The sequence below is a fragment of the Episyrphus balteatus genome, chromosome 4 (assembly GCF_945859705.1).
Source record: "Episyrphus balteatus chromosome 4, idEpiBalt1.1, whole genome shotgun sequence".
Taxonomy (NCBI): domain Eukaryota; kingdom Metazoa; phylum Arthropoda; class Insecta; order Diptera; family Syrphidae; genus Episyrphus; species Episyrphus balteatus.
In genome coordinates this window covers 43660045-43948402 of record NC_079137.1, presented here as the reverse complement: position 1 = coordinate 43948402, position 288358 = coordinate 43660045, and the positions used below count along the sequence as shown (strand labels likewise).

The 288358-nt window shown below is 29.4% G+C and overlaps 4 protein-coding genes and 1 long non-coding RNA gene across 11 annotated transcripts in view; 3 read left to right on the top strand and 2 right to left on the bottom strand.

Moving 5' to 3' along the window:
• Window positions 1–19587: 19587 nt before the first annotated feature.
• Window positions 19588–23975, top strand: LOC129919427 (protein gooseberry). Its single transcript, XM_056000302.1, has 2 exons — window positions 19588–19698; window positions 22658–23975. The coding sequence occupies exons 1-2, from the start codon at window positions 19644–19646 to the stop codon at window positions 23923–23925; spliced, it is 1323 nt and encodes a 440-aa protein (XP_055856277.1). The 5' UTR covers window positions 19588–19643; the 3' UTR covers window positions 23926–23975.
• A 44020-nt stretch (window positions 23976–67995) lies between these two features.
• LOC129919426 (E3 ubiquitin-protein ligase goliath) lies at window positions 67996–164022 on the bottom strand. Of its 5 annotated transcripts, XM_056000297.1 has the most exons (9): window positions 163899–164008; window positions 162993–163382; window positions 92738–93483; window positions 86987–87119; window positions 80579–80711; window positions 80361–80509; window positions 80182–80278; window positions 68401–68730; window positions 67996–68342 (listed from the first exon to the last, which is right to left on the bottom strand). In XM_056000297.1, exons 3-9 carry the CDS (start codon window positions 93267–93269, stop codon window positions 68112–68114), a joined length of 1605 nt encoding a protein of 534 aa, XP_055856272.1. In that variant the 5' UTR covers window positions 93270–93483; window positions 162993–163382; window positions 163899–164008; the 3' UTR covers window positions 67996–68111. The 5 variants fall into 5 exon arrangements, with proteins under 5 accessions (XP_055856272.1, XP_055856271.1, XP_055856273.1 ...); XM_056000296.1 differs by lacking the exons at window positions 162993–163382; window positions 163899–164008 and adding an exon at window positions 93606–93770; XM_056000298.1 differs by having other exon boundaries at window positions 67998–68342; window positions 80579–80696; window positions 162993–164022.
• Window positions 139814–178292, top strand: LOC129919224 (uncharacterized). The gene is made up of 2 exons (XM_056000078.1): window positions 139814–142987; window positions 178218–178292. The coding sequence occupies exons 1-2, from the start codon at window positions 139814–139816 to the stop codon at window positions 178290–178292; spliced, it is 3249 nt and encodes a 1082-aa protein (XP_055856053.1).
• LOC129919424 (protein jim lovell) lies at window positions 177893–248623 on the bottom strand. Of its 3 annotated transcripts, none has more exons than XM_056000295.1 (5): window positions 248161–248623; window positions 247297–247510; window positions 205443–207352; window positions 192645–192776; window positions 177893–179126 (listed from the first exon to the last, which is right to left on the bottom strand). In XM_056000295.1, exons 3-5 carry the CDS (start codon window positions 207115–207117, stop codon window positions 178390–178392), a joined length of 2544 nt encoding a protein of 847 aa, XP_055856270.1. In that variant the 5' UTR covers window positions 207118–207352; window positions 247297–247510; window positions 248161–248623; the 3' UTR covers window positions 177893–178389. The 3 variants fall into 3 exon arrangements, with proteins under 3 accessions (XP_055856270.1, XP_055856268.1, XP_055856269.1); XM_056000293.1 differs by having other exon boundaries at window positions 177894–179126; window positions 205407–207352; window positions 248193–248620; XM_056000294.1 differs by lacking the exons at window positions 247297–247510; window positions 248161–248623 and adding an exon at window positions 213414–214088 and having other exon boundaries at window positions 177894–179126; window positions 205407–207352.
• Window positions 248624–287889: 39266 nt separating this feature from the next.
• The window catches only part of LOC129919430 (uncharacterized), a 662-nt gene continuing 193 nt past the window's right edge, over window positions 287890–288358 (top strand). The window contains exons 1-2 of the long non-coding RNA XR_008773070.1: window positions 287890–288120; window positions 288219–288349. This is a non-coding gene — a long non-coding RNA (uncharacterized LOC129919430). The remainder of the gene's footprint in view (window positions 288121–288218; window positions 288350–288358) is intronic.

The following is a 288358-nucleotide window of genomic DNA, read 5'->3' as shown; positions in this document are numbered from 1 at the left end:
TCCCGCAATGAAAAAAATCGAATACATTTTCCTAATTTTTTGATTTTTGACGACGAAAATTAAACAAGGTCCCTTAAGAAACGACTTACTTTTCAACTTTTTGACATAATAAAATTAACAAACCTGGCAATGCCTCTATTTTTCAATGACATTCGAACGTAGAATTGCGTAAAAGTTATTCCGCTTTTGTGATATATCTGTGATCGTTTTTTCTTAGAACTATACTCGCATGGCAAAAGTTTACGACCCTATAGAGTATGAAGCTCAGAAGAGTGCAATAATTAATACCGGAATGAGTGAACTGTAGTGACATGGCGCGCGCACAAAACCATTGAACAAAGGCAAACCGACAAAATGAAACTTCATGATGATGAACCTGAGAAGTCATCTCATCACAATGACTGTTTTACGAGGATTCACTTTAATTGCAAATAAATTGAGTTTTTTTTTTTTTCGTTATGAGAGAAGTCAGAGTCATGAGATAAAGTCTGGGTCGGTTGATGGCGATGACGACCGCTTTGAATAGTACTTAGGAATAAGTGTTATGGAGAGATTTTTCTTGGTGGGAATATTTTTGATGGGTAAGAGAATAATACTGTCATGGGGCAGATAACCGTTGAACTAGGTTTTGGTATGCAAAAACTTAAAATGGTGCTAACTTTATTATTTTGATGTTTAAAAAAACACATAAGAACTTACATAAGGTTCGGTATGCAAATAAAATATTTTTTAAAAAGCACTGCGGACATGCTAAAAATGTCAACATCTTATATAAATATAATGAGTCATTACGGTTTGAAATTAAATTACTCAAACACACAGTACAACGACATTTGGAAATATAGTTCAAAACATTTGTATAGGTACAATGTTTCTGTCTTACATAACGCAGAAGGCAGGGGCGTGCCCCGAGGCCCCAGACCGACCCCAGGGCCCCCACTGGAGACAATGCAGAGAAGGAAACTGTTAGCATAAATTGAGTTACGAAGTAACCAGGGAGACAAATTATGTCATTCAGTGTAATGTATAATGCATTGGTAGCCACACAATATATGTAATTAGACTGTTCCAAAAAAATAAAATATTTTTTTTTTGAAAGTTACTTCGAAAATCTTGTTCAGGATGATGAAAAAAAAATTTGGTGAAAATTTGAGCCGTTAAAAAAAATTTTAAGAGGTCTTCTATCATCGGTGTTTTTTATTTTTATACATGATATGATGTTTTACAACAGAACTGCTAGACGATCAAAGTAAAAAAAATTTCTGTTCATTTTTTCTTATATAAAATTAAATTTCCTACAAAAAAGATCCAATTGAAAATTTTCGTCAGACGAGCCGTATTCGAGTAATTAAGCTTTTTAAATCGAAGTGTTTTATCAATTTGCCTGTTTCACTTTGGAGTTTTGTGATGAGCAAATAAGTGAATAGAAAAATAAAACCTCGACAGATTCTTATAGGAAATTTAATTCTCTACAAAAAAGGTCTTGTAGTAATTTTCCCTAAATTGAGTTTTGAAGAAGTTATTCACGATTTAAATCGAGAAAAAAATTAAAAAATCAATTTTTAATTTCAAAATTTTCTAATTCACTGAAAAAAATTACTATGACACCTTTTTTGTAGAAAATTAAATTTCCTATAAGAATCTGTCGAGGTTTTATTTTTCTATTCACTTATCTGCTCATCACAAAATTCCAAAGTGAAACAGTCAAATTGAAAAAACACTTCGATTTAAAAAGCTTAATTACTCGAATACGGCTCGTCTGACGAAAATTTTCAGTTGATCAACTTCCAGTTCTCAACTTCCCTAAAAAGTAGAAGTTTGCCGGCCAAACTTGAGAGTTTGCTTGAGATTTTTTTTTAGATTTTTTGTCAAAATGTTGTTGGCAGTTATTGTATTAACGAATTACCTAATATTTCAAAGCAAACAAAAATTGAAAAATTAAGCACAAATATGCTATCGATATGACAGATTCAAATTTTAATTTAAATTAATGACAGTTTTTGTTCCATATTTCATAAATATCCCAGGGATATTTTTCAAACTTGAAGTTGCCCAACTTTCGATCTTCAACTGGAGAGTTGAGAAAATAATTTGAAATGAATTTGACGGTACGTCCGAAGTTGGGCTCAAGGGTAAACTGATGAGCATTCCTAGAAGCGCGAGTATTACGGTTAAATTTTTTCAGGGGAGGAATGCAACTAGCTATTTCATCTGAACATTGTTTATAAAAATAGCGATAAAACAAGGAGAGACATGACACATTACGTCGGTGGTCTAGGGACGCAATTGTCTCAGTTATCGATCTATCATCTATCATTTTGAAAGCACGTTTTTGTATTCTGTCCAAGAAACTCAAATACGTTATCGGAGCACCTGCCCAGATGTGACAATTGTATTCAAGTTTTGGTCGAATGTAAGCTTTATAGATTACAGCTAGATCAGAAGATTAGAAGAATTTCTTGCATCTTCGGAGAAAACCTAAACATTTCGCAGCGTTTTTGGCGACATCGAATATGTGTTCGTTCCACAGAAGGTGGTTTGTTACACTCATACCGAGAATGGAAAGTTTGTCAGTTTCCTCCATGCAAGTGCCACTCATTAATAGTGGCATGGGTGGAAGATTCCGTTTTAATGATAGTAAGCAGCATTGTGTTTTTGATGCATTAAATTCTACACGATTTCTTATTCCCCATTGAACAATGCTGTCAAGATCAGAATTTAATGAGCTTATCATATTTTGTCGTTGAAGTTCCACATCCGAAAGACTTGGGTGTGAATCCTCAAACGAATATGAAAAACTGAGGGTACTATCATCAGCGAAACAATTTAATGGATTAGAAGTTTCAGAGAGCAGATCATTAATGAAAATGAGGAAGAGAGTCGGAGACAAAACGGAGCCCTGGGGCACACCAACGTTTATTTTGTGGGTTTCAGACTTGAAAGCATCCAATACGACTTGTATTGAACGGCCCGAAAGGTTATTTCTAATCCAATGAAGAAGAGAATCATCGATACCAAATGCATGCATTTTCGATAAGAGAGCTTGATGCCAAACTCTATCAAATGCCTTTGTTGTTATTCAAGATTCCGCTAAAATAAGACGAATCCTCATATATGTACCTATATTAAATTTTTTTTATTTTCTCGAAACTGTAGCTTTGCAATAAAATTTGTTCAGCAAAAATTAATTTTGTATTATAAAATTTAAAAAGCGCACTTTTAAAACTTTAAGTTGAAATAAAAAATGACTGGGTGGAGCAGTGGCGTATCCAGAAAAAATGTTGGAGGGGGCTGGAAAATGTTTCAAACATTTTTTAGAGGGTAAATGTGCGAAAAAAATTTCATTTCTTTTTATTAATCTTTCATCAAGAGTTAAGGCTTGGCCACACCGGAGGGTATGCGGTAGCGGTACGGGTAGAGGTAACGGTACTTGTATGGAAAAAAATTCCAAACTGACATATCAACGTTCAGATGTGGAATTTTTTTCATACAAATATCGTTACCGCTACCCGTACCTCCGGTGTGGCCAAGCCTTTAAACGCTGTGCTGCGGTACTGAAAGTGGTAAAGTAGCATTATACTGCTCTAGACAGATTCGTACTACTGTCTCCTCCTTTCACATTCAGAGTACCTACGTACCTAGTTTTTTTTTTTCAAAGTTCTTGTATCCCAAACAGTTTAAACAGCAAGGAGTTGAGTCATCCTTAAAAAAAAACAGTTTACAGATTTATTCCTATCACGTCAAGAGTTTTTGGGCTAAACTCACCAATATTTTCGTTATATGCGGCCATGTTCCGCAATTCGAACGAAAGTGAATTCAAATCACTTTTCAATTTCACGTGAAATGAAATATCAATATTCTTCATTTCGATCGGTTTTGAAAACTTCGAAATTGCTTCTAATTGTCAAAACTGAAGGATCTTCCATTTTTATTTTGTTTCTATTGAAATTACTGCAATTGCAGATTCATTGGAAAAGGCCCCCAAATTCACGAACAGAAAAAAAGTGAATTGAATTCGATTAGAAAATCTAAATGAGTTAAAATTGCAGAACACCTATTTCACTTTCGGCAAGTGAATACGCAAAAAGTGAAATGCAGAACGTGAAAGTCTCAAAAACTAATTTGAATGAAATTCTTTTTTATGTTTAATTCGAAATATATATGTTTTTTCGTAATATGTTGCTCTTTAATCCAAATCGGAAGCGCAAACTGCAATTTTCTTAAAGAAACCTGTTGACCACTTAGATTTTTAGATATCAAAAATTTCTATTTCCAATATCTTTGAGAAAAATATTATTAAAAAAAAAGTAAATATTTGATCAAATACGGCGTTTTGAGATTGCATAAGAAGTTTTGCAAAAATTTAATGGTAATGTAATTGGACGTCAAAATACTAAGAAAATTATCTAAAGAATTCGGAATTGAACTAAAATCTGAAAAAAAAAAATTATTACAACCCTCATCGTCAGCTAAGGGTGTTACTCAAACAAACCCAAACAGCCGTTTCAGAATTTGGAGGGGGCTCGAGCATCTGTGATGCCTTTAAATCTCTAAGAATTACGAACAAGTTTCAATTAATCATGTACATATTGATGAAATTAGCTAAATAAAAACATGATCTTGAAGGCTTGGGGGGGGAGGCTTGAGCCCCCTGAGCCCCCCCCCCCTCAATACGCCACTGGGGTGGAGCTACAAAAGCTTGTGCATCAAATTAGCTACAATTTTGGACATCAACAAAATACAAAAAAAAAATCCTATTTTCGTCCGCTAAGTTCAGTTCAGCGGAGTTTTGAAAAACAACAAAACTATTGAGGCTCTAAAATATAAGTTTGTGGGATTGAAAAGCTCAAACTTGGAGATGAGCCAAACCGATTTTTTTAATAGTTTCAGATTTTGTTCGTTAAATTCGAACTTATTTTGACGGAAAATTCAATAACTCAAAAACTATGCGAGCTACAACTTTTTTGTTTGCGCATTAAAAATAAGCAATTTATTCCACCACAAAGTGTCCGCCAAAGTAAGGTATGTCCAAAGTTCATTCGGTAAGCATGTACGTTTGTTTAAATACCTTCGTTCAAACCAAAGAATTAAAACAAAAATAATGAAAAAATCCAAGAAGTTACAAAAAATTACTCAAAAATTTCTAAAAATTTAAACAATTAAATTTTTTACCGAATTCCAATATATCATTTTTTGCTTCTGTATAACAACGATCTATAGAAGTCGACATTGATATTTTTTTCAATCGGTAGCACCTTTTTCTGAATACCATTCAATTGGTATTGTTTCTTAATCGTGCCGGTTGTTAGACAATTCACTGGGACTGTGAAACAACGATAACTGATCGAGTGGTTTATATGCCACCCATTGGCAAAAGTAAAGATCACATGAAAAGGTCAACAGAAATTCGGGTTTAAAATAATAACAATAGACAATAACCTTAAAGAGAGAGATAGATTCTTATAGTTAAGACACAGTAGCTGTAAAGTTGTCACATTTTTTTTGAATGATCACCTGTGCGTGTTCGATTGCGAATTGATGGACGAAAATACCAGGCATAAAAAGGAAAAAAAAATTCGAACCATATGAACACCCACAGGGCAATTCTTTCGAGTTATTTGTGTACACAAGGCCCATATTCATATTTTTTATCTGTGGTGAACCACAACACGCTACTGAGTCCAATATGAGCCAATACATCATCCAAGACCTGTAGCCTGTAAAGAAACATTTTTTAAAAGGTATTCGGGCACACAGATAACCCTTGGGGGAATACAAAATTCCGCTGAAGGATTTGGCGGATACTAGTTTATCCGAGTACAAGAGGTACATATGCCATACAGCTCTCGCCTTGGCCTATTGGGTGTGCTATCATGTTAGCTTGCCAATTACCGCTAGTGTGTGCCCCATTCCACTCAGACGCGGTACACCTATCTATTATGCTAATAGCTGTGGGCGTTTAAAGTGTGTCCCAGCTTGTTGCGCCAGCAGCAGCACCGAAGTGCCTTTGTACATTGCGTGGCTGGCTTGCTGGGACTTGGTAGCTTAATTGAATAATGACTTTGGCTTGATGTGTGTGGAAATGGTGGCAGTGTATAGCAGTTTTGGTGTGCAATAAGCAGGCGGGTGCTGTTTTCAATCAGCACAATCAACACAAGAGTTGTTCTTTGCCGCCGCACATCACTTTTCTGGATAGCATTGTTGTCGCTGTTTATTCAAATGTGTGCAACACATCTTCGACTATATGACAATGTTGTATAAACCAATGTAATGTGGAGATGTGAATAGAATATCTGGCATTTTTTTTAAAGACACTAATAGAAGCTATTTAAGATGTTTATGCGTTTAGTTACAAATGGAATTAATCAGTTTTTTTTTTAAGTGTGAAGTAAGTTTTTGAAGAAAATTGAAATAAAAACAGAAAAAAAAATGTTGCGTTATGAGTTTAGAATTAACTCGTGGAAATTTTTGAGTGACTTTTTGATGAAATTTAAAATCTGCTAAATTTTGAAAAATTTATTTTTTATTTCATTTGTTGAACTCAGTTTTTTAATTAAATTTATTTTTGGGGAAATAATAGGGCGTTTCGAAACAAAAATTGTTAGATTTTCTGGGAACCAAGCTCAAAAGTTTTGTTTAGAACCAAAAATAGGTCCCTGAAACTATGAGCACTTAATATTAATATTAAGGTTGTCCACATCGCACTTTTTATTTTCCCATTAGAACACAAGACAACATTTTTTTTACTTCTGATTTTTATAACAAGTGAAGGATGAATTCAACTACCATGCCGATCAAATATTTAGAAAATTGAACACTCTACAAAAAAAGTGAATAGTGATTTTTCATTTTTGATTTTGAGGAAAATTTTCTTCAAGAAAGTAGTGATACAAATTATGTTTTATTTATTTATTTTTATGAAGAAAACAATAATAAGTTAAAAAATAAACATTTTATCATAAGTCCTAGGTACTTGGGAAAACCAGCAAGAGGTAAAATAAAAAACAGAAATATTTTTTTTCTTTAATCTTGGAATGAAAAGAAAAAAAAAATGATTTTAGTTGTTTAAGATAATTTTCATTTAAAGTGTATTTACAACAAATATCAAAATTGCTCTTCTTCATTTCTTATGCAAATAAATTTTATCACTGTAACTGTAAAGAAAACGGTTGAATTAAGAATAAATTTAACTGTGACCTCGAATAACTTTTGACTGCGTTGATTTAATAAAAAATCACTTTCTATTTTTTTTGTTGAGCGTTCAATTTTCTACATAAATATTTGATCGGCATGGTAATGGAATTAATTTTTCACTAGTTATAAAAATCAGAATAAAAAAAAAAGATAAATGAATAATTTTAATTTAATTTTATCATACATTAAAGAAGAATTATACAAAAATTATTAAAATTTGATTTAAAAATTACGAAAACACATTTTAAAATTGTAGTGCCTATGACATTTGATTTCTTATATAACAACAAATTTTCTGAATTTTTATTTGGAAAATTATTGGAGCTGGTTTTAAAATAAAAATAATTTTTTGTAGGATAAAAATGTATTCCATTTTGAAGCAATTTTTTCACATATTTAAGCAAAATTTCAATCGAATTCATTAATCCGTTTTGAAATAAATGATTTTTCAACAAAAAGAAAAAAATTCCAAATATGAACCAGCGAACGGGGAAGACGCTTGGAACGATACCTTAGGTGTCAAATTTCGATAAGTACTTGACAAGTTACGATGAAACAGATGAATACATAACCCTCCTTATAACTTTGACGTAATACCTATTTGTTGCTCGTTTTCGAACTCTGAGTCTATTTTTGTATACATACCTTGTTCCCGTTCTTCGTTTAAAAAAGTGCTTCCTCGTAAAACCACTGAAATATTACTCCGACAAAAAAAAAAATCGAACATCTCTTCATTAAAGTCACCCATGCTATAATTCAAGCCATAACTTTTGTCCGTCATAAAATCAATCATCAACTTGATGTCAGAATTCAGGTGAAACATCTTTTTCAAAAAAAAAAAAAAAAAAAAAAAAACACCCGCTAAAGGAAATGTGATACACATTTCTGGATTATAACATGTCAAACTTTGAGATCTTTATATGAATTTATGAAACCGGCCATAAAAATGATCTCTCTTTTCTATGTCCAAACCAAATAATAAAAAGCAACAAACTCATGCCAAAATGCTATAACAAACACACAAAAACCACACATCTCAAATGATTAGAACTCCAATAAAAACATAAAACTCAGCTCCTGTGTTATATGAGATTACAGTACAAAACCTCTCTCTAATGCGAGGCAGAAACTTTAAAATTTTTTTACAGCGAACCCATCATCGACGTTTTTAATATACAACACGGATAGAATGCCCAGTGCATTCTATATACTAATGAATGACTTTTAAAGAGCGACGACGGTATATGGATCTGACAAGACAAAAGGACCAATTTACGAGCTGTTAACTTGTTCGTCTTCACACTTCAGGACATCATTGTTCGTCGTTGTTTTTTGTCCTCCGGGCTATGGTGATGACTTCTCTTCACTTCACTTTATTTTTTTTTGTTTTTTTTTTCATCTTTATGTTCTTCATCAGTGTGAATTAATTCAGCTGAAGGAAGATTTACAACCATCGAAAATCTTCAACAACCCCCGCCGCTATCCTTTTCAACAATGGCGAAGTGATTTTAGAGGACGACAATTCGGACTTTCATATCACACGTTATACTCGTATATAGGAGAGTCATAAAATTCATCAATGTGTAGTCGTAAAAATTGCAATACGATCTAAGTAAATTCGATATAGAAGTTGAAAGGACACACAACACCACTAAAATTATTTTCTTTTTTTTCTTATTTGTTTCCTTTCTTTTTTGTTGGAATCTTCTAAGTTCTGGGAAAATTCAAAGAAAACAATTCGAGTTTATGACTTCTGAATGGCCAAATAGTAGCTAGGATTTGCATTGACAAGTTATATTGCTGTTGCACCCTGGGGCCATGTTTTGTCGTTTTTTCCATGCAATTTTGGAAACATTTCAGGAATCCAAGGACATCAATGATGATGACGATGATGATAGAATCCAATAAGGACAAGTCTTTAGAGAGTGATCAGTCAAATGAAGTCAAGTGAACGAACGAAAGGATTCAAATTTGTTGTTTCTTTTTTTTTAGACTCGAATAACGCTAGATTGACGGGTTTTGATTGATTGGGAAAGTAGACGTGTTGAATTTTGTGTGGTAACAGTATCTAAAATTATATTTCTTAAAAGAGTTATCTGGAATATGGAAACCGTTAGTTTAGTTTTTTTCAAAAATGTTGTTATTTTTTTTTCACTGTAACAGTTATGAACATTGACATTTAAGAGGAAATTTTTTTTTAACCCTCTGTAGGCACACCTCTTTTTTGTGACGTGATAGGCACACGGGTGCGAATTTGGTTTATACTTTTTCATGTCGCTAGAACTTTTTTCGGTCACAATATTTTATAGAGAATCAAGTATGAAATTGATGTAGAATATTCCGAGGAATTCGAATATTGTATTCACAATTCCGAAAAAAAATATTTTCACCCTTATAAAAAGACTTTTTTGTGACCACTTTTTTGAAAAATCGTAATTTTTTTTATTTTTTTCCTGCCAAATTCGCACCCGTGTGCCGACAGAGGGTTAAATATGGCACAATATTCCAATAATGCAAGGAATGCCAAAAAAGAAGCAGAATTCTCCTCTTTAGAATTATTGAGGTTTAAGGGTTTAAATTGGTCAAGTGAGGCAAGCTGCTTGAAATCACTATAGGATTTGAGGTGGGTTCGAAATTCGATGGAATTATGGAGGAAATTTTTTCGGCTTGGAGTAGGTAAACATAGTCTATTCGAAAATTAAAAAAAGAATTTGTGAATTTTGTAGCATGCATGTCCTTCTTTTAATGCAGTCCTTTTTTTTACTTCGAAATATTTTGAGGAAATTTTTTATAATGCATTTTTTCAGAAGATTTGTAATTTTTGTAGAGGAATATACATAGTCCTTTTCGCCCTGAGTTCATATCTTCAAACCAATTTTTCGGGAAGGGGTCATTTTCGAATTTGCCTGCTTCCGAAAGTAAGAAAAACATATGTTTGAATGCAATTAACTCAACAACCATACTTCAAGGAAACTTTTGGTTTTCAGGTATGAATAATGCTTAAACAGACCTGTCTTTTGATATCTCATTCGATAGATTTGGAGTAAATTTTTTAAAAATGAATTTTTTTCGGCAGGGGTTAAACCTAGGTTTTTTTTCGAAAATCCAAAAAAAAAAATAGATTTGCAGTTTTTGTAGCTAAATGCATAGTCTTTTCGCGGTGAGTTTATATCTTCAAACCAAAAATTGTTTCGAGACTTTGATTAGAGGATGTCTGGTTCCGAACGTAAGAAAAAAAAATGTTTAAATGCAAATAACTTAACAACCAGACTTCCAAGAAACTTTTGGTTTTCAGGTATAGAGCTTGAAGAGACCTGTCTTTTGATGTCTCATTCGATGGGTTTGAAGGAAATTTCTTGCAATGGTTTTTTTTCGGCAAGGGGTTAACCTATGTTTTTTTTTCGAAAATCCAAAAAACATAGGTTTTTTTCGAAAATCCAAAATGCCTAGATTTGCAGTTTTTAGATTTGCAGTTTTTAGCTAAATAAATAGTCCTTTTAATGTGAGTTCAAATCTTCAAACCAAAAATTATTTCAAGACTTTGATTCGAAGATATCTGGTTCCGAATGTAAGAAAAAAAATGTTTGGAAGCAAATAACTCAGCAAACATATTTCCAAGAATCTTTTGGTTTTCAGGTATGAATAGAGATTGAAGAGACCAGTCTTTTGATATCTCATTTGATAGATTTGAAGGAAATTTTTTAAAATACAATTTTTTTCGGCAAGGGGTTAACCTAGGTTTTTTTTTGTCGAAAATAAAAAAAAAAAAAAAATAGATTTGAATTTTTGTAGCTAAATTGATAGCCCTTTTCGCTGTGAGTTCACATCTTCAAACCAAAAATTGTTACGAGACTTTGATTCGAAGATATCTGGTTCCAAATGTAATAAAATAAAATGTTTGGGTGCAAATAACTCAGCAACCAGACTTCCAAGAAACTTTTGGTTTTCAGGTATGAAAAGAGCTTGAAGAGACCTGTCCTTTGATGTCTCACTTAATGGGTTTGAAGGAAATTTTTTAAAATGCAATTTTTTTCGGCAAGGAGTTAACCTAGGTTTTTTTTGTCGAAAATCCAAAAAAACGTGGATTTGTAATTTTTGTACTTTTACTTTAGACTATATGGTATATTGTAAACTTTTTTGGAAATTCTTTCGGCGCTATACCTTCATTTTTTCAAAGAGTTTGGCGCTTTAATCCAGATTTTGTGTGTAGGTTTATAGGGATTGCTTAGGTTTTTCCATTTGAGAAAAATACTTATTTTTTTTTCTTAGAAATCAAAACCTCTTAAAGCGTTCGCAGGTTCTATTCAATTTGCTAAATGTTTTCCTATTAACAGACATTTATACCAATCAATCTAAAATTTTCTATAGATTTTCCATCACAAAAACCAAAGAAATTTCCAAATAACTTCAATAATAAAAAAATCGTCAAAAATTGAGAAATTGCATCCACTTTAAAAAGGCGGGCTAATGATCAATCCCTATCACCTTTCTGTGTGTGCTAATCAAAGAAAACATACGAAATGCCTTTTTGACGTTTCTTTGTCTAAATGATGGTTGTGTGGTGTTGTCGGTTGGTTGTAGCGGCGACTTTAGACCAATTTATCCATAATTCGATCAAAATAACCTCAAAGACTCGAAACAATACCAAATGTTGAGAGAAAAAAGGTTGTTTTTTTTCATATTTCTTTTTTTGTTATATATTTTTTTTTTTTTTGTATTATTTTGCTTGGGCGCTAAGGGTCAGGTCAATCAATGTTGTTGTATAGCGGGCGCGTAGCACCTAACACAATATCAATTCACCCGTCCATCATGGGAACGCGGTGTGTGTGGCGGTTGCCGCCTTTGATGATGCTCATAACAAAAAATGCAATGCAACACACGGATTCCCTTACAGTATTCTCATCAAAGCCAAGAAAGAAGTTGAAGGCCTAAATATTGGTGGCTGATGCCTTGCATCAGTGGCGGTTGCTGCGGCGGCGATTCTTTTGCTCACTGTTCTTCTTTCCATCACACACATTAATTTTTTTTTTTCATCTTTTTGTGTTCTCTATTGAAATCGAATTTCAGCCACCTACCTGCTTTTGATATCGTTAAATGTAATCCTTGTAACGGAATGTGTTACGCGTGCCTTGTTCTTAGAGAGGGCTTTGTTAGACCGCTTGTCTGGAGTGTATGGAAGAATCCATTTATATTGAAGGTGATGTACATCATACACACAGCCAGACAACTTGCCTACTGACTTTAGCAGACCAACTGGCGTTTTTGTTTCTTCACAGCTCGAAGCTGAAATTGTTCAGACTCTAAGCGAGAGGATTATATTAATTTTTCAACATCAAATTGTTTTACGAGATCTGTTTTGAGCCTTGCAGGTATATATTCGAACTCAAAAAGTGTGTGAATGATTTATTTCTAGAACACATTTTGATCGTTTTATGCTGCTTACTGCGGGAGGGCAGCACCACTAAGCGAGATCAATGTTAAGTTGTAAATCACTTTCATCTTAAAAGTTGATGGTTAAAAGTTAATTGATCATAATCATTGGTATAGAGATGATTTTGATGAATATTTCTTTTATTCAAAAAATTAAGATGCACACGACAAATGATTATACACATAAACAGCTGAATAACAATGAACTTAAATATATCAAAAGTGACATAAGGTAGTTTTAAATAACTAAACAAAATATAAGTTATGGGTTTTAAATTAAAGTTAAAATGTCAAATACTGCAATCATTTAATAAATAAAATTCATAAACACAATAATATGTTATTGTGTTTTGTGGTATAGTGCATAATGGACATATTAAGCGTTCTTCGGGTTTGCAATTTCGCATAACTGAGATTTTTTTTTTAGTTCCCAAAAATAATCTTCTGATAATTAAGTGTCACAGATAAATTGGTTGATAAAAACAAAATTTCTTCTTTTTTATGATGATGAGGAAAGTACGAGTAATTTTATTTTTAATTACAAAAACACGATTTGAAAAGTTCCTTAATCTCCAAAATAAGTATGGCATTTTATTTTTTGTGTAGCAAAGAATTTTAAGAATTTGTTGTACCTAAATAAAAACAAGAATTGTGAGACAAACTTTTTTCATGTTCTCCATCATCGTATTGACATGTCTCATTGTTAGCTCGATTTGAATTGTTTTTACGAATCTTTAACTTGCCAATGCCTTAATCGCAAGTAAAAAGTGCAACAGTTTTAATTTAATTTAACTTTTTTATTAAATAAAAAAAAAAAAACTACTATTGCCTTAACCCTCTACTGCATGAATTAATATTAGCGGACGAAAAAATTAAAAAATGCTTTACATGGGTTCTTTGGGTTGTTTCAAAACGGTTTACATTTAAAAAATTTGTTTAAATTAATTTGTTTAAGGGGTAAGAAATTTTACTAATTTTATTTATTCAGATTATGTAAAGAATAAAATTAAAAAAATCAAAAGATAAATATTCATCATTTAAAAACAAAATAAAGTAAAATAAATACATTGCATTACAAAAGGTTAAGAATTAATTCAAATTTGGCTCATTTTAAGCCATGGAACCGAGAAAAGCAATTTGTTTTTTCCGTTATATATATTTTTTTCTGTTTCACATTCTTTCCACTGTCAAAGTAAGTCTTGCTCCAACATTTTCACCCACTCCTAGATCTTAAAAAACTAAAAAGTAATAAAATGATTGAAAAATATTATAGGTAAGCCTCCCTACCCCTAAATTTTTTGTTGTTACGCCCCTGGAAATGGGGTTAACGTAAAAAAAATGTCTCTAAAAGATAAGGGGCTCCATTTCTGAAGCTTCCAAGCAAAAAAAAATGAAAAGGAACAAAATTTTTCAACAAAAAATTTAAAAAATTGTGTAGATTTAAAACCCCTTAATGCATACGAAGCCAAATATGGCTTCCGTACTTTTTGCCCTCCCAAGACCAGGCCAATAATTTTTTTTCAATAAAAATTGGTTCATAGCGTACATAATAAGACAATCGCTCAAAAATAAATTTTTAATTCATTCCACTTTTCTTTCCAAACAAACGCAGTAATTAACACTTAAAGTATGAATATATTCTACACTTTCGATTTCAATGCACACGACTGATCGACTCACCTGTGATCATAAAATAGGGTAAATTAGGGCATTATGGCATACCTAAGCACAAACTCAAATAACTTTACTACGGACTACAATTTTTACTTCAATCATTTTTTTTAATTAAATTTCATAAAAACGTAACATAAAAAAATTATTTAAGAATAAAAATTCAAGCTTTTTAACAAAAAATAAATTAAATTAAAAATAGTCCAAAAAAAACCATATTGCCCTATGTACGGGCAATATGGCGAACCCCATTTACTTCAGAACCCTTTACTTTTTTTCCGTATATTCAGCATTTCTGAAATATAATTGTAAATAGGTTTCATAAAATTAACGTTTAATTGAGGTTATTTTCAAATTTAAAAAAATGCAGAGTTACTTTTGAAATTAGTTTTACATAAGGGCATTATGGCGCAGTCGGGTATAATATAGCGCCATAATGCCCTTATTACATCTGCGCCATATTGCAAAATATACACATATTCACAAAACTCCAAAAACTAAACACAATTCTTACTTCAGTTAAAATATAACAAGTGATATAACCAAACCAAAACTGTACTCTGCGTTTCACTCTTTACAACAAACACGTGCACTGTATACTTACCGAGATACACACAAACAAAAACAAAGCGATATTATATTGGAACCCAGAACTGGTATATTTTTTTTGTTTTCTTTTTTGTTTGGCACAAAAATAATAGCACTGACCTGCGATCGTCACAAGGCTAGTGTTCGACGAAGGCCAAAGTTTGTGCATTGGTTTTATTTAAATGCGAGTATTGGAAGTATGGTAGTTGAGAGGTGCGCCATAATGCCTGGTGCGCCATAATGCCCGAAGTTACCCTACACCTTTATTTTGTGTCGGACACACGAAAAAACTATCCTTATGGGTTCTCAGAAACACAAAGAAGAGGATTGTATTGAATCTTTATAATTTTTTGTGACAGAGAAGAGAAGAGAAAAGTGCATACAAATAGACAAAACCATATTTGGCTTCGTATGCAGTAGAGGGTTAATGCTCTTACAGCTAGTAGCCATCGGGGCGCTAATTTTAATCATTTTTAAAACCACTAAGAAAAATTCCTAAAGGGCTAAATTTTGGTGTACACCTTTATTACGGCTTTATAATGAAGATGTGAAAAATCGACATTGATATCGTGCCGGCTTAAAAAGTTATAAGGGTCAAAAGGTCAAAAAATCAAGTCATCAGAGGTCATTCTCAATTTTTGAGGTTTTCATGGAAGTAACTTATATTTTTTGGGCTCATTTAATTATCTTACTATATTAATACGGATTAATTAAAAAAAAAAGTAAAAAATTAACACATTTTGATAAAAAATAATATACAAAAGGGGAAACCTCGTTTTTTGGAAATTTTTTATGTTTTCCTTTTTGCTACAATAAGCACCTCCATTATTTAGAACACACTTTTTAAACATAGTTTAATTTTAGCTTTGAGCTTGTTATCAATCTAAAATTACCATTAAACTTTTTCAACAGCTAATTTTGGACTGCTATAAGGTATTGTGCAACTTTTCTCTTGAGAATCTCCAAACGACATTTTCGATGGAATTCATGTTTATTAAATAACCAGACCGGTCCAATACTTCAATTTTTTCATTGATGAATAACTTTACACTATTAACTTCATGGTAAGAACCCCATCTTGCATAAATATAGAAGCTACAAGCTTCAAAAACCTATTACGAACTCGTAGAATCAAGCTCCTTTGTGCGTTGGCTCTGAGTTATAATGTTAACGGTTTACCACAATATAAAAAGGACCTAATTCTTTCCCTGAGATAGTAAAATAGCAAGTCATGGATGGAGAATGTTTGATTATTTATTGATGGAACAATGTACTTTGAATAGCTTTGCTCCTCTGCTCTTCTAAACTTTTCATTAATATGTTTTGAAAATCGATTAATGCAAAAGGAAAACCTTCGCAAAAAGTTTTTTGGGTAAATTATTTGGTTTTATAGACAAACATAAATGTAACAGTTCTCCATTAAAATGTTTGCTATAAAATGTATCGTTCTAAGATTTTGAATAGTTTTTTCTAGTAGAACCCCAGTCGAGTAGAGCTTTTCACAGTAGGTATCTTATTCCAATAAACCATTAATTTGTATGATCATTGTATAGAAAATACAAACAAATTCTTTATATAAAAAAAAAAATAGTTGCTACACTATTCAAAAAATTATATTTCTTCTAGGACAAGCATTGCTTTCATGTCAGAAAAACTGGTTAGTTTTTTAAAACAAACGCAACGTTACAAAGAAGGAGAAATCCAAAAATCAGTTTTCTTCATTTCGCCAGACTGTGAGTTTGTGGATCTATGCGTAAGAAGGTCCAACTGTAAAGATTCTGCTGGGTGGACGAATTTCCTCAAATTTGACAAAAATAATTTTTATGGAATTGTTATAGCTGATTTTTTTACTTGCGATATATGTAGGTACTATAGGGCAAGTTTATGATTCGTAAAAACAAATCGAACTCGAGATAACAATTTTACGTGACATTATGATGATGGAGAATGCCAAAAAAGTGGGTCCGGCCATTCAGTCTGTCTGTCTGTGTGTCTGTCTCTATCCGGAGCTGCAGCCTAAACGAGTGAAGTGATTTTCTTCAAACTTGGTATTTAGCAGTTTTGGGTGATTCCCTAGAGAGGAAATTGGAATTTTATTTTTATGACCAAAACTAACGGTACCTGCCATATAACGGAAATAGAAAAGTTAATTTTTTTCTAAAACGGCTCTAACGATATTGATTAAAATTTTTGTGTGAAGTATTACACATAAGAGCCAACTTTTTAAATAAAAAAAAATATTTTTTGTACCGTTATTAACGGTACCTGTCATAGAATGTTTTTTTTGATTTATGAATAACTCGTACAAGACTAATCCGCTTTCAACGAAAATTTTTATACAAGAGCGTTTAAGTTAAGTTAATATTACAATTTAAGAACATTTTCAAAAAACACACTTTTGGATTTTTAATAAAATATTTCAAATTTTTTTTTTTTTGAAAAATCAATTTTTTGAAAACGATTTGACGAAAAATCTTTAAATTTCGTTTTTATGTGTAAATTAATTATTTCTTCAAAATGGCATACCAACTTTTTTCTTTAAATGTTAGAAAATTTTTATTTATAAAAAATTATTTTTTTTTAAAAACGGCTCCAACGATTTTCGAAATTTTTTTTTTTTAAATACAAGAAGTAAAATGGCATACTTGGTTTTTTGTAAAAGATCATTTAAAACGGTGGTTTATTAATTATAAAAACAGATTTTATTTTTTTACACTACTTATGAAATCTCTTCAAAATATCAAATTTTAAATTTCTTGGATAAAACGCTTGAACATTAGAGTTACTTTAAGCATAAGAGAAAGTACGTGCGACCCCAGTCGTGCAATTTATTAAATACGTATCTCGCTAAATGGCGAACTACTTCATACTAAATCTTACTATTTTCAACCCCTCCCTTCCTTTTTCGTCCCGCTGCGTCATACTCTTTGCGAATACCTATTACTATTACAATACTAAAGGTAGACAGTTCTTTTAAGTAGTTTATTTCGAATGATACTGTGCAGCAAATTTAAAAAAAGGTAAATTATATCTCCAAGTGACAAGTTTGTAAATGTTAACTTTAAAATTTGGTGTCGATATTTTTTTAATCGTTTGGAAACTACTGATTGCGAAATTATGTTACTGATGCGAAATTGAGAAAAAAATTATAAAAATATTTTTTTTTAACAAATTGTGCCAAACCTAAAATCTTGCTTTTTTCATTTTTTATCGAAAATTCAATAGAGTTGGCTAAAAAAGCTCCTCGCTGGAATACCTTAAATTTAATTGAAATAGATTTTTCTTCCTGACTGATCTGCAAAAGAACCATTTGTGGTTTTTTCATTATTTTTTATTGGGCGCTATCTTCTTTTCAAATTTATGTAATGATAAATGAAAATTGATTGCCAAAATTTTGATGCTTAAAGATAAAATATTAATTCTCCATTCAAAGACCAATATCTCAGCGAAAAGTGTTCGTAGTTTTTGGAAAAATTTAACACTTCTTAAACAAATCAAATTGAGTTCTAATCAGACAATCAAAACAAAAATTCCAACAAATATAATTGATTATCTCAAGGTAACCTGATCCACATATTTAACACCCCACAAAATCCGTCACATTATATATAATCTTATAATCACATACCTATCTACAATCTATATTTAAATGTTGTGTAAATCTTGTTTAAAAGAAGGCAACTAATGCACCCCTTCTATTCTTACAATTAGTGCATCGAATTCAATTTTTTATGTTAATAAAAGTCATAATTATATTTATTTTTGGCGTTAATAAATGTGGTTTTCTAATTCAACAAAAAAATAGGATGAATCTTCTGTAAATAAAGACGCCATAATTCAGAATATAATTAGAAACATCCCTTTTGACTTGAGTCTATATAAGTAGACTTATTTTAAGGGTGAATAATGTTTTCTTATATTAATATTATTGAAATAAGCTTGACAATCATTTCAATATCCATGAATCTGTTACGAATCCTTTATCTGTCTCATAAATTGTTAATAATTTACCTACTTTTTCCTTCATATAGTTCGTATTTCTACTAACAATCTTATTGTGCAATCCTAGGGTAAGGATAAAAATTCATAAAAAAAAAAACAATCCAATAGGAAGGAGGAGCTAAAAACGCAGCCATTCTTATTGCAAGAGATCAACAATGGAAATATACAACAATAACACACAATGTATCTCACTCTCACCCCTGTTATGGTCCAGATAGGTTTTATTTTTTCAATTTGTTGGAATGAGATAAAATTTCTTATTTTTCCATTTAAAGTTCTGTGTTGAAATGAAACAGAATCTATACCAGGTATCATAACAAAGAATTTATCATCTTTTTTATCTCTTTCTTACACCCGCACATTCATTGTTCGATTTGTGTGTATCTTTTTGACCAACACACAACTGATCGAAACAAAAAAACAGGGTCTTAAGCAACTACCTACTAGCAATTTTCAACTTCGAGATGCTGCACTCGATGACCGTTTCAAAATCAGTTATCATCTGACAAGCAACCGAGTAAGGTGTTTAGTGTATCAAATTAGAAAAATAAAAATAAGATACAATTTTTTAAAGACTTACGTCATTTTAAAGTGAAGAAAATAATTTTTGTTTACAAACATTTCGTGAGAAAAAATTAATCGAACTTTTAAGTGATTTAATTAAAAAAATAAAATATTTTTGATCAAAAACTTATATAAAGTGAAGAACTTGACGACGAAGAAAAAATCCAATTTGTGTTTTTGTTTTGTGAAATTTTATGGCAGTATCAGCATTAAACATGAGTCCCTACTTTGCTGGATATCCTTTTCAAGGTAATTATAATTTTTCTTCATTAAATGGTCTTGGGATTTTAGATTTCTATTCTTCCAAATGGATAATATAACTATCTTCTATCGATAAAAAATGTGAATAAAGTAAGAAAATTAATTTCTTTGTAAATGCCAACGGCAAAACAAATTGTTCGTTCTTAAGCAAAATTTAATCAATTCGGATCAGTTAAGATGTAAGAAAAATTCAACCCATTCTTGTTATGAAATCTAGTTGTTCTCTTATTCAAAATTGTGTAAACTAAAACCCAAAAACAGAAAAAAACCTAAAATAAAGTTCGTGCACCAGCTCTTTCGTTTCAACTGATATTCTAAGATATCTAGACTTTAAGTTCACTAAAAGTCATAATTTGTTTTGAAATATTTATATTGAGCGTAAACATTATGATTTCCATTGATTCTTGCATAGATTGAGGATCATAACGGTACATAAGGCAGTCGTAAAGTGTTATGAAAAACATTGTGTATTCAAACAAATTTTACAGTCTAAAAAATTGATTGAAATTCAATCGAATGAAAAAACAAGTTCTCTAATCAGCTCTTTTGTTTCAATCGTTGAGTGAACTAAATAATATAAAATTAAAGTTGGATTGAGGAGCCACAACCAAGCTTTGATCAACTATCCCGACGGAAGTTCAAACATGAAGTATACAAATAGAATATTCAGATCTTGTTTCGGTGATATAAGTAGAATTTCAATCAATGAAGCTTAAACACATCAAAATTGCCTTTATCAGAGGTGATATTCATGTCACAAAGAATGGTAAAAGCTTAAATTATCTTCCCTAAAACAAAAGTAAGCAGCACCAAAAAAAAAAAAAAACGTAAAAAAATAAGTAGAACTTTGTTTAAGCTTAATGAACAACTTAAACATTCACCAATCATTTCAACCATATAATCATTCAACACTCGTAAAATTTTAAAATCATTTTCAATTAATAACATACTTGAAGATATATTCACCCCTGAATAATGTTTTTCTTAAAAAAAACCGGTATTTAACTTGAAATAAAAAAAATCAGATATAAGCAAATCATAAACTGTAATCTCATATCAGGGATCATATAAACGTCAAAAAGTCAGTCAGCGACACGCAAGGAAATCTCAAACCACACACATACTCAAACACACACATTTTCATACACCAGTGCAAAGACAAAATAACAACAAAGTTGAAACATCGATTTAAAACTTTTTTTCCTTCTTTTCGTTTTATTTTGAAAAATGAAAAAACAAAGAAAAAAAAAACCTTCGATATATTTCTGACCAAAAAGTTTATACATGTAATTCTTTGATTTTGTTGTTATATCAAAAGATACATCATCTTATTGTGTATCTTCTTGTTCTTCTTCTTCTTTCTGCCATATCCCCAATCCGATCATGATCATTTTCATTCTCATATTATTATGATCATCATGATCATGATCATCATGATACTTGCTGAGTAGTAGTCTACTGGGTATTACCTTCCAATGGTTCTTTCCCTATACAAAAAAAAAAACACACTCGCCAGAAAGTGATCTTCTCAGACGGTTTGGCGCGTCGGCGCTCTTTGATCTTGTTCCTTGAGAAGATCCATCTCAGATCCCCTCTTTCTCTCTGATCTCTCTCTCTCTCACGAGTTGTATATCTTTTCCAAGTTGCTTATGCGCCCAGCACACACTCACTCATCACCAAATCTCTCACGTCTTATAATTCTCCCAAGATGATTTTTCATTTCAAATATTCTATACGAGCCTACACCGCGCACTGATCGTAAGGCAATATGAATATCATCATCCTCCAATATAATATCCTATAGATACATTCATATGGCTAATTAAGTTTTTTTTATTTTTATTTTTGTTGTATTGTTATATTCTTTTCAATTCCACCGATCGTCAGCCCAACGATCTTCAGCTTATAGTCCAGATGGTGAATGATCTTTTACATTTTATAGATACAATTTTGTATCTTTTATAAATGTGTTATATATGGATTGTCTGTTGTGTAGATACACAGGTGTTTAGTGCAATGAAATTGCGTATTCTGGGTGGCTGGAAAAAAAAATAATATTGATCGAAAAATACAAGATCACTTCCATGTGATTTAACTTTTTGCAAATATTGAGCAACATTGTATTGTGTGAGATTGAGATACAATTGCTAACCACAAAACAATTAAAAAAAAAATAAAAATACAATTGAATGATCATGCAAATTTTTCTATTGACTGATCGTGTTTTCTTAAGGATCCTACAAGTTTTATCCTTATCTTGGACCCGTCTCAAGTTAAACAATAGACAAACAATCAAACGAAATGAGATCAACTCGATTGTTTGGGTAAACTCATAAATTGGATTTCTTTTCTTACAAAAATGCCTAATTGAGTTTTGTAGTATCTTTTACCTGGGAAGATCAGTTTTTTTTCTTTTTGGCAAGATCTCATATCGGTGTAAAAGGTTTGCTCATTTGGAAAGTTAATGCGATCACTTTTTCGAATCCCTTCTGATGGACTTATCTGTGATGTGGGTCTTTGGTCTCTTTTATCAGTCGAAAATTTTTAAGTCCATTAGTCGATTGGTGATCGTTTTGTGATCAGGGAGTGATCTTCAATTGGTTTTTCATTTCAAATGACATATTTGCAAGTAATGAAGGCATCAAATAATGGTAGATCGGTATTTCTTTGTTGTAGATCCCTTAAATGATCTCATAAAAAAAGATGAAAATTTATCTTTTTTTTCCTTACAAAAAAATCAAACCATGGGTGTATCTATTAGTTCATCCACTTAATTTCTTTCAAACATGACATAACAATATGACATTAAAGAAAGCGACAATCGGTATCTCTTTGATCTTGCTTTTTTGGGGACCACCCATTAAATGGGCGTTTAAATAATATCATTTTGTATATATTATGTCAAAAGTATCTAATTTTATATTTTTTCTTTTTATTTTCTTTTAAGGACAAGGACGTGTTAATCAACTTGGTGGAGTTTTCATTAATGGCCGTCCTTTACCAAATCACATTCGTTTGAAGATCGTTGAGATGGCTGCTGCTGGAGTTCGACCATGTGTCATTAGTCGGCAATTGCGTGTCTCACATGGATGTGTGTCGAAAATTTTGAATCGTTACCAAGAAACCGGATCAATTCGTCCCGGTGTGATTGGGGGATCAAAGCCACGTGTTGCAACTCCAGATATTGAAGCTAAGATCGAAGAAATGAGACAAGAGAATCCTGGTATATTTAGTTGGGAGATTCGTGGTAAATTGATTGAACTTGGAGTTTGTGATAAGAATTCGGCTCCTTCGATAAGTTCGATAAGTCGATTGTTGCGTGGTGGAAGTAGCAAAGATGGTAGTGGATCACATTCGATTGATGGTATTTTGGGACCAACTTCATCGGGAGAAGATAGTGAAATTGAATCAGAACCTGGTATTCAATTGAAGCGTAAACAAAGGCGATCACGGACAACTTTTTCGAATGATCAAATTGAAGCTTTGGAGCGTGTTTTTGCTCGAACTCAGTATCCAGATGTTTATACTCGAGAAGAACTAGCTCAATCGACTGGTCTAACAGAAGCTCGAGTTCAAGTTTGGTTCTCTAACCGACGTGCAAGGCTACGTAAGCAACTTAATACCCAACAAATCTCTGCCTTTAACTCAAGTTTGTCTGGATTGGCTTCATCTGGATTTGCACCTTCTCAATATGCACCACAATCAGCAGCTGCTGCTGTAGCAGCTCATAGTATGTCGAGTATGATTCCAGCACCAATGTATCCTTCATCAGCACCAGTGAGTCAAAGTTGGCCATCACAACAAGCTTTTGCTCAAAATACCACCTACGCTCATTCAACTGGATCAGCTTCAGCTTCGCCTTCTGGAAGTAGTTCTGCTTCGCTAAGTCCAAATCATCATGTTCATCAATCAGCATCAGCTACCAGTTCTGCTGCTCCAAATACCTACAGTTCTTATGGAATGGGTATTGAAGCTGCTAGTGCTGCAAATAGTTACAACTCTTCAGCTTATGGCCTGCATACATCATCAGCAGAACATCAATGGCGTTCGCATCAAAGTAAACTTCCAACATCCGATTGGGACAATTACAACTTCTCACCATCATTCTTCCCTGGTAATTCACATATGGCTGCTGGTTATGGAAGTGGTGTTGCAAGTGAAGCTAAATCGGGCTATCCGTATATGCCAGGTTTTGAAATTGGACGTGTTCATTAAAATAAAATATTTTTATGAATAAAATGTAAATTTGAACAAAAAAAAAAAAGAAAAAATATGAGAGTACAAAATAGTTTTTTAAGATAAAATTATTATTTTAAGAAATTAAATTAAATGAAATTAATTTTATATTTTTGTAAAATATTATAAATTGTTTAAGTTATCTTAAATTGTACAAAATATTTAATAAGAAATTATATGTGTTCGAGGTGAAATTATACTATTGAGACTGTTTTGTAAATATATTTTTTAAGAATGTTTAAAAATAAATTTATATTTTATAATGAAATTTATGTTTTGTTTTTAATTATTTTTAATTCTTTTAAAGGATGAAAAACAACAAAGGTGTTCCATAAAAAAATAATAAAATAAATAATGGCAAGTGTTATAATTCTATGTGTTTCTGGGCATGGAACATGTTGGATTTTTCAAAATTAAAGTTTAAAATTTTGAAGATTTTCCAACAACTGGAAATAAATTACCAACAAATACACTCCTAGTGTGTATTAAGAAAACAATAATAATGAAAATAAAATGCACGACTGGGTCGCACGAACTTGCTCTTAGAGTTAAAGTTGCTTAATTTTTTATGACTTTTTATATAGAAATTTGGAAAAAAAAATAAATATCGTTTGAAAAAAAAAATAAAATAAAATCTGAAATCAAATTGCCCACCAAAGTAAGTATGCAGTTTTGATTAATATATTAAGATGCATTTTAAGAAAAAAAAATTTCAAAATCGTTATAGCCATTTTTAAAAAAACTAATTTTTTATAAATAATTTTTTGGAAAAAAAGTTTTAAAATAAAATTGATATGTCATTTTGTAGAAATTACTAATCAACAACATACAACAAAATTTCAAAAAAATTCAATGTCCCGTTTTCGAAAATTTGATTTTCCAAAAAAAAATTTAAATTAAATTTCGTATTTAAATTATATAAATGCTTCTTCACAAAAAGTTTCGTTGAAATCGAATAAGCAGTTTCGGAGATAATCGGATTTGAAAACAACCGTTCTATGGCAGGTACCATTAATAATGATTTTCAAACAAAAATTTAAGATAGACCTTAGCTTAAAACTACTACTTGAATTGTTTAAACAAAATCGTTGGAGCCGTTTTTGAGATATTTCAATTTTACTAAAATCGGTATATGACAAGTATCGTTATTTTTGGTCCAAAAAAATTAATTCCAATAACCCCTCTGGAGAGTCGCCAAATAACGCTACATACCAAGTTTGACATCAATCGGTCCATGCGTTTAGGCTGTAGCTACTTATACAGACAGACAGACAGACAGACAGACAGACTTCCGGGACCCAACTTTTTTGGCATTGTCTACCATCTTAATGTCATGGAAAAATGTTATCTCAACTTTTTTTTTGGTACGAATGCATAACTTGATATATAGTACCTATATCGCAAGTAAAAAAATGTTCACTATTACGATTAAACCTATACATTTAATGAAACTTGGGAAAACATGCATCACGAAAGAAATGTGCTTTAGTTTTAAAAGAATACAATAAGAATAAAAGTCATTTTTGGTTGTTTAAGTTAATTTTTATTTAAAACACAATTGCAAAATATATTTTAGTAGTAATTTAAAACACAATGTTTATCACACATTTGTCGAAGAGAATTGTTCTCAAAAAGTCAATTATTATCATGGGCAAGAAAAAATGACGAGCTTTAAAAATTAATATCTGAGCAACGAAAAAAGATATTTAAATGTTTTAAGCCCCTTTTTAAAAAATAATATTTCTTATAAAAAATAAAGACTTCTACCAAATTTCTACCACTATTATAAACAAATAAATACAGTAAACAGTTAATTTAAAGAATAAAGACTTTATTTTAATAAAAAGTTGTTTTTACTTTTTTTTAAGACAATCAAACACTAAAAAGGCGGTATAGCCCTTACTTCCCCTATACAAAAAACTTCAAACTTTTTTCAAAAAAAATACATGGTATACGCCATTAAAAAAGAATTTATTAATAGGCGCTGAAAAAAAAAAAAATTTCAATAAAATTCACCTGTCCATTTTCAAAAAAAAAAAAAATATATTTTTCAAAATAAAAATTTTCAAATACCTACTATTTTCAAAAAATCCAAAAATGATGATTTTGAAAATTTTTCAATACAATAAGAAGCTATCCCATGTAATTTGATTAAAATAACAAATATAAAAATATCAAGAAAAATATTATGCGAGTTTGAAGTGATATAATTTCTAAACGGTGCGTGATACAAGAAAACTTTGTAGAAAATTTTTTTGTAAAATAGCCTCATCTACAATTTTTTAAATTTTGTAGAACACTTTTTAAAATAAAAAATGTTGTGACCTTTGACCCGTTAATAATGGGACAAGCGGACAGAGGAAACTTCAGGGCTTTTCATAGGTTATAAACCACCCTAACACCAAGCTGTATAAAAAAAAATCAGCCTATTTTCCTGGGCTATTAGGAGAAAGTCAGAAATCTATACAACCGTTCTATGACAAGTAGGTACCGTTAATAAAATGGTGTTAGAAATATTTTTTTCAAAAGTAAGAGTTTTTTTTGCCATTTTTTAATAAAAATTGTTTGAGTCGTTATTGAGAAAAATAACATTTGTCATTTAGGGAGTAGGTATGTTAAGCACTACTTGTACTCAACTTTAATTTTGGACCTTAGAAAATTTCAATTTTTCCGCGAAAGAGTAAAATCTTAAATCTCTTGACTATCTCTTGACGCAATTTGCGTTTCCGATTACCATAATTTCCTATAGAGTTTTGAGTAGCAAATACTTGTTTAAAGATTCTAACACCCATATTATTGACAAAAGTAAAACATGTATTCTAGATGTCAAATCTATGGCTAATATTGTGCCAAGTTTGGGAAAATTTGCAACTTCTTACATTCACTAAACATGTTTTAATATAAAACTTGTTTTGAAATTAATGAATAATATGGCCTAAATAAGAACAACCTATTGTACTTTTGTTTTATTAAAATAATTTAAAATTTTTGAAAATGAAAGGAAATAAGAATTTCAGCTACTATTCATAATAGAAGTATATGGTGTTTAGATTTTTTTTTGTAACTCAACTTTATTATTATTTTTTTGACAGGAAAATATAAGATTGATATGTACAAAAAAATCTTGTACCTGTTTGATTATAAAACAGACCACCATGACAAAAAAAAAAAACAACAAACAGACAAAAAATGCCGACAAATCTACATATCATGTGTTTTCTCACGATCACCTTCTTCCCTCTCATTGTCTTGCGAAAACAACAAGAAATTCAGCTACTGCACTTGGCAAATCTCTCCCGATGTGACTTTCAAAGATGCTGTACCCATAAATCACATCATCAACATCACACAAATATCTAACTTGACAATAAATTAGTCTTGATCGTCGATCTAGGTGGCCCACACCGCATAGAGATAGAGAGAGAATCCAAAGGACCTCATTGTGATCCTGTGCTACCGTCTCTACCGATCGAAGATGTATACATACACAAAAAAAAAAGGACAACCGGAACACAATTCAAACAAAACGATCAATTATTGTCACATTGTCACCCACATTGAGGACCTGTCTTCACTCGGACGGTGGCAGTGGTGGAGGTTCTAATTGATGATGATTTCATCGCACTCACTTAAGTCACTTTTACAAGAGAGAGAGAGAATCCTGTCCCGTGAGTCGGTGATCCTCGTAGGTGGTAAGTGTTACATGCTGTTTATTCGATTGTCAAACTTCTTCTTTTTTATGTTTGTCGTCTTGGTCGGCAAAAGGGAATATAGGGACAGGGACACAAAAAGGAGGCAGATCCTTGTCATAGTTTGTATTCACTTGTGCACTCGTATATATCTAGTCTACAAGACTTTGTGACACATACCTCCGGCTAAATAGGCTTTGTCCGTCATCGCCCTTGTCGATAGATGGTGATCCTTGTTGTGTCTGTTTGTCGGTATTTGAACTCTTTTGGGTTCCTTTTGAGGTTCGATATGGAGGCGGCGGCATTGGCGTCTCTTGTTCTGTGTATTATTATCATCTCATAGTGATTTTGGGACTCTGGCTATGTGTATTTTTAGAATCGCTGGTGGTCCTAGAATTATTTTCGAATTATTGTCACAGGATGTGCGACTTTAAAGGATTTTTGATGTCTTTGCTATTGTTGATTGTTGTAATTATTGTTTTGGTCACTTTGTTCGATTTGACGGAGGAACATTTATATGAATGGTGGACAGATCATTATTTCAAATTTCATTGTTATAGAAAATGGAACACACAGGTTGATATTACACCTGATGATATGTGGTTTAGAGGTGTCGATGATCATTAATATTAATTTATAACAGTTTTAGCGGCAAAATGGTCGATTTATGGAACATACATTTTTTTATTAGCGATGATATTTCAACAGCTCGTAAATTAATTTATTAATTGGTTGTACAGTGAACACAGAAGAAAAATACCACTTAAAAATAAGCGGATTCTGTTTAAAATTAAGTGGATTTCTGCATTGTTTTTTTAAAATGAAGTTCACTTTAAATTTATAAGAATTTGAGCGTATTCCAGTTATTTTAAGCAGAAATCCTGTTGTTTTAAGAGAGTGAGATTCAAAAGTGGACATCAACTTATTTTAATGTGCACTTTTTTTCTTTTTAGTCATATTTTGTAACATATTTTAGAGTTGTGAATGTTTTTTTTTTCAGACCCTCTCCAACTTGTTTGAAAAGCTCTGTCTTAAGTCCATCAGATCTGGCCTAGCTTGATTAAAGCATTGCATAGTTCATTTTATTTCGGTCGATCGGGATTGGAGTTGTACCTAGATATTTACCCAGGTTTATTTCTTTGGCTAGCTAGTGACATGTTCGTTGAAAAGTTTCCGCATTCCGAGTTAAAGCATAGATTAATTTTTTGATTACATGCTACATTAGGGCGTTCGTTATTTTTGAAATAAGTTCCTAAGTAGACAAACTGATTCTAAATAATACCTAAGAAAAAATTATCTAATTTTTTCAGACTAAACCCCTGGTCCTAGAAAAATGGTTTATACCTTTTTATACTTGATTCTCGAAAAAAAAGACAAGAACCTCATCAAAAAAAATTTTGATTGAAGTCTATATCTAAAAAAATGGACTCATAAGTCAAAACATACCTATTTCAAATGATACAAAACTTTAACCCTCTTGGGGTGCCATCTGGTTTCAAAATAAAAATCTGAACAAATTAGAGGATTTTTTTTTTTATTTAGAAACAGTTATTGCACTTAGGAACTTGATTCTCGGAAAAAAAGCTAAATAACGAACGCCCTCATGCTACATAGCTATATGTAGTAGTGAAACCAAGACTGTAGCTTATTTGTTATTCCCTTAAAATAAAACTTTAGTTATTTTTGAAATGATTTTAAATAAAGAAAAACAAATAAGAATATGAAATAACAAAATAAAGTTTCCTGCTCAACTCTTTTGTTTAAACGAAAGCCTAATTATGCTTACTAGGAAACGATAATTTATCTATATGTTTTTGAAATTTAAATCCTAGATATTTAATGCTCCGAAGTTAATTAAATATTTAACTGTTTTAAAATCGGATCAGGTTGGCATCACACAGTGTGCAATTTTGCTAGTCTAGCGGAACTTAATTCGTGGTTCCAAGAACACTTAATTTTTTTGATGCAAATCAGCTTAATTTTGTTAAATATGTATTTCTACAAGTGTTTTATAGATTTTCAAAATGATATACATATCTAACTATATGTCCAATGTGTGGTATACGAGTGCAAAATGTACCACAATGGATGTGAAAGAGCCGACATCGAGCAAACGATTTTGGGAGTTGCTTCTTAGGCCGTGTGTGAATTGCGTTAAATAGTTAAATCCGTGTTAAATTTTTGACACTATTGAGGTGAACAAAAAAATTTAAAAAAAAATTATTGTTTAAAATTTTTTTCTGCCATGAAATTCCTTTTTAATAAAAAAAAAAACAAAACAAAACCATCTGCAAAAAAATTTAACTCAAATTTAACCAGGTCCCAGAGCCCAATAAATTTTTAACAGCTGAAAATTTTTTATTCACCTCAATAGTGTCAAAAATTTTACACGGTGTTAACTATTTAACGCAATTCACACACGGCCTTAAACTGTCTAAATCTCGAAAACAAAGCAAGATATCGAAAAATTTTGTTTAATCTTTTCGTCTTATTTTGACAAGAAGAATCTAAAAAAGTCATTTTCGATCATCAAAAAATTGGTTTTTGCCCTATATAAACCCGAACAAATAAAAAAAATTGTATGAGGTTGCAAACCAGACGCATGAAAAGTTAACGAATTCTAACAAAGAATACACCAACGTAGATTTAAGGCTTAATCCAGTTTTAGTGGTAAATCATGGATATAGTTTTTTTCTTCGTATTAAGTGAAAATAAAAATAACTAAAAATTATCAGTTATGGGCCAAGTACACTGAACCAAATCCTTACGTAAATACAACGAAAAAATTCGTTGAGCCAACGAAAATTTAATTAATTTTCAGCCGATGAAAAATTTAATTGGCTCAACGAAATGGCTTTCATACGAAGAACTTCATCAATTAACGAAAACTGTCGTATTTAATGAAATTTTTCATAAAAATGTTTGAACGAGAATTAATGAATTTTTACATCACTTTACGAAATTTTTTCATCAATTAACGTAAACTTTCGTAAGCTAACGAATTTTTTCGTAAATTTTATGAATATTTTAATTGAATTACGAAAAAATATTCGTTAGCTAACGAAACTTTTCGTTGCATTAATTATTTTTTTAGTAGATTATGCTTACTTTATTTTCGTAACCCTACGAATTTTTTCGTTCATTTTTCTTAACTAAAATTTGGAATAAAAACCTGAAACTCAAAAAAAGTGGAGTGGATCGAAAATTGTGTACCATTAAAAACAAAAAAAAAAAAATGTTGAACTTGAACTTTTAATTTTAAAAAATGAGAGGGGTTATTAAATACATAATAAACATAATAAACAAATTAAATTTTATACACAAAAACAAATAAAAAATAAATTAAACATATTCCTTCAGGGATTTGTTGTATCTCCTATGCCAATCAGCTATTTTTGGATGCTTTTAAGGTGTTCCAGCTGAAAAGTATCACACTTAGGATTCTTCGAGTGTATACTTTGTCTTTGACATTTTTCAGTATTTGTCCTTTAATTTTAAATAAGTTCATATCCATAAGGTAGATAAGGATGACATCTTTGGAATCTGAAAGAAAAAAGAAATAGAAAAACAAAACAAAATGTTAGAATACTTCAAAAAACAAAAATATTTATTTTTTTTATATATAATAATCGAATGGTACTTACTTTCCAATATCTCATCGTTGATCCACTCGTCCAAGGTCCAAGTCTTAAATTTTTCGAAATAAATTCCGATTTATTCTCTCCATTTTTTCAGCATACATTTGAAAACTTTTTCAGCACACAGTATTTGTTTTATTTATTACGCGTGTTAACTCTCCGCACTTTCGGGGTTGAATATTACTGTAACGAACTGTGACTTCGACTACCACAAATGCACACAACAAACGAAAATAAAGGGTACTCTGTATGCATTTTCTCGTTAGTCTACGTTTTTTTTGTAAGGAAGTTTTTATTTTTGTTAATTGATGTATTTTTTCGTAAACCAATGTAAAATTTCATTAGTCTATGAAGAATTTTCATAAGCCAATAATTTATTTTCATAAATTGATGAAGATTTTCGTTACTTGATTAAAATTTTGATAAAGTAAGGAACAAATTCTTATTTTTATTCTTTAAAATGAGTATGAAATTTTTCGTTAAATGATGAATCTTTTCATTAAATTGGATTTTTTGGCTCTAAAGAGGGAGAAAAAGTGTATGAAACGTTTTCATTAATTGATGAAGGTTTTCATATTTCGAAAAATTACATATTTTCGTTGAGCCAACGAAAGTTTCATTGGGTAGTGTATGAAACTATTTTCGTAATTTTACGAAATTTATTATTTTCAGTGTAAGAAGAGTTCACTGAAGTGTTTTTTAGAACTGAAACACAAACATTAAAAGGATTTTAAGTTTATTTTAAAACATCATATTGTTCACGTCACAATCATCCCTCAAAACATAAGAATGAACCCAGAAAGACACTTCTAGGACTTGCAGCACTTTGTTTATCAATACTGCGATGAACTGTCACACTATTGGTTGAGGATCCAAATCTAGCTTATACCTAGTACCTTGACTTGAAGATCCTGGTTATTTTTAGGAATTGACAAACCATCCAAGAGAATCAATACAATTATAGTCGTTGGGATTCAGCATTTGCACAAAAAAGAGTAGTTTGTAGTAAGTCATTAAGCTAAGCCTATTACACTATTTTTGTATATTAATCTATGATGGCGGTTATTTTAAATTTGCAACTAAACCACAGTTCGCAAACGGAAACTGAAACCGAATATGAGTATAAGGACTTTATTTTAGTTAAGCTAAATTGCACCTTGGTGGTTACCTAATAATTTCATTCTTTAAATTCTCAAATTAATTGTTGCTATTATTCTCATCTACTAAATTCCAAATTTCATTTTAAAGCTTTTGTGGTTAAAATAATATCAAATTGAGTAACTTTTCAAACCCAGAACACATTTACATCTCTAAACATAATTTACCACGGATTTCCATAATTCAAAAGAAAATTATAACAATAAAGTTCCATATGGTTTTACATTAAAATTAAACAAAATCAGGATGTATCAGGCCAGACGTCAATGTGTTGTCGTGCGTCATTTCCATTACCATATAAAAATATACAAAATAATTACAAAACTCGAGATATTGCACATACAGATATGAGAGCATCCTACCACAGGAAATAAAACCGCGACACAAATGTTATGCCTTCAGTCAGTCAGACAAAGAAAGGGAGACTCTTCCTGTTAACATTAAAGTTACGTTTCTAAATGAAATATATTTTTTTTTTTATTCCAAACAGAGAAACCCCATCACAATCCTTGCAACACGTTATGAATGATTTTTAAATGAATATGAAACTCGTATCCCTAGATAATTATTTTTTATTTACTTACCTTAAAGTTTCATAAAAAAAAGTGTGTGTGCGTGTGCTGCTGCAATACTAGGTATATTATATACATATGAAGCGTTACACACGCATGAAAAATTGGCATTCGGCTCAGGATGAAAATTTATACGCTCTAAATTCGCGTATCGTAATGCAATTTAAAGCGAATCTTATCAAATTTACTATCGCATATCGTTTTTATGTTTTATCAACGGTCGGTGTTGGTGGATAATTATCCTCGACGCCATCAGCTCACATCAGATAAATTGGTAAAGTGTGTATAAGAGGTAAAGACATCATCATTGCAGTTATATCGTCAAAAAGGTATAGATGGACTCTTAATATCCGTTAAAATTTACCATAAAAATTAAAGAAACGAATTGAATTTTTAACCGAAAAAAAGGATAAAATTAAAGAGAATCTTATAAACAAGGCGCCAATTGAGAATGATTTTTGTTATTTTTGCTTCGGTGTTGGTTTTTTATGGACATGTTGATTAACTCAGTACTCAATAGAAAAAGGATTTACCTGCCTTATCGTAGTTTTGGTTTATTTAATTTAACGAAGCGTTTGATTTGATAGGGAATAATAAGGTGTCAATTAGACAACAGGAAATTATTTCTTGAAACCCATCACAGTGAGCCTGAACAAGTTTAAGGTTGACCTAAAATGACGACAAAAACTAAAGATGAGGCTTTGTTCCTGAAGGCCTCAGCAATAATAATCCGTTTTTACCAAAATCGGATTAGCTTCCTTTTTCGAGATACCCCCCTTAAACGTGTTTTTTTCGAGAAAAATTTATATCGACGCAAGGCTCGAGTACGATAACTTAGGCGCCGAGAATTGAAAACGGTTTTTAGTTGAGGTATTCAATACAATCATTTTTGGTCTTGGGAGGGAGGGTCTATGCCCCCCCTTTAGGCGGGAGGGGCAGTTTTCTAAAAAATCAAACAAAAAATTATTAAAAAACAATGGCAACACTTACAGTTAGGAATGATACCTTTTTCAAAAGCTAGAATTGTACACTTAATTATAGTTTTTAAAACAAGTTATTTTAAACAGTTGTTTTCGAAATAATCGATTCCAAAGTCAACAATTGTGAAAAAGAAGTTTAAAAAAAATACATTGAATACTATTTTGTCAAGACTTTGTGTTTCATTACGGGATAAATTGATAAAGTAAACTACCTCAATAAATTCCTTAAATAAAGAATTTATTGAGGTAGTTTACTTTATCAATTTATCCCGTAATGAAACCCAAAGTCTTGACAAAATAGTATTCAATGTATTTTTTTTTAAACTTCTTTTTCACAATTGTTGACTTTGGAATCGATTATTTCGAAAACAACTGTTTAAAATAACTTGGTTTAAAAACTTTAATTAAGTGTACAATTCTAGCTTTTGAAAAAGGTATCATTCATAACTGTTAATGTTGCCATTGTTTTTTAATAATTTTTTGCTTGATTTTTTAGAAAACTGCCCCTAACGCCTAGAGGGGGGGACATAGACCCTCCCTCCCAAGACCAAAAATGATTGTATTGAATACCTCTACTAAAAAAAGTTTTCAATTCTCGGCGCCTAAGTTATCGTAGTCGAGCCTTGCGTTGATATGAATTTTTCTCGAAAAAAAACACATTTAAGGGGGGTATCTCGAAAGAGGAAGCTAATCCGATTTTGGTAAAAACGGATTATTATTGCTGAGGCCTTCAGGAACAAAGCCTCATCTTTAGTTTTTGTCGTCATTTTAGGTCAACCTTAAACTTGTTCAGGCTCACTGTGCCATATCTTTGCAACACATTTCTGAACTGTAGTTTAAAATTTGAGAATTTTACATTCATCCTAGTGACAATCGAATTTTCTATGATTTCCATGTAATGAAAACATATTCGAAGCACTGGCAACGGTAAAGTTCTTTTAACACTTTTCTTCGAATTTTTAAATTTTGTTATTTTCAAGGGAAACTAGGACGCATTTATATGCAAACAATGAAAATAATACAGCAGTAAATGTAAATGTTATGTATTTTTACTATGGCGATGACGTCACTCATTCAGTTTGACGCAATTACCTAATTAGAGAAAATCCACTTATGTGCGTCACTAAATCAATTAGGAAAATCACAACAAAAGAGCTTTTTTAGCACCCATTTCGCAGTATTCAATTCCGTAATGTTTTTCATAAATTAATCGGCAAGTTAGAGCCCCCGCACACTACAAACTTTCTATCGGCCGATAGTTTAGTCGGGTTGGGCTCCTAGTGTGCGCACAGGCAGCCGACTAAACAGTCGCACATAGGAGTATTTGCAGTAAAAACCTGGTCATAAGTCAATTTTCTGAAAATCAAAATTGACACCAAACAGTTTGGCAAAGTGGGTGCAAAATAAACCTGTGTCAATATGCTGCACTCATTTTTTTGTTTTTCGATCGTGTCTTGTTAAAAAATGAGTTCAAAGTTAACTGTTACATCTACCTAATTTTTATTTGAATTCGAAGTATTTTGGTAAGTGTTATTCTATATGCGATATCGAAGTGTTGTGATAGAAATCTAAAAAAAATTAAATGGAGAATTCGGGAGCGGGTCATAATTCTGCTTGTCAAAATTCTGTACGACAAAATTCTGTGGGGTCAAAATACTGTAATACCATAATTCTGTACGTCATTATACTGTAAATACAAAATTCTGTACGTCAAAATACTGTATCAACAAAATACTGACATGCAAAATTCTGTTTTGTAAAATTCTGTACGGCAAAATACTGTATATCAAAATTCTGTAAAAATGCTGTAAAAAAATATCGTTTTGATAATGTAAAAAAGTGCGCGCGCACTTTGACATACAGAATTTTGCAACATACAGAATTTCGACCCCAACCCGGAGAATTCTTCTTCAGTTATTTATTAACGATATTAATAAAGTTTTGAAAATGTTAGATGGTTTTTTCTATTTTAATTCGGGCTAAGAACTAGTATCTAAAAACTTGATATTTTTGTTAAGTTATTATTTGAACTTTAATGATTTTGTTTTAGTATACCCCGTTATTCTGCGATGAATTGAAACTTATGAGTTAGTTTATATATTATTTAACAGAATGCAACAAAAATTGGGTGCTCTTAGGTGCTCTTTAGAGAATCGAGGGTCAATTAGTTTTTCACTTTCTGATAGAAAATACTCCTTACTTTATGCAACGTTTTTTATTTTTAAATTAAATTTACTGATGTTATTAGTGTATTTTATTTTGGGTGATCTTAATTAAGGTTGGGGAAGAGAGAAAAGAAACTGAGAATTGCGTATTAGGGATGAGGAAAAAATTTTGGGAAAAATAATGTCGACAGGCGGAGTACAGGCCATTAATCAATTTTTTTAGTTTATGGTAAAAAAATAAAAATAACAAAAACTATGTTTATATTGTATTTTCTTGTAGGAATACTCATTTTAAACAGAAATAATAACAAAAACCACGAAAAATAATTATGGCCAGGTTTTTGATGACAATACTCCTATGTGAGTCGGTCGCTAGGAAATATTTTAGTTTGAAGGCAATTGTGTAGCAAAACAAACTTTTTTTTCGATTAAACAAACTTTTTGATCGGCCGATACTTAATCGTTGTAGTGTGCGCACTCTCATACATTTTTAATCTGATTAAGAAACCGACTAAACTGTCGGCCGATAAAAAGTTTGTAGCGTGCGGGGGCTCTTATAGGTATCGAATAGTTATTTATAAAATCAAGACATCAGTTAATATTTTTATTGATTTAGACAGAAGGTGATGTGGCTGCCTATATTTGTCTGATTATGGCACAGCTACAAAAAAAGGTTATGTGTTTGTCCGGTATGTACATAAGGGTTATCTGTGAGGCCACTGCATTCAATTAAACAAAAAAAAAAAACAAATCAAAAAGAAAAAAAAAAATACATTTTTAAAAAATTCCTCCTCCATGTTCATTGAGTAAGATCTCAAATAAATAATGTCAAATAAAGCTTTATTCATATAAGAACCAAGCATCGATACGAATGAGATTTATATGGCTTGAAAGGGCTAACCAAAAAGCCTGTTTTTGATATTTTAATTTTATTTAAAACGATTTTGAAGCTGTCCAATCTTTAATAATTTAACTTTTACCATATCCTTCAAAGTTTTGAAATTTAGCTGGGTTCTTAACTCTTCCATAATATGTATTATTATGTTGATCATTATTCGAAAAAAAAAACTTTTCTGTTGAAGCTTTCAAGCTAGAACTAAATATTTGACGAAATATCGTAAAAATTAATGCTTTTATCCGGAAAATTGGAAAAACTTTTGTTTTTCAATCACTCTTTTCTTGTTTTCCTTACAACGTAATTAATTTTGAATACAAAAATCAGAGAACTTGCAAATACGGGACAATCACGGGACAAATTTCAAAATACGGGACACTTAAACGTCCCGGGTTTCTTAAATAAAAACCCGGGATAAGCTATAAAAATACGGGATGGTCACCGTATTTATAATTAATGTTTATTTTTTTCTTATCGTTAATTTGACTTAATTGTTTGTGTGAAAAATGCAATGCAAAAATGCAGGCGACGATGTGTTAAAAAAAAAAAATGGTTCAAAAAGACCAAAATCAATAGACTTTGAATATATTTTATCAAATTTTAGCCGTATTCAATTTGTATGGCCATTATGTTAAAAGATAAAGTATCTTCTTTTCTTCTTTACATGTTCAATATCTTTAAATGCTCAAAGCATAAAATAAACTATTCAGTAAAAACTTCAAAAATGTCGTTTGGATAAATTTTTTTTAGAATAGTTTTTTTAAGGTTTTTACAATGATTTATTATTTTTTTTTATTTTTTAAAGAAAATTGATATCGATAGAAATTTCAATTACCTACAAAAAGTTACTTAATAAAAATGTTTTAATTTAGCTTGTTTTTCAAGTTACAGACAAAAAACTGGAAAAGTAACAAAAAGAGTAGTTAGACATATTTTTTATCGTTAGAAAAATGATCATATCTTTATAATTTATTACAAGATACTAAAGAGAATCATCACTCCAGGAAGTGTTCTATACAAAACATGCAAAATTTAAAACTATGAGGACTCGAAAGATTTTGAATTTTTCTTCTGTCAAAAATTTCCATTAAAAAATCGATATTTTTAAAAAGTTTGGTAGGTACATTACACTTAAACATCTGGAGTTATTTTCGTTATTTTTTAAAAATTGATTTGCTAGTCTTTGAGAAAATAATAGTGGTACTGGCCATTTTGGCCATTTTCCTTTCACCTACCTTGAAAAACAAAACTGCAAAAATTGTAATTCTTCTCATAATCAACCGATTGGTAAAAAAAACTATAGGAGATTCACTGGCGGGACCTTTGGCAGATGAAAGCTCACAGACTACTTAAACACATATCAACATTTAAAGAAAATCAGATAACAGGTTTGGGAAAAAACGGCAAAACCCTGTTCTCCCTTTCACCCCGTGTTCCCCTAATTATTGTTACATCCATAATTTAGTCTCTATGAAATGATAAGTATAGTGATTTTGCACAATATAATAACTTTCTCAATATCAATATATGTACTTAAATTCTTAACACCCTGTATTGAACTTAATTCACAAGAAAATTTATTTTACAAGATATGTAAAATATTCCAACCTCTGTTCACTTAAAAAATTAAATTTAAAAATCAAAATTTAGTTTTTGGGTATAGTTGTTCAAAATTCTCAAAATTGAAACATTTTGTTTATTTTTGTTTGTTAACTCGGAAATGAGACACCGAGAAAAATTGTTGATAACTGTGATAACCTTTTTTCTGTTCCGGATATTAAAACAACTCAAAAATGGTTCTTACATGATAATATGAATTTTAATCAAGTGTACAAACCATAAAAACCACACAACCATTCACGGTGTTAATTACAAAAATTCCCTCCATAAAGCATTTCAAATTTAAATTCGTTGCACATCAACAGAGACATCGCAATGATTTACATGTCATCGTCAAAAAAAACTGTGCTCCTCCATTTCTTTAGCCAAAAATAAACTCAAAAAATCTTCCAATAACTTCCAAGATTGAAATTTAACCATTTGCCGACACCTCCTAGGTGTTGTTCGTCATCAACCGAAAATAGTACCTACATTTTTAATGCCAAAATGCATATTGAACAGAAGACCTCAAGGTGCGAAGCTCAAATTGTCTTCATTGGTTAATTTAGATTTTTTGTTTCTTTTATTGTAAAAAGTCAAATTAAAAACATTTAATGACCCAAAGGACCCAGAAATTACTCGGCACAGTTAAAAGAGAGACATCTGCTTCGAGATGCATCTCGATCTGGACAGCTAAGAGCGCGCGCGTCATCATTTTTCGTTTCAAGGCGATGCCGTTTGTTTTATGGGTCCAAATACCAGTACCAGACCACCGAGGATAATTTCCCTTATATATACTCTCTGATCTTTTTAGATCTCAGCAGCTCAGCTGTGATTGTTAATATTGATCTGCCAGCCAGAAGGATGCATCCAATATATTCAACATGCCAATCGGAACTAATTGGGCGTATAAATTCTTAGGTGTTCCATCAATCGCAACAATAAAAACGGTTGCCAATGCGGGCTCAATTGTGCATATGTGTGTGTTTGTATTGGTGAGGGTGACTATATTGACAGGACTCCTATCTTTAATCCCTATTTAGAGCGACAAGCGAAGCATTGCGGCTCTCTATAAGAGTTGATCTTCTCTCAATGATCGAATGAAATAGAAAAATTCTCATTTTTCTACACCCATCATCTATATGAATAAGTGTATATATGTGTTGGGAAAAGGATGCAAAAGGACACACCGAGAAAATGGCGATTAGATATGGATATATGTATAGCATATTTTTCTATGACGATTGTAGCTCTGCATTCTATGTACGTCTGCGTAAAACTGTCAAAAGAGAAATAGAGGTTTGTTTTCTTTGATAGCTTTGTGTGATGGGATTTTTGTCAACTATAACCAAATTGGATTTGGTGTCAAGCAGATGGCCCGAATGTAGGAGGATGGGTTTCATTAACGAAAATATAGAACCAATAATGAGATCCGTTATGGAGGCCTATATGGAATAACTTAAACTCGTGCCTTATTGTGGTTAAACGGTGTTAAGTAGTACACTTAGCAAATGGAGGCAGGAAAGTCCTTAAAAAGTTTTTGTATCGTTCATTTTGTTTGCTCTTTCTGAAGGAGTTGAATTATTATCATCATAAAATTTGTTTCTTCTCACAAATACAGGTCACGAATATTGATTTTCAAGACCCTAGGGCTCTTGCTAAAGATTTAGGGGAGATAGACCCTCCTCCCATAGTAAAAAATGATTGTATTGAACTCCTCTACAAAAAACCGTTATCAAGCCCTTGCACCCAAGTTATCCTACTACGTGTCAAAATAACATTTTCGTTCGGTGCCTAAACGTTCGAATTTCTGTATTTGGGTTGAAATCGTACAAATTTTTTTCTAAGCCAATTTTGAAATGATTTTCATAAAATATACCTCGTTTCATTTGGAAATAGATATTTTTTTAGAATATATTTTTAAAACAGCATGCTGTTATGAAGGTGAAGGGTCATAAGTCCTCGGGCCAAAAGTCCATAATGGACTACTGACTCACTTGGGAGGGTTATAAGTCCACAAATCAATTATGGACTTACAACCCACCCAAGGGTGTCAGAAACCCACAAAAAAGTGAGCCAGAACATCATAATGTCGAAAAAGATGTGGAAGGTGCTTAAGGAATATTTATTTGTAAAGAATGTTGAAACGTTAATTTTTTTCAACAATATTTGTAATTGATTTTTTAGTTTTTTTTTTATAATTTTTTTTTTTTTTTTTGAAAATTTTATGTTTTTTTTCTTAACTGACTCGAGTTTTGTTTGTAAAGCTTATTGAAGTAAAATTTTGTTCAAAAGACGATTTTTTATAAATGTTGAGAATTGAAGTAAAACCAATTTTTGAAGGTTGGTCTTATTTCACTTGGACTAATTTCATGACACCAATTGAACATTTTTAATGAAGAAACTTTCGAAAATTGACGATTGTTTCTGTTTTGAATACTTATTAAAGTAATTTTCTAAAATTCACTCGAATTTAAAAGATATTTAATCACTTTTCTTATAAATGTTTTGAAGAGATATTGCGAACAAAATTAGAATATGAGAACTCAGCCGCATAATGAAGTTTTTCTTTCCTAATTGGTTATAAATTTTTAATCGATGATCCAAAAGTCCACAGCAATTTTGTGTGAACTTTTGACCCACTTGGGTGGGTTATAAGTCCATAATTGATTTATGGAGCTATGACCCACACTAGTGAGCCAATAGTCCATTATGGACTTTTGGAATGTGGACTTTCGACCCTGCACCTGTTTTGAAAACATATAAGTACTTTAAATTGATGTAGAAGTTGAGTAAATGACGAAAAAAATGGAATTTTTGAACTTTGTTTTTGCTTATAAATTCTATGTAGTTTAACCAAATCATATGTTTTATACATTTTTGGAAAGGTTAAAATGTCTTCAAAACTGTTAAGATATCAAAAATGGCTTTAAATTTGATGAAGCTATAGATTTTTTTAAACAGATAAAAGTCCAAAAAACCGTTTTTTGTTATTACGGAGTTTTTAAATAAAATTTAGCTTTCAAATAAAAAAGTCAAATATAAAGAAAAGTGTTAATTTTTGGAAACGGCCATTTTGAACTTTAAGGACATTTTCACGCTTATTATCCAGTTTATCTCTTTGAAGAACCAATATTTTTTCTTGAAACTTGGTTTGTCTTTTGAGTTCATGATAAAGTTGATGATCTAGAAGTTTCACGAAAAATTTGTTCAAAGTAGCTAAATTATTAACAGACAAAGACGGTAACGGAGACGACAAGTACGCGTCTTCTCCATTACCGCTTTATATGTGAATAATTTCCCTAAGTTTAATTAGTTTTTCTTGAAACATCTAGAACATTAACTTTATCATGAGCCCTTAAGACCTACCAAGTTTCAAGAAAAAACATTCTTCAACAAGATAATCTGGAAACAAGGTCAATATGTCTTCTCCGTTACTTTGGAATGGCCGAAAAGCTATTATTTAAGTCAAAACTAATTTTTAAAATTGTTTAACGACGTTGAATTGATAGAAAATTTCATTTTCTATGTTAAGTGTATGTACCATTTGAAAGTTATACTTGGTTTTCGAATCAGGTAGGTAAATCAAAAAAACTAAAAAAAAGCGACCAGTGTTGCCGTTTTCTAAGAAATGCATCAATAAATTTAATATCATTTTTGGCTAAAGTGTACTTTTATGCCAAGGAATATTCAGCAATAAAGACTCTGAGAACGAATTTGTTCTATTTTTGCTCTTGAGCTCCAGTCTATCTAATAGACAATATTTTTTTATAAAGTTCTGCTTTCACAATTCGCAAAACACAAGAAATTAAAACTAGGTTTAAAAGTTGAAGTCAACATGCTCATCAGGAAAATTACGACACGTCTTTGGATTTCACTGGATTTCACTTGAAACTTTAATATTTAGATTAAGAAGATTTTTAGACTTTCAAATATAAATGAGATTCTTAAATTAAAATTTGTTCACCTTTTTTTTTTTTGCAAGGACAACCCAACTCTTAGAATAAAACAAACATTTTCTGGTCAAATAAACTCATTTATTTTCTCCTTTGGGGGTCGGTCAAGTCAAAATTTGGTTTTCACAAAAAAAAAAAAAAATTATAAACTCAAGAATATACGCAATCTAATCTGAAAATCCAATAAACCTCATAAATATTTCACAACTTTCAACAATGTACTTATAGGATTCTTTTATGTTCATGTAATTCACACCAAATTCTTCCTGACCTCTGTCATTTCTTAAAGAATTGTGTGAATTTTTCTTCTAATCTCTTGTCAAAAAGTCACATTTTTCATAAAAGGAGACTCAAATAAACCTAGAAAAAAAAAAAAACAGACACCTAACACAAAATTATTATCAAGGCGGATTTGTAGGCGTTTACTCGACTTAACCACCGGATTCTGTTGATAATCCAAATTAAATCGGATCCCAAACAAAGGTATCTAGATTGAGTAACTTCTTTTTGTCATGTCGCCAGACAAAAAAAAAAAGGATAACATCTAATCTGGATTTAATCTCAGTCAGTGCATCTTCTTGTGTATGCGTGTGTGTGTGATGATTGAATAATCTTCAATTTTTGACGTGTGACCATCGAAGGAGAACACACAACGAACATTGAAACGGAAGCAGGGCACAAATGTTTTGTGTGTTTGTTTACGAAAGAATCCTTTTTTTTTTTGCTGTTGTGAGTGTGCCAAAACGCCTGCGGTGATGATCATCAAAACGAATGAACGAACCTCAAAACCCAACAAGTGCTAATCAGGATGAGCTAAGGTTCAGATTTGTTATTCTCGTGCTCAGCCAGTTCAAGTTTCAAAATATTACACAAGGGCTTCTAGTGTTTGACAACATCAGAATATCCAGACCCAAAAGGCAAACAAACTCTATACTTATATGTGGAGGATCTTTTTCCAGATTACCTGATGAGTGTTGTGTGTAGCCTAGAGGCGATTATCGAGACTTGAAAAAATATTTTGGTGACTTTGTGATTATAGGCTTACGCGTCGAAGGAAAAAAAAAAAACTTGAAAATATATTTAAGTGCCATCGATTTATTAACAACAAATCTTCAATTTAACACACGAAAATTACCTATATGATAATATTTGCTAGGGTAAATTAGGGCATTATGGCATACCTAAGCACAAACTCAAATAACTTTACTACGGACTACAATTTTTACTTCAATCATTTTTTTTAATTAAATTTCATAAAAACGTAACATAAATAAATTATTTAAGAATAAAAATTCAAGCTTTTTAACAAAAAATAAATTAAATTAAAAATAGTCCAAAAAAAACCATATTGCCCTATGTACGGGCAATATGGCGAACCCCATTTACTTCGGAACCCTTTACTTTTTTTACGTATATTCAGCATTTCTGAAATATAATTGTAAATAAGTTTCATAAAATTAACGTTAAATTGAGGTTATTTTCAAATTTAAAAAAATGCAGAGTTACTTTTGAAATTAGTTTTACATAAGGGCATTATGGCGCAGTCGGGTATAATATAGCGCCATAATGCCCTTATTACATCTCCGCCATATTGCAAAATATACACATATTCACAAAACTCCAAAAACTAAACACGATTCTTACTTCAGTTAAAATATAACAAGTGATATAACCAAACCAAAACTGTACTCTGCGTTTCACTCTTTACAACAAACACGTGCACTGTATAATTACCGAGATACACACAAACAAAAACAAAGCGATATTATATTGGAACCCAGAACCGGTATATTTTTTTTGTTTTCTTTTTTGTTTGGCACAAAAATAAAAGCACTGACCTGCGATCGTCACAAGGCTAGTGTTCGACGAAGGTCAAAGTTTCAGTATTGGTTTTATTTAAATGCGAGTATTGGAAGTATGGTAGTTGAGAGGTGCGCCATAATGCCCGGTGCGCCATAATGCCCGAAGTTACCCTATACCTAAAACTAGCAAAATTTGAAAATTAATTTTTAATTCAAAACAAATCATTTTGAAATCAATTTTTGTAAACGATGGTTTTAAAAATTATTTGAGTGCAAAAAAAAATAAATTAAAAAAAAAAATACCTACTGAGCTGCTCTGGGATTCGAACCCTACCCTCTAATGCAAAATATGGAGATGGAATTTTCTTAAGTCAAAAAAGTGAGTTGGTGAGACATCTCAATTCTTTTTGAATTTTTACGAGAAAGTCCAAAATAAGAAAATCTATTAAGAAAAAAAAAATATTTGTTTTAGTTTTAGAAATATGACTCTATTTGATCGAAATTATTTGAACCGTTTCGTTAAGTTTTCAGTAGTTATAATCTATCGTCAATTTTAATTTTTTACAAAATTTAATTTTTTCATTAGGGAATAACCCTTAAAAGTCAAAATTTAGGTGAGTTGTCAGCGAATAATCTAAAAATGTAAATAAAGTTCGCTTCTCAACTCTTTTGTTTATACGAATCCAATTATGGCTGAAAATCACTTATTTTTGTATCTTTATTTGTCGTTTTGAAAAGGTTCACTCTAAGTTACATTATTTTAAAAAAATTGACAGTACCTATGACTCATTTATTTTAGGTACTTTTATTTGGGGTTTGAAAATTAGTTCGAATTGGCTAAGCTTAAACTAATTTTTTTTTAGAAACACCACCTTAATAAGTGTAAAACAAAAAAGTATTAATAACTTTATTAATTATAGCGATACAAAAAAAAGTTGTATAGCAGAGTTGTAGAGAATTTAAAGGCGAATAATCTTTTCTCGATACGTTTTTTCATAATTTTGATAAAAAGTGCTCAAATCTTTAAAATTGTCATTTTTTCGGCTTTTTTTTTACTTTTTTGGCTTGTAACTTTTTTAATATTCAGAATATCAAAAAAGTCTTCTTAACATAAAAGACGAAAAATTTAATTTCCTACGTTTCTTGTATACACAACTTTTATGTAGGATAAATAGAAATCGAGATATTCAACAAAAACCAAGATGGCGGCCGAAAGGTGAATTTCGCGAGTGCGAAAAATCAGCGTAATGATATTCAGCCAATGCTCTATCGAATGAGCAAAAAAAAAATTTGGGGGTGGTACAAACTGCTGGGTTGCCCATATATGAAAATCATAAATGCACTGGACTACCTACCTACGATTTTTATACAAATAATTCAAGTATTATGTAGGTCTTTCTTTTAATTAAAAACCTATTTTTCAAAAAGCGTTATTAACGGTACCTCCCATAGCATAGTTTTTTTTTATCCGATTTCAAAGAAATTTCTTGAACAAAAGCACTTTTATAATGTTTATATGAATCAAAAATTAAATTCTGAAAAAATATTTTTTGGATTAAAAATTTTTTTTTTTGAAAAATTGACTTTTCAAAATCGAGACATTGAATATTTTTGAAATTTAAGTTTTAGGTGTTGATGAATAGTTTCTACAAAATGACATTATTTATACAAAATTAATTCTTTAAAAAACGGTTCTAACGATTTTGAATTTTTTTTTTAAAAAAAATACTCTTTTTGGAGCTGGATTTCATTAAAGATTTTTTTTTTTTTAATTTTTATATACCTAAATTTACCAAATTTCTATAAATAAATCTTAAAAATTTTAGGTTTTCGAAATCCAAGAGTAAGTACGTGCGACCCAGTCATGCATTTTATTTATTTTATTTTGCAATTTTGAGTATGCCTAAGATAACTCAAGCCATTTGAGATTTCTTTTCTGCTGATATAGATTAATTAAAATACAACCAAAACACATTGATTGTTCAGTTGCTTTAAATATTATTTTTTAATATCTGCAATATTTAATTTTCGATTTATGAACTTTTCTAAAATATTAAATACGTGACAAAAATATTGCCAATGACTAATATCAAACTATCGATTATGTCCACATTCAGTTGTCTATATATTTTTCTTATGAAAAAATAATAAAAAAAATAACACCTCCCAAAGCAAAATTTCAACCCACTCTCAATTTGAAAGGAAATAAAAAACTAAAAAGTCATTAATAAAAGCCGTACGCTCATGAAAATAGTTCAAATTTTTAACAGTCAGCCATTACTAATTTGTGCCAAAATCAAACTTCGTGCACACGTCCACCATCCTTATAATCCTTGTTGCAACGTCATCGTTACCATTATTTTGTACCTTTCTTTCCTCCAAATATAAATTGTTTTTTTTTTTTTGTTTCTTTTTTTATTTCCAATTCCTGTTGGAAAACTAACAAAACGATATTTTGTACGAAATGAGGGTTGGGCTTCATATTTCCTATGAGAACTAGAATAATTAAATATAATCAAAGCGCGATAGAGAAGAACTATATAAGCGGGCTATAGAACTGTATCCTGGCTTATGAATGCAGATGTGGGAAATTTAGGAAGCAAGGGGAATCTACCAAAAAAATCGAAAATACAAAATCTAGAGTAGAAATATATAAATCTATCTATGTCGTTGGTTGGTTGTAGTTCCTTTCCACTGTTTGTATATTGCTATATCATATTCCGAGCCATGTCCTGCCTTGACGTCGTTTGTCGTCGGCTATTTGACATTTTTAGCTAAATTAGCGTGAAGCGTGCAAAACCGAACCGACGAACAAAAGGGCTGCTACGCATTTTTCTCTACAAAGTTGAGGATTCCCTTCTAAATTTTCTTTTTTCAATTTTTCAGTGAGGATATAGATTTTTTTTGTTTTCGTAGAGGATATCTAGAAAAGTGGGAAGAAGGATATGCAGCTGGCATATGTATGAATTGAATATGGCTTCTAGATATAAGTGTAATGGGTGAAAAATGTTTGGCTTACTGGTTTTATATTGTTTTTCTCTCCTCTCTCTATCTCGGTCAATACACTGAACCAAAAAGGTACATAAAATTAATGAATTTGTACATTAAATTAATGTAAAAATTCATGGGAAATGAGCCAATGTACAAATTCATTAAATTTAAGAATCTTTTTATGAACAAATTCATAATGGAATGAATCTTTCTTAAAAATTAAGAATAAGTTCTTAAATTTTAAGAATTCTGTTCATAAACGAATTCGAAAATTTTTGAACATGTTTAAGAAAAGTTTCTTAGATTTTAAGAAAAGTTTCTTAGATTTTAAGAAAAGTTTCTTAAATTTTAAGAAAAGTTTCTTAGATTTTTAGAAAAATTTCTTAGATTTTAAGAAAAGTTTCTTAGATTTTAAGAAAAGTTTCTTTCATTTTAAGAAAAGTTTCTTACATTTTAAGATTATTTCTTAAATTTTATGATTTTTTTCATAAATTTCGTAAAAATTAAAATGAAATTTTGCTTAAATTTTATGAAAAAAATCATAAAAACTATGAATTTTTCTTAAAGTTGTATGATTGTTTTCATAAAACATAATATACTTTTCATTAAAATTTATGCGGTTATTTATATAAATGTATATAATACATTACCATTCCAAGCCTTTAATTTGTTCCTAAAAAATTGTATTCCAAACAAACAAACAGCAAAAGAAAATAACCCAAAATCTAAACAAAAAAAAGAAAATTGTTTTTAAAAATAAAAGAAATTATTAAGTTTAAACGTTATAAAAATGTTTTATTGATCACTATCACTATAAATTTCACTACAAATTAAATTTTTAATTTAATTTTACTTTTTTAATTGATGCATCATCTGGAAAGATAGAAAAAATTTTGTGTTAGTAAAATGAATATATAGTATTTGGTTTAAAAAATCGAAATAGCTAGAAGGTTAAATTATCTTATTCTTACCTTATTGTAATCGGCAGCATTAGACTCTGGAGCTGAAAAAAAAACAATAAAAAATTGAATAAGTTGGGGAAAGATAAAAATATAAAGAATTTAGGTTCCTATGAGAAATGTTGATAATATTAAGTAAAAACAAAATTCAAATATTTAGAGAAATAAAATAAAATGCAACACTTACTAAATTCAATGTTTTGCTTTAGTTTGCAATGACAATTTCAAGTGTACAGGATTTGTTGAGAATCGCATTTAATATGGTTTTTATTTTGTGTTGATTTTTCCCCCTTTGCCGGTCCAAAGTTGAAGATTACGTACGTGCCTCCGTATTTCACAAAAATATCAAATTACGATTTTCAATTTTAAAATATGCATCTATAACAAAAAAAATAAAATATATTTAATAAATAAAAGAAAGCAATTTTTAACGTTATATATTATGTTTTTATACTTATCTGAGTATATGGAAAAGAGGCAACAGGAACCAACAATATTTTACACTGTTGAAATGTTCTTATACTCTTCAAAATTGTCTAAGTGGTTAAAATGCTTAACACTACAAACAATTATTGTCTTTTATTCACAAATTTTTATAACTTGTTTCGGCAACGACCGTCCACTTTGAACATCACATTATAAATTAAATCCTCAAAGAAATCTTTCTAAGGCATAGATTTAGAACAACAGTTATTATTTTCTAGATTAATGAAAAAGTACATAGAATTTAAGAAAATATACTTAAACACTCAAAACGTAAGAATTTTTTCATTAATTATATGTATACTTTCATAATATTTAATGAATTAATTCTTAAATTTTGGAAAAATATGAATTTCGAACATAAAAAGTATGAACAGATTCTTAAATTTTAAGAATAAGTTCTTAATACCGAATACAGGATAACGGTAAAATATTCCTTGTTTTTCGATTAATGAATAAATACATGCATTTTAAGAAAAAATACATTCATTTTAAGAAAAAAATGTAATTTTGAACATAGATTTTTTTTCAATTTTAGAAGGGAAAAAGTCAATTTTAAAAATTATTTTAACTCAAAATACAACTGAATGGAAAATAATAGTGAATTTCATTCATAAAATTATGAATTTTCATATATTCTTTTCAATATATTCTTTCAAATTAGAGCTAGAAGTTTATGAATTAATTCATAAACTTTGGTATTCGTTCATAAAAAAAATTCATAAAAATATTTTCCATAGGAAAATTTTTATGAAAACTGATTCTTAAATTTTATGAATCTTTCTTAAAACTAAACATTTTTTTTAAGAATTTGTGCTTAAATTTAATGAATTTTTCTTAAAAATGTATGAATTTTGGTTTATGAACGAGATTCATAGTTTTTAAGAATAATACTTTTTTCAGTGTAGTGTGTATCGTTTATTTATAAACGCTGGGTGTTTTTAATTCAATCCTTATGGAACCATTTTTGGAAAGAGAAGCATTTTTTTCCTATGAAATAAATCAATGCATATTCGGGATTTGGAAACTTTGTAATGTGAAAAGAGGGTTGTTTTCTGGAGTTAGGTTTATTTAAAACTTGATGTAGGGTTTAAATACTAAATTTTTTTTCTGTGTTAAAGTTAGTTAAAATAAAATGAAAATTCAACAGATACTTTTAAAGTTTATAACCTACAGGTGAATACTAATAAAGAATTTTTTAAAAATTCAATCATTAAATAGGGGCAATAGGGGTAAAATGATATGGAAAAAAGTGGCTATTTTCTAAATGCGATCTTGTAGAAATTTGATTTTGATTTGGATTTTTATTGCAAAAAATCTAAAAGATTTCAAAATCATGTTTTGAAGGATTTTTTAATACAAAAACATTAGGTTAACCTTTGACAAAGTGATTATTATGAGGAGGTGAAATTTTTTAAAGAAATTCTAGTTATACCAATAAAAAGTTAATTTCCAAAATAATTTTTGACCGAACAACGGGAAAAGAAGTTTTCTTCTTTTTTCACAGTTTAAAACAGTTTTTTATTTATATCTGTTTTTTTTTTTAACAGGAAAATGAATTAAATTTTAACTTTAGATAGTTAATAATAGGAAGGAATATATATCACAAATTTGAGATAACGGTAAAATGATTTAGTTTTTTGTAACGTTATATCTTTTGACCTAGAGCACTTACAAATTTAACATAACTTTATTTTGCATGCTGAGAGTATTACCTTTCATTTCATAAACCATTTATAACGTTACATGGACTAGAAGCTACACAATCTTAAATTGAAAAACTTCAAAAATTACCACAAAACACCTGTGGAGATCTATTGCCGATGACCAACCACTAGTTTAGGAATAACCCTAATCTTAGTTTGAAATTTCGACAAGGTTGGATTTAAAAAAACTCTAACTTTTTTTTGTAAATGTTATACAAATATGATTGTGCAAATATGATTATATTAAAGCTGAATTAATAAGCTTTCAGATGGTATACAATTTTTTATAGGTTGTCATATAATAAAATGGACATTAAGGTAATGTGAAGAAAAAAAAGTTTGATATTCTTGATTTTTGATGAAAATTTATTAGATTCAAAAAATTCTAGATCTCTTTGTTGATGTCAGACAGACATAGTTGAGGTGAATATTTTAAGCTTAAATAACAACCTTTCATATGATATAAAATCTATTAGAGGTTGTCATATAAAAATGTATATTGAAGGGGTATAGAAGAAGAAAAACTAGTTTAAAATTCACTATTTGAAAAAAAAAAAAAAAATTACAAAACTTCATAGTTTCAAAAAAACCCTGACAGACTCACAAACAATAAGATCATAATTACAATGATTTATCAGAATTGCACTAATTTGTCGAGGCCACTCTAATCGGTCACGCTTCCTAAACACAACGAAGTTACTTCACCAACGTCATCGTTTTCCCAATGCAATAACAACGATTATGATGATCTCCAGCATCAATCCATTTTACTATCTCTCTCATGCCCAATTCGAATGCAACATAGAAAAAAAAAAAATTACAAACCAAAAAAGAACCTGAGACGGAATCAAATACGCGAAGACTGGACAACACCCCATCCAACACCAATCACATAACTATACACATATCTATAGAGCTAGTAGTAGAAGTAGCTTTTGTATACCGCCACCGATATCGGGGCCGGAACATGATCAAAAGATTCAAAATAACAATCAATTTGTGATCCCTGATCAAGCAATTTTATAAAATAATTTTCCTCATTTTTCCGCTCTCTTAGAGTAAAAATATCATTTTGTTACGTCTACGTTGATGCATGCTTTGATGCATCACACAGATGTTGGAACAATACGGTGAGATGATGGCGGGGTAAAAATCTAACCGAACTGAACGGCAGCAACAGTCAGAAAACCATAAAGTCATCGATGATGGTAGGTATACAACCGAGTATCAACAGAATGAAATTGCAACAACTCAGACATCATCGCATCGCAACAAATCTCGTCCACCAGCAAAACGCGCACCGCGCGTACGCGAACGTAAATTTGCGCACGTAATTGGCCTCGAGAAATTCGAATTGTATCTTTTCTGGTTGCACGTAGATAGATATTCTGCGAGATGTTGTGGTGCGCGGCCGCGCACACTCGCTATTTAGAAAGATATGGACGCGATTCGAAGGCCACCTTTTGGGAGAAAAGTTATCCCATAAGTATATAGAGATGGACACTTCCCTGTTCCACCTTCTTCCTTATCCATAGGCAGAGGAGAATTTATGAAGAAGAAAAACTAAATCCACAACAAAGTCGCGCTATCTTGCTTGAAAAGCGCAATATAGATTTAGATTACTTTAAGAAGTGATGAAAATATGTATGACCTGGTGACGTCTATAAAAAAAGAGTTGCAATTAATACAAATTTGATACTTATTTAATCGAAAAAGTAAGCTACAACCATTTTTATTTTTGTTGTGAAAATTAAGTAAAACATTAAGAAAAACAAGTTAAAAATATAACACAACATAAAATAAACAAAATATCTGTTGATTGTCAAGCTTTAATGCACAGTGGGAGATGAAAACAAACAATTTATAAAAAAAAAAAAAAACAAAAAAAAAAAACTCCTTTTCTACATTTTTAAAAACTTTTTGTGCCATTTGAGACATTTTTAAACTTTTGTTTGCTTAATTTAACTCATAATTTTATTTTTCATTTGATAGAATTTTGTACTGCTTGCAACGTGCATGCATATTTAATGCATTTAAAATTAGAAAAATAAAATGTGATGGTCTGTAACTAAATTTTTTTAATTTAATTTTCGAAAATAATTTATAAAAACAACTTTTTTGAGAAATTGAAGAATATCTGCAGTTTTGCAGTTTTAAAATATATTTAACGAAGAATTTCTAAAGATACAAGAACCCATAAGTAGCCGCACATTGTTTAAACATATTCGATTAAGAACCCCTTGCTTACAATGATGCTTGAAATGCATTTAATTCGGCTAAAAGACAATCTGAAGGGTGGCAAAATAATGTCAACTTGGCTGATTAGTTGCACAAGAATAGAATAAATTAATTATTTATTTATACAAAAAAAGTTATGCATACACCACAGTGACCTCGATTTTTTTTTTTTGTTTATTAAAATCCAGTAAAGGGTTGAGTTGAAATCAAAATTGGGTTCTAAGATTAAAATATGGAAAATGTGAAAAAAAAAATCATAAAACAAAATGACGAAAATAGTGTGAGCTATTTCTTTATTTACCTGATGGGAAAAGTATTACTAGTGCCCAACTTCGATATTAACATGACTGATCTATTTTTTATTTATAATTACTTTTTTTCCAATTGATTGGATTTTATAAGCCTGTCACTTGATGCTGTATTTATCATAATTTATATTGCTTTTTAATTTTGGTCTTTTAATAATAATTGAAATTATAAGGTGTTATTTTATTAGAATAGATTTTTGATCTAATTAAAATATCAACTTCCCGAGTAAAAATGGAATCCCGCCGCACCATCGCTCATTTTCATCATTTTAAATGAAAAAAATTCTATTCTCGTTCTTATTCAAAATTATTTTGACTTAAGTAACAAATTGCCAGTTTGAACAAACATATTTTCCAATAATCCAAAACTATGTATCATGGTGCGGCGAATTTTTCATACAATATGAAATGATGCGGACGTGGTGCGGCGAAATTTTCCGCCAAACGGCGCACATAGGAGTATTTGCAGTAAAAACCTGGTCATAAGTCGATTTTCTGAAAATCAAAATTGACATAAAAAAAATTGACAAAGTGGGTGCAAAATAAATAAACATGTGTCAATATGCTGCACTAATTTTTTTTTTGTGTTTTGATCGTGTCGTGTTAAAAAATGAGTTCAAAGTTAACTGATACATCTACCTCATTTTTATTTGAATGCGAAGTATTTTGGTAAGTGTTATTCCATATGCGATATCGAAGTGTTGTGATAGAAAACTAAAAAAATTTAAATGGAGAATTCTTCTTCAGTTATTTATTAACGATATTAGGTAATAAAGTTTTGAAAATGTTATATGGTTTTTTCTATTTTAATTCGGGCTTAGAACTAGTATCTAAAAACTTGATATTTTTGGTAAGTTATTATTTGAACTTAAATGATTTTGTTTTAGTATACCCTGTTATTCTGCGATGAATAAAAACTTCTGAGTTTGTTTATATATTCTTTAACACAATGCAACAAAAATTGGGTGCTCTTAGGTGCTCTTTAGAGAATCGAGGGTCAATTAGTTTTTCACTTTCTGATAGAAAATACTCCTTACTTTATGCAACGTTTTTTATTTTTAAATTAAATTTACTGATGTTATTAGTGTATTTTATTTTGGGTGATCTTAATTAAGGTTGGGGAAGAGAGAAAAGAAACTTAGAATTGCGTATTAGGGATGAGGAAACAAATTTGAGAAAAATAATGTCGAAAGCCGGAGTACAGGCCATTAATCATTGGGCACGTTCAAAGAGCTAAGATAAAGCTATCGGATAGCTTTTTGTTGTTGTAAACAATGTTAAAAAATAGCAAGGAAACGAACCATTTTCTGTCAAAAAATAACACTGGTCAACAAAATTTAACTTTTTTTTTGCCACAAGAACCAAAATATACTTTTCTAGTAGTTTTTGGGGTGCTGAACCCGAATCTGAAGTCAGAAAAATTTGATTAGCTTCCGTTTTTGAAATATTTCCGTTATAAAATGCTAAAAAACGTCATTTTGGCTGTTTTCGAGGTTCTGTTTTTATGTGGGGTAATTCATTACAAACAAATTTGTAACGGTTATTATAAGAACAGATATTCTTCTTTCAAAAACTGTTAAAATTTTCCCGATATCTCTTTTATTGCTCGAGATATCTTAAGTTTCATTTAATAAGCCAAAGAGAAACTAAACTTAATCTAAAGTTCAAGTCACTGGTCACAGAATTTTTGCCACAAGAACCAAAATATACTTTTCTCAAGGTTTTCGAGCTGCTAAACTCAAATCTGCAATCGGAAAAATTCTATTAGCCTCCGTTCTAGAAATATAACCGTTATAAAAAAAAACCCTTTTTTTGCATTTTATAACGGTAATATTTCAAGAACGAAGGCTAATAGAATTTTTCTGATTGTGGATTCGAGTTCAGCAACCCAAAAACCTTCAGAAAAGTATATTTTGATTCTTGTGGCAAAAAAAGTTTAATTTGGTTGGCCAGTGTTGTTTCTGAATCAAAGACCACTACTTAAATTTTAAATATCTCGGGCAATAAAAGAGATATCGGGAAAATTTAAACAGTTTTTGAAAGAAGAATATCTGTTCTTATAATAACCGTTACAAATTTGTTTGTAATGAATTACCGCATATAAAAACAGAACCTCGAAAACAGCCAAAATTACGTTTTTTGACATTTTCTAACGGTAATATTTTAAAAACGAAGGCCAATCAAAGTTTTCTGACTTCAGATTCGGATTCAGCACCCCAAAAAATACTAGAAAAGTATATTTTGGTTCTTGTGGCAAAAACCTTGTTGACCAGTGTAATCTAAAGGTATCCGAGAATTTCTGGTATACCTCAGGTATCCGAGTGATCAGCTGATAAGCATTTGGCTATTTTTTGTTTTGCTTTCTATTCGCGCGACTATTCAGCTTGAAAATAAAATAAATTTGCAAGAAATAAAGTTAAATCGATTGTGCAAGTACTCTGCAACAATAAAAAAGGGGAATTTGCTCAAAAGAAACAAATTTCTTTTTTCGTTCAAAGAGATATTCCAGATACGGGTATCCCAGATAGCCTATCCGATAGGTGTTTGAACGTGCCCATTTGTTTTAGTTTTTAGTAAAAAAAATAAAAATAACAAAAACTAGGTTTATATTGTATTTTCTTGTAGGAATACTCATTTTAAACAGAAATAATAACAAAAACCACGAAAAATAATTATGGCCATGTTTTTGATGACAATACTCCTATGTGCGGCGGTGGTGCAGCTGTGGTCAAGATTTTTATATTTTTTTCTTTAAAAATTCAATTTATATTTTTACTCGGGTTATAATTTCAAATATTAATATCAAAAGAGAAAAAAAAAATAAGTTTTGGCTTCGAAAAACGTAGTGCTTATAATTTAAAATTAACTTATATATACCTACACATAAGAACTACCCAGACGTGAATTTTATTTTATGTTCTTGGTAAAAAAATTACTCTAAAAAGTCTTGAAGAATCTCTATAAAACGCTATAAATCAAATTGGCAGTGAGTCTACAGATCCGTTAAGACTAGATGACTAGATCAGACAGAATTTCCATACCCACTTAACCTTGAACGGGTGGACCGATTCGTTTCAAACTTGATAAGCGGCACTTCTCTCCAGAGAGGTGTTGGTGAATATGGACCACCAATCATATAAATGCTTATAAGACCGTTAAATTTAAGGTTTTACCATAAATATTTATTTAAAACAAAATCATTCTTATAAACAATTAACAAATAAAAATTCACTTTATACAAAAAATACAAAAAATAAATATTGATGAAACTTATAAACATTAAAAAGGGGGTAATTTGGACCACTTAGGCATTTTCTCAAAAGAAGGTAGGAAAACCAACTTAAAGTTAACTGAACTTCCAGTTTCGAGGTTTTCCATTTTGTATAATCTTCTGTCACAACATTTGGACCTAACCATCTCAATCGCTCTTTTTACATGCTCCGGATCTCAAATCTTCCGTTTCGGATATTTCCTTTTGTTTTCAAACTCATTGAGTGAAGTGAAATAGAAAATATGGTATTTAATATAGCTCTGGTATTATGAACTAATATTCCCATATTTCCCACAAGGTTCACTGAAAAAAGTATTATTCTTAAAAACTATGAATCTCGTTCATAAACCAAAATTCATACATTTTTAAGAAATATTCATTAAATTTAAGCACAAATTCTTAAAAAAAAAGTTTAGTTTTAAGAAAATTCATAAATTTAAGAATCAGTTTTCATAAAAATTTTCCTATTTAAAATATTTTTATGAATTTTTTTAAGAACGAATACGAAAGTTTACTTTTAGCTCCAATTTGAAAGAATATTTTGCTGAATCATAGAATCTGGACATACTTTTATGAATGAAATTCGCTATTATTTTCCATTCAGTTGTATTTTGAGTTAAAATAATTTTTAAAATTGACTTTTTCTCTTCTAAAATTGAAAAAAATCTATTTTCAAAATTATATTTGTAAGAAGTTAATAAATTTTGTGTTTTTAAGTATTTTTTCTTAAAATGAATGTATTTTTTCATTAATCGAAAAATAAGGAATATTTTACCGTTATCCTGTATTCGGTATTAAGAACTTATTCTTAAAATTTAAGAATCTGTTCATACTTTTTATGTTCGAAATTCATATTTTTCCAAAATTTAAGAATTAATTCATCAAATATTATGAAAGTATACATATAATTAATGAAAAAATTCTTACGTTTTGAGTGTTTAAGTATATTTTCTTAAAGTCTATGCACTTTTTCATCAATCTAGAAAATAATAACTGTTGCTCTGAATCTATGCCTTAGAAAGATTTCTTTGAGGATTTAATTTAAAATCTGATAATCAAAGTGGACGGTCGTTGCCGAAACAGGTTAAAAAAGTTTGTGAATAAAAGACAATATTGTTTATAGTGTTAAGCATTTTAACCACGTAGACAATTTTGAAGATTATAAGTACATTTGAACAGTGTGAAATATTGTTGGTTCTTGTTGCCTCTTTCCCATATACTCAGATAAGTATAAAAACATTATAATGTTAAAAATTGCTTTCTTTTATTTATTTAATATATTTATTAGTAAGTGTTGCATTTTATTTTATTTCTCTAAATATTTAAATTTTGTTTTAACTTAATATTATCAACATTTCTCATAGGTACCTAAATTCTTTATATTTTTATCTTTTCTTTCCATAACTTATTCAATTTTGTATTGTTTTTTTTTTCAGCTTCAGAGTCTAATGCTGGCGATAACAATAAAGTAAGAATAAGATAATTTAAACTTCTAGCTATTTTGATTGTTTAAACCAAATACTACATATATTCATTTTACTAATACAAACTTTTTTCTATCTTTCCAGATGATGCATCCATTAAAAAAGTAAAATTAAATTAAAAATTTAATTTTTAGTGAAATTTATGGTGATAGTGATCAATAAAACATTTTTATAACGTTTAAACTTAATAATTTCTTTTATTTTTAAAAACAATTTTCATTATTTTGTTTTAGATTTTGGGTTGTTTTCTTTTGCTGTTTGTTTGTTTGTTTGGAATACAATTTTTTAGGAACAAATTAAAGGATTGGAATGGTAATGTATTATATGCATTTATATAAATAACTGCATAAATTTTAATGAAAAGTGTATTATATTTTATGAAAACAATAATGAAACTTTAAGAAAAATTCATAGTTTTTATGATTTTTTTCATAAAATTTAAGCAAAATTTCATTTAATTTTTTACGAAATTTATGAAAAAAATCATAAAATTTAAGAAATAATCTTAAAATGTAAGAAACTTTTCTTAAATTAGGTATAGCAAAAAAAAAAAAAGATTTAAAAAATAATTCTTAAATTGTATGAATTTTTCTTAAAATCTAAGAAACTTTTCTTAAACATGTTCAAAAATTTTCGAATTCGCTTATGAACAGAATTCTTAAACTTTAAGAACTTATTCTTAAATTTTAAGAAAGATTCATTCGCTTATGAATTTGTTCATAAAAAGATTCTTAAATTTAATGAATTTGTACATTGGCTCATTTGCCTTGAATTTTTACATTAATTGAATGTACAAATTCATTAATTTTATGTACCTTTTTGGTTCAGTGTTTAAAAATAAAATTATTAAAAAAGAAAACGGTAATGCTAAGAATAACTGATGAATGAATTTTGTTATTTAACAAATAATATTAAACTAAGATTTAGCATTTTGTATAAATCCAATACTTTCTTTAAACAAACTATAAATATAAACTAAATCACAAAACGACCAAGATTATAACTGACCAACCGATCAATTTGATGGTTTGTCGGCGTCTTCGTCTTCGTCTTTCGTTTTCGTCACAACTGTTTTCTTCATCCTCAAAAACAACAGCGGCGGCGAAATGTTGTCGGCAAAGCTTCAAAGTGTGCGGACGTGTGCGATCGATTTGCATATTGCACTCGCTGGTAACGATTATGGCCGATTAGTATCTTTGCGCTGCAAGTCGTCTAGGATCGTAAACTAGGCATCAGATTGATCTGGCGGAGCTGAGTTGGTAAAAACCCCCAAACCCCTAGCAAAAGATTATCCGTGTACAACAACAAAAATTGTAGATAGTCGTATGGTTTGCGGTGGGTGCTGGCTGCTGTTGGACATCTGGATATGATGCCTCTCTTTCGACATTCCTCCATCATCAAGTTATGATTTGTCCAACACAAAAAGAAGCAAAAAAAAAACAACCTCGATCGGATATTTATTCCTCCTTAATGGACATCAACACGTCCGATGACGTTCGTTGGGTACAAATGATCACCGAAGCTTCCCAAAAGATCGCACGGACAAATACCTTATACATTGCTTGCGCACATGCAAACTCTGCACACAGCAGGGCTGGAGCTCTTGGTACTCGGTGGGCATTGAGCATCCGAGTCGTAAAAAATGTATCTTCTTCCTTTTGTCGTTGTTGTTGTTGTTGCTGGCAACATCCAGTTGTGGAAAGATCGCGCCCGCGTGTGCGCATGGTCGTGTGAATATCTCGAGCAGATCGCCGTCAGTCGCATAATGTCGGCATTACAGGTGATAACTAAAGGCTCTGATGCTAATGTGATTACAGCCTTTAAGTTTATAAACACAAGTTCCGCGCCGCGCACATACACCAAATGGATCTTATTTTTTTTTTTGGTATTGCTGATCTTGGGTACCTTTTGCGTTGGATGATGGATCGTCGTCGTTTTGGGTTTGGGATACCTTTAAGACTGTTTGCGATTTTTGTTTTATTTTTTGTTAGTTGTTTTGGTAAGAAGGAGGAGGTACAGATCGATGATCATGAGGGTTTGGGTTCTTCCTTTTAGAATTGGGAACACTCTGTTTGTGTCTGGATTAAGGAAAAATTAATATCGCATCACTCTCCGGCGAGCTGGCTGTAGAGCTAAAGATATTCGAGACTCTTTGGGACTCGGGGCAGCCTACTGGGAAAGTGGCTGCGCTTTTGCATTCATCGTGGACTCGTTATAATCCCTAATGGAATTTTTTTTGTTGCTCTGTGTTGGTCAACTCGGAGGAACTATATGGGGGCCATGTCGGTTGTCGACAATGTTGAGAAGTTCGATGCGGTATGGATTGGATATGTTGATGGGATGAAGGCGGGGAAAGGTGGGCTGTGTATAAGTCATCGGGTTTTTGGGCGATTTTATTGTTTGGTATCCACGCGGAGGTTGTAATGTATTTTTTTTTTTTTTTTTGTATTTTCTCCTCTGAGATCTCTTGGGGCGAGTTATGAAGGCGGATTCAGTTGAAAAGTAATTTAGCATCCCTCGGGCTTGAAAAAAGGGAGATATATATGCATTGAGCGGCTGTTTGAGATGGCAAAAGAGATACATTCAATTCAAAGTGTGCCACTGCGAGCGGAGTTTTTTTTTGTACCGAAATAGCGCGAGGTGTTTCTTTGTTGTTCAATCGGTGAATTTTTTTAATTTTTTTTTTTAATTTGAATTTGCGTATCGGATGATGACGGTTTAAGGGAAGAAAGGGGAGATGTTATGGGAATGTGGGATTTAAATTAGGTCGTTGGTATTTAAGAACTAATCAAAAGTCATAGCTATAATGAAATTGGGATTTTTTTTTGCGGGTTTCTCGTCTTGTCAGTGACATTTCCGCTTTATGATTTTGTGTTTTTTTTTTATTTCTCTCCCAAATTTTGTGCAAAATCATGGAATTTTAATTTTATGCGATCGGAGTGTTGGGGATTAATTTGGATTAAAATAATTTGATGTCGCAGAATTGGATTTGAAACTGTGGATGGAGGTACATGGTGGTGGTGGGTGATATAGCATCATCAACTTGATCGTGAATTTTATGAAATAAGTTTTTTTTTGTGTTTTCGACTTGAGTTGACCTGAATTGACACTAGTGATTTGAACTATCGAATGATTCCAACTATCGATAGTTAGTAACTGAATGATTTGAACTATCGTATAGTTCATTTATTCATTTATATTCATTCGAAGAAAAACTATCGAATAAAAACTATCGAATAAACTATCGAATAAACTATCGTTTAAAAACTATCGAATAAACTATCGTTTAAAAACTATTCAAATGAAAAAACTATCGAATAAAAATACTATTCAAATGAAAAAACTATCGTTTAAGAAAACTATTCGAATGGAAAAACTATCGTTTAAGAAAACTTTTCGAATGAATAAACTATCTAATAAGAAAACTATTTGAATGAATAAGCTAACGAATAAAAAAAAACTATTCGAATAAAAAAAAAAACTATCGAATGAAAATAGTAACTAAATGAATGATTTAAAACTATCGAATGAATGAATATTTTACAACTATCGATAGTTTGATAGTTTTTATTCGATAGTTCCCATCACTACTTGACACCAATTGCAAAGATCAACCGGGAATTATAACTTTTCTTAACGTGCTTACACTATTTTCTCCTTTATTGTCATGTGTTTAAAACCGCAAAAACTTTAAAAGTTATAAGAAATATCAGGTCGGAGTTTAACAGTGTTTCGTATTTTGTCTGCTTATGCTGTATTTAATTACGAAAAGACACAATTATCTATATTACAAAAGGACACAATGTAAAGTTTATTCTACATTCCGTCAATTTACATTAAAACAACTACAATTTACATTGAAACAAGGCAACGGCGTATACAGGGGGGGGGGGTCACGGGGTCATGACCCCCCCCAAGAACTCAAAACTTAAACAAGAAATTGTTATGTGATTTGCAAAATGTCAAAGTTTTAGAACATGAACGAAAATGAAAAGTGAAAAAATTTTTCGGTATTCAAACCAACTATTTTCCTATATTTGGGGATATTTTTAGCAACCGCTATGCTGGATTAGGATTATTTTGATTCGTTCGATAATATAAGGCATTGATAGGCTACAAGTTAAGCTGTGTTGTAGAGTTTTGTATGGATTTAAAATCCAAATATTTTTTTAATTTTGACTAAACCGATAAAATAGATAAGAATATAAGCAAGCTTGTCTAAAGGCAAATTAAATATTTAAGCAAGCTTAGATCACTTAAAATATCCTTCGATAATCAATTTAAGAAAATTTAATAAATATAACTGAATATGTTTTATATTTTAAACCGCCGATAAATACCTCAAAGCTGACGAAATCAGAGCCGAAAATTGTAAAATCCTTAGTGAGTGATCTAAAGCATTTCTTTAATTAGTATTGGCCTTTGAAATTTCAAAAAAATATCTACCCTAAAACTAGCATAATTTTGTTTAATATTTTCTGTTACGACAAAAATATTTTTTTGTCTTTACCTACTATTTTCACAGAGGTACCTATTTGAATCCTGTAACCCCCTCGTCTTAACCCCTTGTAACCCAACATCGTAAATTTTAAAATTAATAATGTCAATCGAAAGGGCTTTAGCTATAGTAAAATACGTATTTTTTAAAAATTCAATAAATTCATTATTTGCTTAGTTATTTCGAAATTTACGCAGTAAAAAAAAAAGTTTAAATAATTTATTTTTTTTTTTAAATCCAAAAATAAAACCCCGTTAGTTTATGCACGAAAAATGTTTTTTTCTGAATTTCGTAGTTTTTACATAAATTTGCTTGTTTTCCAAAAAAGCCAAACTTTCAACATTAACTGCCAATTAAAAACTATTGGTGCTATTTATTAGAAATATGGCGCATTATTTCGATAAAGCAATTTTTAAAGATTATATAAGAAGCTTTAAAAGAATAAAAATATGTTTTTCACAGCTTTTGGGCGATCTTTTTCGGTTTGTTATAGAAATGTCACATGGGGCTACAATTGGTTAAAAAAAAAAAATAAAAATTCGCCTACAATTTTAAAACAAAATTTAAAAAAAATTATATTTTCAAACACAATTTTTTTGGAAAAACTTAACGTCGCACAGAGGATTATTCGACCCCAAAATCCGGTCATAAGTGAAAAAAATAAAAATCGCATTCGACCCGTTATTTTTTGCTTTTCGCATTCCTCAATACCCCTGCTAACTAAAACCGGTTTCAAATAATAACTGTTGACCCCCTAATTCCCAAGATCTTAGTCTAAATCTAGTCGATTTTATAAGCTCACGTCACAAAAGCTTATTTTATTTTTTAATCATTAACACTTCAGTCTGATTTTTTTATTGTGATTTGTGATAATTGTGAAAATTTTTTTATATATGTCCAAGGTGAAGGTATATACTTTATGTTAATACAGAAATTTCCATATATTTCATTGAAAATATATTAAAAATCGAGATGACAAGAGTGCATAGAAAAACGTGAAAATCAATGAAATTTTCAGTAGAAAAAAACAGTGTTTTTGTTGTAGCCTCGGGTACGATCGAGCAAAAATTTTTCTTATATAATTAACTGTACATCTTTGTCATCTCATGCATATACAAAAAATTTCCACATATTTCCACCTTTTTTTAAATGGAATTTTTTAGTCTCGAGGTATTTTTTAGTAAAATTGGCTTTTGTTGCTTAAAAAACTACTTATTTTCAAATTTTTGTTTTCTTTAACCTGAAATATTAACAATATTGAAAAAAAAAATTAAAATTACTTAGTTAAATTTTTTTTAACTAACCCGAAAATTTTTTTCAGTGTGACCTTTTAATACATTATAAGTTATAAAACAAAACTTTACGCCAATTCCAATAAGAAAAACATTAAAAATATTTTTGACCGGATTTTGAGGTCGAATACTCCTCTGTGCGTCGTTTGCCTGAGGTTAGGAAGACAATTAATTCGAAAGTTACCAGTGTTATTAAATTAAAATGATTTTTATTTAAACTTATAAAATAATTCTGGACTAGCGGAAAACAATGCAGGGTTGTTTAAAGGCAAATTATTGAATCGAAGGAATTGTACATTATTAGGGATCGAGTTTCCATGCAAATGCATGTTTTTTTAGGAACACCTCGGAAGCATGGCAACGAAGTATGCACACTAGGGTGGAGTGAAAAAAAAAGTTGTCTTATTTTTTGTTCTACATAGCCAGGATGGGTGCCATTTGGAACTTAAATAACAGGAAAAAAGTTTCAGATCGATCAAAGAAGTTTTAGAGGGTTCACAAGTCACTTGAAAAAAATGAAAACACCATAAAGGTTAATTTATGGAATTTTTTGAGTTTTTATTGTTTTACTCAGTTTTTTTGATTAGAACAACATGTACATTATTATTTATTGTTCAATTTTCATTTAAAAATTACGATTTTATTGACTTTAGGCCCTTTCTGCAAGAATCCATGGGCGGCGAGCACCCCCAACCCCCATAATCCAGCCACGTAAAAACCAAAAATATAGAAATTTCTTAGACAAAAATAGTTTTGGGTTTTTGTTAATTTCTCGAAAATGACAAGATGTTTTTGGATGCGGTTTTCTGTTTTTGATTAAAAACAAATAAGAACATCGAATTTTAAAAACCTAACTAGTACTTAGTTACATAAAATTTTGAAAAAATTTAGTTTGAATTTTTTTTTTTTCAAAATTTTGATTTCGATAGTTAATTTTTCAAAAACTGTGCCAGAAAATGGCCATATTAAACATTTTTGTAAAAGACGGGGTTTTTGGCTTTACAAAAAGGTATAGCACGTTATTGTAAGTATAACCGTTGATTTTTAATATTTTTTTGTTTCAAATTAAATAATTCCTTTTTTAAATTGCCCCTCCCCGCTAAACGAAGGGAAATAGACCCTCCTCCCATACAATTTTTTTCTTGTCTCGACCGAACCTACACGCTCTAACTTTTTGGCACATTGCTCCATCTCTTTTGAAAATTGCTCCCAGTACATTACTTCCAACAAGCATGTAAATTTTAAAGGGCGTTGTGAACCCTCAAGATATTTTTTGATCGGGCTGAGATTTGGTATGCTCTTTTTTGATGACTAATGGCACCCGTCCCTGATATGTAGAAGAAGAAAAAAAAAAAGAAAAAAAAGTGCAGTTTCACTCCGCCCTAATGCACACGAATCAGGATATTTCCTTTAAAATTGCAATCAATCGTTAGTGCATATTTTGCATTTATTAGCATTTTTTTTTTTTGCATATTTTGACATATTTTGGAAATAAATGCATGTTTTTCGTGCATATTTTCGCAAAAACTGGCAAAAATAACGAAATTTCACGCTTAAAATTTTTGACTAAAAGTGACTGAAAGTCAATTGGAAAAAAGTCAAAAACGTAAGTAAATGCTGTGCAAAACTGAAAAACCAATGTTGTCCACTCATAAAAAACACGATCAAATGATAAATTGGATTATTTAAGAGTAAATTTTCGCCATTTTTATTTATTTTTTTTAAAGAAAACCCCAATATTTCCAAAAAGTTACATCTTTGAACTCGGAAATGGTTTCGTATATAGATTTCATAAAAGTTACGTAAAATCTTTTTATAATTTTAAAGAAATATTGATATTTTACAAATTCATGTGGCCTTAAAAGTATAAAAGTGCATATTTTTTTTAAGAGTATATTTTGAGCGCATATTTTTCGTTTTTAAGTGTATGAAAATCATATCCCTATACATTACACTGTAATTTAAGGACTAATTGGTTAGACTTAAGGTTGAACCCTAAATAAAAGCAAACGACTCACACAACGTTTTTGTTTGGTTATTCTTAGAACTCTTCGGAACTGTTCGATTCGAATGCAAAACGAACAAACTGTAATATTTTTAATTCAAATAGCACATTTTCAAGTTTATGCCTACTATCAAAACTTTTGTAAAAAAAAATTTGGCATCTCAAAAACTTTGCTGCACGTTAGAGAAATTCTGATACTAGATTTAGAAGGTCACGTGCAAAGTAGGTACATTAGGAAAGTATAATAGCGTTTCTTTCTTTCAGCATTTTGCTGAAAAAAAAAAAATAAATAAATAAAAGGAAGTAAAGAAACATAAAAAGGTTAATTTTACCCACGTTTTGTTAAAATTTTATTATTTTTATAAAAGATAAAAAAAAATAAAAGAGTAAAAGAAATAAAAAAAAACAAAAAATTCGTATTTTTAGATTTGTCTCACTATTTTTTTGAACAATATTTTATATAATAAAAAAGTTGAAGACCTTTTTATTATCTTCAGCTTTTGCACTTAACTTTCTTAGATAAGAGATCTACTTTTGACAGAAATCGTAAAAATAAGACTTTTGACACCCACCCACCCCGTTTCCACCCAATTTGTTTGTAAGCAATTTATTATTTCCCTTTCAAACACCATTTATCCTAAATTTTTCCACCACTTTTACGCTGGCTAATAACACTGGTCGGCAACGAATATAGAGAAAAAACCAAACCCTACTTTTCGAAAGGATTTTTATGTGCTGAGTCCGAATCTGAAGTCAAAATTTCACTTTCACGGCACATTTTTGAATGAATTGAATATAAACAGGTCAAAAACGTGGTTTTTGAGTACATTTGACATGAAATTACATCACCTTTAAAGTTTTTTCTTTGCAAAACTACTTATGTAATTTCAAAACGCCATATTAACACATCCTTAAAATATTTAGGTATATTTTTTCAAAATAGTTTTTTTTTTTCTCAAAGATATTGGGCAGGTTCAGAAACGTTAGGGACTAAATATTTAGGTAATTTCTCGGTCTCTGATTGGTCAGCTGTCAAAAAAATCCTTCCAATCTAGTTAATTTTATTGGAAAGCTAGCTGGAAAGTTAGGCAAGAAAATTTTCCCTAAAAATTTAGGAAAGTTTTTTTTGTCAACATGACAGCAGATTGTTTTTAATTAAAGAATTAATTTAGCAAAATTAAATTTATTTGTGTGAAAAACAACTAAAAAGTGCATTATCGGTCATAATAAATTTTATTTATTCATTACAGTTAAGTGAAATTTGGTGTCTTACCCATGTGACCGGTAAAATTCTTAAATAAATTTTGAAATTTGACAATAGCATCATATCCAAATTAATTTAGTCAATTTTCTCAAATTTCCGTTCAGAAAATGACGTTGCCTAAATATCTAGTCCCCAATATCCTGAACGTGTCCAATTACGGAAAAATACATGTACATTTTTGACTAAACATAAAAAAGAACTCAATTGAAAATTAGTTTTTGAAGCTTTAAAGCGAAAGTAGTAAAAAACTAGAAGTGATAGAAAAAACCTGTAGGTAAACAGTTTTGAACTCAGCACACTAAAGTCAATTAAAATCACCCAACAAAGTTCTTACTCCCGACTTTTTCTTATTTTTTGCCGACCAGTGTAATTTTTCCCACATTTACCCTCTTAAAACCGGATTGGCACTTGTCTATCGAAGCAGTGATTTCGAACCCAACCAGCTATATCCTTAGCTGTTTTGACAAAAAATTATTGATTTCAGATTTTTTGCACTAAGAAAGGGTGTTTTTTTTTAAATTGGTAACATTCCTACAAAAAATATATTTCCATAACCAATTATATATTTTTTGAACAAAAGATCTATTTTATAGCTCTCTAACTCCCATATTTGGGCTTTTACCCGAATCCACAAAAAAAAAAATTATCCAACTTAGAGCTTTTTCTGACTCAAGAGGATTCGACGAATGTGGGTTGAAAAAACTGCTTAGTTACAAAACCTTATTTAAACTTGATCTGATCTTAGTTTTCCAAAAAAGACAAGAGCCTATAATGTACCTCCATACTTAGTGTCAATGTTATGTTTTTGAATTTATCAACCACCACTTACGGCCGGAAAAGGAAATACATTTTTAAAATGACTCCGAAAATAAATTAATGGCATTATTCGTTTTTCTGTTGCATACTCTTAGGAATTTTTAGTTCATTCAACAACCATTGTTCAAATCGGAGTCCAATTTTCGGAGCTACCTAATACTCACCCCAAATCACTAAAATGGTTGATGTCTAACAAAAAGGGTTGCCAGAATATGTTAACTACGAAAAATATTTTTAAGTATATTTTTTTGTATATTAAATTAGTTTATTACTAAAACAGAATAATAGGTACACTTTTATAACTTCAACTTCACCCATATTCTTTGATCACACTTTTATCACTTTATTTACGTTTGCACAGCTGTCGAGTATTTAAAGTTTAGTTTATTGTTTGAATTAAATGTCGACTCCCTTTCCGTTAATTTGTATTTTAACATCTGGATCCGGTACATCTAAAGTTAAACGGACTGTTTCCCTCGACTGCCGCGAGGTAGATGGCATCGTGCCCCAGTCCTGTGTTGTTAGCTTTTGATAAGCCTCATTTGAGGACGACAAGCTCTGGCTGAATCTGCTGTCAGCTGAATGAGATCGACGTTTTTTAATTGTATCGGAAATCGAAATTGTATCCTTGAAAGTAAAAAAGAAACCATAATCATATGACAAGATAAGTACAAAAAAACCTTACTTCATTACGAGAAAGTCTTCTCATTGTTTGCACAATTCCATTTTGAAAGCCTAGCTTGTTTGTCGTGGCATAATCTGAATTATTATGTTTTTTGAAGGATAATGACGATTGAGAACGTTCGGGTATATGATTTTGAAATAACACAGGAGGAGGATTGATGTTGTAACGGCTCAGACGTTGTTCCCATTGTTCAATTTGTTGAAATACATTTCCAGTAGGAGCGATTGGTGGAGATTCGGGTGAATTCGGAAAAGACATATCAATTGTAACGGCATTATTGTCAAAGAAGGAACCTTCAAGTGACATTATACTTTCGTGACTGTCTATAATCTTTGGGAAAATAAAAACAAACATCAAAATGATTTGACTGCAGTGTTTTTTTTTTTTTCTTTTGTAAGTGGAGAATTAATTTCAAACTCATGATGAAAGCATTTGATTTTAAATGATCAATAGCTATTTGTTTTTCGTGAAATTTTAAATTAACAATAATAAGCCTTAACTAAATGGGCCTTAATACCTAGTACAAAAGTGAAAATTTGAAAACATATTTTGTGATGCTTTTTCTGACTGAAAAAACTTACAAAAATGATGAAAGCTTAGATTTTGGTTTAAAAGAGCAGTGTTACGGACTGGTTATATAGAAAATTTTATTTGACTGAAAAATCTGAAAAATTAATATGGTAGAGATGGCTATTCCTATATATGCCCCATTTGTATATTTCAATTCTCTTGGTCCAATTTATTTACTCTCCATTATATTTAAAGTCGGAATTAAAAATTAAAAATCTATCAAATCGCATACAAATTTTAAAATTTCTTAATTTAAATCGAGTCTTTAAATTTAATGGAGAGTGAATAAATTGGGCCTAAGAGCTTAAAGTTGGGGTACATTATGTCCTCGCTGTCGTAAAAGGGTTAACAAAAAAAATACGCGATTGGGTGGGTAAAAGATGAAAAAAATTCAAAATCATTATTTTAAAGAATATTTTTTAAATTCAAATTTTTCTTACAACAAATTTTATTAAAACGTTTGAGTCGTTTATGGTTATATTACAGGTACCGTGAAAAACGGTTAGAACTATATTTACTTTATTACAAAATAAGTTGGATCTTATATAGAGGGTGTCCCGGGATGAGATAAGAAGACTTTGAGGGATGATTCTTTGGTATATTCTAAGAAAAAAATTGTTTTACAGTAACTCTCTATCTGCAAAGTTGATACCCTTTAGCGATGATTTAAGAAAACGCTTACTTTGACATGCCTTTACTCATGTTAATGTTAATAACTCCGTTAATACTTATGATAAAAACTTCATTAATGTCTTTAGGAAAACCTGCACCAGGTAAATTCTCCAAAAAATGTGTTTTTTTTTTGCCTTAGTCAAAAATTAAGACCTAGTAACAACAATTATTTAAAAAGTTCTTCTTGATTTTGTGTGCTTGATAGAGCCCGTTTTTTTGGATTTTATTGCTAATATTAATTCATGGAGGTTCTCCAATATGATTTACCAGATAAAATCCAGGATATTTCACTGATTCAATAAGCTTTTTCATATTACGAACAAAATGACGCTCCAGCCCACTTAGGACACGAATTTTAAGATTGGCTGATGAAGATTACGATTATCATTGGATGTGAAGAAATGGACCTGTTCAATGATTTGCAAGTTCTCCAAACTGCAAAATATTGGCTTTTTTATGAATGGGAGTGAAAAGCTATACTTATTTGACATCAATAGCACTTCTTGTGGAACAAGAAGAATGTATTCTTCTCTGAACCATCATTAAAAAATTGACAATAGATAGAATAAATTAATATTCCCAATAAAATGCAAAATACGGGTTCTATTAAGCACACAAAATCAAGGAGCACACTTCAAAAATAAATTTTAAATTCGTACCCATTTTTGACTAAAGCAAAAAAACACATGTTTAAGAGATTTTACCTGGTGCAGGTTTTCCTAAATATCATAAAATCTATGAGTTTTCTAGCAAACTTGTGAACAACATTTTTGTTCATTATTGTTTTCTTCATAAAAATAAATTTATAAAACACTATGTTTATAACACATTTATAGAAGAAAATCTGAGAAACTAAAAAAGATTTTAATATGTCTTAAAATTAGGTACAAAGAATTTTTTCTAAAAATCAAGACATTAATGAATTTTTTATCATAAGTAGGTATTAACGGAGTTATTAACATTAACATGAGTAAAGGCATGCCAAAGTAAGCGTTTTCTTAAATCATCGCGAAAGGGTATCAACTTTGCAGATAGAGAGTTACTGTAGAACAATTTTTTTCTTATAGAATATACCCAAGAATCATCCCTCAAATTCTTCTTATCTCATCCCGGGACACCCTGTATAAAGCCTTTTTTGTAAAAAAATCTTTTTAATTTTGGTCATTATGCCAAAAATTTATTTTAAAATCATTATATACCTAAAAATGTTTATGATCCTGAACTTTGCAGACAATTTGTCTGCTGAGGTTTGGACAGCCACCAAAGTCGCAAAACTGGTCTGATTTTGAAAAATTAAACGGCATTCGCTTCGTTAAATAAAAATCTAGGGGCGATATTTTTTAGTTTTTTTTTATTTGTCTTAACAAAAAAGTTATGGCCAAAAAACGCAAAACCCACCAAAAAATTAATTTAAAAATTTTTGGACTTTCGTCACCACTGTAATAATGGACACATTTCTAAAAACTAAACGCCATTCGCTTCGTTAAATAAAAATCTAGGGGCGATATTTTTTAGTTTTTTTTTATTTGTCTTAACAAAAAAGTTATGGCCAAAAAACGCAAAACCCACCAAAAAATTAATTTAAAAATTTTTGGACTTTCGTCACCACTGTAATAATTTACACATTTTTATAAAATAAACGCCATTCGCTTCGTTAAATAAAAATCTAGGGGCAATATTTTTTAGTTTTTTTTTATTTGTCTTAACAAAAAAGTTATGGTCAAAAAACGCAAAACCCACCAAAAAATTAATTAAAAAATTATGAAAGACAAACAATATTGCTCTAAATAGCGTTTCTTTATTTAGTTTCATTTTTCACGTGCACGCGCAACAAGTTCTTCTCAGAGAATGAATAAGTGTAAAGAAAAATGAATACACAACGGTTTACACATACACACACACACATGAAAGCGCACAAGGAAATTAAAATAGAAAATTAAAAAGGCGTCCTCCAATTTAGAAAATATTTAATCTTTTGGTCATATCTTTCTTGTTATGGTCAATAAAAATTTGAAAAAAATGTGGAGCAGAGATTTTTTTACGACCAATCGATTACAGTATTTTTTTCCCAAATCGGTCTATAAATAGGCTTTTTGCGTTTTTTGGCCATAACTTTTTTGTTAAGACAAATAAAAAAAAACTAAAAAATATCGCCCCTAGATTTTTATTTAACGAAGCGAATGCCGTTTAATTTTTCAAAATCAGACCAGTTTTGCGACTTTGGTGGCTGTCCAAACCTCAGCAGACAAATTGTCTGCAAAGTTCAGGATCATAAATGTTTTTCTTTTAAGAAGGAGCACTTTTTGGTGATTCTTATTTATATTATATTTTTAAGTGTTTCTCTTGATGAAAAAAGTATTCCTTTTGTTTTGAATTGTCCTTTGATGGGCTGTCCTATAATTAGCTGTGCAGTGATAAGTTGAGTTAAATTTAAACCCATATTTATGGCTGGAAGAATTATTTCTTAGGGATTGAGTTTATATAGGTAGTTTAATTTAAAAAATATATTAAGAGTCTATAAAATTATTAAATTAAAAAATGGAAGAAAATCGTACCATTTTTCTCACACTGAGTTCTATTCTATCTGTTGTTGTAAGAACAGTAATCTTTGCGCACAAATACCCTCTTTCACCTTTCCCATTAAAAATACGATGTCTTTTTTTGAAATCCTTTTTTAAATTCTGTTTTCAAAACTCATGTGGGTATCATTATTTATTCATTTAACACCTGGTATATTAATATGTAAATACTGTTACTAACCAATTTTTAGAAAATTTAAAATGATTTTTTTTTTTTATTTTATTGGATTTTAATTTTGTTCGCTGGTTTTTGTAGTCTGTTTTTACTACACCCTAAATGAGATAATTTTGTAAATAAATTTAGTTCAAATTTCAGATTATGTATACCTATTAATTTCCTATACGATTTTAATTAGAAAAGAAGGTTCGTGTACTGTGGCAAACAAAGTCCTATTTTTGAAATAAAAATACAAATTTTTTGAGCTATTATTAGCGCTACCTGTCATAGAGTCGGTTTCTTGATTTCTGACTTTCTCATAAACGACTAAGCCTATTTAAACGAAAATTTTAGATAAAAGTGTCTTAGTGGCCGTTATATAAAATTGTCTTAAAATTTTCAAAACCATAAAATATCCAATTATTTTTTTTTTGTGAAAAATCAATTTCTTGCAAACCGGGCTGATATTTTTTTTTTTCATTTTTGTTTTTATGTGTCGAATAATAATTTTTTTCAAAGTCTCATACCTACTAGTTTTTTTTTTGATATTTTTTTAAATTTTTTATTAAAAAAAAAAAACTAATAAAAAAAATGGTTTCTGCAATTAAACAAAAAAAAATGTTCAAAAATTCTTTGTTTTGCCAGAAGCCAAATTGCATACGCAGTTTTCAATACTTTTTTTACATTTCTTACTAAATTAATGCAAAAATTAAATTAAAATGTTTGATTTATGAATTCTAACTTTAACATTTTAAGCCAATTTTTACATAAGAGCAAGTTCGTGCTACCCAGTCACGCATTTCATTTCTTTACGAACGATCAGTTGCATAAAATCGTTACTTTAAAAAATATTGAAAATGTAAATGGCTGAAAATTTAGGGTTATCGCAAAAAACTGTTAAAGTGTTAAATGATATACATATTTCATTGAAGAAATTTTTAAATAGTGGGTAAGTTATTTAACATTCTAATATTTTAAAATATCAATATTTTAGATAAATAAGGTGTCAAAACATTTTTTGTAGATTATTGAGTGTTCTACAACCTTTGCAAGTAATATTTTCTAGAACTTACCGTTCTAGAGTTATGTTAAAAGTCGATATGTTCTAAATTTGGCCTTGAATTATCTTTGAGGTAGACACGATTTCCTTGGGGAGTTTTGAAGAGTTATTCAGGACACTTAAATAAGCAATGATATTTGTAGTTTTTAATCTCTGACTTATCAAGGCTAAGCCCAAATCCAGGTTAATCAGGAAATGAAAAACTTGGACTTTCAGTCAAAGGGGTTATCAACCCGATCGATCGGGTTGATCGCGATCGTTATTAAAAAATTTAAAATTTATTTTGTATATAAGTTGTGTAGACGTGCCTTAATTATTCATTATGAATTAAGCATTGTGCATGAAACATTATATTAAAGCCAGTGTTGAAAAATGTCTGTGATATGAAGCAAATATCTCAAAATGATAAACAACAATGAAAAAAGCAACAATTTAATGAAACAATATCAATTTATTACATTATTTATTTTTATTTTATAGTAATTTTTCTTGATTCTTTTTCATTTCTTCTTTGTATGTAATGTATATAAAAATTTGAATGAAAAGTTCTCATTTAGCATATAGGAAAAAAAAAATTACACATAAATACAACATTTAATATCTAGCATTACAATAATAATTTTTTATATAAGTATACCTAAACTATAAGTTGTGTGTGTGTTTTAATTTATTATTTTTTTACTTCAAAATCAATAAACATAACAATATAATATAATCATTTAATAATTATTGTTGTTCTTGTGATAAATTGCACATTTAAATAAAATTATTTATCTTAGCCAAAATATAGAATTTATAAACAAAAAAATAAACTCAACTCTAAGCTTAACTAGCACAAACAAATTTATTATTTATAATACAACTTATTTAAATATTTAAATTAACACAATTTGTTTATCTAAACTTAATGATTTATAATTTTTCTTTTTTGTTTAAACTTATTTTGGCACCTTCAATATTTTTTTTTTTTATGGATGATATTTTGAAACTGGCTAAATTTAAGCAAAAACAAAATAAAATTAAAAAAACAACAAAAAGCATTTTATACTTGTAAAAAATACGTTTGAAATAAGTTTTCTAGCAAAAGCTAAAACATAACTTTATAAGTCTTGATTTAAAATTTTTGTGTTTATACATTATTTTTTTTTTCTTCTAAATTATGTTATAGTATATTTTACAATATTCAGTAATTTTTTTTTTTATATTTACAGTTGATTTTTTAAAGTTTTTTTTTTTTTGTTTGTTTTAAGTTTAAGGAACGCTTAAATGTAATTTTTTTAATGTCTACTTTATTTTTTTTTGTGTTTAATAATAATATTTTGTGTCACAGTTTTGATAATATTTTTTTTCTGTTTCGTCAAATAGATATTTTTTTTTCTTCAATATGTATTTTTTTTTTATTTTAAATTGTGTTTAAGTACGGAAAAGTCAATTTTAACGCCAGAGTTAAGACTTTAAATGTCAAAAAATTTGTGACATTTTAAAGCAACTTTACTAGCTTAAAAAAACTTACAGAGTGTTGCGGATTATTATGATGAAAGTGATGTGGTTTTGTGGGAACAACAAGATCATATTGGAAATTCTATACAAAAATTACTAGAAATCGAATTCAAAATCAAGAAAATTAGTTTCTTCTGCGAGCTGCAAACCAATTACCGAACAAACTGATCAACCACACTTAGGAAAAACTTTTCATCAATGAACTTAGCCCTTTTTTGATAACGAGGCGATCTTACTAGTATTATGTAAACGTCACAAGCCCTTCTTAAACAATCTGACAGATCCATATCAGTGCAGTGTAGATCAGGAAAGTCCACTACTGAGCAAATATTTACATTTTGGGAGATCTTAAGTCGCATTTAACAATAATAAGTAGACAACTTGAAGTGCTTAAATGGAAGCAGTTGGCTTGGGATAGAACGTAATTTTAAATCACAGCTCACCATAAGTAAGATTTGTCAATGATTAAATTTTGACATTTTAGATAGATGTCCCTAAACAAAAAAAAAAAAAAATAATCTTGGTACTAACTCAACGAAACTTTCAAAGAAATCTTTAAATAGGTATACTTTGTTTTCTAAAATATTTTGGTTGGATAGTTCTTAATAACTCTCTTTGAGAATATTAACCCTCTGTCGACACACGGGTGCGAATTTGGCAGGACAAAAATAAAAAAAAAATATGATTTTTCAAAAAAGTGGTCACAAAAAAATCTCTTTTATATATTTTTTTGAAATTGTGAATGCAATATTCGAATTCCTCGAAAAATTCTACATCGATTTCATATATTATTCTCTATAAAATATTGAGACCGAAAAAAGTTCTAGCGACATGAAAAAAGTATAAACCAAATTCGCACCCGTGTGCTTATCACGCGTCACAAAAAAGAGGTGTGCCTACAGGGGGTTAAAAGTCACTTTAGCTTAATCTGTTAATAAACAACCTGCCAGCTATGTAATTGAGAACTTTAAATACAAAATGTCAAAAGCTCGATAAATCTACTCTACGCAATTCAAAGAAATTTCTTTCCAACTAGTTTTATTTTGATAATTTTGCTTATTTCGTGTAACTTTGTATTTTAATATTTTAAAAATTACTTCAAATGTATAATTTGAAAACTTATACTTTACTATGATAATTCCAATAATTAAAACCATGAAACATTCAATTTATCAACAACAACTGAACAAACAATCCTTTTAAATGCCATATGAAATAAATTTGCAAAGAATGAAAATAATTTAGGAACAATTTTTCCAGAATTTAGCACAGTAATCTTAAAAATTTTTGATGATTAAAGAAGCTTGCATCGGAGCGTTGGAGCCGTGAAATAACGACGAGTGAAATAACGTTGAATTCCAAAATTCGGCCTTTACGAAAGTGAAATAATGCCGATTAAGCATTTTTTCACTTTTTCACTGGACCAGTCAACAGTTTGAAATTTCGACACTGTTGGTTTTAAAAAACTCTTACTTTTTTTGTAAGAATGGTATAAATATGATTTAAGCTTCAAATAAAAGGTGAAATAATAAAAATTTGGATGATATACATTTGTTATAGGTTGTCATTTAAAAAAATGGATTTAATGGTGTTAAAAGAAAAAAAAAGATTGATTTTTGTGCTTTTTTTGATGAAAACTGATTGTGTTCAAAAAATTGTAGCTGTTTTTGTTGATGGTGTATCGGCATGGACAATATAACTATTTTGAGCTGAAACAATAAGCTTTCAGATGATATAAGTTGTCATATAAAGAAAAAGGATTTAAAGGTGATGGAATAAAAAAAGTTAGATTTTTTCGTTTTTTTTTCAAGGACAATGTTTTTTTTTTAAGGATTCACTTCTACCACGTGCGAATTGTACACGTGATTTTTTTTAATGGGGCATAGCTTAATCTCAAATATTTTGAAAGATGGAATAATTTAGATATATTAGTATGATTGACTATATTTTATGGAATTTTTTTATGGGCTCAGTCCTCCTGAACGCTCTTTTAAAAATTAATAGAAAACTACTAATTTCAGTAAAAAAAATTTTCTTAAGCGCCACTTAATAAGCTGGAAATAAACTTATGCAACTTTAGTTTTTGTGAATTTGAGAACAGAAACTTTAAAAATTCGATTTTTTCGAAAATTTTCCCTAAAAATTTAGGAAAGTTTTTTTTGTCAACATGACAGCAGATTGTTTTTAATTAAAGAATTATTTTAGCAAAATTAAATTTATTTGTGTGTGAAAAACAACTAAAAAGTGCATTATCGGTTATAATTCATTTTATTTATTCATTATAGTTAAGGGAAGTTTATTGTCTTATAGACCAGTGCCAATAATTTTTGAAAATAAAAAAATTATTAGCAGCATAAGGGTGATGCGAAAATTTAGGATAAATGGTATATGAAAGGGGAAAAATAAATTGCCCACAAAAAAATTGGGGGAAAGGGGGTGGGTGGGCGAAAAAGTGGGGTGGGTGTCAAAAAAAAACTTTTTGACTAGTGAAATCGAACAAGGCATTCGATTTTTTCTGCCCTGTTCGATTTCACTAGTCAAAAAATTTTTTTTATAGAAATCAAAGTATATTTTTCTAATATTTTTTTGTGCGCTGAGCTCGAATCCGAAGTCAAAAAAATTCTATCACATCACGTTTTTGACATATTACCATGCCAAAAATCAGAAAAATAGTGTTTTGGACGTTCAAAATTCAATATCTCAAAAACTTTGCACGTTAGAGCTATTCTAGTGCTTGATTCAAATTAAAAAGGTCAATGACCATTGGAAAAGTATAATTTGGTTTCTATGGAAAATTATTTATCGCCAGTATTACTGTCATTTACGAAAAAATAAATATTAAAAATCGTTTTTTTGTCTTTTTCAATTTTTCTCAATATTTTCTAAAACAAAAGTATAGTTTTTCCACACAATCTTTAAAAAACGGTTTTAAGCTAAATAATTGCATTCCAAAATTTTTTCGGTAACTTTTTTGATTGAAAAATAGGCTATTTTTTCAAATTAAATTCGTCAATAATTCAAAAATTCACTTTTTCCCGAAAAACATTTTTATTAGATAGAAAACATAACAAAGCAGTTTTTAACCAAGTTTTGTTAAAACCCAACCAACCAAAATAAAAAATAAAAAAATCGTATTTTTGCATTTTTTCCAATATTTTTGAGGTTATAGAAAAAAATTGTTTGAGTAAAAGTTGTAGACATTTATATTACCTACAACTTTTGCATTTGACTTTTTTCGATCGGACGTCTAGTTTTGACAGAAATTGTAAAAAACCATAATTTTTGACACCCATCCCACTTTTTCGCCCACCCACCCCCTTTCCCCCAATTTTTTTGTGGGCAATTTATTTTTCCCCTTTCATATACCATTTATCCTAAATTTTCCCATCACCCTTATGCTGCTAATAATTTGTTCAACTTTTGCCCTCTGAAAACCGGATTGGCACTGGTCTATTACCCATGCGACCGGTAAAATTCTTAAATAAATTTCGGAATTTGACAATAACATCACATCCAAACTAATTTAGTCAATTTACTCAAATTTCCGTTCAGAAAATGACGTTGCCTTAATATCTAGTCCCTAATATTTCCTGAACGTGCCCAATATAAAATACGAAATAAGCAAAATTATCAAAATAAAATTAGTTGAAAAGAATTTTTTGAATTGCGGAGAGTGTATTGTTCAGTTTTTGACATTTATTTAATTTGAGTTCTAAATATCTCAATGAGCTTATCTCTGTAATAAAGAATTCTTAAAGTTTCTGTTCTCAAGTTTACAAAAACTAAAGTTGCATAAGTTTATTCCCAGCCCTCATCTCTTTTTCCCAGTTTGGTACTAAAACTCCTCATTTTTATCATTTCTAAAATTCATTCATTTAAGTAAGTGAATAGTAGGAGCTCTTTAAGTCCCTCAATTTTTATTTGGAACTAATGTCACTCTGCAAACATAAGTCCGAAATTGATTCACAATTTATGTTTCCTAATGAATTTGGACCTTATGTCTCTTTTAATTAAAACAAAAATTAGTATGGGCATTATGTCCCTGTGTCTGCTTGAATTCTTAGGTACTTTTCTTGGACCCCGACCTTATTTCACTTAGACAAAGTGCTATTAGATCGAATGTTGAAATTTTATTTCGCTAACGTGAAGCCGAACTTTGAGGTTTGGCGTTATTTCGCTTAGCGTTTATTCACAGCACTAACTTGCATCACTATCTCTGTTGGGTATAAAGATTACCACAACTTCAGAAGTTTTGTACAACTACATTTCTTGATAAACAGTATTTCCCAAGTTTGGTAAAGCAACTAAAAGCTATTTTTTAAAATATCATGTTATTTGTTCGAAAACAACGTTAATACCAGCTTAAAAAGCAGCCTTTTCGAAACTTTTCAATACTTTGTTAATATACTAACTTATCAGTTTGGCTATTCGGGTAGATATGTTAGAAGAATATCATTAAAATCTTCATTCATGATTTTTTTTTTCTCAATAAGGGTCATATTTCCAAGTTTTTCGAAAAACACTTCCATCACTTTCTTGTAGTTCACTTTTAATATAGCAATATTTTTGATTTCTGGCATAAATCTTGGATTAAACCTGTCAAAACCTTCAACTTTTTTTGGAGAAATAAAAAAAATAAGAATATGGGCAGGTATTGGTAATATTCATCTTTACAATATTTTTTGCAAGGAAAATTAATTAAGGAAGTATTTTTACCAGTTCAGAATTTTTTTAAGCTTTGACTTTGGTTTAAAATAAAAACAAAAATTTAAAAAAATAAAAATAAAAATTTATGAAAAATAAAGCTTACATATCTAAACATCAGTCACTTGACGACTAGCCGTACTGGTTGTAATACCAGTACTACTACTATTACTATTATTACTACTAATATTGCTACTACTATTTACTTCAATAGTATTAGCATTAATATTTAATCTATTATCACTGTTTTGTGTTGTTGTTGTGGTTGTTGTTGTTGATGCATCAATAGTTGCTGGTATTGCACGACTTATCATAATAACATTTACTGGATAACTATTATTACCAGCTGTAGCAGTAGCAGAAACACTACTATTTGCACTACTATTTATAGTATTTCTTGGATGATTGTTACTACTATTATTAGCAAAATGAGTACTAATAATATTATTTGTTGATGGTGTAACAATTAAATGATCATTATTAGCATTAATGATTCGTTCGTTTGTCGATGTTAATGTTGCTGATTGCGGCTCACCCACCACATAGCCATAAAATTTTAGTACATCTAATTTGCACATTGGACATGTGCGATGTTCAATTAACCATGGATCGATGCAGTTTTTATGGAATTCATGTCTAAATACAAAAAAAAAAAAGATAATACAGAAATTATTATTTCTTTTCAAAATAAAGAAAATTATATTTGGATGATACATACTTGCACGGAAGTACCCGTATACAGTCGGATGATTTATATGCTTCAATACAGATGGCACAACAATCGCTATCGCCATCTTTGTCGTTGCTTTTACCAGTCTTTGTGGGAATTTTCATTATGGCTTTTTTTGTTACTGAACAAAGGTGTCTCTTTGTTTTTGGAATTTAAAAAAATTTATAAAATTAAATTTTTTTTTATTTTAAGTACCTAAAACTTACAGATTGTTGGTCCTTTGATTGAAGATATCTAAATCTTTGAATGTAATAGAATATTAGCCAAACTAGAGAGATTATCATCAGGACTATGAAAGAAATCGATACGAAGAGCACTGAAGTCCTGAAAACAAATAAACTAAATTACTGAATTCAGATTCCGAACTAAATTTTTGAGATGTTAGTTCAATATAATTTATGTACATATTTTATTACTTTTATTAGTTTTATGCAAGATAAATTTAATAATGATAGATAATTTTTTTAAAAATTTTTGATAGTTGGAAAAAATTTTTTTTCGAAACAAACAATCGGTTTCCAGTTTCTAGTTTCTTATTTAACATGTCTAAAATTTCACCATTAAAATTATTTTTACATTCATTTCTATCACACATTTGACCTCAAAGTTTTTAGTCCTTTTAGATTTTTCTTTAAAATCAGAATAATATGCCTCAAAATTAGTATAAAAAATGTTTTGAGTCTCAAGAACTTCATTTCAATACTGAAAAAAAATAATTTGCTATGGAAATAAAAAACGCACCAACCAAAAATTTGTCAAAGTTGAAATATAGTGGTAGCAAATTTTGGATCATGCTTTAAGGTTTAAATTTTAACGGTCACTGTGGCGTATGTGTAACATTTTTTTGTTTAACAAATTTTTTTTGTGATTTTTTTTTCTTCAGCCTAAAACCATTGACATTATATAGGGGTCATGGGAAGTTTTCCATAATGTTCATAAGCGCAAAAAAAAGTGGTTCGGGTCGTTATAAGAGTTCATACTGAAATGCATAACAAAATTATTTTGTTCTCATAATATCAATTTTGAACTCTTAAAGCCCACTGTCACTCCTTTGTTTTCATAGAACGGACTGTTTATTTAATGAAATGCATTGTTTGCTTTTTTAATACAAATTATAAATCTCGACTGAAAAGGTTAAGTATCTTATGTCAATTTTGATGATTTTCAGGAGAGCAAAAAAACACTTCAAAGCTGCCTCCCAAAAATATTTTCAAGTCTAGATTTAGCTGTATAAAACATTTAGATATCAAATTTTATGTTCTTTTTTATTAAATTTATTTCAAAAAGATATTTTTAATATTTTTGCGGTTATAAGGAAAAATATGACTTAAGATTTTATAATAATTTCCAAAATCTTAAGTTCACATAAGATGATTTGCCTTTTCATACTCTTTCGGAATTTTAAAAAATATTTTATCTTATGTCAACTTAAGGATGACTTTTGTTTCTGCTTGCACGCGCTAAAATATCTTAAGTCAGCATAAGACAATTTAAGATTTCACAATAATAAAAAAAAGTCTTAACCCATTATAATCTTAAGTCTACTTAAGGTTTTGAATACGTGTCTTTTGAACATAAGATAAAATTGTTTTTGTGCATAAAAAAGCAAAGGGGTGAGATAGAAAGATGTCGATAAGACAGAACTGTAGGCCTTTAGGGTGACACTGAGGTTCAATAAAAAAACGCGAAACACCTTAAGTCGACTTAAGATACTTTACCTTTTCAGTCGAGAAATAGACATTTAATATAGATAATTAAATATATAATATGAATATAAAACTGCAGTTTTCATGAAAGTCATTATTATAAACAACATGCAAAGCAGTAGCACAATTTTGAATCGTAAATAAAATATGAAATTAATTTTGAAAAACAAATGCTTTATTTATAAATTATAAATTAACATAACAATTTAATTTGTGGATTTAATTATTATTGTTTCTTGTTAATAAAACAATATTGAATTAATATTTAAATTTATATTAAAAAAAATGGAGGTTGTACAGTAGACTGGGCCAAAAAAATAAAATATTTTTTTTTTTGAAAGTTACTTCGAAAATCTTGTTCAGGATGAAGAAAAAAAAATTTGGTGAAAATTTGAGCCGTTAAAAAAAATTTTAAGAGGTCTATCATCGGTGTTTTTTATTTTTATACATGATATGATGTTTTACAACAGAACTGCTAGACGATCAAAGTAAAAAAAATTTCTGTTCATTTTTTCTTATATAGAATTAAATTTCCTACAAAAAAGATCTAATTGAAAATTTTCGTCAGACGAGCCGTATTCGAGTAATTAAGCTTTTTAAATCGAAGTGTTTTTTCAATTTGCCTGTTTCACTTTGGAATTTTGTGATGAGCAAATAAGTGAATAGAAAAATAAAACCTCGACAGATTCTTATAGGAAATTTAATTCTCTACAAAAAAGGTCTTGCAGTAATTTTCCCTAAATTGAGTTTTGAAGAAGTTATTCACGATTTAAATCTAGAAAAAAATTAAAAAATCAATTTTCAATTTCAATATTTTCTAATTCACTGAAAATTCAATATTTTCAAATTAGCAAGATGTTTTCTTGTAGGGAATTAAACGTTCTATAAAAAGTTCCTTGGCAGCAAATTAATTGCTTTAACCGTTTAGAAGATAATCGTATTCAAATCGCAAATGCATACTTGTCATAAGAAAATTATTGAAATCAGTGGGCATTGGTTTTGATACGAATATCTTCTTAACGGTTAAAGCAATTAATTTGCTGCCAAGGAACTTTTTATAGAACGTTTAATTCCCTACAAGAAAACATCTTGCTAATTTGAAAATATTGAATTTTCAGTGAATTAGAAAATTTTGAAATTGAAAATTGATTTTTTAATTTTTTTCTAGATTTAAATCGTGAATAACTTCTTCAAAACTCTATTTAGGGAAAATTACTGCAAGACCTTTTTTGTAGAGAATTAAATTTCCTATAAGAATCTGTCGAGGTTTTATTTTTCTATTCACTTATTTGCTCATCACAAAATTCCAAAGTGAAACAGGCAAATTGAAAAAACACTTCGATTTAAAAAGCTTAATTACTCGAATACGGCTCGTCTGACGAAAATTTTCAATTCGATCTTTTTTGTAGGAAATTTAATTCTATATAAGAAAAAATGAACAGAAATTTTTTTTACTTTGATCGTCTAGCAGTTCTGTTGTAAAACATCATATCATGTATAAAAATAAAAAACACCGATGATAGACCTCTTAAAATTTTTTTTAACGGCTCAAATTTTCACCAAATTTTTTTTTCTTCATCCTGAACAAGATTTTTGAAGTAACTTTCAAAAAAAAAAATATTTTATTTTTTTGGCCCAGTCTATTGTACAGAGGATGTAATTTTTTAAGAACCTCATTAAACGAAACCTGTAATGTGTTTATTTAAGAAAAGCATACATTTGTTAAAATCTCCTTTAACGATTCTAAGAGTTTTTGGATAAGGTCTATCTTTTCACAAAAAAAATTTTTCTTACAAAGTAATTATTGACCTTACTTGTCATAGAACCAATTTTATAAATTCTGAATTTCTTTTAGAAGATTTATTCACTTTTATCAAATTTTTTTTAAATAAATGTTTTAAAGAAATACATTTTTGGATTTAAATTTTGCATTTTTTTGAAATTTTAGTCTTTTTTATTTTAGCTATCGTGTTATAACTTATTCTTGAAGATTTTCCCAAATTTATATTTTTTACTAAAGTATGGAATAGGTATTAACTTTAAGAACACAAAAAAGGAAAAAAAGTTGGCACGGCGAAAGGAATCAAACCTAAGTTTCCAGCATTTGAACCGAATACTCATTGAATTTTCAGCATTTGTAGGGTTTAGTAATAATCAAATATAATATTAACGAGACATTACTGAGTAGATAATGCAATTCGGTTTATGTGGTCTAAACTATACCTAAATCATTTTCCTTCAAATTTGTTAGTTATGAGATTCCCTAGAGGGAAAATTGAAATTTTATTCTTAAAATCAAAATTTATGGTATATTTAACCAAAATGAAAAAAAAATACTTTTCTCAAAAACAGCTTAAAAAGATCTAGATAAAGAAATTCTGTAATACTATCGCATGTATAAAATGAAAATCGTACTTTTGAACTTTTGTTATCTGTACCTATCATTTCTGACTTTCTACAAAATTTATAAACCAATTTCAAATTTTTATGTAGAAGCATTTAAAAAATCATGATATGAAAGCTTATTAAAGTTATATATATATACATTAGACTGATTCAAAAAAATTTTTTTTTTTTTTTGTTCAAAGCATTGTTGAAAATATTGTTGGAAATGACGAAAAAAAAATACTGTAAAAGTTTCAGCCATTAATGTTAACATTTAGTACCGCCGCATCGCAAATTTCTATTTCCCATACGATTTGTATGGGAAAGATTGTGTATTTGTGTTTAGAATTTTTTATCTTTTTAATGGTTCATCCAAAAGGCTTGAAAAAATCATTTTCTTTTGTAAAATTGTCCGCTCTACAAAAAAGCTCTTGTTAATTTTTTTGATTTACCCCCGCGTTTCGAAGTTATTCAACTTTAAAATATAAAAAGTAGTTTTTTCCCATTTTTTTTTCCGATTTTTTGACGAAATTATTAGGTTTTTCAAAAAATTTGGCAAAATTTTCGAATATTTGTATTCTATGTTGTGTTTTGGTTTCACAGATCCTTTTATATAACTCTAAAACCCCTAATACTATCATATTAGATTTCTTCAATAAATTCGAATTATTCATTTTTTCAACTAAAAATTATTTTAATCAATTTTTCGCGTCCGTTTTTTTTAAATTTTATAAATGCAATTTTGTAGAGCGTTCAATTTTATACAAGAAAATGATTAAATCTAGCCTTTTTGATGAACCATTAAAAAGATAAAAAATTCTAAACACAAATACACAATCTTTCCCATACAAATCGTATGGGAAATAGAAATTTGCGATGCGGCGGTACTAAATGTTAACATTAAGGGCTGAAACTTTTACAGTATTTTGTTTTAGTCATTTCCAACAATATTTTCAACAATGCTTTGAACAAAAAAAAAAAATTTTTTTTTGAATCAGTCTAATATACATATAGATTTTTCAAAAACGGGCTAGTCAAAATTATTTTTTCTATGATCATACCTAAATACTTTCTTAAAATTATTTTTTAAGGAGCACTTACAATTTTCAACAAATAACAAAAAATTCTTCTTCACACAAACTAATTTCGTGCGTTTAATTTTTACTTAAAACTTTTAAATTAAATGTATTCTTTTGTAATTTGTGGCATTTAAAAAATTTAAAGCACTGCTTTTGTAAATTTTAGTTTTTAGAAATTTATAATAGATTCAAACATGAAATTCCATTTAATTTTGTTTTTTTTTTTTTTACTCTGAAAAATAATTTTAAAAAATATCCAGCCAACTTAAAAATCATATTGACTTAACTATTTTTAAGCACCTGCATTGTTTCAAAATAATATAAGTTAGGTTAGAACTTATTCCGAGAAAATTAGCTAAAAATACTGCGTTAAATAGAGAGCACGATTATTTATTTCATAAGCTTAGTGATTATTAAGCAACTCGTGCATTTTATTTATTTTCTCTACAAATTATTTTAAAATAATTCCCTTGAATTCACGGAAAATGTTGTTAAAATAATCCATTTTAATCTATAACACAAACTTTACAAATATTATTCACTGTTTTTTTTTTTTTTGTATTTGTCTAAAAAGGTTAAAACTCTCTTCAAATTTTCTTCTTCTTTTTCCTCATTAAAATATATAAGATGATTAATTCATAAAAAGCTTAAAAAATAAGATTGAAAAGGGTGATTCTTAATATAAATTTTATAATAAAAGTAAAGCATCTCTCAATTATTCTTTCTAGGATTTTAATCTATTACACGTGACTTAACACAATCCCCCTCCAACCTCTTTTTTAGTTTGGTTGATGTCGAAGTGTCTTAATCAGTTCACCCGCATAATTGAAGAAGGTTGTCTTGTCTCTAAAAAAATTCATTCAAAATTATAAAGAAATCATTTCAAGATGCTGAAAATCCCCCCAATTTAACCCTCATAATAAAAAAAAAACACCTTGCATCCATAAATCTATCTTAGAAAAATGTAAATCCTAAAAGTATCTCATAAAAATGTGAAGCTCTCTCGCAGACAAAAAGAAATAGAAAAAAATTCCAAAATGATCGTAAATTTATTATTTCACTAAAGAAAACGGATTTCTTTCAAACTAATCTTCCAAATTTAGTAGACAGGTGATAAAAATAAAAACTTTTCACAAAACAAAGAATTTATGGATCCAAAGATAGAAGACTTCGCGTGCTAGAAAATTGAACCTAGAAAGACTATAATAACAACTGACAGTCTTGAGTGCGTTCAGTGATAAATCAATGCACTCATCGACCTCAGTCAGTGCAAAACTCTTTTTCACTTCTTTCTTCTTGATAAATTGATTTGTTTTCCTCGTCAAACTTAAAACGTCAAAGCTGATTAAAAAATGTAGACCCGTTGATTGTTGGACACAAATCAAGTCGGCAATGGTTTTATTGATTTATTAACTATTTTCTTTATTGTTTGTGGGATACTTACTTATTTAACGTATTCAATGGGCGTGTTCCAGTTCTGCCTTTGCTTATCGATGCGTTTATTTCGATTCCTTGGTCTAGAATGTCTGCCATGTGTTGACCGATATCTTGATAGGTCATCACAGCTGTAATGTCACCTGTCAAAAATCAAAAACAAAAAGAAAATTATGAGATAAAAGAATTTCGCATCAAAAAATATACAAAAAGATGAAAAGACATAATCATTAAACTGATAAATAATAAAATGTTGATTAATAAATCACCTACTTCGAGTCCATCGAACTCGAACATCGAACTTGCCTTACCCGTCACCATTATTTACCCATCATCGCCACAGTTCACAGCGAACGCTTTCATTCTCAAAAGCGGCTCTTCCGTCAATTTATTTTTAAGTGGCGAAAACAAAAGTGTATTTCGCTTTTGGGATTGCGTTCAATAAAAATTGCAAATTAAAACGCGTGTATATTTCTGGACAAAAGTATGATAGTAGGATGATAAGTGTGAGGGGGAGGTTAATAAATAATAAATAATAAACTTTCATAACGAGAGTTTGAGAGGGTTGTTGTATGAGGAATCACGCAATTTTGAACGTTAACACTTCCTTAACGAGATTGTTGAGAGAGAGAAAGGCATTTGATGGCATGAGGTGGGATTAAAATAGCTTAAGACCTCTTTTACAAAAGTAGCCCACGTTCGTCGTTATTATACTGTATAGAAGTAGGTCTTATAGTAGGTTAGCATTAGGAAAGGTAGGTATTGACTAATTGGGTAGCTGTTATGAGTCAGGAGGTGTATGTCAGTCGTCAGGTGGCAAAAGATGATGAATGTTTTCTAATGAAGAAAGGAAACGAGTCATTTCAAAAAAGTTGTGATATAGCTTGAAAAGAGTTTTTTTTTTTTCTTTTTGTTTCTTCTGTTGGATGGTGCTTGCTTAATAAGGAGAGGAGCTCATTATAATGAATTATTGGATGAAATCAAGTACAGTTTGTGAAAATTTTGATACTAAACAATTTTTGATGAAGTAATGACCTTGATTTGTTACATTTCTTTGAATTTGGTTTGGATTGTAGAGAAAAATTTTGTTGTAGGTGCTTGGTTTTTGTCTTAGAATAGGAAAATCATGCATTCAAAATAAAAAATATACAAATCACCAAAATGTTTATTTGCAAGCAGGATTTTCAAAACTTAAAAAAAAAGAACTGGTCATTAAAATAGGAGAATCAACCATTCTTACAGATATTGTACCAAAAGTAAATTTTTGTTACCGAAAGCTTAAATGAACCACTGTTTTTTAAAGGAAATTTGTTACTTGGGTCCCGCCTAGCGAATAATCATATTATATATATATACATATTTACGCTTACCCAAAACCAACGAACTTTCCAGAGCAAGACAATCATGCCTATTACCGATAACCAATGTAATATCGTTTTTTCGACAGCTCTCTAATTCAGAAATTTTTTACTGGACAATATATTAGTGACAATGACAAAATTAGTATTGAATGATTCTAAATAGTGAAGTGAATTGCTTGAAATTTGAGTTAAAGTTCAGTAAATTTATTTATCTTTCAGTGGAGATTTGCGCCTCCTCTTCATTTGCATTTACATATAGGTATATTTCTATACATTCAGGAACAATTTTTGTTTAAATTTTTATTTATATCGGTCTAAACAAAATAAATGCTTGTATATTTATTGAAATAAGGATTCACAGTTTTTGCCAGAATTTTATTCCATTCAATTTTCTTGTGAATTTATCCACACAGCCTGCGAATGATTTCGATTTGTGAATTTCAGGAAATTAAGGGTATGAGAAATTTGTATGATGAATTAAATATTAAAAAATTGTATAAAAAACATCATTTTACAAGAAAAAATAGAACTTTGCCGCCTTCCAATTCTCTGTCGTGAGCAAAATTTTGAACGAGAGATACTGTCGTTTTTCTTCATATTCGTCGTTTATTTTCGACTTACGAAATGCAGAATTAAAAACAAAATACGTTTGTTCACGATAGAAAACGAGTGACAAAATTTGAAAACGAATGCAGATTGAGTGGTGTCGTATATTTTGATGTCGTTTACGACATCGGTAATAGGGATAAAACCTACTCAAAAGAGGAACTTTTGTTTAGGGTCGCGGTGATGAAAATTTCAGATAACCTTGTTCGCATTTTACTTTCAAGCAAAAGCGGTCATCCGTCAATACTATTGGGGAACCAAAAGTAGTGCCCAAGTACGCACCAATTGAGGAGCGTTTTTGCAAAACTCAACAAATATATTTTTAGGATGAAAACTTTCGATTTTTCTTTTTCAATATAAATAATTTTTTTATAAACTTAAAAGCAAAGAAGTTTTTTTAAAGATAACAAAATATAAATTCTATTTTTGTAATTCATGAAAATTCGCATTTTTATTTTTCAAAAAATAAGCTTAAATTTTTTTCCCGAAAAATCTTGCAAAAATGCTCCTCAATAATTTTTTTTTCGAAAATTGAAAAAAAAAACATTACATTTTTATTTTTTTTTTTTAACCTGAATATGCTTGTTGTTAATAAATACATTTATCCTTAATTTAAAACCAATTTTGAGACTTTGGTCAAAAGATATCGGATTCAGAATGTAAGAAAAAAACGATTTGTTTTTTGAAATATCTAATGAATCAGACCTACAAGCAACGTTTAGCTTTTAGTTGTTTTGAATAGAGCTTAAAAAGACATTTCTTTTGATGTCTCACTCGAATGGTTTGGAGGAAATTTTTGAAAATGCACTATTTTTTGGCAAGGGGTTAACCTTGATTAAAAAAAATTTTTTTTTTGATGTTCGAGATAAAAAAAAAATTGTAATTTTTGTACCTAAATGCATAGGCCTGTTCATTGTGAACTCATATTTGTAAACAAAAAAACATTTTTCTAGACTATGGTCCGTAGATATCTGCGTTATGTAGGTATCTATTTCCGAATGTAAAAAAAAAAATGTTGTTTGCAAATAACTCAGCAACCCGATGTAGGGTAGGATGGTATAAGAGTGCGCGGTGGATAAGAGTGCGCAAGGCCATTTTCTACGGTTTGAAAGAGAATATAAGACTGAATGCACTTATTTTGGAAAGATTTAAATAAGTTTGATCTGCTGTCAAAATTTCATGCAAATGTGTTTGTAAACAGAGGTGCTAGTTAAGTTTAAGTTTCTTAGCACTTTTTTTTCCAATATTTCTTGCCAAACAAATTAAATTTTCCGCTTAACAACAAAAAATAACAATAAACAAAGTATGGGACATTAAAAAGTCGACAAAAAGAAACATTTGAGGAACACGTAAGACTGGTCATAAAGTGCATTGTGAAATATATATATATTCTTCGATTACATGTCTGAGCGTGTAAGAGTGCGCACCATGATGATGTATAAGAGTGCGCGGGTTATAAGAGCAGTAAATGCTATCCAAGGCTTCAAAATAACTGGCATTTGTCCATATACCAGCAAACAGCAGCTAGAAAAAGCAATTCCAACCAAAAAGAAACCAAATAAAAGTTTTACAAAAAACAAGCGAATGAGAGTAACTAGGAAATATTGAAATTTTCTCGGAACCATTAATCGAAGACTAAATTGATTGTTCCTCATGCAAGGAGTGATGGGTTGAAAAATACTCTGTTTATTTAAAGATAGGCAATTTTATTTGCGACTTTTGTGCGAACTTACACCTGTGCGCAGCTGCGCACTCTTACAAACTAAGCCGCGCACTCTTACACAATAGGATGTATAAGAGTGCGCAAATTTCCTAATGTGGTATTTTGTTTATAACTTTTGAATTAATACATTTTTGTTACCAGTTTTAAGTTTTTTTCGTTGCTTTGATTATAAACTAAAAACTATATATAAAAAAAGTAGTTAAATTCTTTTTGTTATTGTTTTATTTGGTATTTTGTCTAAAATGCGCACTCTTATACCACCTTACCCTACAAGAAACTTTTGGTTTCCAGTTATGAAAAGAGCTTAGAGATCTTTCTTTGATGTTTCCTTGATCAAGAGAAAAAAATCTTCCAGACTTTTAGAATTTTATACTTACATTTTGGTATATTTTGCATGTGAACAACTTCACGTGACTCGTCGTAGTGAAGCAAAATTAATTTTTTTTTCACTTGAAGGTTCACGGGTGAAACAAAAATGTATGGATTCACGAATTAAATAAGTTAAGTCAAAATTCCAAGTATTTGAATTTAAAAGGTGAATTTGATTTGCAAAAGAAAATAAAGCGATGCTTTAAAGGGGTTCTTAAATGGGGCATATTCATAGTCGTTTTTAGACCCCAGTTTATCTTAGGATGGTTCTTATGCAATGTTATTTGGAAAGGATAAACTCCAGTCTTTCTTAGAAGCAACTTAGACAGTGTCTATGAATAGAGCCCAGTGAGGCTTCCAAACAATTTATACTGATGTTTTTAAATGAAACAACAATGTTAGCTGTGTGTTAGGAGTTTTTACCGAATTCCAAAAAGGAGGAGGTAATCTATTCGTTTTTTGTTTGTTTGTTACCTCATAACTTTGGACGGATTCAACCAATTTTGATAATTCTTTTTGTATTAGAAAGCTGGTGCCTGCAGTGTGGTCCTATTTCAATTTTGTTCAGTTCTAGTTAAAATACTATGAGAAAACCCCTTAAACCCAGTTTTGATCCATGGAAGTCGGTTTTGGTTTTTTGATGAAAATGATTATTACACATTAAGGTAACTTTTTTTTACAAATAACTTAAATCTATTTGCAAATTGAGTTAAAAATTTTGTAGAAGTTAAATTCATTAATTTGCAAATCAAATCCAGCAAAATATTAGGTAGGTAAATAGTTCGAGAGAAGAAAAAAAATTTGTTTTAATTGTGAATTTGATTTGCAAAAGAGTGAAACAACCCGAAAGTAATTTTGCAAATAAAGAAATTGCTATCAAAATTAAAAAAAAAAAAAAAATTTGGCGAAATGATGGCAATAATTGCTTAATGAAAAACTTATTTTCTTGTCAATAGTACTTTAATTTTGCTTCTAAATATCTCATTCCTTTTTTTGAAAATTACCTATCCTATGCAGTGTTGCAAGAATATTTTTGAAGGCAAGGAGCCGATTTTGAGAAATCTTGGAGCTAAAAATAGCCACTTTCGAAAAAGTTCCAAAACACGAAAACAATTGTTTGTGGTATGAGATTTATGATTTTGTTTTTTAATTTTCAAACAACTGTTGCTTATCCATTCTTCAACTATAATTATTTGTTTTTAATTTTGCTCATAATTCTGGTTTTCACGCTCATTCACGAGGGTTAAACTAAATTTTTAATACGTAAAAAGGAAAAGTGTATGCAAATTGGTTGTCTCTGTTCACATCGTTGGAAAATTTTTGCTGTAAAAGGCTTTGATTTCAAAGTCGCCTTAAATCACCATGTTCAAAATTAGCTGTGTTCCTTTGGCCTTGAGTATCTACTGCTAAAAATGTCTTTGAATGGATTCATAGGTATTAAAAAGTACTTCGCTGATCCCAAATGAACACAGACATTAAAAGAGCCAAATTCCGATAAATTGGAAATTAAAATTTTAAGGAGCGAGTGAAATTTTCTATTAGCCTGTTTGGCGATAAATAACCGGCTCTGGCAACACTGATCCTAGGAAATATTTCATCTTCTATTGTGATGACTTATTTCAAAACGAAGCAAGGTACCTTATATGAATGTTTTACCAACACAAAAATAACCAATCTCTTTTTTAAAAACAAAAATACTTACGTGTTTTATCCTTAATTTGCATCTTCTCCAAATTCATCACAGGTCTATCATTGAATATAATCACCCCAACAGCACCTTTAGCAGCAACATTCTTCACCTTATCCTCAAACGTACATTCACCCCGCCTCACCAACGCTATCCATTTCTCTTTCGGAAATGGACTACCCAATGTCCCCATAATATCCGGATCACAAGCTTTATCAATGCCAACATCATTCCTATTCGTCACATGGACCAACAATCCTTGCACACTTAAAATCTTCCCTTCACCATAACGTGCCTTCTCCTCCGAGAAGCTCACCATTTGATCATCCTTATCCACATATGTATAATTTAAATATGCCAAAGTGTAAATATCAACTACAACACGTTCTTCGACATTTGGTATGGGTATGGTTGTTGATGAATTTATTGTTCGCAAATATTGCTCAAAATCCTTGTTCACAGTGGACATTCCATAGACTCGACTTGAATGGTCTGTGAATAGAATAACTAGACAAACAATTGAGAGTAGCAATTCCTTGGACTCCATCAGACTTGAGGTTTTTTTTGCTGTATTTTATGTGGATTAAGTTTTTTTAAGTGTGAAGATAGGTTAAGTGGTTTTTTCGTTTTTTTTTTTTAGAGTGAAAAAAAAACTGAAAATTTATATATTCTTCTTCTGCTCTCTGCTTCGTTAACTTTGATGATATTCCAGTATGAAGCGCATTGAGGCCTGCATTTAGATTAGTTCTGCTGAATTATTTCTGAAAAAATAAAAAAAAAAAAAATTGTAAGAAAACATTCCATTAACTTTTTGTTTTATTATTTTTTCATTCATTAAGCTGCAATTAATGAGTTTTTTTTTTTATTATTATTGTTAGCTCACGACAAGTTGTAGTTTGTTGCTTAAGATAAGATTATAGACAGGCACATGTCTAAGACCTTTACACAAAAGGGACCTTGTAAAGGCAGTAAAAAAAATAATATGGGAATTTCACAAGTACTTTAGTTGAACATTTTATTTAATTGACAATGAATTTAAAGTCAAGGCCTGAGGTAATAAAAAATAATAACATATTTCTCTGCGTCACAATATTTTTGATAAGACCAAAAAAACTAGTTTTGTCTCCCTCTTCCGTAAATTCTTAATTTTTTGTTAATTTCCTGAAGAAATTCACAATTTGGCAATAAAAATATAATCGAAAGTGATTGAGAGATGAGTTCACGAGTTATCTGTTTACCAGATACAAATATTTTATATTCGAATTCTCGTATTTTAAGTACCGCGGGACTCTCAGGCGGTTTTGCGGTTAAGCCAAAAATCGAAAGTAATTTACTCTAGGTTCCTTTTGAGCAGCTTGTTTGAGGAAGGGTCAACACTCTAGAAAGGAGATGATCATTTTAAGTGGATTTTTGTGGTGTAAAAGAAGGATATCTTATCAGAACACCAGAACATAACGCCACTCAATGTGGAATAATATTTAGGTACAACTCGCTGAGGTACCATCACCTATAACCTCTTGAAAGTAAAAATGAGCATTTAAGTGTGCTGTCTATCAAGTTGTTCCTCTGCCAACCGATAAATAGGCAAGAGATAAGAATTCAATTAGTCGGCTGGATGACATTGGAACATGATAATTTTTTTTTTTAGGTTTAGTCATCGTCATAATATTTCCGTCGACCGTCAACGAGAGTATAAAAATAGTAAAATGTTGTTTGTTTTTGTTGAATAAATTATTGTAAATGTGAATGGCTTGAGGGCTTATAATGATGAAGATGATGGTTTTTTTGTTTGTGTTTAAACAATGTAAAAGGTGTTTTTCAACTTTTGAAGTTGTGGTTTTAGGATTTTGATGGAATATTTGCTGACAGAAAGGTGACGTTTTTGGGCACATAATAGACAGCTGGTTCTAAACAGGCTGATTTAGATTTTTATGATGAAGGTAACATAAAATAAATGTAAATATTTTTAAGATTTGAAAGGTCCTGGAAAATTATTCATTATACTGTTGACATTGGAGTAAATTTCTTATTGTAATATTAGACTAGGTAGTTTAGTCAAGTTGGAAATAAACTGTAGAGTGTACCAATGCAAATAATTTTTGAAAAAAAAAAAGTTATCAGCAGAAATGGAGTGATGAGGAAATTTAGGATTATTGATATGGATAAGAACGTTTTTAACGTTTTCTGACAAAATATTTTCCTTTTTATAGAAAAAAAATAATATGTGAAAAATGTTCCTAGATAATAAAAAAATCAACCAATTTAATTATTTTCATTTTTAACATAACCTCAAAAATATTGAGCAAAATGTCAAAAACTGATTTTTTTTTTTATTTTTGTCTGAAATCCTAGTGCAGCTGAAGCAAAACGAAAATTCCATATAAAAATAGCAAAACGAAAGCTTAAACGAAAAATTTCGTTATGCTTTTCGTTGTTCTAATGCAATTCTAGAGAAAAAATCGAAATTATTTTTAGGGTTTGTCGCTCACTTATTGTTCGAATTTTTTTTCATCCAAAAAAGCTTTGTTGAACATTGGAGACTTTAGAAAATTTCGTTTCGCTCGCTTAACAAAAATTTTTGGGTTTTGATAAAATTTTGTGTATTTATGTTTTAAGTAAAGAGTAAAGTTGAATTTTGTTAAAAAATGTGATGAATAAAATTTTTGCTTTTGAAAACTTCAAAATAGAATGTTAAAAAATTTTCCTTGACGCTATTAAGCTGCTTTATAAAAAAAAAATCTGTGATTTCCTAGAGGGAAAATTTGGGCCAAAATTAATGGTAGCTTTTTCCACTTTGGTCATTATTTATATGGAATAAAAAAAAAAATTTTTTGGACAGTTATTAACGGTAGTTATGTACTTGCCATAGAACCGTTTTCTTGATGTCTGATATTTTCCTAAGCTGCACGACCGATTCCAATGATAATTTTTAAACAAAAACATTTGAGTAACGATGTTAAAATAAAGACAAATTTTCAAAAAGAAAATACCTACTTATTGGATTTTTTCAAAAATATATAAAAATTTGTTTTTAGAAAATCAATTTTTTGAAAACAGATGAATGAATTTCGTTGAAACTTTGTTTTTATATGTAAATTAATATTTCCTTTTTAAACGGAATACAAACTTTTTTCTGAAAATTTTTACATAAGAAAAACGATTTTCAAATTTTTTTTTTCTTAAAATTCTCTGTTTGGAAGTACATTTTATTTTTTTTTTTATTTTTTATTTACACATTGCATATAGCAACTGTCCAAAACATAGCAGAACTTTTGTTGAAAAAGTTTTGAAAATATCCAGATTTTGTCAAACTAGTCTGACGTCAAGATTTTTCACTATTACAATTGAAAAAATATTAGCGTCAGTATTCTTCATATGATTTTTCTTTTTTTTTTACCTTTGTTAAAAATAAAAAAAAAAACTCAAGAATATTTAAAAGAATGTTTTTGAACTATTTTTTCCACTTTGGCATTCATTTCAGGCGTATAATTGAGTCAGAAAACCTTTTTTTTTAATAGAATCAAAAAATTAAAATCGTTTAAAATTTTTAGAGTACCTAAATAAACAAAATAACAATGTTTTTCGGTTAATTTTTTTAAATCTTCAAATTTTTACCACTTGACTCAAATAACCATTATTTTTGACACTAAAATATTATTTAAAAAGTTGAATAATTGAAAATTTTGTCTGTTGTCAAAAAAATTTACTCGCCTTTTGGGTAAAAACTAACTGGTAACACTGACAAAATAAAAACTACACAGTAGTATGTTTGTTTTTGTATACAGGGTGTCCCAAAAGTTAACGTCGAAACGAAAACGGTAGATAGGGTAGGTGGTGACAGTTATTAGAAAAATAATAATTTATGAGGTAATTTTTAAATATTATTCAAGTTTTGTACCTTTTCAGAACCTTTCAAAATACAAAAACTTAAATAATATGGAAAAATTACCTTATAAAAAGTCGGATTTCTTAAGAAAAAAAATTTGATCTCGCTTATTTATGAAATATTCCCAACAATGTTATACCATTTTGAAAAGAGAATTGAACACACCAACTTTTAAGTCAACTTGCCGAAACATCGTGGTGCATTTTTTTTACACTTCGGCTCATTGAATTAGAGTCATGTAAAATTTGTTAGTACTAAGTTGGGTAAAAAAGTAATATTTTCTTTAAGACTGATGCAGCTGAGTTAAAATTTTTGAATGCATTTGATAGCAGGGTTATTCAAGGTTCCGTAACAAAAGAAAAAAATGAGAAAAATTAAGATTTGTAGTCACGGCACATGAAAAACCGCCACAGGGTGACCATTTTTTCGATTTTTTTTCAAATGCCCATAACTCCCAAAATATATGGCTGCGATTTTTTTTTATTATTTTTCTAATAACTGTCACCACCTACCCTATCTACCGTTTTCGTTTCGACCTTAACTTTTGGGACACCCTGTATACTAGTAGAAGAATAAAAATCGACTTTTATTTCATCGCATCAAACAAATATCAAATCTCTAAGACCTTACCTCAAGGTGGTAAGTAATTTTAAAAACGAATTCCATGATTTGAGTTCGATCATGTAAATGTGATATACAACTTCAGACTTCCTCTCGATAGATGTTTTTAAACCTATTTTGTCAAATCATTTATTTCAATTTGTTTTTATCACATTATTGTATCTTCTATAGGCCTTTTATTTTAGCATAAACTTTTTCTTTTTGTATTATAATAATATCAGTATTTTTTTTTTATGTTTTGTTTTCACTTTTAGCTAAATACTTTAAATAATTTTTTTCTTAAAACGAAGTTAATTTAATATTATTAATACCACAATTTTATCCTTAAAGGAATAATTTAAAAAATTGCGTTAAAACATATTTTATAAAAAAGTTTCATAGAAAATGATTTGGACGGGATTCTTTTCAAAACAATAATATCAACCGATAAGAATACAAAAAAAAATTAATCAAGTTTCTCAATAATTTCATTTCATAAAACAAAGTTTTTAATGATCTTGAAATCGCATATTGATATAAACCATTTGTTTTTATTTTAAGCTTTCTCCAAAAACAAACAATCCATCAATTCATTCAATCTTTTTTGTTCATTGTTTATAATTGAAGCCGCCTTTTTCTTGTATTCAAATCAAATCAAAAACACAAACTTCCGGCAGATAACAAAAAAAAAAAAAAAAAGTTCAAGTTATTTAATATTTATACTCACTAACAAGCTCACATTCGTATATTGGCTTAGCCATGCAACAATAAATATTAATTATGCCAACAATATAAATACAATAACTCGCTTATAAAAGCAAACCAAAACACACTAAATCGGTTTCTTTTTATATGAAAAAAAAAAAAATTAAAAAAATGAATCTATAACTCGAGACTCCGTATGTTTATAAACTTCTACTTGTTTACAAATTCTCTTTAATTTGTGAATTGTACTTGACCTCACGTATTGCACATTTTTATTATTTTTATTATTATATTTGTACATAGATATAAGCGCGTTATCGAAACGGAAGAAACCCAAGCACAAGCCAAACGACCACAAAAACGAACTTCAACTTCAACAATAGTTTGGTCGCCGCTGCCGCCACAATATACAAAAAAAAAAGAAAAAATTAAATAAACAAGAGTAAATAAATTAAACAATGCATCTGGGGATTTTTTGCTTTGAACAGATTGCCAACGGAATGGCAAAGTCAACGTCTTTGGTTAAGAAATTTCTGATATAAATAAGCTTACATTCGATTAGAAAGAATTGAGATGAAAATAAAGAAAACAAAAAAAAAAAAATAAATCAGGAAAAGATGCAACCATAATCTACACCCCATGTCAATAAAATAAAGCCATGTGATTTTTATTGTTAGAGATAAAAAGAAAAAAACTCCCTCTTACCACTCTCTCGCCACCTTCGATAAGAAAGTTAATCCCCAAAAGGTACAAGTTTTCAAGGTTTAAAAATTAGTTTAATATTTTTTTTTTTCTAATTCCATCAAAAAGAAAATCCCAAAAGGAGCTTTTTTTAACGTGTACGAGGACAAGAAAAATGAGACAAATCCTCAATGTACAGGATTTAAGGGGCATGGCTAACTCATTACTTTTTATTGCATTACCTGCTCACTGAGATTGTTCGATTTGACCCACATAGATTTTTTGTGGGATTTTTCTTAAGTTAAGTACATACAATTTTATTTTCATACGATCTAGTTTTCAATAATCATTTTTATCAAAAAACAAAACCGACTTCCATGCATCAAAACTGAGTTTTATGGTTTTTTTTAATAGTTCCTATGGCTATAAATGAACGAAATTGAAATGGGATCACACTGCATCCACCAGCTTTCCAATACAAAAAAAATTATCAAAATTGGTTCACTCAGTCCAAAGTTATGAGGTAACAAACATAAAAAAAAAAAAAAAAATACAGACGAATTGAATACCTCCTCCTTTTTGGAAGTCGGTAAAAAATACAAAAACTTAAAAAATATTTCACATGAACCCCATTTTTAACCTATATTAAATTTAATATCATCTAAAGCTTATTATCGATATTTCACTTTTTATATGACGCTTTAATAATGTTTCTACGATGCCTACAAAAATAGGAAGATTTTTTTAAAGCCAACCATGTCGAAATGGTGGCTGTTCATCGGCAACAGATCTCCACCGGTGTTTTGAGGTATTTTTCAAGTTTTTCAACTAAAGATTGTGTAACTTGTACATCGGTAATATTATCAGCATGCGTATTAAAATTAAATCAAAATTTTATGTGCTCTAGATCAAAAGATATAATAGTGGAGTAACTAAAGCTCAAAAATTGGCTATATTAGGGAACCCGGCCGAACACCTTAGATTTTGATGATCTTTTTTTTCAAACGTCGGTAATTAAAAATACTTTAAAGTCTATAGATTAAAAATTGCCGGTGTTGCCGTTTTGATTTTTTAAATTTAATTGAAGATTTTTGTGAATAAAAACAAATTTTTTTCAAAAATTTTTCTTAAATTTCATAAATTAATTGATGCCAAAAGATTGTTTAGGAAATTCAAGGAAAAAAAAATATAGGAGTGAGGGACCATCTTCCATAGTTCAAGCGCTAGATGCAATTTTCTTATTAATTGACTTCAAACACAAAAAAAAAATATTTGAACACAACGGCAAAACCTACAATATTCAAATATACATTTTTTAGTCATATATGTAAAATTAAAATTAAGTTAATTGAATGAACGGCTTTTGAAAGAATGGTAATTGAACTCAGATTTTTGAAAAAAAAAATTATTGAAAAAATTTTAACATGTCGTTTTTCAAACTTGGCAGTAATATAAAATGCATTTATTTTCAAATTTTTCTGGCCGCATTTATTATGATTTCAAATTATAAAAGGAAATGTCAATATGTATTACGGTTTATGAAAAAAATTAAAAAGTATTTCATTTTCGAAGAACTTTTTTTAATAAAAGTTTTGAAAAAAAAATGTAACTTATTTTTTTTTTAAAGTTCAACATCTGAACATAAAATTATTTTTTATTCATTTAATAACCCTTACTGTTGAAAGTTAAATAGCAAAAATTTAAAGTTCCTATTTACCACAGTCTTTGAGAAAATTAATTATTTCGATGCAAAAATTCAGTTTTAATAAAAAAAAAAACCATTGAAATTGAAGTAATTTTTCATTTTTTTTTTTTCAAAAGTGTGATATATTTTACCTTTTTTGCTTCGAAATTCAACTGATAATATTTATGGCCAAAAATTTTTTTTAAATAAATTCATATTTTATTAGAAAAAGTTTGGAAAAAAGTCATTTTAAATTTTTCTAATAGGTAACATTTTTTTTTAATTCTGAGTTTGAGGACCATTTTTTCAAAAAGTCTTGATTAAATTTAGTGGATTTAAATTTAAGAGATAAGAATGAGCTTCTGGCTTTTTAAAAATGTATTTTAAAATATTGTAGTTGTTGCCGTTGTTTTCAAAATATTTTTTTTGTGTTTGAGGTCAGAATGTTAGAAAATTGCATTTATCGCTTAAAGATTGTCCCTTACTGCCTTATATATATTTTCCTTAAATTACCTAGAGAATCTTTTGCTATCATTTGTTTTATGAAATTTAAACAAAAAAAAAATGGTTTTGTTAAAAAAAAATTTAATTTTAATTTTAAAAAACAATACGGCAACACCGGCAATTTTTAATCTATAGAATTTAAAGTATTTTTAATTACCTACGTTTGAAAAAAAAATCGTCAAAATCAGATCTGTTCGGCCGGGTTCCCTAATAATTTGGTTTAGTTACTCTACTATAAGGTATTTTCAAAAAGAACATCTTTTCACAGTTATTTCAAGATATTGAATATGAAATTAATTGAAACTTTGCACAATTATAGTTTATTTTATTACCTATTTACGGTATAAATTTCATTTATCTATCTATTAAAACAAAAAAGTTATAATCAATTGATTTTTTCTGTCGCCTTTTCGTTTCATCGTGTTACAAATCACTACGATACTAAAGAAGTTTTCACTTCAAAAATATTCTATTTCGTTCTGTTTCCTTTTTCTAATGCATTTTCCTGATCTATACAAACGGCCCCTTTAACCCCTTTAAATCGATAATTCGAAATCGAAAAGTGTGACTGCTGACGTTCCATTTCCCATAAGCATTGTTGTATAGATTGCAATTTCATTTTAATCTGAAGACTAAGAATTTCAAAGCTATAATTTTCGAAATATAAACTTTTGAAAAACACCTATTTTCAGGGTTATTTTTGAGTGTTTTTTTTTTTTTTAATTTTTAGGAATTTTTGTAAGCGTGCATAAAATTTCAAAGTAACAGGACTAGGAGAGACTGATTTCCGTATACGTGTACAAAAAATTGGGTTTCTAGAAAAATTTCCGTTTTTTACTTACCTACATCTTTTTTATTTTGATAGATACCTAAATAAAATTAATTCTTTTTTTTTTTGGGAAATAAACAAGACTATTTTTGTGTAAAGATTTTCATAGTAAAATATAGGTAAAATATCCTTTTCATTCAAATAAAGGTTCAATAGCAAAAATACCTATTTCCAGAAAGAGCTTCAGGAAACGTATCCATACTCATTTGACCTAGGGTGTATTTGAGAAAATATTAAAAGTCGGGATAGCTAAAAATTCAAACCATATACACAACTAGGAAGCAGGTTTTTTCCGGCCGAAAAAAGAGTACCAATTCCAACTCTCACCAAAATATAAATCAATTTCAATGCCCCAGCCCAGGCAACCCGATGAAGACTAAAATTAACACAAAAACAATTTTGCAATCCAAAAATACAATAATTTAACAAAAATTAAATTTCTATTCCTGATTCCATTTTGGTAAATATTCTCCCTTGATACCGAATTTTTTTGCTCTAGATATTTTTCCTTTTTTTTTTGTTGTCTCAAAGCTCTGTTTGTTTTGTCATAAATGCATGGTGTTTGGTTTTTAGTTTTATATTTATTTTTATATCTTAAAAAATAGAGAGATATAGAAATATTGTGTTTGTTGTTGTTGTTTTAGGTGCATCAATATGTCGATATTCCCACGTTGAAAATCAGATTGCATTTTGTGGAAATTATGTTGTGTACCTATACTCTCACAGTTCACAAGAGTGAATATTTTTCTTTTTTTCTAAAAATAGAAAAAAAGTATAGTTCTTGTGTGTTGGAATAGAAGTTTGCACTTAGAAACACACAGAATATTATAAAAGCGAGATACGAGAGTATAGATAATAAAAACAATCGATCGTGTTTTGATAGAGGGATATGGATGTGTCTTCAGATAGATAGATACAGATAGATGCTTTTCGTGTTAAGTGGAAGTATTATTACCCTGTCATCATGTAAGCACTTACCGTTACGATGTGAGTCCATATATTTTGAATTTTGCTTTTACAAGCAAGTTGGAATATTTTCTTAAAACCACTTTGTTATTTATTTATTTAAGTTTTGTATTTTTAGAAGAAAAAAAAAATAAAATATGAGGCAAGTAAACTACTTGTGCAACTATTTTAAGAAATTAAAATGACTTAAGAAAATATTGACACGTTTTCTTTATTGTGTTTTTAATTACAAGAAATAAATGTTAGTATAATATTCGTTTAAATTGTGAATACAGGGTGATTCACATTCGATTAACAAAAATACTAAAAAAACACAACTGAACTTGACCAAATTTAAGCACCTTAAAAGGCATGTCAAGATTGATCGATTAATGGGGTTTTAATATGTCATTAATCATTAGGTAGTTCATTACCATAAGTGTCACAAGACAAGAAACTGCATTTTATCGCCCGATTGTATCATTATTCAAATGTTCCGCTAACGGTTTAATGATTATATCAAGACACTAACGCTTTGCGGTGCATTAGAGAATAACATTAACTTGACAAAAAGCATATAATTTAGACGTCATTGGTTGTGTCTTGTGTGATTCACAATTTACAGACAAAACAGTGATTAACAGGTATTAACTACCTGGTTTGTAGCTATAACTTAAGAATTATGTTCACCGTTTACGTAAACATGAATACTAAAAAGAAATAACTGGTTACCGGACCTTTTTAATAATGGTTTTCATATTTTCTTTAAGTATTATGGTTTTTGAATGAAAAGAATTAAATTATTCTTGTGACAAGAAGAAACTGGTACAAAAACATAAAAAATGTTTATGATATTATTCTGAGTAAACCACAACAAAAAAAACTACGTTAAAGATATTTGTATGTTTATTTTGAAATAATTTTCTTTTTTCGTTAAATTTTTCATTTAAAATTAAATAATTTGCATTCCTAAGATTTAAACACTTTTTGGTTATTTAAAAGGGTTGGCAAGTCTTGATGCTGGAAAAAACGTTTGTTTTTTTTGTGATTTTTTGTAATTGAAAAAAGGTGGTAGGAAAAAAACCAAATGTTATTTGGTTGGCGTGCTTAAAAAAAACGGTACGTAGCATACCTAAATCAAGAAATTATGAATATTTTCACTTGAGTTTTGGTTCAAATCCTTGAAACATTATTCTATACAGAATTCCCTACTTATGGATTTTTTGATAAATTAACTGAAACAAAATTAGTAAGAGAATTAGTTTTTCTATTGTTTAGTAATAGAACCGTGAAGCAAACCCGTGCGTATTTCTTATTAAGATTAAGATCTTTTTTAAGATTTGTACTAAATATCTGCCTAATGACATGCATTAAGGGCCATTTTTATCACTCGGAGTTGAACATAATTTGAGGATTTTTATCCTCAACTTCCGAATTCGGTTTTATTCACTCCAAGCTGACGTTTTCAACTTTCGATTTTAAACTGGAGAGTTGATCAACTTGCAGTTTTCTCAACTTCCCCAAAAAGTAGAAGTTTGCCGAACAAACTTGAGAGTTTTCTTCAGAATTTAATTTTACAGCCAAAATTTTGTTGGCAGTTACCTATTGTGTTAACGAATTAATTTTCCAAAGCAAACAAAAATTGAAAAAGCAAACAAAAATCGAAAAATTATGTCGATTTCGATTGGTTTCACTCAAGGATTCAATCATTCTGAAATCGAATGGAACAGGTCAAATCGCTTCCACTCAATTTTGTTTTTTTTTGCGTTTGTGTGTTTTTCTTTTAAATTTCAAATGTCAAATATTTATACTAATTTTTTTTTCTTTCAAATAAAATGTTTTAAATTTTTTAAAAATTGGTAATGTTGAAGAAATTAATAGAGAAGTTGGTTTCCAAAATATTTTAGGCAAGTTTGAAAATTAATTAAAAAATTTATTTCGGAAAAAAATTAATATTTCAAAAAATAAAAAAAAATATTGATTGAGTGATTAATTTGACTTTTAAATACTCGTGTATTAGTGCTTCTCGAGTGAATTCCGATTTTAAATCGAGAAGGGAATTTCTCTTCTGAGAAGCGTTCTGCCTGTCATTCAGAAGATTTAAAGTCAACTCTCAAGTTGGCAAACTTGAGAGTTTGCTTCAAGTTGAGCAATAGTGAAAATGTGGCCCTACATTTTTTTAACGAAAAAAAAAAAAATAATAATAATATGTGTAATGAAAATTATTATTTTTATTTTAAGTGGATGACCCAACTTGCTGGGCGAAACGCTTTGAAGTTAAGGTCACTTGAACTTTAAAATTGAATTAAATTTTTTTGTTCGTCGTAATTGAATTGGGTTACTCTATACACATTACTTGGGTATTCATTGGCTGGCATATACGGCAACCCAATTGATCATTTTTTGTTAGCAAAAATATTAAAAAAGCGCTTTTTTAACATTTTCCAAACCCTTTTTAATTTTTGCAGAATTTTTTAAATCAGAAATATGAAAAGCTGAAATTTAATTAGCAGAGTTTTGAAAAATATAGAATTTTGAAATCAGTTTTTTGAAAACAAAATTTTGTAAATCAGTATTCTAAAAAAAAAAGATTCAGATTTTTTTTTTAAATTCGGGTAGGTACAATACGCTTTCTTTGCGTATTGTATATTTCAAAATAAAAATACTTCCCTAATGTTTGAGCATATTTTGATGTAGGTATTAGTTATCTTCAGACAAATAAAATCGAATGTCATGGTGATTTAATACCTCAGTATTAATTTTTTTTTTTCCAGCTGAAAAGATATCCAGGGCCAACTGCTTAACACTCCATTTCCTTCTTGTGTCTTTTAAGAAAATACAAAACTTAAATTGGAGTGATAGACTTGACGTTGTTACATGGCAACACTGGCAATATATTATAATTTAAAATAAAAAAACCAAACTATTTAACAATGCCTTATTGTTTTGAATTTTTGTTACAAGTAGCTAATTTTTATCGAATTTCAAAGCTTAAAGCTTAAAAGTCACTGTGACCTATGTGTAATGTTTTTTTCAAACAAATTTTTGCTGGCTTATAAAAAATTCCTTTTTTATTTCCCTGTGTAAGTCGATTTTTGAATATTTACATGTGAAGTACTATAGTACAATTTTCAGGATTGAGGTAACATTAACTATCAAAATTAACTCCAAAAACCGTAAAAGAAATTTGTAAAAAAAAATCAAGATATTATGTGAAATAATTTTTTTTTTCGAGATTCTGACTTTCATTTTGTGTACCTAATAGCACTTCATTCAACTTTTGCGGTCGTTGCGTTAAAAATTATAAAATATTTCGATACTTAAAAGAAAACTAGGTAATACTATTTTTCTTTAAATAACCTAAAATTTTAACAAATTTTTTTTCTGCTCACAAAACTCTCAATAATAATTAAAAAAATTTGTTTTAAACTTACATTGTAAACAATGCTACTTTTTTTTTAATAACTTTTCTGTATTTTTTAATTTCCAATATTTTTTTTTGTAATTTGTAATGGGAGTAAAATTAATTAAAAAGAACGATTTTCAACAAACCACTACTTCCGATTTCATAACTTCCACTAAATTAGGCATGTTCCTGTATTTTTTTTTTTTTTTCATTCCTAAGAATTAATTATATTTTTCATGTAATATAGCTACAAGACAAGTGATTGTTACTACTTTTTATTTTTCGAATCCGTATTGTGGCACCGACCAAAAAGCGGGTAACCGTAACTTGTAAAAACTGAATAGCCGGGTATAAGAGAAATGCATCTTAGTCATCCAGTAATATTATCGTATGCATTTGGCACAAATCTAACAAACTTTAAAATAAATACAAAAAACTCGTTTCCAAACAAAAATAAATATCACGAAATTGATGCAATCAAATGACACGATTTATTGGCAAATCCAAACTGCACCAAATGCATGCATCATCAATACAATATGTGAAATAAATAACATGAAATAAAATGCTCTTTTTTGGTTTGACTCTTTAAGCAAATACAATGATTTAAAAAAGTGGGACAAAAATATATGTTGCCAATTGGAACGACTTGAATTTCAATACCAACAAAAAGGTCTTTGGTCTTAAATCAATCAATTTACTCGTCGTCTTCAAAGGAAAAACCTTTCAAAAGCGAAGAGTACAAGTAAATAAAAACAAAAAAAAAAAAAAAACAGAAAATGAATTCATTTATTTAATATTCACAAACCAGCACGAATCTAAATAAATTTTCTTTATTGACTTTTCAAGAGGTACCTTTATTTTATCTACTAACCAACCAACGCCCACGCTTGACAATCATAATGCAACCAGTGCATCTCTCCCCTTAAACAAAGCAACATTAAGACACACAAAACTCCATAACTTGTGGCTCTGTGGTAAATTGTTATTCAGTTCATACTTCACGATATAGCGTCAAACCGCCAAAAAAAGCTATCAAGCCTACAAATAATAATAAAATGAGAAAAAAATGAAGAAAACAAAACGAAACGCATGGTGCGCCATCAGGCGAGACCGGCAACAAACTTATGTATTCTCTTTAAACTCTTGGGGTGGTTAGATTAATATTCTGGTCACGTTTCGCGGGTTTCACTGTGTCTATATTTATAAACTTTTTTTTTAAATTTTATTTTAAATATTAAAAATAATTTTTTCAACATTTTTTTTTTTTCTTTATGTTGTTATTTTGTTTTGTTGTGTTTTAGCTCTTGAACGTGTTTTTGTTTTTAAATTCTTACTACTTTACTGAACACATCCAACGAATAATGTAAATTAATCCCTTAATGCTGCGAAAAGATGTACCTTTAAGCCGGCAGCAAGAATATTTAAAAAAAAGTTTTTTTTTTCAAACAAAGAACACTTTTTGCTCATTAGCATTTTTAAATTTTGCTAGAATTTTAAATTGATGTTTGAAAATATAAAAACTTTGATCGAAAAAAAACATATCCGCATTCATTTGAATCATGATAAACATGATAATAAACTTTGTATCTTAAAGTTCGTCATGATGTTTATCTGTTTTTGGAGATTCGAAATAGGCTAGAAATAGATATGAAGTCTAGAGCAATGTGTTGATTTTGTTATCTGTCAGTCACAAATGTGTTTGATAGACAAATTCACCTTGTACATTTTTATTTGTTGACTTTGTCTGTCAGAGCAGCATGTTTCCAAACGTCATTAATGCGCTAGCAACACAGAATATGTTTTTTTTTTTTATTTTAGTACGCACCCTGTGTTTCAGACAACAACGACGACAGCGCCAATGGAGGTATAGAGACTTCATTAGAATTCGCACCTGACCGACAATAAAGTATGTGGAGAGTTGTTGTCGTTTGTTTGATGATGATGTGGCATGAATGCAAAATGATCAATTTCCAAAGTGGGTTTGATGAATTGATATAATTTTATTGGCGATGTTAATTTAGGAATGTCGCGCAAATGTCCTTGGCATTATGATTGTCTTTACATAGTCAAGAATAGAACGATATATACGATGCGGAGGTGGGATAAAAGGTTTCATGACGTTATCATAAGATGTCATTTGCATGGAATCATGCGTCATTAAAAAAAGGTTGAAGGAATGGACGATGCAGCCTTGAGAGGTTCTTTAATAACTTTTTTAAACAAAGGTCAAAAATTGGACTAGTATTTGCTCCTTTTTATTCTTTTCTGAAGGCATGTAAATTATTTGAATTTTGTACCAAATTTTGTTTGTGCATTAGAGATCTTCCAACGAATGTCAATGACCCAATGCGCTTAGTCACACTTTTAGAAGACAAAATTTCATCACGGCTAATTAATTGCGTATCTTTTCCAAAATTTGTTTACTTAATTGATTCCTCAGTGAAATGGTCGATGAATAATCAAAAAAAATAATTCTAAAAATATAATAAAATCATACCAAAATCTAGTCATCTTCGTTGCGCGTGCACTTTTTTTTTGTCGTCTTGTAATGCGTCACAGCAAAACTCCATGTGTTTATGTTTATTTCAAGAAGAAGTTATTTTCAGATATTGAAAGTGATTCAAAATGTTCTTATTTTTGATGGTATGGGATCTTGTATGAGTATAGCGAGGCGTCATAAGAACACAGAGGAAAAAAATATAGTAGTGATATTACAACAATTGCAAATCAGTTTCTTAATAAAACAAGTTGTCAATTTTTTTGGAGAAATAATAATCAATGAAATGATGTCTATATTCATTTGGTTTTTAATTTTAAAACTCTCCAAAAGTTGAGTCGATATTTTTAGTTAAGAAAGTTTAGATTTTAAGTTCTATTCACCGATAAGCCAAACTAAGTTAACAAGGTTAACAGATTATCTATCAATTTTTTCAACTTTTTGTGATATATAGGAATTCAATTTCATATTTTAAAATAAAAAAAAAATATTTGCTAGGGAACGTCCGTAAGATACTAAAACATTATAAAATAAATTGCACGACTGGGGTCGCACGTACTTGCTCTTATGCTTAAAGTAACTATAATGTTAAAGTTATTTATTCAAGAAATTTAAAATTTGATATTTTGAAGAAATTTCATAAGTAGTATAAAAAAATTAAATCTGTTTTTATAATTAATTAAACTCCGTTTTAAATTATCTTAAAAAAAAAAAAAAAACAAATATGCCATTTTATTTCTTGTATAAAAAGGTATTTTTAGAAAAAAATTTTCGAAAATTGTAGGAGCCGTTTTTTAAAAAAATAAATTTTCATATATAAATATTTTTTAACATTTTTCAAAAAAAAAGTTGGTATGCCATTTTGAAGAAATAATTAATTTACACATAAAAACTAAATTTCAAAATTTTTCATTGATCCGTTTTCAAAAAATTTATTTTTCAAAAAAAAATTTTGAAATATTTTTTAAAAATCCAAAAATGCGTTTTTTGAAAATTTTCTAAAATTTTAGTATTATCTTTACTTACACACTTTTGTAAATTTAAATCGGGCTAATGTTGTACGAGATATTCAGAAACGAAAAAAACCGTTCTATGACAGGTACCGTTAATAACGGTACAAAAAATATTTTTTTTATTTCAAAAGTTGGCTCTTATATGTAGGTAGTAATACACACAAAAATTTTAATCAAAATCGTTAGAGCCGTTTTTGAAAAAAATTTACTTTTCTATTTCCGTTATATGGCAGGTACCGTTAGTTTTGGTCATAAAAAAAAAATTTCAATTTGCCCTCTAGGGAATCACCAAAAACTGCTAACTACCAAGTTTGAAGAAAATCACTTCACTAGTTTAGGGTGCAGCTCCAGATAGAGACAGACACACAGACAGACAGACAGGCAGACAGACAGAATTGCCGGACCCACTTTTTTGGCATTCTCCATCATCGTAATGTCATGTAAAATTGTTATCTCAAGTTCGATTTTTTTTACGAATCCTAAACTTGCCCTATAGTACCTATATCGCAAGTAAAAAAACATCAACGTATTTTAAAAAGCAATCAATAAATTTATGTTCGACTGATACTTGAATAACACAGCCACACAAAAAAAATAACACTTCTGACCTGGAGTTGCGACTAGGTTTTTCATCTAGTTTTTGAGTCGCTAAAACCGAATCCGAAGTCTATCAGAAACCTGATGTGATAGAGCAAAATTGACTTCAAATCTGGATTCAGCGATCCAAAAACTATATGATAAACATATTTGCACAACTAGATCAGAGAACAAAATTTTTCTTTCGTGACATTTTTTTAGGTTATCTCGAAAACCTGACGTGATGGGACTTCGAATTCGGTTTCAACGACCCAAAAACTATATGGAAAACCTAGTCGCAACTCCAGGTCGAACTTTTATTTTTTTTTGTGTGTGGCTGTGTAATTAGTAAAATTATCAAGAAACGTGTCACACCCATAACTATGATAACGTCCATATAACAATTTAAGAAATGTTTTTTGTAAAAAACTTTTCACAAAAGATCTTTGTATATTCTGATGATAACCTGCCACATGCAACTTGCCACATGCTTCAATCACTTGCCATCGTCACAGGTGGGACATCTGTACTAAGAATTTATTGTTACATTTAGGTACTTAAAGTTGCCATTCCTTGTATTTTGTAAGATTGGTACCTATTCTATCACAATAAAAAAAAAAAAAAAAAATTTTAAGTGTCGCGGTAGCGACATCAAAGGGTGTATTTGTTTATTTGATTTTCCATTTTTAAAAATAAGAAAAGGCAGGGTTTCAACTAAAGCTATTTTTGTAAAAAAAAAACATTTAATTATTCTTATCTAATCTTAATAAATTAAAAAAAAAAATAATCGAAATCTTACTAATAAAATAATTTAATATGCCTTTCAATTTTATGTACCAACAAATTTTAGGTTTTAAAATTGTTAAAGCGGTTTAGAAAAAAAAATTATATTTCCAACTTATAATTTATTTTTTTACTTTCAAACAATTGTGGGACCAATTTCTTCGCATTCTTCCAACGGCGGATCCAGGGGGGGGGGCACGGGGGCACCCCTGGTTCATACTTAAAGGAAATCAAATTATAAGAGTTGTTTAAATACATGAATAATAACAGAAAGAACTTGAGGAAAATCTTTTCTTTTTCTGGCTGGAAATGCGAATTTTATTGTTTGTTGCATTTCTTTTCCATGAAAAGCCACCTCACAAATAAAGAAACGACTATTTGTTGGGTAAACACGAATTTTTTTCGATAAAAAAAAGTGAATTTTCTAAGTGTTTTTTTTAACATCAAAGTGATTTTGGTGAAAAATTTTAATATTCTAAAAAAAAATTTAATTGTTTATATGCAACTATATTTTTTCATACGGAGGGGTTGAAGTAGACAATTAAAAAATTTGCACTTTTTTCGTTTTTTTTTTAACAATAGTGTTTTTAAAATAGCGCAACACGCCACAACATTGAATAGCCTATGTATATATTTATTGAACTGCTGGGTATGTAGAAGAATCTTGCATTACCAGAGTTTGTCCAAGTTTGCACCCTCGAAAATAAAGACCCCTTGAAAAAAAAACTCCTCAAAAGCGACCCTTACTTATAGATTTTTACAAATATTATGTTTTTGAGAAAATTTCTCCAGGGAAACCGTTAAAAACATGGAAAGAAATAGTATTCCAAATTTCAAAAGAATCGGTGCAGTAGTTTTGAATTTAAAACTTATGATGTGAACCAGCTTTGAAAACATTAGTTGTGGGGAGAACAATTTAAAGTTTTGAACACTGGACTAAAAAGTTCGTAAGCGAAATATTAAAATACTCATAACTTGATCAATTTGGCTCCAAAAGTCTTACAATTTGAACACAATGTTTTTGAGATATACAAAAATTTTAATGCAAATAAAAAAAAAACTGGGTTTCCCGGGAAAAAATTATGTTTAAGTTTGATTTTTATTCTTAGGAACTTTTATATTAATTAGAACGTTGTCTTTAGTATTTGACTAAAAACTACCAGGTCATTAAATAATGGTATAAATATGTCCATAATACCTATTGCAATATTTTATACAAAATCAATTAAAAAACGAAAATATTTTTTTTTTTCTAAATTTCATAATTAAAAGTTAATTTCTCAAAAACTATTTGATGAAACAACTTGAGTCAAAAAATAAAATAAATAATAAACTGTACCAAGAAAATGAAAATTTTTCCTTCCGAATAACTTTTCTGATGTCATTTGGTACCTATTTGATGTGGATAATGTGCCCAATATTTTGGCCAGGTTTTAGACCAAAATACTACACTGTGCGTCGTTAAAATTCGACTGATAATTGATTTGCATTTATTTCATAAGGAATAGTGTAAATTTTAATTCATCAAACTATTTAAGGTGAAAAAATAAACTTTGGTTCATAATAAATCAGAATGATTTTTATTCATAGATTTATTGTGTATTTTTCAATTTCAAAGGAATCATTTTTCACCAAAAAACAGTTCATTTTGTATTCATTCTGTTATAAAAATCGGTTTAATTTTTTAACCATCGGAGTTTGTCAGGAAAATTAGGGTTATCCCTTTTAAAACGGAACTTCTAAGAGAAACCCCTATTTTAAAGTAAAAAAAATCTTTTATGACCAAAGAATATTTGACATGAAAAATGTTTGTGCTTAAAGTCAATGAATTCATTAAACAAAACAAAAATATGTTGTATTCAATAAGCAATACAGACGTGCATTTTATTAATATATTCAAATTCTTAAAGATATAATCAAAATACGTAAACATCATTTTATATTATATATCTTCGAAATTCTTTAACAAAAATATAAATTTCTCTGCGCCTCATGTATATAATATTTTCAGCAGAGAAAATGTTTTTCAAAATAAAATTTCTGAATGGGAAATTCCTGCACGAAATCAAATACCAACCGCATCAGTTCAAATAATTTTTTATGATTTTTTCAAAAGAGTTCTACATAACATCTCTATATCCACCGCACATTATGACAAATTGACACTTAACATTGACAGTTCTTCGATATGGCACTCGTATATCATCATCATCATACGGATATACCTTCCAATTTTACATGAACCACACGACATGCATCTCATTTCTCGATTAGTGGCGGGGGTCTTTGTATGTATGAAGATGTAATCTCGTTGTAAGACACTATTTTGCTTTAAATTAGATAAAAATTTGATTTGATTCCCACACCGAAAAAGAAAATCAAATAGAAAAACAAACTCAATGTCTTCTATTTGAGACAGTTTGCTTGTCGACATTGCGGGGAGGACAATATTCAGTTTGTTGATGATGATGGTGTTTATTTGTTATTACCCCCCCACACAAACACATATTTGAATTTGATGCCAGAGTGCATACCTTACAGATGCAATAGAGCCAACCGACCGACACAGCGCCAACATCTTTCTTTCTTGTTTGATAGATACTTTTCTGATCTTGTGAATAAATAAATATAAAAATAAATATACGCAATATTTAGAGGTGAATCGGATTTGTTTATTTTGTTGAATTTGAACTTAGAAACGAGAGTTCAAGCAACGTGGGGGTTGTTTGCTGTGATATGTTTATTTTCCGAATCAGTTGAAACCCCAAAGAGCAAAACAAAATATTTGTATCTCCTTCTTCGGATGACAACAAAATAATATCGAAAACGAGAGAGAGAGATGATTTGTTGTTTTTTTTTTGTTAGATTGATTCTTGGGGTATTTTGGCTCACATGCAGGCATGATATGGGGTTAGGAGGAAAAGGGGTTGGTGTTTTGATTAAATGGAGTTGAGCCAATTTTATTTTTTTAGTCTAAAAGTACGATAAACAAATCGATGATGGGGTAATAGTCGTTTGCATTGTGGGAGATTTTTTTGTTTTTTTTTCTTTGTTATTCCTGTTTTATTTGGTTTTATTGTTCTCGCAGATGTTCGTGTGAGGTGATTTTATTTTATAGAAAAGCACTTTTGAAGACAAATGACTATGTTGACATCGATTAACAAATATAGACAAAAAAGTAAACCATATAATGAAATAAAGAAAAAAAACGTTCAAGGTTTGTGAAATAGCATTAAAAATATTTAAATTTGTTCATACAATTGAATTGAAAATATTAACACTATCGGTGATATTATTATAAAGTTTTAACTTATTGACTTAAATTTCTGAGGCAAAAATTCGAATTTAGAAAATTTTATTAGAGCACTTATTTTTTTGGAAAATAAGAAATGTGCTTAAAAGTTTTTAAACATAAAAAAAATTTAATTCTCCCATGAAAACATATTTTAGCAAGACTTTTCACTTTTATGTGCCGTATATGGGTAAAATATTTTTTAATTAAAGTTGAGATAATTAAAAATGAAAACGCCAAATGTTTCAAATCAGTAGAACAAAAGTTAAGTTCAAAATTCTAGAATTTCCAAGTAAATCCTTTTAACATTTTTTACATTAAAAAGTGAAATTTAAATAAAGAAAAATTGTTAAAAAATACAAAAAAAATGGTAGACTTTGAAGTACAATTTTTACACTGAAAAAAAAAAAAAAAACAAATTTTGATTTTAAAGTCATCTGTACCAAGACCCACTTTTTTGGAATTCTCCATCATTGTAATGTTGGTTTTGATTAAAACCTCAATTTTTTTTTTCGACACGAAACCAATACTTGCCCTATTGAGCAAGTAAAAAGGTCACTGTGGTGTATGCGTACTATTTTTTTGTTTTCTGTTGAATAAAAACTAATGCTTCTATAATTTGAAAACTTAGCGTAGGATAGCAAAATTAAAAGTTGGGCTATCCTGTGCTAACATTAGGCAAACAAACCACGGTTTTAAAATAACGATTTTCACAGGTATATTTTGAAAAAAATAGTGGAAATAGTGGAAACAGAAAGAATTTTGTTGAGCTATATTGGGCTAACGTTGGGTAAACGAACTACAGTGCAAAACCAACAATTTTTACACTGAATAAAAAAAATTATTTCCTTGTGATTTTAACGTTGAAAAAAAATTCCGTTATAATTTTAGAACTAAGGGTGGGCTAACGAAAATAAAATGCATGACTGGGTGGCACGAACTTGCTCTTAAGGTTCAAGTTGCTTAAATTTTTAAGACTTTTTATATAGAAATTTGGGAAATGTAAACTAACTAAAAAAACAAAACAAAAAAAGAGGTTGTCTGTAAAACCGGTTTACGGACGATGATTTTATGTGATAACGTCGTTAGAAAACAGGTTGTGTGCTTTTGTTTAAAATGAGTCAATTGAAACGTTTACTTATTTCAAACAACCATAATTTACAAGAAAAAGATAAAAAAAAAATACCTTTTTTATTTTCGCATTACATCAATTTTTTTATTTTAAAAGCTTACAAAATATGCAATTTTAAAGCCAAGTATTTCTTCTTAAGAATAAAACCATTTTTACAATGCGCAGTCATTTTCATCAAATAAAGCAAAAAAAACATGAACTTTTATCTTCTACCATTTTCTCCCTCACAACCTATAAATATACTATCTGAAAGCTTATTGTCTTAGTTCAAAATATATATATCGATCAGGTCTCTGAGACATCTACAAAAAGAGCTAGAATTTTTTGAACTCGATTAAATTTCATTAAAAAAAGCAAAAAAAAACATTTATTTTTATGTTCTCAGGCTATGGAATCAATTTTTTTGTTTGACAACCATAATAGTCGAGTCAAATTAGACATAAAATTTGTAAAATCTCGGAATCCAGGGAAAGTCGATGCATCTGAAAAACGAGTATAGGGCTGCATTATAAAAGGGTCAAATAAGAAAGTTAAAAAAAAAAATTTCACCGCTCTCGATTACAACAGTTTTTATGGACTGTTTACTGTCATTCCGTATGCAAGCGTCAATAGGAATTGCTGTCTCATTTTAGATTTTGATCAAACTTTGTAGGGATGTTCTCTAGGACTGTAAGGAAGCAAATCCATGATGATTTAATTTTAAGTTGCGTGGTTTCCCCGCTACCCGCATTCGAACTTTTTCAGAAGGTCATTTTTATGTTATTATAGCTTTGCGTCTACTAAAGATATCTTTTTGTTTTAAACGCCATTTTAAAGCTTAAGAGTAGTAATTTTTGAATATATATTAAAAAATTACGTAATAATTATCCCTGAATTAAAAATAATTTTTGAAAAACTGGTAATTTTGCTGATTTTTCATGGTTTTTGACTGGCTCCAGAACCTTGGCTATTATATGTAGGAAGCTTATACTTACCAAATAATAAATATAGATATTTTTCAACAAAATAAATTTAAAATGAACTCGATGGCTGTACTCCTTATGCAAAAATTTTAAGTTCAAAGTTTTGAGTTTTTTGAAAAAATATTTTTTTATACTATAATTTTTTACGATTTGACTAAAGATAAAAACATGAAACTAACAGTGTGTTAAGTTGAAACTTTTAACTTTAAGTCCTCTAAATAAAATTGTGTTATTTTCATATCTTCTTAGTGTACCGCTTGTTTGAAAATTCGCAAAAATGCTAAAAAGCAAAAAAAAAACCCCTACTTAAGGCTATGATTGCACTATGTTTGACATAAGATAGAAGCATGAAATTAATAGTATATTTAGTTCGTACTCTTAGCTTAACACACTGTAAGTTTCACATTTCTTCGTTTAGTCAAATCGTAGAAAATGACAGTATAAAAATTAGCTTTTTTAAAATACTCAATACTTTGAACTTAAAATTTTTGCATAAGGAGTACAGCCATCGAGTTCATTTTAAATTTATTTTGTTGAAAAATATCTATATTTATTATTTGGTAAGTATAAGCTTCCTACATATAATAGCCAAGGTTCTGGAGCCAGTCAAAAACCATGAAAAATCAGCAAAATTACCAGTTTTTCAAAAATTATTTTTAATTCAGGGATAATTATTACGTAATTTTTTAATATATATTCAAAAATTACTACTCTTAAGCTTTAAAATGGCGTTTAAAACAAAAAGATATCTTTAGTAGACGCAAAGCTATAATAACATAAAAATGACCTTCTGAAAAAGTTCGAATGCGGGTAGCGGGGAAACCACGCAACTTAAAATTAAATCATCATGGATTTGCTTCCTTACAGTCCTAGAGAACATCCCTACAAAGTTTGATCAAAATCTAAAATGAGACAGCAATTCCTATTGACGCTTGCATACGGAATGACAGTAAACAGTCCATAAAAACTGTTGTAATCGAGAGCGGTGAAATTTTTTTTTTTAACTTTCTTATTTGACCCTTTTATAATGAAGCCCTATACTCGTTTTTCAGATGCATCGACTTTCCCTGGATTCCGAGGTATAAAGCTAATTTGACTCCACTATAAAAAATATATACCTTGTGAAAGCTTATTATTTCACCTTTCAGATATGACGTATCAATCTCATTTCAAAGATGCCTACAAGAGAAGTTAGAATTTTTTAAAGTCAACCATGTCGAATTTCCAGACTGAGATTACGGTACTTCCCACACTGGTGGCTGTTCGGGGGGGCAACAGACCTCCACTGGTGTTTTGAGGTTTTTCGCAAGTTTCTTGATTTTACATTGTGTAGCTTGTAGTTAGTCTACCGTTATGTGTGATATACCAAATGAAAGGTAATTGTATCAGAATGCTCATACAAGTTTATTAAAATTTCTATCTGCTCTTGGTCAAAAGTTATAACCTGTTGAATTTTAAAATTTTATTTTACCGTTATCTCAAAATTCTGTTTACGAAAATGGTTGAAACTTCGCACACATATAGTCGTAGTCATGGTCTATCATTACTTCAAAAACTTTATTCCTGTATCTATTAAAGAAAAAAAGATAAAAATAAAAAACTATGAAAATCGGTTAAAAACGGTCAAAAAACGTGTTTTTTAAAAACTTGTTTCTTCCGTTATTCAGTCAAAACTCACTTAACGATTCCAAGTTTTTGCACATGTATGCATAAGGCCAAAACCTACATGTCCTATAAGTTTGAGACATTACCCAAAAATACCCCTAAAAAACAAGGTGTTTTTCAAAAATTCATATTTCGAAACGCAGAGTGTTGGAAAAAAATCCGTATCAGGCACCTAATTTTTGTTTCCCTCATCTTTCACTTGGCATCTTTAGAATTGTCAAAAAAAATTTTCCTTTACTCAAAATCATCATTTTGTCATAGCCCCAACACATGTACAACGTTCAAACAAAACGTTATAGCTTAGTTTCAAAATTTTTTAGAATTTTATCTTAAATGCAGTTATTCTTAAATTAATCTCATCTATCTATAGCAAAAAAAACTCAATTCTCTACAACTTCGCGTTTAGATTTTAACCCAAATTTTATCTTTCCGTTTTACCCCTGTTTACCCTATTAAATGACGGATTAAGTTTAAGATTTGGATTAAGCTTTAGGTTATTATCTTTCAAATAAGCTATTTGTATCTCCAATAGTTTATTTTAAATTTTGAATTGAAATTTTTTGCCGCACTGCGAAATTGCGAGAGTGTAACGTTAGAAAATGGCGTCAGAAAAAAATAGTTTTTCAAAAAATAAAACAATATCTGAAATCAAATTGCCCCCCAAAACAAGTATGCAGTTTTATTTGATATGTTAAGATGCATTTTTAGAAAAAAACTAATTTTTTTAAATAATTTTTTGGAAAAAAGTTTTAAAATAAAATTGGTATGCCATTTTGTATTATTATTTATGGTCAAAACGTCATTTCCGGGAACGTCATTTCCGGGAACGCTCTTAGAAACTGAATAAATAATGTAGTCTTACACTCATAATTTTGAATTTTTTAGGTTTTTTTACTCAGTATTATTTTACGAAGTATGGCTGCAATATACACTTTTATCGAAAAAGTTACAAAAAAAAAAAAAACAAAAGAAAAAGAAAAAGAAAAAATAACTTATGCCCTAAGTGTTTCGGACGAGCATATAAGCATTTTTTTTTTTTTTGTAGAAATCGGTCTCTGCCCCAAGTAATAAAGTTTTTTTTTTTTTTATTTATTTAAGACCCACCATCTTAATATACCTAATAATATATCATTCACATTGATACTATTTATAGACCCCTAAAGTCGTTTTGAAGAGATCACAACCATTTCGAGGAACGTTTTTCTAGTAGGTACTAATTTTTGGGGTTTTGCGGTAAATTGAAAAATATACATTTTTGTGCTCTGTCCGTTCATGAACCGACAAAAATTATGGCTAAAGCGAACATTTGAGCATGAAATTTTTATCATAAAACAAAGTTGATTTTTTAAGAATTCGGTCATCGAAATTTTACACCTCCATGATTTTGACCCATATAAATTCGATTATGTTAATGGCACAAAACCAATCATTCTGAAAATTCTCAAGATCTCTTAAACAATACTAATATGTGAATTTTTTAACCTACACAATGTAATGTTTAATTTGAACAAAAAATAGAAGTAATTTATTTGTCCACATGTAATCTCCTGCTGATTGCTTTGGTTAGTTATTTATAGAAACGAAGAAAATCTTAAGTAGTTTTTTAACCTTCACAATATTTTGATGACCCTAGCAATCTAATCTCATTAATGAGTGTCCAAAAATAAACAAAAACAAAAAACTCCTACTCAAAAAAAACCTATGTAATTTACAAACTACGATTAAATTGTACTTTCCATTGACTGTTTTTTTTTTGTTTTTTTTTTGTTTTAAGTGTCATTTGAGTGGTTTCTTATTCTCTTCTTTACCCGGAAAGACTATATCAAAGGTAAATAAAAAAGAACTTTTGGTTTTTATTTTAATTTTCGGACTTGCAATTATCTGTCCGATCCGAAAGAAGCCTGTTAACATTTATCTGCATATTCTGTTGTATAGGTACTCGTAGGTATTTATAGCAATGTGTCCAGCGAAGCGTTAATTCTAAAGCAATTTTCGGTTCCTAACCTGCGACTTCATGTATGTGTTTTATGTTGTCTGCCTCATAGATTAAGTGGGCTGGGAAAGTGGTAATGACATGTGAGTGAGTTGGTTGTTCGACCATTACGTCTCGTCATGTCGTCGGCTTGGGCATAAGCTTTAAGCAAATGCGCCGTAATGTGACGATGATGATGATGATGGTTTTTCATTTCTGTACCCGAAACCGGAAAGCAGCGTACAGCTCTGTCCCCACAAATTACTGTCAACTCTGACGACATCAAGTGGTCAGAACAGAAATTTCGGTAGATAGATTGTAAATGCTGAAAATGAAAACTGTTGTGTTTTCAACTTGATGTGTCCATCATTTTAGTATAGAGTCTGTGTCGGTTTGGTTTTTGCGGAAATCATGTTCCCTCACAAAAAAAAAATCACAACCAACGCAATAAAGGTATCCAACCAAGGGTTAAACATTGATTGAGTGTGTAGGGAACGTACCGAACCACGACAATAAACGAGGAGAGTGAATATAAAAGGAGAAAAAAAAAAATCAATGGACTGGAGGAGGAAATGCGTGCGCCACCATGAGTGACGTTGGGTGGCTCTATACACGATTTAACTGATGATGGTGACTATGAGACTTGACTACATGGCAATTGGTGCCAGAGTGTAATTTTATATTTTTTTTTTTCTGATTTATTTTTTCATTACTGTCTTCAAATCGATTAACCTAATTAGGTATGTGCGATGGCGGTGCTGTTGCCATTGATGGAAGTAGTAAAGTAATCTAGCGGTGCTGGTGATTCAATTTACTGACTGGAAAAATAGTTTTTTTTTTGTCTGATGTGATTTTTTTTTTTTTGTTCTTTGTGAAGAATGTTGAAATGAAATTGTTTGATCTACTCACAGTTTATTGACTAGAAGATTGCCAATAATGAGCTCATCAATACCAAGAAGTTGATTATATGCTCGAAATGAATAATTAATTACCTTTGATAGTTTTGTTTGATTTTTCAAAACACAGTTTTTTTCTTTGAATCTTACCTATCGAAATTGAATAAAAAGGAATTAAGAGAACTTAAGTGAAAAATCAATCAAAGATTTTTTTTTGATGATGATATTCAATTGGTCTGACATATTGGATCAATTTTTATCTTCTTTTTTTGTTTTTCGAGAATTTTCTAAAAATCAAAGAATTTATTTACTATATTAATCCAAATAAGCTTATTCTGAATCTTCTACACTAATCAATTGAGCTTGTATTTCCTTACTTATTCAATAGTCTAATTTATACAGGAAAATAAAAACTATTTCAACAAATTGTGTTAGGCAATTCAGACGGCTCAGATTCTAATTGAATTACCTCAAACATGAAATCGAATTATTTGCGTGCAAAACTTGCGAATCTTCCAATTCCAAATACTCACATCGAATTAACAACATTCCGAAATAATTCGCATTAATTAAATATTCAATATGATAAAAAATTCAAACACTCGACTCGTGGCTATTTTTATTTGTTTATATTAACTAATCAAAGAGTCTTGTTTATTTCCTTTTGTACAAATTGACTTATTAATCATTTATGACCAGAAACTGATTTTTTTTTTGCAATAAAAAGAATATAAAACAAAAATTTAATTTTATAAGATTGACACAAAAAAAAAGAATAAAATAAAGATAGATTGAGTAAGGATAAATATATTCAACTGTGGGTGGCTTGGAAAATTCATAACTAGCCTTTGTTTTTTTGTGCAAAACCAAAAAAAAAAGTAAATAAAATTTTACTAACTAATTAAAAAAATTTAATTAAAACAGGTTCTTAGAAAATCAAGAAAAGATACAAACTCTAATTTTGTCCCTACATTGTTTTTATTTTTTTAATTTTCAGTATTTAGTTTTTGCCTATGCACGAAAACATTTTCTCACATCTTTTTTTAAAAAACAAAAGAATAGGTGAAACTACACAAAGAAATGCAACTCAAAACTGTCTGTCTTTTGCGGGATAGTAAAAATATCAAATAAAAAAAAAAATGCATTTGAAATTTAAAAAAAAAAAATTGGAATAGTAAAAAATATTCATTGCAACTGCAAAATATTTTGTTAAAAAAAAAAATAAATAAAATATTTTGCATTAGAAAAAAAGTCTGATTTCAAATAATAAATAAAATATTAAAATTAATATTAAAACAAATACTTTAATGCCGACATTTCGCTTTGATGCATTAATTTAATGCACACATTTTGCATCGATTTTTTTTAATGAAGAACATTTTTTATTTGAAATAAGAATATTTTACATTAAAAAAAAAATATTTTTAAATACGTGGAACTTCTATAAGTCGAACTCTCAAAATGCAAGAAGAAGAATTCGAGTTAGAGAAACTTCGACTTAAAGAAAAGTTCTCAAAAAAAACTTCGACTTATAGAGACTTCGACTTAAGGAAGTTCGACTTAAGGAAGTTTGACTGTATTTTGTTTTCAATGCAAATATTTTTCAGTTGCAATCAATATATAAATACCTAATATAACAATAAATATTATTTACAATAAATATTTTATTTTAATTTTTTATGATTATTTTTGTATTGTTTATTATTTGTACGTAGATATATTTGTAATGGAAAGCAAATGTATTGAAAATAAAATGATTTTTTAAAACCCTTGTCTTTGGTCGTTAATTACACTGTGATAGTTAAAAAAACCGACAGAGGGCTCTTATGTCTACTAAAGATAATAAATTCGAGTATGCTGAACACGATGGCGTTCTTAGTTTTTCTAGATTAGGTCAAATAAGAAAGATTTTTGCGTTTGAAATTTTGTTTGCACATGCCAAAACTGAGGGTATAAAACACCATATATTTTCCAATTTTTGATTTTTTATCGAGGAAAAATGATGGAAAATCTATTTTTTCTCAAGTATTATTCGTACAAAAAGTTATTTGAAAAAAAATCTGTCGAATGACATTTTAAATCATTATTTTATGGCAAAAAAACGTCGATTTTTCTTCAATTTTTCTAATATTTTTCGTATTACTTGTATTTCAGGATAGAAGATGGCTTTGTTTACAAATACGAATAGGCAGTACCTACCTACCTATCTACAATGGTTAAGCTTAAGAGTGAAAAAGTAGCAGTAAAACACTGTTTTTTTTTTTAAATTTTTTAGTTTATAAAATAAAAAATATTACAAAAAGTTTTAATGCAATACATATGTAGGGGAAGTGGGGGCAAAATCGTTTTCTTACTATGTTGTATTAAAAAAAAATAATAAAACTGGCAAAACTTGCAATATGAAAAAGTGGCTTTTGGTATGATCGACCATGTCTGAAAGTATAAGCATATTTGGTTGAAACGCCGAAACTTTTGTGATTTTTCAACAAATAGCTACCGTTTATGTTAAAAGTAAGTTGCACTTTTAACCGTGAGATAGTTAAAGTTTTTAACTTATTCTTTATAATGGAAGTTGGATATTCAAGAGTATTTTCTTGTGAAAGAATGAATTTTAAAGGTTTGAACCTTAAGAAAAAAACATATTCTAGAATATCAGGTAAGATCGGAAAGGGGCAAAACGCCCATAGGCTCAAGTAGCATAAAAACCCGCTTAAGAGAAACCCTCTTAAGAGAAAAACCCGCTTATCTGAAACACTTTTCTGATCTTTAAATATTTTCTTCAGTTAAACGGGGTTCGTTTAAGTGAAAACTTCCTTAAGTTAAAGACGGACTGTGACAAATATATTATGTATTTTGTATGTAAGCTCATATAATGCAGATTGAAGTAATAGTAAATATGATTTTTTGAACTTAAAAAAAAATTAAATACCTACAAATATTGATACCATGCCTGATCTTTTAATTAAATATCTACATCTACATATGTATAATATTCCACTAACACATAAAAGGTGTGTACAAAAAAATGTTGATTTTTCGCATACATTTGTTACCTTTATAGTTAAAAAATGTAAGAAAAAGTGAAAGAAAAGTCTACGTTTTTTGGGATAAAATAATGATTTAAATAGTTATTCGACAGATTTTTTTTTTCAAATAACTTCTTTTACGAATAATACTTCCAAAAAAATAGATTTTCCATCATTTTTCATCGATAAAAAATCAAAAATTTAAAAATATATGATGTTTTATACCCTCAGTTTTGGCATGTGCAAACAAAATTTCAAAGGCAAAAATCTTTCTTATTTGACCTAATCCAGAAAAACTAAGAACGCCATCGTGTTCAGCATACTCGAATTATCTTTAGTAGATATGAGAGCCCTCTGTCGGAAAAAAAAGTTCAATTTTCGAACACAGTGTTATTTAATAGTCCGGTCAAATTAGACTAAAATAAGGGGGTGAGGCTACATTAATTCCCAGCAGCTGAAATTTGGTAGGATTGTTGGAAACACTATCATAAATTAAATCTAAAAAGTCCTCATCGATCCGAGACCTGGAAAAAAATTTACTTATGGTCAATGGTCACAAAAACTGTAAGTCTTATCAAAAAATTTTCAATGCAAGAATTGTAGACCAGATAATTAGGTATATATAAAAAGTGTCGTTACACTTTTTTTCCTAAGACCCACCGTTTTTTAGGTATAACGATTCAAAAAGTTGAAGTTGAGTTATAATCGTCATAATCAGGCCTATAACTGGAAAATAACTCCCAACTGAAAAGTTCCTGAAATTTTATTATTTTTTTTAGCTTGAATTTCGTTCTTCGATGGTTAAGAACATAGGGAAAGCAAAAAAAAAGGAAATTTTCACCATTTTTCCGATTTGGGCCCTTCTCCCGAAAATATTTCCCTGATATTTTTTTGTTTAGAATGGGTCCCAATAAAGTACAAAGTGTTCGATAGAGAATGGGCAACTCTTAAACGGCTGATAGCTACACTTATGACTGTTCCAAAAACAGATGGAAAAAAGTTCTATCGCAACCAGTTCATAAAATATTGGCTTTTTTTCGTTCAGTGTACTTTAAATTTTATCATCTTATGTTTTCGTTCACTACAACCACGAATGAATGAATTTTATTTATTTCTTTTTTTTATAATTTTCTAAAATAATTGGATGAGTACATAAGCACTTAAAAAATTTCATAGCTATTGCACATTTTCCTTTAAAAAATTTGGAAATCTGTTTTTCGATGCAAAATGTGAAAAGAGTATTTTATGAAAAAATTTAAACACCTGTGGTATAAAATAAATCTATAGAAACCTAGCTGGCATACTTTCTTAAAAATATTCTCGTCTAAGGGGAGAATATTTTTCTTACTAATTGATTCAATTGATTTATTGATTTTAAAAATTGCCTGGAACTCAAATATTACACTTCAGTGATATTGTCATTTTTCATAGGTTCAAAATTTGGTTCAATTTTTTTCAAAAAATTACAAACTTTTATTGATTGTAGCTTAACAAAAAATTAAAGTACCTAAATTATACATTATTTAAGTGTAGTTAATTAGAAGGTGTTGATGGCCAACTGTCAAAACAAATAAACCTATTTTTCATAAATAAATAAACATTAGTTTATAGAAATATTAAAACATCAATATTCTTCTAAATAATCACGAGTTTTACTCTCTAATAATTATTAGATAAAATATAATTTATTACCACTTAAATTGTATAAGGTTCTAACTACCCTAGTTATGTAAAAGAACACGCCTTTTTAATTAAAAATATAAAACACTGTTTTGTTTTCGTCTATATATCGCATGTCTTGAAGTTATTAGACGGCAAAGTAAGCTTATTAGTATGATGATTCAACTTTATACTGAAAATTAAAACAAGAATAAATATAGAAAACTACCTCTAACACACCATTTATATATACCTAATTAAATTTATAACAACAAAACTAGACGTAATTTAAATTTTTCACACCACTTATCAATAAAAAATAAAATTAGCTTACACTTTCTATGGTTTCTTAAGAGCATTTTGCAAATTGCCTATTCAAAATTCAAGGTCACTATAAAAATTGATTTTTTATTCTACATTTTTTTTTGTGTGTTTTTTTCTTTACCATTTTAATTAGTTTACTTATAATTATGTCTTCTCAGAAAAATAAATCAATATAATACGATACAATGTATGTGGGATGGAAGCTAAGAATAATTTTGTGTTATCATTTCAAGAAATTATAAGAACTTTCCCGCACAAACTGTCCTTAAGCGGACATATCTTGAGTGTTCGGCATATTTGTAAAGTTAAAAGACACCACATCGTTATTTGCTTTATAATTATTTATAAACTCGTTAAGATAAAGCTAATGGAAGAATAATTTTCATACTCTTATTTGGTTTTTGGGGAACTTTTTCTGTTTGGAAATAGAAGATACCTAATCGGCACTCGACACGTGATGACTAATGAACACATCCAAAAAGAATTTATAACTAGAAAGCGTTAAGATCCATTTTTTATGGCCAATGTTCTCATTAAAGTTAAATTCGAATTTGTCACTTATCAATTTTTCTAATTCAAAGTCACCCAAAAAAATATTTAAAAAAGTGAAGGCTTAATACCATAGAAATCCTACCCTGCCCTATTACATTGGTATCTGAAGTTCTGTTTATTAAATTGAGTTAATCTTTTTACATCTCTTTACCTTGGCGGCGATAACAAAATGTTATCAGATTATTATCCTTTTCAAAATAGTAAAGGGTTGAAAAAAAACTAAAGGTCATTTAATTATTACCCAAGATAAGATTTACGATGCTCCTCAAATGGTTAAGTACCTTTATTCTACATTATCTGAATATTAAAGGCAAGTATAAAAAAAAAACATAATTTTAATCTTTATGAGTTGATAAAATCGATTGCGGATATGAAATTTAACAATAGCTTTGAGTTTGATTACAAAATATCACAAATAGAATAAGAACTGTGGGTCGATACCTTCTTGTTCTACTTCCTAGTGAGGAAATTTTAAGACGTTTAAATGTTAAACATAAAAAAAAATCACTAATATTTTCAACTTTTTTTTTAATGATACCATATAAGCCGAAATCTCATAAGACTTGATTTTTATAATATTATATGCCCGTTAATGTTGTTGATCATTAAAAATACAGAAAAAAATTATGAAGTTATATTGTGAAATTCAACAAAATAATTATCTTAGTCACCTCGATCAGTATTAATGTGGGATCTGACAAATATGTGATGCTGAAGTTTTAATTTTAGAAATTTCTGAATTGTTGAGAACTTTCTTATTCATTGTGAAATTAATTTTTCTTTGTGAAAGTAAGTTGTAATAATACGAGTATTTATACATTTAATTCAATTGTTGTCTGAAATTTAAAACTTAAAAAAGTTCTGAAGCCTTTAATAACTTATTACCATTTAATGTAGAGTTAACAAGGGATCGGGTCAAAATTCTGGCTTCAAAATTCAGCTTTTCAAAATTCTGCTTTTTCAGCGAAAATTCTATTTTTCAAAATTCTGCTTTTTTCTATTCTGTTTATCAAAATTCTGCTTTTTAAAATTCTGCTTTTCAAAATTCTGCCAGCATTATATTTGAACAAAAAAAATTCTGCTAATTCTGTTTTTTTTTTTTTTATAGCATATGCGCTGGCTATAGAAAAATACACCTCATTAATGTAATTCAACATTGGTACTTTCCTAAATTTTTTTATTTAAGTTTCGCAAATATTTTTTGAAATGCATATACTGACTTTCTTTCAAATAAAATATGTATACTAATTGGAACCGATGTTGTATATTCCTTTTCTTATTCAAATTTTTGAATATTCATCTTTATTTGATAAATTAATAAATTTTTAGTTATTTTCGGGAATGTTTAATATTAAAAACCTTTTCTTAATATTTTAAAATTTATTCATTTATAAAACAAAAATTAATTCGCATTTAAAAAATGACAAATTATGTAGGTAAGTAATCAAATAAGCAGATAATTTTTCAAAAAGATGATTTTACAGAATTCTGCAAAAAATTAAAAAAGGGTTTGGAAAATGTTTAAAAGCGCTCGCTTTTTAACATTTTCCAAACCCCTTTTTTATTTTTTGCAGAGTTTTGAAAAGCAGAATTATAAAAAGCAAAATTTTGAAAAACAGAATTTTGAAAAACAGAATTTTGAAAAGCAGAATTTTGAAAGCAGAATTTTGTAAAGCAGAATTTTAAAAGCAGAATTTTGACCCCGGCAGAATTTTGACCCCAACCCGTTAACAAAATTAACCTTTTTTTTGTTGCCGAAGTCAAAAAAAATTAATCAGCACCAGTTTTCGAGATATTACCGTTAGAAAATGCAGTACTTCGGACCTTATTCTTTTTGAGTAACGGTTTTTATAAGAACTGTTTTCCACCTTTTTAAATCTGTTTAAATCTTTCCGATATCTGTTTTATTGCCCGACATATCCTCAGTTGTTTGGTATTTTTATAAATTTTATATATCCCCTTTATGATATATGAAGCCAAACCCACTTACTTCATTTTAAGATATCTCGGGCAATACAAAAGATATTGAAAAGATTTAAACAGGTATCGGAGAATAAGGTCCGAAGAACTCAAAAAAACGTTTTTTTCGCATTTTCTATCGCGTAATATCTCAAAAACGGGAGCTGATTATTTTTTTTTTGACTTCGGATTCGAGTTTGGTGCACCGAAAACCTTCAGAAAAGTATGTTTTTGTTTCGGGAACAAAATCCTTGTAAACCAGTGTAATGATACCATTATATTTTGAAAAAATTATTAGGTATAATACTCGGGTTGGGGTCAAAATTCTGCTCTTTAAAATTGACTTTCAAAATTCTGCTTTTCCAAATTCTACAAAAAATAAAAGAGGGTTTGGAAAATGTTTATATTTTTAATTTTATACAGAATTTTGTAAAAAAGCAGAATTTTGAAAAACAGAATTTTCGTGAAAAAGTAGAATTCGAAAAAAAAATCATTTTTAAGATTGTGAAATTCAAGTTGGTTAGAACGTTAAAGCTTTTTATATTAAAAATGAAAAATTAGTAAATTAGAACCAATTTAAGCCCGAATTACATCAAAACACAAAGTCAAAAAAGTACGAAAAAGTAAACAAAGCTCAAAATAAAAAAATCACGTATATATTTACCTGACATCTATTGGAAAAAAATTAACTAAAAAAGCTCTTTTGTTTTTGAAGTTTTGAAATTTCAAATAAAAAAAAATTGAAAAAATAAACAAATTACAGTCAACTCCATCTCAGTCGAATTGTCACAGGACACGAAAATTCGTTCGAGTTAGAGGGAAATTCGACTAAGAGGAATCTATTTAATCTTTTTGCTGCAGGGGGTTTCATTAAAAACGGTAAAAAATTTGAGTTAGAGGAAAATTTGACCTAAAGGAAGTGCGACTTATAGGGAATCGACTGTATTTGAAATTTAAATTTTTTGTCAAAAGAGCTTTTTTCCGCAAAATGACAGGAACTATGTGATCTATGTGATGGACATAAAATATTGTTTGAGTGTATTTGTTTTTAAAACTTTGTGAAAATTGAAATCTTGGTCTTGTTCAAGCTTTTTGAATCGAATGCTTTTTAATTGCGATAGGGCAAGTTTAGGATTCGTAAAAATCGAACTCGAGATAACAATTTTACAAGACATTACGATGATGGAGAATGCCAAAAAAGTTGGTCCGGCAATTCTGTCTGTCTGTCTGTCTGTCTGTGTGTCTGTCTCTATCTGGAGCTGCAGCCTAAACAAGTGAATTGATTTTCTTCAAACTTGGTAGTTAGCAGTTTTTGGTGATTCCCTAGAGGGGAAATTGAAATTTTTTTTTATGACCAAAACTAACGGTACCTGCCATATAACGGAAATACAAAAGTTAATTTTTTTCAAAAACCGCTCTAACGATTTTGATTAAAATTTTTGTTTGTAGTATTACACATAAGAGCCAACTTTTAAAATAAAAAAAATATTTTTTGCATCGTTATTAACGGCACCTGTCATAGAACGGTTTTTTTCGTTTCTGAATATCTCGTACAATATTAACCCGATTTTAATGAAAATGTTTATACAAAAGTGTTTAAGTAAAGGTAATATTAAAATTATAGAAAATTTTCAAAAAACGCATTTTTTTTTTTCGAAATTTTTTTTTTGAAAATCAATTTTAAAATTTAGTTTTTATTTGGAAATTACTTATTTCTTCAAAATGGCATACCAACTATTTTTTTGAAAAATGTGAGAAATTTTTTATATATAAAAAATTATTTAAAAAAAAAAACGGCTCCTACGATTTTCGAAAATTTTTTTCTAAAAATACCTTTTTATACAAGTAATAAAACGGCATACTTGTTTTTTATTTTAAAACATCATTTAAAACGGTGTTTAATTAATTATAAAAACAGATTTTATTTTTACACTACCTACCTATGAAATTTCTTGAAAATATCAAATTTTTCCTAATTTTCTTGAATAAAAAGCATAAGAGCAAGTACGTGCGAACCCAGTCGTGCATTTTATTTAAAATGAAAGAGAGATATACAAATAAGCTACAAGTTTACTTTTTTGTAGTTTTTTGACTGGGATCGGGTCAAAATTCTGGCTTCAAAATTCTGCTTTTCAAAATTCTGCTTTTTCAGCTAAAATTCTGTTTTTCAAAATTCTGCTTTTTTTCTATTCTGTTTTTCAAAATTCTGCTTTTTAAAATTCTGCTTTTCAAAATTCTGCCAGCATTATATTTGAACAAAAAAATTCTGCTAATTCTGTTTTTTTTTTATAGCATATGCGCTGGCTAAAGAAAAATACGGGAAAGCGGCTATGATACGCCAACAAATGTTACTAGCAACTATGATATGAGCAACTATGATACGAGTATAACGATGTTACGAATTCAAATGCCCCGAATTCAAATGCGACGAATTGTATGGAGGCTTTTTTTTCGTGTTGTATTCGATCTGGCAACAATAAGAGGAACGTTGTGAAATAATGATAACAATGGAACATAAGAGATGTTAGCTGATTGGTCAAACATTAGTATATAAGCCAAACAGAAGGTGGGGTTGGTTGAAATTTTTTTGTAAGGTCTCAAAGAATTATGAAGTCGTTGTCGGTGCAAAGGAAAAATGAAAAAATGATAGAGAAGCAAAAGAAATAAAATTGGAGGGGTGATTGCCATTGCATGTACATATGCTTGAAAGTAAGAAAGCTGGAACATTATAAACGTAAAGGCAAAAACAATGTAAGTAGGTTTGAGCATCTTGCAGACCTTTTAGAACAAGTTTTGGTCTTGTAAGGAGTTTTGTTTTTTAGATTTTAATGAAGGGAGGTCTTTACTAGAGCCTGTCGTAGAAGTGTCCGTGCATCTGTTCAGTTAAGGGTCCATTTGTTAGCTACTGTTTTGAAGTTTGATGATTTTTATGTGACTACATTTTTTATGTTTTAGGTTTAGGTTTTAGGTTTAGACTCAAATAATTTTGTTAATATATAAATACCTACATATCGTCGTCGGTGGAAAGCAAAATTGTTCTTAATCCACTTTTTACCATTAATGAGATAATGATGCAGTTTTACTAATTTGAGGGTGCTCTTTCCGAATTTGAAAAGCGTTTTTGTCTAAAAAAATTTCTGAAAGTTAGACCCGAGTATTCTTAATTGTTCTAGGTTCCATCATATTTTGTTCTAAGTCCACTTTTTATTTAAGGAAAGTGCGTAGATAGGTACTTGTATAGGAATTTTTCTATGTTCAATTTTGGTTTTTAGTAAGAAAAATAGAAGTAGGTTTGTAGGGTTTCTTCAAAAGGAAAAAACAAACTTTATAAAAAATATAACTTGAAATACCGACGAGCAAAAAAATATCACTTTCAATCAAATTGAAACTTAAAAATCGCTTTTTAGTGGGGTGGCTTAGCATTAAAAAAGACCTCCATTATGCACTACTTTGTGATAAAAGCGTGAAACTTATATCTTTGGTAGTACTTAATAGAAGAGTTATTTTGAGATATTGGACCAATTTGTATTCCATCCGGTATGGTAGATCCAAAAGTTTTTGTCTGTTGCACCCGCATTGTTGCATTTTATAGTAAAGCTAATGAAACAATTTTATTAATAAAAATACATGATTTCGAGGTAATTTCAAATGCCCGATCGAATAAAATCAATACCAAAATGTCTGAACCATCATGGAAAAAGTTATTGCACTCTTTATAAATAGTCATTTACTTAAAGAACAAGAAGTGAAGTGACATGATGGTCGAGACATTTTGGTATTGATTTTTTTCGATCGGGCGTTACAAAACACCTCGAAATCATGTATCATTTTACTAAAAATGTTTCATTGTCTATACTATGATATGCCACAAATCGAGTGCAACACAGAAAAAGTATTGTATCTACCCTTCCGGATGGAATACAAGGTGGCCCAATATCTCAAAATAACAAAATAACGATTGAACTATTTTTTAACGCTAAGCCTCCTCACTATAAGTTTTATGTTTGACTTCGTTCTACATAAAATGCTTCAAAAGCCAAGTTTAGCTATATGAGCAAATACGTGCGACACTTTCGTGCATTGTACTTATAATTATAATTACATAATGCAGAACCTTCTTGTCAGGAGGCTATTGAGCCACTAAAAAAAAAAACAAATATAAGAAACAAAATCTTCACATTTCAGTTGTTTTGGTTTGGTGGGGGGTTACTTATAAATTTTTATTTAGTCAAAGTAACCACCAATCAAAATTTTTTAAAATGACCAGCCAATAGAAATTGATTTTCAAATATATACTTAACCTACCTATTTAAAAATGTTCGCAACTACAAAAAAAAAATTCAAATTTCCTATTGGCTATTGCTTTGATAAATAAATTACAAAAATGAAACTGCCCCCACCAAATTGAAACGACTGAAAGTGAAATGCAAATTTGTGTTTTTTTTTTAGTGGGTCTCTGACCTCCTAAGCAGAGGGTGGTGTAGTTTGTATTACTCTTCTTCTATATTTTTAGCAGATATATATAATATAGATGAAAGATATCTTCACTTATGTGGTCGTATTAGTCTAGGTGGTAAGGTGATTGCCTCCCACTCTCACTGTTTTGGGTTCGCATCCCAAAAGTTACATATGTTTTTTTTTTAATTTTTAATTTTTTTTTTTTATTTTAAATTTCAAAAAATATTGCAATATAGCATTATGCCATATGAATTTAAAATGATTTTTTTTTTTAAGAAAACCTTGAAAAATTTAAACGCGCAGTCTAATTTTCAAATGCTCAGAATGATCTTCAAAAATTTTTCAGCTTCCAACGTCTAGGTATTCAAAAGAATTTTTGGGTTCACTCAGGTGTATACGTACTTATTTTTATTACTTCAACAGTATTAATTTATTAATAATTATTTTAATTAGCTAATTTATCATTCTTTTTGGGTTATTTTTACATTGCTGCTGTACCTAATGCCTGATTTACAATATTGCGAGACGACCGACGAGACGAGACGTTGCGATTTTCCCAGCGTTTTTTCATTTATTCAAAACTCGTTTTAAAATCGTTAGGCAGTTCACAATGCTGCGATTTTTTTTGTTGACAAATTAAATTAATTTTTATTAAAAAAATTTAAGCAAAAAATAAAATAATCTCTTTTCATATCGGGATTTGAACTTTGAGCGGTAGGACCAAAATGCAAAATCCTTATCCACTAAACTAATACGACCTTTTAAATTGTGAAAACTTTTATCGATATAAGCTACTTTGGATATACATATATAATAAAAATATAAAAAAAAAATTGGAAATCGTCGTCTCGCGCGGCTTTTTTTTTTATTTTCGAAATTGTTAGAAAAAGGAATTCACAGAAAAAATAATTGAAGTAAAATTTTAAAAATTGTCCTTAGCTTTGAAAATTTTGTAAAAAACAAAAAATATGACCACCTGAGTAAAATAAAATAAAATTGATCACAACAGTGGATACTTAAAGTTAACAAACCTATTTCTTATTTTTTTTTTAATTAAGTATTAAAATTGTATTTTTTCTTGCTTTTAGTGGTCTATAATAATATTTTATACATTTTGTCAGTGACATATATAAATGAAAAAAATAATCGGACCAAAAAATTAATTTTTTTTATTTTAAATTAAAAAGAAATTTAATGTTTAATAAACTATAAAGTGGGTCTCTTATAAAAGGGAAAAAAAATGGAGTAAATTCTAAGACAAAATTAAGGATTATTTCAACAATTCAAACGGTCCTAATCGGTTTTGAACGCGCGCTAGACCCGTTTTTTTTTTTTAAATTTCAATGCGATTATTAATTGATGATTACTGCTGTTTTTTTTTTTAGGAATACGCTCTCATTGCTCTACAAAATTTTTTATTTATGTTAAACAAACAACCGTATTTATTTCTCCAATGAAAAAAAAAGTTAATACCTACAGTTATTTGTTAATTTTTATGTTTACCTACGCCCAAATTTTGTTTTATACAAATTAGAAATTACCTTGAGTGCTAGGTAATTGAATATGGCATATTTCATTCATTATCAAAAATAAAACGTGTTCTTTTTTTTATATTTACTTTTTATTTTTATTTCTATTTTTAATATGTATGTAATTATATTATTTTTTATAAACACCAAAAATCAATTTAATAGTCAAGTTAAAGGCTAAATCTAGGTTAAATTTTATAGTTGAGTTTCCCAACTATAAATTTTAACCGAGCCATAGCCTTTAACTTGACTATTAAATTGATTTTTGGTGTTGTGAAATATGTAGAATTAAGGTTAAAATTAAAGTAAGCTTTAAATTTGATTATTTGTAGGGCCCAATGTATCTAGATATAGTTACATAAATATTTATTTTAGTATTTAAATCTATATTATAATTAGTTTTAGTTACTTAGTTTATAGCTTATATTACTTATATTAGTTATCAATATAACATTATTATTCAGTTTGTTTATAAAAAATAATATAATTACATACATATTAAAAATAGAAATAAAAATAAAAAGTAAATATAAAAAAAAGAACACGTTTTATTTTTGATAATGAATGAAATATGCCATATTCAATTATAGTCTATTTAATAGAACCGAGCTCCAGAGCAAAAATAGAACAAATTCGTTCAAGACTTTTTATTGGCGATTATGATTCCTTGGCATACAAGAATACTCCAGCCAAAAGTGCTACTAAATCCATTGGTGCATTTCTGAGAAAACGGCAACACTGGTCGGTTTTCAGTTTTTTTGATTTAACTCGAAAACCAAGCCTGACTTTGAAATGGTTCAAAGACACTTTTCATAGCAAATTAAATTTTCTGTCAAGTTAAGATGGTTAAAAAATTTTAAAAATTATTTTTGTCTAAAATTCTAACCTAAAATCAAAGAAAAAAAAGTTAAAAAATTGACAATTTTTTTTTTTTTTACTAAATCAAGGGGCATTTTGTGTATGTAGCCGGGACGTCCAAACTTTGTACTAATGAAATAAAGTAGAGGTAAAATCCTTTGATAATATGCAATTTTTAATTTTTTTTGTCAAGAAACAACTTAAATGTACCTATTCAAAAATTAGCACTTTTTCTAAATTTTTGACTTTTTTAGTTAAAAGCAAGTTTTTAAAACTCGATAAAATCGTATTAATTGGTAACTTTTAGACTTTTAAAGTAAACATACTTCGAGGGATTGATTTAATATAAACTAAATATGACAAACAAAAAAATTTATTTGCATCCTTATGGCCTTTTGTGCAATTTTGTGTATGTGCATTTTTATAAATTCGGGTCGAATGGATGGACGGAGAGCCATTAGCTTTGGTCTATTGCATAGAAGAACATTTAATACCAACTCTTTTACTGTTTTCAATGGCCTGAAAAACAATTCTTGTAAAATCCGCGACCAACGAAAAGTTTCTCTTGAAAAACGAAAAAAATACTCTAATGAGTTTGAAACAAAATAGCTCAGGGAAATTAGTAAATCAAATTGCACTTTTCGCGGGACAAATTTTTTTCATGGAACGTATTTAGGTGAATGTCCTTATCGTAAAAGTGAATTTTTTGGGATGATAAGATATCGGGAACAGCCGCCATCTTGGAAAAGAGGTCGGTGCCGTTTTTATTTTATAACTCCATTTTTACTCATTTAAACCAAAAATGTCCGAGGGTAGACTTATTATCAATTAAATTATCTAAAAAATGATATACAAATAAATTCCGTGAGTTAGTTAAATTCAATTTTATAGTCGGTCAAAGTCCGGGTTCTTCTCGCAAGGTTAAGACAATATGACATTTTTTTAAATATCTGAAGAACTTTTGATTTGTTGGGGATTTTCTTAAAGTATGAATTATAGCACTTTGAATTATCTATGAAATGAGTCCTTTATCGTTACTGTAACCAACATAATGTATAAGCCATCTAACGTCGAAGTTCACATTCTACTATCCAAAAGTGAGAAAATAACAAGTTTTCTTCTATTAGACCGAGCAAATTTTTGAAGTGGAGGTATAACCAAAATATAAGTAAACAGTTTTTTAACTATATTCGTCTAAATATTGAATTCAAAGTTTGAAATCTTTAATGTTAACCTTTATATGGTTTTCGAGGTTTTAAATGAAGTGAATTTTCCAATTAATGTGAATAAGCTCAAGTAACACTATTTAAAATTCTAAATATAAGAACTGATGCCCTGTCATTTTTCCTAAACATGAACACCTCAATCTCAGCATTACGATAAGTAGAACTCAAGATATGAGGTGTGTAAGCCGTTATGTTTTCGAGACTATTGTGTTTAATTTTTGATTGTTTATTTGAACTATTGAAATCCCAAATATGTTCAGTTAAAAAATCGTATATCATGACTTCCACGTTTGGTTGCCTCTACAATGTGATGGTTACAAAAACAATAAAGGGTTCATTTCATAGATAATTAAAAGTGCTATAATTCATTCTTTAAGAAAATCCCAAACAAATCAAAAGTTCTTCAGATATTTGAAAAAATGTCATATTGTCTTAACCTTGCGAGAAGAACCCGGACTTTGACCGACTATAAAATTGAATTTAACTAACTCACGGAATTTATTTGTATATCATTTTTTAGATAATTTAATTGATAATAAGTCTACCCTCGGACATTTTTGGTTTAAATGAGTAAAAATGGAGTTATAAAATAAAAACGGCACCGACCTCTTTTCCAAGATGGCGGCTGTTCCCGATATCTTATCATCCCAAAAAATTCACTTTTACGATAAGGACATTCACCTAAATACGTTCCATGAAAAAAATTTGTCCCGCGAAAAGTGCAATTTGATTTACTAATTTCCCTGAGCTATTTTGTTTCAAACTCATTAGAGTATTTTTTTCGTTTTTCAAGAGAAACTTTTCGTTGGTCGCGGATTTTACAAGAATTGTTTTTCAGGCCATTGAAAACAGTAAAAGAGTTGGTATTAAATGTTCTTCTATGCAATAGACCAAAGCTAATGGCTCTCCGTCCATCCATTCGACCCGAATTTATAAAAATGCACATACACAAAATTGCACAAAAGGCCATAAGGATGCAAATAAATTTTTTTGTTTGTCATATTTAGTTTATATTAAATCAATCCCTCGAAGTATGTTTACTTTAAAAGTCTAAAAGTTACCAATTAATACGATTTTATCGAGTTTTAAAAACTTGCTTTTAACTAAAAAAGTCAAAAATTTAGAAAAAGTGCTAATTTTTGAATAGGTACATTTAAGTTGTTTCTTGACAAAAAAAATTAAAAATTGCATATTATCAAAGGATTTTACCTCTACTTTATTTCATTAGTACAAAGTTTGGACGTCCCGGCTACATACACAAAATGCCCCTTGATTTAGTAAAAAAAAATAAAATTGTCAATTTTTTAACTTTTTTTTCTTTGATTTTAGGTTAGAATTTTAGACAAAAATAATTTTTAAAATTTTTTAACCATCTTAACTTGACAGAAAATTTAATTTGCTATGAAAAGTGTCTTTGAACCATTTCAAAGTCAGGCTTGGTTTTCGAGTTAAATCAAAAAAACTGAAAACCGACCAGTGTTGCCGTTTTCTCAGAAATGCACCAATGGATTTAGTAGCACTTTTGGCTGGAGTATTCTTGTATGCCAAGGAATCATAATCGCCAATAAAAAGTCTTGAACGAATTTGTTCTATTTTTGCTCTGGAGCTCGGTTCTATTAAATAGACTATAATTGAATATGGCATATTTCATTCATTATCAAAAATAAAACGTGTTCTTTTTTTTATATTTACTTTTTATTTTTATTTCTATTTTTAATATGTATGTAATTATATTATTTTTTATAAACAAACTGAATAATAATGTTATATTGATAACTAATATAAGTAATATAAGCTATAAACTAAGTAACTAAAACTAATTATAATATAGATTTAAATACTAAAATAAATATTTATGTAACTATATCTAGATACATTGGGCCCTACAAATAATCAAATTTAAAGCTTACTTTAATTTTAACCTTAATTCTACATATTTCACAACACCAAAAATCAATTTAATAGTCAAGTTAAAGGCTATGGCTCGGTTAAAATTTATAGTTGGGAAACTCAACTATAAAATTTAACCTAGATTTAGCCTTTAACTTGACTATTAAATTGATTTTTGGTGTTTATAAAAAATAATATAATTACATACATATTAAAAATAGAAATAAAAATAAAAAGTAAATATAAAAAAAAGAACACGTTTTATTTTTGATAATGAATGAAATATGCCATATTCAATTACCTAGCACTCAAGGTAATTTCTAATTTGTATAAAACAAAATTTGGGCGTAGGTAAACATAAAAATTAACAAATAACTGTAGGTATTAGTAGTGTGTTTTTGAGAGTTCTGGATCCTCCCAACCTCCCAAGCTCTAGTACAAAAATTTGTATGGGAAGTGTAGGTAATCTAGTACATTTAAGGGTGACTATTACTAAATTTTGGGAGGTATTTTTTATGATTTTTTTTTTTAAGCGGCTGTGTATAGCATCTAAAACCAGAAGAAGATGAGGGAGAATGACAAAAAAGTCTATATTTAGAAATTTATGAGGGAGTTTCATACTTCCAATTAGACAATACCTTTACATTGATTAAAAAAGAAGGCTAGTTATATATGCACACACACACACACACACTCACAATCCATGAAGTAAAATCTACTACTTTTTTATATTTTTATTTGTGCGTTGGAGTTTGGAGATGAATCCATATGCTATCGAGTACATCATTTTAATATCATTATCTACTAAATTTTAGGCGGTATTTTGTGTGTGTTTTTTAGAATTCTTGATGGCGATTGATAAACCTGTATTTGTTCAATTTTGTTTTTAGACCTGTATTTGTGTGTATGTAGTATCTGTTTCAGAAGAGGAAGAAGGAAAAAGAACAAAATTTTAAGAACGTCAGGAGGGAGTTTGATAATTCCAATTAGACAATACATTGTTGATTTTAAAAAGTAGATTACATAGGGACACATACACCTGCATTTGTTTTAGTGGTGGAGGTGCTTCTCATCAATAGTCTCATTGTAAAGAAATTGTGAACATACAATTCGACATGAACGATCATGCTCGTTTTATGTAAAATATCCAAGTTCAATATTAGCGTTGCATGTTGTAACATGAAATAAGGAAAATCAGAAAGGGATCATCTGTACCTAATAGATATCTAAACATTTGATGTGGTGGTGGAAGTGTTGATATTATGTATGGGATGCGCGATCAGTGTATTACGGTCTTACATTTTAGTGTTATTGTTAACACTATTGTTGTTTCACTCATACAGGTTTTTTTTTTTTTTTTTTTTTTGTATGTAAATAAAGAAGCATAAGAATGAAAGATAATAATAATATAAGCGTTTTATAGATTAAATGTTTTAGACAAGTGGTGGGGGTAAATGTATAAGAACTTGGTTTAATTTTCCAAATGATCATTAGTTTTCAAGTAAGCCGGTGAAGAAGGGTTTGCCTGAATCAAGTATATTTTATCGAAGCGGTGTATTCAACTATAATTAAATTCAAAATGTACAGTTGTGATAAATGTCAAAAAACATTTACTAGACGAGATAACTATGTGCGTCATATGAAAATAAATCATGAGAATAAACTTTCGGTGCTGTGTGATGTTTGTGGTATGATCTTCGACAACACTAGAAATTACCAATATCATATGAAAAAATATCACCAAATGATAGTTCCATATAATATGATGTCAAACAAAAGAAAAAGTTCTGATTCTGATATCCAAGTTAAACGAATTAAAATTGAGAATGATCTGAACAATGAATTAAAGCACTGCACTTATTGTAGAATGGATATCAAGAAATCTATGTTCCAAGGACATCTTAACAGTAATTTGCATAAAAGTAATGCTTCTAATAAGCATTTAGACAACGTTGAAGTGATCTGCACTGCATTTAAGAGCCGTATCAAAAGTTATAGAATTCGAGATTGTGATCGTCATATCGACTATAAAGACTTTATGAAAAAGCAAGAGTGTACAATTTTGGGACTTATAACAGAAGTTCTACAGGCGCAAAATGTTTTAAAAGTTAATTTCGAAATGTTTGGACTATATGTTAAGGATAACAGCGATGAAACAGTTACCGATACTAAGTCATTTAATACAAAAAATGAAGTAATAAACCAGTCAACGGATTTAAGGAAGAGTTATCGAAAGTTTACTGAAGACATCACATCAAAAAGCGAAGAATTCCAAGAACGTGATAGTGGGTGGGCATTGCAGGAAGTGTTATACCTCGAAATAAATATCAATAAATACAATCCTATGCGTGGAGCATCTTACATTGAATTACCAAGGAACATTCAATTGAAACATGCCATTATAAATGTGAAGAACAACGATGATGCATGCTTTGCTTGGGCGATTGTATCTGCTTTATATCCTTGTCAAGACAACGCAGATCGAGTTTCATCATATCCTCATTACAGTAAAGTGCTGAATTTAAACGGTATGGAGTTTCCAATGAGCTTGAAAAACATATCAAAATTTGAGAAATTAAATAATTTAAGTGTTAATGTGTATGGGTTGGAAAATAATGTCCTTGTTGGACCTCTATTTTATACTAGTGAGAAAAAAGAAAAACATGTTAATTTGTTATATTTAGAAAATGGAGAAAACGGACATTATTGTTGGATTAAAAATTTAAATAGATTAGTTAGTAGTCAAATTTCTAAACGTAACGGTGCATTGTGGTTATGTGATGGATGCTTAATGTATTTTTGGAGTGAAGATCGTCTAAATGAACATTTAAAACATGATTGTAATAAAGTTCATACAATATTACCTACTGAAATGGATAATTGTTTAAAATTTAAAAGCTTCAATAAAAAAATGCGAGTTCCTTTTGTAATATATGCTGATTTTGAAGCAGCCTTAAAGCCTTTTGATACATGTTTACCAAACCCTCTAAAATCATTTTCAAACAATATTCAAATGCATGAACCTTTTAGCTTTGCATATTATATTAAATGCAATTATGATGATTCTTTAAGTAAATTTGTTTTATACCGAGGTGATGAATGTACCGAAAACTTTATGAATAATTTAAAAGAAGATGCGCAGCGTATCAGTTCAATATTAAAAAAAGAAATCCCAATGAAAACTCTAACTAAGGAACAAGATACTGATTTTATAAATGCTAAAAAATGTTTTATATGTGGTGATAACCTCAATGAAAATCGTGTAAGAGATCATGATCATTTAACTGGACAATTTCGAGGTGCAGCTCATTCGGAATGCAATTTAAAATATCAAATACCTGATTTTATTCCTGTTATTTTACATAACTTGAGTGGTTATGATTCTCACTTTATTGTTAAAGAATTTGGTGATAGTGATGAAAAAATCGATGTTATACCCACAAACAAAGAACGATATATTTCATTTACAAAATACATCAAAACAGGCATTAACAATAGTAGTATTCAACTACGATTCATAGATTCGTTGAGATTTATGGCGTCAAGTATTGACAAATTGTCAAAGAACCTTAATCGAAATCAATTCATTGAAACTAAAAAAGCTTTTCAGAAAGATGAAGAATTTAATTTGGTCATGAAAAAAGGAGTTTTCCCATATGAATATGTTTCATCAGCTGAAAAATTGAAAGATACAAAACTACCTCCCAAGTCTGCTTTTTATAGCACTTTAAATTCCTCAAGCATAACAGACGAAGATTATTTACATGCTCAGATAGTATGGAACACATTTAATATGAAAACATTAGGAGAATACAGTGATGTCTATTTAAAAACAGATGTGATGCTCTTAGCTGATATTTTTGAAAATTTCCGCAATGTGTGTATTAAAACATATGATCTTGATCCTTGTCAGTATTATACAGCACCGGGGTTAAGTTGGGATGCAATGCTAAAAAGTACCAAAGTTGAATTAGAGCTCTTTACAGACATAGATATGATTCATTTTATACAAAAAGGTATTAGAGGAGGATTAAGTCAATGCACCGGTAGATATGCAAAAGCAAACAATAAATATATGTCCAACTTTGATGAATCAAAGAAATCAACATTTTTAGGGTATTTCGACGTTAATAACTTGTATGGATGGGCAATGAGTCAATATCTTCCAATAAATAATTTTCGTTGGCTTAGTGATGAAGAATTAAAATGTTTGAATATAGAATCAATAGTCGATAATTCTAATAAAGGTTACATTTTATGTGTCGATTTAGATTATCCTGATTATTTACATGATCTACATAATGACTTACCATTTTGCCCTGAAAACTTGAAACCCCCATATAAAAACTCGAAGAATACAAAACTAATTGCAAATGAGTTTGATAAAACAAGATATGTAATTCATTATCGAAATTTAAAGCAATGTCTTGCAAATGGTCTCATATTGAAAAAAGTCCATAAGGTGCTGGAATTCAACCAGAGTGCTTGGCTGAAATCGTATATTGATCTCAATACACAATTAAGGACCTTATCAACTAATGATTTCGAAAAAGATTTTTATAAACTGATGAACAACAGTGTTTTTGGAAAAACAATGGAGAATGTTGATAAGAGAGTAGATGTAAAGCTTATTACAAAATGGGATAGTGTTGGAAAACGTCTCGGTGCTAATTCTTTGATTAGTAAACCTAATTTTCATAGCCGGTCAATAATACATGAAGACTTAGTAGTAATTCAAATGAACCGATTAAAGGTTAAATATGACAAGCCTATTTATGTTGGGTTTTCTGTTCTGGATTTATCTAAAACATTAATGTATGATTTCCATTATAATTTTATGAAAGTGAAATATGGGAAAAAGTTAAACCTTTTATATACGGACACAGATTCATTCATTTATGAATTTGAAACAAGGGATTTGTATGATGATATAAATAAAAATATAGACTACTTTGATACTAGCGATTACCCAGTGGCTAATCAATACAACATTCCAAGAGTAAACAAAAAAGTCTTAGGGAAGTTCAAAGATGAGTGTTCAGGAAAACTTTTACTAGAATTTGTAGGTACTAAATCCAAGTCATATTGCATTGTAACTGAAGACGATATAGTAAAAAAAATAAAAGGAATCAAAAAGAATATTGTTGCTAACGAAGTTACTTTAAATGATTTTAGAGAATGTATAAATAACCCATCTACATCCTTATTGAAAACTATGCATTGTTTTAGAAGTAATAAGCATTTTATATACACGCAATTAATAAATAAAATCACTCTCACTTTTGATGACGATAAAAGATTTGTTATTCCAAATTCATATAAAACCTTAGCGTGGGGTAACAAGCGAGTAGAAGAATATTATTTTACGTAGACTTAAGATATAAAATAATAGTTTATGTTATACGAAATATTTTTATGTTAACCTATATGATAAGACGATAATATCAAAAATAAGGAAGTTGTTATTTTAAATAGAAATAAGATTTCTCAGTTTTGTATTTAATTTTAGTTTTATACTTGAAACATTATAAGCAATAAAATCAATAAAAAAAAAAAAAAAAAAAAAAAAAAAAAATCTTGTATTTTTTATTCATTCTTGGATTATTTCGTTTATATTCAACTTTTGGTATGAGGAAACGGATATCCTCAAGGATCCATTTTTTTTTTTTTTTTTTTTTTTTTTTTTTTTTTTTTTTTTTTTTTTTTTTTACTGCAACCCAAAAACAACGTCGACGTTTATAGCCCAAAACGATGTTCATAACTATTAAACCTCTTTAAACTGCTTTTGAACCGCTTAAAACTGCTTTTGAACCGCTTTAAACTGCTTTTGAACCGCTTTAAAACCGCTTTAAACTGCTTTTAAACCGCTTCTAAAACGGCTTTTAAACCGCTTTAAACCGCTTTTGAACCGCTTTTAAACCGCTTTTATACCGCTTTAAACCGCTTTTAAACCGCTTTAAACCGCTTTTATACCGCTTTTAAACCGCTTTTATACCGCTTTAAACCGTTTTTAAACCGCTTTAAACCGCTTTTAAACCGCTTTTATACCGCTTTAAACTGCTTTTATACCGCTTTAAACCGCTTTTAAACCGCTTTAAACCGCTTTTGAACCGCTTTTGAACCGCTTTTAAACCGCTTTAAACCGCTTTTAAACCGCTTTAAACCGCTTTTAAACCGCTTTAAACCGCTTTTAAACCGCTTTTATACCGCTTTAAACCGCTTTTAAACCACTTTAAACTGCTTTTAAACCGCTTTTATACCGCTTTAAACTGCTTTTATACCGCTTTAAACCGCTTTTAAGCGGCTTTAAACCGCTTTTGAACCGCTTTTAAACCGCTTTTATACCGCTTTAAACTGCTTTAAACTGCTTTTGAACCGCTTTAAACAGCTTTTTAACCGCTTTAAACTGCTTTTATACCGCTTTAGACCGCTTTTAAACCGCTTTAAACTGCTTTTGAACCACTTTAAACTACTAAAATGTAAGACCGTAATACACTGATCGCGCATCCCATACATAATATCAACACTTCCACCACCACATCAAATGTTTAGATATCTATTAGGTACAGATGATCCCTTTCTGATTTTCCTTATTTCATGTTACAACATGCAACGCTAATATTGAACTTGGATATTTTACATAAAACGAGCATGATCGTTCATGTCGAATTGTATGTTCACAATTTCTTTACAATGAGACTATTGATGAGAAGCACCTCCACCACTAAAACAAATGCAGGTGTATGTGTCCCTATGTAATCTACTTTTTAAAATCAACAATGTATTGTCTAATTGGAATTATCAAACTCCCTCCTGACGTTCTTAAAATTTTGTTCTTTTTCCTTCTTCCTCTTCTGAAACAGATACTACATACACACAAATACAGGTCTAAAAACAAAATTGAACAAATACAGGTTTATCAATCGCCATCAAGAATTCTAAAAAACACACACAAAATACCGCCTAAAATTTAGTAGATAATGATATTAAAATGATGTACTCGATAGCATATGGATTCATCTCCAAACTCCAACGCACAAATAAAAATATAAAAAAGTAGTAGATTTTACTTCATGGATTGTGAGTGTGTGTGTGTGTGTGTGCATATATAACTAGCCTTCTTTTTCAATCAATGTAAAGGTATTGTCTAATTGGAAGTATGAAACTCCCTCATAAATTTCTAAATATAGACTTTTTTGTCATTCTCCCTCATCTTCTTCTGGTTTTAGATGCTATACACAGCCGCTTAAAAAAAAAAATCATAAAAAATACCTCCCAAAATTTAGTAATAGTCACCCTTAAATGTACTAGATTACCTACACTTCCCATACAAATTTTTGTACCAGAGCTTGGGAGGTTGGGAGGATCCAGAACTCTCAAAAACACACTACTGGTATTAACTTTTTTTTTCATTGGAGAAATAAATACGGTTGTTTGTTTAACATAAATAAAAAATTTTGTAGAGCAATGAGAGCGTATTCCTAAAAAAAAAAACAGCAGTAATCATCAATTAATAATCGCATTGAAATTTAAAAAAAAAAAACGGGTCTAGCGCGCGTTCAAAACCGATTAGGACCGTTTGAATTGTTGAAATAATCCTTAATTTTGTCTTAGAATTTACTCCATTTTTTTTCCCTTTTATAAGAGACCCACTTTATAGTTTATTAAACATTAAATTTCTTTTTAATTTAAAATAAAAAAAATTAATTTTTTGGTCCGATTATTTTTTTCATTTATATATGTCACTGACAAAATGTATAAAATATTATTATAGACCACTAAAAGCAAGAAAAAATACAATTTTAATACTTAATTAAAAAAAAAATAAGAAATAGGTTTGTTAACTTTAAGTATCCACTGTTGTGATCAATTTTATTTTATTTTACTCAGGTGGTCATATTTTTTGTTTTTTACAAAATTTTCAAAGCTAAGGACAATTTTTAAAATTTTACTTCAATTATTTTTTCTGTGAATTCCTTTTTCTAACAATTTCGAAAATAAAAAAAAAAGCCGCGCGAGACGACGATTTCCAATTTTTTTTTTATATTTTTATTATATATGTATATCCAAAGTAGCTTATATCGATAAAAGTTTTCACAATTTAAAAGGTCGTATTAGTTTAGTGGATAAGGATTTTGCATTTTGGTCCTACCGCTCAAAGTTCAAATCCCGATATGAAAAGAGATTATTTTATTTTTTGCTTAAATTTTTTTAATAAAAATTAATTTAATTTGTCAACAAAAAAAATCGCAGCATTGTGAACTGCCTAACGATTTTAAAACGAGTTTTGAATAAATGAAAAAACGCTGGGAAAATCGCAACGCTCTCGTCTCGTCGGTCGTCTCGCAATATTGTAAATCAGGCATTAGGTACAGCAGCAATGTAAAAATAACCCAAAAAGAATGATAAATTAGCTAATTAAAATAATTATTAATAAATTAATACTGTTGAAGTAATAAAAATAAGTACGTATACACCTGAGTGAACCCAAAAATTCTTTTGAATACCTAGACGTTGGAAGCTGAAAAATTTTTGAAGATCATTCTGAGCATTTGAAAATTAGACTGCGCGTTTAAATTTTTCAAGGTTTTCTTAAAAAAAAAAATCATTTTAAATTCATATGGCATATGCTATATTGCAATATTTTTTGAAATTTAAAATAAAAAAAAAAAATTAAAAATTAAAAAAAAAACATATGTAACTTTTGGGATGCGAACCCAAAACAGTGAGAGTGGGAGGCAATCACCTTACCACCTAGACTAATACGACCACATAAGTGAAGATATCTTTCATCTATATTATATATATCTGCTAAAAATATAGAAGAAGAGTAATACAAACTACACCACCCTCTGCTTAGGAGGTCAGAGACCCACTAAAAAAAAAACACAAATTTGCATTTCACTTTCAGTCGTTTCAATTTGGTGGGGGCAGTTTCATTTTTGTAATTTATTTATCAAAGCAATAGCCAATAGGAAATTTGAATTTTTTTTTTGTAGTTGCGAACATTTTTAAATAGGTAGGTTAAGTATATATTTGAAAATCAATTTCTATTGGCTGGTCATTTTAAAAAATTTTGATTGGTGGTTACTTTGACTAAATAAAAATTTATAAGTAACCCCCCACCAAACCAAAACAACTGAAATGTGAAGATTTTGTTTCTTATATTTGTTTTTTTTTTTAGTGGCTCAATAGCCTCCTGACAAGAAGGTTCTGCATATGTAATTATAATTATAAGTACAATGCACGAAAGTGTCGCACGTATTTGCTCATATAGCTAAACTTGGCTTTTGAAGCATTTTATGTAGAACGAAGTCAAACATAAAACTTATAGTGAGGAGGCTTAGCGTTAAAAAATAGTTCAATCGTTATTTTGTTATTTTGAGATATTGGGCCACCTTGTATTCCATCCGGAAGGGTAGATACAATACTTTTTCTGTGTTGCACTCGATTTGTGGCATATCATAGTATAGACAATGAAACATTTTTAGTAAAATGATACATGATTTCGAGGTGTTTTGTAACGCCCGATCGAAAAAAATCAATACCAAAATGTCTCGACCATCATGTCACTTCACTTCTTGTTCTTTAAGTAAATGACTATTTATAAAGAGTGCAATAACTTTTTCCATGATGGTTCAGACATTTTGGTATTGATTTTATTCGATCGGGCATTTGAAATTACCTCGAAATCATGTATTTTTATTAATAAAATTGTTTCATTAGCTTTACTATAAAATGCAACAATGCGGGTGCAACAGACAAAAACTTTTGGATCTACCATACCGGATGGAATACAAATTGGTCCAATATCTCAAAATAACTCTTCTATTAAGTACTACCAAAGATATAAGTTTCACGCTTTTATCACAAAGTAGTGCATAATGGAGGTCTTTTTTAATGCTAAGCCACCCCACTAAAAAGTGATTTTTAAGTTTCAATTTGATTGAAAGTGATATTTTTTTGCTCGTCGGTATTTCAAGTTATATTTTTTATAAAGTTTGTTTTTTCCTTTTGAAGAAACCCTACAAACCTACTTCTATTTTTCTTACTAAAAACCAAAATTGAACATAGAAAAATTCCTATACAAGTACCTATCTACGCACTTTCCTTAAATAAAAAGTGGACTTAGAACAAAATATGATGGAACCTAGAACAATTAAGAATACTCGGGTCTAACTTTCAGAAATTTTTTTAGACAAAAACGCTTTTCAAATTCGGAAAGAGCACCCTCAAATTAGTAAAACTGCATCATTATCTCATTAATGGTAAAAAGTGGATTAAGAACAATTTTGCTTTCCACCGACGACGATATGTAGGTATTTATATATTAACAAAATTATTTGAGTCTAAACCTAAAACCTAAACCTAAAACATAAAAAATGTAGTCACATAAAAATCATCAAACTTCAAAACAGTAGCTAACAAATGGACCCTTAACTGAACAGATGCACGGACACTTCTACGACAGGCTCTAGTAAAGACCTCCCTTCATTAAAATCTAAAAAAACAAAACTCCTTACAAGACCAAAACTTGTTCTAAAAGGTCTGCAAGATGCTCAAACCTACTTACATTGTTTTTGCCTTTACGTTTATAATGTTCCAGCTTTCTTACTTTCAAGCATATGTACATGCAATGGCAATCACCCCTCCAATTTTATTTCTTTTGCTTCTCTATCATTTTTTCATTTTTCCTTTGCACCGACAACGACTTCATAATTCTTTGAGACCTTACAAAAAAATTTCAACCAACCCCACCTTCTGTTTGGCTTATATACTAATGTTTGACCAATCAGCTAACATCTCTTATGTTCCATTATTATCATTATTTCACAACGTTCCTCTTATTGTTGCCAGATCGAATACAACACGAAAAAAAAGCCTCCATACAATTCGTCGCATTTGAATTCGGGGCATTTGAATTCGTAACATCGTTATACTCGTATCATAGTTGCTCATATCATAGTTGCTAGTAACATTTGTTTGCGTTTCATCATTACTAATTCGAAAAATACACCTCATTAATGTAATTCAACATTGGTACTTTCCGAAATTTTTTTATTTAAGTGTCGCAAATATTTTTTGAAATGCATATACTGACTTTCTTTCAAATAAAATATGTATACTAATTGGAACCGATGTTGTATATTCCTTTTCTTATTAAAATTTTTGAATATTCATCTTTATTTGATAAATTAATAAATTTTTAGTTAATTTCGGAAATGTTTAATATTAAAAACCTTTTCTTAATATTTTCAAATTTATTCATTTATAAAACAAAAATTAATTCGCATTTAAAAAATGACAAATTATGTAGGTAAGTAATCAAATAAGCAGATAATTTTTCAAAAAGATGATTTTACAGAATTCTGCAAAAAATTAAAAAAGGGTTTGGAAAATGTTAAAAAGCGCGCGCTTTTTAACATTTTCCAAACCCTTTTTTAATTTTTTGCAGAATTTTGAAAAGCAGAATTATGAAGAGCAGAATTTTGAAAAACAGAATTTTGAAAAGCAGAATTTTGAAAGCAGAATTTTGTAAAGCAGAATTTTGAAAGCAGAATTTTGACAAAAGAATTTTGACCCCGGCAGAATTTTGACCCCAACCCTTTTTGACTTTGTGTTTTGATGTAGTTCAGGCTTTAAAACGGAAAATTTTAAAATTTCTTTTCAATTTAATAGATTATTTAATTTTAATATGGGGAATACAAAATTTTTGGAGAAGAGAATTGATATCTTGCTACACAGTACACAAGGCTTAAAAACTGGTGTGTAATTTCTATCAGTTATTGGTACAAAGCAGAGATCACAAAACTTACTTTGTAGCATCTTTACCATTTTTTTTAAATTTTTGTTAAGACTAGAAGAAAACTTCAAATACACACAAAATCTCCTGAACTATACCTAATAATAATATTACATAAATATAGAAAAGTAAATATTTAACAATTCTCAACTCAATACAAAGTCTTGATAAATATTTATCACCTTTAAATTAAATTCACAATTTTTTCTGACTTAAAATAATAGATAAGGTATACTTAACAGTTCAAATAAGATTCAAAACTTAGAATAATAAACAAATAATAAAACAAAAATAATTATAGACTTGGGTTTAAAAAAAATAAAAAAATCATTCAATAATCACAATTTAATGGCCGTGTCTATGTGAATAAGAGAAAAAAAAAAACCTATTTTGGTATATTTTTAAGTCAACAAAATTTATTAAACATGCAACATGTTGTGTTGATTCATTCTCAGCAAATACTAGCTCTACTAGTTTACCTTCTATACTCGTTATTTTTTTTTTGTATATTTTATAAACTTGCATTCTAGAGCTTTGAATTAATATCTTCTTTTTTTTTTTTGCTGTACAGTATACACCAAAGGCATCAAAGCCACACCATATGGTGTCTTTATGTTATGCTCCTGATTAAATTACCGATTACAAAAATAAAAAAAAAAAATTGTATTTATAAAAAAAAAACTTGATCTAACCATGTTAACAGCGAAGCATGAACATGAATAAAGATAAAACATTCAAGATCACACAAGGCAATCTTTCGATCTTGATGATGATTTTCCACTTGAGAAGTGTGTTCTTTTAATTTTGTGCGCTCACATTTAACACACTCAATGTACGGCTCTTTTTTAAAGAATTTACAATCTTTAGTTTAATCTTTTTGTGGTTTTATTTAAAAAATTTATAAAAAAAAAAAAAAATATTTATCTCAAGAAAAATACCGATCTTCTCGGTATGATTAAGTTTGATTGAAACCAGCATACACCCATATGACTCTTCACTATTGGGTGCATTATGAGTGCTTTGTAATTATAAAGTGCGACGACCATGTACACCTACAGTGGGTTATTTTGAATCAAAGACATGATATAAACAAGGAAATTTTCTTTTTCTTTCTTTCTTTCGCAAATCACCACAATTGTACACAAAAATATCGAAAAATAAGGTCACTCAAAATGATGAGAATCAACAAGAACGAACATTTCTGTGAAATACTGATGATTAATTCATTTTTTCCGTAAGTGTCTTTGTGTTTATATTTATTAATGAAAATCGATTATTTTTATTTATAAAACATCCCACTGTAACCCTTAACCATATGTCAAAGTGACAAATTGTAATGAATTCAAAAAAAAAATTGTGCTGGCTTACTGATAAGTGTAATTATAAATTACAAAAGCAGTTGACAATTGACTTTTGGCTAACAATTGTTTGCTTTTTATTATAAATATCTTCTGCAATTAGGTCTTGAGGGTATATAGCAATATATTTGAAACTTATTTTTTTTTTCTTTTCATTCGTTTCTGTTTTTAACTTTAAATGAGGTCGTAAGTTATTGGGGGAGGATATAAATTGATTTTAATATTTTTTAATGAAATATGGTGAATGTTTCAGAAAAATAATTTTTTTTATTTTTGTTTCTTTTACAAAGATTCAACGTAAGAGGAAAGATTACAAAGATTCAACGTAAGAGGAATAAAAATAGATTTTTTGGTTGCGTATACAAAGAATTATTTGATGTGTTAATACCTAATTACTTTGATCGTTATTGAAGTACCTACTTTTCCTTTAATATTACAGTTTTTCAACACCTTGTACTAATTGTTTCATTTTGTCGAAAAAAAAATTAGTAATTTTAAGTTCAAAGTTAAGGAAGAGTTGAATCATTTGGGCCGCGAGTGATCAAGAAAGAGAAAATAAAAAAAATAAAGCTAAAATATTTTCTGCTTGTTTTAACAATAAAGAAAAGATTTTTTTTGTTTAAATTAAATCAATGCTTTAATTGGATCACTTACATACTACAATGTAGCTTAAAAAATAGCAATTAAAATGGAATATTTATATACAATTGGTATGGAGAAAGGTGAAATACTAGTTCAATTTGCTACATTGTATTATATGAATAATAAATTGAATTAGAAGCTACAAGTAGGCAGTCACATAAAATTTATTGAGGTAGGGTTAGGCAAGTCTGATTGCAGTTTTCGAATCCAAAGCATTTTAATTTTCAAAAATTGCCAATTTTTTAAAAATGTATTCTTGTGTGTGATTCAGTAAATGTAGCTTGAAAAGTAATGAATAACAATCTGTAATAATGGAATGGGTAGTTTTTTTTGTTTTTTTTTTAATTTTTTGAGGGATTATTTTCCAAATTGATTTTTGAAGTGAAAACTTCTTTAGTATCGTAGTGATTTGAAACAAGATGAAACGAAAACGCGACACGACTTCAACTTGTTATAACTTTTTTGTTTTAATAGATAGATGAATGAAATTTGTACTGTAGATACAAAGGTAATTAAATAAATTATAATTGTACAAAATTTCAATTAATTTCATATTCAAAATTCGGAGATAACGGTAAAAAGATGTTCTTTTCCAACACACGTTATATCTTTTGATCTAGTGCACATACAAATTTGATTTAAATTTAATACGAATGCTGATAACATAACCTTTTATTTGATATATCACACATAACGTTACGTGCTCTACAAGTTACGCAATCTTAAATTAAAAATACCTCAAAACACTTGTGGAGATCTGTTGTTGACCAGCTCAGAGGCGGCGCTAGACCAAAATGAGCAGTGTGCGAGGATAAATTTGCGGGGCCCCTAGGAAAATAATTTTGGAGTACCTATCTATTTTGAAATAGTCAATAATGACTATAAACATTTCTCGAAAAAAACTATTTTAAATAAATTTGGTATGAAATTTTGCAGAAATTATTAATCTAATAGTACACGTAAAATAGTACATAAAATCAACAAAAATTGTTTCACAAATGAAACTGGCCAAAAAGTTTGCTTTGAGAATTCAATTTTTGTTTAATGAGGTTACTGTATTATCTTCCCATAAATACGGCAAAATTGTCTTTTTCGAGCTCAATGCAAAGGGTACTTTTGCTAACAAAGTTTTTGATGAGAGAATGACATTTTCAAATCCAGACTTTTTGGAGTCAAAGTGAATTCTTCAAAATGCGTCTATTTTTTTTGTAGTGCATTTTTTGTCCAATTGTGGTAAATTTTGAATAGTACCTTTAATTATATTTTTGTGTTTTCATATTTGGTAATTTTTAGTTTCCCGCTATAAATTCAGTTTTCCACAGTTTTTTTAACAGACACACCGAAATTATGACTTGCAACAGAAGATGCACTAATTTCAATGTTGAGTTCCGCCGTTTTGCCCAATTTTTTACATATCGGAGCCTTAACAAATCTGTCAGTTTTATACGTGCTTGAAGCACGTAAAATGCATTACCTTACCTTACCAACGTTGAAAAAGAACGTTTGTCAAAATACTTTTTTCCCTCAAAAATTAGTACTTTTTATACAAAAAATGCAGCCTCGGAGCATAATACCAATTATATGATTGCCATTGACCATCATGAGATTCACCATAATATACCTATTAAATAACCGTGAACTTCCTTATTTTATGTTTAACCGTAACAGATTATTCTCATCAGTAAGAAAACTGTTCATTTTGTCAAAATACTTTTTCCGACTATTGTATTTTTTAAAATTTATCAGTAGGAAGAAGGGATTTGTTTCTTTCTTTGAACTATTGTTTTTAAAATCACTTGTATTTCTATTATAAAAACGGTTGTGATTTCTATCTTCGGCCTAACCGAAGCGATAGCTTACGTATAGGGGCGACATTATTTGCATCAAAATGTAATTTTAGGAATATTTAGGACTTATTGCTTCTTTTAATTGGTGATTCATTTTGGCTTTTGACCTGAAGAAGAAGAGACCGGAAAAATCAAGGGGCTTTCTCTGCCTTGCTTAATACAGGAAGATAACTAATAAAGTTGTGGGACTATACATATTTTTCGTTTTCCGACCTATTGTTTGTGTTTATCCATGGTCTAGTTGGAAGTTTTTCAATTCAGTTATATTGACTAATGGTAATTGTTTCTGTTGATGTTTGCTTTCCTCTGTTAGATACTTATATACTTAACAATAATTTAATATTATTTTTTAATAACTAATAAATACATAAATTATTCACTTTTTTGTGGCAAAATGTGTTCAAATACGGAACAGCTAAAATTCGAAAATTCCACTGAATAAAATGGTCCTTTTTAATAATTTTTCAGAAGATCAAAAAATTGGTGGCGGAAAACAGAAATGTTCTAAGCCCTTAACAAAGTGTGTAAAAGTGTGAAAAATCTGTTATATCATATACATAAATTACGAGCGTAAGCGAGCAAACAATTTTTTTAGAGGAATTTAAGTTTACCTATTCCTAAGCTTTATACAAAAAATTATTTCGTACAATTTTAAATACCTACACCTACAAAATTGAAAATTAACCTTTTTTCAAACTGAGATTTTGTAGCAAAAAATGTATGCATTTCATTAAGTTTTAAATTAAATTGGGAACAATAAAAGCAAAAATTTTAAATAATCCATGTTGTTTGGCAAACTAATTATGTGCTTCACTTGAGAAAAAACAGTTAAACAATAATCTTTTATTGTTTAATTTTCTTTTTCTAGCGAAAAAACAAATATTTTTCGTTTCTTCCTTTTGCAAAAAGTGGCCAATGCAATTATGGAAATCGAGTGGAAACAAGTCAATTTGAATTATTTTTTGTTTGATCATATGAATAAAGAAAAGAGACATGTTTTTTTTCGGATTTTATTATTTCCAAAGGCCGAGACATTTTCATTTGGCGCCCGCGGGGCCCCTCCAAGCGCGGGGCCCCTCCAAGCGCGGGGCCGTGTGCGGGGGCACACTCCGCACACCCCTTCCGCCGCCTCTGGACCAGCTACCAGAGTAGGAAGTACCGTAATCTCAGTCTGGAAATTCGACATGGTTGACTGTAAAAAATTCTAACTTCTCTTGTAGACATCTTTGAAATAAGATTTTTACATCATTATACAATGTGAAACAATAAGCTTGTACATGGTATAAAATTTTGTATAGGTTGTCAAACAAAAAAATTGATTTAGTAGCATGAGAACATAAAAATAAATTTTGTTTTGCTTTTTTTTATGAAATTTCATCGAGTTTAAAAAATTCTAGCTCTTTTTGTAGATGTCTCATAGACTTGAACGATATATATATTTTGAGCTGAGACAATTAGGTTTTAGATGGTGTAGGTTGTTATAGGATGTCTGGGAAGAAAATGCATTTAATAGCGTGAGAAGACAAAAATACGTGTTTTTTCGCTTTTTGTGATGGAAATTGATCGAGTTCAAAAAATTTTAGCTCTTTTTGTAGATGTCTCATAGACCTAATCAATATTTATATTTTGAGCAATAGACAAGCTTTTAAATGATATAAAATTTATATATGTAGGTTGTCATATAAAAAACATGGATTTGAAGGTAATAGAATAAAAATAGGTAGATTTTTTCTATTTTTTCTTTTTTTGCAAGAAAAATAATTTTTTAATTGCACACATGATTTTTTTTTTTGTTAAGAAACATATTTTGTTCTTCTGTTTTTAATCAAATTTAAATTTTCCTATTCAATAAGTCTTCCAGGGGATTTACACGTTATGTTAAGAATAATGTATATCTGTTAAAAATAAAAAGACTTCTCATTAATTTTATATGCATGCTAATTAAATTAAAAGTTTAGACAAAAATAAATAGATTCTCAACTAAATTTAAGAGGATTCTTTTCTTCTTTAATTTTTAGATGTAGATGCTTTGTTTAGGCTAGAAATTAAGAAGTTTTGTTTAATTTAAGACGACAGTTTTCTTGACAAAAAGAAATAGTACATGCAGAAATACGCTTAGTTTAATGCAGATTCAATTAGTTTTTAAAATGTCATTTTTCTTAAATTTTATCACTCATTCTTTTAAGTTGGTTTAAAAAATACAACGCTTATCCGATCCCATCCATTAACACTCTTAACAAATCTAAAATTTTACGTACTTAATAGCGATATCTATTCACCCTTCATTACCTACTTGCAAGCGAATTATGTTATCATGTTATTTTTTACCATTTTACAAAAAAAGAGTTAAAAAATATTGTGAATATAAAAATTTCAGAAGAAAAACAACAGATGAAAACATTTATTTCGCTTCATTAATTTTATTTAAAGCTTGGTTATTGTTTAGGTATCTTTTTATCATAAACAAAAATTAAGTCATATTGTCACAATATTTTTCGAATGCCTCTACTATTATACATATTATGTTTGTCAGGAAATAAGTTATGAAAACGCTTATTCAATACTTCATTAATAAAATAAAAGAACTGATAAGACAATGCAATAATTTTTATTTCATCTACTTTGTAAAATATGTCATCAGCTTTTGGCATCAAAATAATTATTATAAGTTAACAATAAAATCATTAATATGCGTACTTAAAAAAACCATAATTAATTATTAAATTTAAGATAAGATTGTCTCATTTGGTTGATGTAAATCCTCTTAAATTGTTTTTCTAGACCGAAATATCGACAAAAAAAATAATTTTAAGCGAAATCGACATAGTTCACTGACTTTACTGATAATAGCATTTAAATTTTTGTTTTCAAATAAAAGACACAAGCCACAGTAAAAATTGACTTATGAAATCATTTTTTAACTAAACAAAAGTCTCCATTTAACATCGATTTCTTCGTCTTAGGAATAAATTAGCTAATTTATTTGAACTCTTCATAATTTTTGTTATGATTTATGGATAGCCACTTGTTTATTTATAATTTAATTACCTTTTAATTTTATGAGAATAATTTATGACATCCTCTTATCAATTCCTTTTGTATTGCGCATTTAACATGAATGTGCGTATATTTTTTTAAATTTCAAAATGAAACTTTTATCAAAAAATATAAGTAAACTAAAATTTCCACAAAAATAATACAATTTTGCATAATCATTGCATTTTTCTTTTATTTATTTTTTGTTGTTGTTTAATTTTAACTTGCGACATAATTATGAGTCTAAATAAATTTCAATTTTATATCTTTTGTACCCCGAAGTATTGAAATTAAGTGTGTTGATTTTGTTGCCTAACCAAACATCAAATATTGGGTTTTCAATTGTATGGTGATAACAACAAATGAAATAAGTATCTATCTATCTATCGTGACTAAATGAAAACAAAAAAAAATAATAAATATAATTTAGAACAGATGTGTCAATGATCTTGGCATACATTCATGAAGTTTTGAGTTGTTTTTTTTTTTTTTTTTTTTTTTTTGTATTATTTTCATTTGTTTGTATACAAAGTTTATATGTATAAAAGGAGTGTCTTGTGAGAAAGTGTTATCCACAAATGATTGTAAGTTTATTTGTTTGTTTGTTTGTTTTTTTTTTCTCAGTCGGTTAACACTTTTTTTTTTAATACAAAAAACATATCAGATAAGAAGTAAAGCGTGTTTTCAATTAAAATAAAATTAGTAATTCAATTTAATCTATAACGATAAGAGAAGATTGGCTTTACACGAGATGATTTTTGTGGGATCGGGTCAAAATTCTGGCTTCAAAATTCTGCTTTTTCAGCGAAAATTCTGTTTTTCAAAATTCTGCTTTTTTTCTATTCTGTTTTTCAAAATTCTGCTTTTTAAAATTCTGCTTTTCAAAATTCTGTCAGCATTATTTTTGAACAAAAAAATTCTGCTAATTCTGTTTTTTTTTTTTTATAGCATATGCGCTGGCTAAAGAAAAATACACCTCATTAATGTAATTCAACATTGGTACTTTCCTAAATTTTTTATTTAAGTGTCGCAAATATTTTTTGAAAAGCATATACTGACTTTCTTTCAAATAAAATATGTATACTAATTGGAACCGATGTTGTATATTCCTTTTCTTATTCAAATTTTTGAATATTCATCTTTATTTGATAAATTAATAAATTTTTAGTTATTTTCGGAAATGTTTAATATTAAAAACCTTTTCTTAATATTTTCAAATTTATTCATTTATAAAACAAAAATTAATTCGCATTTAAAAAATGACAAATTATGTAGGTAAGTAATCAAATAAGCAGATAATTTTTCAAAATTGAAAAAGGGTTTGGAAAATGTCAAAAAGCGCGCGCTTTTTAACAATTTCCAAACCCTTTTTTAATTTTTTGCAGAATTTTGAAAAGCAGAATTATGAAAAGCAGAATTTTGAAAAACAGAATTTTGAAAAACAGAATTTTGAAAAGCAGAATTTTGAAAGCAGAATTTTGACAAAAGAATTTTGACCCCGGCAGAATTTTGACCCCAACCCGATTTTTGTTTTCATTTCTTTGCGCTGCGAGATAAAATTTTAAGTTTTTGTTTCGAAAAGTAAAAGAATCTTACATACAAATCGGCTTCCCGCTTCCCACTATTCTCCCCCTGTACCTACCGTTGAGACAGGAGGCCGTTCCCCGGGGCCTCCATCGGATGCCAAGGCCCTATGAGAAATTATGTAATAAATACACCTGTTTACAAAAATAAAATATTACTCAGTATCAAAGAAACTCTTGGTTTTAAAGCTTAAAGAGACCTCTATTTTGTCCACTCGATGCATTTAGAGGAAAATTTTTTAAAATGCATTTTTTTTTGGCAAGGGGTACCCCTTGAATTTTTTTCGAAAATCAAAAACAAAAAATTATTGTAATTTTCTTACCTGAATGCATAGGTCCGTTTCATTCAAAACCAACTTGTTTGCTAGGAAATATCTCAGGAACCAGACCTCAAAGAAACTTTTAGTAGAGGTTAAGGAGACGCATTCTTTTGATTTTTCACTCGATGGATTTAGAAAACTAAATTTTTAAATGCATTTTTTTTTTTTTTTTTTTTTTTTTTTTTTTTAGCAAGGGGTTAAAACCAATGAAAGATGGAACCTCCTAGAAACCTGCGGTCACACCAGGAAACTATGGCCGAACTTCGACGAGAAAAAATCAAATAAGATCTTACTACTTAGTAAACCTTCCTTAAGATCCCTAATAGGCGTCTTAACGGGACATAGCCTACTAGGATACCACAAAAAGAAAATGAGGCTTAGTACGGATGATCTATGCAGAGGCTGCGGCAATGAGGACGAACAGGAAAACACTGTTCACTTCCTCTGTCACTGCCCAGCACTCTGTCGCACTAGGAAAAAATTCTTAGGAAACTACTTCTTTAATGAATTAGAAGAACTATCGAAACTTTCAGGCAATAGCCTACTGAACTTTGTAAAGTCCTCCAAATGGCTCGAACAACCATAGCATTCATAGGTTATCACTTTTTCATGAAGTTACAATACTTCAGGGTATCACAAGGGATCTAAATTGATCTAAGTGTGACGGTAACAAGATCAACTGTCAGCCCATTTAACCTAACCTAACCTAGCAAGGGGTTTCCCTTGATTTTTTTTTTGTCGAAAATCAGTAAAAAAAATAAAAACTATTCCTGAAGAAATCAGGAAATCACTGCTACTTGTGTTTGGCACAACAAATGGTTACAAAATACTTATATATACTTATCTAGCTAAGAACCCTTGAGTGTGCGCCCATTATAAAAAACAGCTGGTTCCGAAAATACAAAGAACACAATCATCTAAGAATGTTTTTTTTGTGCTTGGTTCAGAAATTTGTTAAATTCGAGAATAAATACTAGAAGCGTACATTAACCTACCGGGGCTACGGACCAAAAAAAATAGATATCTCTTAATAAAATGAGATTTACGTGTTCAATGAAAAAAAAAATCAAAAATGTTTAAAAATAAAGTCGAAAAAGTGCTTAGTATCTAAGTAAAACACACTTTTAGACCTTTTAATTATTTCCATATACAAAATTGACTATTTTGGCATTATAGTTCCCAACAATGTTTTAAAGTGAAGATTAAAAACATGATATAATAAAAATAAAAAATGACTACATAAATTAAAAAAAAAACCTTTTATTTTATTTTTTTCGTTGAACCAAAATTTGAGTTTCTTCTTTTTGCAAGTTTGGATATTTAAGTGTTGGTACAATTTCGTAAATTTAATAATCCAAGTCCTGTTTTCAATGACAAGAAAATAGTTCAACTACTATCGAAATAATATTCTTCAAAAGGGCAAGGAAGACTGAATCTTTGCTCCAAAATCTAGACCGTACGCTATAACGCTTGGCCTAGATGACTGGATGTGTTTCAATCAAGGACCATTTCTTTGATACAACTTTTTTAGCAAGAAATTAATGAAGTGCATTACTGTCCTCTAAGTTAGAGACCAGAAATAACAATCAACCTTTATTTTCAATCGGTTTCTCTCTGAGAGTTACCACATTACTTTAAATAGTTTCGGTTAAGGTTTGAGATTTATTTTTAAAAATCAAAAATAAAGGTTATCATTTGAGATTTATTTTTTATTTTTTTAAATATCTCTCAATGGTTGAGATTTTTACAAAAAAATAAATGGAAAAGGTCAACCTTTAACCGTTTTCTCTGAAAATAAATCAAAAGTGGTCAATTCTTTATATTGCAAAAATAAATATGAAAAGGATGATTTTTCTAAGTTTATGTATTTAATAATGTATGAAGTAAATAGATAAATAGAAATTGATACATTTGCAGATGAGATTTATTTTTTTCTGTCAGCGATAAATCTCACTGGTTGACCGAAACATAAAAAAATACAAAATAAAGGTTCCTCTCAGACCTTGACCGAAATTTTTCTTTTTTATAATGAAAATGGCGATAAATAAGAGTTATTAATTAACCTTTCAAAAGATTGAGATTTATTTCTGATCTCTACCTCTAACTGATTTTTTTGTGTCAGAATAATTTTAAGTTTCAGAAAACTACAATTAACAATTTTTGGTAAAAGAATTAAAAAGATCCACCTAACACGATTTGAACTTAACGTTTCTATTTTTTTATATCTGCCAAGTAATTTTTGTTTTTTTTTCTAGGTTAATTTCTAGCATATTTTAAACTCATCCTTATAAAATACAAAGACATCACATAAAACAATGTAAACTTTTTTAATACAAACCTACATACTTTCAAATAAGTGTCAACCTTGGTTCCAAAATATCTTAAAATAAAATAATATTAAAAACAAAAACTAAAAACAATACAATCTTCAAGCGTCCTCGAACACTATATTCATGCCTCAAGCATATATTCAAAAAAAAAAAAAACCCTTTAACAAAAACATACTTATAAGGTACGAACCTACTTATGCAAAAGACAAAACAAAAAAAAAATAAAAAACACAGAAAAATCAATAAATCACAAGAAAATCTGCACCATTTTGTTCATGATTTTCACCCATAATGCACCAACTATGTAGAAGTACCACACCACTAACATTATCATAAAATGCAGCAGCAGCATCAGGAGTAGGTCGGGTATTCGTTATATGTGGATGAATTATCAGGGACAAATTATTTCCCACCAACCTTGACCGAATTACTCTACCAACCAAGCCAACCAGTTCCAGACCATTATCATCTCGCTCATATGAGATGATGATGTTGGATGGGTGGGTTCTGTTTTTTTTTTCCTGGTCACCGGTCAGTAACACACAGTCAAAAAGTCAGTTTTCGATTTTTTGTATTTATTTACCAAAATACATTAACCTGTTCCTTATGATTTCTTTCATAAACAGGAGTAAACTCAAAGGAATGAAAAAAAAAATCTTATTTTTTTTTTAAGGTCACAAAGTAATAACTCATCATCTTCATCATCATTATCAAAATAAATTAACATAAATAAAATAGATAGGTACCTTACCTATTTTACTTGATGCTACCCACGTCTCCATTTTATAACCAAATGAACAGGAAAAACAGAAAATTTTAATTGACAATAAATTTACTTTTTTTTTTTTAAATTACAAACAATGACAGCCAGTACTTTTAGCATGATGCTGATGTTGTTGTTCGTTTGACCTACTTTTCTGTGATGTCTTCTACACGGGGAGTGAAAGAGCGAATTTATTATTACTTCTCTAGTCTTCTAGGTACCTTTTAAGAGAAGATACTTTACATACAAAAGATACAAAAGTCTCCAGACGAAAAACAGAAGAAAAAACAAACTCAAACACCAGCAATACAAAACTCATCCAAGTGTGATTAAGTTACAATTATTACATTGAAGACTTAAGAAAAAAAAATATCGTCTAACCGATTTGATGTGTCGTTGACTGGAAAATTACAATTATCGAAGAGGGAGACGATATTAGCTCTGTCTATCTTTTTAATGACTCTTCGGATCGAACTTCATAAAAATATAAATTACCAATAACAACAATTGTGATACAAGGTAATCTTTTATAAGTTCACCATATTAAAAAAGTGAGCTCTAAGCCAAACTTGTTTAACCAGTATCTTTCTATCTAAAACTGAAACAAGACGAAAAAACACAACCAACGCAATGGACAGATACGAAAGCCGACAACATGACAGTGGCGGCGGCATACGCCAACGTCGCGCCATAATAAACAAAAAATAAACAAAAAAACAAATAAAATCGCAAAATGATTTTTGATTTTATTTAAATGCATTTAAAATGTAGGTAGAAAAGTATCTGGAGGTCTTTGGAGGCTCTTTTTTTTTCTCTTAAGCTTTTTAAATGTCAGTTCAATGATCCACTACTCCTCGATGTTGGTATATAAAATCCAATTACAAGGGCATCTCGAGCATTAAATTCAACACAAAAAAGATATTAGATACAATGCGCATGTCATAGATACATTTTGTATCTTTTCCTTTGTTTTCAAATATCTTTTCAACTAAAACACTCGAAATGTTAAAATTTTTTTATCTCAAAATTGGCATTTGTTCATTTATTAAATTCAATTTAATGCAAAAGATACATACCGAAATAGGTGTTTAATTTTTTTTTGTTTTTTCTTCAATTTTACATAAGAAAAAATCACTTGTTTTTCTCTGGTGTTTGTGCTTCGAATGTTGGTACAATCTAGGTTGTTATTGATTTTTCCAATTCCTTCAAATTTTTAGCGATGAAAAAATTGTTTTTGAAAATGATGGGTATGGGTGTTATCAAAACAAGGGATATTTTTTTTTTTTTATTTTTCAAAACACAAACATAACTTTTTTTTTTAAGTTGCTCTTTGGAGGCTTTTTAGATGCTTTTTTATATCTTTGTATTTTTCTTTTTTTTTATTTGAAATTGTTACACAATTTTGCACTTAATAACTTCACCGATACACTTGCATTAGATAGATGTGGCTTGAAATTGAACTGCACCTTTTACAGTGAAGAGGTTAAAAGAAAATTTTTTTACCTCTCTCAAAGAATAGGTAGGGTATTTTTTTTCAAAAACGAAAATTAAAAAAAAAAAAAAAACTATGTCGTAGTCGTGTGATGGGGTTTGTGTTGTCAACAAAAACAAATTAGCCAACTTTTGCTTTTGTACTTATTTTTATGTCTAATTGAATTTGCCAACTTATAAAAAAAAAAAAAAAAAAACAACCATTCACCGTAACCGATTGACGCTTAACGGTATTTATTTTTATATTTATGCAACATTAGATACACGCATTTGGTTGGGTTTGTGGATATATAACAACAAGAAAATTGCTGCAATGCAACACAAAATCAACAATAACGACGAGGAAAAGGAAACAAAAATCCAAAAACAAATAATATCTGACGAAGACGATATAAAAACGATGGCGGATTGGAATAAAGAAAAAAAAATCAAAACAAGAAATAGAAGTATGTATTATATAGATAGATAGAGATTCTCCAGCTCTGTCGAACCGTGCATCCAAAAAAGAGTGATTCGTGTAATAAAGACTCTCTCTGATGTGAACAAATTTTATAGACGGACTCGAAATTGTGCCACACGATACAACCAGATAGAGATACAAATTGCGACTGAGGCTAACCGAAAATATTGCTTGTGTAGAACCCCTATAACGAAATAAAAATTGCTTCTGTTGTCACGTCTTCATACTCTTGCTTGGATTGTTTATTTTGGTTTTTTTTACTCTTATAGCTCTTATAGAGAGATGTGGGAGTATTTAAGAGACTTTGTCTAGTCTAAGACAGGTGGGTTTTGTTGTGATTTTATATTCTTTAAAAAGGTGTATCTTTTTTTTTTGTTCGAAGCTTCTATCCCTAATCCCTAACAAAAATGCAAAAAAAAAAATAATTCACATGTCTCAGCAACTTAGGTCACATGTAAATGCTGTAAGTTCTGTTCTTATAAAGCGCCTATGCTAATTTGTGTGATGGTAAATATTTGATTTAGAACAAAGGGAGTCTCATTTTTTTCCATATTTTTTGTTTTCATACGCATAATTATATCCTTACATATATACTCTATACATATGTTGATGGACTCACTCACTTTTGTTGCGGGGGAGTTGTATTTAAAATTGATTAATCCTTTGGGAGTATGTTATTATGCACCAGTTGGGAGAGATAGTACCTTTATTCTACCATACACAAACTTACAAAGCAAATGTTTGAGTTGTATTCATGCATTGGGGACACACTAATGAGCTGAACTGCTGGAACATGCAATGGGCAATTTTCTTGTATTGCAGGCTTGCAGGTTGTACTCTTGTTACAGTAAATAAGGTTCATATTTTAGCTACAAATATATGAGTTCTGTAGTGATTTATTGATGGAATGGAGGGAAAGTTATGATTGTTATAGGCGTTTTAGGTTCGATATAGTACGTATATCGATCCTTTTTATTACACCGGAAACGGATATTTATATGTAGGTTTGAAACAGGAAAGAAAGCATATAAAAGTGTTGGATTATTGAGTTCGTTTGGGTGTGTCTCTATACAATTTTGGAAAGACCTTGAAATAGTGCTTGTTAAGAGTGATTTAAAATAAAATTCAAGTTAGTTTTTGCTTATTTATACAATCCCAATATTTAGATACTCTTCCTTGCAAGAATATTTTATTTTGTATTATTTTTTTATATTATGTAGGTACTTTTCTGATTTAATTTTAATTTTAATTTTAATTTTAATTTTAATTTTAATTTTAATTTTAATTTTAATTTTAATTTTAATTTTAATTTTAATTTTAATTTTAATTTTAATTTTAATTTTAATTTTAATTTTAATTTTAATTTTAATTTTAATTTTAATTTTAATTTTAATTTTAATTTTAATTTTAATTTTAATTTTAATTTTAATTTTAATTTTAATTTTAATTTTAATTTTAATTTTAATTTTAATTTTAATTTTAATTTTAATTTTAATTTTAATTTTAATTTTAATTTTAATTTTAATTTTAATTTTAATTTTAATTTTAATTTTAATTTTAATTTTAATTTTAATTTTAATTTTAATTTTAATTTTAATTTTAATTTTAATTTTAATTTTAATTTTAATTTTAATTTTAATTTTAATTTTAATTTTAATTTTAATTTTAATTTTAATTTTAATTTTAATTTTAATTTTAATTTTAATTTTAATTTTAATTTTAATTTTAATTTTAATTTTAATTTTAATTTTAATTTTAATTTTAATTTTTTAAACTTAAATCTTAAAAACTAATACATAGTAACATGCAACTAACGCATTTTTAATCCTAAATTGCTAGAAATGCTTATCTCTCAACAAGCTTTAATCTACTTCTGTTCCACGTTTTGACAAATAAATCAATAAATTTATAGGTTTTCAAATGCATTACTACCAAAAGGATTTACACCGATGAGGGTAATAATTTATTATTTATAATTTATTTGTTCGTGTTTTATTGATATACATATATTGACTCCTAACCCTTTTTATGTGGTTTTATATAAGAAGATATAAAATTACAAACTGATTAAAATGAATCAATGGACGTTTTAGTTTTTGAGAAGCCTCATTATCATTTGGTTTTAATAATATAGAAGTAGCTAGTATACAAAAAATGATTATGTTAAAAAAAAACTAATTTGTTTGTTATGAAGTTAGAATTTCGAGATCTCCTTTTTTCTAATTTTTGACTTTTCCTTTATTAAAAATACATATATTCACTCCTTTTATCATCTCAAATGTTAATTTATATTTCCTATAATACAAAAAAGAAACCTCAAGATCTTGGTATTATTTTTTATAGTTAAATATTAATTATTATTTTGTATTTCTTTAATAATGGCAAAAGTCCATTGAACTACCAATACTTTTTAATATCTAACACTCTAATCGTCTGCACAGTTAATATAATGATATGAATAATCTTCATTCAATAAAAATTAGTATAGTTTTTATTGTGGATTAATTAAAATAAAAGTGTTTTGAAGCTTTTGCAAAATCTCCATAACTAAATTTATATTTATATAGAAACAACTTTAAAATGTTTTTGTTTTTTTTTTTTTCAGTCGGATTTATAATCTCGTTTATTGCAAACCTGTCTTTGCTCTATCAAAAGGTGACAAACGTTTTTGTTTTTTTTTTTTTTTTTATTGAAATTTATTGCAAATTTCTTATCAAAATATAAAAAGAATTCATAAACGATTGAATTGAAATCGTATTTTGTTTAGATATTTATACAACCTGTTGTATTTTAAACAAAATTATGATTCTTGTGATAAATATCAATTTTAATAAAAAAAATATTCATATAACTTGATTTTTTAATTGATAAATGTATTATTTTTGTTTTTAGTTTTACTTAAATTGCTTTTTTGTTGACAGAGAAAAACTATTTTTTTAAACATTTTTTTTTTAATATCGACTGTTGTAAAAACAAATAATGTGAAAAAAAAATTACCAATTCATTTATAGGAAAATTGATAAAAAAAAAAATGTACAAATTTTACCATTTAAAAGCCTACACATCTCAAGTCAATTGGTCTGTACCGAGCCAAAATGTTGTCTTTAAAAATATGCTAAATAAAAATTAAGATTTATTTTCTTTTCTATCCAGAAATAACAATATCGTTAAAAGAAAGAGGGTATATACTACTATACTACTATATTACTATATTATACTACTATACTACTAGGTATATCATAACTATTCTTTTTTTTGAAAGAGTGTGCATGATTTTTTTGGCTGTGATGAACTGCATATGTATTGCCTATTTAAAATCTGGTCTTATGGTATAATTTATAAATGCATTTTTTTCGATTAGCCAACCTCCTTTGTAATTAACAAACCGACTTCCATATATCAAAACTGGGTTTTATGGTTTTTCTTATAGTTCCTATGGCTATAACTGAACGAAATTGAAATGGGACCACATTGCAGCCACCAGCTTTCCAATACAAAAAGAATTATCAAAATTGGTTTACTCAGTCCAAAGTTATGAGGTAACAAACATTACAAAAAAAAAAAAAAAAAAAATACAGGCGAATTGAATACCTCCTCCTTTTTGGAAGTCGGTAAAAAATACAAATATAATGAAGTCTATTTTTATTAATGAATACAAGGAATGTATTCAATCTCTAAATAAATAAAATATGAATAAGTTGAAAACTGGTTCACTGTGACGTATACGTACTTTTTTTATTTTAAATTTTATTTTAATTTATTTCAACCTGAAAACTTACCTAGCAATATTTTAAGATACAGGATGTGAACCAATTCTCGATTGGGCCTACTTTTAGCAAGGCCAGCCTTATACTTTTAGACAGCCTTATACTTTTAGACAGAGAAGACAGAGAAGACAGAGAATAACATTTAAATTAAAAAAAAAAAAATCAAACAAATTATCCAATTTACAAAATCTAGCTTTCAAATAGTAATTGTAAGAAAGTTTCTAACTATAATAACAACTTTTACAAAGGTCTTTCTCATGCTTTCGTTTTATAAAACCGTTCATAAGCCTTTTTTAAAATGTTGAAGATTTTTTTTCAACACATAGCTATGCCATTCTTTAAAAAATCTAAGGCTCCTATTGATAAAAAAAAACATGTGTGCAATTCACACGTGGTAGAAGTGAAACCTTCAAAAAATTTTAGTGATACCTCAAACATTAAAATCTTAAAATCCATTTTTTTTATATGGCAGCCTGAAACATATTTTATATCATTGGAAACCTTATTATTTCAGCTTTAATTATTCATCTCAATAATATCTGTAGAAGAAGAGGTTTGAAATTTTTCAAACTTCCAGAAAAATAGTTAAAAATAAAAAAACACTTAAAAATACCCCCCCCCCAAAATAGCTGTTTTTCAAAAATTCATATTTCAAAACGCTACGCTTAAAAAAATCTGTATCAGACGCTTAATTTTTTTTTCCTACACGGTTGAAAATTCTATCGTATTACCTAACAATTAAATTATCTATCGATTCAAAAAAAAAACTCTCTACGACTTAACGTTTAGAAAATAGCCATTTTGTTTTTTGCTATCTCATTTTAACCCTATTAAATTTTTGATTTTAGAAAAATCTCTTCTCAGTGCTAACTTTCAAGTTTATACTTATAAAATAAAATATCAACTATTTTTTTTATCTATTTTTATTTTTACTGTAGCTTTTTCGTTTCATGGTGTTTCAAATCACTACTATACTAAACAAGTTTTCACTTAAAAAATTGAACTCTTTCCGTTTAAAATAGGGCTTGACTTGAGAGTAGTGTGGTTTTAGTTTTTGAGCTTATTTCTTATTTACCTACATAAATTATTTCTGAAAAAAAAAAAAAAAATATGTATGTACGTACATAATTACTTGATGATTTTGATTTGTTATTGTAATTTGTTGATGACCATTTGTTAAATAAAAACTAACTTTCTGCTTAAAATTAAAATGTTATTTTTGCATCAATTAAATTCTTAGTTTTCCAAACAAAATTATCATAAAAAACTGAAATTTTCTTATTTTTAACAATAAATTATATTTTAACAGAAACTGCATTGCTAATATTTCTACGAAACTTAAAAAAAAATTTTTAAATCTAAAATTCTTTTTCCAGATACCTACCTATAAATTTGCAATAAAAACAAAGTTTAATTTACACGTGATGCAACTAACACATCAACATGTGTGTTTATAATTTTTTAAACTACACGTGTACATGTGATACGAAAAATATATGTTCATATATGGGCGACCCAGCAGTTTGTACCACCCCCAAATTTTGTTTGCTCATTCGATAGATCATTGGCTGAATATTATTACTCTGATTTTTCGCACTCGTGAAATTCAACTTTCAGTCGCCATCTTGGATTTTAGTTTTTATCAAATATCTCTATTTCTATTTATCTTACATAAAAGTTGTGAATACAAAAAACGTAGAAAATTAAATTTCGCTTCTTTTATATTAAGATAACTTTTTCGATATTCTGAATATTAAACAAGTTAAAAACCAAAAAAGTCAAAAAAACGAAAAATATGACAATTTTAAAGTTTTGAGCACTTTTTAAATAAATCTAATCTCTAAATAAATAAATCTTTAAATAAATCTGAAATTTACAGCTCGAGTTTCGTGGACGTAGCACATGCCTAAAGAGTTTAGTTTTACGAGTTTTTAAATTTTAAAATCTGCTAACTTAAAATTTAAGGCTGTAGGTATTCATTGATTGGAATTTTTCAAAGAAAACACAAGAGCAATGAAAACCTACTGAAACAAAGTGATGTGATTCCAATTATTACCCTCTATTTAACAACGAATACAAATTTGAGTTCTCTTCAATCCATTCCATCCAATCCCCATAGTAAATTCGTAACGCGTTTAATTTGCAGTCTCATCTGATTAAGGGCATCGACCATTCATTCCACTAAAGACTAAACATAACCCATTAAAAAAAAAAACACTACTCGTACCATCAATTATTGGCTTATTGTTTTCGCTTTTATATCACGCACAAGAACAACGAACGTTCACGTATTTTAAACTCATACACACCATCTGCATCTGTATCACTTTGTTTTTTGTTTTCATTTTAATTATTATTTTAACTGCAAAATATAGCATCTGATGGGAATAGAAAGTAAACAAATAATGTTAAAGATACGCCGAGTTCATTGTGTGCATCCAAATAATATTTTGAATCCCTATTCTATATTTTTTGTGCAATAATTTTCAAGAGCCTGTTGTACACACATGTACGAAAATGTTACATTTTTATTACCCAGAGTTGTTTTGTTTTTATTATCTCTCCCAGTCTCTGTCCCAGTTGGTGTGTTTATTTTATTTTTAGAATTTTTCGCAGTAGCAGACAATTTAGTTTGTGAAACGACCTGGAATTTATATCGAAATAACAAAATGATGTAAGGTCTAACTAGGGACTCATAAATGATTTGTATATTTAAATTAAGTTCTTTAAACAGCAGCCAGCGGTGTCTTTGATACATAATTTCATTTCCATAACTCAAATATAGATGTCACTTTAAATAAGTTAATGTCCTTACTAGAGAGGGTAGTTCTAGATAAATCCGTCCAAAGATGTGCTGGCGCTAGAGTAGTATTAAAGTTAATACACAAACCAAGAGTGAAAAGGTTCTTGAACACAATATACTACTTGCGGAAATTTTAGGAAACACTATAGAATTCAAAAGAGTACGAAATATGTCATGAAAAGAAAGTGTTGACACTTGTTTTATTTTTAAGATACTTTTTTCAACTTTATACGTTTAAAGCTCAGGGTAATTTTTTTATATGCGATTGTGGATTATTTAGAGACTTTTGAAAGCACAAATCTGCCTTCAAATTGTAGAAAAAAAAATGTTTGCACACAAATAACTCAGAAACCAGACCTCAAAGAAACTTTTGGTTTTCAGTTATGAATAGAGAATAAAGAGACCGTTTTTGTGAGATCTCACTCGATGAATTTGGAGGAAATTTTTTAAAATGCATTTTTTTCGACAAGGTGTTAACATTGATTTTTTATCAAAAATAAAAAAAAAAAATATATATTTTTTTTACCTACCATAGGCCTGTTCACTGTGAGCTCATATCTGTTAACCAAAACTTATTTCGAGACTTTGGTCCGCAGATATCTGAATTCGAATTATAGGGAAAAAAATGTTTGCACGCAAATAACTCAGAAACCAGACCTCAAAGAAACTTTTGGTTTTCAGTTATGAATAGAGAATAAAGAGACCTTTATTTTGAGGTCTCGCTCGATGAGAGGAAATTTTTAAAAATGCATTTTTTTCGACAAGGGGTTAAACTTGACTTTTTATCAAAAAAAAAAAAAAAAAAAAAAAAACATATTTCTTTACCTAATTGCATAGGCCTGTTCACTGTGAGCTCATATCTGTAAACCAAAACTTATTTCGAGACTTTGGTCCGCAGATATCTGAATTCGAATTATTGGGAAAAAATTGTTTGCACGCAAATAACTCAGAAACCAGACTTCATAGAAACTTTTGGTTTTCCGTTATGAAAAGAAATTAAAGAGACCTTTATTTTGAGGTCTCACTCGATGAATTTGGAGGAAATTTTTTAAAATGCATTTTTTTCTACAAGGGGTTAACCTTGATTTTTTTATAGAAAATAAAAAAAAAATATATGTACATTTTTTTACCTAAATGCATTTGTTTGTTCACTGTGAAGTCATATCTGTAAACCGAAACTTATTTCGAGACTTTGGTCAGCCTTCGAATTATAGGGAAAATAATGTTTGCACGCAAATATGTAACTCAGAAACCAGACTTCATAGAAACTTTTGGTTTTCAGTTATGAATAGAGAATAAAGAGACCTTTATTTTGACGTCTCACTCGATGAATTTGGGGAAAATTTTTTTAAAATGCTTTTTTTTCGACAAGTTGTTAACCTTGATTTTTTATCGAAATTCAAAAAAAAAAAAATATTTATATATTTTTATTTTAATGCATAGGCCGTTTCACTGTGAACTTATATCTGTAAACCGAAACTTATTTAGAGACTTTGATCCGAAGACATCTGCCTTAGGTAGGAAAAAAATGTTTGCATGCAAATAACTCAGAAACCAGTCCTCAAAGAAACTTTTGGTTTTCAGTTATGAATAGAGAATAAAGATACCTTTATTTTGAGGTCTCACTCGATGAATTTGGAGGAAATTTTTTAAAATGCATTTTTTTCGACAAGGGGTTAACCTTGATTTTTATCGAAATTAAAAAAAAAAAATATTTATGTATTTTTATTTTAATGCATAGGCCTGTTCACTGTTAACTCATATCTGTAAACCGAAACTTATTTAGAGACTTTGATCCGCCGAAATCTGCCTTCGAATTATAGAAAAAAAAATGTGTGTATGCAAATAACTCAGAAACCAGTCCTCAAAAAAAACTTTTGGTTTTCAGTTATGAATAATGATCAAAGAGACCTTTCTTTTGAGCTCTCTCTCGATGAATTTGGAAGAATTTTTTCAGATTTTGTAACGAAATTCAAAAAAAATATATATATATATTTTTAACCTAATTTCAAGGGTCTGTTCATTGTATCCATTTTTTTTTCGGTCATTTTGGATCCAGAATTAAAACTTTCCGATTTTTTTTTTAAATAAAACAAAATGATATTCATGTATTTCTCATATTTAATTTAATTTATTTTACTTATAGTACAATATTATAATAAATTAATTATTCATCTAATAACAATAATTCAGTTTAATTTAATTTCATTTCATTTTTTTTTTTTTGTTTATCTTAATTTCCAGAAAATGTTCGTACTAAAATTTTGAAAAAAATTGATTTCTTTTCTTTCCTTACGAAAAATAATACTAAAAAAGTACTTTTTTTTTATATCTGCACAAAATAATAAAACTACGACCAAGAAAAAATAAAAAATAAATACTAAATACATTTTTTTAAATACTATTTTCAGTTATTTTTTTTTTCTTTATCGTTTTCCTTTTGTTGTTCTTAAATTTTATTTTTTGGCTATTTATATAATATATATATATTTAAATTTATTTTATATATATATACTTTAATGTATAAAATTGTTTTTTTTTTTTTTATTTTATTTTTATATTCTGTAGTACCCTGTTTCTGAATTATTTGTGTTTTTTTTTTGTAGTTGCGAATAATATTTCTATTTTATTGAACCTGTTTGAGTATATTTTTAGCTTAATATTTATTTATAATTTTTGTTGTTTTTAAATATTCGATTTTATTTTATATTTATTTTTTTTTTGTTTTGTAGAAATTGTAGTGCTATAAACAATTTTTTTTTGTATGTTTAGATGTTTTATTAATGGAATAGTGTTTATTGATTTTATTTATTATGCCTCTGAAGTTTTGTCTTTTGTGTCATATTTTGTTTTTTTTTTTTTTTTATTTAATTTGTACATTTTGGGTTTTGAGCGTATACAATATTATTTTTTTTTAATTTTTTATTATATTTATGTTAGAAAAAAATAAAAATGAAGAAAGAAGAGTTTACAAAAATGTAAAGACAAAACGAAATGGAATTTATTTTACAAAACAGAAAACTGTGTTTTTATTTTATTTATTTTCTAGTTTTATTTTGTTTTAATATTAAATAATATACATTTATATGTATTTATATTCATTATATTTTCTAATTTTTTTTTTTAATATTTACATTTATAGCTCAGGGAAATTAGTCAAAATATGGGCATGAAATCGCATTTTTCGCGGGACAAATTTTTTTTCATGGAATGTGTTCGGATGGTTGTCCTTATCATAAAAGTCAATTTGTTGGGATAATTGGAGGTTGGGAACAGCCGCCATCTTGGAAAAGAGATTGGTATCGTTTTTATTGAATAGCTCCATTGTTATTCATTTTAACAAAAACTGACAAAGGTAAGACTTATTAACAATAAAATTATCTAAAAAATCATATGCAAAACAATTCCGTGAGTTGATTAAATAAAATTTTATAGTTGGTCAAAGTGCGTGTTTGTATCGCAAGGTTGGGGCAAAATGACATTTGTTCATATATCTGACGAACTTTTGAATTGTTTGGATAATTCTTCAAAAATAAATTATAGTATTTATAATTATCTATAAAATGAGACCACAATCGTTATTGTAACCATCATATTGTAGAAGTAATCTAACTCCGAAACTCTCCATGTACTAGTCAAAAGTGAGAAAAAAGCTAGTTTTTTGGTAGTAGGCCGAGCAAATTTTGGGAAGTAGAGGTATAACCAAAATATAAGTACGCAGTTTTGCAGCCATACGCGTCTTAATATCGATTTCAAATGTCTGACAACTCTAATTTTGTGCTTTATACGGTTTTCGGGGGGTTAAATAACTTAAATTTTCCACTTAATGTGAATGGGCTAAATTTATACTATTTCCAATTATAAATATAAAAGCTGATGCTCTATCATTTTTCCTAAATCTGGACACCTCAATCTCTGCGATCGGGTTAATAGAACTCACGATATAAGCTTTTTTAACTAACCATATCACGCTTTTCAATTCAAATAAACAAACAAAATCTAAACAAAAAAGCCTCTAAAACATAATCGCATCAACGGCTTATATCTTGAGTTCTATTGGTCACATCCTCAAGATTGGGGTGTCTAGATTTAGGAAAAATAATAAAGCACCAGCTTGTATATTTATAATTTCAAAAAGTATAAATCTAGCCCATTCACATTAAGTGGAAAACTTAAGTTATTTAACCCCCCGAAAACCGTATAAAGCACAAAATTAGAGTTGTCAGACATTTGAAATCGATATTAAGACGCGTATGGCTGCAAAACTGCGTACTTATATTTTGGTTATGCCTCTACTTCCCAAAATTTGCTCGGCCTACTACCAAAAAACTAGCTTTTTTCTCACTTTTGACTAGTACATGGAGAGTTTCGGAGTTAGATTACTTCTACAATATGATGGTTACAATAACGATTGTGGTCTCATTTTATAGATAATTATAAATACTATAATTTATTTTTGAAGAATTATCCAAACAAATCAAAAGTTCGTCAGATATATGAACAAATGTCATTTTGCCCCAACCTTGCGATACAAACACGCACTTTGACCAACTATAAAATTTTATTTAATCAACTCACGGAATTGTTTATTATATTATTTTTTAGATAATTTTATTGTTAATAAGTCTTACCTTTGTCAGTTTTTGTTAAAATGAATAACAATGGAGCTATTCAATAAAAACGATACCAATCTCTTTTAATAGATGGCGGCTGTTCCCAACCTCCAATTATCCCAACAAATTGACTTTTATGATAAGGACAACCATCCAAACACATTCCATGAAAAAAATTTTGTCCCGCGAAAAATGCGATTTAATTTACTAATTTCCCTGGGCTATTAATTAAATTTGCTTAAATTTACATTTGCTAAATTACAAAATAAAAATGAATTCGTATCTTCTAACTGTATTGTGGTAAATGTGAAGCTTTTTTTTTTTACTTTGTACATACTTTTTGAGATATAATCAAATTAAATTGTAAGAAGTTTAAAAAATAACTTTAAAAAAGGAATATAATTTAAGTTTTATTTTTTAAAAAAAAGGAACTGTTTTTTATATATTATTTAAGTTTATAAGCTGTGTACGTGTAGGAAAAGATTTTTATGCTATCTTGGCAATTATGTAGTAAGTTTTCTTTTATTTATTAATATTTACCTTTGTCTATTGTTTGAAATACTATTTTTTTATTTATTTTTTTTTCTATGGAAGAATTCGTTGCGTTTTTAGTTACAAAATAAAATTAATACAAAAATAAAATAGGATTACAAAAATAAAAATAAACAAAACTATCACAAATTTTAATATTATTGCAATTTCCAATGAATTGTAGTTTCTAAGAAAAAATAAATTTTTCACCTGTTTTTTTTTAGGTATATCTAAATAGATATGTTGTTTTAATGCGAGTGCTGATTCCCATTAATTCTTTTTTATTTTTAAAATTTATGTTGCATATTTTTTTTTTTTGCTTAAAAATATTTTAATTTTAAAATTGTACATGCAACCAAAAATGAAAACGTATATTTAAAGCAAAGTGGATAGGTAGAGTTAAAAAATGGTGGTTTGTGTGATACAATTTCAATCGTTTCATGTTAAATTAAATACATTTTTGAATTTTGTTTTTCAAATTTAAAATTTTGTATTTCTTTTATTTTTTGATACAACAAAGAAAGCTTTTGAGGCAAACTGATTAACGTGATAACGCTATCAGAGTTCCATAGGAGATTATTTTTGATACTACGTCCGTGGAACATAGCCAGCCGACCAAAAATGGGTGTATTAAAATAGTTCACTAGGGTGTATGCGTAACAAATAAAAATAAAAATTTAAGAATTCAATGCAAATTGTTTTAGTATTTTAATCGAAGATAAGCTAATTAGTAAAAGTTGCTCATTGATCATAAAATACAACTTCTAACAACTTGAATTAATACACTTTTTTCTAAGTTAGTAAGAACACAATTAAAAGTTTCATCCAATAATGAGAAAATTTTTCCACTCCAAAATTTCCGTGCATTTTAAGTTTGATAAAACCGAGCAAAAGCCCAGTCAAATTGTATTCAGAATCGTACAAATGTGGAAAGTAATGGTGTAATTGTATTGATGGCTAATTTTATATTTTTTAGAGGTACTGAATGCAAATCTGAAGTTTTCCAACAAATTTTTCACGCCAAAAGAATCTGAATAAACTATTTTTTTTTGTCACTAAATCTATTACTTGAAAAGTAGAATTTCAGAAGAGTAAATTACTTACGGCTTAAACTCAAAATAATGTCGAAAAATCCACACAAAAAAGAACTTTTTGAAAAACAAATAAAATATTTTTTTTATAATACAATTGATTTATAAGTTTTTAATCGTTTTTTTTTTTTTTTTTTGTGGAAGCCAATTTTGAAAAGAATTCATAAAAAAATAGTAGATACGCCTCTTAAAAAAATATTAATCAACACTTGAGAATAAAGTTTCAAAAAAATTAGATGATCCATTCCCAAAAAAATTTAAATTTAAAAAAAATCCACAAATTATTTTTTTTAAACTTCGCTTGAACTAAATCTTAGTTGAAAGAAACATTTTTAATCAATTTTCCCAATGTTTCTCCCCTATTTCCCGACTCAATTTTTAAAACCTATTGATTTCAATTTAGGTACTTTGATTCTTTAACATTATTTGAAAACTTGGAGAACCTATTGTCGTTTCCTGATCATATTTATGGTGTTTACGTTAGCAAAAGTCTTTTCATTTTTGACATCAAAACGGTGACCAAAATGCATTCATGCAGACACACAAAAAAACTTATAATTTTAAGGCCCTTCCTTAACAACATTTTTTATGATAATATAAATCATCTGATGGAAGAATTAACTTTCATTTGTTACCAGATAAAATAAAAATATTATAACCCCAAACAGAGATCATGACTTAAAACCGAAATAGAAACTGTCTTCCCAAATTTATCACACAAAACCATCATATCATAAAAAAAAATTAAACAAAAAATCATTGAATAAAAAAAAAAACAAAAAATTAAAGACATTAGGTACATGTATTATAATTATCCTAATTGTATTTTTAACATCAATTTATAGATTGTTTTTTTTATTTTTTTTTAAGTTTAGTTATTTTTTTATTTAAAATATTTACATTTAATTTTGATAAACTCATTGTTTTTTTTTTTTTTAAGTACAATATTTATTTAGGTATATTAAAATTTATCTCTAAATTTATTTACAGAATAATAATACTATAAGTGCAAATAAATGTAGAATATTTACATTTTTTTTTTTAAATTTTAATTTTAATTTTTAAATAAAAATCTCAGCATTAAGTACTTAGTACAATATTGAAATATAATGTAAATGTACACAACCCACAATCTATTACAACAATCTATTACAACACAAGAAATCAATGAATTAATAAATTAATTTATTATTATAATTAATAATAACTTTTTCGTTTTTTTATATATAGGAACTAAAAGCACCAAGAAAAATAAATTTGTAAATATAAATATTTTTTTTAAATCAACATTAAACACAAAAAAATGTTAAAATACAAGCAAAAGTTAAAAAAAAAATCAAATTTAAGTTCAATTTTAAACATAACATAAAAAAAAACATGAAAATTCAAATTGATTCAAAAGATTAAAAATATTTAAAAATATTGCCAAATTGTTTGTATGTGCCTCTTCACAGATGATGAGATTCAACTAAGTATTTTTTTTTTTTGTTTTCTTTAAATGTAAATAGATTTAATTTTTTATTTAAATCTATGTTCTAATTACAGCTGGAGGCACTGCAGCAGCAGCAGCTTCCATTCGTCGTTTTCGACGAAAACGCTTTAATCTACGTCGCTCGTTGAGGAGATTTTGATTGAATTGTCTAAAACTATTCGACGCTGGCGGTGGTTCGGCAGGAGGGAAAAAGATCGGGTTTGTTGCCCAATCTTGCCAAAAATTTCAATCCTGCCCATTTTGTTGCGTCAGCTCTCGACGTTCGTCACGATTCAGTGCTAATGGCTGTGGAAATTCATCGTCCATTGATTGCTTCGATCGATCGGATTTGCAGTCTTCATCGATTGCCATATGCATGGCAGCAGCAGCAGCCGCAGCTGCTGCTGATTGTTGGTGTCTTTCGGGCGGGAGGAGATTCAACATGCCAAGTGGGAGACCTGGGAAACCACCCGGAAAGTCAGGGTAGAATCCTTGTTGGAATGGATTGAATATTGAATTGGGACCGGATAATAAGTCTGGCTCGGAGCTGGAACTCCGTGGACCCATTGGACCTCCTGGAGGTCCATTGCCTCCATTTCCACCGCAGTCCATGTCTCGGGAGTCTTTACTGCGATTTGAATCCTGATTTTTGCTCCCACTATTACCACCACTTGAGCCACCTCCACCACTGCCTCCTCCACCGCCACCACTTCCACCATTGTTATTCAGTCCCATTTGTAAAAGTTCAACTGGCGGCCCACTAATGCAGTCCTTTCGCAGTTGCTCTAGTTTGAGACTCTTGCCGTATTTACCACGGACATACATCAGTAGGGAATTGTAGGGAATTCCAAAGATTCTTGATGCTTGGCTGGTTGTCATCTTTTTATTCCACACGTGTTGGAGAGCTTCGGTCAATTCAGCATTGGTCCAAGATCGTGGTGGTCCACCTCGGGGGGCTGAATGTTGTCCTTTTGGGCGGGACACTGAAAATAAAAAAATAAGACAAATTAGATATGAGTGGAGAATTCCAAAGATTTATGTAAATTTAATCTGTAAGAAACATCAAAAAGCATTCAAAAAGTGTTTGAAAGCTAGCGTCTTATTTACTGTTGAGGGAGTTTTTGGTGTAACAGTTTTAAATATATTTAAGTTTGGTAGCCTAAAAAACATCATCTTCACATAAGTAGTCTTAAATTTCCATAGCTTAAGACCCTTACGTAATAAATTGTCACATTAAAAACAAAAAAAATAAGCGGAAATTGCAAAAAATTTTTTATCATTTTTTTTCATTACGATTTTTCGAAATGATGAATTTAAAATAAAAAATTAAAACAAGAACTTAGGACCCTATCGTAAAAGCTTAGTTTCAATTATTTATTTCAAAGTATCGACTGGATATCAGGTTTTTTTTAGAACGGGATAGTCTATTTAATAGACCCGAGCTCCAGAGCAAAAATAGAACAAATTCGTTCAAGACTTTTTATTGGCGATTATGATTCCTTGGCATACAAGAATACTCCAGCCAAAAGTGCTACTAAATCCGTTGGTGCATTTCTGAGAAAACGGCGACACTGGTCGGTTTTCAGTTTTTTTGATTTAACTCGAAAACCAAGCCTGACTTTGAAATGGTTCAAAGACACTTTTCATAGCAAATTAAATTTTCTGTCAAGTTAAGATGGTTAATAAATTTTAAAAATTATTTTTGACTAAAATTCTAACCTAAAATCAAAGAAAAAAAAGTTAAAAAATTGACAATTTTATTTTTTCTTACTAAATCAAGGGGCATTTTGTGTATGCAGCCGGGACGTCCAAACTTTGTACTAATGAAATAAAGTAGAGGTAAAATCCTTTGATAATATGCAATTTTAATTTTTTTTTGTCAAGAAACAACTTAAATGTACCTATTCAAAAATTAGCACTTTTTCTAAATTTCTGACTTTTTTAGTTAAAAGCAAGTTTTTAAAACTCGATAAAATCGTATTAATTGGTAACTTTTTGACTTTTAAAGTAAACATACTTCGAAGGATTGATTCAATATAAACTAAATATGGCAAACAAAAAAATTTATTTGCATCCTTATGGCCTTTTGTGCAATTTTGTGTATGTGCATTTTTATAAATACGGGTTAAATGGATGGACGGAGAGCCATTAGCTTTGGTCTATTGCATAGAAGAACATTTAATACCAACTCTTTTACTGTTTTCAATGGCCTGAAAAACAATTCTTGAAAAATCTGCGACCAACGAAAAGTTTCTCTTGAAAAACGAAAACAATACTCTAATGAGTTTGAAACAAAATAGCTCAGGCAAATTAGTAAACCCAATTGCACTTTTCGCGGGATAAATTTTTTTCATGGAACGTGTTTAGGTGAATGTCCTAATAGTAAAAGTGAATTTTTTGGTATGATAAGATTTCGGAAACAGCCGCCATCTTGGAAAAGAGGTCGGTGCCGTTTTTATTTTATAACTCCATTTTTACTCATTTAAACCAAAAATGTCCAAGGATAGACTTATTATAAATTAAATTATCTAAAAAATGATATACAAATGAATTCCGTGAACTAGTTAAATTCAATTTTATAGTCGGTCAAAGTCCAGGTTCTTCTCGCAAGGTTAAGACAATATGACATTTTTTCAAATATCCGAAGAACTTTTTATTTGTTTGGGATTTTCTTAAAGAATGAATTATAGCACTTTTAAATATCTATAAAATGAGCCCTTTCTCGTAACTGTAACCAACATAATGTATGAGCCACCTAACGTCGAAGCTCACATTCTACTAGTCAAAAGTGAGAAAATAACAAGTTTTCTTCTATTAGATCGAGCAAATTTTTGAAATGGAGGCATAACCAAAATATAAGTAAACAGTTTGTTAACTATATTCGTCTAAATATTGAAACCTTTATATGGTTTTCGAGGTTTTAAATGAAGTGAATTTTCCAATTAATGTGAATAAGCTAAAGTGACATTATTTATAATTCTAAATATAAGAACTGATGCCCTGTCATTTTTCCTAAACATGAACACCTCAATCTCAGCATTACGATAAGTATAACTCAAGATATGAGGCGTGTAAGCCGTTATGTTTTCGAGACTATTGTGTTTAATTTTTGATTGTTTATTTGAACTATTGAAATGTTCAGTTAAAAAATCGTATATCATGACTTCGACGTTTGGTTGCTTCTGCAATGTGATGGTTACAAAAACAATAAAGGGTTCATTTCATCGATACTTAAAAGTGCTATAATTCATTCTTTAAGAAAATCCCAAACAAATAAAAAGTTCTTCAGATATTTGGAAAAATGTCATATTGTCTTAACCTTGCGAGAAGAACCTGGACTTTGACCGACTATAAAATTGAATTTAACCAGTTCACGGAATTCATTTGTATATCATTTTTTAGATAATTTAATTTATAATAAGTCTATCCTTGGACATTTTTGGTTTAAATGAGTAAAAATGGAGTTATAAAATAAAAACGACACCGACCTCTTTTCCAAGATGGCGGCTGTTCCCGATATCTTATCATCCCAAAAAATTCACTTTTACTATAAGGACATTCACCTAAACACGTTCCATGAAAAAAATTTATCCCGCGAAAAGTGCAATTGGATTTACTAATTTGCCTGAGCTATTTTGTTTCAAACTCATTAGAGTATTGTTTTCGTTTTTCAAGAGAAACTTTTCGTTGGTCGCAGATTTTTCAAGAATTGTTTTTCAGGCCATTGAAAACAGTAAAAGAGTTGGTATTAAATGTTCTTCTATGCAATAGACCAAAGCTAATGGCTCTCCGTCCATCCATTCAACCCGTATTTATAAAAATGCACATACACAAAATTGCACAAAAGGCCATAAGGATGCAATTAAATTTTTTTGTTTGCCATATTTAGTTTATATTAAATCAATCCTTCGAAGTATGTTTACTTTAAAAGTCAAAAAGTTACCAATTAATACGATTTTATCGAGTTTTAAAAACTTGCTTTTAACTAAAAAAGTCAGAAATTTAGAAAAAGTGCTAATTTTTGAATAGGTACATTTAAGTTGTTTCTTGACAAAAAAAAATTAAAATTGCATATTATCAAAGGATTTTACCTCTACTTTATTTCATTAGTACAAAGTTTGGACGTCCCGGCTACATACACAAAATGCCCCTTGATTTAGTAAGAAAAAATAAAATTGTCAATTTTTTAACTTTTTTTTCTTTGATTTTAGGTTAGAATTTTAATCAAAAATAATTTTTAAAATTTATTAACCATCTTTAATTGACAGAAAATTTAATTTGCTATGAAAAGTGTCTTTGAACCATTTCAAAGTCAGGCTTGGTTTTCGAGTTAAATCAAAAAAACTGAAAACCGACCAGTGTTGCCGTTTTCTCAGAAATGCACCAACGGATTTAGTAGCACTTTTGGCTGGAGTATTCTTGTATGGCAAGGAATCATAATCAGCAATAAAAACTCTTGAACGAATTTGTTCCATCCAAAAGGGTCTATTCAATAGACTAGGAATGTTTTTATTAAGAATAATCTTGGTATCCTACCAAGAATAAAGTATTCTTATTTATAGGACCCCAAGGTATTCTCATCTCAATGAAAAATAGTAATTAATATAAAATTACCCCCAAGTCTCACAAAATTTTAGAGTTCATTTATGATACCATTTATGATATAATCAATTATTTTGGATACAACACGTTAGGACCCCATCAGCTAAACCCGATTTTTCACATTTAAGGGATGACAAGATGTTAGTTGAGCACAAGCTTTTTAGATCTTTGTCAACGAACGATAAAAATTTTGTCCTCTTACTTTTTATGGATTGGGACCCTATCAGTATCAAAACTCATTGAATTATCATCTTTTATACAAAAATTAAGGCAAAATCGTAATTATTCATTGTTTCATTTTAGCTCAGGGAAATTAGTCAAAATATGGGCATGAAATCGCATTTTTCGCGGGACAAATTTTTTTTCATGGAATGTGTTCGGGTGGTTGTCTTTATCATAAAAGTCAATTTGTTGGGAAAATTGGAGGTTGGGAACAGCCGCCATCTTGGAAAAGAGATTGGTATCGTTTTTATTGAATAGCTCCATTGTTATTCATTTTAACAAAAACTGACAAAGGTAAGACTTATCAACAATAAAATTATCTAAAAAATGATATACAAAACAATTCCGTGAGTTGATTAAATAAAATTTTACAGTTGGTCAAAGTGCGGGTTTATATCGCAAGGTTGGGACAAAATGACATTTGTTCATATATCTGACGAACTTTTGATTTGTTTGGATAATTCTTCAAGAATGAATTATAGTACTTATAATTACCTATAAAATGAGCCCACAATCGTTATTGTAACCATCGTATTGTAGAAGTAATCCAACTCCGAAACTCTCCATGTACTAGTCAAAAGTGAGAAAAAAGCTAGTTTTTTGCTAGTAGGCCGAGAAAATTTTGGGAGTAGAGGTTTACCCAAAATACTAGTACGCAGTTTTGCAGCCATACGCGTGTTAATGTCGATTTCAAAGGTCTGACAACTCTAATTTTGTGCTTTATACGGTTTTTGGGGGGTTAAATAACGTAAGTTTTCCAATTAACGTGAATGGGCTAAATTTATACTATTTGAAATTATAAATATACAAGCTGATGCTCTTTTGTTTTTCCTAAATCTAGACACCCCAATCTTTGCTATGGGGTTAATTTAACTCACGATGTAAGGTTTTTTAACTAACCATATCAGGCTTTTCAATTCAAATAAACAAACAAAAATCGAAACAAAAAAGCCTCTAAACATAATCGTATAAACGGCTTATATCTTGAGTTCTATTGGTCACATCCTCAAGATTGGGGTGTCTAGATTTAGGAAAAATAATAAAGCACCAGCTTGTATATTTATAATTTCAAAAAGTATAAATCTAGCCCATTCACATTAAGTGGAAAACTTAAGTTATTTAACCCCCCGAAAACCGTATAAAGCACAAAATTAGAGTTGTCAGACATTTGAAATCGATATTAAGACGCGTATGGCTGCAAAACTGCGTACTTATATTTTGGTTATACCTCTACTCCCAAAATTTTCTCGGCCTACTAGCAAAAAACTAGCTTTTTTCTCACTTTTGACTAGTACATGGAGAGTTTCGGAGTTGGATTACTTCTACAATACGATGGTTACAATAACGATTGTGGGCTCATTTTATAGGTAATTATAAGTACTATAATTCATTCTTGAAGAATTATCCAAACAAATCAAAAGTTCGTCAGATATATGAACAAATGTCATTTTGTCCCAACCTTGCGATATAAACCCGCACTTTGACCAACTGTAAAATTTTATTTAATCAACTCACGGAATTGTTTTGTATATCATTTTTTAGATAATTTTATTGTTGATAAGTCTTACCTTTGTCAGTTTTTGTTAAAATGAATAACAATGGAGCTATTCAATAAAAACGATACCAATCTCTTTTCCAAGATGGCGGCTGTTCCCAACCTCCAATTTTCCCAACAAATTGACTTTTATGATAAGGGCAACCACCCGAACACATTCCATGAAAAAAATTTTGTCCCGCGAAAAATGCGATTTAAATTACTAATTTCCCTGGGCTATTTTAGGATCACTTAAAATGATCAATATATGTTTTTGATGAGAGGTATTAAAACGTTAGGACCCTATCAAGGAAGCTTTACTTTTTTAATATTTAAGAATGACGCAGATCAAATTAACTAGTGTGATAGTATATAATCAAAGTTTTGACTGATCTTGTAAGCCCAAAGAGCTTAAAATAAGAGTTTTCTCAATTTTCTATAAATTGAGACCCTTATGAACTCGCAATTCATTAGAATCATATTTAAAACTAAAATTCTTCAAAATCTCAATTATTATCTATTTTGTTTCATGGTTTTTTTCAAAATGACAGATCTTTTTGGTGAATGAAATATAAAACAAAGACCTTAGGACCCTATTATAGAATTCCTAATTAAGACATAAGGAAGAATCTATTCGATTTCTTAAAACCGCAATATTAAATTTATACCTAATCTTCACATCCATCCTACGAAAACGAACAAATTGTGACATTTTTATTTTTGGGACCCTATCGCACTCACAACTGAATGAGTTATAATATTTCACACGAAATAACTTCGAAATCCCAAGATTTATTTGTTTTTTTTTGGAAGGATCATTGAGAAATTATCATTCTCTGATAGATTCATTTAGATAAAAGTACTTATCAAGCCATTAAGACCTTAAAACTAAAAGTTTTATTTCTTAAAATTCTTCAGTGACAATGTATTAAATGGAATTTTTTTCTATCCCGATAACAAATTTATGACTGAGCTTGGTAGTCCAATAAGCATAATAAAAATGTAAAGTGGCCTTACTTTTTCATAAACTGGGACCCTAACGCACTCATTGAATTATCATATTTCACACAAAAAAATACCTTCAAACTGCAAGAACCTTATCTATCTGCTTTGGATCACTTAAAATAGAGCAATTTTCGCGATAAAAATCTATGCAAATTCAACTTCGAACCTATATGGAAAAGGTAGGTGCATGTGATTGTGTCTCTCTCCAAGTCTCTATAAAACTGCATGACTTTCAAAACAAAAAATGCAGAATTTACAACCTTCCCACATGCACCTTCCATAGATACAAGATACAAAGCGCGATCCCCAAAACGACCAAAAAAATAGCAGTTGTCGCTTTAACTTAACAAAAAACACCTTTAAGCTTATAGAGGTACCTCTCTATGTGTTTGTTAAAGCAGGTCCATTACTCAATTCCACACATTTCTTAATTTCTTTCTTTCTCTTTGTTTTTTTTGTATTTTTTTTTTTTTTTTTTTGGAACTGTATGCAGTATGGGTATTGCCCATTTACCTATAGCTCCAAGGGGGTATACATACAGAAAGAAGTAATCTGAATCATGACTTGCCAAACTCCAATCCATATGCAACTCAGCACTGCACTCTACTTCTACTCCACCTGGGATAAAAAAGGTTATCAGTCACAATCAGATAATGGTTCAATCTTGTCGAATTGTTCACGTTTCCAGGTCCGTCCGTCGCGTCGCGTCGTCGCGTCTCGTCGCGCAATGGTCCGTATAAATAGCTAAAAGCTAGAGCCACACACCCTTCTCCATCATATCCATTCTCTTCTAGATATACCAAGAGTATTGTTAGCTTTTTGTTTTGTTTTTATAGATACTTTTGTTTTATCTGTGAGGTAGGTAAGTATGTGAAGTTACATGAGATCCGATCCTGTCGTCGATTTGTATGCGCTAAGTTCCTGGGTCTCTCTATTCAATTTGCATGTGGGACACAATGAGGTCCACATCATCAAGGCAATAACAAAAACAACAACTTAGAGCCACACAGGCTAAACAAAAATCCAACAACAACGACACTCCACCATCAGTATCTTTGTATCTTTTCGAAGCAGGTTGGGGCTTTTTATTGTTATTCGTTCGAAAATTCCACCTACAATTTGTATCTGAGTTGAGTATAGAAACAAAAAGATACAGATACAATGCATTTTGTTTTATTATTGTTTTTGCTAATATGTGGTAATATCATCTCGAGGCGGCCGAAAGCGGCGGCGGCCGGCGGTATGTGGTGGAGGTTTTTGAATGCGCCGAAATGGACAAATTGAATTTCGATTTCAATTTCAATGGTAGCTTGCATGTCGTCGCATTTATATCTACGGGATACCGCAACTTCTATAATGCTTCACAAGATGACTTTTTAGTAAGTTAAAGTTCCTATATACAAGGCGAATATGTTCCGCAGTTCCGCAGAGAGTATAGGTATCACGAAATGAGTGAGAAGAGATCACACCCACGATTTATTGATTTTATCCGTAGTCGTTGGACGCCTTTTCGATAAACAAAAACTATCTATCCTTTAACTAAAGAATGATCATCTTCTTTGATGATGGTCTTCCTATGAGTTTTTTAACTTTGACTTCAAGTCAATTGGTTTTTTTTTTTCTGTTTCTGTTTCTGGTGGTGTAGCATGAAGTCAAAATGCTCCTGCTGCTTCTGGCAGTTTTCTTATATCTACTACTATAGTACAGTACCAGGAGTATTATTGTTATTGAAGATTATAAAAGAGAACTTTGTCATGTGATCACGACTCTTGAAAATTGTTCTTCATCTTTGTTTGAGGTTTTATTTTGTGTTGTATCTTTTTCTCGTATGATCATCTGTTTGTTCACTTTCGTATAAGCACGAATTGATTCTTTCAATGTTTTTTCTGACGTTTTGAAACTAAACTGTTTTTGGTTGGAAGATATGATGAGAGGTCATATAGGGTAATCGATAGAGATTTTTACTAACTCAATTGATTTGAGAATCTGTTTATGAAGGGAAGGGTTTTGTGTTTGAGTATCATATTTATTTGATAACAAGGGTCACTTAAAAATAAATTATCATCATTTTTTAACATCTTCAAACAAAGGTAATTATCAAGAAATCGGTTTTGATTATTTTGAAGTGAAAACTTCTTTAGTATCGTAGTGATTTGAAACAACATATCTTTTGATCTAGAGCACATACAAATTTGATTTAACTTTAATACGCATGCTGATAACATAACCTTTTATTTGATATATCACAAATAACGGTACGTGCTCTACAAGTTATACAATCTTAAATTGAAAAAAATTGAAAAATACCTCAAAACACGTGTGGAAATCTATTGCCGATGACCAGCCAGCAGTAGATTAAGTACCATATCTCAGTTTCAAACTTCGACATAGCTGGCTTTAAAAATTCTTACTTTTTTTGTAGGCATGGTAGAAATATGATTGATACGTCATATAAAAAGTGAAATATGCTTTCAGATGATATTAAATTTATCATAGGTTGTCATTTAAAAAAAATAGATATAATGAGAGAAAAAAGATTGATTTTTTGTACTTTTTTGATAAAAAAATTTATTGGGTTCAAAAAATTCTAGCTCGTTTTGTAGATGTTGTATAGACATGGTCGATATATGTAAACATTTTGAGCTGAAACAATAAGCTTTCGGGTCATATATTTATTATAGGTGGGTAAATTTAAAGGTGATAGAATAAAAAAAGGTAGACTTTTCGATTTTTTTTTGCAAGAAAAATGATTTTTTAAGGTTTCACTTCTACCACGTTTGAAGACTTAAAGTTAGTCTTAATCATGTACAAATAACTCTATATAACCTAGATTTAGCTTATATAGGTAGCAACTGTTTCGAAAAAAAAAACAGTTAGGGTCTTAAATTGACCGATGGTTTAGATATTTTAAATTATAGAGTTTAATAAAACAATTTTACCTATCAATGAACATACACACATCATTTAGGGAAAAACAAGAGGTTTTTCCACTGAAATATTTTGTTCAAAAAACACATAAGCCAAGTATACTGAAGTTTGAAAGAAAACAAATACATAGATTTAAAGCAAGAAGAAATAAAAAAAAAATTGTACACAACGTCAAAACAAACAATATTAGGTATATGAGATAATTTTTTTTTCTCATAAAGGGTGTTTTTTTTGGGAAATAATGAAGTCCAAAAAAATTCAAAATGGTACCCTTTTTAAATGAAATGGTATTTTTTTGATGATGTTACTCTTGAGATAAAACCAAGAATGTTAAGTAAATATATGTATAAGAATATCATGAAAGAAACTGTGTTTTTTTTTTATTGAAAAAAAAAAAAAAAAAAAAATGGATCTGTTACCCTAGTGAAATTTAGTAATAAAGTTAAATTTGGTATAGGAACCAAACATTGAGAGACCGCATAAAATTATGTTGGGTTAACCCTTTCGAACCCAAGCTATGAAAATCAATATTAAAAAATATTTTTTTCAGTATCATCGTGTCAAAAACATCACAACTAAGAAATATGAATAGCAAAAAGCTATTTTCTAAAATAAGAAAAATAATGTGTTACTCTCTTGTTGCATGTAAGTACCTAACATGCACTGCCTACGACCACCAAAAAAAGTCGGACAACTGGGAAAATAAATTTTTATAGAACAATAATGTATGCTACTTCTTCTAAGCCAAAAAACAAAAGACTTTCTGGATTAACATTTTTTATATTTTTTTTTTTTAATTATGACCATATATAAAAAATTTTTTTTTGCATGAATTTCAGTCCCTTTTATTATCTTCCCATAAACATTATAAAATTGTCTTCTTCGAGCTCAATGCAAAGGGTACTTTCGCTAACAAAGTTTTTGATGAAAGAATGGCAATTCCAAATTCAGACTTTTTGGAGTCAATCCGCGATAAAGTGAATTCTTCAAAATGCTTCAATTTTTTTAGGTGCATTTTTTTAATTTTTTGTCCATTTGAGGTAAATTTTGAATAGTATAATTATATTTTTGTGTTTGTATATTTGGTAATTTTTAGTTTCCCGCGATAAATTCAGTTCTTCACAGATTTTTTAACAGACACACAGAAATTATGACTTGCAACAGAAGATGCACTAATTTCAATGTTAAGTTAAGCCGTTTTTCCCAATTTTTTTACAAATCGGGGCCTTAACAAGTCTGTCAGTTGTATACGTGCTTGAAACACGTAAAATGCTTTACCTTACCTTACCAACGTTAAAAAAGAACGGTTGTCAAAATACTTTTTTCCCTCAAAAATTAGTACTTTTTATACAAAAAATGCAGCCTCGAAGCATAATACCAACTACATGACTGACATTGACTATCATGAGATTCACCATAATATACTTAATAGATAACCGTCAACTTTCTTATTTTATGTTTAACCGCTACAGATTATTCTCATCAGTTAGAAAAATGTTCATTTTGTCAAAATACTTTTTCCGACCATTGTACTGTGTTTTAAAATTTTTTCATAAGAATTATAGAATAAGCTTTATATTTGTCATGAAATAAGCCTTTGGGTGAAAGCGTGTTTTTTTCTAGTTTAAAAAAATGTGCCAATTGGAATCTGGTAATATGTAACAACATTTGTTTGAGGATGATGGATATGTATGAAATTTGATCAAATAAAATATCATCTTCACGAACATAATTTTTCACCAATAACCTTCAGTAAATAATAATAAATGGCCCAGGCCCTCTATTGAGATACATTTTTTTTCGAGATTTTGGTAAAATAGTTCTCTAATCCTATACAATTATTTTCTTTCTTGATTCCGAAATATTGATAACTTTAATATACATTAGTATTTTTATTTTTTGCTTTAAACTCGCTACGAATTTATAGAGAAGTTAATTTTTAACCTTTTAAGTATTTGGGACAGGAAAAGTAAAATTTTTACATACGGGGTTGTTTTTGTTTCACCAGGTAACAAAGTTATTCCGGTAGCGGAATTTTCAAAGTAACATTAGCTGTGTTTCTTTAGGAACATTTTTCTACTTCTAAGTATTTAAAACTACTTTGAACTACTTTTGCTGTATTGAAAAGTAGTTTAAAAGCAGCTATAAGCACTTAGCAGTAGATCAATATTCCCAAAAGAACGCAGCTGGCATAGGTTAAAAAATCTTAATTCTTCAAAAAAGCTGTTTTAAATTTCCAAGTTTGTCAATTTTTCATACTATTTTCATAAATTAAAGAAAAAGAATCAGCTGTGTGACAGGATGCAAATCCTTTAAATTTATACTGAATTAACAAAAATAAAGAATGTATTGTTTCCAGTAAATTGACATAAATAACTTAAAAGCCATGATTTTTTAGCTAAGCCGGTTTTCTAAAACACCGACGACATGATCTTCTACTCGAGGAGATAGGAATTTGTAGTTGCTGTACAATGGAAAAGGGCCTTTATAACTTGCAAAAATAAATGAATTGATTTTGTGAATTTTTGTATTTTTTTGAAAAATTAAAAATGGAAGAGGAAGTGGTTATAACGCATCTTATTAAAGGATTTTCATATAAAAATAGGAATTTTACATCAAATTGAAATTTTAAAAATCCAAAGGTGTTCAGTTTTGGTTAGATACTTCTTGTGAGGGTTATCAAAAAATTAGAAAAATGTTTTTAACACAATAAATCCCCACAAAAAAATATTCACAAGAGTTAGTTATAAGTAACTCTCATAAAGAAGAAAAGTAGATACTAAATTATTGCTTAAAAAAAAAGAATAGGTACGAAATAAAAGTAAAAAATATGGTTTCTGAAAATAGGAAAATTTTTATGAAAAATACTAAATAAAAAGACTTCGTGAAGTATCGATAAAATCTGCAAACAAAAAAACATACACGAATCCAATGGTAGTGAATTTTGAAATATACAATTATTTTCTGGGTCAAGTTTGATTTTGAAAAATAAAATAAAGGTCATGAAATATCTTTTATTTGGCATCAAGGCGCCAAAAGTAATTAGTGATGTTATTTATGAGTGATTACTCCACCCATTAATGAAACAACTGTCAATCATCTACTAAAAGTTCAACTTCTGTTAGAAATTCCATCTCAAACTCACTGATTCCACCACATTGAAAAAGTAAAATATAAAAAAAAAATACTTCAATGTAATTAAAATTACCGATGATCATGTCAATCAAATGCGGTTTAACACTTCACTTTCGAAAATGTATCTAACTCCACATAAAAGAGGGGAATCAAAATAAAAAAGAAGAAAAAAAAAAAAAAACATAATCAATTTTTCATCTCATTAATTTTCTTGTCTTTTACCCCTTCTCTGACATCCTACTAAGCCGGTGATCACCTCCAAAGTAAAATGAAAAAAAACCAAGTCATAGTCGTAACCAGGTGCGATATGCATAGGTGAACATGTTCATGATCACAGGAAAACCACGAAATGTTAAATTTTTTGTGTGCCGCTACCATTATCCAGCTCAGCTCTCAAGCTCTCATCCGTTCTGCGATCACTGGATTTGGCTGATCCCATTCAATCAAGCGTGGTCAACACGCTTGCTAAGGGGAAATCAACCTTAAACCAAAAAAAAAAAAAAAACTCGATTAAGTGCACTTTGTTTTATAGTTTCTGCCTTTTATATTCGTTTCGTATATGCTTTTCGATGCCTTGATAGATTTAGCCACAAAATTCATGTGGGTATTATGTATACAGGTGGAGTAAGAGAACGAAATAGTGCTCTCAGGTGTGAAAATGTATTTAAAAGAAAAAGATACAAAAACAAAAAAAAAACACACAAGAAACTATAACAACAACAACAACAACAACAACAAAAAAACAAAGAATGTGGTGGCAATTTGAAAGAAAAATAATAGTTGTAGACGAAACTACTTACAACTGCTACGTGCCATATGGCGGCGTGACTATGAAGGCGATCAAAGATCGAAGGGTTAATTAGACAGTTGAGTGAGTGAGGGAATTTTTTTTTTAAAAGAAGTACCTACGAGTAAGATTGCTACAAATTTAAACTTTTTTTCGAGGACAAACAAAAATTGATCAAATGAAACATTGCTCCGAGCTTTCTTTACACTATACATGTAGGAAAAAAAAAAAACCTTAATACTAGTAACACATTGGATATAAACAAATTATTGAAAAATTTGTACTTACTTTTCTTTTTGAGAAATGGCGGATGATCTCCTCCTAGTCCTCGTGGGTCGGACATTTCCATGAGCGGGTTATAAAGCTTACCAGGATCAATTCCAGGCGGGAAAAGTCCTAGTGGGGAATCCAATCCGAACACTGAAATAAACAGAAAAAGAAAATTAACATTTTTTCATTTTCTTGCTTTTAGAATTTGTATAAGTAATATTCAATATCATACTAGTTTAAAAAAAAAAAAAAAAAAAAAACATTTCTGATTTTTAATTCAGCTATGTGAACGATTTAAAAACTATAAAAGTATTCTGCATTGAACTTTACTATGATTGAAATCTTTTGGGACCTGGTAAGTTTTTGAGTTTGTTTTACATAACAAAATGCCATATTTTTGAAACGAAATTATAGCTCAAGCCATTGTAAATTTTCACCTAGAAGACATTTAGGCCTTTTCAAAAAGAAATAAATAATGAGGTTTTGAAACTTAAAAAGGTCAAGAATTTCAAAAAAAAGTTTTTGTACAATAATATTTAATTATTTGGTAAAATGACAAGAAAAATCATAAATTTGGAATCGATTTTTTGCGAACAAAAATTAAGAAAGTCTTAAAACTAGCAAAGATGTGCATTCGCTTGGATGGGTTAATTGGATTGTCAAATACCTAACACTGGTCTGCAAAATTTAACTTTTTTTTCTCCTTCGAATAATTTTTTGATATTATGAAAGATTAAACTTTCCTGAATATAAATCTGGTTTCAGAAAATTTTTATCAGGTACCATTTTTGTAAAAATGATTTTTGAAAAATGTGGGTAGTTTCTAAAAAAATCACCCTTTTAGATTCATTTGGGTAGTTTCTAAAAAAATCACCCTTTTAGATTCATTTGAACTTGTATATAATTAAAACTATTTGTAGCATTGAGCTCAAATTTGGAGAACTTATTTTTCATAATATGACCTATCGATTGACACCAGATATGTCCTTTTACATTAATGTTTACTCATTTTTTAAAATACTGATTGACAAAAAAAGCAGACATTTCGAAATCCTTCATTTTTTAGTAAATCCTACATGAACAAAAGCACCTTAATTAAGGAAAATGTAAAATATCAATGCCTATTGTATTTAAAAAGTCAAATATGTAAAGAAAACCATAATAAAATACATTAAACAAAATTTTTACGTGTTTTGTAATTTTATATACTATTTTTCTATTTAGAAATATTTTATTTGTAATAAACCATTCGATAAACTGCCTTGTAAAGCTTCAGATTTGTTTCTCCTAGAAGCAGAAGTACACTTTTCTTTTATTGTTTTTGATGTGCTGAGTTAGAATCCAAAGTCAAAAAAATTCTATCACATCAGGATTTTAAAATATTCATATTAAAGTATCACAAAATCAAGTTTTTTTTTTTTAGAAAATCTCAAAAAAACTACTATATCTCAAAAACCAGAGCTGACCGAAATTTTTTGAGTTCGGATTCAAAATCAGCACACTAAAGTCCATTAGAAAAGTATACTTTTGTTCTAGGGAGAAAGATATATTAATTTTTAGAGATCAGTTTCTTTATGGTAAAAGATATGCCAAACCTACTAAACTTACTTAAATTAAGATATCTCGGAGAAGAAAAGAGATATTGAGAAGATTGAAACTGAATTTGAAAGAAAAAAATAAGTTCTTTCATAAACCGTATTAATTTTAATTGAAAAAGATTACATTATGCCAAAATATTTCTTCGAAAACAGCAGAAAAAGAGGGTTATTGAGATTTTGAGGATTTCCTTTCATACCAGTGTAATCAAGACTAAAAGAGATGAGGCACCCTACTTACCTAATTTTTTTGAGTTTTTTTTTTTTTTTTTTCAACGACACAAAGCTGAACACAAATTTAGGAAAATTACAGAAAATTTAATTAAAAATTTGAAATTCGAATGCAAAGTGAATTTTGAAAAAGACCGAAAAACTATTTTACAAAAAGCGACAGAAAAAAATTTATACAGGAATCGATAAATTTTTTAAATACAAATAGTCCAGGCAAAATAAGTCAAAATATGGGCATGAAATCGCATTTTAGGCAGGACAACATTTTTTTTATGGAATGTGGATTGGTATCGTTTTTATGGTTAGACTTATAAACACAAAATTATCTAAAAATTATATGCATATGATTCCATGAGTTGATTAAAGAAACTTTTATAGTTGGCCAAATGTGGGTTTGTCGGGCAAGGTAGGGGCAAAATGACATTTTTTCATATATTTGATTGGGTAATTCTGTCCCACGAATAATGCGATTTAATTTACTAATTTGCCTGGGCTAAAATATAAACAAAAAATTCATTACTCCAGATATGGACGTTTAGAAGTCAAAATTCAAAGTAAAGTGATTGAGAAACAACTCAGGAAAATTCAGCATGAAGAAAAAAAAAAAAACAAGTTGGAAAAATTATAACTTCGGCTATTTTTAACCAAGACTTGTTTTGGTCTGGTAGAGACCATATATCCTTAAAATTTTTTGGTCAGCAAATTTGTACCGGTGTATTTATGTACTTATTTCAAGATTATGAATTTTCGTAAAATTGACTGTTTTTAACCCAAAGCAATCAATGCTTTAAAGAACTTTAAGTAAAATGGAGTTAAGTTAAAGACTTTAAGTAATAAGAATTGTTTGCTTTTGCTTGCCTCTAATTGTTTAGTAAGAAGCGTTAAAAGCAACTTCAGATCGAGCAACTTCAGATCGGGGATTAAAAAAATCATTTTTAAAATGCATTCTCCTGAACTCGACAACTGGATTATGTTGCCCCTCTGATTTACTGGCAGTTTTTCATCCATTTTGTTAAAATTTTATGTAATTTTTCTAAATTTAATTAAAAAATAATTATCTTTTTCTGACATCAAATGCTTTAATTTTTCTGTTTTAATACTTAAAGTTGTGATAGCCACACAAAACCAATGGAAATTAATTAATCCGTCCTTCCAAACATAATGACATTGATTTTGATTAAAACCCGATACAAATATTTTCCCTACAATCAAACAAAAAAAATTCAGAAAAAAAGTACGTATACGCCATAGTGAACCAATGCGCGTTTTTCCTTTTACTGGCCTTTTTTGAAAGCGAAAAACTGCAGGATTGCTAAGCATGTTAAATATAGACTAGTGTTTATCAAATACTGAGCAAAAGTAAGGTTTACGTGGTTTATTTGAAGGTACAACTGGGCAAGTTTAGAATTAGCAAATCAATTTGCACTTTTTAAAATTTTGTCTGCGTTCTTATAATTGTGTGGATCAGAATCAAAACCCATTATATCCACTTTTCAAAAAAAATGACTTAGGTATGAGGTTTTGTTTGTATTATTGAAATACATACGTTACGCCCAAGTTTGAGTCTCTAATTACATTTTTTGGCATAGAAATCAGACCACAAAGTTAGAGGTTAATTTCAAAACCCATTTTATCCACTTGAGTTTTTGTTTCAAAACCCATTATATCCAAACAATTTTATTCGCATCAAAATCCATTATATCCATTCAAAATATTATTTCTAAAATAAATTTGAAATTCAAAAACCATTTTATCCATGGGATGAGATTAGATGGGAATATCCGAAAATTTATACGGATTTTTGAAAAAAAAATTTTCGGCATTTAGGATTGAATTTATTTGTTCAAGAAAGTAGGTGTAGTTAAAAAAAAAGGAAATAAAGTTTTCTCGTTTTTAATTGAGTTTTTTTAATGCCATATTTTCTTATTTTGGTCTGAAATTCAGAAGTGATTCTCAAAATCCATTCTATCCATATTTGTTTTGGGTATAACTCTAAAACTAAAACTCTCATATCACGATTTCTGGACTTAAACTGTAGGGAATCCTAATTGAATCAATCCTGCATTTAAAAAAGTACTAAAAAATGTTTCGTTTACGAGATACAAGTTTTTCTCGATTTACTCGAAATCAAAAAAAGTGGATAAAATGGGTTTTGATTCTGATCCACACAATTATACAACAGAAATACATATCTTCATTATGTAATTAATTGCTTGACAGACAGATGGTTAAATTTAACTAATGCCTCAGACAAAATGAGTCCAAAAATAATCTACAAATATTGTCGTAAATAAATCAACCAAATGACTTCAAAAAACAAAAAAAAATACATACATTATACCTATCATTCAAAAACTGTCAACGAAATACTCTTTAGGCAGGTATATCAACATTTATCGAAAACTTTCAAAGTAGAAAAAAACAAATATATATGCCAACTCTCAACATTAAAAAAAAAATAAAAAAAAATAAGGATGAAAACTCCCCCTGGAGCTAAAAAAAACTTCGTTAAAAACTTCTCTTTCCCTATAAATACACACCTACGATTTTTTGCTTCTTTCCTATAAAAAAAATAAAGCAACAAATTCTCCATGCAGTGATGAGAAGAAAAAAAAAACTATATGAATGTACCACCCATATGCCACCTTTCTACCATTCCACCTTAAAAATGCAAATGCATTTTTAACTTGTTGGTATCCATAGTGCTTTTTTTAGTATACTATCCCATATGCCGCAGAGAAAAAAAAATAAAGGACGAAACAACGGCAGTAAAAAATACAAAAAAAAAAAAATAAGAAAAACAATTTCCCTTCAAATGAGACATTGCAATCATTAAGAAAAGTTTTTCTACAACCACCACACCTACTCTTTTCCAGCCCTCAACCCCTTTCCCAAATGGGTGACAAACATAATATACGTGATCGCGTACGTGGATGAAGAAATAAGCCCGTTCAAGGCAAGACTCTAGGACTCCTCTCCCATGCATCCTTCCTCCAATAAACTGCAATTTATGACGACTGAGTGAAAAGTAAGAAATCACGGAAGTCTAAAATAGGAAGATAAAATAGAATACCAAGCAAAAAAAAAAAAAAATAAACTAAAATAAATATAAGTAAACGACATACAAGGAGCTGTGTGCTAACGCCTCCTGGAAGACAAAAATATACAAAAAATATATATCTAACATGGAACGGGACGGGCACGGGACTTAGCTGCAGAGCTCAATGCCAAATAAGACGAAGAACCGCACATTCGCAAACATAACCTGCGATTTTCTTTAAGTTCTTTTATTTCTATTTTTTTTTTTTTTTTCTTCAACATCGTCGTCGTAAGCACACATTCTGTTTCTGTATATCCTGTGTGCATGCATATACGACAAAAAAAAACTCTCGTCCTTATGAGCGGGCAACAGGAGCAAAAAAAAACTACGTCCGTGAGCAAGGAATAAACTTCGTTAAAATGCGACAAAGTCGAGAACGAACAACATCGTTTGGATCTTAGTTCAGTTCAGGCGATGACAAGCAAGGACGAATGGTTATAGTAGTTTGAGGGCGCCAATTCACGAACGGAAGACATACGGAAGTCATTCTTTTACCCCATTCCAACAATCTGCCTGATTTTCATATCATCAGGAGGCCGCGAGAATGGCTATATATGGAGTTCCAATAAGTTTTGGATTTTTATTTTTTTAATATAAATATTCGCTGTTCCACTCTTCGATAATTCCATTGTTTCGTTTTTTTTTTTTTTGAAGGATCAGAGAAGGACATAAAAAAATAATTTCTAGTATTCCCGCATGTATCCTTTAAACAAGTACCTACACTCCAACTCCCTATTAACAAAAAAAACCCTCAAGCTGGTTCTATCATAACATACACATCAATCAGAGACAATATACGTGAATGTTACTATTGAGGTTTGTTTGCACTCCCACCACCACTCCTTGTGGCAAATGTGATGCTTGCGACTCCTGCGCTCCACCACTCTTCAAAGACATGAAATGCAACAGTGAGTTGTGGCAAATAATATACGCAAAGACTTACTTCACTCACATCCTTATGCTCATCAAAATAAAAATAATAAATCGTATGCAGCAACGCGAAGATTTATGAGGACAAGTCGAGTATAGTAAGATTATGAAACGTTCAACTGGGTTGCAGGATTTAGCTTATATAATTGAAAAAAAGTTTTTTTCAACATAACTTTAAAACAAAGGCATGTTTGGAAATTTAGCTTAAGAATCTTTTTGTAGGGTATTCAATTTTCTTTTCAAAAAATTATCTCAAAATGGTTTTGAACAAAAATTGGATTAGATAAATTTGTGCAAAGTTTGTCAATTTTCGATTTTTTTTACTATTTTTAGCTAGAACCAAAAACACTATAAATAGGTTTAGAGGTATTATTCAGATGTTTGAGTTATTATAGCATTTTGTAATATTTTGAAAATATTTTTCGAGGCAACGCAAGTAAAGGTCACTTAGTGAGCAATACCTCTATTTACTTAAAATCATTTCATACTGAAGAATTTCGACTAAAATGGAAATTTTTTTTAAGAATCTTTTTGTATGGCATTGAGTTCGCATTTGAACAAAGTGTCTTGCATTGTTTTTGATCAAAATTGACTGAGATAAACTTGTACCTATAAAGTTTGTCAATTCTCGATTTTGTTTTCTATTTTTCTGAACTAGAACAAAAAAAAATCTCCCAAAATTGGTTCAGAGTGTTACCTTTGCGGTATTTTTCAAATAATTTATAAATTTGAATTACTAGCATTTTGTAACGTTTAAAAAAAAAAAACTGCGAAGCAACGCAAGTACGGGTCACTTAGTGAATAATACCTCCATTTTCTTAAAATCATTTCTTACTGAAGAATTTTGACTAAAATGGAAATTTTTCTAGAGAAATTTTTAGGGCATTAATAAATTCTAGCTTGAACAGAGTGCCTCGAAAGATTTTTGAGTGAGATAAATTTGTATACAAAGTTTATCAATTTTTGGTATTTTTTAAATATTTTTAACTAGAACAAAAATTCTCAGGAACTGGTTCACAGTGTTAAGTTTGCTTTATTTTTCAGATATTTTTTGAATTTTAATTGTCAGCATTTTCTTATTTTTCAAAAATTTTCGAAGCAACGGGTCATCTAGTGAACAATACCATTAATTACTTAAAATCATTTCTTAATGAAAAATTTCGACTAAAATGGAAATTTTTCTTAAAAAAACTTTTTGTAGGGCATTAAATTCCAGTTTGAACAGAGTGTCTTGCAATGTTTTTGAACAAAAATTAACTGAGATAAATTTGTACAAAGTTTGTTAATTTTTGATAGTTTTTTTTTTTTTAACTAATTTGAACTAGAACAAAAAAAATCTCCAAAAACTGTTTTAGAGTGTTAACTTTGCGTTATTTTTGAGATATTTTTTGAATTTTAATTGTTAGCATTTTTAACTTTTTCAAAATATTTTGCGAAGCAACGCAAGTACTGGTCACCTAGTTAAAAATACCTCTTTTTTTCCTAAAATCATTTCTTACGAAGAATTTCAACTTAAATCTAGTTTTTCATCCATTCGAATTTTTACATATTTTGAATTTTATTTTTAGTTTCCAATACATTATCCTTTAAAGGACGAAAAGCCAAGTTAAAACAACACTTGATATTATTTTTGTTCTAGTTTTTCATATTTCTTTTTTCCACAGTCGTATACTCTGTGTGTGCCCCATCAAGGAAATTATCTTCACGATTGGCATGTGACCTCATACGTTTACTACACTCTCGCTGTGACTTCGAATTATGCTCTTGGTTGATGTTTTCCATCCACCAGGACAACTCAAACGAATTTAATAAGTCCTTTTGCATACACATAAGATGAATGTAGGTAGGGTGGATGAATAGGATTGGGAAGGTAGTTTGAAAAAAAAATTACGCTATACGAGTTGTAATGTTTTTTTTTTTTTCATATTCAAGAGAAGTCACAAGGATCAAACAGAAGACATGCGGGTGGATGGTTGTGGGTGATGGTGGTACTGCACTCTGGTGCTCTAGGTACACATGCGACATTTTTTTTTTTGTTTTGTGAAAACATAATTTTTTTTTCATTTTCAATTTTTTTAATATTTTGCTTGTTTTTTGCGCAATCGGATGACTTCTCTGCATTTCCACTCGTTGCATATTATGGATGTGACTGTTGCAGAGAGACGATATGATGATGATGATTGAATGAGAGAAAAGTCCTTATGACTGGTGGCTGTGTTCAACATTGGAATATGAAGGAAAATCGAATTATAGGTAATTAGTGACACTACTCTTGACAAGTCATACATCGACTTATGGGTAACGTGGGTGAGAATTGTTTTTTTTTTTTTTTTGGTGCACATAATTCTCCATAAGAGACATTCAAAAAGGATAAAGTTCATAATTTTTTCTGTTCGACTTATTCTTTGTGTGAACGTCACACAAAGAATTTTATTGAATTTGTTTAGCAGAACAAATTTATCGAAATACCTAGTGAACTCTATGTGTCATTGCATCGATTAGTTGAAGTTTTTTTTGAATATGTATGTAAGTAGGGTCTTAATCGAATTTAAAAATACAGACGCTACAATTTAGTAAATTTTAAGATAAATAGTACAAATATTAGATTGAGGAATCACTATGTATATAGTAGACCCAGACTTTTAGTTTAAGGTGGGCGTAGAAATGAAATAAAAAGGTCAACTATAAAGACCTGTATTTTGATAGTTTTTTTTTAGCTTTGACCTTTAAGAACTCGATCTTAAGATTTAGTGTTACATTCTACATTTTACAGAAAAGAATTTTTATGGATATGTTATTTTCGGAGTTTCGGCAAAAAATCATCCCCTGCACTCTATTTTAAATGTAATTGATAGGAACTCTGGTCAGCATTTTGAATAAGTATAACAAAACCCTGAGTTAATAATTAATCTGCGAAATCCATAATTAAAATAAAAGCTTGACTAAATTGACGCAGCAAGTTCATTTTGGTTGGAATATTAAAGCTTTTAAAAGATTCATAAATTTTTTTTAAGAAATTAAAAAAAATATGAAAAAAACAGTTTCAATAAAATCCATTGGTCCGTTTTCAAAAAAAAAAAAAATAAAAAAGTAAAAAAAAAAAATGGAATAATTTTTAAAAATCCAAAAATGATTTTTTTTTTTAAATATTAATATTGAAATTACTTGTTTTTTTTTTATACAATTTTATTTTAATCGGTCATGTTGTTTACGAGTACAGTTAACCCGTTCGAACCCAAGCTATGAAAATCTATATTAAAAAATGTTTTTTTCAGTATTATCATGTCAAAAACATCACAACTAAGAAATATGAAAAGCTAAGAGTTATTTTCCAAAATAATAAATAGCAAAACTAATGTTTTACTCTCGGACATCTGAGAAAATAACTTTTTATGTAACAATAATGTATGCTACTTCTTCTAAGCCAAAAAAACAAAAAACCTTCTAGATTAACAATAAAAATTTTGAAAAAAAAATAAAAAAATGTGAATTCCAGTCCCTTTTTCGATAACAAAAAATTAAAAGTATGATATTTGACTAACTTTTTGTAATAATCCAGTAACTAGACATTATTATCTCTGAATTAAGCCATCAAAACCTAAAAAATGATTGAATGGAATATTTTTTACGAATTTTTAAAAATATACATGAGAGTAACGCTGGGTCCGAAAGGGTAAACAATGGTCAAAAAAAAAAATTGTTAAATTTGGAAAGTATACCTACGACCGAAAAAAAATTCTATAATTAATAATTTTTGCTCTGTCTAAACTAAATTTGACGGTAGGTACATTTTTTTTTTCAAATTTTACAAACTTGAAAAAAAAAAAGGAAAAAAGTTTATTTTCTCAGAAATTCAAAACCAATGATTGAAAATTGATTTTCGAAAAAAAAAATTAGCTCAATTAGAATATTTTTGTGTGCGTATTAAAAATCGATCTAGATTTGGTTTGGTCAAGAGAAACAAACATAACATATTATTTGCAGTTCCTTCATTAGAAATAAAAAAACATGTTGTTAATTAAAAAAAACGTCTTTTGAACTTAGATGAATCTTATGAAGGCACATAAAAATCTTGTAGCTGATTACGGATAAGTGTTTAAAAAATACCATCACACGCCCAAAATTAGGAGGAGAAAACATATTTTTTTTTTTCCTTCAGACATTGCACAAATCCTAATTACATGAATTTTCATCGGATGTAATGTTTTTTTTTTATTCTTAAAATTTTAAGCGTTAAATCATTCTTCTTTCTTAAATCGGTTAAATTGATGGAACTTATTTTATCTCTTCAATATTTTATTTCTTTCAAGTCCAGATTTACCAGGCGCATTTTAGAAGAACGAAATAGATTGTTTAACTGTGTTCCTACAAAATATACTGGGTACCAATAAAAGTAACTTTAATTGTAATTCTGACTGATGACTTGAACTGGCTGAGTATTCTTCTTAACCTATACTTTTATAGTAACCAATCATCTCTTTTTACTAATTACATAATTTGCACTACTTCAAAAGTGTTCCAAATCCCGAATTTTTAATGTTTTTGTTTCCATTCATCAGAAAGAAGTTGGAGAATTGAAAAAGACCTACTTCGCTGAGCTCTAGATTAGAATTAGATTTCCTATCAAAAAATCTGGGCAATGTCGTGTTGGATAAGTCGTTCCAGAGATATTCATAATTACGGTTTTTTTTTCAGAATGGCAGAAGCCCAAATTAGAAATAGTGAAATATATAACGGTATATTGTATGCAGCTGGAATTTTAGAAGTTTTACTATCTTATATCTGTTTTCTAGCATACAAAAAATGTTTAGTTAGCAGGCAGTCCACAGATTAATTGGTTTGAAACATTTGGAATCTTTGCATTTTATTACTATTTTTCTTAAAAAAAGTGCATAATAGTTTTTGGATTTTTAACACTTAAAAGTTGGTACCGAATTTGGTTCTTGTATTGAGCGAAAAAAAAAAAACAATATGTATTTTTTTATTTTACATTTGATACCATTTCTAATCTAAACGATAGATATTGGAATATTGGAGCGTTCTGGGTCAAACTTTAAAGATCTAAAAATTTTTTGACACTTGAACTTAAATCGATTTTTACGCGGAAAATATATTTGACTTTTCAAGAAGTAGGTAATTTTTAGGCTAAAACAATTATAATTGATTTAAAAAATGTATTTATAGTAGAGTAACTAAAGCAAATTATTAGGGAACCCAGCCGAACAGCTCTGATTTTGACGATTTTTTTTTTCAAACGTAGGTAATTAAAAATACTTTAAAGTCTATAGATTAAAAATTTCCGGTGTTGCCGTATTGTTTTTTTAAAATTAAAATTGAATTTTTTTTTAACAAAACCAATTTTTTTCCTTAAATTTCATAAAATAAATGATAGCAAAAGATTCTCTAGGTAATTTAAGGAAAATATATAAAAGGCAGTAAGGGACAATCTTCCATCGTTTAAGCGATAAATGCAATTTTCTAACATTATGACCTCAAACACAAAAAAAATATTTTGAAAACAACGGCCACACCTACAATATTTTAAAATACATTTTTAAAAAGCCAGAAGCTCATTCTTATCTCTTAAATTTAAATCCACTAAATTTAATCAAGACTTTTTGAAACAATGGTCCTCAAACTCAGAATTAAAAAAAAATGTTATTAGAAAAATTTAAAATGACTTTTTTCCAAACTTTTTCTAATAAAATATGAATTTATTTTAAAAAAAATTTTGGCCATAAATATTATCAGTTGAATTTCGAAGCAAAAAAGGTAAAATATATCACACTTTTGAAAAAAAAAAATAAAAAATTACTTCAATTTCAATGGTTTTTTTTTTATTAAAACTGAATTTTTGCATTGAAATAATTAATTTTCTTAAAGACTGTGGTAAATAGGAACTTTATATTTTTGCTATTTAACTTTCAACAGCAATTATTAAATTATTATTAAATGAATAAAATTATTAAATGAATAAAAAAATAATTTTATGTTTAGATGTTAAACTTTAAAAAAAAAATAAGTTACATTTTTTTTGCAAAACTTTTATTAAAAAAAGTTCTTCGAAAATGAAATACTTTTTAATTTTTTTCATAAACCGTAATACATATTGACATTTCCTTTTATAATTTGAAATCATAATAAATGCGGAAAAAAAATTTGAAAATAAATGCATTTTATATTACGACCAAGTTTAAAAAACGACATGTTAAAATTTTTTCAATAATTTTTTTTTTCAAAAATCTGAGTTCAATTACTATTCTTTCAAAAGCCGTTCATTCAATTAACTTAATTTTAATTTTACATATATGACTAAGCTTCTAGCTTTTAAAAAAATGTGTATTTGAATATTGTAGGTGTTGCCGTTGTGTTCAAATATTTTTTTTTGTGTTTGAAGTCAATTAATAAGAAAATTGCATCTATCGCTTGAACTATGGAAGATTGTCCCTCACTCCCATATATTTTTTTTCCTTGAATTTCCTAGACAATCTTTTGGCATCAATTAATTTATGAAATTTAAGAAAAATTTTTGAAAAAAAATTTGTTTTTGTTCACAAAAATCTTCAATTAAATTTAAAAAATCAAAACGGCAACACCGACAATTTTTAATCTATAGACTTTAAAGTATTTTTAATTACCGACGTTTGAAAAAAAAGATCATCAAAATCTAAGCTGTTTGGTCGGGTTCCCTAATATTGCCAATTTTTCAGCTTTAGTTACTCCACTATTAATTTTATTTCAGATTGGCAGTTTTCCAAAAATAAATTCACATAATTTTTTGCAATAGGTAGTATGTTATTCATAGGTGCGTTTCATAATTTTTCAAAATTTTCAATATTCAGTCCAGTGACCTAACCAAGTTAAGCTTATGCAAAATTAAAAACAAAAATAAAGAAAAATCAAAATAATAATTTATCAACTTACTGTGTGGCGGCGTTAATGTCAACGCCGACGACATACCAGGAAAGGGCAGCGGTGACGGTGGATGTGGCGGTCCATCAGGTGGATTGAAATGCGATGGCAGGCTCATCGGTGAACTCGGTGTAAATTCCTTACTCATACGATTCATACTGTCTTCCATTCGTTCATGACCAAATTGTCCTGGTGGATGAAGTCCTTGCATTCCCATTTGCCCCAACAAACTATTAGCATACGATTGATGTTGCGCTTGTTGTTGCTGGGCTTGATGTTGTTGCTGAGCATGCTGCTGCTGTTGCTGCTGTTGTTGCTGATGATGCATATGTTGATGTTGTTGCTCCTGTCGATTTTGATGATGTTGTGCTGCTGCCGCCGCTGCAGCAGCCGCTAACGATAAATCCATTTGATCCATGTGAAAATCCGCTGCAGCTGCTTGCATTTGTGCATCGAGGTCTCTCAAGTTCGGTGGAAAGGGATGACTACTTCGACCAATTGATGGTGGTTTGTTTAATTGACGAATGTCCTTCAGTGACAGGACTATTCGATTGTTATTGAGTTTATTCGTATTGTTGTTGTTGTTATTATTATTGTTGTTGTTATTGTTGATGATGTTGTTGGTTTCATCGATTAGGGCAGGATCAGTGATGGTACTGCCAATTGAGTCTTTTTTCGTGCAAAGGTCTTCTGGTCCTTCGGCAGGACTTTCATTATCCCTTTTTTGAATTTCATCATCATCTTCTTTCATCTCGGGTTGTTGTTCAATTTCATCTTCTGCATCTGCATCACCATTTAAACTGGATTCTGGTCGTTCTGGTGGGTTCAAATGCTCTTCCTCATCTTCCTTGATCTCCTCGTTCTCATTCTCCAAGGGTTCCTCTTCGCTTTTAATAACTGCTGTGGCGGGTTGTTCCTCCATGGGAGTTGGTGTCGAAGGTTTGCTCTCCTCATGGGGAGGACATTCCCCCGACCGTCGACGAGGTCTCGCCTGCTTTCTCCGGGGCATCGGTGATGTACATAATTCCGGCTGTGACCCTGTCGATGTGTTGAGGACATTGTTCTCGTTGTGAGACGATGACGATGCAAAGAGGCGGGATGGCAGGATAATTTTTGAACCAGACGTCACCATAGAAGGTGACTCATCATCGAAGCTGGAACAGCGTTCCAGTTCCGATGACATCAGGGACGTATCGATCATTCCAAAGTCATCAGGTGATGCAGCTGGTGTCGGTGTAGTCTCGGGAACTGAACTTTCCACCAGTCCCCGAACTTGCAAGGACTCACCAGCTTGAATGAGCGTCTGAAGACGTTCCTGGGGAACGCTTATCTCACCGCGGTACATAAAATCCACAATGGCTTGCACAACCCATCCCCGGAAGTCCTTCAAAACTATGACCGGATGTTTGCAGGGTGTTTCGGCGAAAACTCGCGCGAAAAACGGTGAGCAGGCAGAAAGGACCATTTTGTGTGCCCGAATGCTGGTCTCGGCACACACGAGCGTTACATCGACCAGAGCCTTCGTTTGCAGGAGTGCGTCGAAAGCTCTAAGGATGTGATTTTGATGGTTGTTCCATCGCAGACTGTAGTGGTCCTGATTGCTTGCGTTGTTGTTTGTCGTCATTGTGGGGGCGATAATAGTCGTCGTCGTTGTTGTCGTTGTTAATATCGTTCTTCTTCGTTTTCGTTGTCGTGCTTCCACGCCTCCGGAGTCGTTTAACATTCAAATGAAATCTTTTACTCTTGACAGAGAAGTCTTCGTTTATATTTATTTTTTTTTGTGGGATTCTGCTTTAATATTCTTTGCTGCGCTTCCGAGATTCACACTCACTTAAAGTGTCCTTGTGAGGAGTAACAATTGCCTTGATTTTTCGTCGTCGGTGTCCTCTTGACGCCTCTGCTGTTACTCATACGTTGCGGTGCGATGGATGAGTTCCCCACCAGCGCTAAAAGTGTATCTGCAATGAGATAATAGATGGATGAATGATTATAATGTATGCTATGCTGCTGTAATGTGTTGTTCTATTCGCCCTAAAGGAAATGTGTTTACGTGTGTGTGTGAGGCTTTGTCAGGGATAAGAATATAAAACATTCTTTAAAAAAAAAAAAAACGTATATCTGCGAGGTATGCAAAAAATTCTTCTCGTCGTTGCGTCGGTTTGGGAATCGGGAAGTAGTCAAGAGAAGAAGCTTTAAACAATCAAAGGAACGTGTTCAGCGAAGTTAAAACTCACATTTTTGTTTGAATCTAATTAACGTCGCATTTATGCGTATGTGTGGCTGATGTTAATATGGGAGTGAGGATGCATCCCTGTCAGATTTTTTTTTTTTTTATTTTTATTGTGAGGAAAGTAATTGTCATATACACACTGCGCGATTCAAGGTCGAGAGGAAGAGAAATAAATTTTAATTTTATTTTTTTCTTATTTTATTCTGAGAAGATAGATACCTTTAAGATACACAAACCTAATTTAAATATTTTAAAGGTAGGTATATGAATGAAGGCAAGAAGTTATACCTGGAGGGTTGATGACTGATGATGGTGTCTCATAAAACAATTGTTGACTTAATTGTAAAAATGTCTAGCTAGGATTTTATACGTCAAGTCATGTGCTTTACCTCTAAAGTGTGTGTAGGTATATTTAACAAGCACCAGGTAGATGAATCAAGGTATATCTACTTTAATTGAAGTCTTTACAAAATATTTACAAATTTTCAGTGAGGCAGACAATGGTTTTATTTTTGTTTGACGATGCGTCAAGTGCATTCGAGTTTTTTTTTTTTAGATAGAAAAAAATTTGCGTATTATAAAAAGAGAGTAATTGAATTTTGTTAATCTATTCTGTAAGAATATGTAGAGAATAACTTTAACTTTATGTTACATTATTTTACTTTTGCTAAAGACTTATTTTTGCTTTTTTATAACAGTTTTAAAATTTTAGTAAAATAAATCTTGAATTTAGAAAAAACAGTTAAAACTAAAAATAATTCTCTTTTTTTTTATAGTAAAATTAAGATTATGATATCACAACAAGATTTCTGCTAAATTTATTCTTTAAAAAATGTTAAAAAATGGTCAGTATTTCTTCTTCTTGTTATATAAATAAAACACTGAAATACTATTTTTTTTTTTTTTGTTCAATCTGATACCTTACTTTTTTAACGAAACAAAAAACGGCTGAGGTGGACGTAACTTTGAACTTTTAAAGCTCAAGTTAAAAATAAAAAAAAATAAAAACCTAATGGAATCGAGCTCCAATGATTTTATCCTTATTTAGCCTATATTTAATAAAAATTGATTCTGAAATTTAAGTTACACTTCTTAACATTATTCTTTAACACTAAATCAGATTTATAGAAAATTTAAATATTTTTTTTCTCGTTTCGCTTAGCGTCAAAATTATTGTTATTTTAAAGAGAGATTTCAAAAAATAAAAATGGTTTTATCGTTGATTCGACGAAAGATAACCATTTTCAGCAAACATACATTTTTAGAGAAAAAAAATCCACATCATTATATGCTTTTTGAATCTTTTTTTTCAGACTAGATTAAAAAAAAAAAAACATTATCGACCTTTTTTTTTAAAAAAAACACCAAAATCTGAGTTTTTGAAAATACCTAAAACATTTGCGATTTTCTTTTTTTTGTTCAATCCGCTCTGTACCAATAGTAGGAGCTACTTATATTAAAAAAAATAACAACTCCCACCTGCCGATAAGAAGAGATGAATTTTTTTTTTTAAATGTTGATGTTTGGAAATCCTTCTGCGGATAAATCGCAAGAAAATAGGTGAATCTAATATCTATGGTTTTTATCTGTAGAATTTTTAGAACAAGTTGAAAAATAAAGAAACACTATACAAAACATACAAAATCACAGCATACCAAGAAGAATTCGAAAACAAGTGTTTTCTCATTAAATAAACTTTGTAATTGACTTGGCTCTTTCAAGCAGCTGCGTTAGGCAAATTCAAAAAAAAAAAAACCATGTGAAACATTGTTTATGCAAAAATTAAAGATGCTATCTTTGAATGACAAACAAAAGACATCAATGATTTTTGATTTCGCAATTATTATTATTATCTAAATATTTGTATCGTACTTGTTTCTAGTTTAATTAACGTAACTTTTCATATCATTATGTTTATATATACTATGTTAAAAACTAAAAATGTAAATTTTCTTCAATTTTAAGAACATTAAATAGATTTTATAAAAATTAAAAAGTAAAGTCCCCACAGCTAGGAAGAAATTTATACTAATTCATACAAAACGATGCCTTTTTATTGGAAACAAGAGTACCGTATCCATTATAAATTTTTGGACCAAAAATAACGGTACCTGTCATACCTATAAAAATTTCGGAAAAGTTTAATTTCTCGAAAATGGCTCCAACGATGTTGTAAAAAAAATTCAAAGGTAAGTTTTAACACAAGATCGATCTTTTAATGAAATTTTTTTTTTAAATCATTTATTAATAGAACGGTTTTTTTTTTCAAATCCGATTATCTCCGAAACTGTCTATTTGATTTCAACGACATTTTTTGTGAAGAAGAATTTATATAATTTAAATATAAACCAAACATAAAATTTCGAAAAAAATAATTTTTGGATTTAAAAAAAAAATTTGAAAATTTTTGTCTGAAAAATCAAATTTTCGAAAACGGGACATTGAATTTTTTTTTTTGAAATTTTGTTTTTAGATGTTGATTAGTGATTTCTACAAAATGGCATACCAATTTTAATTTAAAACTTTTTTTTTAAGAAATTATTTATAAAAAATTAGTTTTTTAAAAAACGGCTCTAACGATTTTGAAATTTTTTTTTCTAAAAATGCATCTTAATATATCAATCAAAACTGCATACTTGTTTTGGAGGGCAATTTGATTTTAGATTTTATTTTATTTAAAAAAAAAACCAATTTTTTTTTCTACCTACATTACCTATATAGAATGTACCTACATTTTCCAAATTTCCATTTAAAAAGTATTAAAAATTTAAGCAACTTGAACTCTAAGAGCGTGCGAACCAGTCGTGCATTTTATTTTTTTTTTTTTGTCAAAGAACTAAAGATGTAACGTCCCTTCTTAAAAAAATAAATGAAAGTATTAAATTGACGTATTAAACAAATAACGCACTACAGTCAATATCTATTTATTTTATATATTCGTTTTTTCAATTGAATCAATTTGAATAGGTATCTGCGTTGATAAAAAAAAAAACGCTAAATTGTATTGTTCGAAAATATTATCATTAATTATTTTGAGTAAGACCTTAAGAAAAATGTAAAACAAATAATGAATTGTCAACAAAAATTCAATTTAATTTGTTCATCATTCACTTTCACAATCTGGAACTGAAATAATGATTGTTTAGTTGTGAAGTCAATTCAATTAATTAAAGAATACAAAATTATAAAACTTTGCCCCGTATGCATAAAAAATAGTAAAATACTTGCACAATAGAATTAATAAGTATATAATAGTTTTAATATGCCCAAAATGTGGATATAAGAAGTTCATACTTTACAATGTTTCAAGTAAAAACATTTACTACTTTTTATGCGTATCATACAATCTAATTACACTGGTCGGCAACGGATGTAGAGCAAGAACCAAACCCTACTTTTCGAGAGGAATTTTGTGCGCTGAGTCCGAATCTGAAGTTAAAATTTCATTGGCACGTCACGTTTTTGAAATAATTGAATACACTGGTCAACAAGGTTTTTGCCACAAGAACCAAAATATACTTTTCTAGTAGTTTTTGGGGTGCTGAATCCGAATCTGAAGTCAGAAAAATTTGATTGGCCTTCGTTTTTGAAATATTAACGTTAGAAAATGTCAAAAAACGTAATTTTGGCTGTTTTCGAGGTTATGTTTTTATGTGGAGTAATTAATTGTGAATAAATTTGTAACGGTGCCAATAAGAGCTAGTTTTATTCATTCAAAAAATGTTTAAATCTTTCCGGTACCTCTTTTATTGCCCGAGATATTTAAAATTTAAGTAGCGGTCTTTGAATCAGAAACAACACTGGCCAACCAAATTACACTTTTTTTGCCACAAGAATCAAAATATACTTTTCTGAAGGTTTTTCGGTTGCTGAACTCGAATCCACAATCAGAAAAATTCTATTAGCCTTCGTTCTTAAAATATTACCGTTATAAAATGCAAAAAAGGGTTTTTTTTTTATAACGGTTATATTTCAAGAACGGAGGCTAATAGAATTTTTCCGATTGCGGATTTGAGTTTAGCAACTCAAAAACCTTTAGAAAAGTATATTTTGGTTCCTGTGGCAAAAATTCTGTGGCCAGTGACTTTAACTTTAGATTGAGTTTAGTTTCTCTTTGACTTATTAAATGAAACTAAAGATATCTCGAGCAATAAAAGAGATATCGGGAAAATTTAAACAGTTTTTGAAAGAAGAATATCTGTTCTCATAATAACCATTACAAATTTGTTTATAATGAATTACCCAACATAAAAACAGAACCTCGAAAACAGCCAAAATTACGTTTTTTGACATTTTCTAACGGTAATATTTCAAAAACGAAGGCTAATCAAATTTTTCTGACTTCAGATTCGGATTCAGCACCCCAAAAACTACTAGAAAAGTATATTTGGGTTCTTGTGGCAAAAAAAAAGTTAAATTTTGTTGACCAGTGATATTAATAGGTCAAAAACGCGTTTTTTTTGTGTACATTTGACATCGAATTAAATCACCGTTAAATTTTTTTTTGTAAAACTAATAATGCAATCTCAAAACGCCATATTAACACGTCCTAAAGGTATTTATATTTTTTCAAAATTATTTTTTTTCTCAAAGATATTGAAAAAAGAAATTTATGATAGATATCTCAAAATCTTGATTATGTTTTTCAAAGTAATGAATGGTTTTTTGAATCAAATTCCATCTTGCGTCTTCTGATTTGGACTTCTAAAGAGCAACATATTAAGGAAAATATATATTTTTGACTAAACATAAAAAAAAAACTCAACTAAAAATTAGTTTTTGAAGCTTTATATAGCGAAAATAGTGATGAGTATAGCTCAAAAACTAGACGTGATAGAAAAAATCTGTAAACAGTTTTGAATTCAGCACACTAAAGTCAATCAAAATCACTTTATAAAGTTCTTGCTCCCGTCTTTTTTTAGTTTTTTGCCGACCAGTGTTATTTTTCCATAAATTGTTTTGAAATAGCTATCTGTATCTCTTAGAACGTTAACGGTTATTCTATTTAGCTTCTCTTGCGTTTTAGAATACATATTTAATTTTTAATCATAGTTTTTGAGGAAGCCGTAATATGATCACACATATTAGAATCATAAGAATTTTGAAATATGTATGCATTACTTGAATACGAATCGCGTTAGGGATACCTTTAAGATTGGAACCTATCTTTTTATTCAGAAATTAAGACATACAAAATAAGGACGATTTTAAAAACATCCTTTTTTCAATCATAGGTCAATATACCATTTTTTTTTATAATTCAAATCTACAAGTAAGTGGAATTATCTTAGATCAAAACTTAAAATATGAAATGCATTGGTCGTAGGTAGTTTATCTTAGGAGTTAAATCACTGATCAATTTTATTAGGCAATCTGTTTCGGAGTGTAAGTACAAATTGGTTAATTAAAACAACTAATAAATATGTAGGAATTCACAAAAAAAAACTTTTTTTATCAAGAAAATCCTAGTTTGGATTTAAAAACTTTTCTTATTTATAAAAACTTTCTTTAAATTAAGACTTTTCTCATAGGAAGGTAGGTACTTATTTAAGAAAAATTGAATATGTTATCATTTATTCCGTTACCACTAAATCGACTTGATTTTTGTGGATCATACAGGAACAAGAATTATTAAATTTTCTTTTTCCTATTTCACAAATATTTAGGAACAGCACAAACAAAATCATGGGAAGTGAAATACCTATTGACTTTTCGTTGAGTGTCCCCAATAATAAACTGTTTCTTTTTTTTTAATTAAAAAAAGGGTTCGGTTCACTGTTTTAACATACCTTTTTTTATTTAAAGGTTTATGATCTCGTCTTTTCTAAGTCATATCCTTTTTTGCGTTGTGTTTGCTTTGTTTATCCAATTCCAAATGTTCTTATTTTAATTTTTTTTTTATTTTGTTTATTTTTATTCTAATAATCACTCATATGTTTTTTTTTTGTTGTTGTTGTTTGACAATATTGCACACGTCATTTTCTATTTATTTCACATTTATTATTATTTATTCACTTTTTTTATTTTTCCATATAAAATTATTATTTAAAATAAATAATATTGTAATATTTTTTCAAATTCAAGTACCGTTCACATCATTATTCAACGAAAGACTGTGTCCGCACTAATTAACCGATCTTTACATCTTGACTATAACTGAATCAGTGAAATAAACACACTTTACAGGTGTATAATCACCTGAGACGACAGGTAGCACACACAAAAAAAAAATCACAGGTACCGCGACCGACACACACATTCACCTATATGTGATATTTGGTTGAAACTCATATCATCCATATGTGTGTTTGGGATCGTCCTTGTTTTTTTTTTTTGTTCTGTTTTGTTTGTATGATTCCTTTTATATGCGATCAGACATAATTCACAAGAAATCGTCCTTGCTTATGAAGGACCACGCACCACCTATCACGGATGATGCCATAAAACAAGTGCACCATTTCTTTTATGACAAAACAACATTCATCAGCAACATAATAATTTGTGTGTGTGTCTATGTCCTGGATGATGTTTATTATAGGACAAAATGTGTTTACTGTTTTTGAAAATATTTTTTTTTTATGTTAATTTTTTTTTTTTTTTTTGTAAAAATTGTTTTCTTCAATTTACACTCGAAGTCATAAAAAGGAGATTGCACTTTGTAATTAAGTAGAAGAAGAAGGAAGTGGAAATATTTTATTTTTTTTTTTTTTAATTTTCGATAAAAATTATCCTGAGAATTTTTAAATCCGTTAATTATTTTTGTTTTCAAAATGAAATTTTTCGTTTTTAAAATAATTTTTTATCACAACCGTTTGTCACAAGATAACACCGCGGAATGAAATCCTTTTTGATTGTGTATCCTTTTATCCGCCCACACATTAAATTTTTTTTTTTTAATTTTGTCCTTTTTTGGCTTTATTTTTTAAATCGTCCTTAATTTTTTCATATATTTTTGTCGAAAAAGCACACGAAACAAATTAATGTGTGTTATCGCCGTTTGACTGTTGTTAACCGACTGAAATGTGAATCGTACAGCCAACGGACAGACTAAGAATTATTGTCTGTATATCACATCCTCCCAGAGTCGTCCTTTTTTTTATATTCTTAGTGAGTTTATTTTTTTTTTATTTTTTGGTTCGTATAATCAATGGACGTACGCTCATAAAGAAACACAACATAACATAAAACACACCCGATGACGGCGACGAACGACGACACAACTCAATCCTCATATCCTGTGTACGTACGTCGTTGGTACTAAAATGAAAAGGAGCTTTAACGGCCTCGGCCTCCTCATCCTTGCATCCATATCCACAGTCAGTGAGCCACCAGGCTCAGGCATCCAGATGAGGGGTAAAAATGTCCTTGTTGTTGTTGTTATTTCTTTACCGTTAACTCGCACAACTCTTCTTCTTTTCGCACATATATAGAGAACCGTATAACGATACGATAGAACACAGCCACCGCCAACGCCGCACCATGCACATGTGTCATACGTACGTATGAGTTTGTTGTTGCGCTCCTTGCTCCTTGTTGTGTGTTATGTTTTTTTTTTTTATCCTTGCGCCAATCGCAACAGCAACATATCAACTTTTCCCACCACTCATATACGGGGTGTGTGTATAGTAAACTTTCTATGTACACACAGAGTCGGGGGGTGGTTGGCAGAGTTGTTGGGCTGTTGCGGCGGGCACATCAGTTTTGCTCTCACGTGATGAGGAGAAAAACAAAACACACACCTTCCACACCACCCCCTAATCCTTGCTCACTCACACGCATACACCAAAAAAGCAATCCTCTCACTAACACATGTATACAAATTCATGACTCGTGTGTCAGTGGGGGCAGCAGAAAGCAGCAGTGGCGGGTGTATGTTTGTCACATGGAAAAAGGACGAAGGACTAAAGAGACCAACCCTCTCTTTAGGTGAGGTAAGGGTAAGAAGCGCGGCGGCAGCAGCTCGTGTGTCATATTTGTACACACTGTTTCTATTTCTATCGCATTCCAATATTAGAAAATTTTATGTGAAAAATATTCATTTTTTTGACTTTTACACGCACACTATTACACATGAGTATAAGCTAAGCCTTTTTTTCCCTCATATAGTGCAGGTAGATAGAAAAGAGTGACGGTGTGTACAACAGTACAGAAAAATAAAACGGTTAACAGTCGATTTGTACAACATATCCTGCCGTTGCCGATGTATGTAAATGACGACTTCAACACACAACACAGCAAAAAAAGGACGAATTCCGTTTTTTCCAATCCACTATTCAAATTCAAATCGAGGTTGAAGCAAACTGCCGCGTCGTTGTCAGTTGTGTGCTATAGAGCTCACGTGCGGTTGAATGTGAATTTATGCTAATGAATTCATGATGGGATCTTTGATTTAGGGGTCCTTGTTCTATTTTCTATATGGTATCTAGTTTTTGTGTAGTAGTTTTCTATTGTTGGGGTGTCGGTTCTATTTTTTTTTTTTTTTTTGTGAATAGAATTTCATCGAGGTCAACTAACTGCGTAGCTATAATGTTTTTCTTTTTAGTTGTTTCTCAATCGGTAGAATTTAAATGTTGTTTAGAGATTTTTTGTTGGTCCTGGAAGGATTTTTTTTTACTGCGCATGATTTTTCTCTTTTATTGGAAAGTGAGATATCTACTTGTTTTTTTGGGAGAGAAAGCGAATCTGGTAATAAAAGTGGGGTATATAGATACTCTTGTTTTATTTTTTTTTTTTGTATTAAAAAAGGGGTAAAATGAGAAATAATAAAAGTTCTCGCATGTGTACTAAATGTGTGGTCGTATGTGAAAAAAAGGGTTGTACCGCAATTATAGAGATTTGCAATTAAAAAAAAAAAAAATATTAACACTAAAACTGTTCAGATGTAAATATTTAAATATTTTATTCCGTGTAAATATAAAAAAAAAAAAAACAATAAATAAATAACAATCACTTTTTCCATAACATATCACATTTTGAAAAGATTAAATAGGAATCAAATCCTTAAATTTAAAGGTTGACAAAGGATTTTCAAAATTTCTTTATTACAGAATTACCTATACATTTTTTTTAAATTAGGTAATATAAATGGTACAAAGATGTTCAGTTTATAAATATTAGGTTTGACCTATTTTGTAACTCTTAAAACATAGAAGAAGAATTATATTATATTAGCGACGGTAAATCATGCAGATCATGAAATCATGCTTTGTAACCATTACGGACTTTGGTTACTTGAATAAAATCAGAAAAATGATGATGAATTTTAAGATATTATGTCTACGAAAAGTTATTTTTAAAATTTAATAAAACTAGAACTTAAAAAAACAAAACAAAAATTCATTTGTTAGCTTTTCTATAGATAATAATTAACAAAAACCTTTCAATAAGAACAAAATACACAAAACATTGACTTCATAAGGAGAATAACAACGATACCTTAAGAATATAAATGCTTTCCGAGCTTTAATACATAATAAAGTTGGAAAATATGATGTTTTTACTTGATTTGATAAATCAATTCGCATCGTTTACTTCTTAATGAAGCATTAGACATTTTATGTTAATGTTGATTAGCAAAAACTCCAATTCTAAACCAACTGACACTGACTTATATATTTGCGTAGACCATATCACGTATGTACCTATCCTTGAAAAAAATAGTCTGAAGAATTCAACCTCAACAACGATTTACGTGTCTAAAGAGGTCTCCTGTGAATCTCTAATTTTGCTTAAACTTAGGTTAGGTGTAAAAATAAAATAAAATAAAATTTGATTCACCTTATTGATATTTTAAAGCTATATTTGTGTTTAAAAGGTGAGGAATAAAAATAAAAAAAAAATCAAGTTCGCTGCTCAGCTCTTTCGTTTAATTGCTTTGGCAAAAAGTATTCAATTTTTTTTTCAACTAATAATAAAATCAGTCATTTTAACACACGTTATGCAATGCCTTTTTCTCATAAATTCGTGTGAGGTGCGATGTAACGATTGATAAATTAAACCAATATTTTAAAAATATTTACAATGAAAATATCTCATTTCATCAAAAAAAAAAATTTACGCAGTCACTTATTATAGTCCATATAAAAAACAAACACTTTTATTTATCTTTTTTAAAATGATTTCAATTTCGAATGATCGGAAAGTATAAAATATGAAGGCGACAAATGAGGAGCTGATTTCCAATACCAGCTATCGGAAAAAAATCAAAAAATGAGATATGCATGTCATTTTTTAGGTCTTTTCAACGCGCGTCTGATTCAATCAAAAATAATTTTCTAAACAGCACACAGAGATAGTTATTCAATGTCAAAAAACGACTTTATTTCCAAAACAGCCTATTGAACACCAAATGTTTTTTCCAAAATGGCCTATGCAAAATGTTCTTTCCAACACTGAAGAGGCCTTCAGTATAAAAAATATCAATTTGGCGTATGATAAAATGCCACATTACGGTATTGGAGGAGTTACAAAAGTAGTTTTCGTCATTACTTAGTTCCTTCCGTCCATCTGTACACCGTGCTAGGACCTAAACGGTCTAATGATTTTAATTAAATTTTATGTACTTAAGGGTTTTAGTAAATAATTTTAAGAATCTGTGTTTTTAGTTTTTCTCAAAAATTTGGATAATGGAAATGGCATTGTGTTTTTTTTCAAAATTTGCAGACTGTTATTTCTTATCATTTAAAAAAATGAAATATAGAGCTATTCAAATAACCAAAATAGACACTCCAAGTTACAAGAGCAAGTACGTGCGATCCAGAAACGCATTTTAATTAAATTTAATTTATAAAAATGTATTTATAAATGATATTAATAAACGTTTGTTTAGAAAAAATTTTACCTGCAAAAGAAGATTTTTTAAATATTTTTACTTCCAAAAGAAGACATAATTCAATTATACTTACAAAAGCAGATATACCGACTTTTTAATAAGGATTTTTTAATATAAAGACTTAAGATATATTTTTACTTGCGATATAGGTACTATAGGGCAAGTTTAGGATTCGTAAAAAAAATCGAACTCGAGATAACAATTTTACATGACATTACGATGATGGAGAATGCCAAAAAAGTGGGTCCGGCAATTCTGTCTGTGTGTCTGTCTCTATCTGGAGCTGCAGCCTAAGCGAGTGAAGTGATTTTCTTCAAACTTGGTGGTTAGCAGTTTTTGGTGATTCCCTAGAGGGGAAATTGAAATTTTTTTTTTATGACCAAAACTAACGGTACCTGCCATATAACGGAAATAGAAAAGTTAATTTTTTTCAAAAACGGCTCTAACGATTTTGATTAAAATTTTTGTGTGTAGTACGACACATAATAGCCAACTTTTTAAATAAAAAAAATATTTTTTGTACCGTTATTAACGGTACCTGTCATAGAACGGTTTTTTTCGTTTCTGAATATCTCGTACAACATTAACCCGATTTAAATGAAAATTTTTATACAAAAGTGTGTAAGTAAAGATAATATTAAAATTTTAGAAAATTTTCAAAAAACGCATTTTTGGTTTTTTTAAAAATATTTCAAAATTTTTTTTTTTTGAAAAATCAATTTTTTGAAAACGAATCAATGAAAAATTTTGAAATTTAGTTTTTATATGTAAATTAATTATTTCTTCAAAATGGCATACCAACTTTTTTTTTGAAAAATGTTAAAAAATTTTTATATATAAAAAATTATTTTTTTAAAAAACGGCTCCTACAATTTTCGAAAATTTTTTTCTAAAAATACCTTTTTATACAAGAAATAAAATGGCATATTTGTTTTTTGTTTTAAGATAATTTAAAACGGAGTTTAATTAATTATAAAAACAGATTTAATTTTTTTATACTACTTATGAAATTTCTTCAAAATATCAAATTTTAAATTTCTTGAATGAAAAGCTTTAACATTATAGTTACTTTAAGCATAAGAGCAAGTACGTGCGACCCCAGTCGTGCAATTTATTTTTGAAAACTTTAGTTGTATTAAAATTTCGTAAAGAATAAATTTGTAGAAGATTATTTTGCTCTATATCTTCTGTATTACGAAGTAAAGGTTTTTTGCATTTTACTCAAAACTACCTTCAGGTCAGATAGCTGGTTTTGAAAATCACCTCCTCAATTAGTGAGGTCAAAACTTTAAACATTAAATTTCTTAGTTATATTAGGCTGAATATTTTTTGCCTCCACACGTTCACTCTTCAACAAACTGAAATTGAAATTATTTCCTACCTCAGTTTGTATTGATATATTTTAGACTTAAAAGAACTAAAAAATGCAAAAAGTCCTGTTTTAAATATCAGCAAAGTCAAAATCTAATTTGACTAATGAAATGCTTATGTACAAATCTCTTTTAGACGTGGATTTACGAACCTGTCGTTTATAAACTATTACCGAAAACCAAAAATATTTCCTCATTAATTGTTTTTGGATTTGCTCTCGGTTTCTGCTTTCCGGTTGTTCATTTCTTATTTTTTCATTAAATCGATTGCCCTTAATTTTTTTTAGAATCCCCATATAAATTTTAAATCGCCATATAAATTAGCAAGATTTTTTGCTTTGACAAATCAATATTAACTTTTGTCAATGGACCAAATTAGAGGAGAAGAAAGCTGATTAATAAGATTCAAAGAATGCAAACCAAGTATAATTTCGGAAACCATTCAATTTTTGTATATAAATCCGAAATAAAAAAAAGGTCTATGACTTAAAACCCATCTTGAACTTATTAAATCTCAAAAACGTAACCACGTACATTTTTTTTGCTTTGGAATAAGGAAATCTATTAGAAAAGTTTACTGAAAAAAATGATCAGTTTCATTGAACATTATAGATTTTCAATATATTATTCTTCTTCTTCTTCCTTTTTCTCGGCGCTGTTATGATCTCGATGTCGAGGGGATCATAACCTTCCCACGTTACTGCTTCACACTAGTGATCCGCCTGTGGGGTTCGCCGGGTTGACCTCAGAAATCGGCGGCAAGCCTCCCGGTTTTGTATTGTTCCGTTTCTGAGGCCAACTGAATGCTGGTGTTTTTGCATTTGCTTGTACCAGGAGTTTCTAGGCCTACCTTTCTTTTTATTTCGTGTTGGAACGTTATATGATATTGCTTTTTTGACGGGGTTCTCAGGATCTCTCCTTTGAACATGGCAATACCAACTGAGTCGGTCGTGTTCAATTTTTTGGGAGATGGTATTTTTAACATGAAGGCTTCCTCGGATCTTTGTACTTCTAATTCTATCAAGCTTTGTTACTCCTGCTGTCATGCGAAGCATCTTCATCTCAGCTGCCGTTAACTTACTCTCATACTTTTTGTACATTGTCCAACATTGTGAACCGCATGTGAGTGCTGGACGCACAACTGCGGTGTAGAGCCTTCCTTTCAGCTTAGGGGGCATTTTTCGATCGCAGAAGATAGCAGAATTTTCCCGCCACTTCATCTACCCTACGCTTACGCGATGATTGATATCGTCATCACAAGTACCTTCGTTATTTATCATAGACCCCAGATATTTAAACTTTTCACACTTGGGAAGCACTACACCATTCAAATAAATGTCAGGAATAGGCCTGTGTGGATCAGAAAATGGGCAGCATAGGTATTCTGTCTTTTTCGCGCTTATGCGGTACCCACTACCTTCTAGAACATCCACCCATACATCAAGTGCTCGTTGCAGGGATATCGGGTCTTCACTTATGATGGCTCCATTGTCAGCAAAGAATAACTGATGCACTTTTGGGTCCGTCACTTTGCCTTCGAGCAGGTAATCAAGAACGGTAATAAAGAGCAGAGGACTCAAGACGCTTCCCTGGTGTACACCTACTGTGATTTCGAATTCTTCGGTGACTCCAGCTGCACATCTTACTTTAGTAACTGCTCCATCATACATGTCCATAATTATCCGCACATAGGTTTCCGGAACTCCTCGTTGTCTGAGGGCCACCCATATCAGATCTCGTGGTTGTCGATCGAATGCTTTTTCAAAATCAACCAATACCACATGCAAATCCTCCAAGGAATCTCGATGTTTTTCCATAATGATTCTGATACTCTGGATTGCATCTGTGGTTGATTTACCCGCAACAAACCCGCACTGGTCATCAGATAGCCTTAATATTTTTCGCAGTCGGCTACCCAAGATTCGCTCAACGATCTTCATGGTGTGTGACATCAGCTTAATCGAACGGTAATTATCACAGCTTCGAGTATCACCCTTCCCTTTGTATATTGGAAGAAGATAACTTTCCCTCCATTGATTAGGCATTCGATCACCTCGTATAAGCTTGGAAACAAGAACCATGAGCCATCTAGACCCGATGTCTCCCATCTTTTTCCAAAACTCTGAGGGTATTTCGTCTGGCCCAACAGCTTTTCCCTTTTTGGAGTATTTTACAGCCTCACTAACTTCTTCGACTGTGACATCGGATACTTCGCTTAAGTTAGGTGAAGCTATTGGAAAGTGTACCCTTGGAAATTGTTCATTTAGAAGTTCGTCACAATACTGTCGCCACCTGTGGAGGATTTCTTCGTTTTCCACAAGTAGTTGGCCTTGAGCATTGTTAATAAACTTTGGCGAACAGATCTCCTGAGCATTTCTTCTTCTTTGAGCGGCTATTTTGAAGATTTTCAATATATTATTGTATCATGTTATTTTAATATTAACTTTAAAACATAGTTGGCAACAATATAGCTCCAAAATAAAAAAAAAGTTATGAAAATAAAAAGAAGAAAAGTTGAAATTGTGCTAATTTAAAGAAAAATCCATGAAATAGCGTAATAACAAGTCTAAATTTGTGTTTTACAAATTTCACACATTTTGGATTCTGTTTTCAAAATTTTTGATTTTTTTATTTGTTAGCCAAGTTTGTAGCTTATAAACTGTTTTTAAAAGAAAATTCTATTAAAACGCTTATCCTGTCAGCCATTTTGAAGCTACTATTCCAAATAAAAAAAAAATTGGCAGCTTTTTCATATTCTCCATAAAAAAAAACCCTTTATTGTAAGACTATTCGTCAAGAAATGGACGTGCAATAATCATCATTTGCACGTTCATATGCACATGTGCACCGGTTTCTTATACTTTTGGGGAAAACTGATAATTTTGCGATGTTCGTATGCCAATTTCATTGATTAAAAAAAAAAGTCGTAGGGAATTCTTCTATATTGTCATGAAGGCCGTTAAAAATTGCATCGAACTGATTTATTGGTATGTTGTTAGGATAGAAAGCATAACAAATTGAAATTGTTAAAGCTACTGCTACGGATTTTGTAGAATATGCCATAACTAGTTTTATTTTATCTCTTTTAACATTCTCAAACGCGGTTCTTAAAACAATACTCTTATTCTGATCTATGTGATGCTGTAAGTATCGAACAAAAAACAAAAAAATAATAAAACTCGCCAAACGGACAATGTAAATAAGCTACCAATCTTTAATAAATTTACTTCAAATTTAATCTTAAATATCCATAGTCACCTACCTTTCTCAAAAACAACCCTCAATATCTTTTACTTTACCTATCTGTTTTTTAAGGCAACAAAACATTGTTCAAACTTTAAAGTCTTATAAATATGGATTTCTTAAACTGTCAAAAATATCTTTTCCCATTATTTCTTTTTTTTTTATCGTGTTATAAGAAGAACAAAAAAAGAAGTTACAAAAGATTTATGATGTCCAGTCCGTCGGCATTTCTATGACGCGCTTGTCCGTTACATTCCAATGCAAAACAAAAAAACCAACCCATCTGTCTTCTCACAACAATAAAAAAAAAAAATACAAAAGCTCCCAATTTCGGTCAACACTACTACAACCAAATTTTTGCAGGGACATTATAGTGTGCCACGTGTTTCATTTTTTTTTTGTATTTTTCTTTCTTTCCATTTTTCTTAATCATTCTGTCTTTTCTGTGTTCTTATTCTTGTTTTCGGCCAACAGAAGGTAGGTAAGTCCAGCTCAGCCGCCACCGACCATCACAACCAAAAAAAAAAAAATGGACAGGCAAAACAGGACGACACTGGGTCTGGATTCAGGATACCCCAAACAGCTGCTGCAAGTTATACCGGACACCACCGCACTAAAATATATAGGTACTTACATACAAAACCTACAAAAAAGAACACAATACTGGTTAGTGGCGACGGCAATGGATGGCAACGGCGGCGGCGACTATCTATTGTTCTGGCCGCTCCCTTCGGATGAATGTCCGATAAGGTATACCTACCTTATACTCTACCTCGGCCAGGATAGCCTTCCCCCTTAACTTTCACTCCACCACCCACAATCTTCGCCTTTTTGCTATCACCATCGTCGTCGTCGTCGTCGTTTGGCGTCGTCATTCCCAACGATGGACAGCAAATTTCTCGCTAAAGGGAAATTTCTTTCAGTTAACTAAAGGACACTACCAAAAACGGAACTGGACATTATTTATCGAAAGTGTTTCGCGGATGAAAAATTTTCTCGGCATTAAAACCAACCAAAATCAAAAAAAAAAAATGTCCTTGCGCGGTCGAAATTATCAAGCGGCAGCAGCCAAAATGGACACGAGTGTGTAGACGACAACATACACGACATACGAGAAAAAGGATACTCCCCAAGTGTATGTGAATATGTGAATAGTTTTTATCACTATAGATTTGTGTATAGTAGTGTGTTTTTCATTTTTTTATTGCTCTCATTTTTGTTTTGTACTCAGTGCACATGTGTGTAATGTATGAGGACTTACTTAAAAAAGGATGCGATATCAATTCCAATCTGATGAGGAGTTGCGCGAGTGTTTAGAAAAGGATCCTACAAACAGGACACCCCTTTTCCGAAACAAAAATAAACAAAAAAACATTAGTTTGTAGGTACCTAATAAAGAATTGAAATAAAAAAGGACATTCCATGTCCTCTGTTAATTGAAGCAAAATATTGAAATGAAAAAAAGCTTTAAGCTCACCACCCCCAACTACGTTCGAACCTCAAAAGAGTTGATGATTTAGTTCCAAAAGGATATTGTGAAAAGTTCGATTAGAAAAATAGAGAAAAAGTGAAAGTTACTCTCTCGCGTGCGCATTTATTTCTCATAAAACATCGCACCCTTCTACATTTCTATTTGCCCCCCTTCGCAAAACATAAGCAAGGGGTAGTATAAATGATATGTGTGATGGTATTTGTATGTGATTTTTTCTCTTCTCTGTATGAGTATTTTGATGTCCTTTTTTCCCGCTAACACCGCGATGGGGTTCAGTTTTTTTTTTTTTTTGGAATGAGGTATGTACATGTATCATCATTCCCTCAAAAGCAGCCCCCCTCTCCACCCCACAACGAATATTAAGAAAAATTCTAAAGAGTGAAAAAGAAACACAGAGAATGAGTTAAAGCAGGACGGGGAGAGAAATAGAGACACATATAAGCTTTTAGGTGAAAGGGAGAACGAAATATATGGTTATGTGCTAAATTTCGCATATGCGCGGGAGTATGAGCACGCGGCAGCGGATATAATGTATCTAAATTGTATGTGACATATATAAAAAGGCAGCCCAGCAGTGCCAGGACGACTTCTCTATGCGAGAGCTCTAAACAACAACAACAACAAACTCCAGCCAAACCAGTGTATGCTTTGTTTGTTGGGGTTATGTGGGAATGAAAACGACAAGGACACGATGACGCTGACGATCGGGACTGGTTGGAAAAATTCCACTCCTATATGAGTCGAATCGTCGGTGTCCTCGCAAGGATACACATACTCATGTATACCGAGAGAGAGAGATACACAAGCTATAAAGTGGGTGGTCGTGGTGTGGGATATGGTGGATCTCTAAGGGGTGAGGGGGTGGTGATGGGCGCAACAAACATTACACAATTGGGTAACACAAAATGTTTCACTCTGTTTTTCTTTTACTTCTTCTTCTTCTACGTAAAGATATTTTATTTTTATTTTATTTCCAACGGTACATTATGGAGAGATATATGTACGAATATATGTAGGTATATGTAAGTTTGACTGCACATGAATCCTTTTTTCTTATTGGGGGATTTGGTCGTGTGATATTTCTTCGCTCGTATGGGGAGCGAGTACATAAATTTTGAAAATCCTTACCTTAACCCCACTTTTTGGCTGGTTCAGAAAAAAGATCCTTGGGGAATACATACATACATATATGAGATGATAAGGCGGGGTGGTGTATGGAATAGAACACCCTTCTCTGATATATCATTTCTACCATTTTTTTTTTTTTTTGTTTTGTTTTGTTTTTTTGTTCAACCTTCTTCGTTGGATGGATGGGTTGAAGATGAGAGAGACGGTTGGCGAAGTGAAAATAAAATGTTTTAATTAATTTTCGCGTTTGCTTTCGCGGGTTATGTTGCGAGGATGAATTGAAGAAGTAGGTATGTTTGTAGGTACTTTCTGGCCAAGTTACCGAGAGGATAGAACAATCCGTTTTTATTTTATTCCTTTTTTTCTGTCCGAGACTGTGTTGGCGGATGATATTGTCGCCGACAGAAGAAAGAAGAAATGAAATAAAATTAAAAGAAAAAAAAACAACAACATTCCAATTGTTCTGAAAATGTTGTCCTTAACAGAGGATAAATGTATAGAAACCTATACATGAAAAAAAGGACACCATTTATTTATGTAGGTATTTTTTTCAAAGTTTTTTAGTATTTGAGTAAGAAAGTTTCTTGATTTTGTTTTGTCTTTTTTTTTATTCTCTGTCTAAATTTATTCAAATTAGTCTATGTTATTGGCTTTTCTTCAATTTCGATACGAAAAAGTTCATTTGCTATGTTTTTTGTTTTTTTTTTTTATGTTTCATCAATTTTATATGAGCACCTGAAAGATTTTGTGGCTTAAATTTGTGAAAGTTGAAGCCAAATTGTAATACAATTTATACCATTTCTATAAATTGCATTCTGTTTTAAAAATTAATTGTTTTTCGTTACTTTTTTTTAATTCTTTTTCGAACATTTTATTTTTAACATTAAATATAAAACTTAAATTTTTTGTACCTAGGTGACAGGTGCACTTAATAATGCTTATAAAAACTAGAATTCTTGTATGGGAAAAATTTCACATTTTCACTAAAATGCTAAGTATTTGTAGCGATGTGCGTTTTAACAAATCAATACACCGACAAAAACTTTACAGTGTTTAATTTAATTTATCCAGCAGCAAATGTTAGTGAGATTAACTGTCACTGATTTTGGCTTCTGGGTTTAAATCGAGTTTTTTTTTTTTGACATTTCTTTTTTCTAACGAGCAATAAATTAAGAAAACCTCGCAAAGAATCATGGTCTTCAATAAGTGCATCTGAACTCACCCATTTTGATTCAACAGAAAAGATCGATTTTGAAAAGTGTTCTTCAAAATTGAAATTTAGCTGAGCTACATTTTTTTCAAATAAAAAACCATGCATAAATCCGCTGGTTTGTAGGTGGTCTTTTTTCTTGGTGTAATAAATATAGTTAAATTTTTGTCAAAAAGAAGTTCTCAATTTTCTTTTCATTTTTGTAGTACGGACAGCGTTTAGTTTATCAAAAATTTTGTTTTTTTGAATTTTTAAATTATGTACCTTAAATATTTTAGGTTTTTTTATACTAAACTGTCCGCAGTGTCCGCAATAAAAATGAGAACAAAAATTGATAAATTTTGTTCACGATAGGTATTTATTGCGCTTAAATTTTTAGTAGATATTAAAATTTTGAAACGAGATTTTTCAACGTCACCTATAAAAATATTTTTAAAAGATATACATTGAGGTGGTTCTTATATGGTATACAGGGTGTCCCAAAAGTAATGGATCAAACGAAGTATGCTGATAGGGGACCTTAAGGGCTCTCAGAATTTGGTAACTTGTTCATCCCAAATCCTTACGGTTTTCGATTTAATGCAATTCTTGTGAAATTTTGAAAAATCCCTACTTTGCAACAGTATTTTGACTCCTGCTGCCATTATTGATTTTTGTTTTTTACAATTCTTGTACTAAAACATTGACAAATAATTAGGAACAATTAATTAATCAAAATATTTTTTATTCCATACACCATTTCGCTGCAAATTAACTAACAGTTTCAAGTTTTATAAAAAATCAATTTTTAACTTTTATTTGAGAGCAGCACCGCAAACAAAATTTCTACGGTGTGAGAATGGTTTATTATTTTAAAAAATTGCCCTGTTATTGTAGTTTTCAAAAATTTATAAAAGTTTGCAAAGTTGAACTTAGATCGCATAATATTACAATTTGAATTCAACAAAACAGGGTTTTTCAGAACAAAAAACAAGCAAAAATAAACACATTTTCTCGAGCTGTTATTTGTTTATTTTTCTTTGAACAAAAGCCTCTATTTTTGTTTGTATTTTTGCTTTGAAAAACCCTGTTTTGTTGAATTCAAATTGTAATATTTTGCGATCTAACAGCACCTTTGGAAACTTTTATACATTTTTGAAAACTACAATAACTGGGCAACTTTTTGAAATAATAAACCATTCTCACACCGTAGAAATTTTGTTTGCGGTGTTGCTCTCAAATAAAAGTTAAAAATTGATTTTTTATAAAACTTGAAACTGTTAGTTAATTTGCAGCGAAATGGTGTATGGAATAAAAAACATTTTGATTAATTAATTGTTCCTAATTATTTGTCAATGTTTTAGTAAAAGAATTGTAAAAAACAAAAATCAATAATGGCAGCAGGAAGCAAAATACTGTTGCAAAGTAGGGATTTTTCAAAATTTCACAAGAATTGCATTAAATCGAAAACCGTAAGGATTTGGGATGAACAAGATACCAAATTCTGAGAGCCCTTAAGATCCCCTATCAGCATACTTCGTTTGATCCATTACTTTTGGGACACCCTGTATAATTATGATAGATATAATATAGGTATTTATAAAAAAAATAAGAAAATTGTTTCTCAACATATCCAACCGGATGGCAGTTATCCAACTGAATGTCTCACATAAGAACCACCCTAACATATGTGAATTAAAAAAAAAACAATTTTTGTATTTAAAAAAAAAATTAAATTTTCTTTTTTTGAAAAATGTTTAAAATTATACCTAAAAAAACGACCATCTAATATTTCTCAACACTTAAAAACGAAATTGAGAAAAAATTCAAAATATTGTTTTTTAAACAACATTTTTTGAAATTTTTCAACCTAAACAAAATTAAATAAAATGCACGACTGGGTCGCACGAACTTGCTCTTGGAGTTAAAGTTGCTTACATTTTTAAGACTTTTTATATAGAAATTTGGAAAAAAAAAAATAAAATTCGTTTAAAAAAAAAATAAAATAAAATTTGAAATTAAATTTCCCTCCAAAACAAGTATGCAGTTTTGATTGATATATTAACGTGCATTTTTAGAAAAAAAAAATTCAAAATCGTTAGAGCCGTTTTTTAAAAAAACAATTTTTTATAAATAATTTTTTGGAATAAAAGTTTTAAAATAAAATTGTAATGCCATTTTGTAGAAATCACTAATCAACATCTAAAAACAAAATTTCAAAAAAATTCAATGTCCCGTTTTCGAAAATTTGACTTTTCAAAAAAAATTTTTTAAAACTCCAAAAATTACTTTTTTGGAAATTCAATTTTTGGTTTATATTTAAATTATATAAATGCTTCTTCACAAAAAGTTTCGTTGAAATCGAATAAGAAGTTTCAGAGATATTCGAATTTGAAAAAAAACAGTTCTATGGCAGGTACCGTTAATAATGATTTTCAAAAAAAAAATTTTTTCATTGAAAAATAGACCTCAGCTTAAAACTAACATTTGAATCGTTGGAGCCGTTTTCGAGATATTTCAATTTTACTAAAATCGGTATATGACAAGTACCGTTATTTTTGGTCGAAAAAAATTAATTCCAAAAACCCCTCTGGAAAGTCGCCAAATAACGGTACATACCAAGTTTGAAGTCAATCGGTCCATCCGTTTAGGCTGTAGCTCCTTATACAGACAGACAGACAGACAGACAGACGGACTTCCGGGACCCACTTTTTTGGCATTGTCTACCATCGTAATGTCATGGAAAAATGTTATTTCAACTTTTTTTTTTGTACGAATGCATTAACTTGATATATAGTACCTATATCGCAAGTAAAAAAGGGTTTTTTGAAAATTTTACAAAATCTAAATACTACTGTTAGGTAGCTGGTACCTACTTAAATACTATCGTTAGTGGCAGCTGAGTCATTTACTTATGAGAATTACAAAACCAAAATCCAAATAAACGACAATATTTCAGGTTCCGTTTCAAAAATAGGGTCTTATTTGCAAAATTACTCACAAATTTTAATTAAAAAATGGTTTTTGAAAAAAAAAAAAATATTTATAGAATTTTTTTAATTTCGTTATATGGAAAGGAACCTGTTATTTTGGAATTTTATGATTCACTAAATTACCAATGTCGAAGAAAACAACTTTGAAAATATTACGTCATCGTAATATATATCAATATATGCGAAACATGACAAACAATCATTTCTTTGGATATTATCTTTATATTACAACAATGAATTCTCGATTTATGTTTAAAAATGATAATTAACTCTTGCACACAGCTACACACAAAGTGAGGGTGAGAATTTTCAAATTTTGATAACAATCTCCCCATCATGAATGACCTTTACATCGAGAACCGAAGAAAACAAAAAAAAAAGTCTTCCGCACGCATTCGATGGCTATCTTTTCAAATGACCGAAATTCATCCTCAATCTTTACATCAAGAGTATCTTTTCGTGTCTTCATCTTTTTCGTTTCACAAGAGATTTTTTTTTTTTGGTTTTGTTCTAGTTTTGTTCTTCTTTCGTGTTTTTTTTCCGTTTTTTTTTTTATTATTTGTTACTTTCTTTAAAGCTTTCTTCATCTTTGATATCAGAATGTTTTGATCTACAAAATAGATGTGTTTTATTATCAAAAAAAAAAGAAGAAAAACACCTCGTTGAATTCTCTCTCTATTGTCATTTAATTCCTCTACAAAGGGGTCATTTTCATTCAAAAATATAATAATAGCCTCTTCCACCACCTGAACTGGACATAGATATGTATGTGAAATCATATAAGAAAATAATAGACAAAATATGAGTTAAGCGTGTGAAAATGCGTCGCTAAAACAATGGTCAAATGAAATAATCACATTTTGCATGATATATGTGTCAGTGTATTCCAGTTTCAGGCTTAGTTAAACTAATGTCCAAAATACATCATTTTTATGATTTTTATGTATGGGAATTTTTAATTTTTTTTTTATTATTTTCGTATGTGGAAAGTTTCGGTAGTTTCTGATTATAATGGACATTTAAAAAGTCAGACGATGTGAGCAAGTGATTTGCGTGGGAAGTTTTATATGAATTTAAGTATATTTAGCTGACTTAAGGAGATGGAAATGAATATAGGTATAAGAAAAAAAACCATTTTAACAGTTAAGATTAAATAAAATAATAAATTAAGTTTAAATGCCACTATAACTAACACAACATAACTTTATACAATGGCTACATACATAAGATTTTACATAAAAAGATGGAAGGTGTCGATGAAACTCTTTTACGTTGTGAAGTGTAGAAACTAATTTTCATGCGAATTAGATTACAATCATGTCTGAAAACCAAAAAAAAAATATATATTTGCTGCTGATACTTCGGTTTTTAATTTTTTCTGTTGAGAAACGAAATTTTTCATCGGTCTCCACGGTCAACGAAATTCTTGCGAAATACATACCTACTCACAAGTTGCAAATCATAATTATTATCTAAAATAAAAGCTTGTTGCTCAAAAACATTTCAAAAAGGCATGCTATGACAAAATGAATAACAAAATAAATTGCACGACTGGGGTCGCACGTACTTGCTCTTATGCTTAAAGTAACTATAATGTTAAAGCTTTTTATTCAAGAAATTTAAAATTTGATATTTTGAAGAAATTTTATAAGTAGTATAAAAAAATTAAATCTGTTTTTATAATTAATTAAACTCCGTTTTAAATTATCTTAAAACAAAAAACAAATATGCCATTTTATTTCTTGTATAAAAAGGTATTTTTAGAAAAAAATTTTCGAAAATTGTAGGAGTTTTTTAAAAAAAATAATTTTTTATGTATAAAAATTTTTTAACATTTTTCAAATAAAAAGTTGGTATACCATTTTCAAGAAATAATTAATTTACACATAAAAACTAAATTTCAAAATTTTTCATTGATCCGTTTTCAAAAAATTGATTTTTCAAAAAAAAAATTTGAAATATTTTTTAAAAATCCAAAAATGCGTTTTTTGAAAATTTTCTAAATTTTTAATATTATCTTTACTTACACACGTTTGTATAAAAATTTTCGGGTTAATTTTGTACGAGATATTCAGAAATGAAAAAACCCGTTCTATGACAGGTACCTTTAATAACGGTACAAAAAATATTTTTTTATTTAAAAAGTTGGCTCTTATGTGTAGTACTACACACAAAAATTTTAATCAAAATCGTTAGAGCCGTTTTTGAAAAAAATTAACTTTTCTATTTCCGTTATATGGCAGGTACCGTTAGTTTTGGTCATAAAAAAAAAATTTCAATTTCCCCTCTAGGGAATCACCAAAAACTGCTAACTACCAAGTTTGAAGAAAATCACTTCACTCGTTTAGGCTGCAGCTCCAGATGAATAACGGAAGAAACAAGTTTTTAAAAAACACGTTTTTTTACCGTTTTCAACCGATTTTCATCGTTTTTTATTTTTATCTTTTTTTCTTTAATAGATACAGGAATAAAATATAGGTATAGAGTATTGATAGACCATGACGACTAAATGTGTGCGAAGTTTGAATCATTTTCGTAAACACAATTTTGAGATAACGGTAAAATAAAATTTTAGAATTCAACAGGTTATAATTTTTTATAGAAATTTTATTAAACATTTATGAGCATCCTGATACAATTACCTTTTATTTAGTATACCACTCATAACGATAGACTAACTACAAGCTACACAATGTTAGTTCAAGAAACTTACGAAAAACCTCAAAACACCTGTGGAGATCTGTTGCCTCCCGAACAGCCACCAGTGTTGGAAGTACCGTAATCTCATTCTGGAAATTCGACATGGTTGACTTTAAAAAATTCTTACTTCTCTTGTAGGCATCTTTGAAATGAGATTGATACGTCATATGAAAGGTGAAATAATAAGCTTTCACATGGTATATATATATATAGGTTGTCAAACAAAACAATTGATTCCATAGCCTGAGAACATAAAAATAAATTTTTTTTTGATTTTTGTTTTGATGAAATTTCATGGAGTTTAAAAAATTCTAGCTCTTTTGTAGATGTCTCATAGACCTGATCGATATATATATATTTTGAGCTAAGACAATAAGCTTTCAGATGGTAATTTTTTATAGGTCATTAGGGAAAAAAATGGAATTAATGACGTGAGAAGATAAAAATTCATGTTTTTTTTTTGCTTTTTTTGATGGAAATGATTTTTTTCAATAAATTATTTTTATACTTTTTGCGCATTGTGAAAATTTTTTTAAAATGGTTTTATTCTTAAGAATAAATACTTGGCTTTTAAATTGCATAATTTTTTTTGTAAGCTTTTAAAATAAAAAAATTAATATAGGTAATGAGAAAATAAAAAAGGTATTTTTGGTTAGCTTTTTCTTGTAAATTATGATTGTTTCAAAAAAGTAAACGCTTCAACAACCTGTTTTCTGACGACGTTATCACGTAAAATCATCGTCCGTAAACCGACTTTACAGACAACCTCTTTTTTTTATTTAAAAAGCTTATTCAAAGCTTCAAAGTATTATTGATTTCTGATTATGTTTCGCAGTAGAATTTAAGTTAGTCGTAATAAATATTTTCAACAGATAAGTCTGGTTTCAATGAAATGTCAAGTCTTAATAAAGATTTCATAAGAATAAGTTCTTGTCTTTTAATGAATTTAAATACTTTTCTTTTATTTGCTTTCGTGTAGTTTTGCTTGTAATTTAAATTCGCTTGCATGAATCGCTTTTATTTTAAAATAAAATTGTTTTTAAATTTTTGTAAAAACTGATTTTAACTTGCTCTTTTAACCATTATATTCTTATAGACACTTCTTGTTTCCAATCTCAAAAGTAACATAATTACTGAATTTCAATATGATGCCACTATTATTACATACTAATTTTTTTTAATTTTGTCCCACCTATAGGGACAAGACCGTTTTTGTACTATGTTATATGAAAAACAAAAAAAATTAATTGGCAGGACTTTTAGTATAAAATAAATGGCTTCTAGTTAGATCGATTATGTCTGTAAGTATAAGCAAGTTTGGTTGAAATCCCGAAAAGTTATAGTAAATTTTGTGATTTTTCATCACAAAAACACATTAAATGAAATATTTAAAAGTCTTAACTATTTCTTTTTTTGTAATAAAAGTTCGGAACCGATGACAATATAGCATACGTTTGTGATTATTGCAAAAAGATTCCATATTTTAAGATAAAAACGGTTTTATTGTCAACAGAAGTTGATTGATGTTTTTTTAAAAACTTATTATTTTTTGTTCAGTATTTTATTATTTTTTTTTTAACGATGAAGTTTTCTACAAAAAAGATCAAAATTAATGAATAAACAAAACACTTTATTTTAATCCAAGACGGTTTTTAAGACGGTTTAACACTAAAGGGGCGGTCTTGCACCCACTTGCCCTATGTTATTATATTTAGCTTCAAAAAATAACGCAATAACATGTGTCGTATGATTACATTCCACAAACAATTTTTGTCAACACCCTTCAACACATTTTTTTATATAGACTCTTTTGATCCTTGGTTCCAAAAGCATACTTTTTGCCAAGTTTCATGAGGGTAATAATTTTTTTTGTTTATTGATTTTTTGTACTATTTTACCTGTAAAATTTACCATAATTTAAAAACAACTAGGAAATAAGTTGAAAAATGTCAATGGTACCTACATACCTATTTCAATTTTTTTTTTGTGAAAAATTAATTTGTTTAACAATAATTTCTTCAACCCAAAAAGAGTTTTAAAACAAGCAATCAAAAATTTGATTTTGGAGGACTTGAATCGGCTTTTGAGGGAGTATTCTAACTTGATGTAAATTTACATGAACAAGTTTCGAAATTTTTGAATTCACCTCCAATAAAAATAATTCTAATTCAGGGTTAGGTAGGTACCTACCTGTAGGCTATTTCAAAAAAAAAAGGTTAAAAACTTTAAGAAGAACAAATTTTTCAAATATTATCATATAAATCAGCTACCACAGACATTTTTCATCCTAATCAGAGGCACTCATAAGTCATAACTGGTAAGTCTCTTCTAAGCCTGGCGCTAACTTAAGTACAATACAAAAGAACAAATACTTAAATCCCACGCCCTCTAATGACCATCGATAACTACCGTCTGAGAAATATATTTTCTCACCTTTCCATATTGTTCGAAAAAATCTATACCTATGTTGAATAGTGTCTCGCTGAACTGGCGCCCCCGTCTATAACTCAACTCTAATCCACAAAATATTTTCATTCACACAAACATTAATAGAAACAAAGAGTAACGAAAAACAAAAAAATTAGAATATTGTCTGATCCTTAGATTGGATCATTATCGTTTCTCGACATGAAACCAAATTTGGTGAAACTAGAAGATTATCCTTTCCAACGACACACAGAAATATAGACAAGATTTGTTCTGATTTCCCAACCACACAATCATCACGCATCTCACATTTCTTCCATCAATATCTTCAACATCACCATCGCACATCATCGACATAGGTCGGTCGTTGCCGCCTCGGGTCAAGTATAGAATAGTGTGACGTTTGTGTCATTTCGTAATCGAATCCTTGTTCGTATATGTCCTTTATCCTAGTGTCAACATACCTGAATGAGATTTATAATTTTTTTTTTCTTTGTGTTTTCTATGTTTTATTCAGAGACACCACACAAAAGGATACTGGCGCCAGGATTATGGATTTATCCCTGCCTTAGTTTTGTATGCAAAAAGATATAATTATGACATAGATATGCTTAGTGATGAAAGGTCATTCTCGAGAGAAAATGACCAGGACACTATAATGGTGAAAGAGCCCAAAGGATATGAATGTGGTTTTGAATGTCTGTCGTTGGGAAACTGATTTATATCATGACCTTACGGCAAAAAAACGCAATGTATCATCTTTTTTTTTGTTTTATATTATTTATGCCATAACTAATGGAAACGAAGAATTTTGAAGTATGAGTGTGTAATATTGTATTCCTACTGCCTTTTGATATGACAACTAATTCAATTCAGCTCAATGTTATTGGAAAATATGTGTGTCTGCAAAATAATTGAATTCAAGTTTTACTGATTAATGACGTCGTTGATACTTCCGACCATCTATCGATCGACGAGAGTTGTATATGGGTCGTAAAACTATGAAGAAACTATCTTGTCTATTGGAAAAGGTACTCAAACGTCAAACATTGTGAAAACTTCATCCTTCAAGAAGGTATTAGGTAAATATTAATCAAATCAGTGATGTTATTATTATAAAATGGGGCAAGTTGTTCGTAAAATTTAGATGAAAATTGGAGGTGGCATTACGGAATCCGAAAAAAAAAATATATATACCAAAATTCTGTCTGTTTGTCTGCTGTGTCTTTATTTGAGCTACAGCAAGTCTTTGTAATAATGTCTTAGTTGATTTTCTAGAGTGAAAATTTATAATTTTTTTGGACCAAAATTAACGGCTATAGGATTGTTTTATTGATTTTTGACTTCCATGTATATTTCAACTTACAAAATTTTTACAAAACTGAGCAAAAATTCCAAAAACACGTTTATGTAATTTACAAAATTGTCTTTATGAGTCGAAAAACAAGGCCTTTACAATTTTTCATTTGTAAAAATCTATACATATTAAAAAAAAAGTGCAGCTGTAACGATCTTAAACGTTGCCAAATATTTTAAACTATCATACGAAATTCGCTCCAAAATCAAGCCGAGCAAGCACACGAAAAAAAAGCAAAGAAAAACAATAAAAAAAAATTAATTAAAAAAAAAACTGAAATGAAAATAATTTTCTCCTGAAATCCAGAAATAAATTCAATAGTTACGAAATTTGATGACAAAGCTTAACGTTCTATCCTCGGGCAAACTCTTAGACAAAAACTATGAAAGCAGTTTAGGTGTTTCAATTCATGACAATAATGTTAACAAAAGATAATAACCTTATTTGTTATTGTAACTCTGTAATAAAATTTAGGAGGGTGACAAAAACTGGGTCCTTCCCGAGTGGTCCTAACGCACTGCTTTTTAACTATAAATATTTCGTGAAATAGTTGTTTTGAACGTTAGAGCAATAATTCTGATACTTGATTCGAATTCAAATGATCGAAGTTTATTAAAAATGTATAGTCTAGTTTCTAGGCCAAAAAATTTCAAAATAGGTAAATTTTTTCAAAGATTTATTAAAATACAACAATTTTTAACCGATTTCCAAAAAGGAGGAGATTTATCAATTTGTCTATAATTTATATTATGTTTGTAACCTCATAACTTTGGACTGCATGAACGATAATAGAATCCGTGAGAAAACAATAAATCAAACTTTTGGTCAATAGAAGTCGGTTTTTTTTTTTTTTATAAAAAAGATTATTGTAAAAGATAACTATAAAAAAAAACCATAAACTTCTATTTTTGTATTTTTGTGTTTTTCTCGCTATTTTTGAGGTTATAAAAAAATGATTTATCCAATTTTATCCAATTTTTTTGTGGGCAAATTACACGGTGTTACAAAAATGAGGTTTTAAAATATACGCAGGCGGAGACCTATCAGGTTTTGTAGAGCTAGTCGCACTGAATACGAAACGGTATTTGAAAATCCCCTAACACCCCCAAAATCTGGAGTTACGGGCAAAAAACGGTTTTTTGGACCTTCACCCATTGAAAAAATTCTAGCTTCGACAATTTTTTACCCATTTTCGATTTTTTTACAGTTTCTGATAGAAGATAAATATACCTTTTTAACAATGTATAAAACATTTAACTCGGTTGAACCACTTAGAATTTATAAGCTGTCAAAGTTCAAAAATTCAATTTTTTTTGTCATTTGCCCAACTTCGGCATCAATTAAAAGTATATGTTTTCAAAACAACATGCTATTTAAAAAATATATTCTAAGACTATATCTATTTCCCAATTAATCGAGGTATGTTTTATGAAAATCACTTCAAAAATGGCTTAGAAAAAAATTTTTTTCGATTTCAACCCAGATACAGAAATTCGAACTTTTAGGTATAGAACAAAAATGTTGTTTCGGCACGTAGTAGGATAACTTGGGCGCCAGGATTTGATAACGGGTTTTTGTAGAGGAGCTCAATACAAACATTTTTTTCTTTGGGAGGGGGGTCTATCTCTCCCCGTTTAGGTGGGAGGGGCATTTTTCTAAAAAAAAAATTATCAAAATAAAAAAAATTATTAAAAAACAACGGCAACACTTGCAGTAATAAATGATACCATTTCCGAAAGGCAAAATTGTACATTTGATTCTAATTTTTAAATCAATATAATATAACCAATGGTTTTTGAAATAATCGATTTCAAAGTTAAAAATAGGCGAAAAAAAAAATTTTTAAACTCATTTTATACTATTTTTGTCCAGACTGTGAATTTTAGTAAAAAACTCACTCACACAGAAAACTGCCTCAATTGATTCCTTATCGAACCGTGAAAACAATATGTTTCTATGTCTTCTAGTTTTTGAGAAAATTGAAAAATTATTTTATCAGATTTTTCTTTTTTCAAAATATTTTTTGTTTTTATTTTTCAATTTTCTCAAAAACTAGAAGACATAGAAACATATAGTTTTCACGGTTCGATAAGGAATCATTTGAGGCAGTTTTCTGTGTGAGTAAGTTTTTTACTAAAATTCACAGTCTGGACAAAAATAGTATAAAATGAGTTTAAAAAATTTTTTTTTCGCCTATTTTTAACTCTGAAATCGATTATTTCAAAAACCATTGGTTATATTATATTGATTTAAAAATTAGAATCAAATGTACAATTTTGCCTTTCGGAAATGGTATCATTTATTACTGCAAGTGTTGCCGTTGTTTTTTAATAATTTTTTTTATTTTGATAATTTTTTTTTTAGAAAAATGCCCCTCCCACCTAAACGGGGAGAGATAGACCCCCCTCCCAAAGAAAAAAATGTTTGTATTGAGCTCCTCTACAAAAACCCGTTATCAAATCCTGGCGCCCAAGTTATCCTACTACGTGCCGAAACAACATTTTTGTTCTATACCTAAAAGTTTGAATTTCTGTATCTGGGTTGAAATCGAAAAAAATTTTTTTCTAAGCCATTTTTGAAGTGATTTTCATAAAAAATACCTCGATTAATTGGGAAATAGATATAGTCTTAGAATATATTTTTTAAATAGCATGTTGTTTTGAAAACATGTACTATAACTTGATGCCGAAGTTGGGCAAATGACAAAAAAAATTGAATTTTTGAACTTTGACAGCTTATAAATTCTAAGTGGTTCAACCGAGTTAAATGTTTTATATATTGTTAAAAAGGTACATTTATCTTCTATCAGAAACTGTAAAAAAATCGAAAATGGGTAAAAAATTGTCGAAGCTAGAATTTTTTCAATGGATGAAGGTCTAAAAAACCGTTTTTTGCCCGTAACTTCAGATTTTGGGGGTGTTAGGGGATTTTCAAATACCGTTTCGTATTCAGTGCGACTAGCTCTACAAAACCTGATAGGTCTCCGCCCGCGTATTTTTTGAGTGTTACACCGTGTTATTATTCGATTTTCTTATTCCATTTATTCAATTTATTTTTTTTTCTCAAAAATTATAATTAAAATAAAATAAAAAAAAAATTTAATAAAAATTATAAAAATTATATTAGCACTCGCCTTTTATGATAAAAGTTACTTTAAGGGTAAAGGGATTAAATATTTATTGCAATAATTTTAATTTAATTCTAGTTTTTATTTTATAAAAAATTAAAAAAAAAACATGTTTTCATAATATATAAAATAAATTTCTTCCATAACAATGCATTTTTAGTAGTTTAAAAAAAATAAAATTTTGTATGTATAGTTTAGAATATTTTTAATCTAGCTACTTTTCTTCAAATTTAAGGTACCTCTTAAAATCATCAATTAAATTACACTGTCATAAAAATATTAATAAAATCGCTTAAAATATATTCGATTTAATATGTATTTTGGTAAAGCCAAAACAAGAGATACACAATAGTACACTGCCCATAATCTCAATTTTGATATTTTTGCATATTTAGATTTAGGGCATTGTTTCTGATTAATTCTCATTTATTTTTTTAGCCTAGGTCTTTAAATAAGCCAGAAAACTCTAAATGTTTTTGAATTTTTTTTTTTTCATTTTTATGTGCAAATTGCGGTTTTTGATTTTGTGTTTTCCTCTATAACTCAGAAGTATGAAAATTTAGTTAGGGCCTTTACGATATTATGGGCAGTACAGGTAAAATAGGCATTTAAAAAAAAAATTGTTACACTCATGAAACTTGGCAAAAAGTTTCCTTTTGGGATAAGAACAAAGTACAAATTTACAAAGTTCAAAACAAATAAAATTTCATGACAGTCCATAGACTCGTTTTGAGACTACCTATCGATTTTTTAAAAATAAAATTTTAATTTTTTGAAATACCTATCCAAAAATCATTTTTTTTTTTTGTATAATTTTTCAACTTGAAATTTGGAATGCTTAAACGTTTTCGAACAAAAATTGATTAAGGGCCAATTTTTCAATAGTCAGTTAAACAATCAGTTAGTACTTATTCCCCAGATAGAGAAGAAACCAATTTTTCAAAAGTCAAATTTAGCTTATTCTTAGAATAAAACATTTAATAGAGGAATAAAACTATATCTGCTTCTTTCAGAGACGAATGAAAAATTATTCTAAGGAATAATCTCAACAAAAATATTGTGTCAATTGTCAAAGTTGTTTTGAAAGAAATTTTGATAAATAATTAATTTTTATCAAAAAACAACAACGACTTCCATGGATCAAAACTGGGTTTTATGGTTTTTCTTATAGTTTATATGGCAATAACTGAACGAAATTGAAATGGGACCACACTGCAGGCACCAGCTTTCCAATACAGAAAGAATTATCAATTTTGGTTCACCTAGTCCAAAGTTATGAGCTAACAAACATAAAAAAACAAAAAAAATACAGGCGAATTGAATACCTCCTCCTTTTTGGAAGTCGATTAAAAAATCGGCTCTAACTCTGTTAAATATTTTATAAGAAAGTCAGTAACTAACAAAAAGTTTCAAAACTAGACTTACGTTTGGTTCATTATTTTCTTTATTGATAGCTTTAAAATTTTGACATAATGTTTTATACTGGCATTCATGTTAGTTCATACATATATCAGTGAGGTAAGCTATACAATAAAATTAAATAAAATTGAATGCTAGAAATTTATATTTTTAAATTAGCAACAATTTCTTAATTCTTTTAGACACTAGGAAATCTTAAAAAAAAAAAACAAATTAGAATGCAAAATAATAAATTTATAACAACTCTGACTAAAAACTACCAAAATACACCGCAAATCAATTTATTATTGTAACAAAGTTTTGTTTGGTTTTTGGGCTTGCGATTGCGATGCTATGTAATGTTCGTATAGAAGAAACTTTTAAGGCCAGAGCCTTAACATATTCGCGGATAATGGGCGTTTTGTGGCTTTTATCTTTGGCAAACTATTGTGTGCGGTTTTAGTGCTTGGTCTATGTTTGGTTTTATTTTGTGTTTTGTTTGCATCGAGTGACCTTAAAAATAGTTACACCAGAGATGTACCGGGACGATGTTGATGATGATGATGATGATGGAGATGAGGATGATGGTGATGCTTTGAGATCGGATTCAGATTACAATGGTTGTAATGGCTGGTGTGGTGTGGTAGTAGGTTTTTGTGGCAAATATATCTGCACTAGTACCTACCTTTACTTAATAGTGTGTGTGTGTAGATAACACACAAAATATATAAACTCCCCTAAGGGCATCCTTCGCGAAGAATAAGGTGCGCACGATAAAATGTTTTGCGGTTGATTATATGATTGCGATTTGATGAAAGAAAGTGGCTAAGACTTAAGCTTATGTTGTCTACTATATGGTTTAAGAGCATAGGATAAAAGGCAACCCATTCAACTCGGGTAGTGGGTAATAAAAATGTTGCACCTTTGGCTTTATGGTGAAGTGAAGTGGTAGTACAAAATGTTGTATTTATTTGCATTGCTATACTGCAACTGAAATATTGTGTGGTGTTGCTGAGAGGTGGTCTCTGTTTGGTATGATGCGGTTTAAGATGAATGGTCCGAGGTCGAATATAAAAACAAACAAAAAAAAATAATTTGTGTAGTTCAAACATATTAGAATGTTTTTTTCAAGATTGAAATCAAATTCATCGAAATAAAGTTTCGCAATCGCATGGAATTTGCAAAAGATGACCTATAATAGCTGCTTTTGTCTTGATATTTCATAATTTATCATAGTCTTATACTGAACACACTACTTATAAAATATTGAAATGTTTAATGCTATTTTGAGTATGTTTGGGTAGGTTATGAACTTATATTTATGTAGTCCATTCCAGTGTTATGGTATTCATGAGCGTTTGATTTTTTTTATGAATTTAAAAACATGTAAAAGTTTCGAGTTGGGACTTTAAATAACCAGAAAAAGAGTATTGTTTTTTGTCCTTCAAGAATAATTTGTCAAAATCCATCGTAGAAGAATTGGAAATTTTGAGAAGGTAATCAAAATTATGGAAAGCAGAACTGTTTTTTTGTACATTTTTAAATGCAGCTCAGGAGAATCGCATCGGAATTAAGAATTGTAATTATTGTCCAGTAAGCTTGTTTTAGACTGGCCGAAATAAAAAAGGACCTACAACTTTTTGGTGATTAGGTAATGAGAAAATTTCTGAGCTGAACAGTAAGAAGGGAAAAAATAAGGAATACAAAAATAATATTTTTATGATTTGCCATAAATAAATTGTAGTATCAATAAATTTTCGTCAGATTCTTAGCTTAAAAATATTAGTTGCCAGAATATGCTTCACCCAAAACCAAAATTTTAATTAATTAATTAATTGATTCCTTCGAGTTAAGTAAATTAAAAAATAGCATATCTTTTTTGATTTTAAATTCTTTTTTTGTTAAAAAAATACAAGAAATATTAAAAAAATTCCTTTCCTAGTTTTCCATTCTTCTGCTATTTAAGACGATAAAAACTAGTTGTTGGAAAAAATGAAGACAAATTAACTGTCTTAATTTACTTAACATGTTACGAAATAGAGAAATTTCAATAACAAAAAACTTCTTGAATTAAAAAAAGTTAAATTTTTGAATAAACTATCGGTTTTAAAAATCTTAAATTAACAGAAATTTTAACACTTTTGCAAATTCATTGAAAAAAATTATCATCTTTAGTAATCTTAGCTTTCAATATTCAATTTGATTTTTTTTTTAATTTTTAGAAAATGTATACCTACCTATATTTATTTTTCGTAGGCAGAAGATAAAATTGCTCGTAAAAAACTCATTTTTCTTGATAAAATGATGTCAAAGTATATAAATTCTTATTATGGAAAAAGTTACTTTAATGTTCTATAGGTAATTTTTTTTTGTAAGAAATTTAAGGTAATTTTAGAAAATTATAAATTTGTTTTTACAATTTTATAACTTTAACACAGTTTGAAATTATTTTGACCATATAACATTATGACATTGGATTTTTTGTACAAAAAGGTTAGGTATTTTAGAAACAAATTTGAAAATAATCGCAAGAGCCGTTTAAAAAAAAAAATATTTTCTTATACGAAAACGAGTACATTTCTCCTTCCGTTAGAAATGATTCGGTACCTACAAATAGTTTAAGTCAAACATTTTTAAAATTGTGTAATACTAAGGGCGTAAGTTGACTTAACTCCTTCGTTTTTTCATTAATTTTTAATTTTTAAATAAAAAAATTATTCCTAAGGCGGTAAGTCAAGAGGAAGACATAAAACAAAAATTAATTTTTCTGCATTGTTATATTAGCCCAAAAAGAATTCTTACACTTGGTAATTAATCGCATTGATATTGCCAACATTATTTTATAAATTAAACTTTGTTATCAATGTAAACAAAGATTTTTTTTTTACTTAACTGATTTTGATCAAGTTTATTTTTGAAGATTAAATGGCTCTAAAGTATTAATTCAACACAATTTTTTTTTAAGAACGTTAATTTTTTGGTCAACAGCATATGAATATTAAAAAAAGATCTTATAGATGATTTTTCTGCATCATTACTTTTTCAAAATAATAATATTCAGATTTACAAACAAAAATTGAAACTTCAATTTCATTTTCCTCAAAATTACCTTTTCTGACTTAACCCCTTTGTACCCGGTGCCAAAAATTTAATATCAAAATGTTTTTAAATTAAAAAATACAAAAATATTACCCAATAATCACATCACCGAAAAATTTAAACTCTACTTTTCGGTGGACGGAAGGAGGATCTAATAACTGAATTTTTTCTTAGAGAAAAGGGATTACATTAAAGTTTCAATTGATATATGAGATCGATTGTTTTAACCTAACCAGTGTCAAGTACCCTTCCTGGTTTTTTTTTTAGAAATGATAGTTTTAATATTTATAGGATTGAATATTATGTAAAATTAATACATAAGCCTTATAATAATAAATAATTTAAATGTATGGGTGGACTTACTATAGGGGAAGTGGGGGCAAGACCGCCCACTTAGTATTTAACTGTCCAATAACCAATAAAAAACATCTTTTAAATAAAATAAAGTTTTTATTCATTAAGTTTAATGTTTTTTGCAGAAAATCTCATTATTAGATATAAAAAAAATAAAAAAATACTGAAAAAAAATAACACGTTTTGAAAAAATATCAAACAAAAAACCGTCTTGCCCCCACATGGGGGTAAGAACGCCCTATCAAATTTTGTTGGTAGAAAGACAGTTTCTATTGTTTTAAATGCAGACTATTTGTAGTAATAAAACAATTATGCTATATTTTCATTAGTTTTCACTCCAGCACAAGGTTTTTGGTACCATTTGGTACACATTTTGCACTTAATCCAACAATACTTTTTATTGGATCTAGAAAACAGTTGCAGATAGAAGGTACAAATACAATCTGCAAAGTCCTCTTCATCAGAATCATCAATTACTGTATTGTTTTTCGCCGGTTGCTTAGCTTTTTGGAAGATTTAACGGTGAACTTCTTTTTTCACTTTGTTTAAGCTACCAGAGATTCTAATTTCGCCCTTGGGCGGTCTGGGGTCATATCATATTTGATGTTCTGTATTATATTTTTTAAATTTATCTTTATGACTCCTTCTTTCGCAGAAAATACTTTTTAATATTCACTTTCTATTATAAAAAGTTAAAGTTAAAAATTTTAATTATTTCAGTGTCAAAAATACAACTGACTTTTCACATCAACGATAACAATTTGATGAAAAATCAAAAAATTGCTAAAACTTACAGACGTGATTGATCATACCAAAGGGCACCAATTTTATATTGCAAGTGTTGCCAATTTTACTTTTTTTTCATACAACATAGTACGAAAACCGTCTTGCCCCCATAGGTGGTCTTGCCCCCACTTCCCCTATATACACGGAGAAAAAAAGGGCACCTTAAAATAAGATAATGCGCACATTAAATTTCACCATCTTAAAATAAGGTGATATCCGTTTAAAATAAGTTGATTCCACTTAAAGTCAGTTAAATTAGTGTGAACTTAATTTTATTTTAATGTAAATGTTCATCTTAAAAAAAAATCGATTAAAAATAAAAATTTTAAAATTATAGTCACATTTTAGCTTTAGTTGCAGTTTATCATGCTTATTTCCAACAGTCAGATAGAACGATGGTAAAGGCACTATAGAAACTATGAGAAAAACCAATAAACCTGTTTTGATGAATGGAAGTCGGTTTTACTTTTTTTGATAAAAATTATTATTATAAACATACTCCCATTTATGGTTTTGAAATTAAACCCAAAGTTCAAAAATTAAAATGAATGAATCCAAATTTGACTGACATGAATTTTCAGTATTGTACTTTGATACAGAGACACCTGCTTGGCGACTTAACATACTCTAAATTGTTGCTACAAGAAAATAGACAAATTTTCTAATATTGCGAACCCATCAATGTTAACAAAATATTGTAGAAGCAAGTACCTGACCGAATATGAAAAATCTTGGGGCCAAAATTAGACGCTTTCAAAAAAAGTAAACAAAAAAAAATCATGTGTGCAATTCACACATGGTAGAAGTGAAACCTTAAAAAATCATTTTTCTTGCAAAAAAAAAAAATAAAATAGAAAAAATCTACCTATTTTTATTATATCACCTTCAAATCCATGTTTTTTATATGGCAACCTAGATAAATTTTATATCATCTGAAAGCTTATTGTCTTAGCTCAAAATATATATATCGAAAAAGTCTATGAGACATCTACAAAAAGAGCTAGAATTTTTTGAACTCGATCAATTTCCTTAAAAAAAAGCGAAAAAACACGTATTTTTATCTTCTCACACTATTAAATCCATTTTTTTCCCTAACAACCTATACAAATTTTTAGACCATCTGAAAGCTTATTGTCTTAGCTCAAAATATATATCGAACAGGTGTATGAGACATCTACAAAAAGAGCTAGAATTTTTTAAACTTGATGAAATTTCATCCAAAAAGCAAAAAAAAAACATTTATTTTTATGTTCTCATGCTATTAAATCAATTTTTTTGTTTGACAACCTATACAAAATTTTACACCATGTGAAAGCTTATTGTTTCACCTTGTATAATGATGTATAAATCTTATTTTAAAGATGTCTACAAGAGAAGTTAGAATTTTTTAAAGTCAACCATGTCGAATTTCCAGACTGAGATTACTGGTAGCTGGTCATCGCCAACATATCTCCATAGGTGTTTTGAGGTATTTTTAATTTTTGGATTGTGTAACTTGTAGAGCACGTAACGTTATGTTTGATATATTAAATAAAAGGTTATGTTATCAGCATGCGTATTAAAGTTAAACCAAATTTGTATGTGCACTAGATCAAAAGATATAACGTGTGTTGGAAAAGAACATCTTTTTACCGTTATCTCCGAATTTTGAATATGAAATTAATTGAAATTTTGTACAATTACAATTTATTTAATTACCTATCTACAGTACAAATTTCATTCATCTATCTATTTAAACAAAAAAGTTATAACAAGTTGAAGTCGTGTCGCGTTTTCGTTTCATCTTGTTTCAAATCACTACGATACTAAAGAAGTTTTCACTTCAAAAAAAAAAAAAAATGCAAACAATTTGTTTTTGTATGAAATTTTTAAGTTGAGTTTAAATTTTGTGATAAGTTTTGTTTGTCAATCAGACTTAAACTATTATTAACTGTTTTTTTTTAATATCGAAAAAAAGTCTAGAGAGCACAAACCTCCCTTTTCCAATGAAATTAAGATGACATCTCAAGGTAAAAGGTGTTTAAGTCGTGCATCCAACTATTAAACGCAGTAAACTTAAGTATTCCAAAACATTATTTTCCAATTAATTTTTGTTTAAATCATAAATAAGTATGAATAGGTTACAACTTACTTACTTACAAGCTACTTTAATAAGTGATAATGATAATGAGCACTCACGTGTAGTAGATTTGCACTTAAATTGACGAATGTCATGTTATACATTTACACGATCTTGAACTTCTGGCTGCATCACTTCTCCCACGTATAATCATCAATCATAGCTTTTTTTTTTTCCTTAAATACTAGCTTTCAACAAAACAATAATAAGACCCATGCAACAGTCATGTAATAATTTTTTAATTTTTCGTCTCGGTTTTTTAAATTTATTCTTCTTTAAAAAAAAAATACAAAAATAACACTGATTGTGGAACTTCACCTTAGCAATAAATAATTATAAATTGTAATCAAATTATTGTTGTGTTCTTTTTTTTATTTCCATTCGATTCAAGTTGAAATTGAAATCGTTAAATGCACAATGATTAGGAAATTAACACACATTAACATTATTACGATTGCGTTGAACACGAACGAAAATAACTAAAAACAAAAAAAAATAACAACAAAACATAAAAAAGCGCCGTGAATGAGAAAATGCGGCGAATTAAAAATCAGACAAAAAAAAAAAAAAAAATAATCAAAACAAACGTCGGAATGATATTAAATTTGAATAAAACACAAAATTACGCTGTTTAATTAATAAATTTTTGTTTTGTGTTTTGTTGCAAAAAAAAACCAAATACGAAAATATTTTGAATTGTTTTCTAATTTACATATGAATAACTCATGTGCCTTTAATTTCTATGAAAACTATGTTTTTCCAAAAGAAAAACACTCAGGCGAACAAAAAACCTTTCATATGCCGTCGCGTGCGACAAAAAAACAAGTGACACAACTTTTTTCTTAACCAAGCGCCATTATTATTTTTGTATTATTTGTCAACGCTTCTGTCACATCACGACACAATACAAAAAAAAAACGCACTTCTCCCGCCTTCAAAATCAAGTGGATACAACCTGGGGGCACCAATTAGCGCTTCAACGTATCTGGTGGCGCTACCGCGCACAATAATCCAATGGGAGACGCGAGCGATTGTTGTGTCCAACCATTCAAGTGGCCTTATACCGTCCACAAGAACTTATCGTTACTTTTTTTTTTTTTTCTTTCACCGATTCTTTTTTTGTGAGATGTAAGTTTTGCTGTAAAAAAGTTATAAGTTCGCGTGCGCGCACAGCTCACCTGTGGCATCGGAATTCACTGACTGACGTTTGGGTTTGCTTTGGAGAGACCTGATGGTGGATGGTTGCATGCGCGCCCGCGCTATAGAGTCTCAGTTTGGAGTCTCACAAGTCTCACACTTTAAACGTCATTCGCATGGACTGGAAAGACTTTTTGTGTTTGTTGTGCCGCGCAAGAGGCTATATACATTACCACTTTTGGTTAAGTGGAGAGGTTTTTGTTCATTCGGGAGTCCAGTGTGGAAAGGCTTTGGATAAACAAAACGAAAATAAACGCATGTTGGATGGTGATGGGGGCAAAGCAGATGGTGGAGCTATAGAACAACAACAAACAAGATAAAAGGTGTGAGAGAGACTTGGAAGATTTGAATATTATTTAAGAATTGAGCTTGAGTTTGTTCATCGGATGATTTTCGTTTGGTTTTATGTTCAGGAAATAAGAGGCAGGTATTAAACGACGTACGTTTCCTATGATAACTTATTATTTTTATGGGCTGAAAGAAGACAGCGAGGAAAATGTTTTTTTTTTTAATTAAACAACATTAAGCTTCGTATGGTCGATTTTACGATGATCTTTTAAACAGTTAACAAGCGTTTAAGCCTTAAAATGGGAATTTTTGGTTTCAACAAGCACTTCTAAATTTAATGAAACTCCCTTATAAGCTAAATGGCCATTTTTGGCTCATTAATTTCTGTAAATGAAATGTCATCAGTTGATTAGGTGCACTAAAAAAGTGAATATAAAATCTGATATTTTTGTTTTGTAATATTTTAATTTTTAATTTTTCCAAACACAAAATATATTCTGGCTTCACAGAAATCTATTCTGCTATGACGAAGTTGCTTAAAAAATTGATGTTCCGATGCATCTGTCGATCAGTGATGACAGAGCATCAGCAATCTGTAAAATCTATCTTAACAAAAACATTACTGTTAAAAAAGAGCCAAGTTCTCCTATGTTGAAATTATGCTGGCACAAAAAGTATTGAGATGTAAAAGTCTACCAAGTTCTAAAGTTTGGGTTCAAATTCGTATCAATAAAATTTTGATTGTTCTCTTGACAATTTTTCTTTTAATTACCGATTTTTTAAGTTATTTTAAAAATTGCCAAGTAAACAATCAAAATTTTAGTGAGAACTTTAGAACTTGGTACACTTTTACATCTCAATACTTTTTGTGCCAGCATAATTTCAACATAGGAGAACTTGGCTCTTTTTTTAACAGTAATGTTTTTGTTGTGATTTCACTACTTTTTGCAAGGTATTGCTGTAGAATTGAAAATCTCTATACTTGATGAAAATTTAGCGAAAATGGGCGGTTGCCACGCCCTTTGGCTGAAAATCTGAAACTTTAAATTTTTTCCTTTTTATAAACTACCAGCTCTACCATTCTACCAAATTTCAAGATTCTACGATAATCAGAAGTGCTCTATAATATTTGATGAAAATTCATAGGAAATGGGCGGATGCCACGCCCCCTGAATTGAAAATCTCAAATTTTCGATTTTTTCCTTTGTATACTATCACCGTGTAAAATTTTAAGTCTCTACGTTCTCCACAATTTTGATGATCTGTCAGTGAGTCAGTTACGGTTTTTGCAATTTTTGAAGCCCTATATCTCAGAAACTACTCATCGAAGGAGGCTGAAATTTTGTGAGGTGTTTGGTGTAGAAGTTAGAGGGCGGTCGAAAATGGCCTGAGTTGTTTCCTGTAAATAAGGGTGTAGTGCCAAAGTGGCTAGAGAACTTAGCTGGGCACTACCGTGCCCCTTGATAAAAAGTGTTAAATGCACAAAAAAAAAAAAATCATGTGTGCAATTCACACGTGGTAGAAGTGAAACCTTAAAAAATCATTTTTCTTGCAAAAGAAAAAAATTGAAAAAATCTACCTATTTTTATTCTATCACCTTCAAATCCATGTTTTTTATATGACAACCTATATAAATTTTATATCATCTGAAAGCTTATTGTCTAAGGTCAAAATATATATAAAATTATATATCGATCAGGTCTATGAGACATCTACAAAAAGAGCTAGAATTTTTTGAACTCGATCAATTTCCATCAAAAAAAGCAAAAAAAAAACACGTATTTTTGTCTTCTCACGCTATTAAATGTATTATTCCCCTAACAACCTATACAAAATTTTATAACATCTGAAAGCTTATTGTCCAAGCTCAAAATATATATATCGATCAGGTCAATGAGACATCTACAAAAAGAACTAGAACTTTTTGAACTCGATCAATTTCCATCAAGAAAAGCGAAAAAAACACGTAGTTTTATCTTCTCACGCTATTAAATCCATTTTCTTATCTAACAACCTATAACAACCTACACCATCTGAAAGCTTATTGTAATAGCTCAAAATAAATATATCGATCAAGTCTATGAGACATCTACAAAAAGAGCTAGAATTTTTTAAACTCGATGAAATTTCATCAAAAAAAGCAAAAAAAAACATTTATTTTTATGTTCTCATGCTATTAATTAAATTTTTTTGTTTGACAACCTATAAAAATTTTATACCATGTGAAAACTTTCAAAATTCTATAAAAATCATCTGTACCACATTTGAAGAAAATCCGTCCACCCGTTTAGGCTGTGAAAATGTGTACAAATGGACGCACAGACGGACGGATGGAATTGCGAGACCCACTTTTTCCTCAATTTTTATTTTTTTTTCTACAAGAAACCAATATTTGCCTTATAGGTAAGCAAGCAAAAATAATTTGTTTTTTAAAGGGTGTGAGGATAACTAAATTCTAAATTCATTCTAGAGAATGGCAAAAAAGTGGGTCCCGCAAGTCCGTCTGTCTGTCAGTCTGTCTGTCTGTATAAGGAGCTACAGCCTAAACGGATGGACCGATTAATGTCAAACTTGGTATGTAGCGTTATTTGGCGACTCTCCAGAGGTGTTTTTGGAATTAATTTTTTTGGACCAAAACTAACGGTACTTGTCATATACCGATTATAGTAAAATTGAAATATCTTGAAAAGGGCTCCAACAATTTTGTTTAAAAAATTCAAATGTTAGTTTTAAGCTAAGGTCTATCTTTCAATGAAAAATTTTTTTTTTTGAAAATCATTATCAACGGTACCTGCCATAGAACCGTTTTTTTTTTTTTTGAAGTGAAAACTTCTTTAGTATCGTAGTGATTTGAAACAAGATGAAACGAAAACGCAACACGACTTCAACTTGTTATAACTTTTTTGTTTTAATAGATAGATAAATATAATTTGTACTGTAGATAGGTAATTAAATAAATTATAATTGTACAAAATTTCAATTAATTTCATATTCAAAATTCGGGGATAACGGTAAAAAGATGTTCTTTTCCAACACACGTTATATATTTTGATTAAGTGCACATACAAATTTGATTTAACTTTAATACGCATGCTGATAACATAACCTTTTATTTAATATATCACACATAACGGTACGTGGTCTACAAGTTACACAATCTTAAATTGAATTCAAGAAAAATACCTCAAATCACCTGTGTAGATCTGTTGCCGATGATGATCAGATCAGCCACCAGTGAATAAAGTACCGTAGTCTCATTTTGAAATTTCGACGTGGTTGGCTTTAAAAAATTCTTAGTTTTTTGGTAGGCATGGTAGAAACATACATTATTGAAGCGTCATATAAAAAGGTAGGTTTTTTCGATTTTCTTTGCAAGAAAAATGATTTTTTAATGTTTCACTTCTAACACGTGTGAATTGCACACATGATTTTTTTTTTTCAATCTGATTATCTCCGAAACTGCTTATTCGATTTCAACGAAACTTTTTGTGAGGAAGCATTTATATAATCTACCAACAAACAAATTTCCAAATTTTGTTTTAAGATGTTGATTAGTGATTTCTACAAAAAATTATTTATAAAAAATTAGTTTTTAAAAAACGGCTCTAACGATTTTGAAATTTTTTTTTCTTCTAAAAATGCATCTTAACATATCAATCAAAACTGCATACTTGTTTTGGAAGGCAATTTGATTTCAGATTTTATTTTTTTAAAAAACAAATTTTATTTTTTTTCCAAATTTCTATATAAAAAGTCCTAAAAATTTAAGCAACTTTAACTCTAAGAGCAAGTTCGTGCGACCCAGTCGTGCATTTTATTTTTCAGATGATGAATAACTATACATAAATGAGAAATCTCCAAAAACAAATTTTTGGAAAAAAAAAGAATTCTGTAACTTATCTGTATCGTATCAGCATTTTTTTTAATTTTGTCAAAATTTGAGGTTTTGTTAATTTTTAGGTATAGTAGGATTTTCGAAATTTTGAAAAATATCGTCAAAATTATAATTGTCAAAATAATGTAATTATGAGATAAACTCTATAAATAATGCTCACGTAACTTATATGAGTTGACTGCTTGTTAGGTAAGGAGAAAGCATTACATTGTATTTTCGCAACGCTCGCCTAGAGCAGAAGCATTTCTGTTTGCGTTCGCAGCTTTAAATGAGAAAGAAGAATGCTAACAATGCTAACATTTTTGAAAATAATAAATTGAATACATATTGTATGACTTGCATACAGTGCTTCAATGGGACATTGTTAAATGAAAGTGAGAAATAAGTAGTAAGTAGATTGTATGGAATATAAAAAGTCGCCATTAAATGATAAAATCTGTAAAATCACATAGAATACAAATTTTGAAATTTCCCTTTAAATTTCCGACTTTTAAATTAATGGAATGTGAAAAAATTTCGGCTAAAAAAAATAAAATGAAAAAAAAAAATCATTCCAAATTGTGACCAAAAATTTTATACCATGCATTGAAAAATCCTCCATTTGTCTTAGAAAAAAAGATTTTTTGATGTATAAAACATAATTTAAAATTTTCTTCAAAACTCTTATGCATAACAATAAAATATTTAATTTGTTATGTATTATGTTTCTTACTTTTAGTTGTTGTAATTACCCCACGGTGCAATAGTTAGTTCGACGGTCTATGACCTCAGAAGCTTGGGTTCGTATCGTCCAAATATAACAAAAATTAAGGAAATAGGGCAATACTTTCATAAGTTATTTTTTTTTTTTTTTTTTTGAAGGGGTTCTCTTATTCTTAGAAGTGAATATTACCTCTCCTAACATCTATGTTGTTATGATAGTGTCATCTAAATTTAAAAATATGCCTCGAAAATAAATTAAAAAACCTAGGAAAGACTATCTCTTAGTTTTTAAGATTTTCACGAACATAAGACACTAATATCGGGTTGCATTAATATTTATAACTAGTCCCACAGCTACTACTTTACTTTTATAACAGAAGAATTATTCTCATAGATATTTACCTCTTCAGATAACTACCTGTCTTCAATGAATAGTTAAATGAGCTCATCATCACTCATTATAAATACTACAGCATTAAATTTTTATTTGCATTTGAAAAATTCAAAACATATTATTCTTTTTTTTTGCCTTTTTTTATAGTTTTTTTTTTATTTGTACAACAGATCTTACATCAAATGATCCCTGTGTGATCATTACTTTTACCCACGATTTAAAGCTCAGCCGTTTCACGACCATGGAAACACATGAAAGACCATGTGTACACGGTATCAAGTAACCCACCCACTCGTATACCACATTTGTCAGACAATAGCTTGTGTCTGATGTCTGATTCCATACACCACATGCGGAATGTGATCCTCACGCGGCAGCAGTGGCGGCGGCGTTAGCCACAACCACAGATCTACCTATAGAAAGCTAGAGACCCAGCAACAGCCTGCTGATGTCATGCATCTCCATATGTCTATAATACAATTAGAATTAAATTGGAGCAGCTTGAGCTTGATCCCAGCTATGCAACAAGACTCTCTCGAATAGATTCAGGTATACGGATTAAGTAAAAAAAAAAACAACAAAAACCTATGAATACGGTATAAATAATTGTAACATTGCTGTTGGGAGCGCAAAAGACACAAAAGGTTTGACCACACGATCACGATTTCCGCGATGATGTGAATTCACAGTGCTAAACCCACACCCACCCTTGCCCTTACCCTCATACACGGCATAGTTGTTTTTGTGTGTGTTTTTTATTTTTTTTTATTTTTTTCTGTATTGTTTCTTTTGGAACATATAAGATACACGATCTTTGCCGCATGTTGAGCTTCTTCTTCACCTATTTGTAAAATCTGGGGGAATAAAAACGAAGAAGATCTCGCCAACTGCGAGAGATGATCTTCATTCGTTTTTCCATACCTAGCGAAGAGATAAAGATTGATTAACGTTTTTTTTTTTTTTTTTATTTTTCTTCCCTCATTTGTTTTGTTGTTAAGTTTTTTCATAGGCGTATATTGAGTGAGAAAATGTAGGGGATTGGATACAAGTTCCCCTTCATTTATTCTCGTTATCACAGACACACGAATCCAATAACTAAGCCACACATACATTGCAATACAAAAATTAAATTCTTCAAACAGCAAAGGTATGGAATTAAAAATAAGTTTACGTTTAAAAACAATCAGGATATATTCCGTTAATTTTTTAATACAAGTTATGATTTTTTTAAAGTAAGCTTATATTCATTGAACTCATAACAATGCAAAAAGATATAATGTTGGCAGGTCACTGGGGTGTATGAGTAATATTTTGATTAGTTTTTAAATAGTTTTTTAATGTAAAAAAATGCATTTCAAAATGCTCAAATAAATAATTTGAAGATTTATTTAAGTTAAATTATGAAATAATAGAGTGACATGATTTGAATATTAAACATTAAAGAAAAATATAAGTAGGTAAAAAATGTATTTAAAAATAAAAAAAAAAACATTTTGTATGGTTTAATCAATTCACCCTCTGTTGGCACACGGCCTTGCACGGGTGCGAATTTGGCAGGACAAAAAAAAAGTGGACACAAAAAAGTGTCTTTATAAGGTTGAAAACACATTTTTTTGGAATTGTGAATACAATATTCGAATTCCTCGGAAAATTCTACATCAATTTCATATATGATTCTCCATAAAATAGTGAGACCAAAAAAAGTTCTAACGACAAGAAAAAGTATAAACCAAATTCGCAAAAAAGAGGTGTGCCTACAGAGGGTTAAATAATCTTCTTGTGTCACATAATATTTTTTCAAGAAAAGTTAATTTTTTGCACACTGATAATTTGCATCCAACAACTATATACATATGTATATTTGAAAAAAAAAAAAAAAATAAGAATTGCTTGAATTTTTTTTCAAAAAATTGAAATTAATTAATTAATGAAAAGTTTTATATAAAAAAAAATGTATGAAAAAAAAAACGTATGAAAATTCTAAAATAACCCTAACCCTGCGAAGTTTTGAATTTGATCTCTCTTGAAAAACCACGTAGGTATTAGAACAATTTTTTTTTTTTATTAAAGAAAAGGTTAAGGTTAAGGTAAAGTGATATCCCGTTATGTTATTGTTAATTAATGAACATGTGTTAAAGAATGAAGATTTGCAAAGACACAAGAACTAGAATATCAGTTTTCTAGAAATAGATTTTTTAGGTTCACTATGGCGTATGCGTAATATTATGGTTCATTAATAGAAAATGTGTTTTAAATGTAAAAACGATAAAAAGGCAATTTTTTTTATTTTATTTCATTTCTGTAAAATTATTTTTTCGTATTACATGTGTCTGAAAATAAAGTAAAAGTTAATAATTACAGGTAATCCCTGCTAAAAGAAAATAAAGAAATTTCTTGGTCATGTCAAACACGATTTTTTGAAAGCAGCTGCATCTGAATACCTGCAACCAACCAAATTTTTGCAATTTAAATTCAAGACAATTTAATATTACCAAAATCAAAAGTTTTATCAAATTAAGGAAAAATTAAGGAAATTCATTTTCAGTAAAAATGATGAAAAACTCGCGCTAGAATGAAATTCGACGTTTGATTTTTTTATCACAAGTCATTAACAATTTATTTTGTAGAGACATATTTTATGGTTTAGAAATGAGATTTTTTTTATATAGGCCCATTTTAAAAGTAAAATCTTAAGTAGTTACTTTTTCCATAATATACCTATGCCGATGTAACCCTTAAAATTTATGACGATACTAAAAAAATTTCACGTACCACCTAGTAAAGAAAATTTTTTGGAAGTAGCAAATTGATTTTTATTCCACTTGTAGGTAAAGATTCTAATGATACATAGAAATATGAGTTCGAGGCAATTTTTAGCGACCTGGCATGTTTTAAAAGACAAGCCTATGTGCAATTTTGGAAGTGTATTTATTTACACCACTGTACCCTAGGGTGTGTCACTTTTGTATGGCCGAAAAAAAAAAATACTCTAATTTTAGAATGTAATAGTGGTCAAAAGTTGTATTAGGGTCTGAGGTTTAATAATATGGAAAAAAAAAATTTTAATATTTAAGTTGTAGGAAAAAAAAACGATTTAATATGAAAAAATTATTTTTTTAATTTTTTTCTTGGAATTATCTTTCACGATAAAGCCTAAAAATATTTAATTTCTTCGATTTCTTCCTATATTTTGAGCGAGCCAAATATGTTTATTAAAATTAGAACTGTAAACGCAGGATTTAATTCTGATAAGCAATGCAACTTTTAAAAGCTGTTACATTTGAAAATTCCATATAGTTTAGTATTTTGACACACCCTACTGTACACCACTGTGATAATAAGACATTTAAAAATAAAGCTTCCCAAGTAAATTTTCGTTTTGGGAAATAAGCAAGTTAATAAAATGGTTAATGGTCGCAGCAAGAACAATCAATGTTCACTTCATATTTTATGATTAACACAGTATTACAGTACACTGAGGGAAAAAACAACTTAAAATCAACGAAAACCACGTTGATTCAACTATTTTTCGGAATGATTTTGAGTTGAAGACGAAAATTTTAAAATCAAAGTAGAACATCGTTAGTTTAAAGTAATTTGCAGTTATAAAACATCTTTAAATCAAAGTTGTTTCAACTTTGAAAAAAAAACATCAATTTATTAAAAAAAAAAAAAGAAATAAACTGGGCAGCCGCTGGGGATCGAACCTACAACTCTTGGATCTCTAGGCGAATGCTTTACCAACGTTCTATCTCACTGTTGGGGGTAAGTGTGATCAAATGCAACAAACGCTGAAGTCCGACAAAAATAAAAAAAATTTCTTACGTTGTTTCAATTTTATTTTAAAGATGTTTCATGTTAGTTTTTTCAACATTACATTATTACATTTTACGTGGCGCTTTTTCCCTCAGTGTAGGTAATCGTTTTCTCAATATAATGGCCTTTTTCTAAAAACTAACTGCTTTATATCCATGAATACTGCGGTGTAGACCAATAAAATACCTGCTGTGTAAAAATTAAGGCACGATATATAAACGGTATTGGTGTTTTGGACACTTGATTATTCAATTTTTGAGCTTAATTTTTACTGTACATTAATTCACTATTTCCCCTCAACTTATAGTTTTAAACTACGGCCTCTTAAAGATATATGTATGTCCGCTGTTGCTCCTGTCTCTCGAACAATAATTGGTGTACTTATATGATCTGTAGTTGGCGAGAGAATCGCGTCTCGCCGCCACCGACAACGACTACGACGACGACGACGTCGACAGTGATAGTGAATAGTGATGCTGTGCAGCACAACAATAGATCGACGCGCACAACAATAACACGAACAAATTGTGTTCGCCGCGACGAACAACCAAACAATCTATTGTGCCCTGGTAGCTACAAACTGTACGTGGGGAATACGTGTTTCTTTCTGTTTTCTTCTTGTAATCTCCTTTTGTCTGCGGACTTTGGTGGAGCAGCAGCAACGGCAGCGTGTTTTGTTTTCCTTTTCTGCCCCCAAAAGCGATCGTGCATCATGAAAATCGATCCCAAACTCGCACTATTCAGCGAGACTTGTAGCCCCACCACCGTAACCACTTTGAGCTCCAACTAAACAACTAGCCGACCGACCGACGACCGCCCGGCCGCACAGTTATGCATTCGGAATGCCCTTTATTTAGATTTGCACACAAATCGATTGACCCTATGGAACGGATAACAATAGTGCCCCCTTATCCTAAAAAAAACTTAACCCCCTCTTCCGTTTCTCTTCCGAAAACCATGGCAGACATTATCACGTTGGGCGCGAGATCGTACGCCAAATTAATCGTTTGGCTTTTTACGGAGCCGAGTGAGGCCCCAACCAAACCGACCGATCATCCAATCCCCCAACCCGAACCCGAGACACCACCACGAACTCTACGATGACGATTGATCGTTTAGCCTGCGAAAGGGTGCAAGTGAGGCGGTGCGCGCCTGCTGCACTCTGGTGGTAATTTATTGCGTTGGCGATATTTGGCGCGAGGATTTAGAAACAAAGGCTTATTTCGCGCGGGGATATATGCGCGCTCGTGAACTCATTAGGCAATATGACTCTGATTGGGCGCTTATTTAGGAATGGAGTGGGTGGGGGTTGTTGAATCTTGTTGTTGTTGTGGGGTGATAAATAATTTGGTAATCAGTGATTTATGTGACACCTTATAGAGGGCAAACATGAGGGTGATTTTGTATTGAAGCTTTGCTTGTTGGTGGGAAATTCAGAGAACTTTGGGTCTGTGATGGTAGTCGACGAATGCAAATGTCATAGAGATAGACATAATGAACTCATTAAGCCAACGGATCAATCAGTCAGTTTATTGGGGGATAATCGAAAGTATTTGATTGATGTGGGAACAAGAGTCTGTGGAGCAAGATTCAAATCGAAGATTATATGGGAGAATGGAGAACATGTTTCACGGTTTAGTACTTTATTATGAGATATCGCATGAGGTGATCTTTTTTTTCGAATAAATTTTGTTAAATTTTTTGTTTTGTTTTGTTGTTTGGGAATGAGTTCACCTAAAGGGTAAAGCTTAGAAATGTTTATATATGGTCGTTTGAAAAAAAAGGCATAGTTTTATTTTATTTGAATACTTGTAGGTACTTGTAGACCTATAGAAAAGGTCATAGTGTAATGAGTTTTTAACTCATGTTTTTTTTTTTTTTTTTTAGAAAAAGAAGAAGATTTCGATAAGTTGCCCAAAGTATTTTATTTGATTTGTAGAGCATGATGATCATAAAGATTTATGCTTGCGCCTTGTCAAGAAATTTGTTGCTTTACTCTTGTTTGTAATTGCTGGGAACCAAAAGTTATTCATAATTATGATTTGACTTGATTTGATTGAACAATGACACACTCAGATTGATCTTTGATTTGTAGCTATGCAGTTTTTGTTGTAGCATTTCAGATTTATAATCTTTGGTACGACGTGTTGCATTTTAGACTAAGGTATGAGTTCAAATTAATTTATCTTCTTTTACTTGATCAAACCTCTTACGTGTCGAATTATGCCTACTTGTGCTTTTATTTAAAATAAAAAAAAAATACATGCCTGTCGTGAAAAAAATTAGGGGATTTTTTTTTATTAAACAGTTTTTCTACTTATAGTAGAGTAACTAAAGCAAATTATTAGGGAACCCGGCCGATTTTCTGATTTTGAAGATTTTTTTTTCAGACGTAGGTATTTAAAAATACTTCAAAGTCTATAGATTAAAAATTGCCGATATTGCCGTATTGTTTTATAAAATTAAAATTAAATTTTTTTTGAACAATCCCTTTTTTTTGCTTAAATTTCATAAAACATATAATAGCTAAAGATTCTCTAGGTAATTTAAGGAAAAATATATAAGGGAGTAAGGGACAATCTTCCATCGTTTAAGCGATAAATTTTCTCATAATCTGACTTTAAACACAAAAAAAATATTTTGAAAACAACGGCAACACATACGATATGTTAAAATACATTTTTTAAAAGCCAGAAAAAAACTCATTCTTATCTCCTAAACTTAAATCCACTAAATTTAACTAAGAGTTTTTGAAAAAATGGTGCTCAGAATTAAAAAAAAAATGTTATAAAAAAAAAAGTTAAAATGACTTTTTTCCAAACTTTTTCTAATAAATTATGAATTTATTTAAAAAAAAATTTTCGCCATAAATATTATCAGTTGAATTCCGAAGCAGAAAAGGTAATATATATCACACCTTTGAAAAAAAAAATTTAAATTACTTCAATTTCAATGGGTTTTTTTTTTATAAAAACTGAATTTTTGCATTGAAATAATTGATTTTCTCACAGATTTTGGTAAATAAGAACTTTCAATTTTTGCTATTTAACTTTCAACAGTAAGGGTTATTATGTGAATAAAAAATAATTTTATATTTAGATGTTGAACTTTAAAAAAAAAATAAGTTAAATTTTTTTCAAAACTTCTATAAAAAAGTTCTTCGAAAATGAAATACTTTTTAATTTTTTTCATAAACCGTAATAGGTACATATTAACATTTCCTTTTATAATTTCAATTCATAATAAATGTGGCAAAAAAAAAATTTGAAAATAAATGCATTTTATACCTATTACGAAAAAGTTTTAAAAACTACATGTTAAAATTTTGTCAATATTTTTTTTTTTTTTTTTCAAAAATCTGAGTTTAATTTTACCATTCTTTCAAAAGCCATTCATTCAATTTACTTAATTTTAATTTTACAAATGTGACTAAGCTTTTAGCTTTTTAAAAATGTATTTTTAAATATTGTAGATGTTGCCGTTGTGTTCAAATATTTTTTTTTGTGTTTGAAGTCAATTAATAAAAAAATTGCATCTATCGCCTGAACGATGGAATATTGTCCCTCACTCCCATATATTTGTTTTCCTTGAATTTCCTAGAAAATCTTTTGGCATCAATAAATTTATAAAATTTAAGAAAAACTTTTGAAAATTTTTTTATTTTTTTCTGATCTTTAACTAAATCCTTAAAATTAATATCTAATATTTATACTTAAACTTCTTACTATGCATTTTATTTAAAATGTATAGACATAATTTTGTAAAACATACATTTTATGTACATTATAGTGGTCCTTAAAAAAAAAAAATTGGGGACGCCCCCAAGATTGGTTCCAAATCAGGAAAAAAAAATGCCTGGCCCTATTTCATTAGGAAATTTAAACGTATGGATGATTAAACATCGGCCATTTACCCAAAACTGGAAACAGAATATCGGCCCTGCTCTAGTAACTTCTTATCAAAATAGGGCCAGGACGGGTTAGAGATAAAAATATGAAAAAATAGGGTTTTTTTTTTACTGATTTAGAACCAATCTAGGAGGCGTCGCACTCAGTTTTCGCAAATGAGAAAAATAAGGCCCACCCTAATGTATCACCCAACAAACAATATCAATTCTATACAGCTTAAAAGGAGCTACATTAACACCTGTAAAGCTTTATAGAAGCAAATTTGTTAGTCGGGCATACATATACCGTTTAAAACTAATTGGAAAAGATGTTGTGCGATACAAAATATATTCATTTTCTTGTTATTCAAATTTTTTTTTAATAGGTATTCGTTTTTATTTGGTAAGTTAATTAATTTTTAGTTCTGTTCTTAATATTTTCAAATTTATGGACTTATCAAACAAAAATTTAGAAAAAAAAAAATAACGAAGTAATGTCGTTTTCGATTGGCCGTCCAGAAGCGTCCAGAAGCATTCAGACACCTTCTCAAATCGTTTTATTCGCACGACTATGACAGGCAGAACGCTTCTCACTTCTTGATTTCAAAACAAAGTTCACTCAAAATTACTAATATTTAAATATGTAATTAAACGTCAAACCAAATTTTCTGGTCGAAAAGCAAAAATTTTGTATTTCATTATTTATTCACCAATATAGATATAAAATTTCAGAATTTAGTGGAAGCGATTCAAAGTGTTTTATTGGATATCAGAATGATTGAATTCTTGAGTGCAACCAATCGAAAACTACATAAGTAGGTAGGTAATCAAATAAGCATCAAATTTTGTAAATGATTTCAGAAAATGTTAAAAAGTGGGTGCTTTTTAACATTTTCCAAATCCATTTTAAAATTTTTGCAGAATTTTGTAAAACATAATAATGAAAAGTAGAGTTTTAAAAGCAGAATTTCGAACAATAAAAAAAAGAAATTGGACCCAGCCCATGCATTTAACGTAAAAAAAGCAAACAACGTCGTAAAAAGAGTTTAACCAAACTTAATTGACATGATCTTAAGGTGTTTTTCTACGCTGGAACTTACGGAACTAATACCCATACAATCTAACTTCCCTAAAAAAAAACCAAGACAATCTGACTTGCAAGAAAAAAAAAAAATTTTAAATTCAAAAATTCAAAAACGTCGCATTTTTCAATTATTCCATTCCAAAACAGAAGTTCGCTTTTAAAATTAAAATTTAAATATAATAATGCTCGACTGGGTCGCATGAACTTGCTCTTGTCGTTCAAAGCACATGTATAAGTAACCATATTAAATTAAAGCTGTTGGAAAAGATATCAGACGAAAAAGAAAAAAAAAAAATTTAAATCCAAATCTTTATTTTTAAAATTAAATTTTATACATACATAAAAAGGAATCTTTTAAAATAAAGAGAAGTATGTTTTTTCTAAAATTTCGGACAAAAGTGGTTGTGCAATGTAGATGATAAAAAAGAATAACAACACAAACTTCTTGATTTTGATAAAAGTGTTATGAATGTTTTTCAATGTTTTCAGATTCCAACGATTTTTTACTCAGCTTTTTTACTCGGTCAATTTCAGATTTGTTTACAGTCCTAAACAGAGGAGTACTTGCTGTTTTTGAAAATATTTTTTATTATGCTCAAGCACCAAATTGGATGTAGATTTTATTTGCTGAATCTCAAAGTACAACATTTTTTCACCGTTTTTTAGAGTTCGGAGACCGTTTTAAGCTACATTTTGAGTTTTGAAAACTTTTTTTTATAAATAGTTTTATTGTTCTATCTATGCTGAATAAAAAAAGTTTTAATTCATCAAAATTAGTTAGACATTGTGGAAGTTGTGATTTTTTAACTCGAGAAAGAAATTTCAATTTTTTGGGATAAAATGAAAGAAATGAAAAATTAATTTCTCTGTTCATTATAATGGTAGAAAATTTTTTATGGTCTTAATTTTTAGAAAAAATGTTATTCTTTATAACTACGTTTAAAAAAAATTGAAATCGATTTTGGTTGCTCAGATATATATTTTAAATACTGTTCATTCTTTCTTGCCCATGATAACACAAGCCAAAAAAAAAGTGCCAATACTTTTGACCGGACCTACCTATCTTTATGTAAATTTTAAGTAAATTTTGCCTAAACACCCTCAAAATTTTGATAAAATTTCAAAAAATCATAAAAATTGGGGTTTTTTGCAATAAATTAAAATTTCTTTCTCGTGTAAAAAAACCTTAACTTCCACAATTTCTAACTGTTGTTTAATGAGTAAAAGCTTTCTTGATTAAGACTAAATAGAACAATAAAACTGTTTAATTCCAAAACACAAAACAAAAAAAAAATAGCTTAAAACGGTCTCCGTACTCTAAAAAACGGTGAAAAAATGTTGTACTTTTAGATTCAGTTCATAAAAGCTACATCCAATTTGGTGCTTGAGCATAGTTAAAAAATATTTTCCAAAACAATAATTACTCTTCTGTTTAGAACTGTAAACAAATCTGAAATTGACCAAAAAATGGCTGAGTAAAAAATCTTTGATTTCTGAAAACATTGAAAAACGGTTTTTTGACGATAACTTGAAATTTTGAGGGTCTACGAGAAATTTGTTGTAGATATTACTCATAGTAATATTTACAACCTCTGCTAGGTCATTTCCAAAGTAATTGACATGATTTTTATTTTATAACACATTGAAATCAAAGATAGATTTTGATTACCTACTTTACTTTTTTTACAATTTTTATATTTATAGATATTGGATTGGAAAAACTTTTTCATTTTATTTTATGAATCGAGCATCGAGGGCCTACACAAATTTTAAGAAAGATACAAACTACCCTTTTTTTCCGACTGGAATTTAAAAAAAAGGAGCATGTTGATTAAAAAGTCTTCACATTCAAATAGGTACATGTAAATAATTCTATATGTTACGGAACGGTAGCACATATAAAATAACTTTTTAAATTGTCTTAAAGTTTTATATAGGTACTTAGAAATTTCATTTCCATTAGCTATATTAACCGTTTTAGACTTATCTTCTTAATCATCTTACTAAAAACATTCTTCTAATTTGTGAATCTATAGCACTAAACAACTTACCATTAACAACTTTTAAACTACTTATTTACCAACCATCAGTTCACATTAATATCCACCATCTTAAAAACAATACCTTGCACTAAAATTTGATAAAAACTCACTTCGTTTTTCATTTTTAGTCAGGAAGGCGGTTCATTGATGGACCTTGAATAATTTTGTCAAATCAATCAAGCCTCCCAACGCACAGTTTATATGTACCTATCTATCATCTTACCTTTTATACCCATTTCAACTAACTTAATCAGCTTTACCTTAATTTCCACCATTGCATGATGATGGGCTAAAAGTAAATCAGGTGATTTTAAGCCTTTTTATGCCAAGAAATTTTACAACTATTGTCCCCATCCCCTTCGCCATTATTCATCGTAATTTAGCAACATTAATCAATTTTGCTTATCCGCAAAATAATTTTTTTTCCACGAAAATTTTCACTTCCCCCTCTCTTTTATTTTCTGATGTATAAAAGAAAAGAACACCAAGAAAATAAAAAAAAAAAATTGAGAAGAAAAACCAGTGAAAACCAAATTGCCCCGCAGGACCTACAAAAAACTTACTAAAAAACCACACCACTCCGTTCCTTTCTCTTCCGCAAAAACCCAAAATTTCTTCTTATTATCGTAGATTAATTAATCCCCAGGAATTTTCTTGTACAAAATACAAAAAAAACGAAAAAATAAAAAAAAAAAACCTTCGCTCTTCCTCGTATTGGTATGTTATTATTTCTAAGAAAACCCCTTTTTACCCGCTTTTGCGTTCATGTTGTCCATATCTATACAACTTTCTACCATCTCTCTATCCGCCAACGGGGCTTTTTCTACTTTTTCCCTGTAAATACCCATAAATAATGTAAAATAGGCATCACTCATGTAGTTTACTTTCGACTCGACTTCGACTCTTCTTCTTCACAAAAAAAAAATGTAGTACATAGAAGATGCGAGATGAAAGGGTTGAAAAATCACATACCCCATACTACTTCTAGGTTTATTTAGGACCATCCATCCATCGCATTTCACTACCGCAGCTTCAGCAACGTTATACGAGAAAAGGGTTGTATAGAGCATCCATATACTATTTCACTCTATGGTGGGTACCCTCGCTATACATAGCTTAATTTTTAGCGGAAAGAACGTGTATAGAAATATAAATCTACCACGCCCGAGAATGGATACAGCTGCTGCAGACCTCCCCCTCCTCATAAAAGTTATACCTAAACTATGTATGTAGGTAAACAAGAGAGTAAGGTACATATGAGTGTACATGGGGGGGAATTCATAAGAGGGTGGCAATCCTTTTTTAAAAACCCACTTCGGGTGTGAATGGGCAATTTTTCACACTCGTCTTTCCCCCTTTCTGAATTCTTCAATTGTATGTACTTGCCAAGCCCGTGTATATCCCCCCGAGTGTATAAGAAGGATGTTGTAGAAAAATGGCTTAACAAAGTTATAGATGGCGCTCTCTACATCCGCCCACATAAACAAAAATAATGTTCTATATCAGGGAAGTGGTAGTGGAAAAAAGGGGTTTGAAACCCCCTTTTTGGTTGCTGTGGATTCAATTCACACTGAACATCATCATCATCTCGACTTAGGGAGCTATCTAACGGGGACTTCTACTGGCGACCCTTCCTCGGATAGTAAGCTACCTAACCTTAAGACCCCCATTTCTCTCCCCCCCCCCTTTTGGATAGCTCTATCAGGACAAAACAGAGTAAGAAAAATGAGGAAAATAAGCTTTTTTCTCGTCTCTACACAAAAAGGGTATAGGGAGGGTAAAAAAAAAAACCGAAGATAAAGAAGAAAACCCAAAAGAAACATCATCGTAGTATTATAAAGAATGAACCATCATCAGCACTGGAATATAGTAGTGGCTTCAATACTCTGTTTGCTTACTGTGAATGTATGTGTGTATGTGTGTTTTATTATTTTTCTCTCTCATTCTTATCATTTTTCGATTTTGCTTAGCATTCATTTGGGTGAACATTCATTCTTCCATTCCAGTGAATATAAAGTTTTTCTTCATCTTTTGCTTTCGATTTTTTTTTCTTTTTTTTTTTGTTTCTTATTTTCTTTTTCGATCGCGTTATCGTTGTTCTTTCGTTTCGTTTCATTTTCTTTTTTCTTTTTATTTTTTTGTGGGTGGTTAGTTTGGTATAGAGTGGGTGTGTTGAATATGGCCCCCCTACTTTTTTTTTATACCGGCTTCTTTTTTTGTATGTTTTTCGTATTCTGTTGTCGTCGTCGTTGTCTCAACTCCCACTGATGTACTCTATGGAATGGTTGCCGTTAGAAAAACACATAAAATCAGGTATACGATGCGAAGAATACTGGAATACGAATAAGAAGAAGAAGACCTAGCAATGACAACACAAAACGAACCCCATTTCTAATTGTTCGTCATATGGATTTGAGACTCGCTCTTGTTTGTAGAGACTGGTGTAGAGTAGAGTACACTATTGTAGGTACCTACTCGGTACTTGTTTTTTTTTTCTAACTTTTTTATTAAGTATGTGGTAGTAGTGTACTTGTACGCATATACCCATACCCTTTTGACACACGTATGGATATACATATGTGAATGTGCATGATGATGATGATGAGGCTCCCCTGTTTTATGGCTCCGCCTTTGGAGTGGAGCTCCATTCGAAGGTATCCCCAGTTTTTTGTATTTTTTTTTTTTTTTTTTGCTTTTTTGAATAAATTTTTTGTTTTTATACATTTTTATTTCTATTCAATTCGGTGACTGGTTGAGTGTGTAGATTTTGTATATCTCAGTCAGTGTGTGTGTGTGTGTGGGGATACCTTTTAGTTATTAGGGTGGGGGAACCTCTATTTTGGGTATAATGTGGGATTGTCATTTTCTCAACTCATATGAGGTAGAGTGTGTTCGGAAGTTGTATACGTTGGAGCTATACAGAAGTTGTTAAGTATTTTGTGTTTTTTATTTTTATTATTTTTTTTTTTTTTTAAGGTGCTAAATTTTTCAAGTTGAGTTAGGTATATAGCTGTGTTTTATATCTATGATTATGAAAATGTAGTAGGTACTTGTTCGGTGGATGGAAGGATATTTATGTTTTTTTTTTTGGATTTTCTTTCTTTTTTTTTCCATTTTTTTTTTTTTTTTTTATTTTTTGCTTTGACTAACTTAGAGACGTGGTTTTGGATGATAAATGGATTTAAATATTCATGGGAGACCAGACCAAATATTTGACACAAAGGTTGATAAAAGCAGAGAGTAAATAAAATACAAAGTTGTTCAAGGTAGTAGGTAAGGTAAGGTAAGATTGGTAATTTTTCTTTTTTTTTTTTAAGTTGGAGTAAGGAACACCCTATTGAACAATGTGTATTAGTAAAAAATTAAAAGAAAATGGGGATGGGTGTTGGTAGCTATTAATTCTCAATTTCATCCTCAAACAAGGTAACAGGTATGTATTTATTTGCATGTTCATTTGCTAATTTATTAACTTAAATTAATTTATTGCTTAGAAAAAAAGGACAATTCACAATATTTTAGAAATTTTAAATAGCAAATTCAAATATAATGAAGGAAAAATTGAATGTTCAGTGACAGAAAAAATAGTCCGTGGTTATTTCATTGAACGAAAACTTAAATAAAAAAAAGGTTGCACACGTGTCAATTGAAAAAGAAATACAATTTCATTATCAGAATCACCCCAAATTTTCTATTTACTTTGCAAGATATTATAAACAAACTCTTAGAAGACTTTTTTTTGACATTTTTATGAAAATTTCTTTTTAAGTAAAAAGGAAGATATCAAAAACACGTGCCACATTTTTCTTACTCACATTTAATCATTTTCAGTACAAACTAAATACCTAATACGTAGGTATCTATTTTGACAAAAAAGAAAACGAGTGGTTACTTCTTTTTGTGACTACCTAAATTAATAAATTGTTTCATTCTGTACAAATTAGTAATGTGCACTGGCACTTTCGTGAATTTATAAAAAAAAAATTGAAATCCTTTGAATTTAGTTGTTTGATATGAACAAGTTCTTGTTTTTTTTATTTTTGAAGAAGTCCATTTTGGCATTTTTTAATTTTTGTCAACTTTTTGTCATCTAAGGTAATTGTTTTATTAATACTGAAAATGGCAATATACTGCACTATATGAAAAAGATCTTTAAATTTTTTGAATAGGTAACTATATTAATGAATGCACATTATCTAGATTTTCAATTAGATTTCACCGGAAAAAGTACGAGCTACTCCATAATTCTTATGTTTTAGGCTTGAAACCATAATTTTTCAAAACTGGTAGTTGATTTAAATAGCAGCATTTTTGTTACTGCAAAAAAAAATTATGATAACATTTTTGTGCTTTTTGAATTATCAAACATTAAAATTTGTGCGTTTTGCATTTCGAAATGAAAAGTTCCGAATATAGTTCTAAAAACAACCAAACAAAAACGGAATGAGATTCGTTTAAGTTTAGCGTTAAGCCTTAAAGCCTAGAACGCTGCTGGTGTGAAATGAAATTTTTCGTCGGTCTCCATGAGGACAACGAAATGCTTGCGAAATCTGGACGGAAAAATACTCAAAAATTGCAAAACATAAATAAAGAAAAGCAAACACGCATGACAAAATGAACAACAAAAACAAACAAAAAAACTCAAATGTCATTTCTCCACACACAATTAATGTCCCCGGCAATTATTGTTTGTGTGCGAAAAAGAAGTGGAGACTTTTCAATTTCGTTGTGCCGAACAGCGTACTGCAGAACAGAAAGTTGAACGAAATTTTTGGTTTACCATTTCGTTGTTTCATTTTTGTATGGAATTTTTCGTTTCGCATCAGCAGCGTACTAGTTTAAAAAAAAAAATTGGTAAACCATTAGAAAGGAAAAACTAATCGACTAATAAAACTAGTTTTTCAAAATATTGGTTTTTCAAAGTAAAATTTTGATTTTTTTTATAAACCAATGAATTTAATTTTAACATTAAGGTTATCTACTAAACCTTTTTTGTAAAATTTTTTTAAAACTAATTACACATACTAAGTTTGAAGCAAATCACTTCAGCGATTTTTGCTGCAGTTTATGAGAACGAGACAGACAGATAAACAGATAAAATTGCGAGGCATTCTTTTGTTGAAACAAATTTATTTGATACACATTAGGGTGGGTCAAAAAAAAATCGAAATTGTTTTTTTTTTTTCGATTTTGTACTCCGAAAAATCGATTACTAGACACCTCTAGAATATACACACCAAATATTATAATTTTTCAATTTGTTACAAAATTAAGAACAAAAAACGAATTTTTAAAGATTTTCTCGATTTGTATACCTCAAATATCTACTAAACGGTTAGATAATTGAAAAAAAGTGAATAAGGCCTTTTTTGTAGAGCGTTCAATTTTCTACAAGAATATGTAAAAAAATTTGCTAAGAAGCAAATTAATAAAAAAATGATTTTTTTTTGTAGAAGCTTGATGTAAAAATGGAAAATTGTGAAGCGGAGGACCTTTACATTAATATAAAAAGTTCATATTTGGTGTGTATATTCTAGAGGTGTCTAGCAATCGATTTTTCGGAGTACAAAATCGAAAAAACGAATTTCGATTTTTTGACCCACCCTAATACACATAGTTGCAAATAACAGTCTTTCGATTTCTCTAGCATTAGTACGATTGTAAAACCTTAAAAGGTAACGTTGCGCACACATTGTTCCCATAATTATTTATCGATACAGGTGAAAATGATGAGGACATTGGAAAAACACTTTTACGCAGCTATCAGCCAATGATGGTATTAATATCGAAATATCATCGATTTTTCTCAATATCGATATCTTTTTGCGAATATCGATATTTGTATTCTTCTGCCATCACTACATATCAGAAGATCAGTGTGTGAGTGCGTAAAGTGATTGGTATATTCTTAATTTAAGGGATGAATATTTTCAAGTAAACATTCATCATGGCATGAGGCATAAAGAAAGCATGTAAGTACAATCTTCAGTATAGTTCATCTTTTTGAAAAGGACGAACGGAAGTGAAAGATGGTAGGTAAGGGTTTTTTTTACTATCGCTGCTAAGCATAAAATTTTAAATATGACAGGAATTTAAAAACAGAAACTGACGTGTGAAAATTTTTTCTTAAGAAATAGTAATTCGTAATTGTACTTTTTTATAATCCATACATTTAAATTTTTTTGTAATTAAAGCCTGGTACGCTGTTCGCGCTAAATTTTAGCCAACATACATTTCCCATACAAGTTATCGATAATTTGTATGGGATCCATCTTTTCTCGGCTAAAATTTTTCGATAATTTGTATGGGAGCTAAAATTTATCTCGAACAGCGTACCAGGCTTAAAAATAAAAAATAAACATCAAATGACGTGCATGTTATCCTTTCAACTTTTGTAAAAAAAAAGGAAATTATAATGAAGAATTCCGTTATCCGTAATTTGAAAAAAGTTTTATATTATCCTATTGACAAACCTATAAGAGACATAAAGATGTCCACCAATACTATATATTTTATTCCTCTTTAAACCTTAATTACGTCTCAATTGACTAAAACAAATCATCATACATGCTCCATATGATACTCACACAAAGCATCAACAAAAGGTCAAGTCCGCGAAGCCCCCTATTTAAAAAGATATGCACAAAACAACATTTATTGCAAATCACCGATATTAGTTTCCATGGCGCTATACAAGCATCCACATCGCACACAAGTCTCGCTCCACGAATACACCACGATAGTGTAGTGGCCCAGTGTATCCTATAAACGAGCCCATTAATCCAGCTGATGGCATGACTATATGACTTGCCCCTCGCACCTGTAAAGCTGTAACATGCACCAGAACTACTCCATGCACAAGATCATAGCATTGAACAGCATAGAGAAGTAAGCAAATTACGCGCTTCGTATGAAATGAGTGGTCATAAAATGTTTGTTTACTACGTGACCCGCTATAAGGCTGTACGACTGCGCACTGCATTGTCTGTCTGATGGAGTATAGAACTCCTCTTGAGAGGTCTTGAGGAAAGGATGCTTTTGTATATAAGAAGCTGGGAAGAGCTCATTGTTTACAGTCACGTTCGAGATCAAAAATTATCCATATGTGAAATGAAAATGATGCCCTGATCTCTGTGTATGCTCTCGTTTGGTGTGTTATTAGTCGCCCCCTTACCGCGCGTGGTAATCCCCGCTACGTCTTCATCATGTTGGTGTACAGGAACATTGGTTTACCTATGGAAGGTTACTTAAAAAAAAACTCTCGGTAGTGCAAGAGAAGATCCAATTTCCGACGATTATGCGCATATGCGCCAGCCAGCGCCTTTGCCGCATCACACAATGATCATGCGAGGAGAATATAATCCAACTTCGACTTCGACACAACAAATTGAGCCAGAGAATGATTTTCTATCTGTGAGCATGAAGTTAAAGCTGAAGCGGGCGTTCGACGTTCAAGTATAATGCCATCCAGGTATCTGCCTTCAATGGGGCTCTATGTCACGGTTATGTGAAGTTTGTTTAAAAAAAAGTATCTTTGCTGAGGCTCTGAGGTTTGTTTGGAAAAAATAATCGGAGAATCGGAATCGCACATGCAATGGATCAGTTGAGTTGAAGGCACTTAACCCGACTGGTAGATGAAGTAACCATGCTATGATGGTATAAAAACATTCTTGGCGACCTTGTCAGATCGGAAATTACATGAAATATTTAAGCTGTTTTATAAATTTTCACGCTAAATGGCATTTTGTTACACTGGGTGTACTTCACGCGTAGGTCCTGAATGTCGTTTTCTAAAACATTTGTAAAATTTGAGTTTTTTTTACAAGTGGAAAAAACTTTTTGTGAAAATTAAAACCAAAAATTGAATTTGTATCGCATGACATGTTATTAAAAACTGAATTGCAACCAAAAGAAATTTAAACCCTGGGTATCTGTCAAACTGTTAATAACTGCAATATACCAGCAAATAAAATGAAAAGCGAGTTTTTCAAATTATGTAGATAAAAAAAAAACTGGAAAGAAGTAGAAACACAAGGGTGGTTCAAAAAAATTGATTAAGTATGTTTTTTTTAGTTCCTGACACAGAAAAAATGAATGCTTTGCAACTCTTAAACGTTCTCACCAAGTATGACCTCATAAAGCTTAGAAAAATCTTCCGCTTTGTAGTTGTCCATTTGTTCCTACTCTTATGTTAAAAGGTGAGAATATTTATGATTTTTAAAAAATCATAAAAGATTTTTTTAAGATATTTGAAAAACAAAAAACTTAAAAACACACAAAAATACCTCCTTAAATGGTAACGACCTCTTTTTTAACATTTTCAATTTTTTTTTCTATAATACAAAGATAATTTTCTTGAATAATTTGAACATTAAACTTAGTAACGTGTTACTGTTTTATTTTGTTAGTAATAAAACATTTTTGTTCAACTCGGTAGTGTCGCTTAGAAGAAAACGGTTCTATGGAAACTAATGTTTATTAACCCGTATGATACTTCTTTTTTTTCTCATGTTTGATACAAAAAATCAGATGATTGTGTGCAAAGGCAAGGACTTTTTTAACTTAAAACAAATACACAACGTAAGTAATCTCAAATTGTCAGTTTATGAGAAAAAAAAAACAAACAAAATTCAATCGAAGAAAAATTAAAAAGCACGAATGGGTCGCACGTACTTGCTCCTATAATTCAAATTGCTCAAATTTTTAAGATTTTTTATACAAACTTGGTAAAACAATAGAAACAATAAAAAAAAACTAAAATTCGTTCTTGAGATAAAAAAACATCTCCTTTAAAAATTCGGCATTTTTAGGAAAAAAAAATTAAAAATTTCTTGAGCCGTTTTTTTATAATTTTTTTTTTTAGTTTTAAAATAAAACTGATAGGTGTATCACTTTGTTGCAATTTTATTTTTGGCTTACCTATATATTCAAATTATTTAAATACATACTTTTGTGTAAAAAAAAATCGTTAAAATCGAACTATCATTTTTGGAGAAAATATGATTATAAAAAACCTTCATTCAGAACAAAAAAAAAACCGACAGTACGAAGTTTATTTTTATTTTCAAAACTCGTGTCCGATTTATGTAATGTGAGTTTACAACAGACTTTTATTTTTTCTTAGTTACTAATTAAAATAAAAAACAAAAATGTTTTACTTTATTATAAAAGCAATATTGAAACGCTACATTCATGGACATTAATTTCAAACTTATAGGACATGTAGGTTTTGGACTTATGCATACATGTGCAAAAACTTGGAATCGTTCAGTGAGTTGTGACTGAATAACGGAAGAAACAAGTTTAAAAAAAACACGTTTTTTGACCGTTTTTAACCGATTTTCATCGTTTTTTATTTTTATCTTTTTTTTCTTTAATAGATACAGGAATAAAGTATACGGAGTAATGATAGACCATGACTACGACTATATGTTTCAATCATTTTCGTAAACACAATTTTGAGATATAGATAGAATTCAACAGGTTATAACTATTGACCAAGAGCAGATAGAAATTTGATTAAGCATTTATGAGCATCCTGATACAATTACCTTTCATTTGGTATATCACACATAACGGTAGACTAACTACAAGCTACACAATGTTAAATCAAGGAACTTGCGAAAAACCTCAAAACACCAGTGGAGATCTGTTACACCCGAACAGCCACCAGTGTGGGAAGTACCGTAATCTCAGTCTGGAAATTCGACATGGTTGACTTTAAAAAATTCTAACTTCTCTTATAGGCATCTTTGAAATGAGATTGATACGTCATATATAAAGGTGAAATAATAAGCTTTCACATGGTATAAAATTTTTTATAAGTTGTCAAACAAAAAAATTGATTCCATAGCCTGAGAACATAAAAACAAATGTTTTTTTTGCTTTTTTTAATGAAATTCGATCGAGTTCAAAAAATTCTAGCTCTTTTTGTAGATGTCTCATAGACCTTATCGATATATATATTTTGAGCTAAGACAATAAGCTTTTAGATGGTATAAAATTTTGTATAGGTTGTTGCGGAAAAAAATGGTATTAATGACGTGAGAAGATAAAAATTCATGTTTTTTTTGCTTTTTTTGATGAAAATTATTGTTTTCAATAAATTATTTTTATACTTTTTGCACATTGTAAAAACTTAAAAATGGTTTTATTCTTAAGAAGAAATACTTGGCTTTTAAATTGCATAATTTTTTTTTGTAAGCTTATAATAAAAAAAATTAATATAATGAGAAAATAAAAAAGGTATTTTTTATTAGCTTTTTCTCGTAAATTATGATTGTTTGAAAAAAGTAAACGCTTCAATTGACTCATTTTAAACAAAAGCACACAACCTGTTTTCTTACGACGTTATCACGTAAAATCATCGTCCGTAAACCGGCTCTTTTAGATTAAAAATAACGGTAAGTAGGTATACCTGTTATATACCAATTTTATAAAAGTTCAATTTTCTCAAAAACAACTCCTGCGATTTTGATTTAAAAACTTAAATAATAGTTTTTAGACAAAGTCCGTCGTTTAAGGAAACATTTTTATTTTATAGTAATTAACGGTAGATATGCATAACAACGTTATTTTTTCCTATTTTTTAATTTCTGACAATTTCTTACATAAATTGTTTAATTTCAACGAATTTTCTTACGCAAATCATTTATTAATTAAAATTGAAATTTTCATACAGGTTACGTATCCCACAAATTCCACAATCACCTCACCCATATCCATATTTTCGCAGTAGTCAAATTTCTCATAATTTCCGTTCCCACGATGCAATGAACTTAAATTGCAAAAATGCAAACCTAAACGGTTTTGCTCGTAACCATAAACCCCAAAAGTAAAGTAAACCCAAAAGTAAAGTAAAATTAAAAATATGTATCTTCTAATAAGAGCAGTTGTAATTGAAGAGCTGAAGAATAAAGACCAAGAATCTAAAGTGTTGTGTTTAATTTGTATTTCTTTTTAAAAAGTAAATTGGCGAAACAAAAAGTTTAAGTGGCGCAGTCATCGGTAGGATTTCTATATATTTTAGAAATCCATATGAGAACGAACTTACGTAGTGACAAGTGAAAATTGTGAATCATAAAACAAAAATAAAACAAAGTGACAAATTTAAATTGTCCTAAAAAGAAAATAAAAAAAAAAAAGACAAACTTAAATTGTCCCAACAGATCAAAATAAACAATCAAAATTCGCCGAAACAAAATTAACAGAACACTCGATTCGTGGCAAAAAGAGATCACAGAGATGGCGAACGAAGAAATCCTGAACAGATTAACAACTATTCTGGAAACACTAACAACAGCACCGCAACCCAGTAGACAGAGCAGAATCGTTTATTTGAATAAAGAAATTCAACATATTCCAACATTTGCGGGGGAAAGCGGAGACTTGAGTCAGTTCATAGCCAGTGTTCAAACACACCTTGACGGATTGCGAGAACCGCTGCGAAGTGAGACATGGCAGACCATTTACAACTCGAAGATCATCGGAAAGGCAAAAGAGCTGTTACTAAATAATCGACCGGATGGATGGGAAGCGACACAGAAATTATTAAAACAACATTTCCGACCAGTATGCAGTTATAAGGAAATTTCCAGAAAAATAGGTAACTTAAAAGTAAGTTCTATCCAGGAATTAAACGAAAAAATTGAAAGTTTAACGCAGGAAATAAATCAATTTATAGTCTATGAAGAGAATCCAACAGAAGCTAAACAAACCTTTTACACCTTACTGACGAACAAAATAAAACAAGTAGTGTCAGGGAATTTGAGTAGAGAAATAAAGGAATTGTATAGTTTACATCAAATTAAGGAAATTCTATATTCATATGTAGGATACGATCACAATAATTTAGATAGGGAATTCCTCAGTCAGGATAGACGCATACAAAACTCAAACCAGAAAAGTAGGAATAATTGGAAAGAAACTAATCATAATCCTTTTAGACAGAACAACAATAATTTCAATAGCAATCATAACCCATTTAGACAAAACAACAATAATTTTAACAGTAACTTTTCCAGGCAGTATAATAATAATTTCAGGGAAAATAATAATAATTTTAACCATAGTTATAATAGACAAAACTACAATGGACCAAGTACATCCGGGCAACATAGGGGTAACAACCAACCCATATTTAATCCCTCCGGACAAATTAGAAATTCAACTCAAAATCCTGTACCCATGTCGGTAGATCAAACGGAGAGTAGAGAAGACACGAATAATTTAGAGTTTTTTCTAAATTAAGCCTCGGAAACAAAATATTTATAGACCTAACAATAAACAAAAAAAAAATATAGGACGCTCGTTGATACTGGATCAACCATGAGTATTGTGAATTCTAACTCAGTGGACTGTAGCGAATTTAAAGTATACGATCAAATAAAAATGCAATTACAGACAATAAATAACGTAACGAATGAAGTAGTAGATAGGATTATTACTAATATCCCTGAAGAATTTAATTGTAGCGGTAGAACAAGATGGTATAAAAGAGACTTAGGTCCTAAACCATACGATATCTTAATAGGTATGGACTTACTAAGTAAAATTGTCAAAACTTTTGATTTCGATAATAAAATTCTCATACTGAAAAATAACACAACTATTCCATTATATTCTGAAAAAGACATTGCAACTTTTGATTGTTTTGAGCTTATTGAAGAAGGTAAAGAACTTGATCTTAGTTATTTAAATGCAGAAGAACAACAAGAAATGGAAAAGTTATTAAGAAAATTCAAACATTTAGTTTATCATGAAGGTGATCAGCTGACGAATACAGATACGATCATGCATGAAATAAAAACTACTGTTGACCAATCAATACACGCTAAGCTTTACAGGCTACCCCCCCAACATGAAGAAGAAGTCCGAAGACAGGTAGAAGAAATGGAAAGTCAGGGAATTATAAGAAAATCAAATAGCAGGTACGCATCGCCTATTGTAGTAGTGGCAAAGAAACAAGATAATTCAGGACAAAGAAAATTTCGCCTTTGTGTAGATTATAGAAAACTGAACGAGATCACTGTCGATGATAAATATCCACTCCCGAACATCGATAGCATCCTTGATAAATTAGGAAGGGCACAGTATTTTTCGTCAATTGACCTTGCAAAAGGCTATCATCAAATTAAAGTTCATCCCGCCGATATCCCAAAAACCGCATTTGTGACACCCAATGGCCTCTATGAATATCTTAGAATGCCATTTGGATTGAAAAATGCACCGGCGACATTCCAAAGGATGATGAACAATATATTAAGAGACTATATTAACAAAATTTGTGTCGTCTATCTAGACGACATTCTAATTTTTTCAACGAGTCTTAAAGAACACATGCAATCCTTGACCTTAATTTTCAAGAAACTAGCTGAACATAATCTTAAAATCCAATTTGACAAATGTTCGTTTATGAAAAGAAATACTGAATTCTTAGGACACGTATTAACAGCAGAGGGAATGAAACCGAATCCAAATAAAATTCAATGTATAAAAGATTATCAATTACCAAAAACACAAAGACAAATTAAGTCGTTCCTAGGCACTACAGGGTATTATAGGAAATTTGTTAAAGACTATTCAAAAATTGCATACCCAATGGTGAAGTATCTGAAAAAAGGAGCAAAAATAAACCTTAATGATCCTGAGTATATTCAAGCGTTTGAAACACTTAAATCAAATATTATAAAACATCCCATACTTAAATTTCCCAACTTTGAAAAACCTTTCACACTTTTTACTGACGCAAGTAATTATGCAGTAGGAGCAGTTTTGATGCAGGAAGGTCAACCTGTTTGTTACGCGTCAAGAACTCTTAACGATCATGAAAAAAGATACTCCGTAACCGATAAAGAATTTCTAGCAATTATCTGGGCAGTTTCATATTATAGACCTTACGTCTGGGGAAGAAGATTTAAAATAGTTACTGATCACTTACCTATTAAATACTTAAATAAAAAATACACCGGAAAAGAATTTAGTCAGAGAACCCAAAGATGGTTATTAAAATTACAAGAATATAAATATGATATTGAGTATCAAAAAGGCAAATTAAATACAATTGCAGATTTTTTAAGTAGAATCCCTGAGGAGGATAATAAAAAATGTAAAGAGGACATAGAAGAGACCGTTAATAATTTATCAGATAATGCAACAGTACACTCAGTAGAAGAAGAACAGCTTAATCATATCCCGATAAAAGAATCAATAGTAAATATATATAAAACTCAATTAATTTTAACAAACAATGTAGATAAGGAAATAGAAATTTTATATGGAAGAAGAATTATTTATATTGATATGACAAAAGGAGAAGAATATTGGACAGACGTTTTACGAAGATTCATTAAGACAGGTATAATAGGAATATACACTGAATTAACATATCACGAATACAACAAAATACAACAATTGTTAATAAAGTTATTTAGTCATAACAATCAGATTAAATTTATAAAAGCAACAATGAGAGCACAAGAAATAGGTAATTTAGAAGAAGCCCAAAAACAAATTTCATTGTACCACACCAAAGAAAGTCTCCACAGTGGAATCGTTGAGACATACCATAGTTTAAAAAATAAAATATATTTCCCAAAACTAGTTAAAGAGATATCAAAAATAATAAACAATTGTAGAACATGTCTAGAAACCAAATACGAAAGGAAACCCATAAAGAAAAAATTTCAGTTAAGCGAAACCCCAAGTAGACCAAACGAAATTTTGCATTTAGACATATATTATTTCATGAAACAACCGTTTTTAACCTTAATAGATAAATTAACCAAAAAAGCGTACGCGTATTATCTTCCTAATCGAAACTGGGTTAAAAAAATAGAAACTCTTGAAGAACATTTTTCAAAATTCGGAAAACCTTCTAAAGTCATTTCTGATAATGAATTCAACTCTGAAAATGTACTAGAATTCTTTAACCAACAAGAAGTTCATCTTCATTTAACAAAACCCAATACCCATACAGGTAATAGTGATGTTGAAAGATTCCATTCAACATTACAGGAAAAGTTGGTAACTATGCGGAATTTAAACCTTACTTTATTACAAAAAGTCCATAGAGCAGTTAATAACTATAACAATAGATACCATTCTACTATTAGAATGTCCCCAGAAGAAGCAATGTTCGCTGACATAGCCATTTTAAGAAATCACATTATAAAAGAAAAAGAAAAGAGAATAGCAAGGCTTAATAAAAACAGGGAAGAATATAGTGAAAATAGGCAAGTCATACCAGTAAAAAATTATAAACGAAATTATTTTAAAAATGAACCTAGATATAGGATTAAGAAATTAGAAAGAGAACATCCAATTAACATCAAACGACCTCGTTTATTTGCAGATGATCTTGCCATTTCTATTTCTAATTCTAATACCAGTAACGACACCCACATTAACGATTGACACAATAACAAACGAAAACGGATACTCCATTATTAACATGGGTAAAACGGAAATTGTACAAGACACTAAAATAATACTACACTTAATAAATATACAGGACTTAAGACATACCATTGACGCAGTAGAAAGAAACATACAGTTCTTAAAGCTCCAGAATGACCCCATAATAAGGAAGCAAATCGAAACCATCAAAGCAAAAGTTAGGACAATAGGACCAAATCCATTAAATACGCGACAGAAAAGAGGTTTATTAAATGTCATAGGGAAAGCTAGCAACTATCTTTTTGGTGTAATGGACGATGAGGATAGACAAAATATACTAGAACACGTTACGGAATTAGAAACCAACAATGAAAACACGATCAATGTAGTAAATAAACAAATAGAAATAAATCAAAGTTTCAACGAAAGTATAAAACATTTCAAAGAAATAATAGAAACAGATAGGATAGATTTATCTAAATCCTTTTCAGAACTTAAAGAAAATGAAAAACAATTCATTTTAAAACAAATTAAATTAGATCAGATTTTAAAACTCAATATGTTAGAAGAAAAAATAAATCAGATAATAGATAATATAGCTCTTATAAAACATGGATTAATCCACCCTAGTTTATTAACTTTAGCAGAACTAACTGACACTAAACTTGATATATTAAAACTTAAAAATATTAAAGTAGGAACACTAAAATATAATAATGAAACTGTAGTTATAGCAATCAAAATTCCTAATAATTATGAACAAATTGATTTGAAACTAATAATGCCTGTTCCAAATAAACAAAATTTAGAAATCCAAATCCAAGAATACTATTTCATTGAATTAAATAAAACCATGTACCATTATCAAAATGATGTTCAATATAAAAAAGATTTGATTGTTGTCAATAACTGTATTACAAATAAAAATTGTACACTAAAAGAAAATTATAATAGTGAAATAAAAAGAATTGATGAAAGTACAATAATATGTAAAAACTTAAAAAATGAAAATATTGTAAATAAATGCGATGATAGAAAAATCAAATTAGAAGGAAATTATTTAATAACTATTAATAACTGTAGCATTTATATTTTTAACGAAACTATAACAAATAAAAATATGTATTTTGTTGAAAGATTTTATTATGATGAAACAGAAAATTATAATTTTACTAAACAATTAAATTTTGAAGAGATCATTCTTAAAAATGTTGTAAATTTAAAACCAATAAAACAATTAAAATTGCATAAAAACATACATTATGTCATTGGAACAACAACTATAATAATTATTTGTATTTTACTTTTAATATTAGTAAATATGTTTAAAAAATATAAAAAAGTTATTTTGCTAATTAAAGAAAAAGAAACTCCAAAAATTCAGGAGAATTTTAATGTAAAGGGGGGAGAGGTTACGTATCCCACAAATTCCACAATCACCTCACCCATATCCATATTTTCGCAGTAGTCAAATTTCTCATAATTTCCGTTCCCACGATGCAATGAACTTAAATTGCAAAAATGCAAACCTAAACGGTTTTGCTCGTAACCATAAACCCCAAAAGTAAAGTAAACCCAAAAGTAAAGTAAAATTAAAAATATGTATCTTCTAATAAGAGCAGTTGTAATTGAAGAGCTGAAGAATAAAGACCAAGAATCTAAAGTGTTGTGTTTAATTTGTATTTCTTTTTAAAAAGTAAATTGGCGAAACAAAAAGTTTAAGTTACATAAGCCAAATTTTTGGGTTTTTGAAAAAAAAAAAATTGAATTTTTTTTTTTTTTTTTTAATTAAAATTTCCAAAAGAAGATATTAATTTTTTTTTTTAATTTTGTTTCGGGTGTTTTATTACAATTGCTACAAAATGGCATTCCAACTTTATTTAGAGAAAAATCAAAAAACTATTTAAAAATTAGGCGTCTCAATACTGAAAAGCGCATCCATTTTTTAGAGCTCAAATGCACTTTGTCAGTCAAATAACAGTCCATATATCAACCAAATTTTTTAAAATTTATATACAAACAGATCTTATAATTTAGAAACTACAGGTTTACTAATATTAAGGTTCTTTGAACTGCAAGAACAAGCACGTGCGACCCAACCTGCACAATGCAAAAAAGCTTGCATAATTATTCAATTTCAAACCAAAGAACAGTAAGGCAACTCCCACATGAGGGATCCTACAATTAAACTTCACAAAAGTTTCATTCGTTTTCCAAGCCCACATGCCACATATCGAAGTCTACATTTTACCATATACAACCTGCCTACATCCTACATAAAGCTTTCCTGAAAACTTTTTATACATAAAACCATACTCCATTTAAAAAACATATGTGCTCCAAAAAAAAACTCATATGTATATGTATGAAATACATAAAATAACCGTTTCTGATTCGTTGCAAGTAAACTTCTCCCCATTTTTCTCAAACCACACCATAAAAATAAACAAAATATAATAAAATGAAAAAAAAAAAAAAAACAACAACATAAAAGCTACCCCAATGTGTATCCACCACATATTGCTTACTCGTTCATCCCTTGTGTACTTCATCCAAAGGATATGACAACACGTGAGTACATCCACCATTCCCCATTATTCTATACGAGGGAAGCAACCAACTAACAAAAAATATATATTGAAAAAAAACGTCACTTCGTATTCGTAGGTACATATGAAAAACTGAAGGAATGCTTGAAAAAAAAATTTAACGGAATGGGGGTGAACCACCCCATCACTCTCAAGCACAGGGTGTGGATGTGAAAATAATAATAAAATAGGTAAATGAAAAAAAAAGAAGAAACCTTCCGACAAGTGTTTGAGTTTGAGCGAGAGATGAAGAAATCCTTTTTTATTGTACATATATTTTTTCCAACTGATATCCTTTTTAACCCCACCACCCTCTCTGGCACTCATGACAACGACAACGAATCAGAAAAGGGTGGAGCAGCAGTCAGAGATAGCAATTTCATTTGTATTGTATGCTGCACATCCAACTGACAACTAAGACGACGACGAGGGACGCGAAAAAAAATATAGGGATACATAGTTGAAGGACTATCAAGAAATAAGTTATTTTCCCAAGGATAACAAAAAAAAAAAAAATCAGAAAAAAAACTACGCAGCAATATATGGAAAGAATTGATTGGCGATATAGATGACATTTGTGATTTGACTCTGAAGATCCCCAAAGAGAAGGGTTGATTGGTTGGGATTTTTTCGATTGATTTTTCCCCATCAAACAGTTATCGATAGATAGATACATATGGGAAAAACTTTTTATTCCATTGGTTTTAGTTCACTGATCCTATCTGCAATAGCAACTCGAAGGAAAAAAAAAATAATAAATGACGAAAAACCCTTTGATAGGATATTTTCTTTGAGTTTGTGCCCCGTAAAAAAAGGTTGATTATGCGGACAACTGGGTGCCGTTTCCGGAGTTTCCCTATCACATCGAATATTCCAATTGAACAAAATGTCCTTTTAAAATAGAATTATTATTATAATAATCCTTTTTCTCGTGTCCTTTGTCGGATACCTACCTCTATTATTATTTTTGTTTTTTTTTTTTGTTGAAAAATTATTTGAAGTGCGTAAAGTTGTGCGCTTTGCACCTTTTTTTCTTCTGCAGTTGTTGTATTTTTTTTTTCTGTTCTTTTCTTTGCTTCACTTTTTAGTCCTTTTGGCGGTTCTATGATGGCTTTGTGCAACTTTTATAGACGAAGTATTATTCTTTCTTTTGATAAAAATAGGTCATTTTCTTTTTTCTAACTGTTTTATGTCTGCAAAACAAACAGAGGTGAAAAGAAACAAAAAAAAAAAAAAATATAAAAAAAACAAAAAAAAAAATTAAAATCACTTTTAAGGATATTTTCACCATATTCACTCTACTACCTTTGGGGACTATTATTTTTATCCTTTTTTAGTATCGCACTTTGTGATTGAAGGAACATCATTACGGGTTTATATATATTTTTTTTAAATGATGAGAAAAAAAATAAAAATAGAGCCGCACCTGGTCAATGGAACAGAAGTAAGTTGCATTCTAATTGCTCAAGATCCGCGTTTGTCCTTTTTTATAATCAAAAGAATATTTTTAACGATTGTATAGAGAAACCGGGCAGTGACGTGGCGCTACGCTCATTGCTGCTGCTGTGGCATTCGAAATGTATAGTGAAAACCCTTTGCAGTGGTTTTGCTTTGAAAACAACCCTAAAACGGTGTCAGTTTTTAATTGAAGGCAAAAAAATAAAAAAAATATATAATATATAATGAGCAAATGCACTAATGAGATGCATGATTGATTCAATTAATTCAAAAGGAAATAAAACTGTCAACACCAGCAAAAGGATATTTATCATTAGGGAATAAAAATTCTATTGTTATGTCAGTGTTTCATTCAAAATTTTTAACAATTTTTATTATTTTTCATATTATTTCTGAAAGAAGACTTTGAAATTGAGTCGGAAAGAAACCCTTTTTTTTAGGATTTTTGTGGCCCTGGAAATATTTATAATGCACAAAATAATTGAAGCTTAAATAATATTCATAAATTTTAGAATAAAACCATAAATAAGAAGCATCGAATAAAATTTAAATTATCGCCATTGGGTCAATCACATCTAGATTAGGTTGCTTGAAATAATAAAATATTATTTTTTATTGTTCCCAACAAAATAGTGTTTGCAATTCTTTTCGAGCTCTATCAAAAAGGTTCGAACACGAAATAATCAAAAAATGCATACTTTCTTGATATAAAGATTTTTTTGGTTGAATTTGGGGATAAACAAAGTTGAACCCTTTGAAATTTCTTGATATTATTGTTCAGTCTCAATATTTGATAGAGCTTAACTCTGAAATATTCAGTTTAAGTTAAGTTTAAGTTTTCCCCCTGTTGAATTTCGGTAACTATGAAACCAATAAATGAAAACAGAAAAAAAGAAATTGTCAAATTTCAAAATTTATAAAAATTTAGCATTTTTTATATTAATTTGTTTCATTTTGTGCGTGTTTTTTGTTTTGCTGTCGTTTTGTTTCACATAATTTCAAGTTAACTTCGAAACCATAAGTTGCGGATAATATGGACCACCATGTGATGGCAATATGGACCATGAAAATTATACCTAAAGAAAAACATAATAATGAGTGTAGGATAATAAGCGAAAAGCTTAAAAGATATTAAAGGCAGATTCGTGAGGCTGTTTAGAAGCCATTTAAACTACATCTATTATATATATTAAAGTTTGGTTTTGTGTAAGTTCGCTAACCGGCTGACTTATTTTCTTAATTTTTTTTTTTTAATCAAAGAGGCATAAGAGGAGAAGGTTTAAGGCAAAAAAAGTTTAAGATTTTATAGGGTAAATAGGGGTAACACGAAATTGAAAATAGAGGCTATTTTCTAAACGGTAAGTTGTAGACAGTAGAATTTTTTTTTTAAATGATAGATAAATTTATTGTAAGGTTGAAAAAGGTATTGCAAAAATTCTAAAAAATTTCAAAACTAAGTTGTGAAGGTTTTTGTGCAGTGAAAACATCTGGTAGAACTTCGACAAAAGGCTTATTAAAGGTAGGGAAAATTTTCTTTCGGAAACTTGAGTTACACGATTGGAAAGATACTAAGAAAAAAATGAAGGCGTCTTATACGGATTTTTTTCATAGGCCCTGGATTTTGAAATTTGAATTTTTGAAAAACAACTAATTTTTAGGGACATTTTTGAGTAGTTTTTAATTTTTTTTGTAATTTTTATAAGCCTCCAAAAAAAATCTCAAGCTTATAGGAAATATGGGCTTTAGTCATGCGCAAGCATTTACAAATTTTTAAATTTTAAAATGATTTTTGACCGAATAACGGGAAAAACAAGTTTTTTTGTACCAAGTTTTTTGGCCGTTTTTAACATACGCCATATTTTACATAGAACACTTTTGCTTAATGTTTAAAAGTGAATATTTTTTAAACTCATTTTACGAATTTTTCAAGTTTTGATTAACTTTTTCATTTAATATGTTAACTAATTATAAAGTCGAAAATTAAAAATAAATACAAAAAATGGCGGAACGAAGTCCGCCGGGTCAGCTAGTTTATTTATAATTTTATTTAGTGGATCGCAAAATTTGTTATTAACCTGTGACTTTTATGGATGAATTTTCCTAATTTGTTCATTTTTTTCTTCTCTTCAAGTTGAAAGAATACAAAATATGGAGAAAAGTGCCGAAAATTAACGACAGACTTTGAAATTCTATACAAACTTTATGAAGAGCATCTGATCGTAAATAACAGCTTGTTCTAAACTTACTACATCAAAGAATCTGAAGTAAAAAAAAAATGAAACAAAATTAAATTTAGAACGTAATCAAATAGACTAAAAATATTCACCAAAATCATTTCTGAACATTATCTACAATGAGAGTTGTTTGAATGAAAAGAGTTATCATAAAAAAAAAAAATAAATAAATAAATAAACAAATTTTTTACTTTCCATTTACCTTTTGTCAATTTCAATCAAGAAAAATCTATTCTACATAATAACAAAACAAAAAAATGTCAAATTTGTCAAATTTAAACGTTAATTTTATTCATAATTGTTTTTGTTTTCTTGTGTTCCGCTGTATTGTTTATCGATATTTTCTTCAAAACCGCTTTGACAATAACACAGTATTTTTTTTTAAAATTATTCCTTAGAATAATTTTTATTCGTCTCTAAGGCCCAATTTATTCACTCTCCATTATTTTTAAAGGCTCCATTAAAAATTATAAAACTGTCAAATCGCATACAAATTTTAAAATTTCCCTTTTTTAATGGCGACTTTAAATTTAATGGAGTGTGAATAAATTGGACCTAAAAGAAGCAGATAGTTTTATTCCTTTATTAAATATTTTATTAAAGGAATAAGCTACTTTATGTATATCTGGCTGTTGAAAAATTGATTTTTTTTCTATCTGGGGAATAAGTACTAACTGACTGTTTAACTGAATATTGAAAAATTGGCCTTAAGAATAAAAATATTTCAAATCGCTTTTCTGTAAAGCTATAAGTTTTGAGATATGACACTTTGCTTCTGAGGCGACTATTTGGTGTGAATTAAGCCATAATTAACCCTCTGTCGGCACACGGGTGCGAATTTTGCAGGACAAAAATTAAAAGTGGTCACAAAAAAGTGTCTTTATAAGGGTGTAGGTGTGCCTACAGAGGGTTAATAAAAATCAAACATAATGTATAAGAAATAATTTTTTTATTAAATCTTCTCGGGTCATTCACCTGGCAAATCGGATAATTTATGGGTCACTGTGGTGTATACGTAACTTTTTTGTTTGGTGTTAAATAGATAATTCAAAATAGAATAAATATTTTAACCATTTGATTATTGCTAAGATTTTCTAGTTTTTTAAGTGATGTATGGTTATTAGTTGTTGAAAATTATGTAAGATGTAAAAATAGCAGACCAAGACTTTGAATGCTTTACCGTCTAAAACATTAACCGAAAGTTCCGTAGATCTTATTAGTTGGATTTTTTATTACCTTTCATATATACTTCAGGAAATTATGCGTTAACATTGCAATATTTATCTTTGGAATGCTAAAAAGAAATACATTATATATTTCGAAACGTTGCTTTTAAAAATAATTTAGTATGTATTAAAATTGTAGTAAAAAAAACTTTTTTTTATCTTATATAAATATTCTTAACTTTTTTATTTATTTTATACAGACGACACAGTTGAGATAAAAAAAAAACGTTTCCAATAACAAACTTTACAATATTTTGTTAAGAATTTACTAAATTAAAACAAAAATCTTAAAAAATTATTTTTTCAAATTACATGTACATTATGTTGAACTGCAGATTTCTTAGAATCAATATTATCGAAAAATTTGTTTGTATTTAAAACTTTAATTTACTTTACTCATTAAACAAGTTTTTTTTCTATAAAACCGACAGAAACTTTGATATTTGACAAAAAATAAATTCCAAGATTGGGACTAAAATGTGAATTTCTTAAAGTTAAAAAAATCAAGGTTTTCATTTTTGACAAGATTTGTATTGTACCAGAAAATAGTTGAAATTATACAAACTACTGAATTACCTATTAAAAACTACTAAATTGTAGGAAACCAAGACAGTCTTTAAATTTTTGTAATAGTTTTTGAGTAAAAAGCAAGTAAAATTGCATATGAACTAAATTTATTGGTACTTAAAAAAAAAAAATATTTTGTTTTTATGTCTGTATATGTCCTCGCACCTACACTTACCATATAAAAAAAACGTATTTTTGTTCTATTTAATAGGTGAGCCCAAAGGATGCTGCTTATGTTCTCTGACTTGGGTGAAGGAAAAAGGGTATGAATCTGGTTGCCATCATATCATAGTTACCTAACGAACTCCTCGTCGTCGCCATAGCCATCATTTCGAAGTCAAAGTAAAAAGA

Excerpts from the sequence above, each read along its gene's own strand:
- LOC129919427 (XM_056000302.1), top strand. The coding sequence starts at position 19,644 with ATGGCAGTATCAGCATTAAACATGAGTCCCTACTTTGCTGGATATCCT. Across the intron at positions 19,699-22,657 it reads TGCTGGATATCCTTTTCAAG|GACAAGGACGTGTTAATCAA; the intron begins GTAATTATAATT and ends TTTTCTTTTAAG.
- LOC129919426 (XM_056000297.1), bottom strand. The coding sequence starts at position 93,269 with ATGGAGTCCAAGGAATTGCTACTCTCAATTGTTTGTCTAGTTATTCTA. Across the intron at positions 80,712-86,986 it reads CCATTGAATACGTTAAATAA|TTTATTTGTTTTCAGGACTT; the intron begins GTAAGTATCCCA and ends TCAGTAATTTAG. Across the intron at positions 80,510-80,578 it reads AATCAAAGGACCAACAATCT|AGACACCTTTGTTCAGTAAC; the intron begins GTAAGTTTTAGG and ends CCAAAAACAAAG.
- LOC129919224 (XM_056000078.1), top strand. The coding sequence starts at position 139,814 with ATGTACAGTTGTGATAAATGTCAAAAAACATTTACTAGACGAGATAAC. Across the intron at positions 142,988-178,217 it reads TTCAAATGAACCGATTAAAG|CTGGAGGCACTGCAGCAGCA; the intron begins GTTAAATATGAC and ends TTCTAATTACAG.
- LOC129919424 (XM_056000293.1), bottom strand. The coding sequence starts at position 207,117 with ATGTTAAACGACTCCGGAGGCGTGGAAGCACGACAACGAAAACGAAGA. Across the intron at positions 192,777-205,406 it reads GACATTAACGCCGCCACACA|TGTTCGGATTGGATTCCCCA; the intron begins GTAAGTTGATAA and ends TGTTTATTTCAG. Across the intron at positions 179,127-192,644 it reads GCCATTTCTCAAAAAGAAAA|TGTCCCGCCCAAAAGGACAA; the intron begins GTAAGTACAAAT and ends TTTTATTTTCAG.